This window comes from Sus scrofa, chromosome 1 (assembly GCF_000003025.6).
Source record: "Sus scrofa isolate TJ Tabasco breed Duroc chromosome 1, Sscrofa11.1, whole genome shotgun sequence".
Classification (NCBI taxonomy): Eukaryota; Metazoa; Chordata; class Mammalia; order Artiodactyla; family Suidae; genus Sus; species Sus scrofa.
The window spans coordinates 227,804,928-228,054,636 of NC_010443.5; the positions used below are offsets into that span (position 1 = coordinate 227,804,928).

Sequence of the window (249,709 nt, forward strand, 5' to 3'; positions counted from 1 at the left end):
GGGATTCATGCTCTAGTAATTCTAAGTGTGCTGGTTAGTATTGCCTTGCCTTCTACAGCATTGGCTTGATATAGATTTAAATTCTGGCTCCCCCTTGGGTAGCTGACCTGATCAAGCTGCTTAAGTTGCACGTTAGGCAGCCTTTTCAAATCTGTGTAACAGGCATGTAGCATAATGCCTAGAACATAATGAGTGTTCAACACACATTTCCTATAATAATAATATTTAAAAGTTATTATAATCATCATTATTGCTGGGCAACAATGAATCAGTATAATGTAAACTCCTTATTTGTCTTGGTGACCCTCGAAGATAGATACGAATCTCATCTAATAAGTCTAACCTTAGGGTCAGGACCTAACACATGGTAAGGCTCAATAAATATTTCTTAAACAGGATATATACTGAACAGTTGTACAAAACTAAGGACTTCACTGTACATCATCACCACACCTCTCTTCCTATTCCCTAAGAAATCCCCCAAAGCCCTTTAGTAGTAGGCAAATTTCCCATGTCACGAAGCCCAGCCTGTATTTGTTTTCATCTGTTAACACTCAGGCGATCTCCAGAACACAATGCTCTACTCTCTCAATAAAATAATTCCCTAGTCCTGCCAGTCCCTGATTCTCTCTCCTCCTCCTCCACAGCTAATGCATGCACCCAATGATCATTCTCCTCCTCCTCAACATTGCTGTTGCCAGCATCTCTGCTCCCCAAGTCCCCGTCTAAAAAAATTTCTGGGGCAAGGAGGGAATTGCACTGTAACAGTTTTCTAGGGCTGCTGTAACAAAGCAGCAGAGACTGGGAGACTTTAAGAGAAATCTATTTCCTGCAGTTCTGGAAACTGGGAATCTAAGGTGTCAGCATGTCTGGTTTCTTCCAGGGCCTCTCTCCTTCGCTTGCAGGTGGCTGCATTCTCAGTCTTCACATGATCTTCACCTTGAGTGTGTCTGTGTCCTAATCTCTTCTTATAAGGACATCAGTAATATTGAATCAAGGCCCACCTCAGCGACTTCATTTTAAATTTAGTTACCTCTGGAAAGACTTTATTTCCAAACACAATCACATCCCAAGTACTGGGGGTTAGGATTTTAGCACATGAACTTTGGGGGGATAAAACTTGGCCCAGAATACACATTATGGATTTCTTTTGGTTACCAGAAAGGGCATCCTGAGGTTCTATGACCTCTTACTGGTAACCAATGTGATACAGAGAAAAAGATTCATTAAAAGCCAAAGCACAAGAATTTTTGCTGTGGCTCAGTGGTAAAATGAACCCGACTACTATCCATGAGGATGTGGGTTTGATCCTTGACTTTGCTCAGTGCGTTAAGAGTCCAGCATTGCCATGAGCTGTGGTGTAAGTCACAGATGTAGCTCAGATCCTGCATTGCTGTGGCTGTGGCATAAGCCAACAGTTGCAGCTCTGATCTGACCCCTAGCCTGGGAACTTCCATCTGGGGTATATGAGGCCCTTTAAAAAAAAAAGAAAGAAGAAAGAAAGGAAAAAAGGAAGAAAAAAAAGCTGGAATGCAATCACATGTCACCAATGACAATTTCCAATTTCCCCAAAATCCTTCCAACAAAATTATTACGTCCACATATGGTCATTGCCAAAGGGTTTCTACCATAACAACTGTAAGGACTTTCTGACTAATATAGCAGATGGAATTTCTAAAGGTTCAAAATGAAAACAAAACAGCCAAAAAAAAAAAAAAAAAAAAAAAGCCCACTTGGGTAAGATGAGCATTCTAAAGAAGTTAGTTACTAAAAGACGCTGACAAGCTATAGACCAAAATTTTCTTATCAATAAACAGCCCTATACTAACAAAACCTAAGAATTCATTAAATATTTTGTAAAACATTGAGCTTTACAAATACCAAGACTCAAAACATGTTCTTTTTTCATTCCTAAAAATGTCACCACTGATGGTGCCAGATTAGGGCTTTACTTATCCCGGAAGGCTTTCTTTGAGCCAAAGGTGGAAAAGACATTAGCTAAACCCATCAAAAAACAAAATAAATAAGAGACATTGTGAAATGGTGAATATCATGATTTTTGAACTACTTAATTAAGCTTCAAAACAAAAAGGGAGCAATGAGCTTTTTCCCCTTGGAAAGAGATAAACAGCAGAAAGCACTTTTGTGTTTATACTGAAACAAGTCCACTGAGCATCCTCTGTAAACATGAAATAATGATCACATAATATCAAAAATGAAAACCCCTTATTATTTATTGAACTGGATCCCACGCTCACAAGAAGCCTTTAAGATGAGATCCTCAAAGGACTTTATAAATGCTCTCATTATTTTTCACCATTGTTTCAAAAGGTAAGTATCTCATCTTCGTTTCAGAGTTAAGGATTAAGACAAAGGTTAAAAGAATTACATAAAGTTATACCAAACCTGCCAATGAGAGAGACTGAGGTTGTTTCCCCCTAAGACTGAAATTCTTCTTTTTGAAAAATTAAGCAACTAATTACTTTTAGGAGGGCATTTCAGTAAAATATATTTTATCTGTACATCAAGGTCTAGGAAGAAAAATCACAAAATAATAACTGCGCTAAATAAAAAAATCAGTGTGGTTTCCAGAACCCTTTCTATTCTGTGTACCCACCCATGTGGCCGGAGATTTGAAATGCTATTTAAGTCTCATTTTCCTTCAGAAGCTAACCTCTGTGGAATAAAATGCTGTAAAGGGGGGGAAAAAAATCTTTTCTGTCATTTGACTTTAACTTATGATAAATTAGCTTCAACTAGTTTCTTAGAAAATTGCCCAAGAAATGACTACAGAAAATTAAATACCAAGACTTCAAAGAGGCAAACACACAGCCTTCAAATTCCGACCTCAGAGAATAATCCTCCCTTTCTCATGCTTTGGAGAGATGTGAGTAAAGAAATCGTACTAGGGCATGGTAATGAACCATCTTTCAAATGACTTTTCTATCAATCTGCTTTTCAAAGGGTAATAAAGTGATGATTATTTCTAGGCAGTTTCTGGGAAGTTATCATCTCATTTCAATAGTCACCAGGAAGAAGGATGGTACTTGGGTATTATCACCGCGACGATAAGGGCAAGAACTAGTTGAGAATTAAATAGACAAGGTGTAGGTTGTTAAAAGCTATTTCCTGGCAAATTAAAACAGAGAGAGATCAAAAGAATTGTGTTGAGTCTTAAGGAATTGGTAATCATTCCCTTCTAAGATTAAAAATGCAAATCTGATTTATTAACTGGTGAATGAAATCCATTGTCGTGTGAAGGTTTTATTATTTCTTTCAACAAATAATGTTGAAAGCTTATTATGTGCCATGTTTTGTGCTGGATCCTGGTAACTGATGGAGAAAGACAAGGCAGGACAGGAGCTCCTGTGTTACGACTTCTACAACCTGAGGGGTCTGTCTCACCTAAAACAGTAACAAACAGCAACAATTCTTTTTCAGTTTTTTTGTTTATTTTGCTTTTTTTTAGGGCCACACCTGCGGCATATGTAAGTTCCCAGGCTAAGGGTCAAATCGGAGCTGCAGGTGCTGGCCTACACCGCAGCCACTGCAACACCAGAGACTTAACCCACTGAGAGAAGCCAAGGATCGAAACCACTTCCTCATGGATACTAGTTAGGTTCACTACCACTGAGCCACGACTGGAACTCTTTTTCAGTTTTTGGTTAAATGGTTGTTAGGAAAGTTTTAGTCACCCAGTACTTGTTTTGCAAAGCCACAGAAAATAATAGGATGAGAAACACCCAACACTGAATCTGGGAGTTCCCTGGTGGCCTAGTGGTTAAGGATCCAGCACTGTCACTCCTGTGGCTTGAGTCATTGCTGTGACTTGGGCTCAGTCCCTGGCCTGGGAACTTCTGAATGCCATGGGCACAGACAAAAAAAAACAAAAACACAAAAACCTATATCTGACCTCATTCCCCAGAGGTGTTAAAAGCTTTAAGATGTCATGGGGCAGAAGTCTTCCAGGATATACAGCCTCATGCAAAGGAATGCCTGTGCACAGGATGCCTCCAGGGAGGACTCCAGGAACCTGGTTGCTTCTCTAGTCCCTGGATTCAGATCCCATCTGTGAGATGGACTTAGTACTCACACAAGACCTATGCAGCCCATTCCTCCTCAGTGGTTCCTAAAACCAGCCCCAGCTGTGTCTTTTTATTTGCCCTAATTCTGTTATCCCAGTCTGAACCTACTGCCTGCTAGCATAGAGTATGGAACACATCTCTGGATGCAATATTTGCCCAGAAGTCATTTTTTTTAAAGCACTAACCAGAGATCTAAACTTGGAACAATAACAAAAAAGAAAACATGAGACAACACTTTCTGAGGGCAAAGAAATGTTACATTCACTGCACCTTCATCACTTACACACTACAGAGAAGGCACTTAATAAGTATCTGCTGAACAGAATTAACCAAGTGAATTAATGCACTCATTTGTGGTCATGAATCAAAGTCAAGATGATGACACTGGTATCTTCATAGAAGCTATCCCACAGTAACGTTTGCCCGGCAGTTTATCTTTTAAAATGTTATTCTGGTAATTTTTCTTAAAAGAAAGAAAGAGAATCATGACACAGAAAATTAAAATCAAAATGTATTTTTTCAAGTTCCATTCCAGGTATCAAATATTTGACCAATGAATTGATGCCTTTAGTTTGGCCTTGTTCAGGCAAATTCTCTCCTTCCATAGTTGAACATGGCTGTCAAGTAAGTACCAATAGATCTCTTAGCAATTTGTCCAATAGGACAAAGCAGTTAAGCTCTGAAAAAAGCATTAACAGTTTATCCTCATTGCCAACCAAGAAATCACCCAAATGTCCCACCTCCTACCACCCCCAAGACCAAAGTCAAAGGGCTATAAATTAGCCCTTGTACAGCTCACAAGAACCAGACATTATCCTTAGCAAATCAAGACCTTGTTTTTCCATCCCCCTAACCCTGGGCAGTATTTCCTCCAAATACCAGCTAAGAATGCAGGAGTGTTGACGTAAAAATCAAGCCAGCTAATGTAAGGCTATGGATAACCTGAAATTTTCAAACCAAGGAGGTTTGCTGCTGGTAGATTAGGACACTTTACAATGAGGGAAGGGGATGCAGCAGGGAGGGGGGAGATTTCCCAGCCCTCCAGTCCTCCTTGTGTGAAAAGCCTGTGCACCTTCTGAGGGAGAGTGACTCTGATAAGTGCCAAACAAGGATGACTGACCTCCCCTCTACATACGTGCTGTACAGTGTGGCTTCCAGGCACCTTTCTTCAAGCCTTGGAAACTGATCACAGGTTCTCAAGGCTGTACTTAAAACATACACTCCAGTACTCTTTCAGCCACCAGAACTCTGTAATGCAGTGAAGCATGCCTTTGAAGCATGTTCTCATTCAGAAACCCCATCTTTCCAAATAGGCCCTGATATAAAGTAATTTAACTTATAATATTAGATACACAGCTTTGAAAAAGGGAGTAATGTTTTAGAAGTTAACTTCATCAATCTCTAACCAATAGCATCCCTGAGCTTAAAGAAAGGGAAAACGTTTCCAAATAATTTCTCCTTTCGTATATCCGTGTTCCCTTTAAAAAAAAGAAAAGAAAAGAAAAGAAAAAGGATGAAAGGGCATTTGTTTTGTTAAATTTCCCTTTTCCTCTCTTTCAGGCCCAGGTATCATATAATTCACTGACAATACCTCCAACCATCTAAATTTCACCAGGATGCTAACTTTTTACTGGTTAGTTTGTGCTGGAGCGTGCTCCAGTCAGTGCAAATACACCCTCACACCACTGTTCTCCTTTCCGTCTCTATTCAAAGCCCTATGTGGCTGGAAAGAGAGAGGAGGAAGTCAGGAAACTTTGTTTGCGTTTATATATATACACAATCTGTGGGTGAGGTGATGATTAGCAGTGGAGGTTAAAGTCTGCACACGCAGTGAGAAAAATAAATTAAATGTATCTGCCTGGCTCTTTGGTGTCTCTGCTGCAAGGGTTCTCTAAATGACCAGCTAACACAGTGAGGTATGAAGGAAGAGCACTCCTGGCTGATTCTTCCAAGCATCTTCCTGTGCACCTTGAGGCTGATGAACACATGCAAAGCACCCTGCACACAGGTCAATGTCTAGGAGAACATTGACCCTAGGCAAGAGAGACATGAGGCTCAGCAGGCACATCCCAGGAGGCCTCCAGGTGAGGCCATACTGGCAGAGACTCTGACATAATCAACGTTACATCTGTGTTACAACAGAGTTCATGGAAGGGAGGGCAAGGGCAGTCATCATCTTACTTCTCCCTTTTCTTTTTCCTTTTTTTTTTTTTTTTTTTTTACAACCGTGTGAGGTCTTCTGGAGGATTACTACCCTCTTCCCCTCCTGGAGTCTCCTCAGTCTCCTCAGCTGGTTCTATGTTGATTTCCAGTCCAAAGGCAGAATTTATCCTTCCAGGGCAATAGTCATTTCTTTTTAAATCTGCAAGGAAGACAATAAAGATGATTATAGGGAATCTTTCAGAACATAGTGTTCATACATACAGACAGAGTGGACTTTGGGACTTTGGGACAAGTGCTCAGAGAGGACTCTGCTTCCTTCAGCCACTGATATGTGAAACTCAAACCCTCAACCATGTCCAAACTATGCCTGACCCTCACACCCATATGTGACTCCAACTTCCCAGTGTTGTTTTAGGCTGTGTTCACTGGGGCAGGGGAGGTAAGATTTGGTTGCTTGATTTAATACGTGATGCCCTATCAGACATGATCCAGCCAGTGTTAGTGAAGCCAAGCTGGAAACAGGGCATTTTCACTGTTAAGTGATGTCAGAGCCAGGGAGTTCAGCCAAAACGGTGGACCCGAGATGTCAGCGGTCGGTTTCCACAAGAGAGTTGTACCTCAGGTATGGCTGCACCTATGAAAACTTCAATTATGAGATCCTGTGCTTCCCAAAGCTTCATTCTTTAATTTTATAGGGAAGTTATCCAAAGAAATCATTAATAAGGGTAACCTTTGGGGAGAAATGTGTGGAAGAGAGTGGGCTTTAGATGGGTACCATTTTGTGCTATGTTGATTAAATCTGTTAACCTTAAACATACATTCCTTGTATTATTTGTATTGCTAAATGGGGATTATCTGGACAAAAAAATCAATACAGTCCATTGTTTTTTTGTTTGTTTTTGTCATTTTAGGACCTCACCTGCAGCATATGGAAGTTCCCAAACTAGGGGTCAAATAGGAGCCGGCCTATACCACAGCCATGGCAACACAGGACCTGAGTTGCACCTGTGACTTACACCACAGTTCACAGCAGTGCTAGATCCTTAACCCACAGAGCAAGGACAGGGATCGAACCTGCGTCCTTATGGATACTAGTCAAGTTCTTAACCTGCTGAGCCACAAGAGGAACTCAGTATTATAGTTTAATAATAGCCAATAATTATTGAACACATTCATACATTATTTCAATTCTCACACCAACTTCATGAGATAGGTGTTATTATTCCCTATGTACAGATGAGCAAACTGAGGCCCAAGATCACAAAAGCAGTTAAAAAAAAAAAAAACAAATCACCATTCCTGGGATGTGAGTTCAACCTATATTTCCTATGTTCTTGACCTAAACTACCTCTCTTCAAAAAAAAAAAAAAACTAAAACATAATCAAACAAAATTACTCCTAATCTATTTTTCCAAACTAAACTTTTTATATTCAAATTACTAAATGTTCAAGAAAATGAGGACACTTTTTTTTTTTTTGTCTTTTTGTCTTTTAGGGCCGCACCAGTGGCATATGGAGGTTCCCAGGCTAGGGGTTGAATCGGAGCTATAGCCTCCGATCTACACCAGAACCACAGCAACACAGGATCTGAGCCGAGTCTGCAACCTACACCACAGCTCACAGCAACGCCAGATCCGTAACCCACTGAGCAAGGCCAGGAATCGAACTTTTCCTCATGGATGCAATTAGATTTAGAAATGGAGGAATTATTGAATTAAGCACTCAATATCTGTCATGGTAGGTCAAAAAGAAATTTTGAAAAAACCTCAACCTTGGTCATGGAGAAGAGACAACTGGTCTCAAGGATGAAAGTAGGGAACTATACTGCAAGTCTCCCTTTCTCCCGGCTCATCAGATCTAGTTCCCATGTCATTCAGAAGGGAGGCTGTCCTGCCCAGGGAACAATGCATCAGACCTGGGAAGGGTCAGCACCTGAGGACACCCAGTTCATGGGCTGGATTTCAGCTGCAATCATGGGACCCTGCCTCCCATAGGGCCCTTGCTGCTCAGCCCAGCCCCAGCTTTTTTCTGGTCTCCTTGTGACAAGAGGAGAGGACAGGGGGCAGCTAAGTTCTGTGTGTGGTGTGTGAGAAGGAGCCCTGGGCAGCTACAAGATGACAGGGACGGCCCGCCTTTCTGTTCTGCTCCAGTCTGATGTTCCCACCCTGAACACTCACCACCACCACCCCAGCTGACAAGCCATTCCCCCCAGAACTGGAAGCTTCTCCACATCCCAGTCTTTTACTACATTTGTCATCCCACAAGAGCAACTCCAACTCTAACTCCAACAAGATTAGAAATTACCTTTCTTTGTTATCAATTTATACCTACTCCATCCCAGCCTATAATAGATTTTGATCTTTTAGCAATCTCCAGGAGTTCCCACTGTGGCTCAGTGGTAACGAACCCTACTAGTTTCCATGAGGAACATGGGTTCAGTCCCTGGCTTCGCTCAGTGCGTTAAAGAACCCGGTGTTCCTGCGAACTGTGCCATAGGTTGCAGATGAGGCTCGGATCTGGTGTTGCTGTGGCCATGGTGTAGGCCAGCAGTTTTGCAGCTCTGATTCAAGCCCTAGCCTGGGAAATTCCATATGCCAAGGGTACAGCCCTAAAAAGATTCAAAAAATTACAAAAAAAAAAAAAAGTTCCAAATCAGGGTATGATCATTTCTGATTTATGATCAGGCTGGAAGGGCTATTGAGCTTAAAAGATGTGAAATTCCATTCTAAGGGCAAGTGTGGAAGAACCTAAGAAAAACTGTGGCAAGCTGAGACAAAAGCACTCCTTCCAAGATAAAAAGAAAAGAGGCATCAGAACTGGGGCTGCCAATCTGGGGGACAACAGACCTGCAGCCGCTTTCTATTATGTTAGGAATAGTTTTCTGTGTGGACTATACTGGTTTCAAACAAAGTATGCCATATTATCAAATCAGATTTTAAAAATATACCTTGCAGTGTATGTTTAAAGTGGGAGTATTTTGGGTTTGTTTTTTGTTTTGTTTTGTTTTTTTGTTTGATAGTGAAAAGCACTACCTTAATTGATAGTTGTTGTTTCCCTTCACAGCCCACCCTCCCGTGTGGCCAATGAGTAAATAAGAATAGAAGAGAAATACTTTGGGCACCACATAGGATCCAAAAGGGAGAGAGGAGGGGAACAGAGACCTGCCTCAGTCCAATTTTACCCCAATTAAGTAGGGGAAACTTTTCCTTTCGAGAGACTGTGACAAGTACTGGGCCCAATGTTGTTTTATCACATTTTGGCAGAACCTGAAGTAAATCCCTGTCCTTTTAATCCCTTTAGAAACTTGAAAAATTTGCAGTCAGAAAGTCAGGCCTCGACTGCGAATGAGATAAAAATGTGATTGAGATTTTCTTCTCTATCCCAGGTTACAATGAATGTTGTTCAATGAGAGATTTACTTAGAGAAAAATAGAATTGTTTGGGGGCATACCCGGGAGTTTGAGCTTCCGGCAGCAGGAGTTGCAACGATGTTTTGCAATGAAGTTTCTAATTGCATCTTCCCCTAAATTGGCTGGTCCAAACACCATTCCTCTTGATCTAGAGGAAATATCAGAATATCAATTAGATTGCAGCTAAGAAAAAGGAGCTCAACTAGGATTCTCTGAGATACCGAACAGTATCCCATAGTAACCCAGTAAACTTGAAGGAGCCAACAAAGAACAGAGCACTTTGGGGAAGCAACAATGTCAGGCTTGCAAATTTAAAATTCAAATGCACTTCAATCTTTGTACCCTACTCCAAGACCTACTGTGAAACTTCTTTCCACGATAATCTGATAGAAGAGTGAATTTTCTATGTACCACATTAAAACAAAATACAGTGAGACCCTTTTTAATGCATATGGGGTGAGAGAATGACATTCATCACCAACTGTTCCACTGGAATACCCGAAAGGTAAGGTTGAAAGTAAAATAAACCAGCCATTGGGCCACCCCTTCTAAAAATATTGATGCGCGCTGTTTCAAACCCAAATACTTTTCTGAGAATAACCGACATCCTCATACACAAATGCCTGACAAAACTCTACGCCAGCACTTTTGGCTCTATCAGTAGCTGCTTCTACCTTGCAAATTGCTATAGCTGGGTTCTTCATGAAAAGACAAGACAACCAGGGAACAATGATTTTGTGGAAGTAAACTACATTCACTAAACACAGATGAAAAAATTACAAAGAATCAGCATACATTAGGCACATTTTGAACAAGTTATAATTGTAACAGATCCTTAGCAGATTCTAGGATCAATGTTGATCCATTATCAGATCACACATGACCATCATTCTTCAGCTGACACACCACACACCACGGAACAGAGCACGCCAGAAACACTTCCAAAGGAACTTTATAAAAGCTAATATTTTACTTTAATGACATGCAGAGTGGAAAAGAGCACATTTTAAAATCTGAACTCAATTACCGTTCTTAAATACCACGTCTTAAGAAAAAAGAAAAGCAAACTATCACAAAAGGAAACAATAAACTTTGCTTCTAAGGAATGTGGTTTTTCAAAAGGGACGTGGTGTAAAAATGGACTTTTTTCCATCCGAGTATTGAAACATTTATCTCAATTTCCACTTCCTTTTGGCAGAATAACAGTAGCTGCTCTGAAGATGTGCCAAGCTCAGAATGAGGGCTGATGTCAGTTTGATCTCAGATTGCTTCTCTGCTCTCAGGCGAGTAGGTTGGAGGAAATCTCTTGGGAAGACAACGTGAACAGACACCCAGGATTAACTTTCCTGGTCACTCAATCGCCCTTACAAAATACGATTCTGGTGGTATTTATCAGGCTGCATAAGCTGCCTCTTGTTAACTATTCCTCTCTTCCACCCCATCTGGTAAGGAACCACTTATATAAAGTGAAACCAAACGTGGCAAAAAGTAGAATCTCTCAATATTTAGTACCATAACTCCATGATGCTGATAAAGTGAAAAAATAAAGTGTCATTTTAATTAAAATTGAAAAATTCATTTTATAGTCTCTCCAGCGTGACCTCGTTGGAATATTTTACTCTTTTGCATTCCACACTGCCATTTCTTTCCTCCCAGAAAAACATGAAAGTTCCCAACTTAGAAATGTAACACTGATTCTCAGATAAAAGCTGGAAGCTAAATCATGCCCTTCTAGGAGTTTTGTTAAAGTTAAGACAAAAGAATCAAGATTACTGCAGTATGTATATATCAGAGGGTTGACCACTCCCCGTAAAGGGGAGAGTGAAAGAGGGTTGTAGAGACATTCACACAGCATGCTGACAGCCTTGCAGTCTCAATAACCATGTTTAGAAAAAAAAAAAAATACAACTGTTTTCCAGACTTTTCACAGCACAGGAAAGCAGGTGGTAGCTTGGTTCCACATTCAAGGAAATGCTAATTAGCACCATGTATACAGAGATTTACTAAAGAACATCTCATCACTATTATCACTTCATACTTGTCAAATGCTCAAAACCATCAAGGAACTAAGTTAAAAAAAATATATGCAATCCCAAACTACCAATAACACTAAGACAGCATCCACTGAAGGTCAGTGACCTGAGGAAACAAGTGGTCAGAGAGGATTTGGGGGAAAAGAGCAAATGACTTTGTCTTCATGGGCAAAAGGTTGGGGAAAGTTGGGATACAACAGGTCTTAGAGAATTATCAGAATTTGCACCACAAAAAATCTTCCTTTTTGTGGAGGATCATTCTCTTACACTGACCCCTTCTCCTCATAGGCAGTGACCACCTTCACTGACCTTCAATTTTCTCACTTATGAACTGAGATTGAAAGATGCTTCCTTCCAAAGTTGTTGTTGAGGGAAAAATAAACATACGAACACACCTGCTTCTCAAACTTTAATTTATACCCAGTCATTTGAGGATCTTGTGAAAATTCAGATTCTGATTCAGGAGATCTAGGGAGTCTTGAGAGTTTGCATGTCTAACAACCTCCCAGGTGATGGTGAGGTTGTTGGTCCATGACCCATGACCTGTGTAGCAAAGGTTTTAACACACAAGGGCATTTGAAAATGTGAGCCTCACTGAACTAATTCAATTAGTTCAAATTAAGAAGTTCAAATCACAGACATACAGAGCAATGGAACAGAATAGAGAACCCAGAAATGAGCCCAGACACCTATGGTCAATTAATCTTGGACAAAGGAGGCAAGAACATAAAATGGGAAAAAGACAGTCTTTTCAAAAAGTATTGCTGGGAAACCTAGACAGCAGCATGCAAATCAATGAAACTAGAATACACCCTCATACCATGTACAAAATTAAACTCAAAATGGCTTAGAAACTTAAATATAAGAGAAGACACCATCAAACTCCTGGAAGAGAACATAGGCAACACGTTCTCAGGCAACACATTCTCTGGCATCAACCTTACAAATGCTTTCTCAGGTCAGTCTCCCAAGGCAACAGAGAAAAAAGCAAAAATAAACCAATGGGACCTAATCAAACTGAAAAGCTTTTGCACAGCAAAGGAAACCAAAAAGAAAACAAAAAGACAACTTACAGAATGGGAGAAAATAGTTTCAAATGATGCAACTGACAAGAGCTTAATCTCTAAAATACACAAGCAACTTATACAACTCAACAGCAAAAGAGCCAACAACCCAATTGAAAAATGGGAAAAAGACCTGAATAGACATTTCTCCAAGGAAGATATACAGGTGGCCAACAAGCACATGAAAAAATGCTCAACATCCCTGATTATTAGAGAAATGCAAATCAAAACTACCATGAGATACCACCTCACACCAGTCAGAATGGCCATCATTAATAAGTCCACAAATAACAAATGCTGTAAGGACTGTGGAGAAAAGGGAACCCTCCTGCACTGTTGGTGGGAATGTAAATTGGTACAACCACTATGGAGAACAATATGGAGGTACCTTAGAAATCTATACATAGAACTACCATATGACCCAGCAATCCTACTCTTGGGCCTATATCCGGATATAACTCTCCTTAAAAAAGACACATGCACCCACATGTTCGTTGCAGCACTATTCACAATAGCCAAGACATGGAATCAACCCAAATGTCCACTGACAGATGATTGGATTAGGAAGATGTAGTATATATACACAATGGAATACTACTCAGCCATAAAAAAGAACAAAATAATGCCATTCGCAGCAACATGGATGGAACTAGAGACTCTCATACTGAGGGAAATAGTCAGAAAAAGAAAGACAAATACGATATGATATCACTTATATCTGGAATCTAATATACGGCACAAAGGAACTTTCCACAGAAAAGAAAATCATGGACTTGGAGAAAAGACTTCTGGTTGCCAATGGAGAAGCAGGGGGAACTCTGTCTAGTCACTTTGATGGAACATGTAATATGAGAAAAAAGAATGTATACATGTAACTGGGTCACCATGCTGTACAGTAGAAAAAAATACATATATAAATAAAAGCTTAAAAAAAAGAAGTTCAAATTGTAAGAAAACAGTACTTCTTATTATCTTCCCCATGAAGAACAACTGTACCCAAAATTAGGTGACCCCTCAAAACCAGGCAGGATATAGTGATGTCAACATATCAATTTCTAGAGTTCCTATTCTCAAATCATAAAAAAATAAAGTTTGCCATAAGACAGACTCCCAACCTTAATTACCCATTAGAGTCACCTGAGGAACTTAAATAATACAAACCTCAGGGCCCTATCTTTTGAGATTCTGATTTGATGCTAATCCTGAGCAGCGTTTTTTTTTTTTTTAAGTTCCCTAGGTGACCCTAATAGGAATTGAGACCCACTGGCCTATAGAATGCAATTAAATATTCAGCTGTCAAGTAGAATAATATAATCTTCTTAGAATTCTAAAAGTTGGAAATATTCAGGTCATATTAAATATATATACTGAGGTCAAAATTTAATAAATTACAGAGTATACATAAACATGATTCATTACCTATGCAAAATTTTTCACTGCAAAAATTATAAAGGAAATACTTGTAGTAGAAGATTCCTACCAAATAATATGTATTTTTAGCTAAAGACACTTTGGCTTGGCTAGAGTGAAAAATAACATAACCCTTATCTGTACCCTTATTTGACCAAGGGTTACAACATGAACTCCATCATTAAATCTCATGGGAATTGGATGCAGAGAAGCAATATGGATCACCTTTATCTCCTCTAGCTAGTTCAAAAAAATAGCTAGTGCACTTTTAGGCCTCTTTGCAAATAAACCTAGAGATGGTACTGAGATTACATTGTTCAGCAAAAGAATAAAGCATTAAAGAATGGAGTGTTTACATTATTAATCTTATGGGAGGCAAGCAAAATTTTCAGATTTTATTACATAGGAATTGCCTATTCATACCATTATGTCTTTGCAACCCAGGGACAAAGTAGAGTTATTTGGGACAACTAAGAAATTAGAACGTACACTAGAAGTTCTCAAAGGGTGAGCTTCAGGCCAGCAGATTACAATCATCTTGGAATTTGTTACATTATTTTGCCCGACCCCAAACCCACTGAATCAGAAACTGGGGGTAAGGTCTGGGGTGGGGGAGGGTGGTAGATGAATTACATATAATCAGTTCAATAAGGCTCACATTTTTGGATGCTCTCAGTGTGTTAAACCTTAGCTACACAAAGCATGAGCCACGGATCAATAATATCAGCATCACCTGGGAGGTTGTTAGAACTACAGACTCTTAAGACCCTCCCTAGCCCTCCTGAGTCAGAACCTGAATTTTCACAAGATCTTCAGGTGATCTGGTATAAATCCAAGTTTGAGAACCAGTCATCTGCCATATTGACCTGTCCTTCATCACCACCATCACATCTTTCTAGTCCACCTTTAACAAAAGAATACCACCTCAAATCCTCTACTGCCAAGTCCTTCCAAAAGCCTGCTCATGGGATAAAGTGCCCATGGGAATTCACAGGACAAGCAGATGACTCATCCCTCTATATAACTTAAACTTCAGTCCTGAATTAACATTCCGATGTTCTGTATTTAAGCCCCATTGTTTTGGCCTCTCATAGACTTGCTCCTACTGAATAGCACATTTTATGACCTAAGCTTTCATTTTATAGGCATGTGATGGAAGCTGCTGCCCATGATAAGACTCCATTGTGAGGGAAACAAAGGAAACGGTGTGTCTCCTGTGACATTAATTGTTTTCAGGTCAAAGCCTATGGAGACTGAACTTAACCATATTTCTCTTGTGATTGGACCACTAGAAAACTCAGTTAAATTTACAACAAAGTTATGGCTACTGCATTGTCTTTATACATAATTTCTATTTTTGTGTACTAACAACTCCAGACTTAATCTTATTTCCTTAGTTTCTTTTTGTTCCCATTTACTTTTTTTTTTTTTTTTTTTTTTGTCTTTTTAGGGCTGTACCCACAGCATATGGAGGTCCCAGGCTATGGGTCAAATCAGAGCTGTAGCCACCAGCCTACACCACAGCCACAGCAATGACAGATTTGACCATGTCTATGACCTACACTATAGCTCATGGCAACACCAGATCTTTAACCCACTGAGAAAGCCCAGGGTTCAAACCTGTGTCCTCATGGATACTAGTCGAGTTCATTAACCACTGAGCCATGATGGGAGCTCCTTGGTCCCATTTCCTAATCTATGTGTTCTTTAATATCTAATTGTATTTTATCATATTGTTTTTGGATGTGGATGTAGGCATAGATAGAGATAGAGATAAAAGCTGCCTCAAAACCATTCTGGGACCTAGGCAAATATATAAATGTTTAAAATTATTTTTAAAAACCCCTCTACAATGTGTTAAAATGCAATTTTCTAAATGATAACATCATAAATTAACTTACTGTTTGTCTTCAGGTTTTATAACAGATGGATCTGTCAAATTTTCTCCAACACCTCCAAAGGAAAAGAAAATTCATTTAGCAAATGAGGAATTTCATTTTCTCAGAATTTCAAGAAAATAATAACCAAATTTTAATTTTCCTTTAAACCTATGCCCAACCTATTTATTAAATTAAACATCACATGAATTAACTGTACTATAAAAATTGTCATTGTTCCCATTGTGGTTCAGTGGTTAACAAACCCAACTAGTATCCATGAGGATGCGGATTTGATCCTTGGCCTCACTCAGTGGGTTAAGGATCCGGCATTGCCGTGAGCTGTGGTGTAGATCTCAGATACGGCTTGGATCTGGCATTGCTATGGCTGTGGCATAGGCTGGCAGCTGCATCTCCAATTCAACCTCTAGTCTGGGAACTTTGGTATGCCGGTGGTGAGGCCTTAAAAAAGAAAAAAAATTAAAAACAAAATTGTCCAGGCAAGTTTGAAAACTTCAATTAAGGCACTATCTCTCTAAACCCCCTCTATTATGCTATAAACTTCTAGGCTAAACATGAATGTTTTTGTAATGTGTTCGCAGTTACTGATAATGGCATCCATCATTCACCATTCATATATGCTAGATGACCTAATTTTATTTTCTCTAATTCTCAGCAATCATGAAAGAAAAGCATTAGCATCCTCACAGCCTCATTTTACCAATGAGTACTTGATGTTTGAAGAGATTAAACAATTTTTCAGAAGTTGCACAGACCACAAAGGTCAAAGCTTGTATCCCTCCCCCTGGTCCATGGTCTGCTTAGACAGAGTCCACCAGCGCTCAGCAAGGTGCAAGGTGTTATGTGGTTTGGCAGATACAGTCTTGCTCCATCAAAGACACACATCAAATGTTATATATATAGTATTGATAAATGGAAGAATACAAACACCAGGCATTCCTGATCTTGGTGCTGGTTACACACACATGTTCTTCTGTGGAAATTCTTTGAGATATATGCTTATGCTGTGTGCACTTTCCTAAGCATATGTGATTCTTCAATAAATTTTACTTCTTAAGAAAGCAGCTCCAAAGCATAAAAGGATAACTAAGTGTAATTTAAAGCTAACATTTACCAAAACAGGGATCAATACCCAAGTGACTCTCTGCTATAAAAGGCAAGTGGTGGAGCGATTGATTTTCAACGGCAGCATTTCAGAGACAAGCCAATCAGACAGGTGAATGCACCATATGCTCATAAGCCAAAGATTTCTGAGATCATCCTCTAATCAGCCCTAGTTTTCTTGTTTAGGAAGAGACCAGCCTTGTGGGATATTTGAAAATCATAGAAAATGTAAAATGTTATTACATGTTTCTATTTAAAAAAAAAGTTTTCTAACCACTATTTTTAAAAAAGAATGTTTTTTTACTACTGTCTGTATGTTTTACCACATGTCAAACTTTTCACCAGAAAATATAACCCTTACAGTTTATAGACCATTTCCTTAAGACACGGACTTCCTTAGGAAAATAACCTGTTTAAATAGGGGTTTTCAACTTTTTTGTGTCATGACCCTCTCTGTCATGAAGCTAAGGGATCTTCTTAGAATGATTTAAAATGCATAATTTGAATATATACAATTGCAAGGGAAAACAATACTGAAAAACAGTGATCAAAATATTTTTAAAACTGTTGTATTGCAATACATGAGCTTCTTTATTAGAACATTAAGTGACAGGATCTAGCATGAGTCTACTAACACTCTAACACCCCACAAGTAATAAATATAACCAGTATTTTGAGATATCTTCCAACACTGTAAGATGCCATGTTAATATCTATAATTGCCAACAGTCACAGGTACTGCTAAAAATACTGTGGTTTGTTGCCTCCATTATAATGGAAGGAGAAGATGAATTTCAGCTATGAATTAGTAAAATAAAGGTAATTTTAATTGTTTTTCATCAAAGTTCACAGACTCTCTGAATTCTATCCAGGGACTTTTTAAGAACCCTTGGCTTAGAATCTCTTTGTACACTGGTTTTGAATAGGGAAAGGGAAAATAAGGCTGAAACACAGGCTCAAAGGGAAGTGTGCCAAATGTGCTTTGCTTTTTAAAGAAAAAGTCATAGGAAGAGGCTGGGCTCTTTATGCTTTTCTCATTACAGATATAAGAAAGAACAGCCTAACGGGACCTTAACTATACAGTAAACATGTAGTAAATACACAGAATAACTATGCTTAACTATGTAGTAAATAAATAGCACCAAGTAGTAAATAAACTGAGCAACAAGCAAACAGCCCATGTATCACCAAGAGAGAGATTAACAGCTTCAAATCCTTTACACATTTAAGCTCAGACCTGACTTTCTGCCTGCAATTCCTAGCAATGATGAAAGCTTTGGGCTTATATCTGAGTACACTGTACACTAAACTGGGAATACACACAGTACCTAATGAATTGGGGGAAAGGAAGTTCTATAAGGGGAAAAAAGTCTATCCAAATCACATCAGCTCCTGCATACTTTAGTCTTGTAGCTTGTTAGAATGGGCACGAGTCAAAGAATCTGGGTCTGACTCAGGGCCCATTAATCTCCAATTGTGGGACCTGTTTTTTTCTCTCTGAATCTCAGTTTTATACCCAAAAGTATGAATAATTCTGGGCTTTATCCTACAGGGTGTCTGAGCAAATTACATGAACGAGTATACACAAATTTCTTAGCAAAATGTCTGACCATGTCAAAATGGTATTTTTATTGTCTGTTCTATCAAGAGCTCTTGTGAAGGAATTCCCATTGTGGCTCAGTGGGCTAAGAACCTGACTAGTATCCATGAGGATGCGGGTTCCATCCCTGGCCTTGTTCAGTGGGTTAAGGATCCAGCATTGCCACAAGCTGCAGCAAGGGTCACAGATACATCTCAGATCCGGTGTTGCTGTGGTGTAGCCTGGCAGCTGCAGTTCCAATTGAACCCCTAGCCTAGGGACTTCCATATGCTGCAGGTGTGTCCCTAAAAAGAAAAAGAAAAAAAAAAAAAAAAAGCTCTTGTGAAGTAAAATTCTATTCTTTTAACCACTGGCAAAGTCATGTTCTGATCTCACTTCCCTAAAGTACTGTTCCCTAATGAAGAGGACCACCTGTTAGAGTATCCACAAACTTTACATCCCTAAACCCAATATGACAGCTCAAAGCTTAACTACTTAAAACATAATCTGGGGCCCTCAAATGGCAAAAGAGGCATCCCAATGAGTGAGAAACAGAAAGCAGGTGGTCCCTGGTGGCCTAACAGTTAAAGAGCCAGCATTGTCACTGCTGCAGGTTCAGTTCAGGCCCTGGTCCTGGAACTTGCACATGCTATGAGCATAGCCCAAAAAAACCCCAAAAAACCATGAAGCAGCTCAGAGAAAAAATCATGCTGCACCACTACACCCACTACCCCTACACCCCTGCCTCTCTCAGCTACACAGACTCACCCAATTGGCAAACTTTAGCATTGGTGCCCATCCTATCTACATACTCAGATATTTAGAAAGCAAGATATTTTAAGATCTAAAAATTCCAGTTTCATTTCTCTACTGGTGTGAAACAGAGTAAACGCCCATGTTTCAGGCAATACATGCCCTTATGAGACACTCAGAGACTTACATTCTGATCCCAATCACCTTGGGATGCATCAGTGAACTTCTACCTCTGTAGAAAGAAGATTCCCTCTAGCAGCACCATGCATCATGATGATGCTGAGGCTAATTTGGACTTATTTTTTAATTCAACAAAGCAGTTTCCCAAATATCTCCAAAAGTTCTTTGGAAAATATAGTAAGTTTTAAAAAAAAAATTTTTTTAAAGCAAAAAAAAAAACCAAAAAAAACCCAGGAATTCCCAAGTTCCCATTGTGGCTCAGTGGTAATGATTGAGGACACAGGCTCAATCCCCAGCCTCGCTCAGTAGGTTAAAGATCTGGCATTGCCTTGAGCTGTGATGTAGGTCACAAACACAGCTCAGATCCAGCATTGCTGTGGCTGTAGTGTAGGCCAGCAGCTTTGATTTGACCCCTAGCCTGGGAACTTCCCATATGCTGAGGGTATGGCCCTCAAAGGCAAAAAAAATAAAAAATAAAAAACACATGCCAGAGATCACTAGAACTTGAAGTACAATTGTTTTTCATTCCCATTGCTGGAAATTAAACATTGCATTTTACATTTAATGGTGATGATGATTCAGGCTCTCAGGTGTGGCATTTTTAAGTGGAGAGAGACTAGGAGCCTGCAGTATAATTACAAATGATCAGAAATCAGTCAAGCCTCTCCTTAGAGTTTAGCTTCCTGGCCTGATGTGGCAGCTCCCTGTTTAATGACTGGCACTCTCCTGGACGAAAGGAGAGAGAAGAAACTAAAAGCATAAATGGCTAGAGTGTTTCTCATTCCTTCTTTCCCTCAAGGGGATAAGGAGCCCCACAAGCTGGTCAGGGCTTTACTCTACAGAAGCCTAAGCTTGGGTCTCCCTGAAGTTCCACCAGGGCCCCACAGCTAAGAGTGACCTACCCACAACTGAAAATGAATTTCCATTTTAACAAGCCACACAGAGATTAACACTAAGAACAACAATAACATGCACTGTGTGGGGAACTTGCCTCATTCCAGTCCCTTAACAACTCTGAGTTAAGCACATAATAGTATTTACCCTAATTACCAGTGAGGGAAGTGGGACTCAAGGTGGCTGCCCCCTGGTCATGCAGCTAATTCGTGGTGGAGCCAGGAGTCAGACCCTGGCACTGCGACTTCAGAGCTTCTCCTAACCGCAGCCTTTCATCTCCACTCCCTGCCGCCCAGATGATGCACATCATCTCTCCAAAGACTAGAAACACTAATCAATTAAACAAAACACAACTGAACTGAAAACTATTACAACATTTTAAGAATACATTATATTCTCCCATTTTTCCTTTCCAACCTGGTTTGGATTATTAAACATGATAATTTACATAAGTCTTCAGCCAAGTGCCTGGCACAAAATAACTACTTAGTAAATGTTAGCTAGTAACAGTAGTAATAGGACAGCTTGTAATTACTATTCTAGGATTCACTTGTTCCACAAATTCAGGGCTAACCGATGGGCAAAACTCTCTGATAAGTATCTCAGTCTCTTTGTGCTCATTCTCTGAAGTCCACTCTTCCCTCCTTTGAAGGTCAATGTTTTGACATAGTTTATGTGGAGTGGCCTATTTCTGCAATTCACATAATTGCCCAGTAAAAAAAAATAAATAAAGTTAATTCCTTTTCCCCCCAAGACTATCAACACAGTGTTTGTTCTGTTTAATGTCACTTTGGATTACTAAGAGACATAAAAATCCCCAAACATAAACATCATTAAACAAAAACCTATTCAAGTGGAATACAAAACACACTGAAGAGTCATCATTAATTCCTTAAAGTTTTTCTTTGGTTGTTTTTTTGTTTGCTTTTTTGCTTTTTTAAACATCTCCACCCAAAACTCAAAGCACAGACACTCAAGCACAGATGAAAACAATCAGCCTTTCCCCCAACATGAGCTACAAAAACAGATGCCTTGGGCATCAGTGTGCTGAGCTTACATGGATCATGTACTTGCTGGTTTAAAAGCTGAATCATCTTGACTATTTTAACTTTGTTTATATGGATTCCTAAAATATTGTGTTTGAAGGTTAGAAATACAATTCAACCTTGTGAATGGCACAGATCTGAAAGGACAGAAGGACTTATGTGTAGTTTGAGAAGTGTATACATACACACACACATACACACACACACACACACACACACACCCTTGAGTACATGGTACAAATTTCACTCGAATAGCTCTGCAGTCTTAGTGGGCATTGCTCACGATGCCCCAGGATTGCTTGCTCATCTTGACCATCTCTGGCCTCCAAGCGTGGCTTTCAGCACAGAATCCCAAGTCTAGAGAGACGGCAAAGTCAGAGAGAACAAGAAAAAGGACCGCTCTTTTAAAATGAACCAGAACACAGTAATGCCCTATGGGTATGAAAATTGTAAAGAAATAAAAGACAGCACAGTGAATAAGGAAAGAACATGGATGGTCAAACCAGCTTAAGTCTGCATCTTGGCTCCCTCTTAAGTTGCTGTGCAACCTTGGGCAAATTATTTAAACTTTCTGGGCCTAAATTCCCCATAAGGTCTACCTCAAGGTGCTGCTTCTGGGACTAAATGAGATAACTTCTATGAAAGTTCCTGGGCTAAATCCCTTATTTAAAACCAAAGCCCCAGTCAGTGAGCCCAGGGACTAAACTTTGACCTTAATACATATATCGTTCCGTCCCTGCAAGGAAAGCCTGCTAGAGATACTCCGTTCGTGCTGCAGGATTATAAGTCACATGTGAGGTGTTGATAGTGGAAAGATGCTCTGATCAAAGACTGCCACTAAATAAGAATGCACTGTGTCGCCTCTCTCAGACTGAGTTTGAGCTGTTGTATCAAGGTACACAGCAAAAAGAGCAAGTTCAACTATAAACTGTTCAAGTACTGAGCTCAGAAACATGAAAAGTGACCAGAATTTAAACTTTCCTCTGAGTATAAACGTATGTCTAAGTGTTATTGTGAACGTAAGTCCAAAGAAAAGCCATCAAACTGGGAAATTTGGTACCAAAATTATTCCTCCTTTAGATTAAAATTTCAGATGCCTTTAAATCTTAGGCAGCTAATCATCTGCCTGTATTTTTCTCTTGATCTAAGTGAGAAACAGCACAGTAGATGCTCGTGATCATAACTGTCTAATGTCTCTGAAATAAATGGACCCGTCTCCCTTCAAAGCTAGGAAGAGCAACTCCATACATTTCCCATCCAGGTTTTTGCATGATCTCTCAGGACACTTGTCTGGTTTCTCCCACTTAGGACAGTTTCACAAATAATAAATTCAAAAAACAAATACCCTCTTCAGTTTTCAAATTAAAAAAAGCACACAGTGCCAAGGAATGTCTCCAACTGAAAGACCTGAACTATGGCTTTGAGTAAGTAAAGAGCTGGGATCAGATGTAGGTGACTATGACATGAAGAAACCAATTCCTGTTTCCTGAACTTGATGCTTATGGTATCAAATCCTCGGCTGTCAATCACCTTGTAAATCTAAAACCAGCAGCTCTCCCCGAGTGTACTCATAGGTCCAGTGAGAGAAAGCCAACATCAGCTCCTCCAAGGTGTTGCTGGGGGCAATTTCATCACCGTTGTTGTTGTTGTACTTCCGGAACTCCCCAGTCATATACTTCTCAATAGTCAACCACTGGTTGGCTGAATGACAGTAGATTAAGAAAACTTCCAGGAACCTGTGAGGGGGAGAAAGAGGCCACTGACTCCCTATGAGACAGCAAAGGTGGGATTTATATCACTGTACAGTCAGCAGCAGAGGAGATTGCTTAATTCTAGTCTGATGAAGCCTCAATGTGCATGCCCTTGCCTTTCTGCTAAAAGACCAGAATGTGAAGAATGGGAGTTTTTCCCCATGCTTGCCCACCTTCCTTCTCTGTGAGGAACACCTTATGAGTACTGGACTCAACTTTTCTTGCCAAGCTCTATGAAGTTCCTTATAAATGAAACAATAAAACTTTACTGTAAGTCCTCAGCATGGATTTAGGATCTGTCTTGCTAATGCAAGAATGCAAGTGTATGGAGACACTCAAGTGAAAGTAACAAGAATTCATTCCTTTAAAGTTCCTAATTTCTGTAAGATATTAGAAGAAGAATAGTAGTGTTTTTCTGTCATAATGTTTCTGGACACTTGTAATCACACCCAGGATCTGCCTGTTCTCACAGCTGAGAGGTGAGTCATGGTCTTTGCTTGATCTTTTCTTTTCTAGTCACATAAATTCATGATTTAACCAAAGCACCCCTGAGAAGTCTAATTCTCTTTTTACTGTCTCCAAGAACTATGGAAGGAAGACACCAAAGTTAAGGTCATGGAGAACTTACTTCCCCCATGGGCCTGGTATTTCTCATGACTAATAGGGCTGCAGAAAAACTGATAGAAATTCCTACTTTAAATGAAGGGCCAGGGTGCCCATATTTCCTCACCTTGGAGTGTAGGGAATGGTTTGTGGTTTCACTTGGTTGAAGGTATAGATCAGTTTTTGAGCAGCTCTTTGTTGTTGAATTTCCTGCAAAATAGGGAGTATTGATTTTTTCTTAAAATGTGTACTATCATACGCTTACAAATTAATGATCACAGAGGCCTCCCGAGTGTGATTTTTAGCCTTATCCACTCCATAAGCAAAAACCAAAATAATGAAATACCACCACCTTCAAAAAAAGAGTAGGCTACAGGCCATCCTTTGGGTTGAAGTGGCCTTCAGCCAGGAGGGAGCCAGATCCCCTTTCTTTGACCTATACACCTGGGCTCTGGGCCTCTGACTTACCCTGAGGCAAAGATGAAGCACAGTGCTCTCCTGGAAGATTTTGTGCCATGTCTGCACAACCTCAGGCAGAAAGGACTTCACAATGAAAACGTGCCCCGGCTTGAGGACATCACCCTCAGACCAGGTGCTAATGACTCTCATGGCTTTGCGAAGGCCACCATCCATCTCCTCTTGGGACAACACTTGGATCATTGCAGATCTCCCTCTCTGGGACCAAGAAGACATGCTTTTATCCAAGTTCAAAGGGGAACTCTCCTCCAGCCTGTAGACAGTTACTTCTTCTCCTGCTGCAAGGAGTATAGGGGAGGGGTTCAATGAAATCCATGTCTGTGCCATGAACAGCATCCTAAACATCAACTCAGAATAAGTTCACTTTCTCAAAGGAACAGAGGGGAATGGGAATTTTATCTACAGGGTCAAGTACAGACATCTGGTCATGCTATAGTCCAGTACAGAGGGAGGGAGGAGAACGGAAAAGGCGTTAGATGCCATACAAGAATTAAGTTGTTCTTATTATAGACTATAACTAGACAAAAACAAAATCAGAGTAGCAAGGCTGTTAAAGACAAATACTTTTCTATACTATTTATTTGTTAAAAGACACTTTTTTATTAAATTATAGTTGATTTACAAGGTCAGGCCAATTTCTACTGTACAGCAAAATGACTCAGAAAGACAAATACTTTCAAAGAGATAGTTTAGTCCCATTTATTATCATTCATTCCCCTTAGGAGCTGTTTTAGACTTTTTTTTCCCTAATTGCTCCCTAACATTTTAATACCAAAGATATACGTATACCTGTTTATGTACTCTGTATGTGTGTGCTTTACATATAAAAATAAAAATATAATTTTGCTCCCTTGGGAGTGATATTACCCCCCACTGAGAATGCAGAGTTAAACCCAGGACTTAGAGCCAAAGTCATACCCCAGAGCCTCTCCTTCCTTTGTGCTTTTGGACAAGTTACTGAAAGGCTCACTTTCCTCACCAGTAAAAAAGAAGTGAACGTAACACTCACTTCACTGGGTTGCTGAAAGATTAAATATGTTAACCTGGCTAATATGAAGTAGATCCTCAGACACAAACTCAGGTCCCACTTCAAAGTTTTTACACACAAATGTTCTTTTTACTGCTCGACACTTTTACTTTTAGGCTGTTGAACAGGGAGCAATTCTTATTCAGCCTGGACTTCACCTAATACAGCGTAAAATATTTCCTAACAGAAGTAACGTATTCTATACAACTTCTGTCCAGTCTGTGTTTAATTTTCTCCCTACACTTCTGCATTTTCTTTACCAAGAGAAGAATCTATGTGCTTATTCTTGCATTTAATTGCTTACCAAAGAACATGTCTAGGTAATGCTTAGTAATATGTTTTCTAATATTTATTCTTGGTGCCCAGACAAATGCCACTGAAGATCTCTTTGGAGTTCTAAATACCTAGAGGATTTAGAACCGAGCTACTGAGGTATAAAACCACCCACGGAGCCAAGTGGAAGGAGAAGGCATTTGCATCAATAATCAGAAGCCACCTGATCTGTCCCCACGTGAAGAGTGTGGAGAGAATTAATCTAGGACAACGTGGGGACCCTTGTTATTTTGTCAATTGTCAGAATAGAAAAACTCCAGTAGCCTTGGCTTACGCAAGCTTGTTTTTCCTTATTACTCCAGCCTTTAAAAATTAATTTCCTCTCTGAGTAAAGATCAATTAGTTTACACAAAACAAAACAAAACAAATAAAAAACAATATACAAAGCATTTCTCTTTAGATGTCTGTTAGCTTTTACCATATTGACATTTAATGCTTTCTTGTTTATTACACATGCTTGGTTGGTTCTTTTCTACTCACTTCCAGCCTTAAATCAGTGAATGCCAGGTGCAACATTATTGCTTTTCCTCTCAACTGCTGCTCATTATAGGTCCCATCCCCATAGTATATTAAGTTTTGACCCTAGATGCCAGCCAGGCAGTTAACAAGACTTTCCATTTGAGCAAATTTATCTCAACAAATTGCAACTGTGGGCAAAAGAATATTTTCAACCAAAATGATGCAAAGTGGTTTCTCCTATGATTTACCCAGATGTTATGCTTTTGCCCTGGCACAACCTCAAGAAGGTAGAAATGGCACTCACCAAACAGTTGGATTGGTGTAAATGGTATGGTCTGAGAAAGCCTCATTAAATTATTCCTTTCAATGGCTGCAAACAAAAGCAGATTTACTACTTTAAGTATGCATCAGTGGGCCAAATTTAAAGAAAGCCTCCCCCAACACACATCAATATACTCATATAATACTAAAATAATTTATTTCAAGGATCTTATATTTTTTTTCTTTATCAGAAATATTATCTACAATACAGTACTTAAACTATGTCTTAAACCAGCAGGATACCTCAGTCTTTGGAATAGATTATATGAGATTATATAACATGTTCTGATGTAGGGCTATCACCTTCACTCTCCTGAATATCAAATATCATAATAATCCATCCATATGTGAAGCGTTCTTTTAAAGAGCATTTTAATCTGTGGTCTTCACTTCTCTGGTTTTTCTTTTCCAGATCAAATCTAATGCACCATGGACTGTGGGGACCTCTACTGTTGATTTTGCAGAGTTCATCTTCTTTTCCCAGAGAGAGCTAAAGACCAATTTTAATTAGAAACAAGTGATCTGCATTTTCCTGTTAAGAGTTATATCCTAACGGATCAGAGTCAATATGATTTACAGCGTTCTTCACCAGAGACTTTAAGTTGACAGCTGCAGTCAAAATAACAGATTACTGCAGAGCCAAAAGACCCAGTTAGTTACAAGAGCCTGGAATGTGAAGTCTGGAACCCACTGACACACTATTCACTACAAAGAATTCAGGATAAGGTAGCCTATTACTGGACCCTGAACACACGACCTTGATATAATAATACTGGTAATTATCACACCAGTACACTTTTACTCACATACCGAGCTTTTAAATCATATAAAAAGTTTTCCCATGTGTTATCTAATCCAATGCCGACAGCAGTGATGCCCAAAAGACCACCCAATGGCATGAATCCAGTTGCTTGTTATATTGCTTTGCATTTCAAAGTGTTTCCCTCTTTATTCTCAGCTAGCCCTTTGGCAGATTGTTCCTTAGGAAGGGCAAGCACAATTACTCCCACTTTGAAAGAAAGACAACTGAAGCACTGGGAAGTGATGTTGCTTAAGAGAGTTAAGACCCTTGACATCTTGTTTAATAACATCCTTGAAGGTGTCTTTGTTGAACTTACCCTGTAGGGTTGGCATTCATTCAGTGGTTATGTTCACTGAGGACCCAGTAAGAGTACAAAACCCTTCCAGAGAACTAGTCTCAGGCCCGTCCCTTCCCCAGTGCAAAACACGAAGATCTCTGGCTCTGGGCTGGCTTTGAGCTTGTAAGGAATTTGCAGATCTCAAAGTCGCCTTTCCCGTTTACAACTTGGAACTTCCCGGTAATACAAATTCTCTTAAATCCTCACTATATGTTTAAGAAATCTGAATGTTCTCTTATCAGAGTAAACAACAACTTTTCAAGTTGGAGCCACATCCACACCACCAATTCATCAATGTTTCTATTTCCAAATGCAGAGTCACAGACGTCTAACTCAGCCGACACATCTGTGTGCACATGCATCCTACCTGAATAATGATGGTGAGGCTCTTGAGGGCTTTTTAAGGAGGCAGAGATTTCTGAAATTACAGAGAAGATTGGCATTTTAATTACTTGGCTGGAGATAAATACATGCTTATGAATATATTGCCTTCAAAGTTATTATTGAACAGGTTAATCAGAATGGCTTCTTGGTTTTCGAAAAAGATTGCCTGATATCCTTTAACCACATTATTGTGCATGGTATTCTGACAGCTTCCAATCATCAATGCAATATCTCCAAACATATTTATATAGGGAATTGAAAAAAGACAGCTAATATTAGCCTCAAAGATGTATTTCCTCTGAACCAATTACACCTCTGGGTTGCAGAAGGCACTCGGCTGCCCATCACACTTCATGACATCCCAAAAGCACAATTCTCTGAGCTCCCTACCAAGATGCAGTATCCGTATAAAGACATTATTAATACCAAGTTATTAGCAGTCTACTTCACTGACTTAAAATGACAACAAAATGATGAAAACACATTAAGAGGTATATACCAGAAACAAAGGAGGAGATGGAGAATGTGACAGCAAGGGATTTGTTTCGTTATAGAAGGACTGTGGGTTGGGAGCACGTCGTGCAAGTTTAACCAGTTCTCTTCTACCTGCTCAAGTTCTAATCACAAGGCTCCAGAGAAATCCTTTGCAACAGTTTTGCCACTTCATAAAATCAAAATTAAAGTGGAGAACTTTAGTCTCATGGTGGTAACTGCTTTATACCTCAAAGAGTAAGCAGCATAATGAGCCCAATTTCACCGATCTCTCTGGCTTCTTGTTGCTGGATAAGGAAAGGAACAAAAATCCCTTCCTTTTGGGGTGCTAGGTAAAAAGTAAGCTCATTAGAAAAAACTGTCCCTTCCTAAGTTCAATTCGGTTTCTTTTAAAGTATTTAGCCCCCACTAAGGGTCATGTTGGATGTGACAGATGTGAAAAACATGTGACTCCCACCCTAGAGAAAAGCAAATGGGAAATACATGTAAACCAGAGTCATAATACAGTTTGCTTAGTAATAATAGTGAGGTAAACAGAGGCTTTGGAAACTTTCAGAGACAAACAATGTGAAGTACTCAAAGAATATGGGCATCTGAATCTGACGAAACTGAGTTTCAGTCTTGGCTTCACCACTCAAGGAGCTGTGAGATCTTTTGCACATTCATTCCACATATATTTATTGAACACCTACTGTGTGCCATGTACCAGTCCACCTTTGAAATAAAGAGCACTAATGAAAATAAAGTCTCCATCTACATTCTAGGAAAGGGAAATAGAAAATAAGTGAACAAGTAATAAATACAGTATTATAGTATATCGAGAGAAGGGGACAGAGAGGTTACTCTATTATGTACAGTGGTTAGGAAAGACCTGTCTGATAGGGTGAAATGTGATAAAGATCTAAAGGAAGAGATGGAGTGAGTCATATGGAAAAACGAAGAGTATTCCAGGCAGAAGTAACAGCAAGTGCAAAATCATGGGGCGGGGTCACACTTGCTATATGAAGGAGAGGGTGACCAGGGTGGATCATGGATCATGCTGAGAGGAAATGAGGTGGGAGAGCTGGAGGAGAGGAAGCAGATCAGTAGGGCCTTGTAGACCGTGTGCGGGCTTTGCTTTTATGGAGTGAGGTGGAACACCATTTGAAAAGAAGAGTGACTCAATCTGATTTTGAGTTTGAAAGTGTTACTCTGGCTGCTCTCTGGAAAGAGACTCCCTGTGAGAGATAGTATGGAGGCCATCCTGCAATCCAGCAAGGAGGTGAAAAGTGCTATGTGAGGGTAACAAAGTGATCAGATTCTTGATCTATTTGAAGAGGCTTGCTGATGGTTTGGATGTGTGGATGTGAAAAAGTACAACGGCAAGACTTTGGTCTCAGCTGCTAGAGGGATAAAGTTGCCATTTCCTGAGATGGCAGAGAAGGGAGCTGGAAGGTTTTGTTGGTGATGCCTTCTGGACACTGTGTGGAGATGTTAATAGGTGGGTAGTCACATTCTGCATTGAGAAATGTTGAATGAAAGGGCTCACAAACATGAGCCTGGAAATTCAGAGTGTGGCCAGGGACTCGAGAGCATTGAGAAAGTATAAGGGATTTGCAGCCCATCCTGTAGGTAATGGGTTGCCATTTATGGTTTCACATGAGTGATGATTTATTGTTCAGAAAGAAAATTTCAGGGAAAAGTTTAAAGGGAGCAAAAACAAACACAGTGTTAACACAAATTCAAGGGCAAAGAGAGAATATACTTTTTATTTAGGAAAACAAATGGTGGCGGATTTAGGGAAGAGCAATAGGGTAGAGCAAAGCAGATAGCTTTTAAAGATGGGGGTAGAAAGAGGACTATAAGTGAGTGTGGTCCCCAGTTTGGGTAAAGGAAGAGGAGGCTCTCAAAGGGATCAAAAGCCAGTCAACAAAGAAAGAGAAAATTAGGCACAAAAGAAGAGCCTCACAAAACTTAGAAAAGGCAGAGTACCAAGAAGGATAAAAAGGTCAACATCAAATGCCATGAGTTCAATGAGGTGTTATGACTTGGCTGGAAGAGTGTAGTTATGAGTAGAGTGGTGCAGACTGACACCAGGGCTGATGATCAAATGTTAACACTTTCAGTTAACCTGGAGGTGAGGAACAGGAAAGGCAGTTTGAAAGCTAGGTAAAATCAACAAAAAGATATTTTCTTCTTTTGTATAGAAAATGACTTAAATTTGTTTATAGGTGTTGGGGAATTAATCAACTGCACAGAAGGTACTGAAAATCCAAGAAAGCGGGATGGAACAAGGCCATAGATGAGAAAGATGCCTAATCCGGATGGAGGGTCAAGAAGATGGAAAGAAGCTCGCAGATTGTGGTGAAGTTTGTTGAGAGAGGCTTCACCAGGGAGGTGTCTCATGTGGCTTGGTTTTCCTTAGCAACTTGGGACAGTTGAAAACAGGTAATTCAAAAAATTTTAAACCAGACATCAGTCCTGATTTATCTGGAGAAAGACATACAACTTTCTACTTTTCTATTGAACTTGCCACTTTGTAGAGCAGATACAAATCATAAAAAAAAAGATTTCAAGAATTATAAAAATCTCAGCAAGAAAGCAAACCTCATCATTAGTAAAATGAAAAGATAAAATATAAAAACTTACTGTCAACTTCATTTGAACTTCTCAACCTGTTTGAAAAATTTAAGTTGTTTAGATAATGCTTTAAATTTTTCAATGATCAAAGAAAGGAAAAGTTTGTAAAAGAGTAATAATATGGAGTCTATAAATATATATGCATATACATATGAATGTATTACTTTGAAGGAAGAATATAATATCTGACCCCCATCTTTATCAATAAAGAAACAATTTACAACCCTAAATTATTTTCATAGAAAAATGAGCACCAGATATTCATATAGTTTATTTCCTGTGTATGCCTTAAACTAACAGTGAAGCAGTTGTTGGTTTTTGTTTTTAATTAGCTGTGTGATCACACAACATATATAAGATTTAACTGTGTTTGTGCTGTTCTGGATCAATTAAACTAAAGGGTTCCTGAACTATGCAAAGGAGATGCCTACAAATGAGTCTCTGAATGTCTCTGGACAAGCCTACAAATCAGTTTCATTAGCCCACGTGGCCCCTAAATGTTCACAGGCTGAAATTATCTCTCTTTAAATTGTTACGTGCCCTGCTCAAGTGCACAAGTGGCCACGGGCAAGTCAGAATAAATGCATTCAAGAATATTTCCAGTATTTAAAGTCCTTAGGGAAGAAAGTACAATTACAATTATTGTTTAATTTCATGCTGCAATAACCCACTACTCTGCATGAGCACAAACTACTGAACCTTTGGGAGAAGAAAATCATGTACACATTAAGACTAGAGGCGGCCTTAAACAGAGAGACCTCAATGGGAGCTCAAGAGAAAAGGTCATCCCAAACAGTGCTGACTGCAGGCTGACCGTCACATTCCACCTGCCTGGCATCACTGGCCCTCTGTAGAGAAGAGATGCTTTTCAATTCTGTTCCTATAGCAGTATGGATGGTCAATTTGATGATGTTAACTAGAAAAATCCATAAAATACTATAAACAAAATAGAATAATCTTTGCTTGGTTAGTTTTCAAGTTACACTCAAGTCTATGACAATGTGAGTTCTCTATCTCCTCTCTCTCTAGCCCTGACTTCCTTGCTCTCGTTTGTCTTAAACCTTCTCAAATTGTTACTGCTTTGACAAACAATTAGGATCCTAAGGAGAAACCAAAAAGATCAGCCTCATAAATCAAAAGGAAAAAATTTGAAACTATCTTCATTCCTGTCTCTTTTTCAGTTGAGACAGATTTACTTATACTTTTTAATGCAAATTTCACTATTTACCAGAAAAAATAAGATACTCATTATTTCATGTGTGTTTTTGACACTAAAAAGACAAATGCTTAATTCACTACAGTAGTCTATGTCTCATATTGTTAAAAGGCAATAAGGTGAGATCTCATTGCCACAAACAGGGAAACTAAGAGAATAAATGATTTTCATTCTTGCTAGCAAAAGAAAGAAACTGTCGTTGGACATACGCTTTTTTTTTCTCCTTTTCTGATCCAATTAAACCTTTATTCCCAATCAGGTAAAAAAAAATAGAAGCCAAAGATGCTTAAAGATAGACATTTAGAAATACTCACTGAGAGTTCCTCCTGATTTGGTGCTCCTGGAATTCCACAAAGAGTTTTTGCTTAGATCCTGAGCAGAAGGGAAAGGTCATTACATGTTCACTCAACACTCTCCCACCCCAAGCTTCTAGTAATACACTTGCAATTGTACCTCCTTGGAGGTACAATTCTTTTTTCCCTTCCTCTAGCTCAGTATTTCTTTTACTAAACATACTAAATTCTGCTAGAAGGATGCAGAATGTTAGCACAATATATGAGTAATTCAGTGTGGTGACTGATTTTTAACAGAATGAAATTACTTTTACAGGGAAATCAAAGAGAAAATGTAACATATAATAGTTTTTACAAAAATGAGAGTGAACGTATACAATCAATTAATTACATGAAAGAAAGAAGGTCAAAGTTGACAAGAAACATTGATTACTCCATAATTATGTCCTATCATCAGTAATTATTGTTTCAGTTGATATTTCAAATATTACCTTGAATTTATCTCATTCTATTTCCTACTTAGAATCTACTAATTTTTTTTTTACCTTTTACAGCCTCACCTGTGGCATGTGGAATCTCCCAGGCCAGGGGTGGAATCGGACCTGCAGCTGCAGCCTACATCACAGTCATGGCAACACCAGACCCAAGCCTTATCTGCAACCTACGCTGCAGCTTACAGCAATGCCAGATTCTTAACCCACTGAGTGAGGTCAGGGATGAAACCCACATCTTCACAGAGAAAATGTCAGGTCCTTAATCAGCTAGGCCACAGTGGGAACTCCCACTGGTGTTATTTATGTTATCCATGATTAATCTTGTAAGCACAGCATTAACCCCATTTTAGAAATACAGCTAATGAAGCTCATAGGTTAACCGATGTATATGTGTGTATATACTGATGCATATGTGTGTGTATATACTGATGTATATGTGTGTGTATATACTGATGTATATGTATGTATATATACTGATGTATATGTGTGTGTATATATACTGATGTGTATATATATATATATGTATGTATATATATACATAGCTTTGAAACTGAGGAAGTGGCAGAGCTGGGACTGGCCAGGACAGACAAGTCCCTGCCTCCAGTTACCTTCAAGCTGTCTTATATTTTACTTTCACAGATAATATTTCCACAAGAACATCTGAGGTTGTTAGTATACATTCACATGGGCAATATGTATACACTTCCCAAGGTCACAGGGATAATGTTCAAACCAGAACCAAAATTAGATTTCTTGGGCTAGTCTAACTAGATTGTGCTTCCCACATGGTGGATGGCAATAAAACAGGCACATGTTTGCAAATGGTAAGAAAAACAGACTGCAAAATCAGTGTTGGAGAAACACTGAGGGTCCTTTACCCTATAATGTCCAAATCCCCTCCAACACATCTGCAAAGAAGTTTGCTTCGCCTGTTTAATTAACTACACTAAGTGAGGCACTTATACTTCCAGAAATAAACCATTCCATCCTTGGAAGGCTCCAAATGCTAAAAATTCTTTCTCAAATTGGGCTGAAATCTGTCTCCCAGTAGTCTCTATATGTTGATTCTAGCTCTACCTCTTAAGAGTGTTTGAAAATATCTTATTTTTCTTCCACATGGCACCTTTTATATATTTGAGGACAGTTTCAAAAATTACTGAGGTCTTTCTCTTTCATATTAAAAATACTCAGGATAAATTATTGGGTGGATAAATCATACAAATTAGAACAACAAGCAAAGAATAAAGTGGGAGGAGAGGGAGTGAAAAACCGTGCTTTTAAAGTATCAAATAAAATGTTTTTACCTCTCGAGACTGCCTTAAATAATCACTGACTTGCACAGAATGCCGTTCAGTGTCTTGAGTTTTCAATTTCTGATATATGTAAGGTTCTAGACCTTGTTAAAAAGAAAAAAAAATTAAATACATGAAAATGTGTTAAATTCAAATCACAGTTCCCAAATAAAAGATCTGAACAGTGCAAACATCTAAATTTGAATACTGTATTTTTTTCTCTTTTTAGCAAATTTTACCAAGAGTCCTTTGTCCTTTTTAGTCAAGTGGCTGAAAGCTATATATTGTATTTCTAGTCTTCGACAGCTACCTTTACATTTAGAACAATTTATACTTCTCTATCAAGTTCCCGTTGTGGCTCAGGGGTAACAAGTCCAACTAGTATCCATGGGGATGTGTGTTCAAGCCCTGGCCTCACACAGTGGGTTAAGAGTCTGGCATTTCTGTGGCTGTGGTGTAGGCTGGTAGCTGTAGCTCCAAGTTGACCCCTAGCCTGGGAACTTCCATATGCCACAGATACATACTTCTCTATCAAAGTCAAAAGTTAAATTATTCATAAACCCTATCCTCCTATAAAAACCTTTAATAGTTTTCACATTCACCTCCTCCTGCCCCCTATCATCCATGATTTAAAATGCATGACATTTGAGGTCCAAATTGTTAAGAATTCCTTAATAACCACATCAAACATTAGAGTAGGCTACTTTAAAAAGAAAATAAAACAGGATTTCCCATTATGGCTCAGTGGTAATGAACACAACTAGTATCCAGAAGGATGTAGGTTCGATCCCTGGCCTCACTCCGTGAGTTAAGGATCCGGCATTGCTGTGAGTTGTGGTGCAGGTGGCAGATGTGGCTGGGATCCAGCACTGTTGTGGCTGTGGCATTGGGTGGCAGCTGAAGTTTTGATTCAACTTCCATATGCTGCAGACATAGCCCTAAAAAGCAAAAACAAAACAAAAGAAAGCAGAGAATGCCAGCAAATAGTCTTAGTTTTTCGTTTTTTTTTTTTTTTTTTTTTCCTTAAAAAGCCCAACAGGGATCCTTACTGTTATTATTTTTTAATACTTGGTACTTAAAGAGTCACTGGTGCATAGCAGGTACCTAACAATAATTTAAGAAGTACTTGGTTGGATTAATTATGAGAATAATACTTATTAAGAGTCCCTGGCTAAATGTAGGAGGCAACAGTCGTAATTATTTTCCTAATATTTTATGCTGAAAAAAAAAGTATACAAAAAATGCAAAAAGGCTACTGGAAAAAAATCACAAAATTTCATATATGATTTTTATATCAAATTATGATAAATATTATTTCAATGATAGCACAGTTATATTTAAAATAAAATACTCATAGGAAAAGCTAACACTCTGCATTTACTTGTCACAGTTAATTTCCTCAGAACTTTACTTTTTGTGTTTAGAAAGAGCTACCTGACAGGGTATCCTCCCACCCTCAAACTTTTTTAAAATTCTTTTTCAATTAGTTCTTAACTTAGACAAGTTCTTAAAAAATAAAATTCTCAACTCAGAATGTACTTCAAGTCCTTTCTTAAATGAGACTTAAATGAGATTCTTTCCCAGAATCCTCCTGCCATCCCCAAATTTCTCTGTTTAAAATTTATTGGAAAGAACTTAAATAATTTGGGTAATGGGAGAGTGAGCTAAACAAGTGAAGATTGTCAAAAGGTACAAACTCCAGCTATAAGATAAATAAATACCTAGAAGTGTACTGTACAGCATAATGACTATAGTTAACAAAACTGTATTGTATATTTGAAAGTTGTTAAGAGAATATATCTTAAAAGTTCTCATTGAAAGAAAAATGTGTTAACTCTGTGTGGTGATGGATGTTAACTACACTGTTAATTGTTGTGCTACATATACATATATCAAATAATTATGTTGTAAAACTAGTACAGTAATAACCCATACAGGAAAAGAATGGGTTATATATTTATGCATAAATTTAAAAAAAAATTTTAAATTTGAACAACTTGACTCAATTTGCTGTACACCTGAAACTAACACAAAATTGTAAATTAGCTATACTCCAATAAATTCTCTTAAAAAGCACATGGAAAGGAGCTCAACATCACTTATCATCAAAGAAATACAAATGAAAATCAAAACATTTTTAAAATAAAAAAACTAGTACAGTATTATATGTTAATTGAATCTCAATTTAAAAAAAACAAATAATTTAAGAATGATATATAATAACAAATATTGGTTTGACTATTTATTAAAATATATAATGTAAATATACATTTATAAATAAAATGAAAAAATTTATCATTGGTTTTAGAATTATATATTTAGGTATAAGATTTGAAAACCATGGGCTCTAGCAAACGGTGTGGCTTAAGACAACTAAACTCTTGACTCATATCTGTAAATTGAAGGGGTTCTGAAAAATCGAATTTCTAATGTCTCTTTCAGTAGAGTCCACTTGGTTCTCAATAAACAATTAAGTATGTTTTGAATGGATTAAGATGTAGTATATATACACAATGGAATACTACTCAGCCAGAAAAAGAACAAAATAATGCCATTTGCAGCAACATGGATGGAACTAGAGACTCTCATACTGAGTGAAGTCAGAAAGAGAAAGACAAATACCATATGACATCACTTATATCTGGAATCTAATAAACAGCACAAATGAACCTTTGCACAGAAAAGAAAATCATAGACATGGAGAACAGACTTGTGGCTGCCAAGGGGGAGGGGAGGGAGTGGGATGGACTGGGAGCTTGGGGTCAATAGATGCAAATTATTGCCTTTGGAATGGATCAGCAATGAGATTCTTCTCTGTAGCCCTGGGAACTGTATCTAGTCACTTATGGTGGAGCATGATAATGTGAGAAAAAGGAATGTATGTGTGTAAGTGTGATTAGGTCAACTTGCTGTACAGTAGAAAATTGACAGAACACTGTAAACCAGCTATAATGGAAAAAAATAAAAAGAAAAAGTTGTTCAAATTTTTAAAAATTGAGTATTTTTTAAAATATAAACCAAGGTTCCTCATCTTTAGCAATGACATTTTAGATGGGATAATTCCTTTTGGCGGGGATTAGGATGGGGAGGTTTGCTGTCTCACCTACTGTAGGATGTTGAGAGGCATCCTTGGCTTCTACCCACTCAATGCCAAGAACAACTGCTCCTCCCCTTTAATTGTGGCAACCAAAAATGTCTTACAATATTTTCAGACACTTGGGGAGTGGGTGCATTTAGGGACAAAATCATTCCTTGGATGAAAACCAGTGACCATAGAGCAAGCAAAGTTTTAAACAAGCATAGTAACTTAGATTTCAATACACTATCTATTTGCATCTTAAGTTTAGTATTCCAAAAATGTTAAATATTTATGACCTTTAATCACATAGTCCCTTCTGTTTAAAAATTAGTAAAGTTCTCCTGCTATCAAATGCAAGAAGTTCAATGTTCATATTATTGTTCTCAATTCTGTTCATAATCTGCCCTTATCTCATCTGTCCAGGCTTATTTCACATTCTATGCCTAGCTCATAGTCTTTATTCCTAGTTTATCGATCTGTCTTCTATTCTCTAAAAATATTATTAAGCTTAAGGGATATGCACCAGTGGAATAAACATTATATGTGAGCAGCAGTAAATAACCAAATACAACTCAATCCACTGAGTTCTGTGTAGAGGCACATAGCAATGTCACTTGAACTTCAACAAATTTGTAAAATTAGAAAACTCCACCCCAAAAATCAGACTAAATGAACATTCTCTGACTAAGTTTCAACAGCTCAGAATATGAGACTATCTAGATTTTCATTACTTTTATTTTTGCTTTTTCTTCTTTTTTTTTTTTTTTTTTTTTTTTTTTTTTTTGTCTTTTTAGGGCCACAACTGCGGCACATGGAGGTTCCCAGGCTAGAGGTCTAATTGGAGCTGTAGCCACCAGCCTACACCACAGCTCATGGCAATGCCAGATCCTTAACCCACTGAGCGAGGCCAGGGATCGAACCCACAACCTTATGGTTCCGAGTCGGATTCATTTCCGCTATGCCATGATAGGAACTCCTAATTTTGCTTTTTCTGAATTATGACAACTATTCCATTAAACAAATGGATAGTATTTTGTCGCTTTCATAAAAACTAAAAACAAAAATTATTTTCCTAAGAGAGTATGACCATCTTCTCATCCTCTCATCTCCACCTGAAAGAAGAGCATGGACTCTCATTGGTCTAAAGAGTATACCCTGAGGAAACTCTACCAGGGTTTTGGGGATAGAAGAGTATAGACTGTCACATACTTATCTGACTCAATCTGGACACCGGGATCCAGTCCTTCCAACACTTCTGTTCTCCTGAGATCTTATTTTCTTCTGGCTCTGAGTTTAACTGATCACTTTGAGGGCAGGTGTTGACTGTTATGACCTGGAGAAAAAGACACATTGGAATACAGTGACATTAATCTGAACATATTTCGAATCACATTAATAAAAGAACCAGGTTGAAGAGCAGTGATTGTTAACACTGGCTGCACATGAAAATCATCTGGGAAGACTTGGGCTCCCATCACTCAAGCTGGCAGGACACAAGCATCCATGTCACTTTTCTATTTGCAGGCATGACTGAGAATCAGGGTGGAGAACAAGGCTTCTCAAACTTGAGTGTCCATCAGAATCACCTTGGACTGTGTTAAACCATGGGTTTCTGGGTCCCACCCTCAGGAGGTGTGATTCAGTAGGTCTTAGAGGAGGAAGAACTTGAACCTCTAGTAAGTTTTTTGGTGGTGCTAATGCTGACGGGAGACCACAGTTTGAAAACCACTTGGTATAGAGCAAAACAATAGCAACAATAAAAACATAAGGCTTAGATCCAAAGGAACGTGACAGAATTTTAGCTCTGTCACTTAGAAGCTATATAAACTGGGCAAGTCACTTAATGTCTATGAGCTTCGTATCCTTCATCACTAAAACAGTAGATAGCTAATAATAATGGCTGCCTTATATATTTCCAGGGGCAGAGAAGAAGTGGGATAAATTGATAAACTACAAGAAAACAAACAAATGCAAGTTATTAGTACTTGAGCTCAGTTGTAATTCCTAGTTGAAATCTTGCCATTTTAACTATTTCAAAAAGAAATTCTTATTTCATGGGGTTCTAGCAACTTGTGGCATATCCCCTGAAAAAAAGACTCTTCTTCATCAAGATAAATATCTCTTCCAAAAGGTGATTTTACCTAATTGTCTCAATATTTATCTCTTTGCTTCTGTTTCTCATTCTGAAGAGTCTGAGGGGCTTTGAAAAATGCATACATATTGTAATATGGAAAAATAGATGTAGAATAGAAATATAAAGCAGGGTATTAAGAATATGAAAAATGAATCTGCAGAATCATCAACTCAGATCTAAGGTTTCCTAACAATAAATAATAAGATATACAAATGAAGGAGTTCCTTCATAGCTGAGTGGATTAAGGATCCAGCATTGTCACTGCTGTGGCTGTTGTTACAGATGTGGCACAGATTTGACCTCTGGCCTGGGAACTTCCATATACCATGGATATGCTCCCACCTCTCCAAAAAAGATATACTAAATGAAAATAAAAACATATCAGAATCTGTATGATATAGCCAAAACAACGATTAGAAGGAATTTATAGCACTAAATGCCTATACCAGAAAAGAAGTCTCAAAACAGTGACCAACACTTCTACCTTCACAAATCATCAAGAAAAAAAAAAAGAACAAATTAAACCAAAGTAAACAGAACAGGGAAATAAAAAAGTGAAGAAATCGATGAAATAGAATTCAAAGTAAACCAATAAAACTAAGAACTGGTTCTTCAAAAAGATCAATAAAACAGATAAACCTACAGACAAACTAATCAAAAAACAAAAGAGAAAACACAAATATAAAATACAGAAATGAGAGGAGTTCTATCACTCAGATCTCAAAGATAGCAAAAGGATAAGATAACATAATAAACATTTTATGCTAATAAATTTAACAACCTAGATGAAATGGACAAATGTCTTGAAAGACACAAAGTTCATTCAAAAAGAACCAGATAACCTAAATAGCCCTATATCTATTACAGAAACTGAATTTGTAGTTAAAACTTCCCCACAAAGGCGGTTTTATTGGTTGATTCTACCAAAAAATTAAGATTGAAATAACATCTATACAAACTCACCCAGAAAAATGAAGAGGATACACTTCCCAACTCAGTCAATAAGCCCAGCATCACCCTGATACCAAAACCAGACACAGAAATTACAAGACAAGACAGCTAAACATATTTATCAAGAATATAGATGTAAAACAAGTTGTAACAAAATTTTAGCAAAATTCATACCATATATAAAAAAGATAAAAAAGATAATACAGGGAGTTCCTATTGTGGTTCATTGGTAACGAACCCAGCTAGTACCCATAAGAATGCAGGTTTGATCCCTGGCCTCAATCATTGGGTTAAAGATCTGGAGTTGCCATGAGCTGCAGTGTAGGTCACAGATGTGGCTTGGATCTGGAGTGGCTATGGCATGAAATGGCAGCTGTAGCTCTGATTGGACCCCTAGCCTGGGAATATCCATATGACATGGGTGCAGCCTTAAGAAGACAAAAAATTAAAAAATAAAAAGATAACACATCATGACCAAGTGGGGTTCATCCCAGCAAGGTCGATCTACTATTCTAAACCTTGCTTTTGACATGATAAGATTAATTAATATATTAACATAATAAAAAATAAAAATCATCTGTTCATGTGAGTTGATGCACGAAAAGCATTTGATAAATGCCAATATACGTTAATGATAAAAATTCTCAGAAAAGTAGGAATAGAAGGCAAATTCTTCAACCTGATAAAGGGCATCCACATAAAAACCTACAGGTAACATCTTATCTACTGGTAAAAGACTAAAGGCTTTCCCCCTCAGAACAGAAACGAGGAAAGGATATCTGCTTTTAACACTTAGAGGGTCTAGCCAGTGTAATGGGTAAGAAAAAGAATATACATTCAGATTTGGAAGAAAAAAGTAAAACCACATTCATTTATAGATAACATGACGATTTATATAGAAAATTCTAAAGAAGTATCACAAAAAAACCCTACTCAAACAAGTTTAGCTAGGTTGTAGAATACAAAATCAGTATTTTTTAAAATTATAAAAAATCAAATTATTTTAAATAATCAAATTTATAATAAAATTAAATGTTTAAGTACATAAAGATACTTTTTAAAAATCAAGTACAAGACCTGTATACTAAAATCTACAGAACATTACTGAGAGAAATTAAAGATATAAATAGATATATCATGCTAATGAATCAGAAAATTCATTACTGTTAAGATGCCAATTCTCCCCAAACTGATCCACAGCAATTCCACTCAGCTCAGCAGGCTTGTCTGTAAAATGTGACAATCTGATTCTAAATTTATGTGGAAATGCAAAGAAACTAGAGTAGCCAAAACAACTCTGAAAAGGAAGAAAAAATTTGGAAGACATACGACACATGATTTCAAGACTTATTATAAAGTTACAGTATTCAAGACAGTGTGATATATTAGCATAAAGACAGTCATATAGATAAATTGAACAGAATAGAGCCTAGAAATAGATACACACATATTGTGGATTTATATGGTCAATTAATTTTTTTTTTTGCTTTTTTTTTTAGGGCCACACCTACAGCATATGGAGGTTTCCAGGCTAGGGGTTTAATCAGAGCTACAGCTGCTGGCCTACACCACAGTGACAGCAACACCAGATCCAAGCTGCGTCTGTGAACTACATCACAGCTCACCACCAGGCTAGATCCTTAACCCACTGAATGAGGCCAGAGATTGAACCTGTAACCTCATGGTTCCTAGTCGGATTCGTATCCGCTTTGCTACGATGGGAACTCCTGGTCAATTAATTTTTGACAAAGGTGTCAACATATCTCTACAAGAAAAAGATAAACTTTTTACCACAAAAAAAGATAGAAAAATGCGATACTTGTATTTAAGAAAGGAAGGAAAGAAACCCAATCCTTCCTTTTATCATCATATACAAATGTTAACTCAAAATGGGTGCTAGACCCAAAAGTAAGAGCAAAAACTATAAAACTCCTAGAGGAAAACATAAGAGAAACTCAGTGATCTTGGGATTGGCAAAGATTCTTAAATATGATATAAAAAGCATAGATATAAAAGAAAAAATCAAACACTGAATTTCCTCAAAATAAAAAATGTATATGTTTCAAAGGACATTTGTGAAAAATAAAAGGCAAGCCACCAACTGAGAGAAAATATTTACAAGACATATATCCAATAATGGGCTTATATCTAGAATAAAAAAATGAAAGTAAAAAAACCCTCTCACAACCTAACAATAAGACAAATAACCCAATTTTTAACATGCACAGAAGATTTGAACAGACATGCCACCAAAAAAAGATATACGGATGGAAAATAAGCACATGAAGAGATACTGAGCAGCACTAGTCTCTATGGAGATGCAAATGAAAACCACTGTGAGATACCACTACACACTCACTCATATCCTAAATTGAAAGACTGTGCTTACTAAGAATGGGTGAGGATGTGCCCCACTGGAACTCAAAAGCACTACTCATAAACTGGTGGGAATGGAAGTTTTTCCTAAAATTAAACAAATGCTTACTGTATGACTCTAACATTCCACTCCTAAATATTTACCAAGGAGAAATTAAAACATATGTCTACACAGAGACTGGTAAACAAATGTTCGTAACAGCTTTGCCGGGAACAGCCAAAAACTGAAAAAACAGAAATGTCCTTCAACATGTGAGTTGACAGATAAATTGCGGCAAATCCACTCTGAAGACTCTTAAATTTATGTATCGTAATTCCTTCCATTACAATGGTATTTTTTGGTAATAGCACTTTAGAATAAAGAGAAACCAAGCTAAAACAGGTTATTAGCTCAATTGTCAAAAACATAACAGACACTTACTGGCACCTGTAGTCCTTGTGTTTTCTTCTTTTTCAGTGACAATTTCTTGTCCTTGGTTAGCATCTTAGCTTTGATCCATTTTGACCGACCTATCTCTGAGAACTGTGAAAGATCTGTAAGGGAAATGGTTTACATGATTAAGTTTCAGATGGTATGGGGAACCATTGTGTTCCACAGAAAGGACTGAGAGGATAGGGAGAATGAGAATGGTTACAATGGAAGAATTTAATACTGGCTTTAAAAATGTGCCCTTCTTACTTTTAATCTTACAGATCTTCGATTTCTCCTCCCTGTGCAATCTCAAACTCTGACTCCTAATGAAGGGTTTCTTCCTACGAGGAGGACTGATCTGTAAGGATGTGTTCAGCTGAGGCCATGGTCCAGTCTCTGAGCAATCCCTCTGGGCCAGTCTTGTTGAGTTATCAGATAGCGATCTGCCCCGCATCTGTCTCTGGCATTGCTCATTCCGATTGGAGTCACTGTTACAAGTGGAGGCCAAGCTGGTTTGCCATTGTTTCTTGACGCTAAACACGCCAGTCTCATCGCCCTCTGAAAATGCCCAGTTCACATATCCACCTCCAGTTTGCACGTTCTTGACTTGTGAAGGGAGGGAAGTCACTCTCTTGGGTGCAGGTGTGCAAGTCAAAGTGGAGACCATTTGCTCTCCCTTGTCATGTCTGGCCGGTACCTGAGTAGGTGACTCATACCGCTCCTTGGTTTCCAACACTGAGCCCTGGGCCGAGACACTCGGGGTCTGCCATGTCAGGTGAACAGGGACCTCACTCTCGGTGACATGTTCAGTCACCAGCACATCTGGATGTGCTTCCACAGATGGTCTGGACGCAGGCAAGTTGGTGTCTGCAGAATAAGGAATTTGCTCTAGAAAAGAAGGGACCAGGAGAAATTGGCCATACTTTGGGGGTGCTTGCCTATTCAGGGACACCCCAGAAGCAGCTATGCTAGTTTCTGCTTCTTGCTTTTCCTGGTAATCTCTTACATTTGAAGTCTCTCTTTCTGTAATCTCAAGAAAGGGTCCTTTCTGCATGTGTGTGGGATGCCAGCCTCTGGCCAGGCTGCGCAGCAAAGAAGGGGGCATGCTATAACACTGATATTTCTTCTTCCCAGAGACCTCTATGCTGCCCAGAACTTCAGCACAGATGACATTGCTCCAGCTGTGGGGAAGTTTCCTGCAGGGCGAGTGTTGTCTCTTGGCCAGGAGAGCCTTATCCTCTTGTAAGGTGTCAACAGCAGAAAGGACTTTTAAGGTATCCACTGTCAGGGCAGAAAGGTCCTGCAGGTGTCCAACCTGGCTATCCAAAGACAGTAAGGAGTCCTTTATGAAAGATACCTTTTCATTCATTTCTTTCAGTTGGAAGTACATCTCTGTAACCCTAATGGCAAAGGGAGGGAGAAGAAAATAAACACAGTGAGCCAATGGGAACACGCCTTACTTTCTTCCTGTCTTGCTTCCATCTTTAGGTGGCTCCTCAGTTTAAGCTGCTTCCCAAAGTTAGCGGCTTTGTCTTCTGCCTTATCTCTCCAACATGTATGTACTCTCCTCCTAGGTGATCTCATCCACTTTTATAATTACCATTAGCACCTTAATAAAGAAAGTCACAAATCACATTTCTAGCCCTTATTTCTCTCCAATATTTCAGAACCACATTTCCAGCTTCCAGCTGGTTATCCATTCAATCATATCATTAATCAGTCCATTTGTATTCATTAATATATTCATTAATTACATGGCAAACATTTTACTACCTCCTATTGTCAAGCACTATGCTATTCTGGTAGAGTAAGGAAATCCTGATGAAGAAACTAGAGTGATAGGAACAGAATCAATAGTCATATATGTAATTAGGAAAAACAAATTATAAATCTTTTAAAATAAAATTCCAAGTCCACAGTACAAATAGGCTTCCCAAGTTTCAACTAAAACCCATTTTAAGAAACCTACATTCAGAGAAAGCCTGAGGCCAATCTTTAAATTATTTTGAATACTTTAACCCAAAATTATGATGTCCAGCCACTGATTCATATAAAAGCAACACAGATACTTTCAGCTATGTAAGTACAAAGGTAAATTAATGTAACAATTTATTTCATTTGGCGAATTAGAAAGAATAAAGAAAATATTGGTTAATACTTCTCTGTGTATCTCTGTAAATACATTTGTATGGGGATAGGCTTTGTTTTGTGTCCTCCCAAAAAGAATGCTGAAGTCCTAACCTGCAGTACTCCTGGAATGTGACTTTATTTGACAGTAGCATATTTGCAGATGTAATTAAGTTAAAATAAGGTTATAAAGGAGCTCTCTAAGCCTATATGAGTGATACCCTTATAAAAGGGGGAAATATGGACACAGAGGGAAGGAGGCAATGTGAAGACACTCAGGGAGAAAACCACCCTATGACTGGACCGTCACATCCACAAGCCAAGGAACACTGAAGCTGCAAGAGGGAGGAAAGACTCTCTCCTAGAGCCACCAAAGAAAGCATGGATCTGCCAGTATCTTCATTTTGGACTTCTCACCTCCAGAACTGTGAGGCAGTAAGTTCTATTGTTGTAATACACCTAGTTTTTGGTACTTTATGATGGCACCCCCAGGAAAACTAACACAGTTATCTAAGCTTAGCAATCAATGAAATGGAGTTCTCTGGTGGCTCAGCAGGTTAAGGATCTGATGTCACCGCTGTGGCTCTGGTTACAACTGTGGTACAGGGTTGATCCCTGGCCATGGCACCAAAAAACAAAAACAAAAACAAAAACAAAAAACAACCAATAAAGTAAATTACAAAATAACATCATATTTGGTTACATAAAAAGAAACTCGTCCACATCAAAATAAAAGACAAAATTTTAAAACAGAAAAAAATAGAAAATTATTCTAACAAATACAATGAAGTATTTGTATCCTTTTATAAGTCAAAAGTTTTTACAAATTGCTAAGGGAAAAAATACAAAGATCTAATCAACTATAATTCAATAAAACTTAAAAAACAAAACAAAAAACAAAGACCTCAAAGGACACAAATAGATAATTCAAAAAAGACAAAAGATAATGCAACATGGTAAAATATCCAATCTCATTAGGTAAGCAGAGAAATTAAAATTAAGACAACAAAGGGAGTTCCTGTTGTGGCACAGGAGAAACAAATCCGACTAGTTTCCATGAGGATGTGAGTTCGATCCCTGGCCTCACCTTAGTGGGTTAAGGATCCAGCATTGTGGTGAGCTGTGGTGTAAATTGCATATGCGGCTTGTATCTGGTGTTGCTGTGGCTATGGTGTAGGCCAGCAGCTGTAGCTGTGACTGGACCCCTAGCCTAGGAACCTCCACATGCCGCCGGTGTAGTCCTAAGAGAAAAAAGAAAAAAAAAAGAAAAAAGAGACAACGGGAGTTTCCTTTGTGGCTCAGTGGTTAACGAATACGACTCGGAACCATGAGGTTGCAGGTGTGATCCCTGGCCTTGCTAAGTGGGTTAAGGATTCCGTGTTGCCGTGAGCTGTGGTGTAGGTCACAGACGCAGCTTGGATCCCGTGTTGCTGTGGCTGTGGTGTAGGCCAGCAGCTACAGCTCTGATTCGACCCCTAGCCTGGGAACCTCCACGTGCCATAGGAGTGGCCCAAGAAATGGCAAAAATACAAAAAAAAAAAAAAAAAAAAAAAAAAAAAATAAATATATATATATATATATATAGAGAGAGAGAGAGAGAGAGAGAGGCTTTCTGACCTTATAGAACTTGCAAGACTAGAATTGGCAAGGATGATGAAGAAAAGAGCACAAAATATACGTATATTCCCTTCCAAATATGCTTAATTAGAGCCTCTCCATCCAGTGAACTGTTTCATCTAATTCAAAAACAGAACGGTCTGAACAGCAGTAATGGAGACTCATTAAGTTCCATTAGCAGCAGGCACATCGAAGGGATGTCTATTGTGACAGCAGCAACTATTCACAGGGACAGGTAACAAACCACAATAGAGACTGTCACACAAATAACCTGGTCACCCTCAAATCAGGGCCTCTTGCTTGTATACACACTTATTTTTCTAAAGCTCAATGTTCTATGAAACAGATTTTAATTCTATTCCTCAACTACCAACTGCATTAATTTAATCTATCTTTTAGTCCTTCTGACATATAAAATGAATTCTCTTAATTTTAGTTTCCTCCATGCAGAGTTTGAGAATTGGGGATGGGGGAGGAACCAGTACAGTTATTATTTCACTGTGGGCCTCTGGATCAGTTATTGTAAAAATGAAATTATAACAAGTATAATTACAATCATGATAATCATAATATTCACAGAATGCATATTATGTGCCAGGCATTTTACATTATCTTATTTAATCCACACTACCATCCCTTTTACAACAAGAGGTCACATGGCCAGTCTCATGGTCAGTGACAGAGTGAGGCTTCCAATCCTGAGGGGGTGACTCCGTCTTCAGCGATTAAACACTGCACTGCAGCACCTCTCAGCAAAGTTCTATGGGGTCCTAGAGCCCCCTGAGGACTAAATGAATCACACCAACAGATTCCACACTGGGAGTTGCTCACAAATGCTTCTCAGTATGGTTTCAAGGCAAAATGACCCTAGGACCTGCTCAAACTGCAACTCTCATGTGTCACGATGCCCATTAGGATAAAGTGTTTAAACTTTTTTTAGATGTCCCATTCCCCACATACAATGTACTCAAACATGTTTAATAGGGGAGAAGACCTAGTTAACATCTTACTCCATAGAACGGAGAGAGGGGCAGGCTGGCTTATAGCATAAGGACAAAAAGCAGCCAACATTCCAAAGAGAGAAAGTAAGATATGCAACAGCCTTACTATGGTCTCATTTTTCTGTTTTTACAACAGTTAACTATGTAAGGATATTGGTTATCTCTTCTTCAGAAGTAGGCACACATACAAATACTCTCCTAATAAACAAAGCATGCAAATATCCTCCATGCCCTCCCTCTTCAAACCTCTGCTCAGTTACCACAGGAAAATGCTCTCACCTTCCCACCCCCATATTTCATTAATGAGCTCCCCAGAATGACGTCTACACGGACAACCATGTAAAAAGAGGGCTGATGAGATAGCGCCATCAAGAAGGAACTCCAGGAGTTCCCTTCGAGGCTCAGAGATTAACAAACCCAACTAGGCTGTACGAGGGTTTGGGTTTGATCCCTGGCCTCACTCAGTGAGTTAAGAAGCTGACATTGCAGTGAGCTGTGGTACAGGTCACAGATGCGGATAGGATCCTGAGTTACTATGGCTGTGGTGTAGTCCAGCAGCTGTAGCTCTGATTCGACCCCTAGCCTGAGAACTTCCATATGCCAAGGGTGAGGCCCTAAAAAAAAAAGGAACACGGATGGAGTGTGTTTTGCATTTACATGGGGGCTTCATCATATTCTAGAGTCCTTGAAAGCATCTAGAATCTTTTTCAGAAGGTACATACTCCATCTACCATCTAATCCTTTTCTACTCAAATCCTAAGACAAAAATCTAAGATGAATAAGATAGCGTATGAGTATTATTGACGTTAGGTTGACTATTATTATTACTGAATTACTTTTTTCTAAATGTCTGGTTCTCAAGTTTTTCCTCTGTATTCATTTAACTCATGCTACTACTTCTCCTAGCTTTTCCTATACTCTTCAAATCAATTCTTTTCCTTCTCCAGAGTTCCTCTTCCTCTGTCCATTTTACAGGTATGGACATCTCTCAGGGTGAGGCCCCCTGCCCCAGCCCACCCAGGCTTCCCACTCCACTTACTTCCTGGGCATAATCCCTTCCTCTGTCTTGGTTTTATTTTCCTACAACAGGCAGATGACTCCCACATCTCCTTGTCCTGCTCAAAATTGACCCAAGAGCTTCAGATTCATATACAGAAAGGCTTCCAGATATCTCTGGCTAAATATGCCACTAGAATCTCAGGCTCAACCAATCCAAACCTTATTGCTTCCCAGACCCTCCCTGCTGTGCATTTTGTACCTTCATTATCTCCAAAGGATCACCTTTCACCTAATTACCCTGCTACAGACATGAGTCATCCTGGGCTCTCGGCTCTCTCCCTTAGCTCCACAACCAATCCCCAACTTACCTCATGAATTGTCCTCTCAAAATATGCCTCTCTTCTTCACCTCTGCTATGTCCCCAACACCAACCCAAATTCATATGTTAAAATCCTAACCTGAAAAGGTGATAGTATTAGCAGGTGGGGGGCATTTAGGAAGTGATTAGGTTATGGGAATGGAGCCCTGAGGAGTGGGACTAGTGCTCTATTTTTAAAAAAGAGACCCCACAGAGCTGCTTAACGCCTTCCACCACGTGAGGATACAATGACAAGTTTGCAACCCAAAGAGGGCCCTCACCCTGATCTCAGACTTTCAGCATCCAGAACTATGAGCAACTACTGCCTGCTGCTTATAAGCTACCCAGTCTGGGGCATTTTGTTACACCAGCCCACATGGGCTGACATGCTCCTTTTTTTTTTTTTTTAATTTTTTTGCTTTATAAGGCCTCACCCACAGCATATGGAACTTCCCAGGCTAGGGGTTGAATCAAAGCTGTAGCTGCCGACCTACACCACAGCAACGCCAGATCTGAGCCGTGTCTGTGACCTACACCACAGCTCACGGCAACACCAGATCCTTAACCCACTGAGCAAGGCCAGGGATTGAACCCACATCCTCATGGATCCTAGTCAGGCTTGTTAACCGCTGAGCCACAAAGGGAACTCCTGAGATGCTCTTTTAAATGCTGCTAGTCCTTGAGGGTCATCCGTCTGCCCTATCGATCTCTCAAGCTGTCTCCCTAGTTCCAATTCTGACTCCTCAAATCCATATGGTTACTTCCTAGAAGGTAAATCTTTCTGACCATCTACAATTTTTCCTTAGCGTATAATGTAAAGGAAAGGGCTCTCCATGACCTTGTCCCGGTTCATAATCCTTAGGGGCAAGGATGCCCATCTCAATCAGTTTTATCTCTTTACCTTCTTTTTCTTAATGTTTGGAAGGGAAATTTGCATTTTAGAAGAAACTATACTCACAGGTTTTGGAGCCTAATTTTACATAATAATAGGTGACCTTCACTGCACTCTTACTATCTATCAGCAGGCTCTGCCACACAGTTCATCTGGATTACCCCATGGGGTCCACACAACTGCTATGTTCATTTTACTGGCAAGAAAACAAGGCCCAGAGTAAACTTGCCTAAGCACATAAAGCTAGTAACTGCACAAGCAGAACTTCATCCTGGCTCTGGATGTTTAGCAGTTTGCCTATCTGGGTATATGTTTCATACAAAACAGAAACAGCTGGCCCACAGCACTCAATGAGCACAGCCACAAAGAAGACAAAATGTGTGGAAGGGAAAAAGAGAAGCTCACAGAGTTTCGGCCTAAAGACATTCAGGTAAAACAGAATTTTGTGGGTTCACAAGTCATTATTTAATATTCAGCATTGTCTCAGTATAAAACATCTGAAATTCAGTCCCAAACACATATTTACATAAATGTGGGTGAGGCCTTACAAAGCAAAAAAAATTAAAAAAAAGGAGCATGTCAGCCCATGTGGGCTGGTGTAACAAAATGCCCCAGACTGGGTAGCTTATAAGCAGCAGGTAGTAGTTGCTCATAGTTATGGATGCTGAAAGTCTGAGATCAGGGTAAGATGGTCATGTGAGGGCCCTCTTTGGGTTGCAAACTTGTCATTGTATCCTCACGTGGTAGAAGGGGTTAAGCAGCTCTGTGGGGTCTCCTTCAGCCAGGTGCACCATCCCACCTCCCTCAGGCCCCTTCTTCTCAAATGCCTTAGAGTGCCCTTCCTGCATCAGGCTCCCAAAACGGTCCAACCCAACACCCAACTCCAGCAGACCATTTGCTACCTTCATGTTCCATCCCTCATGCTACTTTTTTCTTCACTGTTCATTTACTGACATTAAATTACGTATTTCTTTTTTGTTTTCTACCCCTCTCACCCCTCCACAGGCATGAACCAGAATATAAATCCTAGGAAGGATGGCCCCTGGTCTCTCTTAATCACCTTTTATTTCCAATAACTTAGAAGACTCCTGGAACATAGTAGATGCCCTATAAATGTGCCCTGATTACATGGCTATTATATTCTTTTAGAGAAAATTTTAGAGAATCAAAAACTCTTGAGTTATAAAAGCAGGTCTTTCTGCTTTTTGGAGATATACTAGCATAATCAGGGTTAGGTAGCAGTTTAGGGGTGAAAATACACATGTAGGAGTTCCCATTGGGACTCAGTGGGTTAAGAACCCAAAGTAGTCTCTGTAAGGATGTGGGTTCGCTCCTGGCTTCACTCAGTGGGTTAAGGATCCGGCATTGCTGAAAGCTGTGGTATAGGTTATAGAAGAGGCTCAGACCACATGTTGCTGTAGCTGTGGGGTAAGCCAGCAGCTGCAGCTCCTATGCAAGTCCTAGCCAGGGAACTTCCACATGCAGTGGGTGCAGCCATAAAAAGGAAGGAAAGAAGGAAAGAAATGCTTATATAACTTTTACCTTTCTGATGTCACTCGGATACGTTCCTCACAGCTACAATTCAGACCTTCCATCTTCTCATGGAAGTATTTTTCCACACACTGTTCTTCAAAATCATGAAGTTTTTTCAGATCCTCCTTACTCAGGTAGAGTTCTATGGAAATAAGTATAGTACATAAAAGTATCATTATTCATCCTCCATAGGAAGCTGATACAATGTCTGAGTGAGGTTTCTTCCGCCTGCGTTGAAAATGGATAAAACTATATATAACTTGTATGATAAGAGTTTGCTGCCTTGTCACACTGTGTTCCTAATATTAGTGGAAAACCACTATCTAGAAACAACCAGAAACACCAGCATGGGTCCTTCTACAAACTGATGTGGGAATCTAAACGTGATCATGTGAAAAAGTTATTTTACCTTCAATATCTTCATAAGTTAGAGCATTTTACACATAAAATTCACCCTATTTATTGGCATATAGCAGCTCCCCCATCAACTGCTGACCAACAGTTGGTCAAAATTACCATAAGTAACCTCTAGGTTAAAATCAAGGTTAGAAGAAATAAAAGTCTGTTGAAAGTAATCCAGTAACTATAAGAGAGTTTTACCTTGTTGCACTGAATTTATATATGCACTGAGTTTGTATATACGAGGCTCTTCTATTGGAAAAAGAGACATTATCACCAGTCAAGGGCTAATCAAGGCTATACATCTTCCTTGATAATTATAATTAATTAATTAAAAGACACATAATTTCGGAGTTCCCATCATGGCTCAGCGGTTAGTGAACCCAACTAGCATCCATGAGGATGCGAGTTCAATCCCTGGCACACAGTAGGTTAAGGGTCCGGCATAACCGTGAGCTGTGGGGTAGATTGCAGATGAGGCTCAGTCCCGAGTTGCTGTGGCTGTGGTATAGGCTGGCAGCTACAGTTCCGACTGGACTCCTAGCCTAGGAACCTCCATATGCCTCAGATGCGGCCCTAAAAAGACAATAATAATCATAATAATAGACATACCATTTCATGATGTTATGAAACTAATGCAGTTGTACACCAAACTTCAGGAATCACATTTGATCTACCACCTTGGCTCTCACTCTAACCTAATAGAAAAATACATTATCTTCTAAGTTTCTAAAACTTGTGAAATATAAAAATGCTGTAGCAAAAAAGATAAAATCGCAATGTTCTCATCCTTTAATTATTTCACCTAAATTGGCAGGGGGAGTGGTGGGGGGAGAACCATTAGAGTTCAGATATGCAAACAGTCTGTTGTTTTTCAATAAACTTGAAGGTAAAATATTAATTTTCAATTTTAAAAGGTGACTAAAAGAAAATATTCAGTCAGAAAAGGGTGTTCACAACTCACATGTACCATGTTTTTGGATTTTTGTGGTGTGGAAGAATCTTTCAGGTACAAAAAAGAATCCAGTATTCCCCCCATGCCCACTCAACCCCAAATGTCTATCTGCATTAAAGAATCTTATAGCAGTTCCTGCTGTGGCACAGTGGATTAAGAATTCGACTGCAGTGGCTTAGGTCACTGCAGAGGCAAGGGTTCAATCCCCAGCAAGTACAATTGGTTAAAGGATCCACAGCTGTGGCTGGGATTCAATCCCTGGCCTGGGAACTTCCATATGCCATGGGTGTGACCATTAAAAAAAATCCCTTATAAACAAGGAGGCTTAGAATTGTGGTTTGAGCCTTCTGTGGATTCCTGAAAGCAATGCACAGAACAATTCCAGTGACAGGTGCTCCTTGCAGTATGTGGTGTGTTCTTATGATTCTCCACCAGGTGGCACTGCTGCCCCACGTGCCAACACCTTGATCTTCAATAAACAGGATGGAAAGCGTCTCATTAGAACTCGAGAATTTCCCAGAAAATCTTCGACTTGGAGGATAGACTTGTGGCTGCCTGGGGGAAGAGGGAGGGAGTGGGAGGGATCAGGAGCTTGGGGTTAACGGATGCAAACTATTGCTCTTGGAATGGATTTACAATGAGATCCTGCCGTGTAGCGTTCAGAACTATGTCTAGATACTTACATCACAACACGACAATGGGAGGAAAAATTATGTATACATATATGTGTAACCTGGTCCCCATGCTGTACAGTGGAAAAAATAAATATAAATAAATAAATAAAACTAGTGAGAAAGTGGTGGGAAAAAAATTTCCTAGAGTTCATGGTGAATGCACCATTATCCGTCAGAATACATCCTCAAGTTTTATATCAGAATCATCCTATAAGCAAGATCAAGGTGAGCCCAGGAAAAGTTCTTTGGAATGGTGCTAGGAAATTTGGAAATCTTAGTTAATTCCAGGATCTATCAAGTGGTTCACACTCTCCTCTTAGATACATCGAGTGGGATGGCACTTGATTAGAAGCCTGAAAATTACAATATATAAGGCTTTAAATTAATTCTAGTGGTGCTTTGACTTCCTTAGAAAGGCTGAGTCTCTTCAGAAAAAGGACCAGAAAAGAAAAATAAGTCATCAAAGTGACTCAAGAAAAATACTTTACAGAGTCAACCTGAGCAGGAGCAAAAGCTTGTCACCCTGCCAACCTTGTGATAACTCTTGTCCTCCTAAGGGCTCATATAAATGTATAAATATCCACAGTCCCTTATCTGAAACTCCTAGAAGAGTGCTGTTTCAGAGTTCAGAAGTTTTCTAGTTTTGTAATTGTAACATACTGCATACGCCATGAATGAAGTAAAATCCCTAGTTGGAGCTAGGACAATACCCTGAAATTAAACATTATTTCTGCAGCAAAATCAATGAATATTCATGCTACAAAGGATAAATGGCTTCACATTAGTCCCATTCTGTCCAAATGAGTCTTTCTCTAACTGATGAAGAAAAATACTTCCATTTTCAGAAGTATTTCAGATTTGGGGATTAAGTAAAGGATTGTAGATTTATGCCACATATTTTCTCTATATCTATGAATTATCTAGATATTGGCCTAGTACCAACTGTAGAACTGCTTGAGAGGAGCTACAACAGATCTATAAACCACAAGAAGGAATGTTCTCTTCTGACAATTAGTATGACAATCATACTGTGCAGTCAAGATATGAATAAGCAAAATGAACTATGAAAAATCTTGAAATATGTCAAGTTAGTCATTGCCAAAAAAAAAAGGAGAGAGAATCCACACTTCTGCAACTTATGTTGAAGTTGTTAAAAATACGAAACACCTGGGGGTTTCCTTTGTGGCTCAGCGGTTAACAAAACCGACTAGGATCCATGAGGATGCAAGTTCGATGCCTGGCCTCGCTCAGTGGGTTAAGGATCCAGCATTGCCTTGAGCTGTAGTGTAGTTTGCAGATGCAGCTCACATCCAGCATTGCTGTGGCTGTGGTGTAGGCCAGCACCTGTAGCTCTGATTGGACCCCTAGCCTGAGAACTTCCATATGCCTCAGGTGAGGCCCTAAAAAGCAAAAAATAAATAAATACATAAAATATCTATAAAGAATCCCTTCCATACTCAGTAGAATAGAGAGCCAGAGATCTGTGACTCTGGTGAATAAGTTAAAGTAAAATCTGGCTTATTTATTTCTCTTCATCCACAAGAGCTTCTGCAGGCTTTCTATTTGGATCCCATCTTCAACAACAATGGGTCACTGTGACTACTCTCTAGGAGTTATTCTAATGACTTTCCAGCTAAGCAGATACAGGTTTTCCAGGTAACACACAACCTTTTCATATTCAAGCAGAGATTCTGTTCCTACGTGGTCCTTTCAAAGTATCAGTTACTCTTAGCAAAAGGAACTACAAGCACATAATGAGCTCAATGTATTTACTCAGACCCAGGTCCTCAGCTGATATCTCTTGTCAGTTAACTCCCAGAGCCTTTCATCCTGTGCCCTGAATTTAATCGACAATGTTCCAGGTGTCTTCACCTTGAATCTCCATGATTTGCTCTTTTCCTCCTGCCCCACCAATGAAAACTTACTTAATCCAACATCACCCTCTTCTTGGTCATTTGGAGCTTGGTGATGGCAAAGACGCCGAAGCAGGAGACCAATGTGACTCAGCAGGATAAAAGGTGGGGGCAGCCACGGCTTCTCGTGGTAGGTCATGATGTAGCGATAGCGATTATATTTCCACAGATTATTCGAAATGGACTTCATTTCTATGTAAACATTACTGGAAGTTTCAGTAAGAGAGGAACAGTGCTTTAATATGGAATCCTGAAATATCAGACTCTTTTTTTCCAACCTCTATGAGTGGTTCACTTGATATGACCAGCAGTCAGATGATAAAAATATTCGGGGTAAACAGATTTAATGTTCCTCTCTATCATTAACCTTATGCAGAGAGTCTCCTAACATCATATGTGAGAAATACCAGTTAAAACACTCAAATGAAAAAAAATATTAATGAAGGAGAAGAGACAGGAAAGAAGAATCAATTCATCCTAAAATAACTCCACAAGCAGAGCTTCATAAATTATTTATATAACTTTACAATAAAAGCAACTCCCTAGTGGAGTAAATATGCTGATATTACAGAACTTGTGATGAAAGTTGTGGTCAGTGGCACAAATTTTAAAACAACGTATCATCTTTAACTTTTTAAGTCTATAGCATGATATTAGTGGGGAGGGCACAATGGAAGATCCATCTTTTTTTTTTTATTATTTTCCCACTGCACAGCAAGGGGATCAAGTTATCCTCACATGTATACATTACATTTTTTCCCCACCCTTTGTTCTGTTGCAACATGAGTATCTAGACAAAGTTCTCAATGCTACTCAGCAGGATCTCCTTGTAAATCTATTCTAAGTTGTGTCTGATAAGCCCAAGCTCCCGATCCCTCCCACTCCCTCCCCCTCCCATCAGGCAGCCACAAGTCTTTCTCCAAGTCCATGATTTTCTTTTCTGAGGAGATGTTCATTTGTGCTGGATATTAGATTCCAGTTATAAGTGATATCATATGGTATTTGTCTTTGTCTTTCTGGCTCATTTCACTCAGTATGAGATTCTCTAGTTCCATCCATGTTGCTGCAAATGGCATTATGTCATATAAACCCATGGGACCTAATCAAACTGAAAAGCTTTTGCACAGCAAAGGAAACCAAAAAGAAAACAAAAAGACAACTTACAGAATGGGAGAAAATAGTTTCAAAGAGGGCTTAATCTCTAGAATATATAAACAACTTCTACAACCCAACAGCAAAGAAGCCAATCAATCAATGGAAAAATGGGCAAAAGACCTGAATAGACATTTCTCCAAAGAAGATATACAGATGGCCAGCAAACACATGAAAAAATGCTCAACATCCCTGATTATTAGAGAAATGCAAATCAAAACTACCATGAGATACCATCTCACACCAGTCAGAATGGCCATCATTAATAAGTCCACAAATAACAAATGCTGGAGGGGGTGTGGAGAAAAGGGAACCCTCCTGCACTGTTGGTGGGAATGTAAACTGGTACAGCCACTATGGAGAACAGTTTGGAGATACCTTAGAAATCTATCCATAGAACTTCCATATGACCCCGCAATCCCACTCTTGGGCATCTATCCGGACAAAACTCTACTTAAAAGAGACACATTCACCCGCCTGTTCATTGCAGCACTATTCACAATAGCCAGGACATGGAAACAACCCAAATGTCCACCAACAGATGATTGGATTCGGAAGAGGTGGTATATATACACAATGGAATACTACTCAGCCATAAAAAAGAATGACATAATGCCATTTGCAGCAACATGGATGGAACTAGAGAATCTCATACTGAGTGAAATGAGCCAGAAAGACAAAGATCCATCTTAATGTTGTGCTTGGGCTCACATGCAATTTCGTTTTTTTAGAGAAAGACATCAGAAAAGTACTAGAGAAGGACAGCCAAATTTGGCAAGTAAAAATACAGGCAACCCTAAACTGTAGTAATGATGAAGAGAAGGAATTCAAACTATCCTGGAGAAAGCCAGGTTAGTATAAGAGGAAGACAGAAGTTTACAGAGCCTGTAAAACAGATGAGGGAAATGCAGATAACTGGGTTTAACAGGAGTTCTCAAAGTGTGGTCACTGAGCCAGCAGCACCTAGTATCATCACCTGAGGACAGGTCAGAAACACAAATTCTTGGGCTCTGGCCCAGTACTGAATCAGCAATCTGCGTCTGAGGGAGTCCTCCAGGTAACTCTGCACAATCGAGTTGGAGAAGCACCAAGATTACTTGTTGCAGCCACTCTAAGTGTGATTAAAGGTTGTCCACCAGCGGGTGGCGACCGTCACAGTGTAGTTCAGGTTCTCTGCAATGATTAAAAGGAGCCCTTTATCGGGAGCTTGGGGTTATCAGACACAACTTAGAAAAGATTTACAAGGAGATCCTGCTGAATAGCATTGAGAACTTTGTCTAGATACTCATGTTGCAACAGAACAAAGGGTGGGGAAAAAATGTAATTGTAATGTATACATGTAAGGATAACTTGATCCCCTTGCTGTTCAGTGAGGAAAAAAAAAAAAAATTCTACCAAAAAAAAAAAAAAAAAAAAAAAGGAGCCCTTGGACAACTCAGATCTGGGGTTCCTCAGCCTATTCAGTCCTCAGTGTGCTCATCTCAATGAGAAGACTGGTGTATGTGAGGATTTCTAAACCCCTTTGGACACCAGACATTTTTGAGAAACAAAAATCTCATATTCTTATTTGAAATGTCAAAAAAAAAAAAAAAAAAACTAGTGGAGTTCCTGTCGTGGCTCAGCAGTTAATGAATCCCACTAGTATCCATGAGGATGCAGGTTTGATCCCTGGCCTTGTTCAGTGGGTTAAGGATATGGCATTCCTGTGAGCTGTGGTGTAGGTCAGAGACTGTGTTGCTATGGCTGTGGTGTAGGCTGGTGGCTACAGCTCCAATTGGACCCCTAGCCAGGGAACCTCCATATGCCATGGGTGCAGCCCTAAAAAGACAAAAAAAAACAAAAAACAAAACTAGCAAATGCTATAAGTTCATAAAATGGTGAGGCTAAAGGGAGATGATAGCTATCATATAATCACGTAACAAGCAAAAAGTTATGTCTTGCTATTTATATGCAACGTCTTTTTTTTTTTTTAAGTTTTCGGATTTATTTTGCCTTCCTCCAGCCTTCTCTATTTGCTTTAGATTCTATGCACTGATTTCCCTTTTATCTTTCTGTCTTCAGTGAGATAACCAATGAGTCAAATACCTAGAAAACTGCCTGGCATAAAAGAGGCATTCAGAAAATACTAGCTTTTTTCCTACAACTTGGTTTCTTTCATCCATTAAACAAGTTATGTGCCAGGCACTCTCTCCAGTGTATGAGATAAATTCATGGGCCAAAAAAAAACAAAGCAAACAAACATATACTTGTGGAGTTTCTATTCTGGGAGAAGAGACAGATAAAGAATATGAATATATATATATATATACACACACACACACACAAACACATAAATTATAAAATATATTTGTATATATTATATAAATGGCTAGTATAAAGAAAGAAGAGTAAGGGAGACCAGGCACCCAAGGAGATGGTCGAAAGAAAGAGGGCTGCACTTTTAAATAACATCCTTAGGTTTGGGCTAATTAAAGAGGGTATGTTTGAGAGAGACATGAAGTGGGTAAGGGAATCTCCCCCACCCCGATATCCGGGGAAGGAAATTCCAGGCAGAAGGAATAGCAAACACCCCTGTGTTATCTGAAAAACTGAGGGACCAGTGTGGCTGGAGAGGAATGAATTAGGGTAAAAGCAAAATGATGGCTGATAGGAGAAGCAGCAGGGAAGGCAAATGTGAGGCCCCTTGATCACTGCAGAAACTCTGTTACCCTGAAAGAAATGGGGAATCATTGAAGGATTTGGAGCAGACGAATGACATCATCTGACATATGCTTTTAAAGGGTTACTAGGGAATAGACTGATTAAGTAACTTAAAAAAATCTCAAGTGTCAATAGAGCGCAGTAGGGTTGAGAACAGACTATAGGAGCCAAAGATATAAGCAGAGGACTAAATTAGGAGGCTTTGTAGTAGCAGTGAGGTGGTGAGAGGTGATTGGATTGATGAGCTATTTGCAGGCAGAGTCAACAGGTATTCCTAACAGTTTAGAGGTAGAAGTATCATGGCTCAGTGGTTCAAACCCAACTAGTATCCATAAGGATACAGGTTCGATCCCTGGCCTCACTCAGTGGGTTAAGGATCTGGTGTTGCCATGACCTGTGGTATAGGTCACAGACACGGCTCAGATCTGGCATTGCTGTGGCTGTGACATAGGCCTGAAGCTCCAGCTCCAATTCAACCCCTAAGTCTGGGAACCTCCATATGCCACAGGTGCAGTCCTAAAAAAATAAATAAATAAATAATGATTCCAAGGCTTTTGGTCTGAACAATAAGAAAGATGAAGATTTGACATAAACAGATTTGAGAAAGACTACAAGTAGAATAAATATATATTGAGAAAGAGGAGAGCTAAGCATTTAAAAGTTCAGAAATCTATCACACATCTGATGTGATAGACCATGCAGTTGGAGCTACAGGACAGAAGTTCAAGAAAGAGATCCAGGCTGAAGACATAAGTTAGGATTTGTCAGTATACCTATATATATCATATGATATATATGTATGGGTATATATGATACATATATGTGATATATATTCCAAGGAAATTGAACAAGATCACCAACGTGTAAACAAAAGGTCTGGGCCCAGATACATGCCCATGTTAAAAGGTTGAAGAGAAGAAGATGATCCAGAAAGGAGACTGAGAGGTGAAAAGTGAGAAGAAAACAGAAAATGAGATAAACTGAGAGTTAAGGGAAGAAAAGTTATCATCGACTCTTTAGCCAACTTTCAACCTCATCAGCTGTTATTCTCCATGATTCTAAATTGTTGCTTAATCACAATGTGCAATCTCCTTTCATTCTGCTTTTATTACATGCTATTTATTTTCTCTTCTACTACTCTGCTACCTTCCTACCAGGAGTTCCATGCCCATATTGTAAATCCATAGTAATAAAACATGAGACACACACAAAAAAAAGGTGACATACTCACAATTCATGTGACTTTTTCAAAACACCTGTCCCATTTTGATTTAAATAAAAGAACTGCATTGGATTAAAATGACCTACTTGAAGAAAGCAATCAGCAGGTTCACCATGATGATATATTGCACGAAGAGGTAGACGGCTTGCAGGAATGGAGTAAGAAAAGAACCAGGAGGGCAGGAGGGCTTGCTTGAGCAAACTACAAATAAAGAATTTGAAAGAATGAGAGAGAAGGTGAATCACAGTCCTGTGACTTTAGACAAATAGCACATTAACTTAGCAGACTAGGAGTTCCCATTGTGGAGCAGCGGAAACAAATCTGACTAGTCTCCATAAGGACGAAATTTCAATCCCTGGCCTCACTCAGTGGGTTAAGGATCTGCGTGAGCTGCGGTGTAGCTTGCAGATGGCAGAAGCGGCTTGTGTTGCTGTGGCTGTGGTGTAGGCTGGCAGCTCCAGCTTGGATTCGACCCCTCGCCTGGGAACTTCCATATGCTGTGGGTGTGGCCCTAAAAAGCAGGAAAAGGGGAGAAAAAAAAAAAAAACTTAGCAGACTAGCACCAACTCTTGACATACTTAAGATTCAGAGGATGGCTTTCCAGGGTTTTTTTTTTTACACTGAGTTATCCTCAAGGGTGTGATTTCTGCGTTGAGGTGGAATCCTCTACATACCATCGATATCTGAAGCATAGACCTCTCCATAAATCATCCAGTAGGGCTCAAATACAATATCTCGAGCAAGGCTCCAAGAAGGAGGCTCCCTGGGCGAAAGGATGGCCTTGCGTGCAACTCCAAAGCTCAGCAGGACTATGGCCATGATGATCACAATGTAGAACATGTTTGCTGCCTGCAGGAAAGCCCGGCACAGCCAGAAGTTTAACACAGTTTAGAAATTTAAAACACATCAGACATCTGCAGCCATCATAATTACACTGAGACAGGGGGCGGAGGACAGCCCCAGAAGTACACATCAAACTCTGCATGAGGGACAAATAAACTTTTGCGAAGTCACTGAGATGCTCTGGCTACCTCGCCATAGCCTTCAGAATGACTACCAATGTCACCAGGACTGGAGAAAATATTGCTGGTCTAAGAGAAGAATATAAAGTAAGAAAAATCTATCTTTGCAATCATAGAGTCGCTCCCTTTTCTGTCCTCTTCCTTAGTTTCAATGCTACTGTTCCTTGTCAGGAACTTGCCCATTCACTCCCTATGAATATTCTGGAAGGAACAGAACAGATGATCTTGAGGTCCTGTGCAAAGCCAGTTGGACAGGGCTAACCTAACTGCACAGTGAGCTCAGAAAGCAGACAGAGTCAGGTTATCAGATTCAAATCCCAGCTCCTAGATTTATGCCTTTGGGAAATTTACCTAAATTCCATCTCCTTGAATGTAAAATGTGGGTAATAATAGTACCCATTTCATAAAGTTGTTTTGAAGATTAAATGAGTTAATACATACAAAGTTCTTAGGACAGACTTTGGCCCACAGTAATCACTTTTTAAGAGTTGGCTGGGGGTGGGTTTGATTCAGTCCCATGTTATTGGACCTAACCAAAGGGTGAGCTGAGTATACTAATTACCCAATATGCTATCCAAGGTGATCTGTTAAATATGAGTTTATGGTTGTAAGGAAAGTAGTAATAAAGTGTGTGCTTCTATAGATAATTTCAAAAGCTAATCTGCTAGGTGTGAACCACGAAATTTGGTAGAACTCTTAAAAAGAACACCATGGGAGTTCCCACTGTAGCTCTGCAGTAACGAACGCAACCTGTAACCATGAGGATGCAAGTTCAATCCCTGGCCTAGCTCAGCGGGTTAAGGATCCAGTGTTGCCGTGAGCTGTGGTGCAGGTCACAGACACAGCTCAGATCCTGCATGGCTGTTGCTGTCGTATAGGCTGGAAGCTCCAATTTAATCCCAAGCTAGGGAACTTCCATATGCTGTACATGTGGCCCTAAAAAAAAAAAAAAAAAAAAAAAAAAAAAAAAGGGAATGATACCAGCAGTCTGCACTCACCATTTTTGCAATCATGGTCACATAGGGACCTGCATGTTGATTCACAGCAAAGAAATCCAGGAGCCGTGAGAACCAGAATATGATGTCGAGGGAGTATATTAGTCTTCCGGCTGTGTAGAAAGGAGGGTCGCCCCACCTAAGGCCAAAACCCACTGAAAACAGGCCAATAGCCACAGTTTCCATTAGGTTCCAGTACTCACTAATCCATACCTTCACCTTTTGAGTAAACTTCTCAGGTTCTGAAATACAGACCTAAAAGATGAAAGAGAAAAACCTAAAGAACAGAGTATAACCCAAGTCTCATCAATATGGTCTTTAATACATCAACCATTCATTTAAAGAGTAATTTGAATCCTGCCAAACCTTAGATCACAAGGGGACTTTATTTTATTGTCCTTTTTTTTTTTTTTTGGGTCGCATCCGCGGCACATGGAGGTTCCCAGGCTAGGGGTCCAATTGGAGCTGTAGCCGCTGGCCTATGCCACAGCCACAGCAATGCCAGATCTGAGTCCTGTCTGCAATACACTGCAACTCACAGCAACGCTGGATCCTTAACCCACTGAGCAAGGCCAGGGATCAAACCCGCAACCTCATGGTTCCTAGTCAGATTCGCTAACCACTGAGTCACGACAGGAACTCCCAGAAATTTTTTTAACAAAAAGAAAATTTTTTTCTAGCTTTCATTAGTCCTAAACTAATTACCCAATATGCTATCCAAGGTGATCTGTTAAATATGAGTTTATGGTTGTAAGGAAAGCAGTGATAAAGTGTGTGCCTCTACAGATAATTTCAAAAGCTAATCTGCTAGGTGTGAACCACGAAATTTGGTAGAACTCTTAAAAAGAACACCATGGGAGTTCCCACTGTGGCTCTGCAGTAACGAATGCACCAAGACATTTAAAAACATAATACTGCAAGGGAATATAGCTGCAATTCCATTTCATGAGGTATAGCCTAGAACCAAGAAACTGTAATCTGGATTAAAGAATCCTGTAATCTGGTCTTTGTGCTGCTATTTAGTGAGTTGATAACCAATTACTCAGAATATGATATTAGAACTAAGAAATTACTCCTGCAACAGAATACCAGAAAAAATGAAACGTAAGACAGTAAACCTATTTTCTTGAAGCATAAAAAAACGGCAGAATTCAGGTTTTTCTGCTCAACTGTTTTCTACAATCTATAAAAACCTACAAGAGTAACTAGCAGGCAATATAGGTATAATTACTAAGAATATGTTTACATGGTAAAAAACTTTAGTCATATTAGTTCTCAGGCAAAATCAATATATGTAAATGCATAAAGTTAGAGATACTTATACAGTGATATCTTAACTTGTCTAAGTCATACTGTAAATGATTACAGTTATAACTGCATAGCAATATTTACTCCTTTTTAAGCGATTCGTTGCAAACTAAAAATGAGAAGTTTGCTTTGTTTTGTTTCTTGGGCTACTGGCCCCAGAGGGATCTTTAGCTTCAATGTTCATAAGTGTTTAGCAAGAACTTTCAAAAGCTATCAATGAATTCTTTACACATGGAAAAACCCGAGCCACTTATGTGACACTCTGTGAAATGAAACCAATAATGTGCAAGTAATATTAGGCTTTAAAAAAAAAATCAATCTTATTTTTTAAAAAATCACTTTTGGGAAATCAAACCATTGGAGGGTCTGATAACAACTAGATAACCATCACTCTAGGACTGACAAACACATCAAGTTATCCTCAACAGTAAGTGCTTTCAAAGAGCAGCAAGTATCTGACAACAATGAAGGGCTGCGATCAGGAACTCTCCTCCACATCCCCTTCCTAGAGCATGCAAATCAGGATCATTGCCTATCTCAAGCCCACCATCGACCTCTCCGTTTTCATCACCATTGCCCAGAACACGTTTATGGAGAAGACAAAGGCAGACAGGTAACTCACCTCCCTGACTTTCTCTATGGCGTTTGTGAAGATGTAAATGATAACAAGCCACTCTTGCACGCTGGGCTGGGGCTGCATCTCAACCAGCACAGTGTAAGTAAACAGCATGAGGAAGGCCAAATACACCATCTGTGAGGGGACACGCATTCCACGGACGTGAGTGAGAGCTGTAATGGAAGACATCAAGCAGACCCAGACCCACCTGAACTGAAATGCATGCACGAACATCAACATGAGAATACGAAAATATATCTGGAATCACCCTCTGATGACCAAATATTAAAGAAAGCACAAGAATCCAGTTTTCTATTCTAGGACTTGGGAAAAGGAATGAAGAGCTCTGTCCTCAAATGCATAGAAGGGGCCACTTCTCATCTTGTTGGCTCTTGACCAAAATTTTCAGAACCCTGCATACTCCGGCATGGGCACAGTCAGACTAACAGCAAGCCATGAGGGGATCACATACCTTCCCCTACATGTAAACAGAAAATGTATGCCCCAAGAGTGCCCAAGGAGCAGTGCCAGTAGGTGCTGCCTGTTTTCAAATTTAATAAGTTGTGGTGTTTACTACTGCTGGGAGTTTTACGCAGATTAAACTGTTCTGGTTAGAGGAAAAGTATGGTCTGACTCTGAGTCTTTATAATTAAAGACTATTTGTTGATTTTTTATCTACAGCTCTCAGCACTCGGCCTGACACATGAAAGGCATTCAAGAAATGTATGTTTAATCACTGTGTATGTTAAATCTAGATTTCCCATTTCTTCAAAGAATTGAAACATGGTAAACACATACACATAGGTACATAGTGACTGAGAGCTCTGTGTCTTATCTAACATTCTTAACTATTCTTACAATTCCCGGAAGTACAAGAGCTGGACACACACATTTTAAACGTGTGACACATGTTACTAAATTTCACGCCAGAAGAGCTTTATCAGTTCCATGATCACAAACTCATAAGATGGTGCAATCCTTTAAGTGGCTTCAGAGACAATGCACAGTGCTAAATGATCAACATTTGTTAAAAATTCACATCATTAGACTGGATGAGCTATGAGATCCTGCTGTATAGCACAGGGAAATATATCTAGGCATTTATGATGGAACATGATGGACAAAACTGAGAAAAAGAATATATTTATGTGTGTGACTGGGGTACTTTGCTGTACAGCAGAAACTGACAGAACTCTGTAAACCAACCATAATGCAAAAAATAAAAATCATTTTAACAAGTATTTTAAAAAATCAAGATCAATGGAAAAGTGCCTTGTGTGTTGCATTAATTTGCCCAAGAATTATATTATTTTCACCTGGATCCCTATTTGTCCTATCTTTTTGAGCTCTACCTAAGTTTTATAAGTCTTCTTCTAGGCTTAGTTCTGACTATACCATATTTATATTATATATATAATAGGTAGTATTTCAGGCAGGCTTAATGGGTGTTAGTATTGCCTGTGAGTAAAGAAGCTTAGTAAAATACAAAAAAGCTAAGGTAAAGTCTCTTAATTCTATACTTTTCTAGGTCTGTGTTTCAAAGTGTGAATATGTTTGATGGTTCCTTAGGAACATTATTTATTTATTTATTTAGTCTTTTTAGGGCCGCACCTGTGGCAAATGGAGGTTCCCAGTTTAGGGGTCAAACCAGAAATACAGCTGAAGGCCTACGTCACAGCCACAGCAACACCAAATCCAAGCCGAGACTGTGACCTACATCACAGGTCACAACACCCACTGAGCCAGGCCAGGGATTGAACCTGCGTCCTCACGGATGATAGTCGGAATTTGTTTCCACTGAGCCACGATGGGAACTCCAGGAACATAATTTAAATAAATTTGTGCTATCAGCAATCATACCGTATAAAACCAAAACTTTTTTCATTTTTGTCACTGGTTTCATGGATGTCAGACAAAACATTGTAGATATGTATGATATTGCTTCTGACTCTTTTTTTCCTTCCAACTTTTAAAAAGATAACCAAAAATGTTTATGCCTTTGCCTTTCCATCATGGCATTTATAACGAGACATTCCTTCAATGAAGTACATGTACTACAACCTAGCAATGTCACGGCTGTGACCAAAATGTCTGCGCTCACTTCTAACACCATCCCTGGTGGCCGGCAGATTAGGCTGACGAGTTCTATTTTTTAGCTATTTTTGTTGTTGTTCTCTTTGCTTAGCTTTGCTCCTCTCTCTAAAAATTCATAAGCTGGAGATTTTTAAGGCAAGAAATGCTTGAATACTCTTTACCTAATGATGGTTAAATTCTCTTATAGCTACTATCAGAGTCTCTAGTATTTTCTGTTGCATATTCACAAAAATGGTGAAACTTCATCATGTGAAGGAAGATTTTATTTTTGAAAACAGATGCAAGTTATTGAGAGCTAGGTACTTATCTATCAAGTATATGAAATAAGTGTGTGGTTGGGCAAGTAAATATTTTGAAATATAACACATTTAGACAAATGTCCTTTTTATAATCACATTTCAAATGTTTTAGAAATACAGTCTTGGCCATGAGTGGTTTAACAATAGATAAGCATTAGAAAAATAAATACATTTTTTTTTGCTTTTTTTTTTAGGGCCACACCCATGGTATATGGAAGTTCCCAGGCTAGGGGTCAAATCAGAGCTGCAGCCACCAGCCTACACCACAGCCACAGCAATGTGAGATCCAAGCCACGTCTGCAACGCCGGATCCTTAACCCACTGAGCGAGGCCAGAGATCGAACCCACAACCTTATGGTTCCTAGTCGGATTCGTTTCCGCTGTGCCACAGCAGGAGCTCCGAAAAATAAATACTATTAAATAAATGTGGGGAAAAAATGTGAAAAGCAGTCAATGTACTTAAAGTACAGTTATTGCTTTCATTGCTACCATCTTTAATAAATTTAGTATTTCCTCATACAATTCAAATCTAAATTTTTTATTGTCCTCTCCATATTTATAAGCACATGCTACTGAAGGCAAAAAAACAAACACTTGCCATATTTGTCTATTATTATACATTACTCCTACAATGAAAAAAATTGATTCAACTATTGATTTTTTTGCCTAAATGGGAAAAGAAGCCACCCCATCACTTAAGTCTACAACCACTAATGTTGATTTTATTGTTTCACAAAGTTACAAATGCTCAGTCCCAGTTGTGCTAACTGGAAGCACTCAAAAAGAAGAAAATGCTTGTGCTTTCACTTCCAAAGTAGGAGACATCTGTTCTTACCTTGTTCACCTCCCTCCAATCTTCTTTCCTACCTCCTTTGTCATCCCCCCCCCCCGCCTTTTTTTAAGTGCACTTTTCCATTTCTCATAAGTTAGTAAATCAGGCATATCATGATCAATACATTGTCATGAGGAATTAACCATCCTGAATATTATATACAATTTTTGAAATGAGACCTACCGTATAAAACCAAAACTTGACAATTGGAGCATTGTAGAACTCGTAGACTCTCCTGGTCCAGGGCAGGCTTTGGGGCCCACTCTTTGAGTCAAAGTGCCGATTTTCATCTGGTTTCTCATCAGGACCCCTTTCTAAATCACAGTCTTTCTGTAAAATAAACACATAATCAGTTATTGTCAGAGACTCGATCAAAATACTGACATTTGCAAGTATCTAAAGTATTATATATTTTATAAATATATAAACATAACAAATATGTTAGAAATTAATTGGGCACCCACCTGCCAAATTATAACCTTCATCTTAAAAGGAAAGTAAGTTACATGTATTATATAAATCTTTCAGTAAGGAGTACAAGGTATTTCTGAAAAGCAAGCTAAGTCTCCAATAATCAAACCCAGTCAAACTAACAGGAGTTCCAAGAATTTTAAAACTATCCTTCTTCCTGATCTGCTTAAATCTCCTTTTATCAGTAATTTTGGAACATAAAGATATTCATTAAATCCTCATGAAACAAATAATGGAAAATATAATTATTTTCATAACACAGGAGGACAAAATGGGCACATATGATAATAGATCTTTTCCAAGTCATAATTAAGTCAGTCACAGTGTTAGTTTAAGGATTCTGGCTTTGATAGTGTCTGCACTCACTCATAACAGAGGTTCTTTAACTGAAGTTCATATACTCCAAGCTTCTGATGTCCTTGAACCCCCTGCGATTATATGCAAGTATTTATATAATACATGCATTTTTCTAGAGAAAGCATCTTCCATCAGTTTTCAAAAGTCAACCTTAAGGGGTTAACCCTTGCAGGTGGTGACCAATGAGTGTCTGTGTGACAGGGAGGTGGTGGCATGAATCTAACTACACAGCATCCACACAGATGAGCTTTTTAAAAAGGGGAGAAAAGCACCTGCAGCCTGGTTGCTTTTGAGAACAGGGAACTCAAGGATGATGAAAGAGAAGTAAAAGATATGTTACCCTGCTTCAAAGATTTCTGTGAGGCTTTAATGATTTATCAGGAAATGCTTTGCTTTTGCAATGTTTTACAAGTCATATTAAAGGAAAACAAAAGAATGTTCTCTGGTGCCTCTCAGACCAGTACATTTCTTCCAGCTATCTACAAAAGATCTCTCTTTAGCACCATGCCCACATGACTACCAAGAATTTCCACACCAAAGAATAAATCAAATTTTGCCTGAATTGTCCATGTAACTGCAGGAAAATAATTTTTTGAAGTCTCAGGCATCTAGATGGGTTATCTCAGTGCCTGATTGATAGTTCTGTCATCCATGACAATCAGGAACATCCAGCTTATCTTGCAAGTGATGAGGTAACTCCTGTCCAGAAGAACCATGAATCTCAAGGAGTAAAAGTAGATCCAAGCTTAGTTAAGGATAGCTGGCATCAAGTTTATAGAAGGCGTTTCTTAAAGACAGCTCTAAATGATTGTAACCTTTGTTGAAGAGGTCTTACTACTAAAGATATCATTTGTAAATCCTGAGTAGGAATGCAATTACATTGTCTTATCTTGGTGAATACAATGCATTCTTGCTGTCACTGCATATACTTTAAGGCAGCAGCTTACAAACACTAAAATTGAACAATTACAGAAAACAGGCATTGCTGAGGACATCAAGAGAAAGTTTAATTGCTTACTGCTAAACAAGTTCAAATGGCTGAAGGCTTCAATAAAGTTAGATAAATTCAAGAAAAATTTGATGCATTTATTGAAGCTCTTGATCAGGAGAAATAAATTGTGATAAAATCCTACTCATAACCCCTTCTGCATACTTCTGAAGAAAGAAATCTCCAAAGGTTTTTTATCCTCCCTTTTTTTCTTCTGCTATTCTGCATTTCTAAACATAAAATAGTCATAGAATAAAAATTTTTAAATAAAAATAGGAATTCCCTTTATGGCTCAGCAAAAATTAACCCAACTAGGTATCCATGAGGATGCAGGTTCAATTCCTGGCCTCTATCAGTGAGTTAAGGATCTGGTGTTTCCATGGGCTGTGGTGTAGCTCCTGGATGAGGCTCTGATCCAGCATTGCTGTGGCTGTGGTGCAGGCAGGCAGCTGTAGCTCCAATTCAGTCCCTAGCCTGGAAACTTCCATATGCCCTGGGTATGGTCCTAAGAAGCAATTAATTAATTAATTATAAATTAAAAATAATTTTTAAAAAGAATAATGGCCTATTACCAGCAGTGCCGTTGCCATACTTATTATCACACTATTACCACAATGACGAAGTCCAAAGACACTCTAAAAGAGCATCTATGTTTCACCTGCCTTCAGTTTTCCCCCCAAATACACAATGCCAAGTGTGTTCCTCACTAACCAAATACATTATACCTAATTAGCATTATGAAATCTTATATGTCTCACCAAATGGTGCCTCTACCCCTTATTCTCCGATTAACAAATTCTAAACACAAAGCACATAATCCAAGACTGCTGCTTTAGGTTAAATTTAAAGACATAAGAACACTGTTACTATGATTATAATCCATTCATAACAGAATGGATTTGAAACACTTTTTCCATAAAGGCTTTAAATTGAATAATGGTGAGGCATGGTGGCAATTATGTCTGATCACAGGCTCAGTGGTGGCAGGGGCCACATCTGCTTAGTCAGTGAACTGCTCCCAGAACTTGTCTGGCACACAGAAGGTGGCTATTAAACACTCATTGAACTATGAATTGATATGACCATGTCAAAACCACCTGGCTGAGTAATTCCCATAAAAAGAACCACTATATTACAGCCAAAATTTAATTTTTCTAGGAACTGTGAGAACTCACTACTTTTTTAATATTACAAGGACACTTAACTGCCATTCAAGGAAGGAGCCTTTTCCCTAAGAGTCTCCCCTTTAAGAATAATGGCTTGATGGAATGCTTGATCACTGAACCTCTAAGAGCCACAAGTGAAGTTACATCCATTTCCAAAGTACTATTTGCTACCAAGTGCTGACATACTGACATATTTGTTTGTAGGCAGAGAGATGATACATGACTTTCTTCATTGTTCACTTCAAAGAGCTAATTACAGGGAGTTTTTTTTGTGGCTCAGAAGAAACGAATCCAACTAGCATCCATGAGGACATGGATTCAATGCCTGGCTTCACTCAGTGGGTCAGGGATTCAGCGTTGCTGTGAGCTGCAGTATACATAGATCATAGTCAAGGCTCAGATCCCGCGTTGCTGTGGCTGTGGTATAGGCTGGCAGCTGCAGTTCCAATTCTACCCCAGGCCTGGGAACTTCCATATGCCGCAGGTACAGCCCTAAAAAGACAAAAAAATAAGCTATTTAATGTAAACATCTAAATAAGCAGAAAGTCAAAGAGAATGTCTCTCATATAAAGATTGCCTTCTATCTCTAATGTGGTTAGGCCAGTAGTACATTACTTCTCTTTCCTCAAAAAAAATTGAAATGGTCTAAACTTAATAAGCATATCATCTAGCCAGTATAATCACAATTATGACAACTTACTAGCCCAGCTTTGCAAAGGATAACTTCTCACACAGTCTATAGAGCTTACAATGTACCTGCCATCTTGGACTCTGGGAAATCCAAACAGAACTATCAGGCTTAGAAAAGTAAGGAGGAGAGGGAGGGAGGAAGGGAAAAGGAGAAAAACACATGTATCTACCCAAAAGGCATGACAATCAAAATGTTCAGCAACTGATCTGGCATTAACCAATCCAACTAGATACTCCACCAATCATAGACACCAGCCATACAAGCTAATTATAATTAATTCTTTTTCATTTACCATTTAGCAAATATTTTTAAATATTATAACAAATACTTCAGAAGGGCAAAAGCACATCAGACAAGATGCTAAAGATGTCTCAGTGAAGAATTAAGTACCAGAAAAGATATGTATATCCCTCAGAGTAAATGACAACATTATAAGCAATGGTCTAAATTGAAACATAAAATTCAAAACTATATGCACAGACAAGCATATTGGAGCCTCTCCAGTGAAGACAGGTTGCAAGAGAAGTAGCTCAAGTTACCCATGAAAGAGTATATACAACCGGGGGCACAAGTAGAACCATTCATACTCACTGGATATAACAAATGAATGAAGTTCTGGTGTGGAGTAGTGAATATCGACACAAACTGCATAGCAGCATCTTTTCAAATGAAGATTTTTTTAAGGCTACATGGCATCGCTTATTGTAGCTTTAGAGAAGTAGTAAGTCTCTCTATTCCACTAGTTGCAAAGGAAAATGAAAACTTACACAGCCATTAAGATATAATAAATCTTTGACTTTGGCCCTAAGGTAGAAATAGGATATTTTGCTCAAGTATATATGAGGGTTAATTGTAAGTATCACACATGCTATACATGACCATACTATCACATGATTGTTAAATAATATTTTAAATAAATTTAGTGTCTGTGTATGTTTTGTGCAGTCAATGCCATGAAAAGTTCATGCATTATGACATTGCACTAACCGGACAAGCGCTTTCTTTGGTAGTGCTGGTGTTCTGGTCACCGTTATGCCACGTAAATTGGAAGTCCTGGGCCTGGGGAACATGCGACATCTCTGCTTTGCTTTTGAATTCCAATGTCAAAATGGTGGGTGGTAAGAGAATACTGATGATGATCTTTAAAGGAAAACAAAACAAAGGAGGGGGTTATGCAAGGCACAAGAATGATCCAAATAAAGATTTGGGTATACCTAAAAAAATCATATTCATCCTCAATTCAGTGGATATCCTGATTCCATACATCCTTTCTGACTAGAATTCAATTCCAGAAGTATCTCCACCAGAAATACTCATGAGTCCAAGCACATGTAGATACAGATGATCATTGCAAGGTTGTTTGCAATAGTAAAAAACTGATATTAACCTAAATGTCCATGTGTAGAGGGACAGCTGATGTGAGACAACCTATGGTGGAATTCAGTCAGCCCTTCAGATCCATGGATTTTGCATCCACAGATTCAACCAACTGCAGATTAAAAATATTTTTTAAAAAACAGCAAATTCCAGACAGTTCCAAAAAGCAAAGCTTGAATGTGTGAATCACTGGCAACTATTTACATAGAATTTACATGGCATTAGGTATTATATATAATCTAGATGTACACATTATATGCAAACTACATCATTTTATATAAGGGACTTGAGCATCCATGGGTTTTGGCATCCTCCAGGGCTCTGGGTCCTGGAACCAAACCCCTGTGGATAGCGACAGACAACTGTACTATGCAACCATTAAAAAGACAAAAACAATTATGAATATAATGAAAGTTATATTGTTAAGTCTAAAAAAGCAAGCTACAGAAAAATATGCATAGTGTAATCCCATTTTATGAAGAAGAATTAAATACATATATATGTATATGCATACATATATACCATTTGAAGGTTTAAAAGAATATGTACCACACTGTAATTATTTATGCCCAGAGGCAGGGCAGTGAGAAGTATTCTTTTTCAATGAGCACATTGCTTGAATAATTCTTTAAAGCCACTAAGTAGTTATTATCATATAAAACACATTAAAATTTATCCATATTATAAAATCAAGAATATAAAAAAAGTCACTTTCTGTTAGATCCATCTCCTATCACACATATATTTTCTCTGCCACTAAAACCCAAGGAAGATATAAATCTAGACATGCATAATTTTTTCACTCTATTGCTCTCATTCATGAATTTATGGTCTATTCGAAAGAATTTTTATGTTCAACTTATATGACCTTTCAGGGTAAAGTTTAAAAGATTTCTTAAACGGGGTTGTGAAAATCAACTCACTGAATATTATCTCTTTCATGCTAAAATTAGGCCTAGTATTCTGGAATTCACTGAGCAAAAATAAGATTAACCCTGACTATATACCATTCATGATTAAATAAAGTGAAATCTCATCCTTGTCAACCTTCATTTTTTTCATGCCGAAATGACCTTTTGTTGTTTTGTTTTAAAGCTCGAGCTCATGTGAAGGTTATCTGGAGTTCTAATAGGGAGTGGTTTGTTTGTGTGTTTTTCTTTTCAGACAGAGAATCCAAAATACATGCAGTCTTGTAGGTATGGAAATATCACAGTTACCAGGCACAATGATAATATACTAATTAATTCCTAACCCACTTTCTGAAAAGGCTCCACATCCTGTTGCCCTTGACCGATGCAGAACAATTGGCTTGTGAAACAGTTTTCAATGACATCATTATCCCATTTTCCACATAAAACTCTACAGGGTCTTTCTCAAGTATTCATCTACTTGCAATTAGTCTGACAAGGACATTTTTCAATTATTTCCAAATATGTTTCCCAAACTCATAAGCTGATGAATTAAGATCTAGGCATGGAGAGCAATATGATTTACTGTAGCTCAGAGATTTTAAGTAGTTAATTCAGTCTTCTTTGTCAACTCACCATGTTTTGGGGCAAAACATTTAGTCTTGATTCACTTAAGTCTCTTTGTTAATATAAGACATTTGAAGAGCAAAAAGTTATTAAGTTCTCAGTAAAAAGTATTCCTATTCAACTGAAGTATGTACAGGACATAGCCATGGAGAAAATTATTTCTCAAAATTCCAACCATCTATAACCCCTTTTCACTCTCTGAACATTTAAAGAAGTTACTGCCAGAACTTGCGTAGCTGAGGCGCACTCGTTCACATCTCTGCTTCATCATTTCCAAGGCTGAAACCAAAACAGATCAAAGGAGAACTTCTAGAAACATTGTTTCCCGATATTTTGTTAAAGATGAATCTATGTGAAATAACTTATGAGTGACATTTCTCTTATTTCTGCAATCTCAATAGTGGAATTTAAATGTACAAGCTCTTTAGGGAATTCCTATCATGGCTCAGCGGTAATGAACCCCACTAGTATCCATGGGGACTCGGTTCAATCCCTGGCCTTGCTCAGTGGGTTAAGGATCGGGTATTGCCATGAGCTGTGGTGTAGTGCAGTTGCAGACTTGGCTTGGATCCCAAGTTGCTGTCAACGTGGTGTAGGCCAGCGGATACAGCTCCAATTAGACCCTAGCCTGGGAACCTCCATATGCCATGGTTGTGGCCCTAAAAAGACAAAAAAAAAAAAAAAAAAAAAAAAAAAAAAGTACAAGCTCTTTTATACCATTTTATGCCTTGTATCTTTTGTGTTTTCTATAGTTTGCCCACCAAAATTATATTTTTAAAAGTCATTCTATTTGTAACACATCATACTTTTAAGAGGTCTAAGAAAAATAAAATTAAAAAATATAGGGAGTTCCCATTGTGGCAGAGTGGAAACCAATCTGATCAGTATCCATGAGGATGCAGGTTCAATCCCTGCCCTAGACCAGTGGGTTAAGGATCCAGCATTGCCATGAGCTGTGGTGGAGGTCGCAGATGTGGTTCGGATCTGATGTTGCTACTGCTGTTACTGTCGCTGTTGTTGTGGCTGTGGCTCTGATTTGACCCCCAGCCTGGGAACTTCCATATGGGTGCGGCCCTCAAAATAAATAAAAACAAACAAATCAATTAATTAATTAATTAAAATAACGTATAGTCTGGGATTTCCCTGGTGGTCTAGTGGTTAGGACTAGGTGCTTTCACTGCTGTAGCCTGAGTTCAATCCCTGGTCTGAGAATTGAGATCCCACATCAAGCTGCTGCATGCCATGGCAAAAAAGTAAAATATAGCTTATGTAGCTCTTAATGCTCATGGCTTTATTCTCTTTTATTCAGTTTCATAAGCATTCTAGGGCCGCACCCAAGACACATGGAGGTTCCCAGGCTAGGGGTCAAAATCAGATCTGTAGCTGCTGGGCTTTGCCACAGCCACAGCTACATGGGATCTGAGCCACATCTGCGACCTACACCAAGGCTCACAGCAACGCTGGATCCTTAACCCACTGAGCAAGGCCAGGTATCAAACTCATGTCCTCACTGACATTAGTTGGGTTCATTAACCATTGAGCCACAACGGAAACTTCTGCATATGTAATTCTTAAGCTTAACCATAACCTAAAGATTTTTAGGTCTAGGTTTGTTGTCAAAATTTAAATGTCTTAAGTCATTCTGCTGCATTTCTTTCTTTTTGTGTGTGTGTCTTTTTGCCTTTTCTAGGGCTGCTCCTGCGGCATATGGAGATTCCCAGGCTAGGGGTCTAATTGGAGCTGTAGCCACCGGCCGACGCCACGCCAGAGTCACATCAACGTGGGATCCGAGCCGCATCTGCAACCTACACCACAGCTCATGGCAACACTGGATCCTTAACCCACTCAGCAAGGCCAGGGATCGAACCCGCAACCTCATGGTTCCTAGTTGGATTCATTAACCACTGCACCACAATGGGAACTTAAATTCTGCTGCATTTCTTATCTCAATAAACTCATCTATCTTTAAAAAAATGTCTTCAATAATTTACTAAATTATTCTTGATAATGCAAGATGAAAGATGAGGCTCACCTGTAATGGAATAGAAAAATTTGGAGACAGTGATGTGAACAAATGTGTTTGCAGGCAGCTTTTAAAACAGCCATTTGTTCCTGAAACACTACACTGGATGAGCAGAAAATGGAAATTGCTAATTTTATTTAGTTTATTATCAGTTAATATTCCTAAAATTTCAGTAAAAATCTCATTTACTTCTGTTATAATTATCAGAGGCAATGATATTTACTATTAATGAAATCTTGCACATGTTTGTATATGCTTTTAATATCTAACCACCTTCTCATGAGTATGCCTTTGGGATTGACAGAGGTGGTACAATTATTCCTATTTTTTTAAAAGAAACTGGTAGTGGGAAATAAAGTAGTTGTCAGTGGTTCCACTTGTGAAGATCAGCTCTTCTGTGAGAATCAAAGATATTAACTGGTTTTCCTGAAAGTACTTCTAGAACAAGGAAAAAAGATGAACTCAAGAATCCTGACCTTCGGCACTATATACAATAGCCAAGACATGGAAGCAACCTAAATATACATCAACAGAAGGGTGGATATATAAGATGTGGTTCATATACACAATGGAATATTACTCAGTTATACAAAGGAAAGAAATAATGGCATTTGCAGCAACCTGGGTGGACCTAGAAATTATCATGCTAAGTGAGGTTAGTCAGACAGTGAGCACCAATGTCACATGGTATCACTTACATGTGGGATCTAAAAAAAGGATTACAATGAACTTTTTTTGCAGAACAGATACTGACTCACAGACTTTGAAAAACTTTTGGTTTCCAAAGAAGACAGGTTTGGAGGTGGGAGGTATGGGCTGGGGGTTGGGATGGAAATGATATAAAACTGGGTTGTGATGATCACTGTACAACTATGAATGTAGTAAAATTCACTGAGTTAAAAAGAAATAAAAAACTATGTGTGACAAATTATGATGTCAAGTCCTCTTACTTGAGAACTCGTTATTGCTTATCTTAAAAACATGTATGTCAATGGGTTATCTGCTGGCTATATAAAAGGATGAACTCTGTTGAAATATGAACTTTATGGTTTAAAACTTACTTAATAATAAAACTGTTTTCATTATCTTCTAAAAATAAAAAAGAATACTGACCTTCAGACTAAACTAACATTCAACTCTAGAAAGCAAATAAATATACCTTTAACCAAGAATTTTTCCTCATTTTCAGTCGCCCCATCCACATATCTGTCAGTAGCATTTGGGTACAAGTATGTGAAACAAAGGGCCTCAATCCTCCAGAAACAGCCAGTTTCAAACAGGTAGCATTGCTCCAGTTCTTGAGTTCATAGGTCAACAGCTTCATGGCCATTCTTTCATTCTGTTTGAATGCCTTCTCCAACACGTCCAGGGCAAGCTGGCCAAACTGTCTGCAATGACACAGTAGTGAGTGGCGAAAATAAATGCAGGCGAGAGCCCTATAAAACCTTCAAAAAGATTAAATATGAGACTCAGAAAAGACCAACACAAAAGAAGGAACAGTAACTTAATCTCAGTTTGCAGAAATTATTTTAGAGAGATTGCTGCTTAGGAAATGGATTGTTCTCCCTTTCCTGGAGCAAGAGTTGGAGAGGGTTTCCACAGAAGCATAGAGAATTTGGCTTACACCAGGAGTGCATGAGATATTTATGGGGAGAAGTGACCCCACACAAGACAAGCTATACATGATTTGGTTTGGGGCTTCCTAATAAGACCAAATAAAGAATTTTTTTGACAGAAAAGACTATTTAAAAACATATAACCATTCAAGGAAAAGCTGTGGAAACTCCTCCTACCCCCTCAACCCTCGCCTGTTTAAAAAGATTTTACAAAATATACAGATGACTTAAGTAAGAAGCTAGCTGTGGAAACACTCCCAGGTGATTTTCTGGAAGGTTGTTTCTCTAAAAAGTAGATACTGTCATTCTCTGGAATTTTTTGATCAAAATTATAAATAAGTTTCTATTAATTCTAGCTTCCCTTCCTTCCCTACTTCTATAATGCTTTAATCAGAAAGTCAAACATGTCTAACTTTTCTATATTCCACTATCACTCTCTGGTAATTTAATACATAATATATTTATTTGTTTTCCTGCCTGAGAGGTACTTAAAGTAAACAATATTTTTTTTTTTTTTTAGGGCTGCATTCACGGCATATGGAGTTTCCCAGGCTAGGGATCGAATCGGAGCTGCAGCCATTGGCCTACACCACAGCCACAGCAATGCAGGATCCGAGATGTGTCTGCAACCTACACCACAGTTCACAGCCAACACTGGATCTTAACCCACTGAGCAAGGCCAGGTATCCAACCTGCATCCTCCTGGATGTTAGTCAGGTTTGTTAACCGCTGAGCCATGACGGGAACTCCAACAACAAAGTATTGATATAATGGTATCAAAGAGTTTGAGAGCTAGCAGGGACTTTCAAAATCACTCCAGTTAAGAAAGTTCTGAAATCTGGTCAAGTGACTTGACAATTAGCGAGAAGCTGAACTAGGACTAGAACCCAAGACTCCTGACTTGAAGCCCACTTCTCTTCCCCTTATTCATCAAGACTTTTATTTATGAAAGAGTCTATGAAACACATGGTTCCAAGTCTACTTGTCTGACAAGTTCTAAGGTGAGGGAGATAAATGTGTCTAACCATTTTAAGAACTGTTGATGTTTAATATCAAGTGAAAAGAAAACTCCTACTTTGAGTAATTTTTCAGCTCTTCTGAGGCATCATCCACCATGTTGCTCTCCTTGGCTTCGCGGGCCATTGCTCGGTAGAGTATACAAGCAATCACTGCCTTGACCGTGGCCTCCTCTCCATGCTGCCAGAAGAACATGGCCATCTTCTGCCTTTTCATGAGCACAGCCCACACCAGCAGGTCATTGTAAGGATAAATAAAGCCAGTAGACTCAGAGTCATCCGATACATTTTGTTCTTCTTTTGACTTCTTCTTTGACTTATGAAGGGCTACAGACTTTTCCTGTCAGAATATAAAAAAGGAATAGGTTTCCCAATAATCAGATGCAGGATGATCTATCTGATGAAACACATCAGGTATATTAGAAATATTTTTAAATCACTGAAAAGAGATGGACATAATATAGAACTTTATAAACCAGAAACCAAAATTTTGCCCTTTTATTAATCTTCTTCTTTTTGTATCCAATAGTTCCAGGATCTCTAGGCTGAGATGCCTTAAGTTCACTTAGCCCAAGTTAAAACACCATACCTTTGGAATACAGCCACTAACTATATGACAATTTTCAATTTTTCATGGAAATGGGCTTAAAAAAACATACTGGATAAATGGGAACAATTCAAAACCTCTAGCCTCATCTTACATATAGATTCATTATTTTTCTCTTAGAAAAAAAGAGTCACTAGTATTGCCAACATTCATCCAAATAGACTGGTTTTAATTTTGCTCTCCTTTATTCTGACTCTATTCCTCTAGTGATAACAGATAATGATGAAATCCTATTCTCTACCTGGTAAACCCACCCTTCAACACTCATCTCAAAACTCATTTTCTAACTCCCCAGAGTCTCCTATATCATTCTATAGGTGTCTCTATTTCCATGCTCATCATACTGCACTGTGGTTATTACTTTGGGAGGGTGGAGCCATTTCTCAATCATCATTAATATCTTCTCCAACACACCTGCAGCTCAAATTCAACCAAATGTCCAAAATAATGTCTGGCAAATAATAAGATTTAAAAATTATTCTTTTTAATTAAAGGGTAACATAGCAAAAATTATAATAAGCTTCCTTTACTTCTATAAATAAAGGGAATTCATGTCATTGATGAGGACCAAGGGTAGTTTTATGAAGTATCTTTTCATTCTAAGAGCTATGAAAAGCAAACCTATTTCAGCCAACATAGGAACAATTTGTATGGAAACTCTTGAACAAAAGCATTCATTCCCCAAAGGAAAGTGGGATTGAGGTAGTACAGGGAAGGGGACATAACACTGCTCATTCACACAAACACACACACATAAGTACACACACACACACACACACACACACACACACACACGCTATAATTATCATACTGTAATTGGGCTGCAATTGGTTTCAAAAAAGCCTCAAAGAAGAAAAAAGAAGATTCCAAGGAATGGATAAAGAAGATGTGGTACATATATACAATGGATTATTGCTCAGCCATAAAAAAGAATGAAATCATGCCATACGCAGCAACATGGATAGACTTATAAATTATCATACTAATGATAAGTGAATTTAGACAATGAAAGACAAACATCATATGATATCAATTACATGTGGAAGCTAAAAAAAAGTATACAAATGAACTTATTTCAGAACAGAAACAGATTCACAGACTTTGAAAAACTTATGGCTACCAAAGGGGACATGTGGGTAGAAGGGAGGCATGGACTGGGGGTTTGGGATTGGCATATGCACACTGAGTTATGTGGAATGACTGGCCAAGGGGGACCCGCTGTATAACACAAGGAACTCTACCCAATATTCAGTGCTAATACATGTGGGAAAAGAATCTGAAAGAGAATGAATGTGTGTACATGTATAACTGAATCACTTTGTTGTGTAGCAGAAATTATCACAACACTGAAAATTAACTACAATAAAGCTTTTAAAACAAATTAAAAAAAAAAAGAAGATGGAAAAAACAAAGAAACAGTCACCTCCAATTAGCATTGGGGAAAGAGGGATGAGGGTGCAATGTTGGGCTAATGGTTCCATTTAGTACCACCCCATGGAGCCTTCCTGAATGATCATCTGAACATAGCAGAAGTGGGAACAAGGAAGAAAGCCTGAAGTGCCAGCCCCAGCAATCATTTAGTTGCCTGTCCTGGGCGTTTGTACATCACCACTGCTAGAGAACAAACATACACCTTCTCATTTATGGTACTTGTAAATGGTCCCTCTCTTTGTGTCCCCCACTCTCAAACTTTAAATGAAGCAAAGATCTCAATCTACAAGAACAATTTTATTTTCAAATCTAAAAATAAAGTGGTGGAGTTCCCATCGTGGCTCAGGGGTTAATGAATCCGACTAGGAACCATGAGGTTGCAGGTTTGATCCCTGGCCTTGCTCAGTGGGCTAAGGATGTGGCATTGCCGTGGGCTATGGTGTAGGTCGCAGACACGACTCAGATCCCACATTGCTGTGGCTGTGGCTTAGGCCGGCAACAACAGCTCTGATTAGACCAATAGCCTGGGAACCTCCACAGGCTGAGGGTGTGGCCCTAGAAAAGACAAAAATAAGTAAATAAATAAATAAATAAATAAATAAATAAAAAGTGGTACCTTGACTTTGTAAGGCTGGGCAGTTCTAATGAACTGGGAATGCAGTGTGCTTTCTGTAGATTCATTTCTATTTCCTGAGCGGTGTCTCCGGTGAAGAGGCGGCTGGGAAAGGCTTTGAGCAAAAGTGGTCACTTGCTGACATTTATTTCATTTTTGAAATAAAAAGGGAAAAAGATGATTATAGTGGTAACAATCAGCACTGTATTTCTAGACAACAATACAAGTAAATACGGTATTGTAGCCTACCAAATATCCAATGGTTCTGTATCTCATCAGTGATTCGTAATTACTTATCCAACAGGGGCCTCTCATGATTCTCCTTCTTACTAAACACATTTATTTTCTAGCATCTTAAAGAACATGTTCTTTTGTTCCCTATTATATATCTGCATTCCTTTTCTATGTGGAAATTCCATTAGAATCGATAGATGTTCTATATCTGGAACAAGTTCAGAACAGGCAATAAAGATTCACAGTTCTGATAAGAAAAGTTTCCCATTCACGGTTCCAAGGTTAAGCTTAAGTTAGAAAGTTACGGAATTTCTCCGGGTGTTATATATCACTACTGGAATTCCAGGGGCTTGGCCCGATAACAATGTAATTAATTGCTTGTCAGCATGAACCTTTCATCAATGAGAAACAAAAACAAAAGAAAGCATTCTTAAAGGGACTGACATAAAAATACATGATATAAACCGTAGGCTTTGAATTACTTTATTTATTTACAGTTTGTTTTACAGGTATAAATTAGACATAGAAGTGATATGATCCAGATTTTTAAAGATAATACTCAAATTATCATTATTATGTGAAACACAACTCATAGCATCACTTGTAATAATCATAATGACTATTACTATTAAGTAACTCTATACCCTTTAATACCAGTAATATGGTATTATTTTCCAGGTATTATTTTATTTAACCCTTGTGATAAATTTATAAAAGGGGTATTATAATATTATTCCCATTTTATAGATGATGAAACTGATACAGAGAGGTTACGTTTTTCACACAGCCACTGATGAGCAGAAGTAAGAGTCAGTCCAAATCTTTCTGACTCCAAACCATGTATTCCTAACTGTTGCTATCTAATTTATTACCAAACACAATAAACTCTGTATTTCTTCACTAGAAAAGAATCAAGAGAAATAGGGAATTTCGTACCCATTTCTAGAGAGGGTAATAGGGGGACCGGCCTAGGGTGCTCCCCACTGGACTGCATCGAGGCCAAGTCCTAAACCTGCCACTGGTAACCTCGCAGTAAGGCCAATTTTGTTTACATGAAGGAGCTGATACCTCAAGGCAACCCTATAATGAAGAACATTTTCTCTCTGAGAGTGGGGTTTCATTCTGTTTGGTTTTCTCATCTCCTAAAGCTATGCTGGGTTTTCACTTCACCTCATTTTTTACAAATGAGAGTCAAAAGTAGCCTGTTATTCCAGACTTTTCATGTGATCTTATCCCAAAGTATTGTTCCAGTGTCATCCCTCACAACCTTCGGGAACTCCTTGTCCCTTGTCGCTGTAACACCGCACCCTGATGTCCCCGGTACTGTGCCTGTGTTCCTGCTCTCCTCTCAACCAAAAATGCCAACTACCTTTTCTAACATTTCCCTTATCTCCTGATAAGAAACAGGCTCTTCAGTTTGCTGATTGCCAATGGTAATTTTAGAAACAAGAAATGTTTTCTCTGCTAATTGACGAAACAGCAACTCTAATTTTACATCACTAGATTTTCAAAACTACTATGGAAAATAATACATGCGAAATATGTATTTTTACATGGTACTTCTGCATGCATCTTCCAATATAACCCCTACACAATTGTTCCAAGTGTGTCATCTCCAGGCTACAAGCTATTATGAGTTTATAGAGCTAACCCCATTAAGCTTTTCACTTCTGTATTTTCAAAAGAAAAAGAACTGATCATTTCTCTCTATAACATTTCTCACCACATACTTCTATGTCAGTATGGCACATTTTATATCCTGTTTTGTATTGTGACTAGTTATTCATAAATCTGTTTCCTCTAAGAGTTTCTAAACTTCCAACCTTTATGTCATCTCAGGCCACCATGCCAGCATCTAGCACAGTAATTTCCATGTATCAGATATTCAGTAAATGCCAATAAATAAAATGTCCATGTTGGACACTCTTCCCATCTAATCTTCCAAGCCAAATTTCTTAAAGTATAACTCTTAGTAATCCTTAATTTTACTAGGGTACTTTTCAATTACATTACCTTATGTTTTCTGTAGAGGTTGTTGTACAGGGCTCTGAATTTTTTTCTAGTGTAGCTACTGCGATATGCTCCACCAATGAGGTATTCTATTACCAGTCCAATGTCAATCAATGTTATTCTGTAGACTGGGAGAAGGGTATGCTGAAACAAAAACATGTAATAAATTATAACTGTTAGTTCTCTTGTTCTTTTTTGCCATGTCACTAGAACATAACCAAATCAACTGCAATGAGAGACACGCCCTTCAATCATCTTTACAAAGTAATCGACAAATATGGCCAGCTGTTGATACAACTTGCTTGTTCAGACAGGAAAAAAAATACTTAGCCTTGATATGTTTTTAGTGTCATAGACACGGAATGTCTGCTTAAAAGAGCTCATTCGCTCTCTTTTAATTTCTCTCTCTCTCTCTCATGAAAACATACGCTTTAGAATAATATTTAAAGAGAATATAAAAGATTGTTTTTAGGAGTTCCCTTGTGGTGCAGTGGGTTAAGGATCCAGCGTTGTCACTGCTTGGGCTGCTGCTGTGGTGTGGGTTTGATCCCTGGCCTGGGAACTTCCACAAACCTAGAGTGTGGCCAAAAAAAAAAGATTGTTTTTAACTGGAAATGATAGAACTGCTACAACAAAAGTATAATCACTGGAGGTATAGTGGAGGATCCAAAATTAACATTAAGTTAAATCTTCAGCCCCTCTCTCTGTTGAAATGGCTGTAACACTTTGTACTACATCATACACAAAATAAGAATATGAAGGAAGTAAAACAAATAGAAATAAGGAAAGTGAAACGGCAGAACAAAATGAGCTCTCAAACCATGACCAAATTTTATGGTTGGTAGGAAGCATGAGCAGCAGATTATGTACACAGTACACAGGTCTGAGTCTAAATGAAAATTATCTCCAGAGTTCCTGTCATGGTTCAGCTATAACAAAACTGACTAGGATTCATGAGGATGCAAGTTTTATCCCTGGCCTCAATCAGTGTGTTAAGGGTCTGGCATTGCCGTGGGCTTCAGTGTAGGTCGTAGACACACCCTGGATCCCCTATTGCTGTGGCTGATGTATTGTAGGCCTGCAGCTGTAGCTCTGATTCAACCCCTAGATTGGAGCTTCCATATGCTGCAGATGTGACTCTAAAAAAGTAAAATAAAATAAAATAAAACAAAGCAAAATAACATGAACAGATTGTGAATAATGTTCACAAAGCTTTGAACAAGAACGACATTTACATATATAAATACAGCACAGAGAACTCTATGCAATATTCTGTGATAATATATTTGAGAAAAGAATCTAAAAGAGAATGAATGTATGTATAACTGAATCACTTTGCTATACAGCAGAAATTATCAAACATTATAAATCAACTATGCTTCAATAAAACCTGAAAATATGAAAAAAGAAAGATGGTTACACATATAAATAAAGTAAAGAATTTCTCTTTTTCACATTCACAATTTACTTTTTTCAAGAAACACAAATAATGTTCTTATTTGCTGCTAGCTAAAAGCATATTTAACTGTTTCATTCCTTTTTCTTCAGCTTACTGTGATAGAATGAGAGTTGAAGGAAATAATCTAAGGAAAATCATTTTCACTTAGCTTCAGTCAATGCAAACTCAATTTACATCAGCATGTGCAGTTTTGTTTATGACTAATTTGCCAACTAAATGTCTTCCTCCACAATCCTTTCACCTTGGCTCTTCCACTTAGTAATCAGAAAGGCCACAATTTCTCCATCAAGATACCAGACTTAAAATATAAATAAATAAATTTTTAAAATTCAAAAAAGTATAAAAATTAAATAAAACATCAAAAAAGATACTAGACTTCAAAAAAAATGACAGAAGAATTTTTTAAAATGTGCTGCAGATGGATCTTAATCACAATGACAAAAAAACAATACTCCCAGTTTTCAGCAGGTGTAATTAAGAGAAGTTTCTTGGTAATTAAAAGAGAAGGAAAAAAATTAAAAAAGAGAAGGAATTAAGGCATAAACGTCTGTCAGAGTTGCAAAGTTTTGGTAAGTAATGGGGATCAGATGATTTTAGTTCTGATTTAACTAGAAGTTCAATGAGAACACCATGAACAAAATACAAGCAAAGGTACAGAGCAGAGGGATCCACCCTGGCTCCCTAGAACAGTGCTTAGATTCATAGAAATGAGAGTGCCCAAGTGACCACTCAGAGCTAGACCAATAACAAAAACAAAGGAAATCACATAAAATCCTTCAATAAAGACAAGAGAACCAGGAAGTTTCTCTATTTTCAGCAGGTATTATTATCATCATTGGCAATACTATTGTATCATGTTGAGCTAAAATTCTCCTTGGAAGTTTCTATGTCTCCAGTAGATCTTTTATAACAGAAAATAATTATTGGCTAATGCCCCTTACTTGGTAGGTCAAATCTTTAAAAATACAAAGCAAATAAGGACATGGAAACAACCCAAATGTCCATCGACAGATGATTGGATTCGGAAGATGTGGTATATATACACAATGGAATACTACTCAGCCATAAAAAAGAATGACATAATGCCATTTGCAGCAACATGGATGGAACTAGAGAATCTCATCCTGAGTGAAATGAGCCAGAAAGTCAAAGACAAATACCATATGATATCACTTATAACTGGAATCTAATATCCAGCACAAATAAATTATCTCCACAGAAAAGAAAATCATGGACTTGGAAAATAGACTTGTGGCTGCCTGATGGGAGAAGGAGGGAGTGGGAGGGATCAGGAGCCTGGGCTTATCAGACACAACTTGGAATAGATTTACAAGGAGATCCTGCTGAGTAGCATTGAGAACTACGTCTAGATACTAATATTGCAACAGAACAAAGGGTGGGGGAAAAAAAAGATGGTATACATGTAAGGATAACTTGATCCCCTTGCTGTACAGTGGGAAAAAAAATAAATTATAAAAAAATAATAAAAAATAATAATAATAAAAAGAAGGAAAAATATGAGCGTGGTTTAGTGATGAAATTATTCAGAGTCATGGGTGAGGAGTGCAGGTAATTTGCTAGCTAATTCAATTCTCATACTACAAAGAAAAAATTGCTAACACTTCACCACAAAGCTAAGACAATACAAGAATTTTAACACCTTCATAATTAGGTTACCTGTTTTACATCTCGGACAAGATGATGCAAGAGCATATTAGTTGGTCCTTGTTTCTATAATGAAGAACAAAAATAAGAATTTTAATTACCTTTTAATTACCATGTGTTAGGGAGGAAAAACACACTTTGTTTCAGAATGCATCATAATCCAGAACACTGAAAATTTTCTTCAACTTCAGTAATGAAGCTTAAGCCAAATTAATTCTAAGCAAGTTCCTTCCCAAGAGACGATATAATTAGATGAAGATATTTTTCAATGCAAGACATATCTATCTAGGTAGTAAGGCTTTAATTAACTTTACATAGCAAGAGGCAGGAATAAATTTTAACAAATCTATAACCATCCTTTATTATATATAAATCACACAATTACATTCCATTAACAAATATTTATTGAACACTCAACCTGTTCATACAAGCTACTGAGGGATTCAATGAAGAATATAAATACTTTCTTCATAGAGGTTTTACAATCTCGTAAAAGAGAGTGAGGACCCTTTTACACCAAAAATAACCAACAATATAAATAGGTATACACTAAAAAGAGTGGTGAATAATGTGTATTATAGGAGCAGATGACTGTTCTGGAGTAATCGAGAAGACAGGACTTGAATAGGGCTTTGAAGAAAGGGTAAGATTCAACGGCAAGGACACATATCTTCAGAGAGGTGCATGGCTTCAGCAACTGGTGTTTTTACAATGAGTAAGCCAGTCTAGTTTCAATAAAGGGTTGTCATGGGAAAGCTGCACGAACGGAATTTTAACCATGGCCTTAGGTTGAGATGCTTCTAATTGCTCAATAAAGCAATTGTTCTTATTTACATCCCTGGCTTAAACTATGGTACTACTACCCTTTTTATTAAATTACTTCATGCTTCTATTCTGTATACTTAATTAAAGTGGAAAACACAAAAATGACCATAGGATAAAATAGATTTAGTAGGAATGTTTCTACTATGGTTGAAAAGGCTGTCTCTCTATAGGCTATCTTTATACCTGAATATTTAAGGAGACTTGAATATTCAAGATATAGCTTAAGCTAAATCATAAGCTAATTAATAAAGAAAGCTTAAGGTGGTAACTGATGGAATGTTTCAGTACTCACTGTATTATAGAGCTCTTCCAGTCGAGAGATGGTAAGAAAGCGATGGAGGTTCACTCCATATTCTATTAAGAGCTTCACAAAATCCACCCGATCCATCACTAAAGCATCTAACATTGCTTGTTCCAGTGAGCCAGGCTTCAGAGGGCAGAAATAAATGAAACACAGAGACAATTAAGAAAGTATAAATAACTAAAGAATTACATGTATTTGAACTCAAAACTATACAGATAAAATAACCATAAAATACAATCTCGCTGAGAAATGTCCAGGACCAACCTAAAGATGTAACAAAAAGAAGGGCATTCCCATTGTGGCGCAGCAGAAACAAATATAATTAGCAACAATGAGGATATGGGTTCAATCCCTGGCCTAGCTCAGTGAGTTAAGGATCCAGCATTGCCTTCAGCTGTGGTGTAGTTTGCAGATGTGGCTTTGATCCCTTGTTGCTGTGGTTGTGGCGCAGACTGGCAGCTGTAGCTCTGATTCACCCCCTCGCCTGGGAACTTCCATATGCCTCGGGTGTGGCCCTAAAAAGGAAAAGATGTAACAAAAAGTAAACTGAAGGCATAAAAGACATCTTGAATAAATCTGTTATCAGATGGGAAGATTGACTATGGTAAAGATCTCGATGCTTCCCATATTAATGTTTGAGTTTAATAAAATTCTAAAAAAAAATTCTTGGTTTCTCCTTTTTTTTTTTTTTTTTTTTTTTTGGTAACTTGGCATGTTCCCATTCAAACTATACTTGACTTCCAGGTAAAATGGCAAATTAAATACACCCATATACTTTTTATGCCTACCTAAAACTCCACTAAAATTATAGTAAATAGATTTAAAAAAAAAAAAGAAAAGAAATGAATCCACAAGAACAAGGAGGTCAAAAGTGAAACATTTTAGAAGCTGGAAAGCCGGTGGTCAAGTGGTAATTGGCTTAGCAGTCCCTAAAAAGCTGAAAATGGAAAAAAGTCCAGAGCTGAACAAATTTATGCCACAGAATTCTGGCAGCATAAATGGCTAATGTTGGGACCTTCCTGGCATCTTCTCGTATTAACTTCCCTAACAGTAGCAGCAACTTTTGAGACAGAGGATTAGAGGATTCCTTTCTGGTACTGCAACTAGTACAGGAGAAAGTAAGAAATATACTAACCTCCCAGGCCCCCCAACAAATGGGAGCCAGATCACCCTACTGCAAAGCCCAAGCCTACAATGTCAGAATTTCTAAGTAGCTTGTTTTGAGGGAGGCAAAATAGATAAGCATCTTCGCTATCCCTGGGCACCCAGCCTCAGAGACGCTACCCTCACCCCTCCCCAAACCAGTCTATCTTTCCTCCAATTTAATCTTTTGCCCCTCCTAACAAACTAAACACACAACATGTCTTACAAATAACTTCATTTTCATTATACCTTCCAATGTTGTCCATGAATTAGGATATGTTTCTTGGCAATGTCCATCCTGTCCCAAGCCATTGCCAGATTTAATTGTTCTGATGCTGATAAATTTGTGCCTAGGGTAGAAAAAAGCAATCACATATTCTGTTTAAAATATCAACATAAAAAGCACAAAGTGCCATGGAATGTAGAGAAAAAGAGGAAAAACTGTAAACTTATTTAGACACTCACGCTTTAGCAGAGCTGTTAGGATTGCTAAATCAAGGTCCTGTGACTCCTCAGAATCAGCATCAAATATGATAATCTAAAACAGATGAAAAACAAATTCATACATTTTGGAAACTGGCGAAGAAATGCTTTCAAAAGTAAATACTCTTGAGCTAATAAATCAAGGAAAAAATTCTTCGTCAATGTCAAAATTATAAAGCTAGAAATGTTTTTACTAATAAAAGAGAAAAAACTTTTAAGTAGAGTAATGAAGAATTATATACATGCAGGAACAAAAAAAAAAAGAAAAATTTTAGGTATCCTAGAGAAAATATATGTGAAAGAATATTACTATATTGACTTACTATTCACATGCTATAATGAAAAGAAACTCAGTGTTAATTTCTCATGTAAAGAAAACTATTCCTGGAGTTCCTGTTATGGCGCAGCAGAAAAGAATCTGACTAGGAACCATGAGGTTTCGGGTTCGATCCCTGGCCTTGCTCAGTGGGTTAAGGATCCGGTGTTGTTGTGAGCTGTGGTGTAGGTCGCAGACGCAGCTCAGATGTAGTGTTGCTGTGGCTGTGGCATAGGCCAGTGGCTATAGCTCTGATTTGACCCCGAGCCTGGGAACTTCCATATGCCGAGGGTGTGGCCCTAAAAAGCAAAATAAAAAAACAAACAAAAACTACTTCTTATTTTGAATGGATATGATATGAGATCCTTCTGTTCACAAAGCTTTAGAACTAAGACTTTTGCTTTGTAATGAGAAATGAATCCTTAAGGATTTGTCGTAAAATAAGTGAGGCAATTACAATGTACCCAGTGAACAAGTACAATGGATGGAACAGACACCCTCACAGTGTCAAAGTGCCCAGTGCCTCCTGGAGTGCAAATGATTTTTTTAAAAAAACAAATAAGGACATTATTTATGATTACAAAAGCTCTCCTGCTATTAATGAATGTTTCTCAGTCTTTTCGGATGAAAATACATTACATGGTAGAGGGAGCTGTTCAACAAAAAAGAGCCAAGATTGCAAAGTTCTAGCCCCAGAGAGGCCACTAACTAGTCAGTTCTGGTTATATCTTAAAGCCACTGCATCTCAGGTTCCTAAACCACAAGACGAGAGGAACTAAATAATCTCTAAAGTCTCATAAGGATAGAAAAATTATGCTTCTATAATTCACACCCTTGACCTAACAGCCCCTTCATATGCATGAATATAATCAACCCTCAACTGTGTAGGAGCTGAGAACCTAATTTCTATAACCTGAAAACCCTTAGTTGCCTCTTCTTGCTCCCTCTTGATTATTACACCGCTTCTTGGTCACTCTCTTCGATGAAAGGAAGAGGTAAATATAAGGGTGATCTATTTAACATGTCCTTTTCTCAACCTACTGACTTAGTGTGGGAAACATAAACCGTGCACACGATTTCAATTGTTGAGTACAGTTTCAGTTCTCCTATTTCATAAATGTATAACTCTGGCCAAATCGCTTAAATTCTCTAGGCTTTAGCTTCATAATCTCTGAAAGTAAAATAAAAAATCACTGCCACTCATGGAGCTATTTCAGTTGAAAAGATACACACTGAAAGCACATTGCTAATTGTAGACATGGTTGTTATTTGTCTTGTTATTAGGTCAACTAAAATCCCCAAGGGTTTTTCACATCCCTTTAGCCATGCTCAGTCTAGACTGAACTTCTTCAATCCGTTTTTTTTTTTGAGTCCAGGTGCATTAGAATTACCAAAATCTTGTATGATCTGGGAAAATCACTATGAATCATAACATGCTTGCTATATTTACTATAACTGTCAGCTAAGTTATATATATATCATCCAAGTCAGTGACAAAAAATTTTGACCAAAGTACCCTAAAACACTAAAATCTTTTCTTGAATCTGTATCATATTCCTAGCCCATAGTCTGTAGCTTCCTTCTTCTGAGAGTATATTCTCACATTTCCACGATCCACTACATCTCCAGTGACCCCTGTAGGATATACTGAAGTTACTCTGATATGTTCATCTAAGCCCACAGACTATGTGAGACATGGAACTGTTCCTTTTCCCTCCTAAAATATTTATGTGTCATTTTCACTCAATTTGATCACTTTTCTGTAATATTGTTATATTATCTAAGTGCTTTCGCCCAGGTACCAGGAATTTGAAGAATGGTGGGAGGCGGGGGGGTGGGGTGGGGGTGAGGAGGAAGGAACAAGAAGCCAAGTTTCATCAACGTCAGGGTCAAGTTCTGTGGAGTTATATATAATATCAAGGTAAAAACGAAAAAAAAAAGTGAAAATAAATATCAGAGTTGTTAGACAGCCGCGTTTTTTACATCGGTTGTGTCATCAACTCATCATACTCACAGAATCCCTGTGCACCATACACTCCATTAGAATTTGGAAAAGGTGCTTAGACTGTTTAAGACTAAAGTTGAAAGTGTTCTGAATCATGCAGATGATCTCCTCCTTCACCTGAGGGCGCAGGGTCCTAGGGGAGAGAGGAATGGTAGTGACTGGACACAACGCAGAGAGGGAGATGAGCCAGAAATATCAACATAAGTACAACATCCCTGCAGCTGTTCCTTCCAACCTAGGTTTCTATGGACAGTTCTGCCAAAAGACAAATGCATGGGAAGCAAAGTAAAGCAGCACCACCAGGAAAAGGCTGAATAGAAAGGGAGAATAGGAGTTCCCGTCGTGGTGCGTCGGAAACGAATCCAACTAGGAATGAAGCCATTGCAGGTTCGATCCCTGGCTTCGCTCGGTGGATTATGGATCTGGTGTTGCTGTGAGCTATGGTGTAGGTCGCAGACAGGGCTCAGATCCTGCGTTGCTGTGGCCGTGGTGTAGGCCAGAGGCTACAGCTGTGGTTAGACTCCTAGCCTGGGATCCTCCATATGCAGCAGGTACAGCCTTAAAAAGACAGAAAAAAAAAAGAAAAAGAAAAAAGAAAGAAAGGGAGAATGGGCTGATCTGCCATGCTCCTGAGAAGGACGCCCTTGGGGCAGGGTTCTCAATCTCATATATTTCCAGGGGTCTGTGAAATTGCCAGAAGTTATGAGCATCATTCTTTTTTTTCTCTTTTTGCCTTTCCTAGCTAGGGCTGCTCCTGCAGCAAAAGGAGGTTCCCAGGCTAGGGGTCTAATCGGAGCTGCCGAGCCTGCGCCAGAGTCACAGCAACTTGGGATTTGAGCCTCCTCTGCAACCTACACCACAGCTCACAGCAACACCAGATCCTTAACCCACTGAGCAAGGCCAGAGACCAAATCCGCAACCTCATGGTTCCTAGTCAGATTCGTTAACCACTGAGCCACGACAGGAACTCCAAGCATCATAATTCTTAAAGAAGCTAAAACTCCAAAAGGTTCAAGAATCACTCATTTAGGATACCCTAAGGAAAGAGAGAGATTTAAAAGAACAGGAAGGGGTTAGAGGGTGGAGCAGAGGCTGAGGACTGAAAGGGGAGAGAAACTGTAAGGGAAAAGCCATCAGAGAACAATTATAACATAAGCTACAAATGAATGTTTATTAAATAAATTAGTGAGGTCATTTCAGTTTGTAATTGTACTTGCACAATAGAAATATCATGCTTCTGAAATTGGAAGAGTAACACTGAGTATAGGGATGGCTAGAAAAAAACTACCATATTGTTTTGAAAAAGAGAAAGAATTAAAACCTCGAAGAATTCAGTTGTGGCTCAGTGGTAATGAGCCCAACCAGTATCCATGAAGAGCAGGTTTGATTCCTGGCCTCGCTCAGTGGGTTAAGGATCCAGCATTGCCATGAACTGTGGTGTAGGTCACAGACATGGCTCAGATCTGGCATTGCTGTGACTGTGGCATAGGCCAGTGGCTACAGCTCCAATTCGACCCCTGGCCTGGGAACTTCCATATGCCATGAGTGTAGCCCTAAAAAAACAAAAACAACAACAACGAAAACTCAAGTAAGTACATCTTATGCTACAAAAAATGTCAGAATGTCTATTTCCCAAATTTCTGCTATTTTACAAACAGCAACTGAATTTGAAGGTGATCTGGGGCCACAGCAGTCTCTGCCCTCACTGCCCCTGGATGTTTTTTCTCTAAGCTGAAACAAGGCTCGAGGTCCTTGCAAGAGACAGGCCACTCTTCATATAAGGAGAGTAACTTGCATCTTTGGAGGGCATTTTGGCGTTGCTTTATAAATACAAAAACCACTGTAAAATGAACTCCAGTCTCTCCTCCAAGGATATCCAGCGCACATGAAAGCAGAGCTGGAAGAACTAAAATGGAAAAATAAGGAGTCAGCGGAGTTTCAGAAATGAACAGTCAACAACTCACCCCTCGTCTGCTAAGTGCTTGTGGGTAAAGGCCAGGAGGTCAGCGGCCCGGCCTGTGCCCTCACACACCACCACTGGGTCTTTGTCTTTCACAGTCTCCCACACCGAAAGGATGACGTTGGGACCACCTTCCACCACCAGTCCCACCACGGGCACGCCTTGTCTTGAGCCTATTTCAGATGAAAACATCAAACTGTTATAAAGGAACCTCAGCCAATGGGCAATTCTGATTTCCAGACACAAGTCTTTCAATGATCATATATATTCACTGCTTGCACTAGCCCCTCTCTCTTTGACTCAGGGCTTGCTTAGTTCAAGACCAAGCCAGAAGCTTGGACTTTAAATAAAAGTAGCACAAATGTGGTGAGAGCATCTTCTCCCAGTTAAAAAGGTAGCTAAAGGCTTTCAGTAATTAAAAAAAATAACAAGTAGTAGTTTTCAAGAAATTTTAACTTATTGTGGAAATTTTCAAATGCACCTAAAAGAAAATAGAATGATATAGTGGATCCCAATGTATCCACCACTTCCCTCCAAAAATAATCAAACCTTTGCTAATTCAATCAACTTTTAATAGTGGTGATTTTTTTTTTTTTTTTTTGATTTTAGGTCTGAACCTGAGGCAGGAAATTCCCAGGCTAAGGGTCAAATCAGAGCTACAGCTGCCAGCCTCACCACAGCCAAGCCACGTCTGCGACCTACACCACAGTTCACGGCTATGCCGGATCCTTAACCCACTGAGGGAGGCCAGGAATCGAACCCGAATCCTCATGGATCCTAGTCGGGTTCCTTAACTGCTGAGCCACAAAGGAAACTCCTAATTGTGGTTATTTCTAAGAAGAGAATGGGATGGGTAACCTTCAAAGACTTAAAACATGGAGTTCCTGTCATGGCTCAGTGGTTAACGAACCCTACTAGCATCCATGAGGACACAGGTCAGTCCCTAGCCTTGCTCAGTGGGTTAAGGATCTGGTGTTGCCGTGAGCTGCTGTGTAGGTCGCAGATGCAGCTCCGATCCGGCATTGCTATGGCTCTGGCATAGGGCCACCACTATAGCTCCAATTTGACCCTAAACTGGGATCCTCTATATGCCACCGGACATTTTTTTTGTCTTTTGTTGCCGTGAGTTATGGTGTAGGTCGCAGACACAGATTAGATCTGGTGTTGCTGGGGCTGTGGCGTAGGCTGGTAGCTGCAGCTCTGATTTGCCCCTAGCCTGGAACTTGCACATATCACGGGTGTGGCCCTAAAAAGACAAAAATAAATAGATAGATATTAAGTGAACAAAAGTTACAGCATGATATGCCCAGTATGATTTAAAACTTTAAAACCATATATGTGGATATATATTTTATATAAACATATGCACATATCTATATGTATATCATGTTATATGAATGACCAGAAAACTCCATAAGGATATACATAAATTATTAACAGTGAAGAAGGAAGGGAAGGATTCAGGAATATGTAAACAGTTTATTCTACAGATTTCTCATTTAACTTTTACATCATATGTGTATTGATGTATTTAAATCAAATTTTTTTTTCAAAAGAAGGAAAAATCAGCAGGCAACACCCACACTCACATGTGAGCAACAGAAGACTTCATTCTGGGCCCCAGGTTCTGCAGCAACCTCCTCTGGCAATACCCCTCCCCTCACAGTGAGGAATCTACAGGGTCAAGGGTCAAGGGAAGGCTGTGCACACCCTCTTACAGGACAGCCTTGAAACCTAAAATCCTTGCTTCCAGGGGTTGCCTGAACCTCAAACCTGGCCTTTCAGCTAAATATGAAAAGGTAAAAGTATTGAACATTATTCTCATTTTTGATTTTTTCGTTTGTCTTTTTAGGGCCATGCCCACAGCATATGGAAGTTGCCAGGCTAGGGGTCGAATTGGAGCTACAACTGCCAGCCTACACACAGGCATAGCAATGCCAAATCTAAGCCACTTCTTCAACATACACTGGCTCATGGCAACACCAGAACCTCAACCCACTAAGGGAGGCCAGGGATTGAACTCACATCTTCACAGATACTAGTCGGGTTCATTACTGCTGAGCCACAACGTGACCTCCCTGTTGCTTTTTGTTCATGTCTGAGGCATGTGGAAGTTCCTGGGCCAGAATCAAACTGAAGCCACAGCAGTGCAATGCTGAGTCCTTAATGGCTAGGCCACCAGAGAAACTCCTATCCTCTTGTTACTTTTGATTATTAGCTTAATTGAAAGTTTTTAAATATTTAAACTAGAGTACATGGGCTTCCATCGGTACTTACATCTGTCCTAACTCCACAAATGCTAAGAATGGGGGCCTGACAGCAGGCATCTAAATGCCTCGTTCACCATATTGAATTGCTTTGACATTTTCCTTCCTTTCCTTTTCCACACACCTCCACCTCCTTATTATTTTTTCTCTATCACTAAAAATGAAACCTAAGATACACCATCTGATAGGCATAGGGTTCTTTTAAGAACATTGTCTCATAAAAACTAAATGGTGAAAATGGTTTCTTAAGGCATAATATCAATAGAAGAAAATTTAGATAAATATTTCCTTAATTATAAAAACATTGAAATCAATGGAAAAAACTTTTTAAAGAGAATGTCTTATATCCTTTATGATGAAATACTATGCAGCCATTAAAAATGTGCTGAATTATCCTTATTTTTAAGGAAATACATCCACCTTTAGTGGAAATGGATGAGAAGACAACAAAAGATATTATATGATCCCAGTGTACATTTTAAATGTTCTTTCCATATATATATATAAATATATATATATATAAATATATATATTTATATATATATAAAACTTCTGAAAACATATGGATGAGAAAATTAAAGGATGTTTATTTTTGATAGTGAGGTTATGGAAAGCTTCCTTCTGTGTTTTCTTTCTGTAACTGAATATACATTATATAACACTTTTATCATCAGAAAAAGAAATCAATAAGGTTATTTGGCAGGAGAGGAAAAGAATTCAATTTCTGCTAAGTACATCTTTTTTAAGCAATAACTAATCCTCACCAAAAACAAATTTTTATGATTTTCACCAAAAGGATCTCAGTGACACTACTAATTAAATTTTATTTAAAAGAAAAAAAATCTATAAAGTTCTTGCTGACAAATCTCAGGAGAGAGCTGCCTCTAGTCCAGGCTCTCAGGTTAGACAGGAAGACAACATTACAGCTCCAAATGAGAAGCTATCCGGGAAAGGGTGCTCTTCTCCATCAATACTTGGATTATTCCCCTTGTGTATCAGTAGTGACAAACCCTACTAGTATCCATGAAGACTCAGGTTCAAACCCTGGCCTCTCTCAGTGGGTTAAGGATCCGGCATTGCTGTGAGCTATGGTGTAAATTACAGATGTGGCTTGACTCTGGAGTTTCTGTGGCTGTAGCATAGGCTGGCACCTGCAGGTCCAATTTGACCCCTAGCCTGGGGACTTCCATATGCTGAGAGTGCCCTAAAAAGACCAAAAAAAAAAAAATACTTTGATTATGAACACATGTAAAGCCACTAATCCTATGCTTTCCATCCTGACAGGCATACATCACAGGAACTGACACTGGCCATGTTTCAAATGGATGAACCCTGGGATCTCTATAGCAACTTTATCAAGTTGGTTTTTTTTTGTTGTTGTTGTTGTTTTTTTTGTAATTGCTCTCTCCCAATATCAAGGCTTTACAAGGGACTCCAAGAAGTGCAGCTGAAAAGAAATGAGAGCATTCAAGAAGAGTTTTTTTGTTTGCTTTTTTTTTTTTTTTTTTTTTTAAGAGCCGCACCCACAGCATATGGAGGTTCCTAGGCTTGGGGTCGATTCAGAGCTGTTGCTGCCAGCCTACGCCAGAGCCACAGCAACACCAGATCCAAGCCTCATCTGCGACGTACACCATAGCTCACAGCAATGCCAGATCCTTAACCCACTGAGCAAGGCCAGGGATCGAACCCGCAACCTCATGGTTCCTAGTCAGATTTGTTTATTTTCATTTCATCCAGGTAAATTCCTTTTTAACAACTTACAGAATGGAAGAAAATAGTTTCAAAGGATGCAACTGACAAAGGCTTAATCTATAATAATACACGAACAACTTATACGACTCAACAGCCAAAAAACAATAACCCAATTGAAAAATGGGTAAAAGATCTTTTCCCCAAAGAAGATATACAGATGGTCCACGGGCACGTGAAACAATGCTCAACATCACTAATTATTAGAGAAATGCAAATTAAAACTACTATGAGGTACCACCTCACACTGGTCAGAATGGCCATCATTAAAAAGTCAACAGGAGTTCCCGTCGTGGTGCAGTGGTTAAGGAATCCGACTAAGAACCATGAGGTTGAGGGTTCGATCCCTGGCCTGCTCAGTGGGTTAAGGATCTGGCATTTCTGTGAGCTGTGGTGCAGGTCGCAGACGCAGCTTGGATCCTGTGTTGCTGTGGCTCTGGCATAGGCCAGTGGCTACAGCTCCGATTAGACCCCTATCCTGGGAACCTCCATATGCCGCGGGAGTGGCCCAAGAAAAGGCAAAAAGACAAAGTAAAAATAAAAATAACAAGTCAACAAATAACAAATGCAGGAGAGGGTGTGGAGAAAATCCTTCTTTGTTGCTGAGAAAGTACACTGGTACAACCAGTATGGAAAACAGTAGGGAGGTACCTCAGAAAACCACGTAGAACTACCATGTGACCCAGAAATATGACCTGGACAAAAGTGTCATTGAAAAAGATACATACAGCTGTATTTTCATTGCAGCACTATTCACAATAGCCAAGACATGGAAACAACCTAAACATCCATGAACAAATGAATGGATTAAGAAGATATGGTGTACATACACACACACACACACACACACACACACACACACACACACACAATGGAATACTACTCAGCCATAAAAAATAACGAAATAATGCCATTTGCAGCAACATGGATAGAACTAGAGACTCTCATACTAAGTGAAGTAAGTCAGAAAGAGAAAGACAAATACCATATCACTTATATCTAGAATCTAATATATGGCACAAATGAACCTATCTACAGAAAACAAACAAACTCATGGACTTGGATAACAGCTTTGTGGTTATCAAGGAGGAGGGAGAGGGAATGGGAAGGACTGGGAGTTTGGGGTTAGTAGATGTAAACTATTGCATTTGGAGTGGATAAGTAATGAGATCCTGCTGTATAGCACAGGGAACTATACTAATCACTTGTGATACAACATGACTGAGGATAATGTGAGAAAAAATATATATAATAAGTGGATTACTTTGCTGTACAGCAGAAATTGATAGAACATTATAAATCAACTATAATAAAAAAAAAACTTCAGAAAGCCCCCTAGTGAGTTCATCGGTATGAAGATCAGCTTTGATACTTAAAGAATTTTGTGTTTGTTGGGGCCTTTTTTAATTGTCTTTTTCTTTCTTCCTTCCTTCATTTCTCATTCCTTTCTTCTTTTCTGTGTGTGTGCATGCATGTGTGTGTTTAAGTTTTTGCTATTTTCCTGTCAGTTCTCTGTGAATAATAAATGTTACCAATCCATTGGAATTGACTCCACATTATCTCTTCACAGATAGCAAAACCCTCCAAATAAATCCTAAATTTCACAGTCTGAAAATAGAAATGTCAGTCACATATGCTGACATGCAAACTCAGGGCTATCTTCTTTCATCTACAAAGGGATAATCAGCAGAAAATAAGAAAAAAGAGACTTTGCTCTCATGGGGCATACATTATAATGCTGCACAGAACCCTGGGCACAAATGGAGAGCTCAGGTCCACAGAAGCTGTAACCAAGCAGGGCCCCATGGGGCCTCTGGGCAGAAAAGCCTTTCTGTGTCCCCCATTTCTTATTTTTAGAAAACGGGCCTGATTTAGCCTTCATGACCTTCCCTGAGTTCCAAGTAATCGAGTAAGGAAGGGGATGCAAAGACAAAAGAGGAACAGTCACGAAACAATAATACGGCCTTGTGACAGAATCCTCATTCCCTCTCAAGAGATACGCAAAATGACGTAGGCATCTTATTCACCTAAGAGAAAAGTTACATTCCTCATGCTTTTTTCAGAAATGAATACTTTAAAACTGAACAGCTTAGAGTAATTCCTTGTCCTTCTCCCTAGATAAATTGTACCCTAAACATAATCACCCATAAGCTAAATAATAGGGACCATGAGCACAATTAAGCCTGTGGGTTAAAGATTATTCGCACATAATGTTCTTTAGGAACTTTCCTGGTTTGTTCTGATTTCTGATCAATATGCCCTTTTCGCAAGTACTGTTATTCTAGGCAATAAACCAGAATACCACCATCACGATCACGCCGAGATGGCAGGGCATCAGCTTTGATGACTTATGTTCCCCCAAAGGAAGAAGAATGCATGTCTGTCCCAATCCTGATTCCTATCTGAAAATCTATTTTTCTCCTTTTTACTATAAAACTCCCTACAAGTCTTCCCAATGGAGTAGACAGTCTTTAAGGTATTAGCCAGCTGTGGCCTCCTTTGCCTGGCAAAGCAATAAAAGCTATCTTTTTCTCCTTCACCCAAAACTCTTGTCTCCGTGTTTCTATTCAGCACTGGTGGACAGAAGCTGAGGCCAAGTTTCTACAACAAGGCAACAGGACCTTTCAAATAACTGATAGTTCAGATCCCTGCAGGGCTTTCCCTGCAGGGCAATCTCTACCTGCACCCCCCCCCGCCCCTCCTCCATGGGTCTCTCTCCCAGCTGGCCACCCCTCCTCCAGGACCACATACCAGATGTTTTCTCCCTGTTCCATTCCTGACCTAAAAGAGCCTTCAAACTTCACTCACACTAAGCTCTTAATGACTAGCAACAACTTAGAGTCTCTCTCCCTGCCCCCACCCCAAACAGGAGAAGACCCCTGTGCCAAAGAAGTCTAAAAGGAAAGAAACACATTTACTGAGGACATATTATGTACCCAATACTTTTCCAGGCACATCTGACAGACCTAATCTCTTCTAACTCTCACAACAAAAAGCAGAGGTAGATTTTCTTCCATTTGGTAAGAAAACAATTTGACAGATAATTTCATTGCCCAAGGCCAGAGGCAGTAAATGTCAGAGCTTTGATCCATCTGACCTCACTACATTCTGCTGCCTCAAAGGACCCAGGTCAAAAATTCAGCAAATTCAAAGGATGTTCAGCAATTTCCAGCTCAAAGTCAAAGACTGATGAAGATAAGCCCTCCCCACCCCCACCCCCACAGCCTTCCCAATTCTTTCCATCTCTGCCCAGAGAGTGGGAGTATTTTGTGGAAGGTTATATCACCAAAAGAGGAAGGAGCCAAAAGGAATCTGACTGGTATCCATGAGAACTTGGGTTTGATCCCAGATCTCACTGAGTAGGTTAAGGATCCGGCATTGCCATGAACAGTGCTGTAGGTCACTAACATGGCTTGGATCCTGCATTGCTGGGGCTAGGGTGTAGGCTGGCTGCTATAGCTCTGATTCAACCCCTAGCCTGGGAACTTCCATAGCCACAGGTACAGCCCTAAACAAACAAACAAACAAAAACAAATCAATAAAAAAAAAAAAAAGAGGAAGGAGCCACCTCTGCTCCAGGCAGCACCCAACCCTTCTTCCTCCCTTTAAGGATTCTCTCCTCTGCACCCAAGGACACTCACTGATTCTGCCCCCCATCTCTCTTCTCCTCCTTCAAACACTACCAAAACAGCCATCTCAAAGCACATCATCAATACCTTCAAAAGTCCCTAGCTCTAAAAGTCCTGATCTCAGGGTTCCTCCTGTGGCACAGTAGGTTAAGAATCTGATTGCAGAGCTCAGATTGCTGCTGAGGCAAGGGTTCAGTCCCCAGCCTGAGAACATCCATGGGCCGAGAGTATGGCCATAACTTTTTTTTATTTCAACCCTTCCCTGAGTAGGACCACCCCACCCATGTATGAAAATCATCGTCCCTGTCAAGGCTCATACCCCTACTCTTCTCAGTCTAGTCCTCTTACTGCTCCTCAGCAAACCCCATCTCCAGATCACTGCCTCTCCTCTCTCGCCCTACACACCCAACCCCAAAGAATCCTGGAGGCTCTGCTAAAGTCTCCAATCTGACACCAAACCTCTCCTGACTATGCTGTCCCCAAAGATTTCTTTCTCTCCTCTGTCACCCACAGTTCAGTTCTGTACTACGTTACAGTTTACTTTCTTTCCACTGAGGGCTTGCAGGCCAGGCATTAACCTGAGGCAGCATCTTGCTCCTCAGCAGGGCCCTAAGCCCCCCAGAGTACTCACGGCTGTGTATTTTCTGCAGAGAGAGGTACTTTTCCAGGTTGCGCCTGAGCTTCATCTCATTTCCATACTTGCCCACGGTGCCATCATCAGAAAGGATGAAGTGGGAGTGCATGCAGTTGAGTGTGGTTAGTTTGCTGAGGGGGTTGCCCAGAGTCTGGTACAGGCACACCACCTGCAAGATGGTGAGGATAAAGAGGTATCAGAACCTGAGATTCTTCCTGGATCAGCTGCTCCAAAGGCCTGGCTATGCATGACAGAGTAAGAAGTGATACCAAGAGCAGTGCTTCTCAAGCTATCTGCAGAATCGATGTGGCTTTACTGATTTTTTTTTTTATGGATGGCAATGTAGCCCTTTAATGCATGACTGGTATACTGCTTGCACTACATGAGACTCACAAGTTCAACAACATTGGCACACACCATGCTCAGCAACGTAAGCCCACTGACCACATACTTGGATGTCATAGTACTGTTACCTTGCTAATAAATGGCTCCAAGTATTTGTTTTCAATTTCTAAACTTGCCTTTTCTCAGATCATTAAAAATAGTTCAATGATCTGCATTGGTACACAGACTACAGAGCTATCCAGAAACTATGCCTTTTAATAGATCTATTTCAAAATAATATTTGGACACTGATTTTTTTTTTCCAAATGAAGTGAATAGCAAATGCAAATGCATTCATCCCATATAAAATATTCAGATCTTCATTAACATTTTCTGATTCTTTTATAAGCTACTTTGATTCTTAATTATTTTTAGAGAGGAGAACACAGTAACATTTTCTGATTCTTTTATAAGCTACTTCGATTCTTAATTATTTTTAGAGAGGAGAACACCGTACAGCTATTTGGTATCTGTGGGGGATTAGTTCCAGGACCACTCACAGAATCTAAAATCTGCAGATGCTCAAGTCCCTTACATTAAATGTCATAGTATAGTCGGCCCTCAGTATCCACCGGATCTGTAGTTGGGATTGAATCCTAGGATCCACTGTTGGTTGATTCCTCAGATGCAGAATCCACAAAACAGGGAGGGCTGATTGTGTTTGGAGTCCAAGAGCCCAAGTTTAAGACTAGACTCTCCTAGTTAACTCTGGGTAACTCCTACCTCCTTTCTCAGCCTTAGTTTCCTCATGTATAGGTGATGATAATAATTCCTATAGCAGAGAGCTGCTGTGAGGCTTAAAAGAAATAATGGATGTTAAAAGTACCATGAAAGTTACAAATATTAGTCTCTATTTTTTTTTTTTTTTTTGTCTTTTCAGGGCCACACCCACGACATGTGGAGGTTCCCAGGTTAGGGGTCTAATCAGAGCTACAGATGCCAGCCTACACCAGAGCCACAGCAACACCAGATCTGAGCCACATCTGGGACCTATACCACAGCTCACTGCAATGCTGGATCCTTAACCCACTGAGCAAGGCCAAGGATCAAACCTGCAACCTCATGGTTCCTAGTTGGATTTGCTTCTGCTGTGCTATGACAGGAACTCCAATATTAGTCTTTAAAAGTTACCTTTATAATTCCTAAACATGACACTCATGCCAGAAACCAAAAGGAAAATGATAAATAGATTTAACACCTATTTTTTATGTGGGGAAATGTTCATAAATCATACAAATTTAACACTGGTAAATGCCGCATATATGGCAAACAAAAATGTTAATAGAATTTATATTTTGAAACACCTTTTATAAATTAAACTATGCTCAAAAACACACAATAACTCCATGAAAAGATGTTGAACCTCACTAGTAATCAGAAAAATGTATATAAGAACAACTAGGTGTTTTTATACCTATAAGAATGGCAAAATTTTTAAAAAACCAGAATACCCAAAGTTGGAAATGATTCAGGGAAATGGGCATCCTTAGACCCTAATGCTTGGAACATAACTTGTTACCATCTTTTTAGAAGGCAATGAGCCACCTTTTTTGGTTTGTTTGTTGGTTTTGCTTTTTAGGGCTGCACCCCAGGCATATGGAAATTCCCAGGCTAAGGATAAAATAGAAGCTACAGCTGCTGGCCTACACCATAGCCACAGCAATGCAGGATCTGAGCCGTGTCTGAGACCTAGACCACAGCAACGCCAGATCCTTAACCTAATGAATGAGGCCACGGATCGAACCCACATCGTCATGGACACGAGTCGGATTTGTTTCCACTACACCATAAAGCAAATTCCATGAGTCACATTTTAAAAGGTACATACCAACTGTTCCAAACATTGTACATTGAGAATGACTTTTCAGATAGTTTCAAGATATATGTTATCTTATCACAATGTTAATATCACTTTGGTAAAAGTGAAAAAAGAGGGAACCCAAATGGGCAATATAGAGGAATAGTTAAATAAATAATAGTACGTTAATACAGTAAAACTTGATCAAGCATGAAAAATCAAAATGCACCCTAGGCCCCCAGTATGTGGTCTCTTATTATTTCCCACTGAAAGCAACCAGCCATTTCTCTAGGAGCAAAAAATACACACAATGAGCCTGGAACATTTGTTTCATACTAAAACATAAGGAAGCAATGAAAAATGACTAGGAGAGACATGGGGTTAACATGGTAGAACAGAAGGACTGGAGCTCAACTTCTCTCCTAAAAACAACAAAATTCACAACTAAAGACTGAGCAATCTTCAACCAAAAGATATACTACTCCAGAAGACAAAGAGGAGGCCACATACAAGAGGTAGGAGGTGCAATTTTGTGATATAACCAACCCCATACCTCCTGGGTGGGAAGCTCCACAGACTGAAAACTAACTGGTTCACAGACACTCACCTACAGGAGTGAGAGTTCTGAGCCCCACATCAAACTCCCATGTGTGGGGATCTGGCACTGGGGAGAAAGAGCCCCTGGAGCATCTGGCATTAAAGGCTAGTGGGGCTTGTGCACAAGAGCTCCACGGGACTGGGGGAAATGGAGACCCCATTCTTAAAAGGCACACACAGACTTTCACATGCACTGGGTCCCAGGGCAAAGTAAAGTCTCCATAGGAATCTGGGTCAAACCTGACTGTAGTTCTTGGAGGACCTCCTGGGAAAACGGGTGAATGTGGCTTGGTGTGAGGGAAGGACATTGGAAGCAAAGCTCTCAGGAGTATTCAACAGCATGCCTCTCTTCGGAGGTGGCCATTCTGGGAAAATCTGGCCTTACACATCAGCACTGAGAAGCCCCAGGGAAAACAACAATCCAGGTGGGATCACAGCACCACCCTCAGCAAACAGGCTGCCTAAAGATTCCCCAGGCACACAGCCACATCTAATCCCATCCAGAGACAAAGCCCCAGCTCCCATAGGGATAGGAATCAGCTCCACCTACCAGTGGGCAGGCATCAGTCCCTCCCATCAGGAAGCCTAGAGTAAGCCCTCATACCCGACTTCAGCCATAACGGGGGCAGACGCCAGAAGTAAGAGAGGCTACAACTCTATTGTCTGTAAAAAGGTCACCACACCAAAAACCTATAAAAATGAAAAGACAGAGGACTATAACTCGGATGAGGGAGAAAGGAAAAATGCCAGAAAATCAGTTAAGTGATCAGGAGATTCTCAGCCTCCAGGAAAAACACTTTAGACTGTTGATGTTAAAGATGATGTAAGACATTGGAAATAAACTGGAGGCAAAGATGGGTAACTTACAGGAAACATTGAGCAAAGAGATACAAGATATAAAACTTAAGCAAGAAGAGATGCAAAATACAATAACTGAAATAAAAAATTCTCTAGAAGCAGCCAATATCAGAATACAGGAGGCAGAAGAACGAATAAGTGAGATGGAGGACAGATTAGTGGAAATCACAGATGCAAAACAGAAAAGAGAAAAAAGATTGAAAACAAATGAAGAGTCTGGAGAACTCTGGGACAACGTTAAACACACCAACATCCATATTCTTGGGGTGTCAGAAGAAGAGAAAGAAGGGGACAGAAAAAATATTCCAAGAGATAATAGCCGAAAACTTCCCTATCAAGGGGAAGGAACCACTCACTCAAGTCCAGGAAACACAAGTACCATATAAAATAAACCCAAGGAGGAACACCGCAAGACACATATTAATCAAACCGACCAAAATTAAAGACAAAGAGAAAATACTGAAAGCAGCTAGGGAAAAGAAACAAATAACACACTAGGGAAACCGATAAGGTTATTGGCAGATTTTTCAACACAAACTCTGCAGGCCAGAAGGGAGTGACATGATATACTTAACGTGATGAAAGGAAAAAACTTCCAACTAAGATTACTTACCCAGCAAGGCTCTCAGTCAGATTTGAAGGAGAAATCAAAACCTTCACAGATAATCAAAAGCTAAGAGAATTCAACAACACTAAACCAGCCTAACAACAAATACTAAAAGAACTTCTCTAGGCAGAAAAGAAAAGGCAGCAACAGGAAACAAAAATACCACAAATAACAATCTCACCAGTAAAGGTATATATACAGTAAAGATATGAAATCATCCATGCACAATTATGCTACCAAAATCAGAAATCACGAGAAGAGGAGGGTACAAATGCAGGACACTGGAGATGCACTTGCAATTAAGAAACCAACAACTTAAAACAATCTCATATACATACAGACTCTTATATCAAAACTTCAGAATAACTGCAAACCAAAAATCTACAATTGATACACAAATAAGAAAAATCAACTCAAATACAACACTAAAGATAATCATCAAACCACAAGAGGAGAGAACAAGAGAAGAAGGGAAGAAAAAAGAGCAACAAAAACAAATCCAAAGCAATTAATAAAATGAAATAAGACCACACATGTAACTAATTACCTTAAATGTTAATGGACTAAATGCCCCAACCAAATGACATAGACTTGCTGAATGGATACAAAAACAAGATCCATATATATGCTGTCTTCAAGAGACCCACTTCACTTCTAGGGACACATACAAATGGAAAGTGAGAGGATGGAAGAAAATATTTCATGCAAATGAGGATCAAAAGTACAATACTCATATCAGACAAAATAGACGTTAAAATGAAGAATATTTTAAGGGACAAAGAAGGACATTACATAATGATCAAAGGATCAATCCAAGAAGATGATATAACAATTTTAAATATCTACACACCCAACACAGGTTCACCACAATCTATAAGGCAACTGCTAACAACCTTAAAAGGACAAATCAACAATAACACAATCATAGTGGGGGACTTTAACACCCCACTTACAGCAATGGGACAGATCAGCCAGACAGAAAATCAATAATGAAACACAGGCCCTGAATGATGCTTTAAACCAGATGGACTTAATAAATATTTAGAGGACACTCCATCCAAAAGCAACAGAATACACATGCTTCTCAAGTGCACATGGAACATTCTCTAAGATGGATCACATCCTGGACTACAAATCCAACCTCGGTAACTTAAGAAAATTGAAATCATAGCAAGCATCTTTTCCCACCACAACGCTATACAACTAGAAATCAACAACAAGAAAAAAACAGCAAAAAAACACAAACACGTGGAGACTCAACAACATGCTACTAAACAACCAATGGATCACTGCAGAAATCAAAGAGGAAATTTAAAAATACCTAGAAGCAAATGACAATGAAGATATGACACTCCAAAACCTAAGGGATGCAACAAAAGCTGTTCTAAGAGGCAAGTTTATAGCAATACAAGCCCACCTCAGGAAACAAGAAAAAGCTCAAATAAACAAGCTAACTTTACATCTAAAGCAGCTTGAGAGAGAAGAACAGACAAGACCTAAAGTTAGTAGAAGGAAAGAAATCATAAAGATCAGAGCAGAAATCAATGAACTAGAAACAAAGAAAACCATAGAAAAGATCAATGAAACGAAAAGCTGGTTCTTTGGAAAGATCACCAAAATTGATAAACCCTTAGCCAAACTTATGAAGCAAAAAAGAGAGAGGACTCAAATCAATAAAATTAGAAATGAAGAAGGAGAAGTAACAAGGGACATCACAGAAATACAAAGGATCATAAGAGAATACTACATGCAACTATACGCCAATAAAATGGAAAACCTAGACAAATACTTAGAAAGGTGCAATCTTCCAAGACTGAACCAAGATGAAATAGAAAAGATGAATGGACCCATCACAAGAACTGAAATTGAAACTGTGATTAAAAAACTTACAACAAACAAAAGTCCAGGACCAGGTGGCTTCACAAGTGAATTCTATCAAACATTTAGAGAAGAGCTAACACCTCTCCTTCTGAAACTATTCCAAAAAAATTGCAGAGGAAGGGATACTCCCAACCTCATTCTATGAGGCCACCAAAACTAGACAAAGATTCCACAAAAAAAGAAAACTACAGGCCAATTTCACTGATGAACATCAGTGCAAAAATCCTCAACAAAATACTAGCAAACCACATCCAACAATACATTAAAAGGATTGTACATGATGATCAAGCAGGATTTATCCCAGGGATGCAAGGGTTCTTCAATATCCACAAATCCATCAAGTGTGATACACCACATTAACAAACTGAAGAATAAAAACCATATGATCCTCTCAATAGACACAGAAAAAGCCTTTGACAAAATCCAACCCCATTTCTGATAAAAACCCTTCAGAAAGTGGGCATAGAGGGAACCTACCTCAACATAATAAAGGCCATATATGACAAACCACAGCTAACATCATTCTCAATGATGTTAGGCAGAAGAGCTAAATACACAGTTCTCCAAAGAAGACATACAGATGGCCAAGAAACACATGAAAAGATGTTCAACATCACTCATTATTAGAGAAATGCAAATCAAAACCATTATGTGGTACCACTTTACACTGGCCAGAATGGCCATCTTCCAAAAGTCTATAAACAATAACTGCTAGAGAGGGTGTGGAGAAAAAGGAACCCTATTACACTGGTGGTGGGATTGTAAATTGGTGCCACCACTCTGGAAAGCAGTATGGAGATTCCTCAGAAAACTAAAAATAGAACTACCCTTTGATCCAGCAATCCCACTCCTGGGCATCTATCCAGAGAAAACCACGACTCGCAAAGACATGTACTCCAATGTTCATTGCAGCACTATTTGCAATAGCCAAGACATGGAAACAACCTGAATGTCCATCAACAGAGGCATGGATCAAGAAGTGGAATCAAGAAGTAGATCAAGAAGTGAATCAAGAAGATGTGGTACACAATGGAATATTATTTAGCCATTAAAAGGAACGGAATACCAGCATTTTTAGCAACATGGATGGACCTAGAAACTATCATGCTAAGTGAAGTCAGTCATACAATGAGACACCAACATCAAATGATTTCACTGACATGTGGAATCTGAAAAAAGGACAGAATGAACTTCTTTGCAGAACAGATACTGACTCACAGACTTGGAAAAACTTATGGTTTCCAAAGGAGACAGTTCAGGGGGTGGGGGGATGCACTGGGGTTGTGGGATGGAAACCCTATGAAATTGGATTGTGATGACCATTGTACAACTATAAATGTAATAAATTCATTGAGTAATAAAAAAATAAAAATAAATTGAAAAAAATAAAAATGACTAGAATTGTGTTAAAAGGACACAGGAGACAACTTGAAATGCTCCACTGGCATAATGGTACAATATGAGTATGATAAAGAATAACAACTATATTGGAATAATGGATAAAAACATACAATATATGTTTATCTTCATGAATCAAAAAAAAAAAAAAGTCTTGTTCACCTGGGAGGATGGTAGATAATCAACGTGTTGTTTTGAAAACTGGCAAATCAAGAGGAAGAATCAAACATTTCTCTATCCTTTCCCATACAACTGTACCACAAGGTAAACCAAGCAGTTGATGAGAAAATAGTTCTCTTTTTAGACTACTTAAACTAATAAATGATGAAAAACACTATAATTAAATATTAGCAGTTTTGCAACCCTACTGAAATAATAAATCTAAGCAATGACATTATAAAAAGAAAATAATCATATATTATGAGTAAGGACACATCTCACCTAGGGAATAAACTTGTACAAAAAGAATCTAAACCTCATCATAACTTTCAAAGCAAACTACCAATTTATAGGAAAGACCAAAGAGAAATAGGTTGAACACTACTATATGAGGTTAAATCTGCAAAATCCAAACTATGGGCAACTCTTCAGGAATGGCCAAGTTTCTTCAACAAATAAATTGAAAAAAAGAAAGAAAGAAAGGTCAGGGGGCGGGGAAGATAAAGAGGAAATTCCTAGATTTAAAGTGACCCAAGAAGAGTTCCTGTCATGGCTCAGTAATTAACGAAGCCAACTAGTATCCATGAGGACTAGGGTTCAATCCCTGGCCCCGTTCAGTGGGTTAAGGATCCAGCATTGCTGTGAGCTATTGTGTAGGTCACAGATGCGGCTAAGATCCTGCGTTGCCTTGACTGTGGTGTACGCCAGTAGCTACAGCTCCAATTCAGCCCCTAGCCTGGGAATCTCCATGTGCTGCAGGTGCAGCCCTAAAAAGACTAAATAAATAAATAAATAAATAAACAAACAAACAAAGTGACCCAAAATACATAGTAACCCACCACAATGTAGGGAAATTTGGAGGATAATAAAATCAAACAACTAAAAAATTATGAGACTATCAGAAACTTGAACATAAACTGGATATTTGATGATATTCAGAAATTACTATTAATTTTTTATATAGGACAATGTCAATATGGTGATATTTTATAATTGTCTACATATTTTAGAAATAACTACTAAAATATTTACCAATGAAATTATTTGATGTCTGGAATTTGCTTCAAAATAATGGAGGCAGGAGGTTGAGAGTGGATGAACGATGGCATGAAACAAAATTGGCTATGAGTTCATAACAGTTGATTATTCTAATCTCTCAACTCTTTAAAATGTTTGAAGTTTTCCAAAATAAAAGTTAAACCATAAGCACATCTTAATACATTGACATAGAAAAATAATTAAATAGTTAAGCAAAAAAAACAGATCATAAGAGTTGGTTTCTATTTTTTATACTTTTTTTCTTAATATATGCAAAATTAAATTTTAAAAATTCTGGAATCATACACACCAAAATATTAACAGTTGTTATCTTTCTTCATGTAATTTTTGGTAATTCTTGAGATTGCTACCAAAAGCATACATTAGTCTTAGACAAGACCATTACCCTTAGGAAAACAGCATCAAAGAATCAATGTACAGGAATGAATGAAGCAGAGAGCAGTATGGAATGAGGGATAAGGGCAAATCATGAATGTCCCTGGTTTTACTGCATGCAGTTATTGTGAAAAGCCTGGCTAGTACAGTCCTTCCTCAGCACATGTGGGGGACTACATCCAGGACCCCCATGGATACCAAATCCACCAATGTTCAAGTCCTTTACATAAAATGCCATAGTATCTGCATACGACCTATGGACATCCTCCCATATACTTAAAATCAAGATCAGGGAGTTCCCGTCGTGGCGCAGTGATTAACGAATCCGACTAGGAACTATGAGGTTGCGGGTTCGGTCCCTGCCCTTGCTCAGTGGGTTAACGATCCGGCGTTGCCGTGAGCTGTGGTGTAGGTTGCAGACGTGGCTCGGATCCCGTGTTGCTGTGGCTCTGGCATAGGCCGGTGGCTACAGCTCCGACTGGACCCCTAGCCTGGGAGCCTCCATATGCCGCAGAAGCGGCCCAAAGAAATAGCAAAAAGACAAAAAAAAAAAAAATCATCTCAAGGTCACTTACAATATCTAATACATGTAATTGTTATTTTTTTTCTTGTATTTTTAGGGCCGCACTTTCGGCACATGGAGGTTCCCAGGCTAGGGGGTCCAATCAGAGCTCTAGCCACCGGCCTACACCACAGCCACAGCAACCAGAATCTGAGACACGTCTACAACCTACACCACAGCTCACCACAACACCGATCTTTAACAGCAGTTAATGAACCCAACTAGTATCCATAAGGATGCAGGTTCCATCCCTGGCCTTGCTCAGTGGGTTAAAGATCCAGGAACTTCTATTATTATAAATAGTTGCCCATGAGGGGCAAATTCAAGTTTTACTTTTTGGAACTTTCTCGAATTTTTTTCATCTGTGGTTGGTTGAATCTGAGGATGCAGAACCCACAAATATGTGAGGGCATGCTGTACTCTGAGCGAGACAGGAGGCATTGAAGAATTTTTTCACAGAGGAGAAGCTTGAGGTGGTTTATATTTTAGAAGACTTATTCTGGCTACTCTGCTGAGATTAGACTGTTTAATAACAGCATGGATGAGCTTAGGGGAGGCCACTATAATCATCCAGGTGATAGAAGGTGATGGCTGGTACCTGTTCAGTAAGAGTGGAAGTAATGAGAAGAGGTAAGATTCTGGATATAGTTTTAAAGTGAAACTAAGCTAATTTACTGATGAATCAAGTTTGAGCCTGAGGTGAAACTCATTCCAGGATCGGTTCGGGTTTTTGGTTTGAGCAACCGCAGTATGAGTTTGTCACTTTCTAAGACAGGGTAGGAAAAGCAGTAGGAAGGCCGGAGTTGGTTTAGGATATGTTACTTTCAAGATGTCTACTAGATATCCAGGTATGGTGCTAAGCTGGCAATCAGATACATGCGTATTTCTGTTCATTGTGAAAGGATTGTCTACTTACATCTCTTCCCGTAAGATCTTTCCGGTTCTCAATGACACCCCAAGGAGGGATTCCAACTGTCCAGATCTTTCTCAAGGACTGGGAGGAATGGGCTTTCAGGGCATCTCCAACATGTTTGGACACACCTATAAACAACCAGTTTAGAAGTCAATTTTTAACTCGCAAATCATGCAAAACATTGTGATGGCCAGAAAGAGGCAAAGAGACAAGCACATGCCAAAGGTCATTACCAAGGAAAGTTGCCGGCACAGTGGAATTAATATTGGATATCTTAGCTTCCTCTTGTCCCTCTTGACATCTCTTTCCCCCATCACTGACCTTTATACCTGAATAATTTTCCTCTCCCTTTGGCAATGCCTGCTTATAACCTCAGTGCTGCTCCTACTCCTGTCTGACCAGAACATCTGGCAAGCCTACAGGTGACCTCATGAATGTTGCATGTATTTTTTCCTCTAACCTTCTCTGCTGTCCCAGCAAAACATCCTGAAGATGTGTCCCTTGCTTCACTGAGGCAAATTAATTTAACAGCTTTATATACATAAATATTCCACAACAAATACATTAATGTTTGCCTTTCTGGGATTAATAATATCAGTAATAGCCAACATCTATTCAACTTTTACTACCCACCAACATACCAAGTACTTTAAGTGTTTTACATGCATTTACACTAAAGTGTAAGTAGGGATTTTTATAAGTCTATTTTATAGGCAAAATCTGAGGCACAAAGAAGTGAACTTGCCCAAGGTTAGAGTCAGTAATCCGCAGAGTCTGGATTCCAATCCAGGAAATCTGACTTTGATTTTTTAAAGACTTTACTTTTAGAGCAGTTTGAGATTCCCAGCAAAATTGAGCCAAAAGGACAGAGATTTCCCTTATGCCCTCTTTCCCACACACTTACACCCTCCTTCACTATCAACATCCCCCACCAAAGTATGGATAAATTGTTACAACTGATGAATCTACACTGACACATCATAATCATCCAAAGTGCACAGTTTAGGGTTCACTTGTGGTGCTGTACATTCTATGGGCTTGGACAAATGTATGACATATATCCAGTATGACAGCCTCATACTGAATAGTTTCACTGCCCTAACAATCCTCTGTGCTCTGCCTATTCACCCTCATTTCCCAAACCCCTGACAACCACTGATCAGTTTATTGTCTCTAAGGTTTTGCCTTTTCCAGAATATCATATAGTTGTAATTATGCAACATGTAGCCTTTTGAGATTAGCCTAATCGTCCTTTTTATCACACACATACTCTAAGCATAGTCTGACTCTGTGTGCGTCATCAGCACATGAAAAAAAAAAAAACTCCATATTGCATGCATCTGATGGATAGCAGCTAAATTGTTTCCCCTCACTCTGGCATCTTCTCCTCCTGCCCATCTTTTGCACTTTTCTCAGTCATTTCCCAGAATCCCCAGCCTACATCAATACCAACAGAGATTCAGAGACCTAAGTTTGGCATGGGTTACCACCATGTGATGGTGGTGGTTTTTCAGCAGCCCACATATCATCATAATACATACTGTCTGTTGAGACTCTCTATAAAATAAAATCTGATCATGTCATTACCTATTCAGTCTTCTGTTCAAGGTACTTTAAAGCTCCTTACTACATAGAGAGTAAAACCTCAACTCAATGGGCATGGCATCCAATCTGGATCCAAACTCCTTTGCTGTCCCTGTGCTCTGCCACATGCCACATCCAGATAGAAGCCTTATCACCTCTTCCTAAACATGCATTAATCTCCAGATGTATGCCTGGCCCTGAACTTCCACCTCTGCCTAGAATGCTTCTTCTTTCCCTTCCCTCAAGGCCAGCTTTAAGTGCTATATCCGTCATCAAGCCTTTTCAGGTGCCCTCAGTTGGAACCAGAATTTGTCATCCTCTTCATTTTACTTCCAAACACTTTCTTTGTACCTCAACTGTAATTGATTCGGCATCGATTTTTAGTTAGTTGGTTACTATCTGTCACAGTCACCCACCCCATCACTAAACTCAGGGCCTGTATCTTACTCATTTTTCATCCAAAGCATCTATCCCAATGTTTTATACACAGTAGATTCTGTCATTCCATTTAAACAAAAAATGGAACATTCCATTTCTGGCATTCCATTTAAATAAATGGAACATTCCATTTATTCCATTAAATAAATTTCAAACATTCACACCAGATATTCAATTATAGTTGGGAAGCATCAGCATAGACTGAAGCTGGTAAGTAAAGCTTCTCCAACTCAAATCTGTAAAAGAAGCATTTGGGGATGTTATTAAAATGCAGATTCTGATCCCACAAGTCTGGAGAAGGGCCTGATATCTGTATTCCCAGGAAGCTCCTAGGTGATGCTAATGCTGCTGGCCTAGGGACCACTTCTTAAGTAGTCAGGCCCTAAGGAGTTGTAGTTCAATCAGGTCAGACCCTGATTATTGTTTAAGGAAGCTACAAGTGTATCTCATCTCTCATTTCTTTTGTTCATATGAACTATTTCAATAGTCTTCACACTATTACATTTGTGGTTTTTTTAATAATTATTTATTTATTTAGTCCTTGTGAGTGCGTGTGTGTGTGTGTGTGTGTGTGTGTGGTTTGTTTGTTTAGGGCTGCACCCTCCGCATGTTGAGGTTCCCAGGCCAAGGGACAAATAGGAGCTGTAGCCACTGGCCTACACCACAGCCACAACAACTCAGGATCCAAGCCACACCTGTGACCTATACCACAGCTCATGGCAATGTTCGTTCCTTAACCCACTGATGGAACTGAGTCCTCATGGTTGCTAGTCGGATTTCTTACCACTGAACCACGATGGGAACTCCATATTTGTGTTTCTTAATTGGTGCAAACCTGAAATGCTTGTTAAAAAAGCAATAAGTAGGAATTCCAATCGTGGCTCAGTGGTAACAAACCAATTAGTATCCATGAGGATGCAGGTTGTATCCCTAGCCTCACTCAGTGGGTAAAGGATCCAGCATTACCTTCAGTATAGGTTGTAGACACAGCTTGGAAATGGTGTTGCTCTGGCTGTGGTGTAGGTCAGCAGCTGCAGCTCTGATTTGACCCCTAGCCTGGGAACTTCCATATGGTGCAACCCTAAAAAAACAACAAAAACAAACAAACAACAACAAAAAAAAACCGGCAGTGAGTAAAATAAAGCATATAACAAGGTGTTCAAAGAAAATGCCTTGCCCAAGCTCACCTTTTACTGAACTACAAAACATCCCCCACCCCTTTCTTTTTACTGGGAAAAAAAGTAAGTACTGCACATTGGACTTAGAACTCTGCAACCTTCGCATTCTTCCAAGAATGTGAAACAAATAATTATCTCAATGAAATGTACAAGAGGAACTCCCTGGTTACCCATTAGTGACAGGCCAAATCTTTTGGTTTTATTTATGCTCTCTTTTTTCAGTCATTTGCTTTCTTCACTCCTTTTCAGTCAAAAGAAATGATTTGTTACATTAGCACATTGCTCAGGTCTTAGACACATGTGAAGACCGTAGCCTCTACCTCACATCATGTAGAAGAGCTGATACATAGACTCATCCTAACTTAACTTGTAAGGTAAAACATAAACATGCTAAAAGTGCTCTTTACTGATCTCTTCTGAGAGATAAATACACGCTATAAAGTGAGAAATCTAAGTGAGTTGACATAGAGAATACTTCCTGAGTATGTTGACAACTAATGTAGATCCTAAAGGACTGGCAGAACTTAATAGGAAACATTGGCTAGGGCTTCCCAAATTAAAAGGAGAAGTAAAGGGAAGATGGAGAGGTAAAGGTATGATATTGTGATTTATGAAAAAATGTATATTTCATCCTGTTTCTGTTAGTGACATAGAGCTCCCAAAACCCTGGAATTCCCTAAATGGTAAGAGTAGCAAAAGTATCTTTGGTTAATGAAGTGACTTAGGGACCTTCTGATTTGGGGGAGCAGAGCATGCTGGTTGCCAGAGAAACCAAATCCCTTCCAGTCCCAACTCCAACCTCAGGTAAGAGATGGGCTAGAGATTGAGTTCAGTCATCAATGGCCAATGATTTAATCAACTGGGCCCCGTGTAACCAGTCCTCCAAAAAACAAAACAAAACACAAAAAAACAAACAAAAAAATCACAATTCTGACAGCTTCCAAGTGGGAGAACACATGGAAATGGGAGGCAGCATGGAAGCGCCATATCCTTCCCACATGTCTTGCCCTCTGTACCTCTTCTATCCACTATTCCTGATTTACATCCTTTTATAATAAACTGGTAATCTAGCAAGAAAACTGTTTTCCTGCATTCTGTGAGCTGCTCTAGCAAATTCATCAAACTCAAGGAAGGGGTCATGGGAACCTCTGATTTATAACCAGCCAGTCAGAAGCACAGGTAACTTCCTGGACTTGAGACTGACATCTGAAGTGGAACAGCCTTGTGGGACTGAGCCCTTAACCTTCGGAATCTGAAATTAATTCTAGGTTAATAGTGTCAGAACTGGATTGAACTGTAGGACACTCAGCTGGTGCTGGAGAACTGCTTGGTGTGGGGAAAGAACCTACACATGGGAATTGGTGCCAGAACTATAACAGGTTAGTAACAGATTGGTCAGAGAGGAGGGTTTTTGAAGTCACTAGTTCTCAATCCTAGCTGCATTAGACACTGTTCAGAAGCTCCACCCAGAGAAACTCTTGATGAATCCGAGGCAGAGCCTGTGCACTTTTTGCAAAGCTCCCAAATGCTTCTCTAACAGGCATATAGTTCATAAACACGGATGCAAAGGAGTAGGGTTAGAGGTTCAGGGGCTACTAAATGATGTTCTCGAATGTCATATTTCAAGGAGTACGAGTCAGTGAAAGAGACTGAGTGAACTGGTAACTATATAGTTAAACATCTCCTTAGACCCAATAGTCTCAATGCAATTGCTGCACATGTCATTGGTTTTAAATGCCTGAGAACTTGACTATGTTGAGTTTAGCTCATGTCCACGCCCACACACTACAATGTTGCATGGATTCCATGTCCTTTCTAACCTCATCACAATCCAAAGCTCATGAAAGACTATTTTCTTTGCCAGAAGTTTAGCGAAACTTCTTTTAAAACAGCATATTTTATGGGTTGTGATGATTGTTGTATAACTATAAACATAATAAAACTCATTGAGTTAAAAAAATAAAATTCCTTTTCAGAAAATTCCAAAAAAACATAGCAGATTTTAATAACAATAGTTAAAACACATTCCAGGGAAGACCTATGATTCTCTGGGTTTCTTTTCCAGTCACTATACTTTGTCTTTCTCCCTCACGCCACTACATCCCTGGGGAGTGCTGCAGAGTGGAGGTTAGGTGTTATACTGCCTGACTCACAGTTTCAAAGAAGAAATTTTTTTTTTTAAGAGTGAAACAGGGAAATGTGTCTTACCAGTATTAATGCCTTCGGTTATTATCCATGCTCCTGTTGTCTCTGCAGCTTTGACCAAACCTTGGCTGAAGATCTCTTTAAGTTTGGAGGGCATCTTAAAGTTTTGGATGCCCCCATGGACAGAGATCACCAGCTTTGGCAGTTCCATCTTCCACTCTTTCAACATTAAATGTAACAGATGATCCAACTTCGTGTCATAAGATGTTCTAATATACTGGAAAATATGAATATACAGGGGTACATAAAATAGTGAAAAATATACGTCAGCTCACAATAAGCACATAGCAGGGTAAATGAAATGGCCAAAACCTGAAAGAAAGTATCTAGGGTCTCTTTAAAAGTTCATCTTTGTATAATGGAAATATTTACTTTAAAAGGATCTCACACCCTCTTTAAGTTCCTTCTGGGAATTACAAGTCTCAGTAGGAAGGCTTCCTCTCGTTCTGAGGGTTGGTCCACTAATGTTCTCCAGAAGGTCTGAGGTGGTGCAGAAATACTTGAAACTGGCAAAAATCACTACTCCCATTTTTTTAAAAAAAAGGTTTTAGATACTGGATAGCACAGGGAACTTTATCCAATCTCCTGGCATAGACCATGATGGAAAATAATATTTTAAAAAGGATGTGTCTGTGTATATATATATGTGTGTGTGTGCGCGCATATATATACACATATGACTGAGTTGCTTGGTTATAAAGCAGAAATTAGCACAAGTATAGCTGATTATATATCAACTATATGTTAATAAAAATATTTAAATAAAAAATTTGAAAGTTTTTAGAAATAGGTGAAGTGAGCTTTTTCATAAATGCTATGGCTTTTAATTTACTGGGCCATTTCACGTAAGTGCATAATTTAAGATAATAGGAGGAGCTCTCTTGTGGCACAGAGGGTTAAGGACCAGTGTTATCCCTGCAACAGCTTGGGTTACTGCTGTGTTGTAGGTTTGACTCCTGGTCCCAGAACTTTCACATGCTATGGGCAAGGCCAAGTAATTAATTAAGATCTAGGAGCATGTACGTATATTTTAAATTTTACATTCTAAACACTTCCTCTACATATCATTATCTCTCTAAAAACATTTTTTCTCATAATAAATACTTTTCACAAAAGAGTTGACATAACCAGGAGTTCCCTTTTTGGCTCAGCATAACAAACCTGACTAGTACCCATGAGGACCCAGGTTCCATCCCTGGCCTCATTCAGTGGGTTAAGGATCCAGCTTTGCCATGGCTGCGGCATAGGCTGGCAGTTGCAGCTCCAATTCAACCCCTAGCCTGAAAACTTCCATATGCTGCAAGTGCGGCCCTTAAAAAAAAAAAAAAATTTGAGTCCATGTAACCTAAAGAAAAGATGAGAGAAAAATGGGTAGCCCCAGAATCATTTTGCATTTTGCCCAAGATCATAGTATATGATTGGTTTTCTTTTCCCAGCCAATGCAGTCACATATAGACTCTTAAAACAATAGATGAGGAGATCCTGTCATGGCTCAGTGGAACTGAATCTGACTAGCATCCGTGAGGATACAGGTTCGACCCCTGGCCTCACTCAGTGGATTAAGGATCTGGAGTTGCCATGAGCTGTGATGTAGGTTGCAGACACAGCTCAGATCTGGTGTTGCTGTGGCTGTGGTGTAGACCAGCAACTACAACACTGATTCGACCCCTAACCTGGGAACCTCCATATGTCACAGGTATGGCCCTTAAAAAAAAAAAAAAGATTACTTTGGCCCAGCCAATAGCAAAACTAAGTCAGATTTACAGAAAGAAATAAAGGCCATAAGAAGCCATGATTTATAAATCTATAGCAAAAATAAACACAGGTGGAGATTGCCACAGATCTGTAAAGAATTATCACGATATCCTCCAGAATGTGACAGCGATTTTAAACCAATTGACCAGTCATCTTTGAATTCTTAAGATATAATCCCTTTATTTCAGGATTATAATTAGCATTTCTGATCATCAGGATGGTGCAGCCATGACAGAAAGTAATAGAAAGAATGTAAGGGTAACTAGGATTCAAATTTACTAGTGAAACAACGGAGTTGCCATGACTTTATCACACATTCATATAGTAGGGAAATACAAGGTGAGCTTTGTGAAATGGTTTATGTCATGCCAAATAATGAACTAGGGCAGAGGAGGCAGCTCTGGTTTAGTTCTCCTTCTCTCTGCCTCAACTCTTTCTCCCAGGTAGCCCTCTCTTTCAACCATAAGTCCTTTCAGTCCTAGAAGATACCTGAGATTTCAGGATAAACACCCTTGATTAACTAAGTTATCAGCACTAGAATCTTTTATTCCAAAGCCTAGAGAAGAAGACAGTGCTAAGGGGTAATGACTTTCTCTCTCCTTTCTTTCTTTATAACTAACTCAATTCCAATCCTTTGTGAAGGAAGTGGGAGGAATAACAATGGAAGGGGGAATGCTGTAGAGGAGATGATAACCAGCTCTCACAAGTTCTGCTGCTGTTCAACCTAAGCCTGAAGTTCAATTCCAGCTTCCTCTCTTCTGAGAGATCAAATAAAATTCATTCAGGCATAAAGGATGTAACAGGAGCCTAATGCTAAGCATAAAACGTATTACTGATCAGGAGATCTGTCAAACCATGTTTTCAGTTTCCCTAAATATACCATATTCCCCTTGGCCTTTGCACAAGCTATTCTTTATGCCTAGAGTGGTCTCACCCTTCTGCCTCTCCAGACGCCAAATGCCTCACTCATCTTTCCCATCTCAGTATAGTTCTCCCTACTCTCAGGTGGCTTCCTTGACATATGCACACCACCCAGTAAAACAGGAAGAATTCCCTTTTCATTCTCTCAAAGAACGCTGTACTCTACTTTCCTGGCATTCCTCACCCTCTGTGATAATTGCATATTTATTCCCTGTTTCCCTCACTAGACCTCGCAATGTAAGTGCACGGATGGACAATATGCTCTTTGAGGCATAGCAAATATGGGCATCCAATAAATATTTGGTGAATGGATGAAAAAGTGAGTAAATGAAGATGATTATGAATAAACATAAAAGCAAAAAGACTATATATATATTTTTTTTATAAGACTATATAAATATATATATATTTTAGGGCTGCACCTGCAGGCATATGGAGGTTCCCAGACTAGGGGTTGAATCGAGCTATAGCCGCTGGCCTACACCACAACCACAGCAACACGGATCTGAGCTGTATCTGCAACCTCCACCACAGCTCACAGCAATGCCAGATCCTTAACCCACTGAGTGAGGACAGGGATCAAACCCAAGTCCTCATGGATGCTAGTCAGGTTCATTAACCGCTGAGCCACTATGGGAACTCCAAAGATGGCAAATTCTTAAGGGAAAAACTACATAAAGAGTTCTGTAAGAGTCAGCTTCCAAAAAGGACTGAGGAGGAGAATAAGGACAGTTTTCTTGCTAACTTAAAAAAAAAAAATCATTGCACAAAGTTAAATGCAAGAGGATTAGTAATCAAAGATGGGGATTATCACACAACTAAATTATGAAACCTTATTATGATTGTACTATTAAGAATTATTGTTTCAGGAGTTCCCACTGTGACGCAATGGGATTGACAGCGTCTTGTGAGCCCTGAGACGCAGGTTCGATCTCAGACCCAGCATAGCTGGTTAAGGATCCAGCATTGCCACAGCTGTGGCTTAGGTCACAGCTGTGACTTGGATGTGATCCCTAGCCCAGGAACTCCAAATGCAGACAGGCAGTCAAAAAAGAAAAAAGAATTACTGTTTCAAATCCATTCAGTTGATGATCATACTCCAGGATATAGCTGATTCTGAGCTCTCCTGAGGTTAGTTCCCTATGCATTTTCCCCAGGGAGAGAGAAAGGAAAGCTATCTCTAGTAAAGCAATGGGTAGTTAACGAGCTCAAGAGAAAACAGCAGGAGTTCATGTTGTGGTCAGCAGGGAGGAGAAAAAGTGTACTAGTACCCATGACATGACATGCGGGTTTGATCCCTGGCCTCGCTCAGGTGAATTAAGGATCTGGTTCTGGTGTTGTGTGAGCTATAGTTTAAGTTCTAGACATGGTGTGGATCCTGTGTTGTTGTGGCTATGGTGTAGGCTGGCAGCTGCAGCTCCAATTCGACCCATAGCCTGGGAACTTCCACATGCCACGAGTTTGGCCCTAAAAAGCAAAAAGCAAAAAAAAAAAAAAAAAAAAAAAATAGAGAAAACAGCAGAGAGATAGCTGACTTGTCAATACTATGCAAATCACCAGGTAAAATTACCATATTAAGGACTGGAGAAGAATTGGCCTGGAAAGCCCAGCACTGTCATTGAGGGGGTGGGTACAGAAAAAGCCTCTTAGAGGCTCTCATGAGGACATATCAGGTATCAACAGCCACAGGTTAAGTTACTGATAATTGCTATAGGCATGCTTCAGGTAAGGCCTGTTCTTTGCAAGTAATCTTTCTACATTCCTTAAGAAAAGGGCAGCCCTTTGGCAACTACCTCAAGAACAATAAGCACGTCTCTTCTGCAGAGGGCATAAACTGGCTGAAAAGGTCAAGCAAATAAACAGCTGACTACACCACACCTAAGAAAGGTCCAGTGCCCCTGGGACATAAAGGAAAGAGAAGGATCAGGTCATTTTTGTCAATAGGTCAATAATATGGATCGCCTTTCCAATAAAACCTAGACATCTGATCATCAACACTTTTAGAAATGCAATTTGTAGATATATTTGGAGGTTATCCTCCGCTAAAAACCATCAAAATAATGTGGGTTATTAGCAAACCTTGGAGTGGTGGGTGTGCTCTCCATCTTGGAAGTTAATTGTGCCAAAGGTATCTGTAGGGCTTTTTGTTGTGTGCTTTTCAACAGACCATTGTTCATTTTCAGTACCGTCAGTGGCTGAGATGGTCCAGGCATAATCTATCCCAGGATGGTCTCTAATTAATCGTCCACAGTAACACCTTAAGTTTGGGATAAAAATCAATTTCAAAATTGAAAGTATCCAATTTCAGAATAGAAAAGAGATGCAACATGTCTACATGTTTCTAGGGTAATGTACATTAATCTTTAAAACTTCACTTTGAGAATAGATTTCTAATATTGAGTTGTTTCCTAAGTTTAAAAACATTCTCAGTTGTTCTCTTCCTTGGCTGAGTATTAGAATCATTTTGGGAATGCTTTAAAAAAATACTAAAATCTCTACACATCCATGTTCATAAAAGCATTATTCATAAGAGCCAAGAGGTAGAAGCAACCCAAGTGTCCATCAACAGGTGAATGAAGGACAAAATGTAGTATACACATTCAATGTTGCAAGATAAAAAAGTTCTGGGAGTTCCTGTCATGGCTCAGTGGTTAACAAATCCGACTAGGAACCACGAGGTTGAGGGTTCGATCCCTAGCCTTGCTCAGTGAGTTAAGGATCCGATGTTGCTGTGGCTGTGGCATAGGCCGACGGCTACAGCTCCGATTAGACCCCTAGCCTGGGAACCTCCATGTGCTTCGGGAGCAGCCCTAGAAAAGGCAAAAAAAAAAGAAAGTTCTGGAGATTCATGATACAAAATATGAATAGACTTAACACTATTAAACTGTATATTTAAAAATAGTTAAGTGGTTAAAAAAATAACATAAAATTGTAAATTTTAAAGTGTTCCCACTGTGGTGCAGGAGGTTAAGGATCTAGTTTTGTCTCTGCAGCAGCTCAGGATCGATCCCCAGCCCAGTGCAGTATATTTTAAGTATTTGTGGTTTATTTTATGTCAGTTATATTCCAACAATCTTGTTTTCTTAAAAAAACAGATCTCTAATATACAATATTTAAGAAGAGTAAGAAAACATCCTCATGTAAAACACAAGATGCACATCAAAAGGAAGGAAAGTTAATCAGTGCAAAAAAAGAGATGCAACTTCAGAGAAATATATAAACATAGAACAGTCTAAGTCTTACCTGATTAAATTCTGACACACCTGGCATCCTGTAGTACACCTAAATTAAAGAAATAAAACCACTGTTAGTTTACTAATACATTTAAAAACATATTTTATGCTTATACAGTAAATATCTGCTATCTTCCAGAGCCTGGAAATCAGGGTTTATTGGGTACTCATAGATCATCTCCCAAATTTCCCATATGTCATTTACCAAATATAATTACACAGCAGCTACTATGATCTAATTAACAGAATACTGAGTTTGGAACAGAAATACTTGGATTTAAATCTCATTGATTTAATAATTCCTCTAAGCCTCAGTTTTCACATGTGAAAAAAAAATCTGACCCACACAGTTATTAAAAGGATTAAGGGGAGTTCCCGTCGTGGCACAATGGTTAACGAATCCAACTAAGAACCATGAGGTTGCGGGTTCGATCCCTGGCCTTGCTCAGTGGGTTAACGATCGGGCATTGCGTGAGCTGTGGTGTAGGCTGCAGACGCAGCTCGGATCCCAAGTTACTGTGGCTTTGGTGTAGGCCGGTGGCTGCAGCTCTGATTCAACCCCTAGGCTGGGAGCCTCCATATGCCGTGAGAGTGGCCCAAGAAATGGCAAAAAGACAAAAAAAAAAAAAAAGATGGGATGATAATATATGCAAAGTGTGTTACAATTCCTGGTACATTGCAGTATGTATATTAATGGTGGCTATTATTATCACACTATGAGGATAACACAGTATTCTTGAGAATTAATACAATATACACATACAATTTTAAAACACTATCAAATTAAGGAACAGTTGGTAAGACTTTAATTATTATCTTTATTAATCCCTTTTCCTTTTTTTGGCCATTCCTACAACATGTGAAAGTTCCCAGGCCAGGGACTGAACCTGTGCCACAGCAGTGACAATATCAGATCCTTAACCCAGTCACAAGGGAACTCCATCTTTTCTATAACTCAAAAAAGCCCTCTGGACTTGGAAATTAGCATTATGGTCATTGATGATCATATTTGAATGTGAAAAATTTTAACTAGAAGAGACGTGTAGTTAAAATATCATAAGAAAAGGTAGTGTTCATAGAATTAGTCATTCTATATTATTCAGAAATGAATATTCAGGCCTTTCCCTTCTTCCTGTCTCAGTCTTTTATCAATCTTTTCTCAGAAGCTTCACTTCAACAGGTACAAAATGAGAAGGAAAGATACTGTAATCAAGTCTCTCAGATTTGTTTCTTATTGGGAGCTACAGAAAGAATCAAGAGAATAAATCTTTAGCTAAATTTAAAACAGTTAACCACCACTCTTTGTCGTGTACCATACGAAGAAAAACTGCATCAAAGCTACATTTTTGAGAATCTTTCTATGATTAAGAAAAAGTCTGACATAGAAGGAATAGCAATAGTCATTCATTAACATTTTTTTTTTTTGGCAATCACACAAAAAGAGAGACTGCTTTTTTTCCCTAAAAAGTGGTATATCTTGGACCATTCAGGGAATTATGATCATTGATGTTCTTCCTGAGTCCATGGACTAGTGACCTATGGTTTATCACTTTTCATTGATGTTGAAGGTGACATGATGATTTTCCATCAAGAGAGCAGTAGGAGCCACCTGAGTTCAATCTGCCCTCCATTGCAGCCACCATCATACTATAAAATGCCATAAAAGATGAAGGGGAAAAAAAAAGATTACCCTGCCTTTTTATTCTATAAACATTTTGTAAGTAGGCAAAATGAAGATTTCCAATCATAGGGCTTACAAGCCACAGGTAATTCAAAGAAGGTGGGGCTAGTAAATGTTTAACAAAGGCAAAGAACACTATTTTAGTCATCCCCAAAGAACTAGAATTTCAGTGACCTCACTGCACTACTTTTTCATGAGCATACAGCTGTAGTTTCTAAACTTCAAATGAATATAAGGCCAAATGTTCAACAGAATCTAAAAATAGAGTGGTCCCCCTAATTAAAACACTGCTCTCCTATTTTTCTTTCCTTTTAATTCTTTTTCCCAAGGGCAATGCTACCCAATCTTAATTTCATGGACCTGATTACCCTGGGGAATTTTCCATAGCCCTCTCTTCTCCTATCTTTCACTAGCTGCTGTTTTGAACTTTGCTCCCCAAGGAGAATTTCCAAAGGGTTGTCAAAACCTCTAAGTAGTCAGACCCAAATCATTCCATTCTGCTGCCCATTTATCTGCTCAAGCAAAAAGCCTGAGGGAGGAAAAAATTAACTGTGTGCATAACCTGAGCCTGGAATCCCAAAATATCCTAGCTACTATATTCCACAGAGTTGGGGATAAGGAAAGTCACACTATCTTGAATATTCAATATTCATAAGTTACATATATAGAGTTTTTTTTTTTTTTTTTTTTTTGTCTTTTTAGTGCCATACCCACGGGCATATGGAGGTTCCCAGGCTAAGGGTTGAATCAGAGCTATATCCGCAGGCATAAACCACAGCCGCAGCAACGCAGGATCTGAGCCGAGTCTGTGACCTACACCACAGCTCACAGCAATGCCGGATCCTTAACCACTAAGCAAGGCCAGGGATCAAAACTGCATCATAGTTCCTAGTCAGATTCATTTACACTGACTTCCAGAAGTGGTAAATTTTTTATCCAAACCCAGTGGAGATGTAGTACTAGGTATTTCCCTGGTATCCATCCTCCCACTAAGAGGAACAAGAGCAACAAAGATAAAACAGAGTGAAATTCTATTGCAACATTAACAGTGGCTCCATCAGGGTAAATAAGTCAAATTTCAAAATTTCAATAAACAGTCCTCCAAGCACTGTTGCTTTCAAAAACATGATTTAAAATTGTACCTGTGAGGGTCTTTCGAGCTGGGTATGATTTTGTTACATTCCCTCTTGCTGAAAACTCCTTCAATCCAGGATTTCTGGGACTAAAGAGAAAATGCCATTATTTTACAGTCTAATAAAATGAGAATGCAGTGTAACCACAGTAGTTCAGGTAGGCAAGATGCATTTAAATATAGTGGTCAGTAATTAAAATGCCAAGAACAAGAGTTCCCTTGGGTCCTAGCAGGTTAAGGATCTGGCATTGTCACTGCTACAGCTCGGGTCAGTGCTGTGGCACAGGTTCAAACTCTGGCCTGGGAACTTCTGCATGCCACAGGTGCAGCCGAAAAGAAAAAAAAAAAAAAAAAAATGCCAAGAACAACTCCAAACAAAGCATTTACTGACTTCCATTTCAGACAACACAGACACAAATAAGCCAATATGAAGGCAAAAACAGTCATAAAGTTAAAAAAAAAAAAAAGAATTTATAAGGAGTTCCCGTCGTGGCGCAGTGGTTAACAAATCTGACTAGGAACCATGAGGTTGCGGGTTCGGTCCCTGCCTTGCTCAGTGGGTTAACGATCTGGCGTTGCCGTGAGCTGTGATGTAGGTTGCAGACGCGGCTCGGATCCCGAGTTGCTGAGGCTCTGGTGTAGGCCAGTGGCTACGGCTCTGATTTGACCCCTAGGCTGGGAACCTCCATATGCCGCGGGAGCGGCCCAAGAAACAGCAAGAAAAAAAAAGACAAAAAATAAATAAATAAAAAAAAAGAATTTATGGACGCTTTTTTTTTTTTTTTTTTTTTTTTTTTGTCTTTTTGCCTTTTCTAGGGCCACTCCCTTGGCATATGGAGGTTCTGAGGCTAGGGGTTAAATTGGAGCTGTAGTCACCGGCCTACACCACAGCCACAGCAACACAGGATCCTAGCCACGTCTGCAACTTACACCACAGCTCACAGCAACGACGGATCCTTAACCCACTGAGCAAGGCCAGGGATCGAACCCTCAACCTCGTAGTTCCTAGTCAGATTTGTTAACCACGGAGCCATGACAGGAACTCCCCTGTATTTGTTATTTTTGATTAGCATTTCTCTAATAACTGGTGATGTTAAGCATATTTTGTGTGCCTGTTGGCCATTTGCATGTCTTCTTTGGAAAAATGTCTATTTAGGTACTAAGATATTTTGAATATTTATTTACTTATTGAGTTGTATCTAGTCTTTTAAAAGATGGTAATGATTGGAGTTCCCCTTGTGTCTCAATAGTAATGAACCTGAATTGTATCCACGAGGACATGGATTAGATCCCTGGCCTCGCTCATTGGGTTAAGGATCTGGTGTCACCATGAGCTATGGTGTAGGTTGCTGATGTGGCTTGGATCCTGTGTTGCTATGGCATAGGCTGGCAGCTGCTGCTGCAATTTGACCCTTGGCCTGGGAACTTCCATATGCTGCAGATGTGCCCCAAAAAGACAAAAATAAAAATTAAAATAAAAAAATAAGGGAATGATTGAGCATAGCTTGTTTAATTTTTGTATATATAGGCTCCTAAATTAGGTACTCTTGTTGGAGCTGTTTTGAATAGTTAGTTGTTATGCATGAAGTTTAATGATATCAATTTGTTACCTATTTCCTGCTTTTTATTCTAAGTTCTTTCAGATTAAGAACTTTGATTTGCCATAGAATCCCCAGCATGCAACATGGAGGCCTATTCTAAAGTATTTGTTGAATGAATTCAGGCATTTTGAAATGTAGACAGCAGGAAGCCATGGTTATGCACTGTGTATCAAATTGTTAACCTAAGTAAAGAGGAAAACTGAGGCAAGCCTGAATTACCAGAAATTGATTTTATTTGGGTGTAGGAGTTTCCATTTGGGAAATGCATGCTGTATCAAGCTGCAGGCTAGTCTGCTAAGGGTTTGGGTCAGGGAGTACAAAGAGGGAGATGTCTAGCCAGAGTCCAAGCAGGAAATTCATTGTCTTGAGGATGGCGATAGATTCTTGGCAGATGGCCATTAGTTAGGAAATAAGCCTTGTCTTCTGGGAATCAGGCATTTATGGGAAATCAATCTCAGGTAAGGTCCCTTATTCTGAGGATGCATGTGCATGCTTCTCCATTTTGTATCCTCTAGATTAGTTTTGGATTGAACTTTCAAGATTCTTCATGAGGTTATATCTCTCCTTTGACACTTCTGTTTTCTGCCAAATTTTTGCCAAAGTGTGACTTTGTGAGAATTTTAAAGTTTGAGAGCTTGGTGTTCACTCTGTAGGATTACAGTACAAGATATATCAGTGACTTTCATTAGAATTAAAAGGATGCTTCAGCTATGTTTACTTTCGTGCTAGAGTTTTGTGCATCCAGGGATCTTTCATGTAAAAATAAATGTATGGCATTCCTGTTGTGGCACAGTGGTTAACGAATCTGACTAGGAACCATGAGGATCTGTCCTTGCTGTGAGCTGTGGTGTAAGTTGCAAATATAGAATTACCATAGGGCCCCGCTTGCTCCCAGCCTGCTGAGCTCTCAGGCTCTGCCTTGGGGCTCTTAACCACAGCATATTTGATACATCTCTAGCGAGCCGCTCCTGAGGAAATCGACACTGACAGATCTCATCAGAACCCAAAGAACTCTCAGGGATGTTGGAGGCTCCATATCCCCTGTTGCACCCCTTCCTCCTGCCAGCTGTGGGGTTTCACAAGTGGCCAAGGATGGGACAACTGAAAGGAGACAGGATTAAGATGGCGGAATAGAAGGACTGGAGCTAAACTTCTCTCCTAAAAACAACAAAATTCACAACTAAAGGCTGAGCAATCTTCAACCAAATGGACTGGAAACTTTCAAAAAGATATCCCACTCCAGAAGACAAAGGGGAGGCCACATACAAGAGGTAGGAGGAGCGATTACATGATATCAACAACCCCATACCTCCCAGGTGGGAAGCCCCACAGACTGAAAACTAACTGGTTCACAGACACTCACCTACAGGAGTGAGAGTTCTGAGCCCCACATCAAACTCCCATGTGTGGGGATCTGGCACTGGGAGAAAGAGCCCCTGGAGCATCTGGCATTAAAGGCCAGTGGGGCTTGTGCACAGGAGCTCCACGGGACTGGGGGAAACAGAGAACGCATTCTTAAAAGGCACACACAGACTTTCACATGCACTGGGTCCCAGGGCAAAGCAAAGTCTCCAAGGGAATCTGGGTCAAACCCGACTGCAGTTCTTGGAGGACATCCTGGGAAAACAGAGGTGAATGTGGCTTGGTGTGAGGGAAGGACATTGGAAGCAAAGCTCTCGGGAATATTTAGCAACAGTGCCTTTCTCTGGAGGTGGCCATTTTGGCAATATCTGGCCTCACCCATCAGTCAGCCGGAGAAGCCCCAGGGAAAAAAACAATCCAGGTGCGATCACAGCACCACCCCTCAGAAAACAGGCTACCTAAAGAGCCTCAGGCCAGCCTCTAATCCCATCCAGAGACTAAGCCCCACCCACAGAGGGATTAGAATGAGCTCCACCTACCAGGGGGGAGGCATCAGCCCCTCCCATCAGGAAGCCTACACCAAGCCACCATACTGACTTCAGCACAGGTGGGCAGACACCAGAAGTAAGAGAGGGTACAACTCTATTATCTGTAAGAAGGTCACCACACCAAAAACCTATAAAAATGAAAAGACAGAGGACTATAACTCAGATGAGGGAGAAAGGAAAAACCACAAAAAAAAAAAGCTAAGCCATGAGGAGATTCTCAGCCTCCAGGAAAAACACTTTAGACTGTTGATGTTAAAGATGATGTAAGACATTGGAAATAAACTGGAGGCAAAGATGGGCAACTTACAGGAAACATTGAGCAAAGAGATACAAGATATAAAACTTAAGCAAGAAGAGATGCAAAATACAATAACTGAAATAAAAAATTCTCTAGAAGCAGCCAACAGCAGACTACAGGAGGCAGAAGAATGAGTAAGTGAGGTGGAGGACAGATTAGTGGAAATCATAGATGCAAAACAGAAAAAAAGACTGAAAACAAACGAAGAGTCTCAGAGAACTATGGGACAATGTTAAACACACCAACATCCATATTCTTGGGGTGTCAGAAGGAGAAGAGAGAGAAGGGGACAGAAAAAATATTCCAAGAGATAATAGCTGAAAACTTCCCTAACATGGGGAAGAATCACTCACTCAAATCCAGGAAGCACAACAAGTACCATATAAAATAAATGCAAGCGGGAACACCCCGAGACACATATTAATCAAACTGACCAAAACTAAAGACAGAGAAAATCTTGAAAGCAGCTAGGGAAAAGAAACAAATAACATACAAAGGAACCCTGATAAGGTTATGGGCAGATTTTTCAGCACAAACTCTGCAGGCCAGAAGGGAGTGGCATGATATACTTCACATGAAGAAAGGAAAAAACCTGCAGCCAAGATTACTCTACCCAGAAAGACTCTCATTCAGATTTGAAGGAGAAATCAAAACCTTCACAGATAAGCAAAAGCTGAGAGAATTCAGCAACACTAAACCCGTCTTAAAACAAATACTAAAGAAACTTCTCTAAGCAGAAAAGAACAAGAGAAGAAGGAAAGAAAAAAGGAGCAGCAAAAATAAATCCAAAGCAATTAATAAAATGGCAATAAGAACATACATATCAATAATTACCTTAAATGTTAATGGGCTAAAAGCCCTAACCAAAAGACATAGGCTGGCTGAATGGATACAAAAACAAGACCCATATATATGCTGTCTTCAAGAGACCCACTTCACTTCTAGGACACATACAAAATGAAAGTGAGAGGATGGAAGAAAATGTTTCATGCAAACGGGGAGCAAAAGAAAGCTGGAGTAGCAATACTCATAGCAGACAAAGTTGACTTTAAAATGAATATTTTAAGGGACAAAGAAGGACATTACATAATGATCAAAGGATCAATCCAAGAAGATGATATAACAATTTTAAATATCTACGCTCCCAACACAGGTTCACCACAATCTATAAGGCAACTGCTAACAACCTTAAAAGGACAAATCAACAATAACACAATCATAGTGGGGGACTTTAACACCCCACTTACAGCAATGGGACAGATCACCACACAGAAAATCAATAATGAAACACAGGCCCTGAATGAAGCATTAAACCAGATGGACTTAATAGATATTTATAGGACATTTCATCCAAAAGCAACAGAATACACATGCTTCTCAAGTGCACATGGAACATTCTCTAAGATGGATCACATCCTGGACTACAAATCCAACCTCGGTAACTTTAAGAAAATTGAAATCATAGCAAGCATCTTTCCCCACCACAACGCTATACAACTAGAAATCAACAACAAGAAAAAAACAGCAAAAAAACACAAACACGTGGAGACTCAACAACATGCTACTAAACAACCAATGGATCACTGCAGAAATCAAAGAGGAAATTTAAAAATACCTAGAAGCAAATGACAATGAAGATATGACACTCCAAAACTTATGGGATGCAACAAAAGCCGTTCTAAGAGGCATGTTTATAGCAATACAAGCCCACCTCAGGAAACAAGAAAAAGCTCAAATAAACAAGCTAACTTTACATCTAAAGCAGCTTTAGAGAGAAGAACAGACAAGACCTAAATTAGTAGAAGGAAAGAAATCATAAAGATCAGAGCAGAAATCAATGAACTAGAAACAAAGAAAACCATAGAAAAGATCAATGAAACAAAAAGCCGGTTCTTTGGAAAGATCACCAAAATTGATAAAACCTTAGCCAGACTTACCATGAAAAAAAAGAGAGAGGACTCAAATCAATAAAATTAGAAATGAAGAAGGAGAAGTAACAAGGGACATCACAGAAATACAAAGGATCATAAGAGACTACTATATGCAACTATATGCCAATAAAATGGAAAACCCAGAGGAAATGGACAAATTCTTAGAAAACTGAAATCTTCCAAGACTAAACCAAGATGAAATAGAAAAGATGAATGGACCCATCACAAGAACTGAAATTGAAACTGTGATTAAAAAACTTACAACAAACAAAAGTCCAGGACCAGGTGGCTTCACAGGCAAATTCTATCAAACATTTAGAGAAGAGCTAACACCTCTCCTTCTGAAACTATTCCTAAAAATTGCAGAGGAAGGGATACTCCCAAACACATTCTATGAGGCCACCATCACCCTGGTACCAAAACCAGACAAAGATGCCACAAAAAAAAGAAAACTACAGGCCAATTTCACTGATGAACATCAATGCAAAAATCCTCAACAAAATACTAGCAAACCACATCCAACAATACATTAAAAGGATTGTACATCATGATCAAGCAGGATTTATCCCAGGGATGCAAGGGTTCTTCAATATCTGCAAATCCATCAGTGTGATACACCACATTAACAAACTGAAGAATAAAAACCATATGATCCTCTCAATAGACACAGAAAAAGCCTTTGACAAAATCTAACACCCATTTCTGATAAAAACCCTTCAGAAAGTGGGCATAGAGGGAACCTACCTCAACATAATAAAGGCCATATATGACAAACCCATAGCGAACATCATTCTCAATGGTGAAAAGCTGAATCACGCCTGAGATCGGGAATAAGACAAGGTTGTCTGCTCTCGCCACTACTCTTCAACATAGTTTTGGAAGTCCTAACCACAGCAATCAGAGAAGTAAAAGAAATAAAAGGAATCCAAACTGGAAAAGAAGAAGTAAGACAATCACTATTTGCAGATGACATGATACTATACCTAGAGAATCCTAAAGACTCTACCAGAACACTGTCAGAGCTCATCCATGAATTTGGCAAAGTTGCAGGATACAAAATCAATACACAAAAATCAACGGCATTTCTATATACTAACAATGAAATATCACAAAGAGAAATTAGGGAAGCAATCCCGTTTATCATTGCTTCCAAAAGAATAAAATACCTAGGAGTAAACCTACCTAAAGAAACAAAAGACCTGTACTCTGAAAACTACAAGCCACTGATGAAAGAAATCAAAGATGACACAAATAGATGGAAAGATATACCATGCTCGTGGATTGGAAGAGTTCATATTATCAAAATGACTATACTACCCAAGGCAATCTACAGATTCAATGCAATCCCTATCAAATTACCAAGAACATTTTTCGCAGAACTCGAACAAAATATTTTAAAGTTTGTTTAGAAGCACAAAAGACCCAGAATAGCCAAAGACATCCTGAAAATGAAAAATGGATCTGGAGGAATCAGGCTCCTGGACTTCAGACTATACTACAAAGCAACAGTCATCAAAACCACATGGTACTGGCACAAAGACAGAAATATATATCAGTCAAACTGGAGAGAAAGCCTAGAATTCAACCCATGCACCTACAGCCAACTAATCTTTGACAAACGAGGTAAGAATATACAATGGAGAAAGGACAGCTTGTTCAATAAGTGGTGCTGGGGAAACTAGACAGCCACATGGAAAAGAATGAAATGGAGTTCCCGTCGTGGCGCAGTGGTTAACGAACCCGACTAGGAACCATGAGGTGCGGGTCGGTCCTGCCTGCTCAGTGGGTTAACGATCCGGCGTTGCCGTGAGCTGTGGTGTAGGTGCAGACGCGGCTCGGATCCTGCGTTGCTGTGGCTCTGACGTAGCGGTGGCTACAGCTCGATCAATAGAACCCATATGCCGTAGCAAAAAACAAAAAAAAAAAAAAAAAAAAAAAAAAAAAAAAAAAAAAAAAAAGAATGAAATGAGAACACTCCCTAACACCATACACAAAAATAAATTCCAAATGGATTAAAGACCTAGATATAAGACCAGACACCATAAAACTCTTAGAGGAAAACATAGGCCAAACACTCTCTGACATAAACGACAGCAACATCTTCTCAGATCCACCTATCAGAGTATCAACAATAAAAAGAAAAATAAACAAATGGGACCTACTCAAACTTCAAAGTTTCTGCACAGCAAAGGAAACCCTAAACAACACAAAAAGACAACCCACAGAATGGGAGGAAATCTTTGCAAGTGAATCAACTGACAAGGGATTAATCTTCAAAATTTATAAACACCTTCTGCAACTCCACACCAAAAAAAACAAACAAGCCTATCAAGAAATGGACAGAAGATCTAAACAGACAGTTCTCCAAAGAAGACATATAGATGGCCAAGGAACACATGAAAAGATGTTCAACATCACTCATTATTAGAGAGATGCAAATCAAAACCACGATGAGGTACCACCTTACACCAGCCAGGATGGCCATCATCCAAAAGTCTACAAACAATAAGTTCTAGAGAGGGTGTGGAGAAAAGGGAACCCTAGTACACTGTTGGTGGGATTGTAAATTGGTGCAACCACTGTGGAAAGCAGTATGGAGATTTCTCAGAAAACTAACATAGAACTACCATTTGATCCAGCAATCCACTCCTGGGCATCTATCCAGAGAAAACCACAACTCACAAAGACACATGTACTCCAATGTTCATTGCAGCACTATTTACAATAGCGAAGACACGGAAACAACCTAAATGTCCATCGACAGAAGCATGGATGAAGAAGTGGTACATATACACAATGGAATATTACTCAGCCATTAAAAAGAACGAAATACCAGCATTTTTTGCAACATGGATGGACCTAGAAACTATCATGCTAAGTGAAGTCAGCCATACAATGAGACACCAACATCCAATGCTTTCACTGACATGTGGAATCTGAAAAAAGGACAGACTGAAATTCTTTGCAGAACAGATGCTGACTCACAGACATTGAAAACCTTATGGTCTCCGGAGGAGACAGTTTGGGGGGTGGGGGGATGTGCCTGGGCTGTGGGATGGAAATCCTGTGAAATCAGATTGTTATGATCATTATACAACTACAGATGTTTTAAATTCATTTGAGTAATAAAAAATTAAAAAAAAAAAAAAAGAACTACCATATGATCTAGCAATCCCACTCCTGGGCATATATCCAGACAAAACTATAATTCAAAAAGATACATCCACTCACATGTTCACAACAGCATGATTCATAATACCCAAGACATGGAAACAACAGAAATGTCCATCAACAGAGGAAGGGATTAAGAAGATGTGGTACACATATACAATGGAATACTACTCAGCCATAAAAAATGAAATAATGCATTTGTAGCAATGTAGATGCAACCAGAGATCCTCATACTAAGTGAAATAAGTCAGAAAGAGAAAGACAAACACCATATGATATCACATATATGTGGAATCTAAATTATGGCACAAATGAACCTATCTACAGAATAGAAACTGACTCACAGACATGGAAAACAGACCTGTGGTAGCCAAGAGGGAGAGGGAAGGGAGTGGGATGGACTGGAATTCTTAGGCTAGTAGATGTAAATTATTACATTTAAAATGCATGAGCAATGAGATCCTACTGTACAGCACAGAGAACTATACCCAGTTTCTTGGGATAGAACATGGTGGAAAATAATCTGAGAAAGGGAAAGTATATGTATGCATGACTGTGTCACTGTGCTGTACAGCAGAAATTGGCACACATTGTAAACCAACTACAGATTAATAAAAAAAAAAAAAATTTAAGGCTAGATAGCTGACTCTAGTAGAACTAGCCAGAACAATCACTTTCTTCATGCCTGTTTGGTCATCTATTAAAAATGGAGATAACAATGAGAGTACTACCTCCTTGGGCTATTGAAAGAAATCAATGGCTTAGATTTTTCCCTGGGACTTATTAAGTGTCAGTAAAGCTTAGTTATTATTATTGGTAATATCAAAGGTAAAAACTAGCTTTTGGTTGATAGCCTGGGAACTTAACTTTGATGTATTTTTTTTCCTAGAAAAATATTTCCTGACCTACAAATCTTCCTCTTAGGACCTCTCGTACTACAAACAAATAATTTTTATGGGTCCATTTCTTCCCCTGCTAGACTCCAGCTCCTACAAGCCCCGTGCCACTCACTTCTGTTGCCATAGGGCCCAACCCAATGATTGTTGAATAAGCAAAAAACACTTAAAACAGAGCTTCAAGAATCCACGTATACAACTTTCCCCCCAAGGGTGTAAACAGGAAACCTATGTCATTACAAGAACGTGGAAACTTTGCCCTCCAACTCCCCTATCTTATCTCCAAACTACAGGAAAAGAAAAGTAGGCTTAATTTTCAAGTGTTTCAAATAATTCTCAACTTAGAAGTTTACTTTTTCCCCCTAGTTCATAATGGTAGCCTTTTCAATATACTCTTCAACACTTATGGAGAGGCCCCCCATGTTCAGTTCAGCAAAGAACTACTAGGAATTAAATGTTCATCGGTTCTGATTCAATAGCCCAAATCTATTGAGGGCAAACCCAACATGCTGGATCCTGCCTCTTGGAGCAGCCAATTATTACTGATGGCAGAGAATATGCCATTTCTACAGCTATTGTGGCAATCTTAATAGCCTGGGTATTTTGTATATCCTGGGGAAGGTGGGTTGTATTTTAATTACGGTTGTTCTTTGGGAAAGGGAAAGAGGACAAAGAAGGGAAATAGTGTTGGTGTGAGGCTGTGTTGGCACAGTTTGCCTCATGCAAAACATAATAAGAGTTTACATCTAATCCCAGGACCGGGCTGAGGGTGGGAAATAGCAAAGAAATATCTAAAGACCAATCACCTAACAGTAGCTATATGTGAATTAATTCCTAATGTCACTGAAAGCATTTCTACACTGGGGCTTTTCAGGATTTGCAGATAATAGATTCTCTCTCAGGGCAATCTCTGAGAAGGCAAAATCTTGGATTAAAAAAAAATCATTCTAAATGTGCATGGATTTTTTAAACATCCAGGGAGTTGTTTGTGTGTGACTGGGGGTTGAAGTGCATCCAGCTAATAAGTCATCTTTTTTTTTTTTTTAACTTTTTTGTACTTAAAAAAAAAATCTAATACCTAAAAAATACTTTTTCCAGGTGAAACTGATTATTTCCTTTTTGTATCCCCCTTTATCTTATACACATTACAACACTCACAGTGCTTAATTACGCTTATTCAGTTGTTTTTTCTTAACATTATTCAACTTCAAGACAGGCGCTAGTTTATCACGGAATCTACAAAATGCAAGGAAGCACCAGAATAAGCCAAACAGAGAGTAATATTTTCAGACGCCAGATCAACATTTGATGTTTTCTCTACACAGTTCCATCCCTGAAGTGAGGACCTCTTCAAGCTGAGTGCCAGGAATACGGATTTTCACAATGCACAACGTGACAGCTGGGGAACCTCAACAGTGCCAAGCTAGCCTATCCACTCGAATGACTCAGCTCAAGTGTCCCACAGTGGTGGGTGTGTGTCCACATTCTGAGGGGACACCTCATGCAACTCACTTGAACTAAGATTAACAGACTCAGGAAAAGAGCTTCTAAACCTAAAATAACCCAAACCCAAGGATCTGGTTTACCAGCACTGCCACAAGCTGACCTCACTGGTTTTCCAGGAAACAATCTTTCCAGGAGGCAGCATTTAGGAGTACTTTATAAAGAACAGAAAATAACCTTACATGTTTTCTTCTCTTTAGATAGAAGTAAGCACTGTTTTGCTGGTAATGATTTTTTTTTCCAGAAACATCTTTAAAAAATAAAATGTCAACTAAAAACTCATAATTCCCTAAAAGACCACTTCTTTGTTTAGATGAGAAATTTTACTAATATTTTCATATACTGCCTTATTGAGCAAAAGCATTCAGAACTTCACAATGACGACCTAGATCATAAATACTCATGAACACATGAGTAGAACATTTATAAACTCTCCACAGAGCCTAATGGGGAATTAGAACTCAAAAAATCTAATTCGCCTAGTGGGGAATTAGGTGACCTACATATAGAGCATATCATAAATGTTCAAACTAAAATGATGTCATACTCCATCCTTCCCCTCCCCAAATTATTCAGAACCCTCATGTTATTCCCAAAACATGATTTCAAATGCAATGAGAAGACATTCTTTCCTAAGCTTCAAGGGACACATGCTTCAGCCTTATCCAGTATCCCAGGGAATCAAACTTGCAAACACGGAGTTCCCGCTGGGGCACAATGGGTTAAAGGATCCAGCATTGATGTGTCTTGGATTCAATCCCTGGCTACAAATTAGATGTTTATAATTTCAGATCATGTAAAATCATTTTGATAAGAAGGGAAAAGTAAATTCAAGGTTCCTTTGTGAGTGTTCTTTACAATGGCCCCTGGAGAGTGAAATACAGAATCTGACTAAATGCTAGGCCTATTTGTTGAATAGCCACTATAATCTATTAAGGTTTTCAAGTTAGATACACTCAATCTCCAATACCCATGCGACAAAATATCTACAAATTCATTACCCAAGTACACAGATGGTCTTTATTTATGCCACAAATATCTTGTTAAATTGTCTGAACTTCACTAGGACTATATCCAAGTGAACTACATAGTCTAAAATACTTTTCCTTGGAGTGAAACTATACTCTTTTATCACAAACTTCACTATTAGTGGAGCTATGCTCAAATAATTGCCTTTATTTTACCTTAGGGCTGCACAAGTGGCATATGGAGATTCCCGGGCTAAGGGTTGAATTGGAGCTGCAGCTGCCGGCCTATGCCAGAGCCACAGCAATGTGGAATCTGAGCTGTGTCTGCAACCTACACCACAGCTCACAGTAACACCAGATCCTTAACCCACTTAGCAAGGCCAGGGATCGAACCTGCATCCTCATGGATACCAGTCAGATTCGTTTCCACTAAGCCGGGACAGGAACACCATCAAATAATTGCCTTTATAAACTCACCATCCTCTGAGACAATAAAGCCTTTATTAGGAATTATAGGTTAAAGTCAATTTCATTTGTTATCTATAGTAAGGTGTATACATACAATGAAGATTACTTGTTTCATTTTCTCAGTGAAACACAGCAGAAAGAATACTGAAACAGGATTACGCTTCTTGAAAGTCCATGCAGACACATGCCACATACTTAACTTGGACAAATCTAAAATCTTTGCCAAAAGAATAAAAGAGCGCTTGTCATTTCAAATGAAGTAAGCCAGACAGAAAAAGACAAATATCATATATCCCTTATATGTAGAATCTGAAAAATTGGTACAAATAAACTTATTTCTAAGACAGAAATATACTCACAGATGTAGAAAACAAACTTATAGTTACCAAAGGGAGGGGCAAGAGATAAATTAGGAGTTTGGGATTAACATATATGCACTACCAAGGACCTCCAGAAAGCTTTCACTTACAGAGTATAGCTACCATTATTTACATATTAGAAATCGGAATGGAGACTTTTTAAAATATTTATCCATCATTTCATTTTAAAATAACAATAGTAAATCTATTGCATGTTAAAATAAATATATTTTTATGGAAAAAATTTTTAAAGGTTAATGAGAAGAGTATTGTCTTGCATTTTTTGTCTGGCTTAAGACAGCTGGATTTTCCTATCCACACCTGAATTTAGTCTGTCGCAAGTGGGTTTGGTTGAAGTATTTAAGAATATTTGGCCTCAAACAGACATGAAGTTGGAAAAAGGAAATAGTATTTTAACAGCCTTTTCAGATATTGTGGATTTGTCAGCCAACCTCAGGAAAACTCAGCTGTGTGCTCATGACAGAATGAGTAAAAAAGGTAAATAATGTACCACTATAAAAATAATTTTGATTTTGAGGGTCTCAAAGATCCCTAGGAGTCTCCGGGGGGCACCACATATGAAAAACAACTGCCCAAAAGTGATGGCGTATGGGCTACCAGGGTTAAGTGTGAGTGAGAGACAGGACCAGCTATCTCCTGGTTGGTCTTGGTTCCACGCGCACTTCTTAGTCTGAGTATCTCATCTCAGTAAGTGAACTCTGGTACTTGAACATCCCCTATTTAATCTGGTACTAAAAAGAAGACATACCAAGATAGAGAAAAAGCAATTAGAGAACAAATCCTAATATACTCCTTTTTCTGAGCAACGTAACGGCCTTTTGAAGGACAGTTTTGACTGCGTTCATATTTAACTTTGAGAGTTGACTTTAGTACTTACTACATCCTTACTCCCAAAGATGTCAGTGAAGCATGATGAGTGGGGAATCAAGCTTTCAAAACCCATAGATAGCATATCTCCTATCAGCTTACTCATTCTTTGGTTAAAATATTGATATCTCTAAGAACAATAAATTATTCCTTCATTAAAAAATACTTTGGGAGTTCCCGTTGTGGCGCAGAGGTTAACGAATCCGACTAGGAACCATGAGGTTGCGGGTTCGGTCCCTGCCCTTGCTCAGTGTGTTAACAATCCGGTGTTGCTGTGAGCTGTGGTGTAAGTTACAGACGCAGCTCAGATTCTGAGTTGCTGTGGCTCTGGCGTAGGTTGGCAGCTACAGCTCCAATTAGACCCTAGCCTGGGAACCTCCATATGCGCGGGGAGCGGCCCAAGAAATAGCTAAAAGACCAAAAAAAAAAAAAAAACTTTGATGGGCATATCATATTATTCTAAAAAAATAAATAAATAAAATGGTGTCCCAAAGACCAACGCCAAAGGAGAAGAACCTATGTTTACAAATAGATACCCCATAAGGTACAAGCGCAGGCTGTGGGATTCCTTGGAAGAAGAAATCCCTTCTGTCTGCTGACATTTGGGAAGTTTTCATGGAGGACACAAAACTTAGGCAAATCCTTGGAAGATGACAAAAGTTTTGAAAGGTGGCTGATGAACTTCCATGGCAGTTAGAAATGCAAAGATTTGTCATATTAAAGTATGGCAAAAGTCATGAGGTCACTGGGGAGCAAGAGAGAGAGAGGATAAAAGAACCAAGAACCTTTGAAAGTGTCTAAACATATGGTGCAAAAGAACTCAGGAAAAAAAGAACTGAGAGTTACTAATCAGGATGATGTCATGATGCCTAATGTTGGGAAAGGAGAAAGTTTCTCTCTTTAATGAAATGTTTATTACCAAAGTATGTAGTTTCAAAGGAAAAGTTAGAAGTGTTTAATACCAAAAACAAAGTAAGAAGGACAATTTTTGTCCATGATGATCAGATTGAGAGTCAGGAAATAGGTTGTAAAACAGAGGAAGCAGCTAGCGCAAGATATCCTCAGGAAAAATAAATAATAAAAATAGCTATTAGGTCAGCAACATAAAGCAAAAGCCAGCATTAATGTAGACTCTCCTATATGTCAAAGGCTATGCTAAATGCTTTATGCACTAGCTAAAGTAATATTCACAACTGTGTGATAGATACAATTATTATTACCTCTACAGAGGAGGAGCAGGTTTCATCAAATACCAGCACCAGAGCTCTTTTACACTATGTTTAATAGGCAAAGTTGAGACAAGATTCATTTTATGTTAAGAAAGCTTGAACCTTGTATGTAGATAAAAAGAGAAAGAGTGAAGATTCAAGAGAGAATAAAAGTGACTTTAGAAAATTTGGGGGTGGAAGGCAGGGAAAGAAATGGTATGAACAGCCAAAAAGGAAGGCTCAGCGTTGAAGGAAATGCTTCCTCTTCTGACAGAGGCAGGAGTGGATGACAAACTTTCCCCTTCTTGGTAATTTTGCCCCCAACTCTACTACTGGTGCTTTACAGAAAGCCGTGGCCCATTTAGCTCTGAGGGCTGCAAATCTCAGCATTCTCCTTTGTCCATCTTACCCAGAGAGAAAGGAAGGTAGGAGGAGTTCTCTGGTGGTACAGTGGGTTAAGGACCCAGCATTGTCACTGCCCTGGCTTGGGTCGCTACTGTGGCGTGGGTTTGATCCCTGGCCTGGAGACTTACACATTCCATGAGGGTGGCCAGAAAAAGAAAAATTTAAGAAAACAATGTAGGAGTTCCTCTTGTGGCTCAGCAGTAACAAATTCAACAACTATGCATGAGGACTTGGGTTAGATCCCTGGCCTCACTCAGAGGGTTAAGGATCCGGTGTTGACATGAGCTGTGGTGTAGATCACAGATGCAGCTCGGATCCCACGTGGCTGTGGCTGTGGCTGTGGCCAGCAGCTGCAGCTCTGATTCAACCCCAAGCCTCAGAACTTCCCATATGCAGCAGGTGTAGCCCTAAAAAGACCGGGAAAAAAATTAAAAAAAAAAAGGGGTATAAAGGCAGCCGGATATCTGGAATGGAAGAAAAAAGCAAAGCTGCCTGTATTTCAGAGAACATGATTACTTATGTAGAAAATCCTGGGGAATTTCCCCCAACTCAAATAAAAATAAAGCAAGGAAGGTAGGAGAAGTTGTACAGTCACAGTGCCCCTTTTCATTAACCACCATTTACAGTACAACATCAACATGGCATTGTATGGATTCTATGAATCACAAAGCAGATGAAACATTCTCTCAATAGAGGATCCATCAAACTTAAACTAGATGAGGAATACCAATAGTGTCCCACTGGTCACCCTATGGAGAAACTGCCACGCCATATTCCAGGGATGTCCTTAATATGCCAGCCAAAAAATGAGTACTCCAGAGGGTACTGCAGACGATTAGGCTAAGTAAATGGGAATTTGGGGTAAAGGATAAGAGTAAATTGGAGTTCCCATTATGGCTCAGTGGTAACAAACCTGACTAGTGTCCATGAAGACATGGGTTCAATCCCTGGCCTCGCTCAGTGGGTTAAAGGATCCAGTGTTGCCGTGAGCTGTGGTGTAGGTCACAGATACATCTCAGATCTGGAGTTGCTGTGGCTGTAGTGTAGGCCAGCAGTTGCAGCTCTGATTCGACCCCTAGCCAAGGAAATTCCATATATGTCACGGGTGCAGCCATAAACAGACCAAAAAAAGAGTAAATGTAATCAGGGATTACTGGGCAATTGGACAAGTCAGGGCGAGGTATAATGAAAGGAAATGGGGAGCAAGAACAAGGTAAATGTTTTCTGCTCTAGTCTGTAAGAAATCTCTATCAGCAAACGAGAAATCCTGTTCTTCCTAGGTAACTGACCCCAAGCATTGTTAGAATAACTTCAGCCGTCCCACTGTCTGGCCGTAAATTTTCATGAGCATTCCTTTAGCTGCACTGTACTTAGAGGAATTTCATTTCCATCTTTTTTTTTTCTATTTTTTTTTTTATTTTTTGGTATTTTTGCCTTTTCTAGGGCTGCTCCCACAGCATATGGAAGTTCCCAGCCTAGGGTCTAATCAGAGCTGTAGCACCAGCCTATGCCAGGGCCACAGCAACATAGGATCTGAGCCGCGTCTGCAGCCTACACCACAGATCACGGCAAAGCCGGATACTTAACCCACTAAGCAAGGCCACGGATCGAACCCATAAACCTCATGGTTCCTAGTCAGATTCTTTAACCACTGAGCCATGACAGGAACTCCATTTTCATCTTTTAAGAAATTAATTACTTCAGGTAAATCTTTTACAACTGTGTGCCTAATTGCCATATAGCAAAAAACAAATAAAACAGATTTTCTATATTCTTATAATTGTTAAAAATGCCACTCTTAGTTCTTATACCCTAATCCTTTGCTCTATCATTCATGGGACATGTAAGCCAGGCTCCAACAACTTTTTTTATACGTAATTTTACAAAGAGTGTAAAAGCCACAAGTACAACAGATAATACAGCCAAAAATTGCCTTCCTCCCAGCCTTGTACTCCAGCCATACAGTTTCCTTCCCTGAAATCTTTTCAGTGGTTCTCCTGTTGTCTTGAGGATTAAATTTAAGTCCTTCATGAAGTTTACAGCTCATTGCCCACCACACCTGAGGGACTCCCCACCTGACCTCATCTCTCAACCCTTCCAACTTCAATCTCTACATTCTAAATATACTGAACAACCTTGAATTCTCTGTATTCACCTTGTGGTGTTTCCTACACACTGCTCCCAGCCTAGGATACTTTCCACTCCCCTCTTTCTCCACCAGTTTAGACATCATGTCTTCTAGAAAAACTTTCTAGAAACCCTCTTTCTGGATCTCTGATTCAGGACCTTTCTTCCACATGCCTTTGCACCCTCTGTGCTTACCCCCCTGCACTGTACTGTCATGACCTATCGAGACCCAGAGGATAAAAAAACTGTCTAGTCCATTGCAGTAGGCCCATGACCCATGTTCCAGGCACATATATAAGCATGGTATCAGAATTTCTAAAGTATATTCTGCAGAATCAAGGTAGTACATAGAGAAACAGAAAATGTTTTCTGGTTATGTAAGCACATGCAAGTATTATGATTCCTCCAAAAAGATTAAACTATCCATTGTTCCCCTAAATATATTTAACCAAAGACCATCTCTGAGGATATCACACACTTGTTTCCACAGGGTTCCACTTTGGGATGTTCTTTACCAAAAGATTTCCACTAGTTACCAACTAAGAATGTTCTCTCCCCTAAATTTTACATCTTTTTTTGTTTGTTTTTCCTTTGGGGGGCTGTGCCTATCACATATGGAAGTTCCCAGGTTAGGGGATGAATTGGAGCTGCAGCTGCTAGCCACAGAAACTTGGGATCTGAGCCATATCTGCAACCTACACAGCAGCTTGTGGCAATGACAGATCCTCAACTCACTGATGAAAGCCAGGGATGAAACTCGCATCCTCATGGATACTAGTCAGGTTCTTAATCCACTGAGCTACAGTGGGAACTCCTAAATTAATTTTTTTAATATCTTTAAGATGTTTAACTTAGTCTAAAAGACAGAAATCTTTCAGTTTTGTTTTTTTTTGTTTGTTTTTTTGTTTTTTTTTTGTCTTTTTCCAGGGCCGCACCCACAGCATATGGAGGTTCCCAGGCTAGGGGTCTAATTGGAACTGTAGCCACCAACCTACGCCAGAGCCACAGCAACGCTGGATCCGAGCCATGTCTGTGACCTATACCACAGCTCATGGCAGCGCTGGATCCTTAACCCACCGAGCAAGGCCAGGGATCAAACACACAACCTCATGGTTCCTAGTCGGATTCGTTAACCATGGAGCCACAACGGGAACTCCAATCTTTTGGATTTTTATCTAAATTTAAGCTGAAAGATTTAGGGTAAGGTTCAAATAGTGTGTTCTTTTTTTTCTCAGAAAAAAAAAAAATTGCACCAAGAGTAAACAATTCCCCTAAAATTCTAGGTGGAAAAAGATGTTGTAATGGAATGAGGGTGGTCCAGGAAATTCAGAATCAGAATTCTGTCAGTGGGATACCAAGAATTCTGTAACAGGGGTTGGCAGATATAAAATATCATTTGCTAGGAAAAAATTTCCCAGCTTGTGTTTCTGGCTGTTATACTAGATTTTCAAAGTTCCACTGTTGTTGTTAGAGACTGACTGTACTTGGAATAATTCAGGAAAGAACAACTATATTGTTCTCAGGGGAACATAGCTACTACACAATGCCTTTCCCTAAGTCATTGAGAAGAAAAACTACAGAACAGGTTGCCATTTTCACTGGGTTTTGATTATTTAGACATTTCTTCTCTATTTAACTTCTTCTGCTATCATAAGATAAGAAATATACTCTAATCATAAGAAAAAGACCTTGAAATGATCCAAAAACACATTTCTAAAAGACGGTCTAAACAAAAGCAGCTTTTCTTCTTTAAAGAATATGCTACTCAAATGCTCATGTATTTTGTGATTGATTGTACTATAAAGAATGTTCTACCTTAACCACCTCCAGATGCAAACTGAGGAAGATTCTTCCCTGACCAAAACTGAGTCAGGCTCCTTCTTAGACTCTGTCCTTGGCCCACTCAGTACATTTTTAGCAAGAATCCTGCTGAATTAGTTTAGCAAAAATCTCTCACGCTTGGTATCTGATCACTCTGGTCCACCTTCAGCAAGAATCCTGTTGAGTTGGTCTAGCAAGAACCCCCTATCCTTAATCTATTTATTGGCCTTTTTTCTGTCCACTGACCCCATCCTGCTCCTTGGCAATAAAACTCCATTTAGCTTACATTTGGAGTTGAGCCCAATCGCTCTTTTCTACCGCAAAACCCCCACTGCAGTTGTACCTTTAATAGTCTTCCTTGTCATCTTTAACAAACACCATGAAAAAAATTCTTTAACAAAACCCATGTGCTACACACACACACATCATTGTGGATCAGAAAACAACTGACAAAACATTGGGATTCCAGTAAAACTCAAAAATTCTCCTGGCCTAAACCTTAAAGAGCTCTTCCATTCAGTTAAACTTAAATGAAAGACTCTAACATCAGGAAGACCCAACAGATGACTCCCTCTGGGTAAATGGCTCCTAGTCCTTTATCTATCACCCCGCTTTTCACACTTAGTATTTGCTGAATCCAAACACCAATCAGCAAGATGCACTTTCTTTCTTTTTGTTTTTTAGGGCTGCATCTGTGGTACATGGAGGTTCCCAGAGTAGGGGTAGAATTGGAGCTACAGCAGGCGGTCAACACTGGATCTGAGCTGCGTCTATGACCCACATCACAGCTCACGGCAACGAAGGATCCCCACCCCACTGAGCAAGGCCAGGGATCGAACCTGCATCCTCATGATACCAGTCAGGCTCATCACCACCAAGCCACAACGGCAACTCCAACAAGACGCACTTTCTGTCTAAAATGTCTCCACTCCAAGGGTTGTTTCTCAAAATGCGGTTTATCTTTCAAAGTAGTGGCTGTGAGCAGCTCAAGAACCACAACATCACCCTGAGGGGCTTGCCTCTTTATTCCATCTAAGAACAAAGATATAATCTGTTAAGTCTTATTCCAATTCTCTGACTCCCTCCTAGTCTGCCTTTCTTAAGGCTATCCTCAAGACTCTAGCTAATACTAGAAAGAGCTCAAGTCTTAAGACTTTGGACCCTCTTTGTTTTAATCCAACAGTATCTAATCACTTGACCTGATCACAGAGCAAAACTGCCTGCTTGGAACTTGAGTTTCTCTAGGCCAGATAAGGACAAGTATTGGGGGTTTTGTTTTTTCTTGTTGTTTTAAATCACTTTAAAGTAGGCACTAATTGTGGTGACAAAGGTTAGAGAGGATTAGCTGATCCAGGCCAAGAATCTGACAAGTACCCTCTGGACTTAAATCCTTCTGGGAGGAAAATTCTCTTTCCTAAATTTACAAGATTATTTTAGAAAACAAAAAACAAAAAACTCTTGGCTCTTTAAAAGATCAATGGAGGATATCTATTTTTTTTGCACAATCACTAATAACCTGTTCTGTCCTATAAGATGATATTAATAGCAGGTATCTTAGTCAGTTTGGGCTACTTTAACAGAATATCATAGGCTGGATGCCTTGCACCATGAACATTTATTTCTCAATGTTCTGGAGGCCATAAATCCAAGACTAGAGTCCCCTCCTGGTTGAGCTCTAGTGAGAACCTCTTCCTTGTTTACAGCATCTTCACATGGCAGAGAAAGCACTCATCTCTCTCTTGTCTCTTCTTGTAAGGGAACTGATCCCATTCACAAGGGCTCCACCCTCAAAACCTATTTACCTCTCAAAGGTTCCACCTGCAAATACCATCACATTGTAGATTGGGGCTTCAACATGAGAACTTTGGGGACACACAAACATTCAGCCCACAGAGCCAGGTTAACAATTATTCAGCACTTTCAAGGCACCCACCTGCACCATGCCAAGCACTTTGTTGCTATTAACTCTGCCCAAGAGCATGTGGGATGTAGAGACAGTTATTATCTCCATTTTACAAATGAAGACACTGAGTCAGAGGTTGAGTAATTTGCCCAAGAACACAAATGCTCATAAAAACGACACTAGGATTCAAACATAGGCAGTTCATGCCCTCAACAACTTCATTTCACCATCACTTGCCTGCATAACTTGCACCTGTAACAATCCCTGAAGCTGAATTGTGTCTTAGGCTTTACAAATCATTTTCCTGAATGTCTAATCCTCACACAAATCCCATGAGGTCCTTATTAGATAATAATAAGTGAGCTCAAGCATATAAAGTACCCAGAAAAATCTCCACTATATAGCACATCCTCTGTGGGTATCCTCAGACTCATAGAGAGTTATCAAGAGGGTCATGAACATCTAGAAATTATGTAACAACTTTTCTATAGATATGAATGTGTGCATTTCCCAGGAGAAAATCTCAAGAGCTGGATCAAACCTGAGTGCTGCACAAATGATCCGAATACTCTGTTCTCCAAAGAAGGTATATAAATAGCTAGTGAACATAGGAAAAGATTTAGATGCAAATCTAAATCATTAATCATTTAGATGCAAATCTAAACCACAGTGAGATACCTCTTCATACCTACTAGAATGGCTATGATCAAAAAGTCACATAATACAAGGTACTACTGAGGAGTTTCCACTATGGCTCAGCAGAAAAAAATCTGACTAGGAACAATGAGGTTGCGGGTCTGATCCCTGGCCTCACTCAGTGCGTTAAAGATCTGGCATTGCCGTGAGCTGTGGTGTAGGTCACAGATGCAGCTTGGGTCTGATGTTGCTATGGCTGTGGCGTAGACCAGCAGCTGTAGCTCCAATTTGACCCCTAGCCTGGGAGCCTCCATATGTCATAGGTACGACTCTAAAAAGCAAAACAAAACAAAACAAAAACAAATAAAACCAAAGTACTGCCAAGAATGGGGAGAAATTGGAATTCTCAGAGCTTGCTGGTGGGAATGTTAAGTGGTGCAACCACTGTGGAAAACAGTCTGGAGGTCCCTCAAAAGGCTAAACATAGAATTATGATATGACCTGAAAAGCCCACTTCTTGGTATCTACCCAAGAGAAATGAAAACACATGTCCATGCAAGCACTTGTACAGAAATGTTCATAGCAGTATTATTCACAATAGACAAAAAAGCAAAAACAACAAAAATATCCATCAACTGATGAATAGACAAATGTGATGTGCTGTAGCCACACAATGGAATATTATTCAGCAATACAAAAAAATGAAGCATGGATACATGGCACAACATGGATGAACCTCAAAAACGTTATGCTAACTGAAAGAAATCAGTCACAAAGGAATAAATAGTGTATGAATCTATGTATGAATCTATTTATATAAAATGCCCAGAAGAGGCAAATCTATAGAAGCAGAAAATACATCAGTGGTTGCCTAGGGATGGTAGGGATGGAGGGGTTTGGGATTGACAGCTAAGGAGTGTGAGGGATAATGAATATGTTCTAAAATTGACTGTCATGATGTATGGATAATCCTGTAAATATAATAAATTAAGCCATTAAGTTGTACACTTTAAACAGCTAAGCTCTATGATCTATAAATATATCTCAATAAAATTGTTAAAAAAATTTAAGGTGGAAGTGGCACAGGCAGAAAGGGAGAAAAACCCATAAATAAATCCATAAATAATATGGGTTTACCCATAGTAGAAAAAAAAAATACAAATATACGTCTGCCTATAAGCAGAAAGCTGGCCATAAATGTGTTTTGTTCAGCCCTAACATGTTTTCAATAATCTTTGGAGTTCCCTCATGGCCTAGCAAGTAAAACATCTGGTGTCATCACTGCCGAGGCTTGGCTCACAGCTGTGGTACATGTTTGATACCTGGTCGGGGAACTTCTGAACTTCTTTGGCCATAGGCATGGCCAAAAAAAATGTTTTTTTTTTTTTTTATTTAAAAACAAAAATCTTTGAAGCAACTAGTAAAATATAAAAACCCAGAAGCTTCATAATTCAAGAAAGAATATGTACATCTGCATTTTCTTTAACAAGGAAAGTTGATTTAAAAAAACAAAAAACAATAGAATTTGGCAATACTAAACTTGCATTTCAACTTGACCACAGTCTGCTGAGGCCAAGGGTGGGTAGCCATTTTTAGACAGAGCATACACTAACCAGTAGGCCTGAGTGCCCAGCAGGTCAGGTTTACACTCTAGTTTGAGTCTTTTAGTTGCTTATCTTTCATTTTCATCAGATTCTCAAAGGAATCTCTTAACTCAAAGTTCTACAAAAGAAGGGGCCACAAATGGTGGCCATTTACTCTATAGATAAGGAAACTGAGCTAACTTGCCTGTGGGTATGCAGTCAGCAGTAAAACTACTTTTTTCTAACTCTTTGCTCCCTTCATTACTCTTTTGGCCTCCTGGTGATATTTCTAGAGAGTCTACAACTACTATGTTCTGTTCCTTTGTTGGCAGCAACTGAGAGAAATCAGTGAGAAAGGAAGGAACTTGCCAGAAGTTGTAAAATGGCATATGACTTTCAGGCTCCGTGATCTTATAATCACAAGCAAATTAAATTCTGCCTAGACCTAAATCTCTGGTTTTGTGTGAGCAACTTGAGTGGATCCTCCTGGCCCATAGCCCTCAATACACCCCTACACCAAGGAAGATAAAGAGAATGTTAAACTCGCATACAGGACAGGGATAGAACCTCAAGAGTGTTTTCTCCAAGTGACTAGCACACTTGCTACAGAAAGCACAGCTCCTGGCAGACAGGGGTGTTTCCACCCTGCACCAAGTGGTTTGCTTATGTCAAAAATGACCATTTACAGGAGTTCGAATCATGGCTCAATGGTTAACAAACCCAAGTAGTATCCATGAGGATGAGGGTTCGAGCCCTGGCCTCCATCAGTGCGTTAAGGTTCCAGTGTTGCTGTGAGCTGTGGTGTAGGGTTAAGATGTGGCTCAGATTCCACATTGCTGTGGGGCTGTGATAAAGGCCGGAGGCTATTGCTCTGATTCAACCCCTAGTCTGGGAACTTCCATATGCTCCAGCGCAGCCCTAAAAGCAAAACAAAACAAAAAAAGACCTTTTACCAGAACCTTCAAAATAGGTAAAGTGAAGAAAGAACTTCGGTTGCTCATAGTCATTCACCCTGCTGGGATTTGAGTCTGTGTGGAAGAAAATTCTGTATATGGCCACACATAGATTAGGGAAAGGTGGAAGAATAAAGAACAATCCAGAAGTTTCCATTGTGGCTCGGTGGAAATGGATTTGACCAGCATCCATGAGGAGGCAGGTTTGATCCCTGGCCTTGCTCAGCGGGTTAAGGATCTGGCATTGCCATGAGCAGTGGTGTACATCACAGATGTGACTCGGATCTGGCATTTGCTGTGGCTGTGGTGTAGACCAGGGGCTACAGCTCTGATTCCACCTCTAGTTCTGATCTTGGAGCACTTTAAGATCTAAACACCAGGGGGTCCTTCCACATCAGGTGAGGGCTGGAAAGCAAATGCCAGTAGGGAAAATGCAGAAAAATGAGGGCCAGGGAAAGCACCTGTCTGTGCTATTGAGTAAAGGTCTGCTCCAATCAAAATGGACCAGGAGGTTCCTGCACATGATTGCAAAACCAGAGAAAGAATGCAACCTCCAAGGCAAACAAAATGACTTCTCACTGTCCCCAGTTGTGTAATTCTGAAATAATCTCAAAGTTTATCTGTGCTATAAAGGACTGGGGAACCTTTTCCCCAGAGATGTGAAAATACCAACACTTGTAGGAAGAAAGGGAAAGCAACACTGGGCTACCCCAACAAGGGAACACGCTAAAAGCTCTGCTGCCAAGTCCATGAGAAGCAAGTTTCCAGGCAAGTTGCCTGATGGCTCAGTGGATTAAGGATCGGCATTGTTATTGATGCGGTGCAGGACTGATTCCTGGCCTGGGAACTTCCATACACCGTGGGTGTGGCCATAAAATAAAATTTTTAAAAAAAGGAGAAAGTTTCTAGGAAAGTCCACTGCTACCTGCTCTCCATACCCTAGAAAAGCTACAATTATAGACAAAAGGTGAACCCAGGTGAAAGCAGGTTTGATCACTGAATTCACATTATAGAACAAATCACACTATGGAATTGGTGTGAAATTCTATTTTTTAAAATTGTGATAAAATATACATAATGTGGAATTTACCATCATAGTCATTTTATAGTGTACAGTTTATTATTATTATTATATGTATACTTTTTTGCAACCAATCTCCAGAATTTTTCATCTTGCAAAACTGAAACTTTATACCTATTAACAATTCCTAATTTCCCTGTCTACCCAGGCTCTCGTAACCATCATTCTATTTTTTCTTTCTGTGCACTGAACTACTTTAGACACCTCATATAAATGGAATCATACAATATTTGTCTTTTGTGACTGGCTATTTCATTTAGCACAATGTCTTTAAGGTCCATCTGTGATGTAGCATGTGACAAGAGTTTCCTTCCTTTTTAAGGCTGAATGATATTCCATGATATATATAGATCACATGGGGCATGGTCCATTGCTCTGGTGGCACAAAATTATAGAGTTCAATTTGTAATGATCATGATTTTACACAGAGAAAGAGAGACAGAAAAACTTGATTGAATGATGTTTGTACTCCAGGGAAGGGAAGATAAGCTAATTAAAGCTGCAGCTGAGCTCAGTTCCATTCCCTCGAATCATCTCACCATGCCTCTCTAAATCAAAAATAAAAGTTTGTTTAACTATATATTCCTTGGTTCTGGAACAGGGTTTGGCATATAGGTTGACATTCACTAAGTTTTGTTGGCAGCGTGAATCTAGAAGAGCGATTGCTCAGAAAATGCTTTGTGCTTATTCTTGACTGATCCAGCTCATGTGAACACATTAGTCAAGAGAGCATCAATAAGTACTGACATGGAAAGATGTCCAGTAACTACTCTTAAAACAATCAGGTTACATATAAAACAGTATAATTATCTTTATGTAAAAACAAATGCACAAATCAAAACAATATACACATATGTATATGGGAGTTCCCTGGTGGTTTGGCAGGTTGAGGATGTGGTGTTATTGTTGCGGCATGGGTTGCAGCTAAAGTGCAGGTCGGAGCCCTCACTCAGGGATTTCTGCATACCATAGGCAGAAATATATATGTATAAAAATATACCTAAATAAAATGCTCCAAATCCAGCAGTTTGATAACTCTGGATTGGAGGGGGATGAGGATGAAGGATGAAAGGGGAACTTTGTTTGAATTTCTATTTGTAGTGTTTGAATTATTACAAGTAATTATTTTGGCATTGTTAGTAGAACTTTTTTAAGGAAAAAAAATCTGAAAGGATAATATGTCATAAGAATACATTGAATGTACCTTACATATACCCTTTCTCAAAGAGGTACTGGAGAATGTGCTCCACCAAAATAACGGGAAAAAAATGAAGAAAGAAAAAGACATGGGGGAGTTCCCATCGTGGCGCAGTGGTTAACGAATCCGACTAGGGACCATGAGGTTGCAGGTTCCCTGCCCTTGCTCAGTGGGTTAATGATCCGGCGTTGCCGTGAGCTGTGCTGTAGGTTGCAGACACGGCTCGGATACTGCGTTGCTGTGCCTCTGGCATAGGCTGGTGGCTACAGCTCCGATTAGACCCCTAGCCTGGGAACCTCCATATGCCGCGGGAGCGGCCCAAGAAATGCCAAAAAAAAAGAAAAAGACATGGGAATCAAGAGACAAGATTCGGCATAAGAAAGGGGCAAAGGGAGTCCCTAAAACAATGGTGAAGAGAGAGCCCCAAGTAACAGCTGTACATCCAACATGAAGGGCAACCAGTCTGGACAAGTAAAGGAAGTCGAAAAGCTGTATTCAACAAGACAAAATTGACCAAGATTGCTGCTGCTGCACTAGATCCTTTTTTTTTTTTTTTTTTTTTTTTTAATTTGCTTTTTAAGGCCACACCCTCGGCATATGGACATTCCCAGGCTAGGGGTTGAATTGGAGCTACAGCTGCCAGCCTATGCACAGCCACACCCACTCCAGGTCCAAGCCATGTCTGTGACCCACACCACAGCTCACAGCAACTCTGGATCCTTAACCCACTGAGCAAGGCCAGGGACTGAACCTGCAACCTCACGGTTCCTAGTCAGATTCGTTTTCACTGTGCCACAAGAGGAACTCCTAGAAGATCTTGATAGAATTTGTATTAGAACACCAGTCTGACCAAGTTTTACCAAGGCCTGGCTGACAATGGGCCAGAGTGCAAGTTTCTGTCACCCAAACCCAGTCTATTATGGGAAAAACCTCATCCTTGTCTTGACCCACGACTTGAATGGACAGAGTCCCTTCTCCTCCAAGAGGGAACCTTCAACAAAATCAACACAAAGACTACACACCAGGGCTTCCACAAGTTCACGAGAGACCCATCTTACATTTCTTAAAAATGTGAACACCACTGACAATGAAGCACTGGCCCTGGTCACCACATTACCAGCCCTAGGGGAGAACAATACTAAGCAAGGGAAAGTAACCATGTACTACCTAATTCAGCACTTTGTGTAAAAACGCATAGTAATGTTGACAGAACTAAATATTGACATAGGAGTTCCATTGTGGCACAGTGGGTTAAGGATCCAGCATCACCACTGCAGCAACTCAGGTCACTGCTGTGGCTCTAGTTCAATCCCTGACCTGAGAACAACCACATACTGTAGATGAGGCCAAAAAATAAATAAATATTGACCTAACTAAAAATTATGAGTTAAGATCGATGGAAGCAATGGATGCCTGTGAGTGGTAGGTGCAGGAAAAAGGAAGCTAAATATCCATATTTCATGTTGGAAAGACAGTACATGATGATTAAATCTGAAAAAAAGTAGGCGCAATAGAAGCATTATTTAGACATGAATAAGTAGCAACTAGCTAAAAAAGATGAACATGATTGCTTTTTCTGAAAAGAAGAAAATGATGGAGGTTCTGCTATTTTTAATAATAAACTTTATGCTTATTTGCCTCTGAACTATAGGTATATATGACTTCAATAAAATTAAGTAAAAAAGAGAAAAATCACAACTGAGACCCATATCAGAATATCTTGCCTACCAATGACTTATTTTTTTTTTTTAAACAGGAAAATAGTTGCCATGCAGATTTCTGATGTGACAAAGAAATAATGAGTTATAGGTAGGGTGGCCACTTTCAGTTCCAATACTGGATGATTCTACTGGAAATGTGAGGAGAGTCAAACTCTAAGTGGTTGGGCTTTCCAGCCTATAATAAAACCCATGATTAAAAACTCAGGGAGAAAGAAAGAGACAAGACATATTTCAGGTCCTATATTTACCAAACACTTGGTAGTTTTGGCATAAATGTCCTGCCAAAAAAAAAAAAAAAAAATTCAGCTATCAGAGAATTGTAAACGGAAAAGATACGACCAACATTTGTGGCAAATCACCAATATGCTGCCTGGGTCTTTCCCCTCTCTTCTGGGGTACAATTAACTTGAAATGTTATTCACAACTTTGTCTATCAAAGCAAAGTTTAATATTATCTGAGGGCTGGTCCCCACTTTTGGCCAAAAAAGGAGGCTCATGCCCCCTGGCAGTAGGGAAATATACCTAAGAAACAGCCAGTTTCTTACAGCCAAACCCAGGTGTCAATCAAGCCGGAGCATCTAATGTTTTGTCAGTCATGGAAAAATCCAAAGTAGATGAAAATGAAACATCAAAATTTGTATACTGGGAAAAAGAAATTGAAGAACTCAGTCCCCACTTTGGCAGTTAAAAATGAACTACTTTCTCCCTAGAAATGAATGATCAAAATCCTGTGTATGGTATCCACAGTCTCAGTGTTTTAAAGCTCTCACCTGGGTTCCAAACCTAACTCTGTTTTTCTCCCTCAGTTTGATTTTCCTCACCTGTAAACATGGTGGTGGCAGTGGGTGGTGGTGATACTTAGGTCTCAGGATTTTTGCCTGGATGAAATAGTAACAACCAAACTTTTGTAGTCTACTAAAAATGTTAGGCACTATTCTCAGTGCAATGCATATGTAACATCTCATTTAACCCTCTAATTATAATTACTATTCCATTTTCCAGATAAGGAAAGCCAAAGCTCAAAGGTTCAGTTACCTACCCAACTAATTAGTAGTGGAGCTGGGATGCTACCTCAGGAGACCTGTGTCCAAAGAAAGTACTAACAACCAGACTACGCCGAAATGTATGAAATACAATGTGCACAATAAATAGTACTTATTCACGCACCATGTGTGTCAATCCAGACAAAATAGGTAAGTGAAAGCCAGTTTGAGGTCTGGCCACCTTACAAGAGACCAAGACACGACCAGGGTCTCCACTCCTTCCCCAGACTCCCCAAGCTCCCTTCTTTCCCAAGCATCCCCGGTCTTCTCTAAGCCCCCAGAACCTCCTTTTGAGCTTCTGGCGAGTAGTAGAGAGCAGCCCACACGCGGGACTCGAGGTTGCGACGCTGCAAGACCCCAAGTCTCAACTGCGCAAGGGAGAGGACGGCGCAGAAGGTAGAGGACTGACGTTTACCTTGACCTGCACTCTCATGGCTCCGGGACTCCGGAGCGGGGCGCGCAGGGACGCGCAGGGGTGCGCGCTACGGTCTGGACACTTCTCCCGCCGCCTCCGGTAATACAACGCCCGGCTCCTCAGGGTCTTCGGCGGCCTGACCTGCCCCTCTGCTCCTAATTAAGCCTTCTCTCCTCCCCGCTCCTGGCTCACGCCACGTCCGGTCTCCTCTGCCACCCGCCGGGAGCGGAACAACAGAGCTGCCTCCTCTCCGGGGACGTGTCCCCACCGCCTTAAACTGAACCTCCGGCTCCGTTAGGTTACCGCTCTGATGCTTCCTCCTCGCTGGCCCCATTCCAGCTCCTGGACGGGGGCTGCGGGGCATGCCCTTAAGTAATTGTTCTCGGGTAGCCAAACACTCAGATATGATAATCAGCTCCAGGTGGAGACCAAAGGACTTGAGAGCAGGCATTTCGTAAGTCCTAGCTATTCCAGATTCTAGTAAGATATCTTGTGGCTGGCCCCACCCACAGCCGCCCAGGGCCCTAGGCTCAGATCTGGTAAATCGCCTAAGGCTCTTTGCCCCGCCGGCTGGCAGCCCAGCATACCTGTAAGCACTCCCCGGCAGATCCAGATCGAGCTTTCATCCTGGACTCACAGGTTACCAAAGCCTTATCTGAGCTTCTGACTTGTGCAGTCAGATCTGGGCTCCACCTCCACACACTGCCTTTTACAGCCCTATAGACTTGTCACAATACCTTTTGGCCCCAGTTACCTCCAGTGTAGAAAGGAGGTGATTCCAACCTTACCTGGATCAGAGAGTACAGGGAGGGTCAAATAGGATGTTCATCATAACCACAGACATATTTTATTGTTCTTGTTGAGTCAGTGTGGTGGGGGGAGGACACAGAAGATTTAATCTAGTAACATGCCTTTTACTACCTGGGAGTTACTGGGTGCTAGGTGATCCCTCTGAGCCTCGGTTTATTTACCTATAGGTGAGAATGACAGCGAATAAATCCCCCTTCCTCAGACGCTATGCTGAACAAAGGAAATCCACAAAATACAATCAAAAGCTTTGTGATTTTGGTTATTTTCAGTGGGTTCCTCTGCCTTGGAAGTCGATTAAGGCTATGGTTAGTGACTAGAGTGAATCCCAAGATGCTGGCAGAGATGATGCCCTCTTACTACGTGTGTTGTAAATAACGAGGCTGGCCATTCATCCCTGATAACTGACTTCAATTTTGGGGCACCATCCTTTTAGTCCAGTCTGAATTTCTGCCCAGTGAGCTTAGATTTGCAGGCACTGTTCACAGACTTTCCCCCCTCATTTCTCAATGTGATTTTTTCTTTGTTAGAAAACCTGGAACACCTCATATATGTATTAACATTTTGTTATTTTTCTATTAACACAATCTCCTTGACACAGCTCCTTCAGAATGTTAATCTGTGATTTTTTTTCTTTGTTAGAAAACTTGGAATATTTCATGTATGTATTAACATTTTGTTGTTTTTCTGTTAACACACTTAATCTCCTTGACGCAGCTCCTTCAAAACGTTAATCTGTTATCTGTGAGCAGTTAACAGGTTCAGAAACCCTCCTAAGGCAATTAGCACCTCTTTATTGATTTTTCTCCATACATCTCCTCTGTTAGGTCTGTCACAGCCCTAGAGACTGAAAGCTCTCAGGAATGTGCAGACTCACCAGAAGACCAGATATTTGGAACTCAAGAGTGTTGTCGGGCTGTGGTTACCATCTTTTAGTTTAATCTCTTTGATAAATTTATATGTTAAAATGGTCATGTATTCTTTACAGATCAAGCTTCAAAGCAGAGTCTAAAATAGCAGGGCAATTCCAGGGTTTAATACATCTTGTGTGCTCGTTTACAAGCTGCCTTTCGTTCCCAAACTGTATCAGAAACATCTGAGGCATTTGTTGAAAGTGCAGATTCCCAGGCCCCACCCACTCAGCTCCACTGAGAGACCGTTTGTATCAGAATTTCTGGAGTGAAACCCAGGAATCTGTATCTTTCACAAGCACCTCATTCAATTTAAAAGCTTGTCTGTAAAAGTCCTCTGGCCATAAATATATTTATGCCAAGAGGCTAGCTATGAAATTTTAAATTTAGGGTGTTCATTAGTAGTTTAGTGTGGTTTAATTCAGGTCAACAAATATTTCCTGAACACAGATTGTTTGTCAGGCATCCTGCTGGTGCTGGGAAAACAAAGATCAATAAGACATTGTCCAGTCTGCAAGGAGTTTATAGGGAGGAGGAACAATAAAAAGTGAAACAGTACCTGGGACGCCATTGGTAACACTCATCAACATAAACAGCTTTATTTTCTCATTCATTGGCCTCCCTAATACCTTTTTTCCTCTTCCCATTCTTTTTTTTTTTTTTTTTTTTTTTTTTTGGCATATGGGATTTCTCCAAGCCAGGGATCAAATCCAAGCCACAGCTGAGACCTATGCCACAGCTCCAGAAACACCAGATTCTTAACCCACTGAGCAAGGCCAGGGATAGAACCCTGTGTTTGGTTCTTAACCAGATGAACCACAACAGGAATTCAGAGGTACTCCAATTTTTTTTTTTTTTTTTTTTTTCTTGTTTGGCTGCTCAACGGCACAGGGAGTTCCCGGCCAGCAATCAGATCCATCCTCAGTTGTGACCTATGCTGCAGCTATGACAACGCCAGATCCTTAACCCATTGTGCTGGGCTGAGGATCTAACTTGCATCCCAGCACTGAAGAGACTCCACTCTAGAGACTCCGCTGATCCACTGCACCAACAGCAGGATCTCCACTACCCCAACTTTTAAAGTCAACCTAATGATTTCAAAAGGGAGGGGCACAGCTGATTTTTCAGCAGAGAAAAATAGATACTTTTTATTTTAAATATATGATGGTCTTAATAAGTCCCAGTTATTGGAGGCCATAAGGAATAGTTTCTAATATATGCATTCTTCTAAAGAAAATTGTTTCCATTTTGGATTTGGTTTTGGTTCAGTTTCCATTCTTCTTCAGATTCTTTTCCGAAATAGATTATCATGAAATACTGGGTAGAATTCCCTGTGCTATACAGCTTGTCCCCATTGGCTGGTCATTCCATATACCACACTGTGCATATGCCAGTCCAAACCCTCAGTCCATCCCTCCCAACAACCTGTACCCAACTTTGGACAATTCTTGAAAATGTGAAAGAAGGAGTATGAAGATTGACTGAGCACCTGTAACAAAGTTGGGTACAGGCAAGGCACCTTAATAGCATCATCTTCAGCTGCTTCAAAACAAACACAGCTGATACCATAGCTGATTTACTGATGAAAGACCCCTCTCATCCCAGCAGCATATCTCTTTGCAAGGTATTTTGCAATAACCCTTCCATGCAAAGGCCCAGGCTCTTCTCCACACCATGAATCTGAGCTGGCCTTGTGGCCAAAGTGATATGGTTTAAGTTCCTGAGCCTAGGCCTCCAGTGGCCCTGCAGCTTCAGCCTTCACCTTATTCTAACACTGCCCTGAGCCCACCATCCTGTAAGAGAGACCTCTTGGAGAGCCAACCCTCAGAATCATGAGAAATAATGAACTGATGGTATTTTAAGCCACTAAATTTGGTGGTTACGAGTTGTGCCAAAAGAGACAACTCAGTTTCTTTCTTCCTTTTTTTCTGATCTCCGAGAGGCTTCACTGAGGGTCAAAAATCTTCACTCTATCACCAGGCCCACAGCAGGTCAGAATTGAAGCCAACAAAAATCTGAACACAGATGTGTGTGGCCGTAAAGGTCCATTGTTTTCTCTACACACACCTTGAACATAACGAGCATTCATTAAAAACTTAGTTGGATGACTGAATCAGAACCTGATTTTATGATTTTTATTACTTGTATATATCAGAATTAAGAATGTATTTATTATGCAACTAGAGATTATCATACTAAGTGAAGTAAGTCACAGATGGAGTCTAAAACATGAAACAAATGAACCTAAGAAACAAAAACAGACTCACAGAGGGAGCAAACTTGTGGTTGCCAAGGAGGACGGGGCGGGGGGGGGGGGCGATGGAGTGTGAGATTGGGGTTAGCAGATGTAAGCTATGATACATGGAGGGGACAATCAACATGTTCATACTGTAAAGCATACGGAACTATATTTAATGTCCTATGGTAAAACATAATGAAAAAATATTTTTAAAAGAGCATATATATCTGAATCACTTTGCTGTACAGCAGAAATTAACACATTATAAATAAACAATATTTCAATAAATAAATGAGACAAAAAAGAGAATATATTTATTCAACAAGAAATGTCTATTAGTAAGAAATTTTTAACCCTTCATCCTTTTCTCTTGATTAAATTACTTGAAAGGAAACACTTTTCAACCTGTTCTGCTCTTCCTGAAAGGTCAACTGCAATTGTTCATCCTTGGAAAAAGTACTCTGATAGCTTAAGGAATTGTATTTTTCCATTTCAGGTGAGAAACTAAGAAACAGAAAAAAATTAATGACTTAATCAGAAGGAACCAACTAATTGAATTCTTCATACCTGATTCATTTATCTAGTACTGTCTTTGTAAAATTTTATTTTTAAATTAGTATAGCATAGCCTCACAGAAAGATGCAAAACCCTTTATTTATAGTCTGTTGAACTAAAGAGTATTTTTAAAGTATTTGAAATTATATATTTTCTTTTATTTTTTTGTCTTTTCTAGGGTCGCACGAGCGGCATACGGAGGTTCCCAAGCTAGGGGTCGAATCGAAGTTGCAGCCACCGGCCTACGCCAGAGCCACAGCAATGCAGAATCCGAGCCGATTCTGTGACCTACACCACAGCTCATGGCAACGCCAGATCTTTAACCCACTGAGCGATTCCAGGGATCGAACCCACAACCTCATGGTTCCCAGTCAGATCGTTAACCACTGAGCCACGACAGGAACTGCTAAATTATATATTTTAAATATTCTTCCTGAGATATTCATTACATTTTCAATGTGTGCTATGAATAAAGCAGGGAAGAAATTACTACTAATTAGTAACAAATGGGCACTCACTGTGGTTTAGGCACTTTGCTATATACCTTATTTTTACTTAATACATTATTAACCACTAGTTATACAATGACTGAGCTTCTGAAAAGTCAAAACCTGTCCAAAGGCATAAACTGAGTAAGTCAGGGAGTTGCAAAGACAGTTTTGTCTGACTCCTAGGCCCATGGTGTTTCCATCCTATCAGAGTTCTCAGCCAAAATAATCTCAACTTCTATTTACTACTGAGGTTTTATTTTGAGATTATTTAATTTTTTAAAATGTTACTTTAATGAAAGTATTTATAAAACACTAGCAAAGGCTTATTTTTTTTTCAAACAACTCTCAGTGCAGTAGCCTATCTGTAAAACAAAAGAATCTCACACTTACCATGCTAATAGATCTTTCAATTACATCTTTCACTAAACAAACTGCAGTGATTTACTTGATAATAAAGATGCCAAAGGATTTCTGTAGTATCTTTGAAAATATATAATTCAAGAGCTTTTTTTGCCACAGCCATTGCAGGTGGAAGTTCCTGGGCCAGTGATTGAACCCAAACCACAGCAGTGATATGAGACAGTGTAGTGACAATGCCAGGTCCTTAACCTGCTGTGCCGCAAGAGAACTCCAATTCAAACTTTTTTAAGATGAGGACATTATGTTTAGATATTAAATTCAGAACTGCTGCAATCCAACCACAAAATTTATTTAGTTATCTTGGGCTTTATAAAAATGGAGATTATCAAACTTATGGTTTCCAAGTGAGACAGGTGGGGGGGTGGGGAGATGTGCCGGAGGTTTGGGATGGAAATGCTATAAAATTGGGTTGTGATGATTGTTGTACAACAATAAATGTAATAAAATTCATTGAGTAATTTAAAAAAAATGGAGACTATCTTACTGATCTAACAACAAAATGCTGTCATAAAAGGCCTCATAATCCTATGACCAAGAAAGATCACATCTAGAACTCTTGCCCAAAATCCCCTAACATGATACAAATTTACATAATAAGACATATCAAAATTATTTAACCATACATTAGGAATTAGCTTACAGTCTATTATTTGAGAAGTAATTAAGTAAATTATTCGATGGGAAATTATGTAGCTGTTAAAAAATGCTAGCAGTGAAGATTATGCAAAGCCAAAATGTAGCTTGAACATTATATGTACTGTGTGAGTTACAACTGTGTCATGCAGAGGAAGTTTGCAGAGGAAGAGGTGCAAAGGATTAAGGAACTGGCATTAGAACTGGCAGACCACAACTGTGGTGTATGTTCAATCCCTGGCCCAGGAACTTCCACATGCCGCAGTTGGTCCAAAAAAAAAAAAAAAAAAAAAGACCACATAGAAAAAAAATTAGAAAGAAATGACTCCTCTTCATTTTTCCAAGTATTCTATAATGAGACCTTATTTTTATTTTTTATTTTTTGTCTTTTTAGGACCACACCCATGACATATGGAAGTTCCCAGGCTAGGGGTAGAATCAGAACTGCAGCTGCCAGCCACAGCTCAAGATAACACCAAATCCTTAACCCACTAAACAAGGTCAAGGATCAAACCCTCGTCCTCATGCATACTAGTCGGGTTCGTTACCACTGAGCCACAACAAGAACTCCAAGACCTTATTTTCAAAATAATTTTTAATATTAATTTAAAATGAAAATCCCGGAGTTCCTGCGGTGGCGCAGCGGAAATGAATCCACCTAGGAACCATGAGTTTGCAAGTTCAATCCCTGGCCTCGCTCAGTGGGTTGAGGATCCGGCGTTGCCGTGAGCTGTGGTGTAGGTCCCAGACACGGCTCAGATCTGGTGTGGCTGTGGCTGTGGTGTAGGCTGGTGGCTACAGCTCCAATTGGACCCCTAGCCTGGGAACCTCAATATACCACGGGTCTGGCCCTAAAAAGACAAAAGACAAAAATAAATAAATAAATACATACATACATACATAAAATGAAAATCCCATTATTTTGGAATGACTTATAGGATTAGTGTGCCTGAAATTCCCATATTACATTTTTCTGATCATTTATTCTTCCCCGCTTAATAAAACATGCATTTCACTAATTTTCCAGATCCTTTGAGCCCACAAGTACCAACTCTATTATTTTTTGTTTGTTTTATGGTTCATGTATCACATTAATAGCCTAGTGCTTTTTTGGGGGGGCATGGTATTATGTAGTAGCAGCTTGATGTAGGATCTCAGTTCCCAGACCAGTGATTGAACCTGGGTCACAGCAGTGACAGCACAGAGTCCTAACCACTAGAACCCCAGGAAACTCCTAAGCTGGGTGCTAATTAACCACATAGTCTAGGATAATTTCATTCTTGCTACCTATTTAACTGAACATGCAACATTAATATGCCAATTTCTTCTTTGCCAAGGAAATGTGTGTACCACAATTTTATCTATACTTATGAAGATCAAGCTAATAGGAAAGAACATAAAAACATAAGAATAAAAATAATGCTATGTGAATTTCAGCATGGAATCTACATTTTATCATAATATATAAATTCTCTTATTGACCTTTCACGGTAATGACCTAAAAGCACAGACTTCACTTTGCAAGCATGTAAAGGCCTAATTTTCCTTTATCAAAAGCCACAACATGTAAGCCAAATAAAATGTATAGTCCTCTCCCTAACTTTTTGTCTGCATACCATTTTGAAAGTAGAAATGATCCGTTTTGTATGCAATTTCATGAACACGTCCAAAGCCCCAAAACTTTTGTCACTATAAACATTTTGAACTAACTCAAGACATTCCTCCACAGAGCTCCAAATTCATCTTATTTATGATTCTATGAATCATAAAATCCCTGTGGAGATGGAAAAAGGAAACAAGGGCTTTACTTTCATAAGAAAGTCAGATCTCACAGCACAGAATTATCAACTAATGTGATAAAAACTGACCAGTCTATTTGCAGCACCTCCCACACTTCCCAGAGCTTCATACGCTCTAGTCAACTGCCACCTGAACATCCCTCTACCGCCAGCGTCCAGTCTTTATTGCCCACCTGGAAAGAAGAGCTGCACTAAAAATCTCCTCAAACAAAAGTTTTGCTTCTCTAATCATCCTTCATTCTGTTTATTTTCCCCCAGCTATCTTAACTTATTGAACCCAATAATGGAACTGTCTCCTAATTATGATGTGTACTAGGAAGATAGTGCCCACTAAACATCCAGATGCAACATCTCTTCAATTCTGGTGGTCTTGTCAAGTTCCTACCATCCTTCCTATTATTAGCTGAATCATGCCTCACACTCTCCACAAAGATATGTTAATGTACTAATCCCTAGTACTTCAGAATGTTACTGTATCTGGAGATAGGGTCTTTATAGAGTGAATCAAGATAAATGAGATCAATATGACTACAATATGACTGGTGTCCTTTTAAAAAGGGGAAATTTGGACATAGAGATATGCATAGAAGGGAGTTGATGTGAAGATACAGGAAAAAGACAACCTTCTATAAGCCAAGGAAAGAGACCTGGAATAGATCTTTCCTTCCCACCCTTCAGAGGGAACCAACCCTGCTGACACTTGGATACTGGAATTCTAACTTCCATACCTACAAGACAATTAAATTTCCATTGTTTAAGCCACCCATTTATGGCAGCCCTAGCAGGCTAAACACTTCCTTACCTTTTGGATTCATGAAAATTCTCCTAAATCCCATATTTGAGGAGTTCCCATTGTGGCTCAGTGGTAACGAACCTGACTAGCATCCACAAGGAAGTGTGTTCTATTCCTGGCCTTGCTCAGTGGGTTAAGGATCCAGCATTGCTGTGAGCTGTAGTGTAGGTCACAGATGCAACTGCAATCTAGCATTGCGATGCCTGTGGCTATGGTAAGGGCCAGTTGCTGCAGCTATGATTTGACCCTAGCCTGGGAACTTCCATATGCTGTGGGTGCGGCCCTAAAAAGAAAAAAGAAAAAAAAAAATATATATATATATATCTTTTAATGAGGGGCATCATAATTCCCTATTGACTTAAAATAGCCTAATATTTTACCTCTTGCATAAACATAAATATTAGTAACACCCTCTTTTAACTTCAGAAGTGTCCTTGTTTGTATGGTTATCCCACCCCTCCTGCCACCCACGACCCTTCCTATAACGTATTTCCATTCAGCCAGGAGGTTCCTCATAATCACCTTGGTATCTCTAATTATTATAGACCTTCCCTGGTACAATGACAGAAGGGATATTCATTTTAAAACCCTTCATTAATTTTTGTTTTGCATTGACTAGATTGTATAATCTGTAAAGATAGAACTGCTTCTTTCTCACTTTTGCATTACCTAGCCTTGTTTAGGGCCAGCATGCAAGAAATGTTTATGTAACCCAGTTAAACTGAAGTAGGAACTCTATTATCTTTACCCTTTAGTAAAGTATCATATTTGCTCCAAATTACCCTCTCCTAAAGTAATCAAGAAATAGATGCAAATTGCTAAGTGTCTCTGTTTTATGGGACTCAGGAATTCTCTTTTTAAAAAGTGTGAAGAATAAGCAAGTTGAAGCATTTTAGCTTTTCATGGTATTAGTATGCTTAGACCAACCAGCATGATTGTATCTACAAGGAAATCCAGACATATCAAACATGTATCATATTCTCGTACAATATTCTACAAAGTGGAATAGCATAATGGAAATAAAAAACCATTAATGCAGATGATGACTGCAAATAATTCAACTCATTACTGAGATAAGGAGAGATTAGAAGACAATTATTCTCATGTGGGCTTGTAGACCATATTTAAAGGGCATGGCCTAAGCATGTATAGACTTAAAAGTCTCATCTAGGAAAATATGGAAAGACCCAAGTCCAAATACTGCTGTTTGAGGCTCTGTGTAGAAATGGAAAAGGATCTCTGAATATGACTGTGATGACTGTGGGACCCAAATCAGTATCAGGACTACCCAGGAAATCAAAAGTACTTCAGGAAGATATTATCTTGCCCTTCTTCCTCGCCTGTTGAGGATGAGCACTTACTGCTAGCAGATTTAGTTTAAGAATTAGGAAAGCCAGGAGTTTCCATTGTAGCTCAGCAGGTTACAAACCCAATTAGTAGTCATGAGGACTCAGATTCGATCCCTCCCTCCATCAGCTGGTTAAGGACCTGTTGCCATGAGCTGCGGTGTAGGATGCAGACACAGCTCAAATCCGGCATTGTTGTGCCTGTGATGTAGGCCAGCAGCTGTGGCTCCCATTCAACCCCTAGCCTGGGAACTTCCATATGCTGCAAGTATGGCCCTAAAAAAAAAAAAAAGAAAAAAAGAAAAAAAAAAAAGGAACTAGGAAAGCCAGATGTTTATCGACATGCCTTAAGGGATGTGCAGTTTTCAGTATAACTTCTTCCAGAATTGAGGTGTAAACCCAGGGCTTAAAGGATTTACAGCCCAGGAGGAATCAGGCTCCTCTCTTGACCCTAGCAGGGCCCTGCCCAAAGATATCAATGGTGGCTTCGTATCTCTTTGGGGAACCAAAGAAAGAGAAGCATCTTTTCCTTCTCAGCATAAGCCTCTCCTTTGTAAAGTTCTGAATTGTGTACATGCCTGTGCCCACTCAGAAGCTTTCTAGTGATGTTACTGTACCTAGAAATTACCTCACCTCTACCTTGTGAAGCACACTGCTCCATATTCCACCTCCTCTCCTGCCAACCATATTAGGAACTGCTTCAAAAGTCTGCACACACCTCTTTCATTCCAGAGCATTCTAATTTTTCTGATGATAAAAGTAATGTATCCCAGTTGAAGAGAATTTGGAGAATTCGGAAAAGTACACAAGAAAGAGAGTGGGGCAGTGGAGAGTGAGAAAGAGAGAGAATGTGAAGAATGAATCACTGATAGATCTACCTCTCAGAGACAACCACTGTCTCTCTATTTCCTTCAAGAAGCTCTCTGTGCAGTATTTCTCTGAACCCTTGTCTGTACTTCTTTGTCTGCACTTCTTATGTCATCTCTTATAGAACTATTAGTGAAGTGGATAAATACTTGAGTTAGGAAAGATTTCTCTTTTTTTTGTCTTTTTGTCTTTTTAGGGCCACACCCGCAGTATATGGAAGTTCCCAGGCTAGGGGTCCAACTGGAGCTACAGCTGCCAGCCTACAACATGGCAACGCAAGATTCGAGCCAGGTCTGCGAACCACACCACATCTCACGGCAACACTGGAGTCTTAACCCCCTGAGCAAGGCCAGGGATTGAACCCGCAACCTCATGGTTCCTTGTTGGATTCATTTCCACTGCGCCACAATGGGAACTCCATGGAAAGATTTTATTTTGTGTAATTAAAAATACCAAAGGAGTTCTCTTGTGGCGAAGTAGGTTAAGGATCCAGTGCTGTCACGTAGAGGCTCAGGTCGCTGCTGTGGCATGGGTTCGATCCCCCGCCCAGGGAACTTCCACATGCTATAGGTGCAGCCAAAATATATATATGGAGATTTTCCTTTAATATTACCCATTGCAAGTAGTGATAGTTTGTAGCAATAGAACCACGATTAAGATAGGAGTCCATTTAACAGCAGAGAATCCCTGTCCCTAACTCTCAGAAATCACATCACAACCACCACCTACAGCAATGATCAATACTGCTCTTTATAGAAATTAGTTACATTTTGAGCTACACAGACCCAGAGATACATCAGGGAATCCATAATTTATGTACCTGTTTCTATGAAAAAGTCTGTTCTGGGTTTCAATCTGCTTTACAAACTAGCTTGCAGAAAACATGATTTCTAGAAGAGAGACTGCCTATGTTCGGATCACTGGAATAAGAGAATAGAAATACCTGGAAGAGGAGGTAACAAGCCAACTCCTGGTGAGGAAACCACGGTGGTTAATTTACAAAGGGTTATGTGGGATGCCTAAGAGTTAGAAGAATAAGGAAAGAGGACTGTTCTTCAGAGTAACTGCCTATAAGGCTTTGCTTTTCTCTAGGTTTTTTTTTTCCTCATTCCTCCTCTTTGTCTATTGAACTCATTTATCAAAACTAAGCTCCATGGAAGTGTGTGCATTAAAACTGGTGAAAACTGGAAAAGAGTTATAGGTTGTCCCAATGTGGATATGCCTTGAGTACAACTGGGCATTGCACTCAAGTTATGTAGATGCTACCACTGGGGGAAGCTGAGAGAATGGTACATGGGACCTCTATGTACTATTATTGCTAATTCCTGTGAGTCTATAATTATTTCAAAAGAAAAACTCAGCTCCAGAGCTTTCTGCAGCACCGTCTTGCCTGACCATCAGATCCACAGCACCTTCCAACTGCTTTGGCTTATTTTCGCTTCACATAAGCTTCCATACTGTGTCTTGCCTACTTTCTAACGATCTGGGCCACACTGCTTAGCATACATGTCTATTTACATGTGCACTGCTATATTTATATATGTTTACATACATTGAGACAAACACTCATATGTATATAATACATCTGAGGGGGTGGTTCATGTGTGTGTATATATATATATTATGAATCCCCATAAGATCATAAGCTCTTTGTACTTCCTTCCTCGGTACCCCCATGGCACCCCATCACTAACTGCATGGTAGGTACTCAATAAATACTAATTAAGTGACTAAAAAAGCAAAATATTAAAGGAAAAAAAGAAATAGTAAAAACATCTGACCAAGTTTTATGTTTTTTTAACAATATAATTTGGTGCCTAGGAAATATTTACTACTCCAAGACTAGCGTTTAAAGGCTGTAGAAGCCCATACGCATGTTTCCTTTAATCTTAGTTTTCTCCATAAACCGATAGTTATCAGCTGAGAAGCACAAAGGTTAGTCACAGGCGTGTTGTTTTAACACTTGCCATAAAAATCTCTGCAAGTTCACCAAGAGAAATGCTGAAGAAGCACTTTGCTAACTCCAGAATCCACCCTTCTCCAGGTAATCTTGTCTGAATCAAAGGGTGAACTGGTTTGTTTAAGCTGAAAAATTGGGTGAAAAAAAATGGACAGGTAAAATTTTAAACTCTATGAAAAATGGGTACCTTCAAAATCAGTAGGAATAGTATCTCCACATTGAGAAATCATAAACATATCTACTGACTTAATACAGTACCTACTTAGAAAAGTTACTTTGATTTAAACTGCCATTTACAGGTTTAAATATATGTACTGTATCCTAGAAATAAGAATTAACTTTTTACAGTTGACCATTGAACAACATAGGTTTGAATTGCATGGGTTCACTTGTAGTGGATTTTTTTTTCAGTAAATATAATGGAATTTTTAAGATATTTTTGACAATTTGAAAAAATGTACAGGTGAACTATGTGACCTAAAAATATTGAAAAATTTAAGAAAAAGGTGTGTCATGAATACATAAAACATATTCAGATACTAATCTATTCCTACACAGGCATAAAATGATATTTAATATAAAATTAATAATGTGTTAGCTTTCCTATTGTTTCATAATGTTGCTTTCAAAATATTGCATTATCATACAGTATGCCTCTCTCTCTTTAATTGGAGAAACTGGCATATCAGCCTCTTAGTACAGGTAAGTGATTTTTTTTAATGTAACAATGTTTCCAAAAATATATTATGAATACAATAGCAATATCACAGGCCAAAAACAATTTATTCATTACTGTATAGGGTGGTGTACCATGAAGCAATCTTATTTATTACAAGAAGCTACCATAAAGAATCACATTGCTGCCTCTTTGCTATCGATGCATGAATCACTTTACCTGTAAATAAATATGAATTTATTTTTCACATTTTCTTTTCATGTTTGATGTCTAATGTTAGTACTATGTATAATATCTACAGTGTTTTTTATCATATACAATATTTACGTAGGTTCTGACATACAATTTATCTTGTAAATAGACAACATAAACTTATGGTATTGATAGATACAGTACTGTAAATCGTATTTTCTCTTCCTTATGATTATCTCTTTTTTTTTATTAGGGCTGCACCTATGGCAAATGGAAGTTTCCAGGATAGGGGTTTAATCAGAGCTACAGCTGCCGGCCTATGCCATTGCCACAGCAATGCCAGATCTGAGCCATGACTGTAACCTACACCACAACTCACGGCAACGCCAACCCATTGACACACAGAGTGGGCCAGGAATTGAACCTGCATCCTCACAGATACTAGTCAGGTTCATTATCACTGAGCCACAACAGGAACTCCTTATGATTATCTTAATAACATTTTTTATCTACGTTACTTTATTGTAAGAAAACACAAAATATGTCTTTCTCGACTGTTAATGTTATTGGTAATGCTTCCAGTTAGGTTTTGGGGGGAAGTCAAAAGTTATATGTGATTTTTTGGAGTTCCCGTCATGGCTCAGGGGTTAGCATACCTGACTAGCATCCATGAGGACGTAGGTTTGATCCCTGGCCTTGCTCAGTGGGTTAAGGATCTGGCGTTGCTGTGGCTCTGGTGTAGGCCAGCAGCTGCAGCTCCAATTAGACCCCTAGCCTGGGAACCTCCATATGCATGGGTACAGCCCTAAAAAGATAAAAGACTGAAAAAAAAAAGTTATGAGTGATTTTTGACTGCAGGGAGATCAGCACACCTAACCCCCATGTTGTTTAAGAGTCAATTTTAGTATTTATCCAGTTTGGAACTATGAGCTATTTAACTACAAAATAAAACATTTAGTGAAATAAACAAAGATCAGAATATGTGCATGGTATTCTTTCTACTACTTATGCCTTTAAAATAAGAAGACATTTTATACACGTTTGTATTTATATGTATATATACATATATACATATACACATACATATGTGATTTTATATGCATGAGATCTCTCTGAACAGATATACAAAAAGCAGGTGACAAAAGATACTTCTATGTAAGAAAATTCAAGGACTAGTAGGTGAATTGGGAAGACTGATTTTTTACTGTATAAATTTTTCCACTGTTTGAATATTTTATCACATGAATATATTATCTTCAGAGATGTTGTTTGTATCTTATTACTGTAAAATAAAATACAGATAAAGAAAAACCACATGAAACAAATTAACATCTCAGTAAATTATTAAAAGGTAAACATTTTTGTTTACCTTAACATCAGATCAAGAAATAAAACTTTGCTAGCCACCAGAAGCCTCTTCATGTACCCCATCTCAATTAGAGCCTGTTGCCACCTCTTTAAAAAGTAACCACTATGTTGGCTTTTAGAATAGTCATTTACTTCCACTATCCTGACTTTCATAACTTCCCTGCATTTCTTTATAATTTTATCAATCAAGTATGCATCCTAGCTGTTACAGTTAGTCCTGCCCATTTTTTAAAAAGTTAGTTTTTTAATATCTCTTGTACAGGATTTCCCTCCATTCCTTTCTTTCCTTACAATTTTTCTATTAAATAACCCAGGTCATCTGACCTATAGAGTTTTCCCCCTCTGGATTTTTCTGATTACGCAGTACGGTTCCACACGTTCCTCCTGTCTCTTCCGGAAACTGACAGCTGAATCCACAGGCTTGATCAGACTCAGGTTCAAATGAAACTTTAGCAAGCTGTATTCTATCATCAAATGAGACATAGTGTCTGATTTTTGTTCTTCGTTGTCAACAACATTTCATGTTTAATATCTTGGTTCCTTAAATTATAGGTGGTTGCAATATGGTAGCATTTCCAATTTTATCATACCATTTTCATTAGCTGAAAAAATTTTATAAGAAGAATCCTCCATTCATCCACACTTTGGTTACCCAGTGCTACAGTTCATATAGGAAAAGCTTGTTTCTTTCACTTCCCCAGTTTTCAAGATAATGTATAGTTCTCTGTCATCCTCAAAAGAAGACCATCTGATGGGTTTCAGCCTGTGGGAGCCAGAGTCCAAGATGGCCCCGAATGATCCCTACCTTCTAATATTCACACCCTTATATAGTCTCCTCCTACACTGGACAAGGGTTGGTCTCTGTAACCAATAAATTACAGCATACCTCAGAAATACTGCGGGTCAGGTGCCAGACCATCGCAATAAAGAGAATACTGCAGTAAAACAAGTCACACAAGTTTTTTGGTTTCCAGTACATATAAAAGTTATATTTACAGTATATTGCAGTCTGTTAAGTGTGAGATCACATTGTCTTAAAAAACAATGTACATACCTTATTTTTAAAATATTTGCAGTTCCCATTTGTGGCACAGTGAAAGTGAATCTAACTACTATCCATGAGGATGCAGGTTCGAGCTCTGGCCTTGTGCTCAGTGGGTTGGCGATCTAGCATTGCTGTGAGCTATGGCGTAGGTCACAGACATGGCTCAGAACCCGTGCTACTGTGGCTGTGGTGTAGGGCAGCAGCTGTAGCTCTGATTCGACCCTTAGCCTGGGAACTTCCACGTACTACAGATGCTGCCCTTAAAAAAAAAAAAAAAAAAAAAAAAAAGCAATAAATAAAAAAAAAATACTTTATTGCTAAAAATTGCTAATCATCATCTGAGCCTTTATCGAGTCCTAATCTTTTGCTGGTGGAAGGTCTTGCTTCAGTGTTGATAACTGCTGACTAATCAGGATGGTGGCTGCTGAAGGCTGGAGTGGCTTGGTGATTTCTGAAAATATGACAGCAATAAAGTTTGCTGCACTGATTGACTGTTCCTTTCATGAACTATTTCTCTGTCATATGCAATGCTCTTTGATAGCATTTTACTATAGTAGAAGTTCTTTCAAAATTGAAATCAATCCTCTCAAACACTGCTTTATCAACTAAGTTTATGTACTATTTTAAATCTTTTGTTTCAAAAATCTTTACAGCATCTTTACCAGGAGTAGAGCCCATCTCAAGAAATGGGCTCATCCATAAGATGTAACTTTGCTCATCCATAAGATGTAACTCCTTATCCTTTAAAGTTCTATCATGAGATCTGAAAAAAGGACAGAGTGAACTTTGCAGAACAGATGCTCACTCACAGACATTGAAAAACTTAGGGTCTCCGGAGGAGACAGTTTGGGGGGTGGGGGGAATGTGCCTGGGCTGTGGGATGGAAATCCTGTGAAATCAGATTGTTATGATCATTATACAACTACAGATGTGATAAATTCATTTGAGCAATAAAAAATTTAAAAAAATAAATAAAGTTCTATCATGAGATTGCAGGAATTCAGTCACATCTTCAGGCTCCATTTCTAATTTTCTTGCTATTGCCATCACATCTGCAGTTTACTTCTTCCACTGAAGTCTTAAACTCTTCAAAATCACCCATAGGGTTGGAATCAACTTCTTCCAAACTTCTGTGGATATTAACAATGGACTTCTTCCCATGAATCACAAATTTCTTAATGGCATCTAGAATGGTGACTCCTCCCAGAGGTTTTCAATTGACTTTGCTCAGATCCATTACAGAAATCACTCTTTATGGCAGCTATAACCTCATGAAGTATATTTCTTCATTAATGACTTGAAAGTTGAACAAAATGACTCTTTGAACCATGGGCTGAGTATGAATCCTGTGTTACAGGCATGTAAACATTAATTTTTTTGTCGGGGGGGGGGCTTTTTAGGTCTAAACCCATGGCATATGGAGGTTCACAGGCTAGGGGTGGAAGCAGAGCTACAGCTGCTGGACACATCTACAGCCATAGCCATGCCAGATCTGAGCCACATCTGTGATCTACTCCACAGCTTATGGCAATGCTGGATCCTTTACCCACTGAGCAAGGCCAGGGATCAAAACCTCATCCTCATGAATACCAGTCAGGTTCTTTCTATTGATTCTAAACAATATTAATCTTGTACAACTCCACCAGAGCTTTCTGGTGACTAGGTACATTGTCAATGGGCAGTGGCATTTTGAAAGAAATCTGAGCAATAGCATCCACAGTGGGCTTAAAGTATTCAACTTAAAGTTACCAGCTACCTAATCCCCTAACAAGAGACTCAGCCTGTCCATTGAAGATTTCAAACCAGGCATTGACTTCTCCTCTCCCTTGCGGGCATCTTCTAATATTTTCTGGATAACGTTATACAGCTTCTCTATCAATACTTGCTGGTCACCTTGCACTTGTATGTTATGAAGATGGCTTCTTTCCTTAACTTCATGAACCAACCTCAGCTAGATTCAAACTTTTCTTCTGCAGCTTTCTCACCTCTCTCAGCCTTCATAGAATTGAAGAGAGTTAGGGTATTGCCCTGTATTAGGCTTTTGCTTAAGGGAATTTTGAGGCTGGTTTGCTCTTCTACCCACACCACTCAAACTTTCTCCACATCAGCAATAAGGCTGTTTCACTTTCTTATAACTTGTATTTTCACTAGAATAACACTTTTAATTTCCTTTAAGAACTTTTCCTTTGTATTCACAACCTGGCTAACTGTTTAGCACAAGAAGCATAGGTTTCTTCCTATGTCTTTTTTTTTTTTTTTTTTTTTTTTTTTCAGAGCAGCACTGGCAGCATATGGAAGTTCCCAGGCTAGGGGGTGAATTGGAGCTACAGCTGCCAACCTACACCACAGGCACAACAAACAGGATCCAAGCCATGTCTGCCACCTACACCACAGCTCATGGCAACACAGAATCCTTAACCCACTGAGTGAGGCCAGGGATCAAACCCAGGTATCAAACCCCCATCCTCATGGATACTAGCTGGATTCATTTCCACTGCACCGCAATGGGAACGCACTCCTATATCTTTTAAATATGTCTCCCTCACTAAGCTTAATCGTTTCTGGCTTTTGATTTAAAGTGAGAGAAACATGCAACCCTTCTTATCACTTGAACACTTAGAGGCCACTGTAGGGATATTAATTGGCCTAATTTTGGTACTGCTGTATCTCTAAGGAGATGAAGGCCCTAGGAGAGGGAGAGAAAAGGGAGAGCAGCCATTTGGTTGAACAGTAAGAAGACACACATTTATTAAGTTTGCAGTCTTATATGGGTTCTGTTCACGTATCCTAAGAAAATTACAATAGTAACATCAAAGATTACTGGTCATCAATCACCATGACAAATATGATAATGAAAAATTTGAAATATAGCAAGAATTACCAAAATTTGTCACAGAGATACAAAGAGAGCAAATACCATTGGAAAAATTCACCTATAAATTTGCTCAACACAGGGGTGACACAAACTTTCTTTTCCTTTTCTTTTTTTTTTTTTGTCTTTTTTTTGGTCTTTTTAGGGCTGCACGTGCAGCATATGGAGGTTCCCAGGCTAGGGATCGAATCGGACCTGTAGCCTCCAGCCTACACCAGAACCAGAGCAACAAGGGATCTGAGCCACCTCTGCAACCTATACCACAGCTCACAGCAACACTGGATCCTTAACCCATTGAGCAAGGCCAGGGATCAAACCCACTTCCTCATGGATGCTAGTCGGGTTCATTAACCAATGAGCCACTACAGGAACTCCTAACACAAACTTTCTATTTGTAAAATAAATGTATTATCTGTGAAATACAGTAAAACAAGTTTTGCCTGAACAGCAAAACTGATGATGTGTCACTTCTGAGATCAGTTTATAAAAGTCTGCAGCTTTCATCTTTGGTGATCACTCACTAGACTGCACTTACTATCTCTCTATACTCACTCTAAGCAGCCCTGTAAGTCTCCTGTCAAGAGCTAGGTGAGGGAGTTTCAAAATGGACCTTCCACGCCCAGATTCAAATAAACATATGCTCATTGAAAAGCCTGACTGTAATCTTTCTAAGAACCCTGAAACAGAATCACCAGTTAAGATGATTCCCTCAAACTGTGTGATATAATAAACATGTCTGGCTTTCAGCAAAGCTTTGGGGAAATTTGTTATACAGCAATATGTAAATAATTTACAATTCATTGCAATTTTTACTGTTATTGAAACGCAGTTTGTCCCATCTTGGCTCAGCGCAGGCCCCTTCAAATTGTCTCCTGAGCTGTTTGAAATAATTCGAGTAGTCTTTAATAGCTCTCTTGGTCTCTAATATATGAAGATATTCCAGGGTTTTCTCATACATTGCCCACCCTAAAAGTAGAATTAGCCATTTTTCCAAGAAGTCCTGGTTTATGTTATTCAGAATGGTCTTAAGAAAGACCACGCTCTGGGTGCCATGGGTGCTTGGTTGGTTGTTATTTTTAGACCATTTCAGGAGAGAGATAAAATATCTTGTGAGTTCATACTTAAAATTTCCAATACAAATTCAGGATTAAAAATTTCTATTTAACTTCTTTTTATTAAATCTGATCCTTTTCAACTATATGAAGAATCCTGGTTCTCAAGGACAGAGGCAACAAAATTAAATATCCCTTAATTACTCATTTGTTTTATACCATATAAACATGCAATAGTCTCAGGAAACAATTCCAATACTAACACCAATTATTATGATTTCTGAAAACTATTTGAAAAACTTTGGCATAGGCTAACCATAATTCCCCCCCCCCTTTTTTTTTGTCCTTTTTTTTTTTTTTTTGCTATTTCGTGGGCCGCTCCCGTGGCATATGGAGGTTCCCAGGCTAGGGGTCGAATTGGAGCTGTAGCCACCGGCCTACGCCAGAGCCACAGCAACGTGGGATCCCAGCCGCGTCTGCAACCTACACCACAGCTCACGGCAACGCCGGATCCTCAACCCACTGAGCAAGGCCAGGGACCGAACCCGCAACCTCATGGTTCCTAGTCGGATTCGTTAACCACTGCGCCACGATGGGAACTGCAGTTCTCCCCTTTTTAAATCGTTGTTCTGTCTTTTTCATTCTTTCTGTCTTTGCATTTCAGTTTTAGAAGTTTCTATTGACATTTCTTCTAAGAGTTGTTGACTTTCACTTTGTTCAAATTTTTCTTGTTGTGGCATTGGGAATGAAAAATTCTAATTTCCTTATATGCCAGATAAGAAACTGAAGTCCATTTTTAGTTCTATTATAAATATTGTTTGTGGGATTTTAGTTTTGTCATATATTTTATATGTGGGGATTTGGGAGGGTCAAAAAACTAGATAGCCACTGCTATTCTTCTCAAAATCAGAAATACTGTTTAATAACAATAAAGTAAGAGGTATTCAGTAAAAAGTAATTCAGTGTTAAAACTTGAGCTAATTTTCTTGGTTTAAAAGTTACTTAATAAGCATTCAATTATAAATTAACATGCAACAAACAAGAATCTCCTCAGGAAAAAAAAATTGACGGTATATTTACAATCAGACAATTAACAGAAGAAACTGAAAGAAACATGAAGATTTTGAAACAAAGAAACATCTATTAAAACAACAATGAAATAGCAAGTTTAACCCTGCTAGTCTAGCAAAAATTAGGAAGTCAGGTAATACTAAGTATTGATTGGGCTATGGTTTATATAAATCCTGACAGAGGGCCTGGAAATGTTCTTACAGGCAGACTATAGGGGTGAGGGTGGTGCAGAGGGAAGGAATGTGTGCATAAACTAATGCCACCATTCTGCAGTAAAATCTGGGACTTCTTAGTCAAATCAAATAGATGTGTATCCTGTGATCCAACATAGCCATTCCTGGAAATATATCCCAAATAAACTCTCAGACTAAGTCTAAAAGAGACAATATGAGATTGTGATACGGACTTTTATCACTAGAAGTGTAAGTCAGTGGAATGTGGTGAATCCATACCATGAAGTGTCATGCAACAATTAGAAACATTATACCTCTACCATAGTAATAGGTATAGATCTTTAAAACCTTAACACTTAGTGAAAAAAAGTAAAAACACAAATTGAGATTCATAACACATTTAAGCACATGCTAAAGAACAACAACAAAAAAAAATATGTATTTTACAAACACTGATACAAAGAGAGGACACACATTAACCACATTAGGATGGCTGCTATGAGAATAAAGGGGAATGACAACGGGATGGAGATAAAAAGGAACACATAAATAAACATTAAAAAAAAAGAGCAAGATCTTACACAGATCAGTGATGATAAAGTGCCTTAAACTGTGAAATATATAACCTTATTTCTTCACATCTGAATTTCTACCATACTTTTTACAAACATATTTAAACATGTTTCCTCAAAATCTGTACATTTTGGTAACACCTCAAACCACAAAGTACTGTTTAATTTTCTTGCCCTATTAGCATATCCTCTAAATATTTTCCATTCTTTGACTTCTTCTTTTAGTATTTCCTAACCTCATAATTTTATTCATCTGACTCATTCATTTATTTATTCAATAAGTATTTAAGTGTCTACTCAAATATTAAGGGTACATAAAGTATTGTTGAGTACTAAGAGGATAGTTGGGAAATAGCTTACGATCCCTTTTTCCAGGAAACTTCATTCTAAAGGTGAATGTAAAGTATTAACCCATGAAACAGCTCAAAATGGTCCAAAGCAGTATTGATTTAGTGTCTAAAAGTGAGAGGCGGATGTTAACAAGTGATGGAATCCAGAGAAGAGGCATCAGTGAGGATTAGGGTGGGAGTGAAAAAATCTGTCAGAAGTCTAAGTGCAGTGGATCATATATAATGAATAGAGGGAGAGAGAGAAAAAAAAGAGAAGGGGATTCAGAAGAGTCTTTTTACAGGCACAAAGTTAAGATTAAAAAAGGCACAATCATGGAGTTCCTGTCGTGGTACAGCGGAAAAAAGTCCAACTAGCAACCATGAGGTTGCGGGTTTGATCCCTGGGCTTGCTCAATGGGTTAAGGATCTGGCATTGCAGTGAGCTGTGGTGTAGGTCACAGACGTAGCTCGGAACCTGTGCTGCTGTGGCTGTGGCATAGGCCGGCAGCTGGAGCTCCAATTAGACCCCTAGCCTGGGAACCTCCATATGCCACCAGGGCAGCCCTAAAAAGACCAAGAAGACAAAAACAAAACAAAACAAAACAAAACAAAAAACACAAACAGAAAGTGTAAAACTAGATGATAAGAACTGAGGTAAGGAATTACCAGCAATAAGATTAAACCAGCAGTGAGGAGGGATCAAGATGGCACAGGAGTAAGAGGTGGCACTCATCTTCTCCCACAGACACATCAAAAAAAAAAAAAATCTATCTATATGTAGAATACTTCACACAGAACACCTACTGAATGCTGGCAGAAGACCTTAAACCACCAAAAAGAGCAAGAAACCCTCCACATAACTGGGTAGAACAAAAGAAAAAAAAATAAGAGAGAGAGAAAAGGAATCAGGACAAGACCAGCACTCCTGAGAGGGAGCTGAAAAAGAGGAAAGGAACTCACACCCTGGGAAGCCCCCTAACTCACAAGGAGATTGGTCAAGACAAAGGGACTTCAGAGCTGCAGAGAAAAGTGCAGCAGCTGGACTGAGAAGAGCAAAGCACAGAGAGAGGTGCAAAGACCACTGGTACCACCACCGCCAGCACCACAGTCTGATATGCCTGGGCAGGGACTGTTGAGACTCAGGCTCCAGAGGTCAGTTCTAGGGAGAGGATTAGGGTTGGTGGTGTAGAGATAGCCAGAGAAAGCTAGGGAGTGGTACACCAAGGGCTGGGGAGCAGATGCTACAGCCAAGGGAACCTGGGAAGAGGTCTGGGCCCACAGAAGAAGCATGGCAACATTGTTAGAGAGGGTGAGAGGAGGAGGGGGAAGACCGCCATGGGAATCTCTTTCTCTGCACTTGCATGGATTCTCAGAGGGCAGGGCTATAGGCAGCAAGGACCATCTTGGGCCAGCAACTGAACTTCTTGTGCCAACTATGGCGGCAGCACCTCCTACCTGGGCTAAGCGGGACAGGGTTCTTCTTGCATGGTGTACAGGTGGTGGGGGCAAACCACTGCAGTTATCTCTTGCTCCAGAGGTGGGTATGGCCTGCCACCACTAGGGGTCTGTGAACAGGCACCACTTGCAGCCCCAATCATCTCAGAGGGCACCACAGAGGAAGGCACTGCAACTGAATATGATCTTTCTGCAGGTCCTTGCTACAATCAGAAGCCCAGCAACCAGGCACTACTACTGGCCCTGCCCATTGCCTCCTTCTCCCTGGAAACACACGCAGCAGCCTATCATGGGGATAAGAGCCTGTTCACACTGAGGTAAGAGACAGCAAATACCCAAAATTCCCATGCCAAAAATAAATAGTAAGCCCCCACAAAATACAAAGGGACATTCTTGCATATAAATAGCACTCTAGGACTACAGTAGTTGGTTTCCCTAAATTCACAGAATAAGAAAAATATAAGCAAAGTAAAAAAGCTCAGGAACCATTCCCAGTTAAAAGAATAGGAGAATTCACCTGAAGCAGCAAACAATGAAACAGATCTCTGCAATCTAATAGACACTCAGTTAAAAAAGGAAATAGTGAAAATACTGAAGGAATTAAGGGTGAATATGAAGGAATTAGGAGCGGATATAAACAGTAATGCAATTTACTTTAGAAAGGAGCTAAAAAATATAAGGAGGGGGTGTGGAGAAAAGGGAACCCTCCTGCACTGTTGGGAGGAATGTAAACTGGTACAGCCACTATGGAGAACAGTTTGGAGATACCTTAGAAATCTATCCATAGAACTTCCATATGACCCTGCAATCCCACTCTTGGGCATATATCCGGACAAAACTCTACTTAAAAGAGATACATGCACCCGCCTGTTCATTGCAGCACTATTCACAATTTGCCAGGACATGGAAACAACCCAAATGTCCATCCACAGATGATTGGATTCAGAAGAGGTGGTATATATACACAATGGAATACTACTCAGCCATAAAAAAGAATGACATCATGCCATTTGCAGCAACATGGATGGGACTAGAGAATCTCATACTGAGTGAAATGAGCCAGAAAGACAAAGACAAATACCATATGATATCACTTATAACTGGAATCTAATATCCAGCACAAATGAACATCTCCTCAGAAAAGAAAATCATGGACTTGGAGAAAAGACTTGTGGCTGCCTGATGGGAGGGGGAGGGAGTGGGAGGGATTGGAAGCTTGGGCTTATCAGACACAACTTAGAATAGATTTACAAGGAGATCCTGCTGAGTAGCATTGAGAACTTTGTCTAGATACTCATGTTGCAACAGAACAAAGGGTGGGGAAAAAATGTAATTGTAATGTATACATGTAAGGATAACTTGATCCCCTTGCTGTACAGTGGGAAAATAAAAAAAATTAAAAAAAAGATGAACCCAAACAGGCCCACACCAAGATGTATTATAATAAAAATGGCAAAAGTTAAAAATAAAGAGAGGCTTCTAAAGGCAGCAAGAGAAAAACAAAGTGGTAATTGTAAGGGAACCCACATAAGGCTATCAGCTAATGTCTCTACATAAAAAATACAGACCAGAAGAGAGTGGCAATATATTCACAGTTCTAAAAGGGAAAAATTTCCAAGCTAGAATACTCTACCCGGCAAGGATATCATTTAAAATAGAAGGAGAAATAAAGCATTTCTCCAACAAACAAAAGCTAAAAGAGTACAGCAATACCAAACCCATTCTAAAAGAAATATTGAAACACTGAAAGGGCTCCTCTAAATAAAAACGAAGTAAGAAGAAATAGGATGGAGAAAATCACAATTGGAAAGCAATCACTTAAGTAATCTAGTATACAGATCTAAAAGGGAAAAAAAAGTATTGTGAAAGTGAAGATAAATGCAAAGAACAGCAAAAGGACAAATGTGAAGATGTTAAAAAAGGACTTTAAAATCATAGAATGTAGGGAAAGAAACTAAGAAAATCTAGACTCTTTTTTTTTATGTGTTTGAGCTTATATGATTATCAGGCTAAAGCAAATAAATATGGAAAGGGGTTACCATACTTAAAAAACAGGGCAACCACAAATCAAAACCAAACATTATGTTCACAAAAACTAAAAAGAAAAGTACACAAGCATAAAATAAATGGAAATCATCCAACAAAAAAAAAGAAAGGAACAAAGAGAAACATAGAATCAACTGGAAAACTAGATTTAAAATGGCAATAAATACATATTTATCAATAATTACCTTAAATGTACATGGACTAAATGCTCCAATCAAAAGACACAGAGTGGCGGATTGGATAAAAAAGCAAAAACCTATAATCTGCTGTCTGCAAGAGACTCACCTAAGGGCAAAGGACACATATAGACTGAAAGTGAGGGGATAGGAAGATATTTCATGCCAATGACCAAGAAAGGAAAGCAGGAGCTGAAATATTTATATGAGACAAAACAGACGTTAAAATGAAGGCCATGGAGTTCCCGTCGTGGCTAAGTGGTTAACGAATCTGACTAGGAACCATGAGGTTGCGGGTTCGATCCCTGGCCTTGTTCAGTGGATTAAGGATCTGGTGTTGCTGCTGCCGTGAGCTGTTGTGAGCTGCTGCATTGCTGGGGCTCTGGCATAGGCCGGCAGCCACAACTCCGATTGGACCCCTAGCCTGGGAACCTCCATATGCTGTGGGAGTGGCACAAGAAATGGCAAAAAGACAAAAAATAAAAATAAAAATAAAAATAAAATGAAGGCCATAAAGAAAGACAAAAAAGGATCCATTCAAGAAGAGGATATTACAATGGTCAATACATATGCCCCTAATATAGGAGCACCCAGATACCTCCAACAAACACTAACAGACATAAAAGAAGAAATTGATGGGAACACAATCATAGTAGGAGACTTTAACACCCCACTTACATCAGTGGACTGATCCTCTAGACAAAAAAAATCAGTAAGTTAACAGAGATCCTATATGACACAACAGAAAAGTTAGACTTAACTGACATTTTCGGGACATTACATCCAAAAAAATCAGAATATACATTCTTTTCAAGTGCACATGGAAATTTTCAAGGATTGACTACACACTGGGGCACAAAACAAACCTCAACAGATTTAAGAATATAGAAATTATTTCAGGTATCTTCTCTGACCACAATGGCATGAAACTACAAATCAACCACGGGAAAAGAAATGAGAGAAAACTAAAAAAAAAAATCAATGGGTCAATGAGAAAATCAAAACAAAAACTTAAAAATCCCTCGAGACAAATGATAATGAAAATACAATCATTTAAAAATCTATGGGATGCCGCAAAAGCAGTGCTTAGAGGAAGTTCATAGCAATGTAGGCCTTCCTCGAAAAAGAAGAAAAATCTCAAATCGACAACTTAACCCACCACTTGAATTAGTAAAAGAAGAACAAACAAAACCTAAAGTCAGAAGAAAGAAGGAAATCATAAATATCAGATAGGCAGTCAATAAAACAGAGATCTAAAAAACAATAGAAAAAAAATCAATAAAACCAAGAGCTTGTTCTTTGAAAAGGCAAACCAAATTGACAAACCTCTGGCTAGACTCACCAAGAAGAGGAGAGAAATAACTCAAGTAAATAAAATAAGAAATGAAAAAGGAGAAATCTCAATGGATATTGCAGAAATACAAAAAAAAAATCATAGGAGAACACTATGAACAATTCTATGCCAACAAAGTTGACAACCTAGAAGCAATGGACAACTTTCTAGAGATATTCAGTTCACCAAAACTGAATCAAGAAGAAATAGATCAACTGAACAGACTGATCACTAGAAATGAAATTGAATATGTAATAAAAACACTCTCTACAAACAAAAGTCCAGGACCAGATGGCTTCACAGGAGAATTCTACCAAATATACAAAGAACTTACTCCTATCCTTCTTAAACTTTTTCAAAAGTTTTAAGAAGAAGGAATACTCCAAAGACTTCATTCTATGAAGCCAACATCACCCTAATACCAAAACCAGACAAAGATAATACCAAAAAAGAAATTTATAGGCCAATATCTTTGATATATACAGATGCAAATATTCTCAACAAAATTTTAGCCAACCGAATCCAGCAACACATAAAAAAAAGATCATACACCATGACCAGGTTGGATTCATCCCAAGAACACAAGGATGGTTCAACTTATGCAATTCAATCAACATCATATACCACATTAACAAAAGAAAAGTCAAAAACCACATGATTCTCTCAATAGGTGCAGAAAAGGCATTTGACAAAATCCAACATCCATTCATGATAAAAACTCTTACCAAAGTGGATATGGAGGGAACATATCTTAACATAATAAAAGCCATTTATGACAAACCACAGCAAATATAATACTCAATGGAAAAAAGCTGAAAGCCTTCCCACTAAAACCTGGAACAAGACAAGGATGCCCACTCTCACCACTTTTATTCATCATAGTATTGGTAGTCCTAGCCACAGCAATGAGACAAACGAAATAAAAGGTATCCACATTGGAAGAAAAGAGGTAAAATTGTCACTGTATGCAGATGATATGATACTATATACAGAAAACCATAAGGGCGCCACATAAAAAGTACTTGTACCAATCAATGAATTCAGCAAAGTAGCAGAATACAAGATTAACATTCAGAAATCAGTTGCATTTCTGTATGCCAACAATGAAATATTAGAAAAGGAATATAAAAATATAATACCTTTTAAAATCAAAACCCCCAAAATTAAATACCTAGGAATAAACCTGAGCAAGTAGGTGAAAGACTTATATGCTGAAAACTATAAAACATTAATCAAGGAAATTAAAGAGGATTCAAAGAAATGGAAAGATATTCCTTGCTTCTGGATTGGAAGAATTAATATTGTTAAAATGACCATACTACCCAAAGCATATACAGATTAAATGCAATCCCTATCAAATTACCTATGACATTTTTCATAGAACTTGAATAAATCCATAAATTTATATGGAACAAATAAGACCCAAAAGCAATCCTGAGGAACAAAAACCAAGCAGAAGGCATAACTCCCCCAGCCTTCAGACAATATTACAAAGCTTCAGTAATCAAGACAGTGTGGAACTGGTACCAAAATAGACATATCGGCCAATGGAACAGAATAGAGAACACAGAAATAAATCCAGACACCTATGGTCAATGAATCTTTGACAAAGGAGGCAAGAATATAAAATGGGAAAGACATTCTCTTCAGCAAGTGGTGCTGGGAAAACGGGGCAACTGAATGTAAATCAATGAAACTAGAGCACACCCTCACAACATGCACAAAAATAAACTCAAAATGGCTGAAAGACTTAAATGTAAGACAAGACACCATAAAACTCCTACAAGAGAACATGGGCAAAAACTCTCTGACATCAACCATGCAAATATTTCCTTAGGTCAGTCTCCCAAAGCAATAGAAATACAAACAAAAATAAACCAGTGGGACCTAATCAAAACAATATTTTGCACAGCAAAGGAAACCATTAAAAAAAAAAAGACAACCTAGGGAATTGGAGAAAATAGTTCAAACAATACAATCAACAAGGGGTTGATTTCCAAAATATGCAAACAACTAATACAACTCAACAGCAAAAAAACAAACAACCCAGTTGAAAAATGGGCAGAAGACCTGAATAGACATTTCTCCAAAGAGGACATAGAGATGGCCAACAGGGACATTAAAAAATGCTAAAAATCACTAATTATTAGAGGAATGCAAATCAAAACTACATTGAGGTACCATCTTACACTGGTCAGAATGGCCATCATAAGCAAAACTGCAAATAACAAATGCTAGAGAGGGTGTGGAGAAAAGGGTACTCTACTACACTGTTGGTGGGAATGTAAATTGGTACAACCACAATGAAAAACAGTATGGAGGTACATCAGAAAACTAAATATAGAATGACCATATGATCCAGTAATCCCATTTTTGGGCATGTATACAGACAAAGCGTTCATTTAAAAAGATACATTCACCCGTATGTTCACTGCAGCACTATTCATAAGAGCCAAGACATGGAAACAACCTAAATGTCCACCAACAGATGAATGGATTAAGAAAGATGTGGTAGAATACACAATGGAATACTACGCAGCCATAAAAAAGAACAAAATAATGTCATTTGCAGCACATGGATGGAACTAGAGATTCTCATACTGAGTGAAGTAAGTCAGAAAGAGAAAGACAAATATTACATGATATCTCTTATACCTGGAATCTAATATATGGCACAAATGAATCTACCTATAGAAGAGAAACAAACTCATGGACATGGAGGACAAACTTGTAGTTGCCAAGAGGAAAGGGGAGGGACTGGGAGCTTGGGGCTAATAGATGCAAACTATTGTATTTGGAATGGTCAAGCAATGAGATCCTGCTGTATAGCCCAAGGAACTATATCTGATCACTTGTGATGGAACGTGATGGAGGATAATGTGAAAAAAATGTATATATAACCAAGTTACTTTGCTAGTCAGCAGAAACTGATCATCTGCTATAGAGACAATCAACTACAATTTTTAAAAATTAAAAAAAGATTAAACCATCAGAGAACAAATTACAAGAGAACTTCGAGGTCTCACCAAGTAATCTTGATTTTATCCTGTAGGCAGCAGGAAGCTTCTGGAGGTTTTTGAGGTATACATTGAATAAATTTTTCTGCATTATGTTGTCATATCAAATCACCAATTACAGCTCAGGATCATAATTCTCTTCCTGTCCATTCCCACATTGATAGACCTTGTCCAAGATGGGTCCAGTGAACTCCTACTACAACTCCTCCTTCTTTGCTGCTCCCCTGCCTTCCCAGCTTGCAGTTTTTCCTTTCACTTCTTCAGCTTCATAACTTGGCCCTATCCCATCAGAGTTTGGGTTATATGTGTTTCCCTGGCATACTGTGCTTACTTCTACTACATTATGTGATGATTAATTTATTCTTCAAAAGTTTAGTCACCCCTGACCACCTACTAGGCTGAATTCATGATAATTAGAAAAAACAGAACCAAACCCTACACTCATGTAGCCTAAAATCAGAGAGAGAAGCTGTCACATTTTAGAATCCAGTTTTTTTTTTGGGGGGGTGGCCATGCCCATGGCATGTGGAAGTTCCAGGCCAGGGATAGAACCCATGCCAAAGCAATAACCGTTCAGTGACAATGCTGGATCCTCAACCCACTGCACCCACAAGGGAACTCTGGAAATCCTACTTTTCATTATAGAATTTATGACACTGCACTTCAACTGAGTTTAGAGAGTCAGGCACTTTGCAGATGCTCAATAAATATTTATTGATTGAATGAATGTGTAGATACTTGAAGAATCCAACTTAAATAGGCACAGAATTATCATCAGTCCTAGACTGATAATGGCAATCTAATTTCTTCTCAGAACTGCTTATCACATAAAAAGCACAAACTCTAGGTCAAAGGTAAGCAAACTGTATCTGTGAGGTGCTAACTGCCAAGGCCAGCTCTGCAGGATGGGGCTGAAGAACGGGTGCTATGGAACTTAAGGAAAAAATAACAAAACAACAAGACAAAAATATCAAGACACAGAGAGAGAGAGAGTAAAGGTGGGAACCCAGAGGACTCAAGGTCTCAGGGACCAAGAGCCCCGCCTCCAGTAACCACACCACTTTTACTGTGTTTCTTAAATGAGATCACGTGAGGAGGTGCTGTTGGAGGATAATCAAGGAAAATTAGAGAAACATGTCTCTCAACAATCAAGGAAGAAGATTAGGAAAACATGGCTCGCAACAGCTAACCAGTGAATATCTTAGGCTTTATAAGCTAGACATTGTCTATTATAAGTGTTCAGCTCTGCTATGGTAGTGTAAAGGCAGCTGTAGATAATATGTGAATAAATGAATGTGGTTGTGTTGCAATAAAGTATTATTAATAGAAACAAGTGTTGGGCTAGATTTGGCCCACAGGCCCTAGTTTGCCAACCTGTGCTGTAGACGATGCCATTTCTGTCAATTTTTCACAGCTACCTTCATGCCTGGTCCATATTCTATTCTTTAGTTAGATTAATTTACTTGCTACACCCAACTGCTGTGCTCCCCTATAAAATCATGCCCAACATCTGCAACTGTGGTGTTGTGAGAGAGCAAATGCAATTATAAGCAATCATGCATATAATTTGGAGCCCAAAAGACCTGTTTTACTTATTGGTTGACCTTTTGCCAAGTTACTTTAGCATTTCTTAACCTTTATTTCCTCTTTGTAAATGAAGTTTGGGTTTTTTTAAAAAAAATCCTGACTACAAAGATCAAGTGAGAAATGTATATTAAGAACTGAACGTGATGCCTATACACAGTATACAATGAACAAATATTCCCTCCACATCTTTGCCCAGTCATGTACTTTTCCACCTTTAAATCCAGTCATCACATATTTATGGAGGATCTATTATATCCAAGGTACAGTTTCAAGTTCCTTTCTTCTAACTCTTCCCTGATATCTCTCTTGACCACTGAGCCTCAAACTTGCATATAACACAATAAACCTGGGAGCCTAAAAGTAATGCTGCTTGGAGTCCCCAAAACTAAATATTCTGATATGTGTTATAAAAAGTGGCCTGGGCATCAGAATTACCCCCAGATAATTTCAATATCAAGCAAATTTAACAGTCATTGCTCTAGACAGGATTCTGGGTTCAACCAACTCAGAAGCCCCTTTCTTTCATCTTTCCAACTTCCTTCTCTTTAACAGTCAGTCCTAAATAAATGCACATCCTTATAGAGCTAAAGTTGCCTGAATTCTCACAGTGGTTACTTACTCCCACTTAGATATATTTATGTCAAATATTTAATAAGAGAGTGGTGGGCATAGAGGGAACCTACCTCAACATAATAAAGGCCATATATGACAAACCCATAGCAAACATCATTCTCAATGGTGAAAAGCTGAATCACGGCTGAGATCAGGAATAAGACAAGGTTGTCTGCTCTCGCCACTACTCTTCAACATAGTTTTGGAAGTCCTAACCACAGCAATCAGAGAAGTAAAAGAAATAAAAGGAATCCAAACTGGAAAAGAAGAAGTAAGACAATCACTATTTGCAGATGACATGATGCTATACCTAGAGAATCCTAAAGACTCTACCAGAATACTGTCAGAGCTCATCCATGAATTTGGCAAAGTTGCAGGATACAAAATCAATACACAAAAATCAACATTTCTATATACTAACAATGGAATATCACAAAGAGAAATTAGGGAAGCAATCCAGTTTATCATTGCATCCAAAAGAATAAAATACCTAGGAGTAAACCTACCTAAAGAGACAAAAGACCTGTACTCTAAAAACTATAAGATGCTGATGAAAGAAATCAAAGATGACACAAATAGATGGAAAGACATACCATGCTCGTGGACTGGAAGAGTTAATATTATCAAAATGACTATACTACCCAAGGCAATCTACAGATTCAATGCAACCCCTAGCAAATAACCAAGGACATTTTTCCCAGAACTCAAACAAAATATTTTAATGTTTGTTTGGAAGCACAAAAGACCCAGAATAGCCAAAAACATCCTGACAAAGAAAAACGGAGCTGGAGGAATCAGCCCCTGACTTCAGACTATACTACAAAGCAACAGTCATCAAAATGATATGGTACTGGCACAAAGACAGAAATGTAGATCAGTGGAACAGGATAGAAAGCCCAGAATTAAACCCACGTATCTAATCTATGTCAACTAATCTATGACAAAGGAGTCAGGAATATACAATGGAGAAAGGACAGCTTGTTCATTAAGCGGTAAATATTTAAAGCCCCTACCAGTTACATTCTAGGGTCTACAAAAGAGAAAATAAGCTTTCTCATCCAGCCCCCCAAATGGCCACTCTAAATGGTTTGGTAAATATACCTACAGACATTGTAAATGTAGAACTGGTATTTATTTGTTTCTACCAAAAAAGATGAGACTATACTACTAACTTTTTTTTTTTTTTTTTTGTCTTTTTGCCTTTTCTAGGGCCACTCCCATGGCATATGGAGGTTCCCAGGCTAGGGGTCTAATTGGAACTGTAGCCACCGGCCTATGCCAGAGCCCCAGCAACGCGGGATCCCAGCCGCATCTGCAACCTACACCACAGCTCACGGCAATGCCAGATCTTCAACCCACTGAGCAAGGCCAGGGATCGAACCCACAACTCATGGTTCCTAGTCAGATTCACTAACCACTGCACCACAACAGGAACTCCTAACTTATCATTTTTTGAAAATTGCTTTAGAAAAATAACTTGGACTAGCTTCAGGTTAATAAATATAGATTTACCTCATCCTTTTTTATAAGTTATGTAGTACTCTATTGTATTTAACTGCTATTGTGTTCATTAACGTTTGGTTCTTTCCAGGTTTTCACGATGATGAGCAATGTTGCTATAAAAAAATGTGGTGTTTTCTATAATATGTAGTGTTTATATAATTTTTGAATACTCAGAAGAAATATGTTAAAGTTCTCCAAAATGGAAAGGTTTGACTCATAGTGCAAAAGAGGTGAATTAAATTCCTTTCAGGTAAAGACCTTATATTCTATTTCCTTTTTAATTCATCATTGACTTGTTGAGTACTTAACTAGGTTTTATACAAGTGACTAGAAAATATCTTCTAAAATCCATTAATGTAAGTGCAGACTTAAAAATAGATAAATAATCAAAAGCTATTTTCAAAAGTCTTCTATGTATCCAGGACTATTCTAGGCCTCCAAAAGAGAAATTCTGTATTTTTCTTGAAATAAAGGGTCAGCGCAATTGAAATGGGTAAGAACAGAATCAATATTCTTCTAATCAAAGTACTTCTATTATTCACAGATATCATTTTTCTTTTTTGGAAAGACAATAATTGAAATATTGACATAGGTTTCATTTATAAAGCTGTTATAATTCAGCTAATTTCACATAGATTTCAAGAAACAAGAAAAAAATCATCTTGCTAAATAAAAACATAGCCATAAAATATATTTCTATTAGAATTATTCAACACCTGAAGTCTGCCTCCAGACATTCCATCTAGTTCCTACCTTGGCTATTTCCAATAATTAAAATAATTTATGTCTTTTTGGTCACATAAAACTGTCTCCAGTCTATTTATTGAACAGTACAATATTCCATCAATGCAGAAATGCATTTCAATACAGTTTAGTTAATTAAACAAGCTGTATAATTAATAAAACTATTTTTAGGAGAAAAGTGAAACAATTTTGTTTGGCACGCATGCTTAATTGTGCAGTTTTTGTTTTTGTTTTTGGTCACCCCTGGATGCAAAAGTTCCAAGACCAGGGATCAAACCTGCACCACAGCAGCAATGATGCCAGATCCTTAACCTACTGAGCCACCAGGGAACTCCAACTGTGTGTTTTAAAATCTTGGTTTTGGCTTACGATCACTTAAAAACAAACACCGAACAAATCTATATATATATATATATATATATATATATATTTTGAGTGAACATGACTTTATTTCATCCAGAACCATTATTATATCCAGAATGACTCCATTTTTACCTGTTTACATAATCGAGGACACTCACAAGATTGAGAGTTTTGAAATCACAGCTTACAGAGAATGAAGGCAGATGCCTGAATCAGTTAAGGAGGGGAATAAAATTTAAGCAATTTTCTATTTATAGAGACATTTAGAATCTATTTCATTAAAGAAGATTATATCCATTTCCACCCAAATATTTAATCTTTCAGCCTAAACCCATTTCCTTTCAGGCTATCATTGGCAGTGATCTGGAACACCAGAGCAGCGCTTTATGTGTATTAAAAACTTTTCTGCTCCTCTCTCCACTTTGTAAAAACTTCTTTAGGGACCTTTAAGTGTGTGTGTGTGTGTGTGTGTGTGTGTGTGTGTGTGTTTACATAAAATTTTAAATATAAATAGGTGTATATATTATTTTACACATATAATATATATTATTTTATTATTTTACACATATAAAATGTGTATATATAATAATATAAACACACACATATATATATATTTTGGCTGTGCCTGAGCATGCATAAGTTCCTGGATCAAGGATCAAGCCAGAGCCACAGCAGCAACTCGATCCACCACAGTGACAATGCCAGATCCTTAACCCACTGTGCCACCAGGCAAACAAATCTATATGTTAACTATGAAGGCAAGATTATGCCTTTTTCATTTTATGGTGTATAAAAGCTAGCACAAGACAAAATAAACAAATGAGAAACGGAGGTTCAGTCACTTACCCGCTTCATAACCACAGCTAACGTAAACTTCACTCAGCCTTCAGCCACTGAATTTTATCCTGAGGTTTCCATCTACCACACAATCAGATAAACCTCAGTTTGTGGGAGCAACTAATGGAAATAGTGATGTAAAAAAATTACCAAACAAATGTCCATGTGCTTATTAACTTAAAAGAGAGAAATTGCAACATGAACTGAGTAAAAAGTTTTTAGCTGTTTTGAAAACAGAGGGGCTGATTTCACTTTTAGCAGGAACGTGTGACTAGGATTGCATGGTCAGGAAATGATTAACACTCCTGCTGTCGTCATCTGCTTGAGTTCTCCAGCAGCAGGAAATCAGCTAGGGAATTTTTATCAATCCCGGCTATGTTCGCTGTGAATCTTGGTTCTTCTGAGCCGGCTTGTAGTGGGCTGAATTCAACTTCAGTGTTAGGTTATTTATTTATTTATTTATTTATGCTTTTTAGGGCCGCACCCGCAGCATATGCAGGTTCCCAGGCTAGGGGTCAAATCAGAGCTATAGCTGCCAGCCTATGCCACAGCCACAGCCACAGCAACGCAGGATCTGAGCCTCATCTGCGACCTACACCACAGCTTACAGCAACGCCGGATCCTAAACCCACTGAGTAAGGCCAGGGATCAAACCCGACACCTCATGATTCCTAACTGGATTCGTTTCCACTGAACCATGACAGGAACTCCAGTGCTGGGTTATTTTAAATAAAAATGTATTTAGAACCTTTGCCAACTTCATTAGTGTTTTTTGTTTGTTTGTTTGTTTTTAATGTAGGGTCGTACCCATGGCAGATGGAAGTTCCCAGCCTAGGGGTCCAATCTGAACTGAAGCTGTATCTGCTTGAGCTATACTGCTAGTTGTGTTTGTTATCACTGAGCCACAGCGGAAACTCCCATTAGTGGTTATTTGGACTGTTATAAAAGGTTTAACTTTAACTTTCCTTTCTTTAAAGCCCCGCACCCGACCCCGCTTTAAAGGAATGATCACCACTTAAGATTCTTTTTCTTAAAATTCCAAAGTTTCATAAGTAACACTGGCAATACCTCTGTGCTCTCTCAGCCTTGCTTCTTTTCCCAACCATGCTTGTGACTATAGCTTCAGCAATATCCTTTTGAACTGCCAGTTCTCAACTCTTCTGGAAACCAAGGGCATGGAAAAATGGGGAAGAACTAATTAATAGATGTACATAATTTGAAGGCATTAGATAGTCACCAAAAGATTTTTTTTTCTTTAAAATGAGTGCCATGAATAGCAACTACTATCTGATCAGTGCTTCATAAATACTTGTAGTAGAAAAAAAAAAAATCTCACCTGGATATGCCAAAAAAAAATGGCAGAGATTTATTTAGGTAAACTTCTACACAGTATGTTGTGAACAGAAGCCTGAGATGATAGAGCAAATGCATGGCTTCCCTTAGGTGGAATTTCACTCCACCAACAGGGCAAAATAGATGGTGCATTTCCTATCAAATGGCCAAGAAAAGTCAAAACTGGGCCTCAAATGCAGTGCTGAATAAAGATTTTAAGAGCTCATTGTCAGCTGTGTTTATTACACTATAAACTTTATTTTCCTCATAGCCTTAGATTGCTGATTTAGAAGTAGACTAATGACTCAGAGTTCACATCACCCTTCCTGAGATATTTTCCAAGAATTTCCAAGTTTCTTTTAGGAACTAAACTGCATCACCACCAGAAAAAGCACATTTGAACTGTTTCAAAGCTATAAAACAATTTCAAATAAATTCAACTAGTTTTTACCTCTGTACCTTTATATTGCTTTTATCTCTGAAATTTATCATGTACTCTGAATTTCAAATATTCTTCGTATGCCTAAAATGTTGAATACTTTACAGTCCTAACTACCACATCCTCACTTCACCTTGTTGGGCTACAAGAAACAGCTAGGAAGTTGGAGAAAAATGTCCATTTCTGGCCCCACATAAAAGCTTTAAATCATCTTTGTTGTTCACCATTAAAACAGTGCCTGGACCCTAATAAGCACTGAATAATCATTTGTTGTACAAAAGGAGGGTGTCCACAAGAATATGAAAAAAGTAAAAAAGCAAAAACAATCCAAATCTTCCAGAAGTGAAGTTTTTTTTTTTTTTTGGTCTTTTTGTTCTTGTTGTTGTTGCTATTTCTTGGGCCGCTCCTGCGGCATATGGAGGTTCCCAGGCTAGGGGTCGAATCGGAGCTGTAGCCACCGGCCTACGCCAGAGCCACAGCAACACGGGATCCGAGCCGAGTCTGCAACCTACACCACAGCTCATGGCAACGCCGGATCGTTAACCCACTGAGCAAGGGCAGGGACCGAACCCGCAACCTCATGGTTCCTAGTCGGATTCGTTAACCACTGCGCCACGACGGGAACTCCCTTTTTTTTTTTTTTTTTTTTTGGCTTTTTTTGTTGTTATTGTTGTCAGAAGTGAAGTTCTTAACATAGATTTTAAGGGAACCAGGGTTCTATGAACACCCTGAACTGTATGTAAAATTTACATCTGTGTGCATTTTTCTGGGGAAAACACAGTAAGAAGTCATCAGATCCTTAACTGAATAGGTCAATGACACACACAGAAAAGAGCAAGAAGCAATACCACAGAGAAGTACTAAAAATATATAGTCTCGGAGTTCCCATCATGGCGCAGTGATTAACGAATCCGACTAGGAACCATGAGGTTGCGGGTTCGGTCCCTGCCCTTGCTCAGTGGGTTAACGATCCGGCGTTGCCGTGAGCTGTGGTGTAGGTTGCAGACATGGCTCGGATCCCGCGTTGCTGTGGCTCTGGCATAGGCCGGTGGCTGCGGCTCTGATTCGACCCCTAGCCTGGGAACCTCCATATGCTGCGGGAGCGGCCCAAAGAAATAGCAAAAAGACAAAAAAAAATTAAAAAATAAAAATATATAGTCTCAGGAGTTCCCATTGTGGCTTAGCAAGTTAAGAACTCGACATAGTCTCCATGAAGATGTAGGTTTGATCCCTGGCCTCTCTCATAAGGTTAAGGATCTGGCATTGCTGCAAACTGCAGCATAGGACACAGATGCAGCTTTGATCTGGCAATGCTGTAGCTGTGGCATAGGCTGGCAGAAGCTCTAATTCTAACCCTAGTGTGGGAACTTCCACATATTGTAAGTGCAGCCTTAAAACAAAAGGGAAAAAAAATGTAGTCTCAAAAGAGAGAGCACCAAAATAAACACAATAAGAAAAAAAATAGAAAATATAACCAACATCACAGTGATTTAAAAAATCATAAGAGGGAGTTCCTGCTGTGGCAGAGTGGGTTAAGAATCCAAATGCAGTAGCTTGGGTCCCTGCAGAGCCCAAGTTCGAGCTATAGCCCAATTCACCGGATTAAAGGATCTGGCATTGTTGCAGCTATGGCATATACTGCAGCTGGCTATGGCTCAGATTCAGTTCCCTCATGAACTTCTACATGCCATGGGTACAGCCATTAAAAAAAAAATTCCAAAAAATTTCAAAAATGAAAAATCATAAGAGAACACTACCATCACCTTGTATGTCGATAAATTATTCAACCTAAAAGAAATGGATAAATTTCTAGAAACATACAATTCCAAGAATGAATCAGGAAGAAATAGACAATCTGAACAGACTAATAACTAGTAGTAAAATTGAATTAGTAATGAAAGAACTCCCAGCAAACAAAAGTCCAGGACTGGACAGCTTCACAGAGAAATTCTACCAAACACATAAAGATGATCTAATATTTCTCTTTCTCAAACTATACCAAAAAATTGAAGAGGATGGAACACACCCAGATTCATTCTATGAGGACACCATTTCTCTGATACTAAAATCATACAAAGATACTACAAAAAAAAGAAAATCAGAGGCAAATATCTCTGGTAAATACAGGCACAAAAATATTTAACAAAATATTAGCAAACTGTATCCAACAATACATAAAAAGGAAAATATGCTATTATCAAACAGGATACATTCTAGGGATGAGAGGATTTTTTAAATGTGATACATGCAAATCAATGTGATACACCACATTAACAAAACAAAGGATAAAAATCACATGAGCATCTACAAAATTCAACATCCATTCATGATAAAAACTCATCAAAGTATATAGAGAGGGAACCTATCATAATAAACACCATTTATGACAAACCCACATTTAACATCAGGCTCCATGGTGAAAATACTAAAGTTTTTCCATTAAAATCAGGAAAAAGACAAGGATGCCCACTCTTGCCACTTTTATATAACATGGTATTAGAAGTCCAACCATAGCAAACACACAAGAAAAAGAAATAAAAGGTATCCAAATTGGAAGGGAATAAATAAAACTGTCACTACTTACAGATAACATATTTTATACAGAAAACCCTAAATTCAGAGTTCCCATTGTGGCTCGGCAGAAACGAATCTGACTAGCACACATAAAGAGGCAGGTTCAATCCCTGGCCTTGCTCAGTGGGTTAAGGATCCAGTGTTGCTATGAGTTGTGGTGTTGGTCACAGACGTGGCTCAGATCCCAAGTTGCTATGGCTGTGGTGTAGGCTGGAGGCTATAGCTGCAATTCGACCCCTAATCTGGGAACCACCATATGCCACAAGTGCAGTCCTAAAAAAAAAAAAAAAAAAAAAGACAAAAACAAAGAAAAGAAAACTTAAATTCTTCACCAAAAAACTATTAGAATTAATAACCGAGTTCAGCAAATTTGCAAGCTATAAGATTCTTTTGCTTTTCTATAAACTAAAAATGAACTATCAGAAAGAGAAGTTTTAAAAATCCCATTTAAAACCACATTAAAGGGAGTTCCTGTCATGGCTCAGCAGTTAATAATCCCGACTAGTATCCATGAGGACACAAGTTTGATCCCTAGCATCACTCAGTGGGTTAAGTACTCAGCATTGCCTCAAACTGTGGTGTAGGTCACAGACATGGCTTGGATCCCACGTTGCTGTGGCTGTGGTGTAGGCTGGCAGCTGTGGCTCCAATTCAACCCCCAGCCTGGGAACTTCCATGTGCCATGGGTGTAGCCCTAAAAAGACCAAAAAAAGATAAAAATAAAAAATAAAGTAATATTAAAAAGGAGTTCCTGGTGGCCTAATGGTTAGGGTCTGGTGTTGTCACTGCTGTTGCTCAAGTTTGATCCCAGGCCCAAGAAGTTCCACATGCCATAGGCACAGACAAAATTTTTTTTTAAATCACATTAAAAAGAATAAAAGCTAGGAATAAACTTAACCAAGGAGATGAAAGACCTATACCACGATAAAGAGAACAATAAGATATTGATGAAGGAAATCGAAGATGATACAAAAAAGGAAAGATAAGTGTATTCAAGGATTATAAGAATTAACATTGTTAAAATGTCCATTCTACCCAAGGATATTTACAGATTTAATGCAATCCCTATCAAAATGCCCATGACATTTTTTGCAGAACTAGGATAATAATAATCCTAAAATTTATATGAAACCACAAAAGACCCCAAACAGTCAAAATAATCTTGAGAGAGAAAAAACAAGCAAATCTGGGAGATATTATGCTCCCAAACTTTAGACTATACTACAAGCTACTGTAATCAAAACAGTATGGTACTGGAATTCCTATTGTGGTTCAGCAGTAATGAACACAACTAGTATCCATGAGGATGAGGGTTCAATCTCTGGCCCCATTCAGTGGGTTAAGGATCTGACATTGCCTTGAGCTGCAGTGTAGGTTACAGACATTGCTCAGATCTGGAGTTACTGTGGTTGTGGTGTAGGCCAGCAGCTGCAGCTCCAAATTTACCTATAAATAGCCTGGGAACTTCCATATACTGTGGGTGCAGCCCTAAAAAGAAAAATACAATACAATGCAATACAGTATGGTACTGACACAAAAATGGATACATAGATCACTGGAACAGAACAGAGAGTCCAGAAATAAACCCATATGCTTATGGTCAGTTCATCTATGAGAGAGGGGGCAAGAATATACAATGAAGAAATAAGAGTCTCTTCAATGAGTGGTGCTGGGAAAACTGGACAGCTACAAGTAAAAGAATGGGATTCGAACACTTCCTCACACCATATACAAAAATAAACTCAAAATGGACTAAAGAGCTAAATGTAAGACCTGAAAATATAAAATTTCTAGAATAAAATATAGGCAGAACATTCTTTGACATAAATTGTAGCAATATTTTTATATCAATTTCCTAAGGCAATGGAAACAAAAGTAAAAATAAGCAAATGGGACCAATTAAACTTAGCTTTTTCACAGAAAAGGAAACCACTGACAAAATGAAAAGAGAACATACTGAATAGGAGAAAATATTCACACATTATATGACTAGCAAGAAGCTAACATCCAAAATATATAAACAGTTCATACAACTCAATACCAAAAAAACCAAAAACATATGATTTAAAAAAATGGGCAGGAGTTCCCACTGTGGTACAGTGGGTTAAGGATCTGGTGTTGCTACAGCCGCAAATAGGATTTGATCCCTCCCATAGACATTTTCCCAAAGAAGACATGCAGACGGCTAACAGGCACATGAAAAGATGTTCAACATCCTAATCATCAGGAAAATGCAAATCAAAACCACAATGAGTGATCATCTCACATCTGTCAGAATGGCTATTATTAAAAAAAAAAAAAAAAACAACAAATATTGGTGAAGATATAGAAAAACACTATACACTATTGGTGGGAATGTTAATTTGTGTAGCCACCATGGAAAACAGTATAGAGGTTCCTCAAAAAAAACTAAAAATGGGAGTTCCTGTCATGACTCAGCGGTTAACAAACCCGTCTAGTATCCATGAGGATGCGGGTTTGATCCCTGGCCTCACTCAATGGGTTAAAGATACTGCATGGCTTTGAGCTGTGATGTAGGTCGCAGACATGGCTCAGACCCTGCATTGCTATAGCTGTGGTGTAGGACAGCAGCTACAGCTCCAATTTGACCCCTAGTCTGGGAACCTCCATATGCCATGGGTAGGGCCCTAAAAAGACAAAAAATATACAACAACAAAAAACTACAAACAGAACTACCATATGATTGACTAATCCCACTCCTGAATATATATCTGAAGAAAATGAAAACACTAATTCAAAAAGATATATGCACCCCAATGTTCCTAACAGCATTATTTACATACAACATCCAAGACATGGAAGCAACATAAATGTCCATCAATAAATGAATAAAGAAGATGTTCACACATACCCACACAATGGAGTATATTATTCAGCCATAAAAAAGAATGAAATTTTGCCATTTGCAACAACATAGAAGGACCTGGAGGGCATTACGCTTAGTGAAATAAGTCAGAGAAAGGCAAACACTGCAGTTTTTTTCACTTATATAAAGAATCTAAGAAATAAACCAATGAATATAACAAAAAATAGAAATAGACTCGCAGATACAGAGAACAAAGTAGTGGTTACCAGCAGGGAGAAGGAAGTGAGGAGAGGCAAGATAGGGCTAGAGGATTAAAAGCTATAAACTACTATGTATAAAAAAAAAAAACAGCTGCAAGGATACATTGTATAGCAAAGGGAATATAGCCAGTATTTGATAAGCACTGTAAGTAGAGTTAATTTATGCAAACATTGAATCACCATATTGTACACCTGAAATTAATGTAATATTGTAAATCAACTATACTTCAATTTTTTTATAAAAAGAAAATGCAGTTTCAAAAAAATGTATTCTCAGGACAAATTCCTGTCACAGCTCAGTGGTTAATGAATCCAACTAGGAACCATGAGGTTGAGGGTTCAATCCCTGGCCCTGCTCAGTGGGTTAAGGATCCAGCATTGCCTTAAGCTGTGGTGCAGGTTGCAGATGCGCCTCGGATCCACCGTTGCTGTGGCCCTGGCATAGGCCGGTGGCTACAGCTCCAATTAGACTCCTAGCCTAGGAACCTCCATATACCACGGGTGCAACCCTAGAAAAGACAAAAAGACAAAAAAAAAAAAAAAGAAAAAAAAGGTATTCTCAGAGTTACCATTGTTACTCAGTGGTAATGAACCTAGCTAGTATTCATGGGGATAGAGGTTCAATTCCTGGCCTTGCTCGGTGGGTTAAGGATCCAGCATTGCCATGAGCTGTGGTGTAGGTCATGATGATGAGGCTTGGATCCTGAGTTGCAGCTCCAATTTGCCTAGCCTGGGAATTTCTATATGCTATAGGTGTGTCCCTAAAAAGCAAAAAAAAAAAAAAAAAAAAAAAAAATTAGTCTCCAGGATGGGCTTGAGAAGCAGACTTTGAGTTAGACTGAAATATTCCAGGAAGGATTATATTATTCCCATAATATGGCAAAGCCCAACATTAAGTATTTTGAGTGACATACAGTAACACTACCTACTTTTTATTATGAATATTATGAGGTTACTAAAACTAAAGTATAATAAACACATAAGAATAGATGATCATAGTTCATGCTCAGTTGACTCAGAATCAGTTAATGATAGCCCTACTCATAATGTTACAAGGTAATTAGACCTAAATGATAAGAAAATGCAAGTGCCCAAAACCAGCATTACTTTTATGTGGTCAAATCAAAGCTCTCTCTTCATGTTTTAATTTGTTAATAGCTGCAATAACCCTACTGCTAGCATTAGGAATCATCCTGAGATGCTGCTTGAGTCCTACCTGAGATGCTTTAATCCTCACCCAGTCTGGGGAATTGGTCCTGCGTTGTAGAGAAGTCCCTAAGTAATTTTTTGTTTGTTTATTTGTTTTTGTCTTTTTAGGGCTGCACCCACAGCATATGGAGGTTCCCAGGCTAGGGGTTGAATGAGAGTTACAGCTGCCAATGCCAGATCCTTAACCCACCAAGCAAGGCCAGGGATCGAACCTTCAACCTCATGGTTACTAGTTGGGTTTATTAACCACTGAGTCATGATGGGAACTCCATGAATTCTTTATATCTTACATTTGTGCACAGAGAAGGAATCCCATCTGGGTTCGAAAGAAACTAGGAAGGAGTTCCCTGGTGGCCTAGTTGTTAAGGATCCTGCATTGCCACTGCTGTGGCATAGGTTGGATCCCTGCCCCAGGAAATTTTGCATGCTGTGAGCACAACAAAAAGAAAGAAAAAAAGGAAGGGAGGGAGGGAAGGAGGGAGGAGGAAAGGAGGGAACAAGCAAGGGGGAAGGGAGGGCAATGGAATAGGGAATGAAGCCTAGAAATGGCAACTGAACTCAAACAGGCAATGTCTCAGACTGGAAAAAAATGCACTATTCCATCTACCACCACAGCCACTGGGCAACTTACTGTGGTAACTGGGTGTCCAGAGGAGGGACGGCAAAGACATCTTTTCCCGTATTCTCTCTCACTTTATAGAAAGATGCCATCAGGTTCATCAGTTTCCACCCTACCCAAAATTCCTCCCAGAGGAAAAAAGTACACTCCTCCCCAACAAATGCTTTGGAGGAGAGAGTGTGCATGAGGACCCCAACCACCATCATTTACTAGGCTCCTATTAAACATTGGGGGCTTGCTTGCTTTACATTCATTTTCTTATTTATTCCTCACAACAAAATTATACAGTAGACATTATAATTAACCCTATTTCACAGACTACTTCTTCTCGGGCTCAAAGTAGTGTGACTTGGGAGGAAGTATGCCAGAAATCTAATTTTCATGATAATGTTTTATCAGTAAACTTCTCATTTTTATTATCATTTGGTGAAAACCATTATTTCTTCATTTCTAGACTTGCTGCCTATCTGGTTTCTTATCCTCCAGAGGCTACATCTGATTCATCCTGCACAATGTCATATTAGTACATTTGTGCGCACACACACACACACACACACACACACACACATACTCACACAAAAACACAGCTCCTCAAACATAAGTGAGCCAGTAGTGGCCATCCTCACTACTGCAAGGGGATGGAGTAGACAATAATAAACACTTTTCTAGCTTCATAGAAAAAAGTAGAATTATGAACACTTTATATTCATGCTTCTTTCATATTTTCAGTGACATTTTCATGATTTTTTTACTTTTTTAATTTTATTTTTATTTTTGTCTTTTTCGGGACGCACCCACAGCATAAGAAAGTTCCCAGGCTAGGGGTCTAATCGGAGCTGTAGCTGCCGGCCTACACCACAACCACAGCAACTTGGCATCCAAGCTGCATCTGCGACCTACACCACAGCTCACAGCAATGCCACATCCTTAACCCACTGAGTGAGGCCAAGGATTGAACCCGCAACCTCATGGTTCCTAGGCAGATTCTTTTCTGCTGCACCATGATGAGAACTCCTCAGGGCTTTTTTTAAAAGGAAGATTTTTTTTCCTTTTTTTTGCTCTTTTAAGGCCTCACTCGTGGCATGTGGGGGTTCCCAGGCTAGGGGTTGAATTGGAGCTACAGCTTCTGGCCTACAACACAGCCACAGCAACACGGGATCTGAGCCACGTCTGCGACCCACACCACAGTTCATGGCAATGCCAGATCCTTGACCCACTGAGCAAGGCCAGGGATTGAACCCGCATCCTCATGGATACTAGTCAGGTTCATTAAATGCTGCACCACAGCGGGAATTCCCAAGAAAGATGTATTTTGATAGTTTTTAATCTTTAGAAGCCACTGACTAGAACATTATCGATATGACAGTAAATAAAACCTACTGACTATGATTCTGATAGAATGTAACACATGAGTAACATTTCTAACTGTAAAGGCAGCTTGAAGCATTCCTCTGATTTGGCATCACTGAGTGACATTTGGGCCAATGAGGCCATAGTTCTTGGCCACTTGATGGTCATTTGCACAAGGCTAATTGTTCCATTGAGCTATTATTACAACGGAGTCGTAGTTGGAGTAACACTTGACAAGCAGCAAAGATGAGCTATTTTTCTTAAAGGTCTCTTACACTAAGTGACCTGAAATTAAAAACAATAAGATCCATAGCAAAACTGTGTACAGATCAGAAAAAAATGTGATAAAGAAAATTCTAACAAGGCTCTGCAACAAGACCAAACAAATCTATCTTGTCTCAAGTTGGACTCTCAGTTAGAGTTTTGCAAATCCTAAAACCAAACATATATCTATATAATATATTGAGAGGTTGCCCCTCCCACACTAATACGAATCATATGTATATAACTGTGCAGTTATCAACAAGTGCATGCTCTCAGATAATTTCCTAATAGGGTTATCTTGCCTACCTTTCTAGGGACTTGGACCTCTCTAAGGGTAAGGATCATGTTTCCTGACCTCTCACTCTCCATAAGCTTTCATTCCTGAAAAACAAAATTCTTTGAAAAAGGTCAATAGTTTGATTTGATTTCTGCTACAATCCAGTTTCTTTCTTTTTCTCTTACTTTTTTTTTTCTTTTTCTTTTTTTTTTTTTTTTTTTGTCTTTTTAGGGCTACATGCAAGGCAAATGGAGGTTCCCAGGCTAGGGGTCAAATCGGAGCTGTAGCCACCAGCCTATGTCACAGCCACAGCAACTCGGGATCCAAGCTGCGTCTTCAACCTACACCACAGCTCACTGCATTGCTGGATCCCTAACCCACTGAAAAAGGCCAGGGATGGAATCAGCATCCTCATGGATGCTAGTCAGGTTCGCTAACTGTTGAGCCACAACAGGAACTCAAGATCCAGTTTCTTGATTTCTCCTAACCACCATGACATGTGGCCAAACAGAAACCCTCTTCTCATCCTTGTTTTCAGAAATGCTACACTCTCTTCCCCCTCTTCTGACTACACTGCTGCCTCTACCTTTTCCATAGCTTTAACGAGGTCATGGTCCTAAGTATATGGCCATAGTCTTCTATCTTCTCCCTCAATATCTCAATTACTTCTGTTGGTTCAATGGGGACCTCCAGGCAAATAAGTATAAAATCTAGTACTTCAGCCCCAAGTCTTCTCCAGCCTGAGATTCCTGACTTCCTGCTGAACATGGGTAGCCACTACCAAGTTCAGTTCGACAATTCTAAACTGGCCTTGCTCTCATTCTCCCAATTGCCATTCTTACTTCTCTATCTCTAGCAATGGTTCAACTACTGTTTCTCTTACCAAGGTCTGAAACTACACTGTTTTATTTAACTCTCTTTCTGTCTCATAGGTACCTTCCCACTCACTAGTACATCTAATCATTGCCTAAGTTTTATAGTTTCTGCCCTCCATTAAAAACCTCTTAAAGTTCCTGCTGTGGCACAGAAGGTTAATGATCCAGCTTGTCTTGGTGGCGTTGCCAGTTCGATCCCCAGCCAGGTGCAGTTGGTTAAGGATCTGGCATTGCTGTAGCTGTGGCGTAGGTCGCAGATGCTCAGATTCAATCCCTTGCCTGGGAAACTCCATATGCCGTGGGTATGGCCAAAAGCAGAAAACAAAATAAAAACTCCTTTGTAAATCAACTATGATAGAAAAAATAAAAATTAAAAAAAAACAGCTCTTGCCTCCATTCCTTCTTTTTTTAAATTATTTTTCATTCCTACTGTCATTATCCTACATCCCCTTCCCTACTCTTTCTCAGTTATTCAGTCTCAAACTTCTGGGTTACTGTAATTTCCTCCTGATTGGTATTGGTATCTTCTTTTGTCTCTATTTACTTGCTACCAAATAAAATTTCCTCAGAACATCACTTCAGTAGTATCCTTCCCCTGATCAATAAGATTCAGGAAGAACACTTCACAGTTTAGGTGAGGGTTTATCAAACTTTAATGCATACATGAATCAGGAGGGGGGTCCTTCCTAAAATGCTAATTGAGACACAACTAGTCTGGAGTGAGACCTGAGAGTCTGCATTTCTAGGTCCCAGGGCATGTTGATGCTGCTGGTCCATGGGGCACACATTGAGGGTTTGTGATCTTGGTGTCCAAGTCACATTCTCCTCAACTATCAAATGAGGAGACTAATAAGAGGCCACCCTGCCCTCACTCTTGCCCCATTCAGTCTATTCTCAATAAAGCAGACAGAACAATTTTGTCAGTATGTAAGTCTCCTCACATCCCTCCTGTGATCAAAGATTCCAATGCCTTCCTTTTCACTCACTCAGGCAAAAAGAAAGTCATCACAAGGCCAACATGATCTGAGCAACCCTTTGCCTTCCTAACTGCACCTCCCTGCACTCTCCTTCTTGCTCATTCAACTCCAGCCACCCTGTCTTCTTTGTTTTTAGAACACCAACAAGCTCCTTCCTCTAGGCTTTTGCTGCCATGATTTCTTCTGCCTAGAATGCTCTCCCTCCAGACAGCTGCACAGCAAGGTCCCTTATGCCCTTTGAGCTTGGACTCAAAGGTCATTCTCTCAATGATTATCTTCCTGAGTACCAATAACTAAAACTGCAAACATCTCTCCCTCATGACCAGATCCTCACATCCCCTTCCCTACTCTTCTCAGTAATATTCATCCATAATTAATATACCAAGTATTTTGCTTATAGGAGGTAAGTTCCAGAAAGGCATACTCTTGTCAGCTTCATTTATTCATAGATTTCTGTTTCTTTTAGCTGATTTCCCAACACATGGAAAACTGCCTGGAACATAATAGGTATATAAAGAAATACATTTTAATTGAATGAAGAATGAATGAATGATAGTATCCACCTCTAGGATTATTATGAGGATAAATAAGATACCACACATTAAGCATTTAACACAATGCCTAACCAATTTCATAGAAACAGAGAATAGAATGGTTGCCACATACTCGGGAGGAGAGGAAAATGGGGTGATATAGGTCAAAGGACACACATTTTCATTTCTAAGGAGAATAAGTACAAGGATCTAATGTATATCATGATGACTATAGTTATTAATATGACATTAATATACTTAAAAGTTGCTAAGCGTTGATCTTAACTATTTCCACCACACACACAAACAAGAGTTAACCTATGTTAACCATGTGAAGTGATGGATATGTTAATTATCTTGATCTTGGTAATCATTCTATAATATATATACATATGTATACCAAACCATTGTTTTGTTTAAATATATATAATTATACTTGAAAATTACTCCTCAATAAAGTTTAAAAATATAGAGCTTGAAATATAGAAACATAATTATTTGATTCTAACTCAATTTTCCATCAACAGTAAAATGGAAACATAAACAGCAGTAAATTCATACAGTGGTATTCTAGGAAGCCATGAAAATAAACATCTATATGTAATAATGTGTATAAATAAATCTAGTAACATAATGTTGAGTAAAAGAAGACAACAGAAAAGGAAAGTACAGATATTTGTGTGTGTGTGTGTGTTTAACAACAGGCAAAAACTAACTTAGGATGGTAGAATTTAGAATGTTAATTACCTTTGACAGTGAGAGAAGAATGACTGGGAAGATGCAAAAAGTAAGCTGATTATGTTTTACACCTCGATCTTCATGGTGCTTACACAGATGTGTTTACTATGTAAGAATTCAATGAATTCTACATTTACATGTTTGCTTCGTATGTTATATTTCAATAAAAATGTTTCCTTTCAAAAAGAGAAAACAGTCTTTAGACTCAGAAATAATAAGCAAAATTAAGGTAGAGAAATTAATCTAAATTTCATGTAATAAATATCTAGACCACTAGTCTTCCCTTTACTTGACAATCAGTGCACACTCAGTCAGCAGGTCCCTTCCAGACAGCTTATTAGAAATTCTTCTCTGTGAATGCAGACTAACTGGAAGAAAAGTTCTAAAAGTATAAATAATAGGAGTTTCCAAAATAAGGCTTAGCTAGACTACTTTATATTGAAGGTCCCAGCTGACAGATGAAAAATTAGTCATAGTACACTGCATAACTTACCTATGAACAGCATTTACATATTCATAATACAATAAACCCTGAATACTGAATTAACCAGGGTAATAATATATTCATAAGGGAAATCAGTGTGTATGTGTGGTGGGAGTAGTAAAAGAGAGTTAAGTCAAAGTTCCCACTGTGGCTCACTGGGTTAAAAATCTGACATAGTGTCCATAAGGATGGGGGCTCAATCCCTGGCCTTGCTCAGTGGGTTAAGGATCCAGCATTGATGTAAGTGGAGTAGGGTACAGATATGGCTCAGATCCAGCATTGGTATGGCTGTGACATAGGCCAGCAGCTGCAGCTCTGATTCTACCCTTAGCCCAGGAATTTCCATATGCCACAGGTGTGGCCATAAAAAAGAAAAGAAAAAAAAAAAAGAAAGTAACAATCAAAGCATGTTTTTAGGGGTATGGAGCTATAAAACAAAATAATCAGCTGAAAGAACTGAAATTGGTTGTCTCTGAGGAGAGCAAAGCAGGAGGGGAATGTTGTGAAGAACCTTGTAAAAGTATTTTATGTTTAAAAAATGCATATTTTGATAAAAATTCAATATGACAAATAATTCAATAGATGACTTTTTTGAAGTCTGGTAGTTATTGAGGATCAAATTTACAGAAATATTAACTGGAAGAAATATCATGCAACACAGAGAAAAAGAGATGGAAATCATGAAGAAAAGATAAGTGATTTAGAAGACAGATAGGAGCCTTTGCCTGAAAACAAGTTATTCCATGAATTGAAAGGAGATGAAGATATAAAAATTAAATAAACTGTTAAAAGATACACATATTTCCTAGAGTTGATAAAAAAAATATTGAGTCTGAAACATTGAAAATGTAAATTAAACTCAGGCAAGATGAATAAAAAAAATTTATGACCATAGTTATCACTGTTAATATTCTTTTTTTTTTTTTCCTTTTAAGGGCTGCACCCACAGCATATGCAAATTCCCAGGCTAGGGGCTGTGTTGGAGTTACAGCTCCCAGCCTATGCCACAGCAACATCAGGTCCGAGCCACGTCTGCAAACTACACCACAGCTCATGACAATGCCAGATCCTTAACCCACTGAACAAGGCCAGGGATCGAACCCACAGCTTCATGGTTCCTAGTTGGATTCGTTTTCGCTGTACCACGACAGGAACTCCCATAACATCAATATTTTTTTTTTTTGTCTTTTGTCTTTTGTTGTTGTTGTTGTTGTTGTTGTTATTGTTGCTATTTCTTGGGCCACTCCCGCAGCATATGGAGGTTCCCAGGCTAGGGGTTGAATCGGAGCTGTAGCTACCGGCCTACACCAGAGCCACAGCAACGCGGGATCCGAGCCGAGTCTGCAACCTACACCACAGCTCACGGCAACACCAGATCGTTAACCCACTGAGCAAGGGCAGGGATCGAACCCGCAACCTCATGGTTCCTAGTCGGATTCGTTAACCACTGCGCCACGACGGGAACTCCAACATCAATATTTTTATAAGCTCTGGAAATACAGGTAAACACAGAAGAAAAGGGGTGTATCTGATGGGATTTCATTGGGCCGTAAATAATGGAAAATTCAATACTGGCCTAAGGAAAGAAAGAATTTATTTGATGCATATAAGAGGAAGTTGGGAAGTCTGACTCCAAGATTAGAGCAACTGTACAAGGATCTTGGGGAACTATGCCCCTTCAGTCTTTCTGTTTGCCACCTTTAATATGTGATTTCTAACTTTATACTTACAAGATGGCTACTGCCCAACCACACAAGAGACATATATTAATTAATAAAAAATAAAATTTAAGGGCAATCCCTAACAGTTCCCACCATGGCTCAGCAGTAACAAACCAAACCAGTATTCATGAGGATGTGGATTTGATCCCTGGCCTCCCTCAGTGGGTTAAGGATCTGGCATTGCATGAGCTGTGGTGCAGGTTGCAGTCACAGCTTGGATCTGGAAGGTCACTGTGGCTGTGGTGTAGGCCAGCAGTAGCAACTCCAATTGAACCCCTAGTGTGGGAACTTCCATATGCCACACCTGTGGCCCTAAAATGAAAAAAAGAAAAAAGCAACCCCTAATAAAATATCTATTTGAGCTTTCTAGGTATAATATTTTTTAAATCTACATAGAGATCATTTTCTCCTTTCTTCTTCATGTTTAGCTGATTATTTTAGTTTCTTAAGCATCAGCTAGATGCTTTTTTTTTCTTTTTTTGTATTTTTAGGGCAGCACTCTCATCATGTGAAAGTTCCCAGACTAAGCTGTGAAAGAGAAAAGGAATCTATACCCTGGCAAGCCACCTAAACAACAGGGAGATCAGCCAAGACAGAGTGACCTCAAAGTTGCTGAGAAAAGCCTAACAGCTGAACTGAGGAGAGCAAAGCAAAATGAGAGCTCCAGGGATTAGCTGCACCACCACCTGGGACAGCATGGCCTGAGATACCCAGGCAGGGGCTAGGCACTGAGACTCACAGGGCGATGGTGAAGATACTGAAGGAATCTAGGAGTAGCCTGTGCCACCTTCCTGCAAATCCTTGCTGCTGTCAAGAGACCAGCAACCAGGCACTGACTACTAGCCCTGCCCAGTGCCTCCTTCTCCCTTGAAACACACTCAGGAGGACAACAGCCTGCTCACACAAAAGAAAGAGACAACAACTATCCAAACACCCACACCAAAAATAAAAAGAAACCCCCCCAAAAATGCAAAGGGGTGCTCTTGCATAGAAATAGCCCTCCAAGACTACAGCAGGTGATTGCCTTAAACTCACAGAATAAGAAAAATATAAGCAAAATGAAGAAGTTCAGGAACAATTCCCTGTTAAAAGAACAATGAAACAGACCTCTGTGGCCTAAGACACTGAATTCAAAAGGGAGATGGTGAAGATACTGAAGGAATTAAGAGTGAGTATGAAGGAATTAAGAGTGAATATAAACAGTAATACAGATTACTTTAGAAAGGAACTAGAAAATATAAGGATGAGCCAAGAAAAATTATAAAATTCATTTGCAGAGATGCAAACTGAGCTAAATGCATTAAAGAGCAGAATGAATAAAGCAGAGGAGGGAATTAGTGACTTGGAAGACAGAGTAATGGAAATCACTCAATCAAGACAACAGACAGAAAACCAAAAGAAAAAACATGAAAGCAATGCAAGAGATTCATGGAATAATATAAAGCAGGTCAATCTACACATAACAGGAATTCCAGAAAAAGAAAAAGAAAAGGGGATTGAAAATAACTTGAATAAATTACAGCTGAAAAATTTCCATATCTAAAGGAAACAGATATCAAGATATAGGAAGCAAAAAGAGCCCAAAAAAAGATGAACCCAAACAGGCCCACACCAAGAAATATTATAATAACAATAGCAAAAGTTAAAAATAAAAAGAGGGTTCTAAAGGCAGCAAGAGAAAAACAAAGTGGTAAATATAAGGGAACCCCCATAAGGCTATCAACTGATGGCTCAACAAAAACACTATAGGCAAGAAGACAGTGGCAAGATGTATTTAAAGCTCTAAAAGGGAAAAAATCTGTAGCCTAGAATACTCTACCCAGCAAGAACATCATTTAAAATATAAGGAGAAATAAAGAATTCCTCCAACAAACAAAAACTAAAAGAGAACAAAAATAATAAACCAACTCTAAAAGAAACACTGAAAGGGCTCCTCTAAATGAAAAAGAAGTAAGGGAGAATGGATTAAGATGGCAGAATAAAAGGACTGGAGCTCAACTTCTCTCCTAAAAACAACAAAATTCACAACTAAAGACTGAGCATTCTTCAACCAAATGGACCAGAAACCTTAAAAAAGATATCCTACTCCGGAAGAAAAAGAGGAGGACACATCAAGAGGGAGGAGAGGCAAATCCGCAATATAAACAACCCCATACCTCTTGGGTGGGAAGCTCCACAGATTGGAAACTAACTGGTTCACAGAGGCTCACCTACAGGAGTGAGAGTTCTGAGCCCCACATCAAACTCCCATGTGTGGGGAACTGGCACTGGGAGAAAGAGCCCCTGGAGCATCTGGCATTGAAGGCCAGTGGGGCTTGTGTGCAGGAGCTCCACGGGACTGGGGGAAATGGAGACTCCATTCTTAAAAGGTACACACAGACTTTCACATGCACTGGGTCCCAGGGTAAAGCAAAGTCTCCAAGGGAATCTGGGTCAAACCCGACTGCAGTTCTTGGAGGACATCCTGGGAAAACAGAGGTGAACGTGGCTTGGTGTGAGGGAAGGACATTGGAAGCAAAGCTCTCGGGAATATTTAGCAACAGTGCCTTTCTCTGGAGGTGGCCATTTTGGCAATATCTGGCCTCACCCATCAGTCAGCTGGAGAAGCCCCAGGGAAAACAACAATCCAGGTGGGATCACAGCCCCATCCCTCAGCAAACAGGCTACCTAAAGAGCCTCAGGCACACAGTTGCCCCTAATCCCATCCAAAGACTAAGCCCCACCCACAGAGGGATTATAATCGGCTCCACCCACCAGTGGGCAGGTATCAGCCCCTTCCATCAGGAAGCCTACACCAAGCCCCCCATACCGACTTCAGCCACAGGGGGGCAGACATCAGAAGTAAGAGAGTGTCACAACAGAAGAAAGGGTGGGGGAAAAAACTGTAACTGCAATGTATACATCTAAGGATAACCTGACCCCCTTGCTGTACAGTGGGAAAATTAAAAAAAAAAAAAAATCCCCTAAAAAAAAAAAAGAAGGAAATTCTGTAATATGTGACAATATAGATGAACACTGAGGACATTATACTAAATGAAATGAACCAGTCACGGAAAGACTGAAAAAAAAAAAAAGAAGTAAGAGAGGCTACAACTCTATTATCTGTAAAAAGGTCACCACACCAAAAACCAATCAAAATGAAAAGACAGGAGTTCCCGTCGTGGTGCAGTGGTTAACGAATCCGACTAGGAACCATGAGGTTGCGGGTTCAGTCCCTGCCCTTGCTCAGTGGGTTAACGATCCGGAGCTGCCGTGAGCTGTGGTGTAGGTTGCAGATATGGCTCGGATCCCGCGTTGCTGTGGCTCTGGCGTAGGCCAGTGGCTACAGCTCCAATTCAACCCCTGGCCTGGGAACCTCCATATGCCGCGGGAGCGGCCCAAGAAATGGCAACAACAACAACAACAACAACAAAAAGACAAAAGACAAAAAAAAAAAAAATGAAAAGACAGAGAACTATAACTCAGATGAGAGAGAAAGGAAAAACCTCAGAAAATCAGCTAAGCCATGAAGAGATTCTGAGCCTCCAGGAAAAAGGCTTTAGACCGTTGATGTTGAAGATGGTGCAAGACATTGGAAATAAACTAGAGGCAAAGATGGATGATTTACAGGAAACACTGAGCAAAGAAATACAAGATATAACACTTAAGCAAGAAATGATGCAAAATACAATAACTGAAGTAAAAAATTAACAGGAAGCAGCTAACAGCAGAATACAGGAGGCAGAAGAACGAATAAGTGAGGTGGAGGACAGATTAGTGGAAATTACGGATATGGAACAGAAAAGAGAAAAAAGATTGAAAAGAAATGAAGACAGTCTCAGAGAACTCTGGGACAACGTTAAACACACCAACATCCATATTCTTGGGGTGTCAGAAGGAGAAGAGAGAGAGAAGGAGACAGAAAAAATATTCCAAGAGATAATAGCTGAAAACTTCCCTAACATGGGGAAGGAATCACTCCCTCAAATCCAGGAAGCACAACGAGTACCATATAAAATAAATGCAAGGAGGAACACCCCGAGACACATATTAATCAAACTGACCAAAACTAAAGACAAAGAGAAAATCCTGAAAGCAGCTAGGGAAAAGAAACAAATAACATACAAGGGAATCCCGATAAGGTTATGGGCAGATTTTTCAGCACAAACTCTGCAGGCCAGAAGGGAGTGGCATGATATACTTCACGTGAAGAAAGGAAAAAAACCTGCAACCAAGATTACTCTACCCAGAAAGACTCTCATTCAGATTTGAAGGAGAAATCAAAACCTTCACAGATAAGCAAAAGCTGAGAGAATTCAGCAACACTAAACCAGCCTTAAAATACTAAAGAAACTTCTCTAGGCAGAAAAGAACAAGAGAAGAAGGAAAGAAAAAAGAGTAACAAAAAAATCCAAAGCAATTAATAAAGTGGAAATAAGAAAATACATATCAATAATTACCTTAAATGTTAATGGGCTAAAAGCCCTAACCAAAAGACATAGACTGGCTGAATGGATACAAAAACAAGACCCATATATATGCTGTCCTCAAGACACCCACTTCACCTCTAGGGACACATACAAATTGAAAGTGAGAGGATGGAAGAAAATGTTTCATGCAAACGGGGAGCAAAAGAAAGCTGGAGTAGCAATACTCATAGCAGACAAAGTAGACTTTAAAATGAATATTTTAAGGGACAATGAAGGACATTACATAATGATCAAAGGATCAATCCAAGAAGATGATATAACAATTTTAAATATTTACACACCCAACACAGGTTCACCACAATCTATAAGGCAACTGCTAACAACCTTAAAAGGACAAATCAACAATAACACAATCATAGTGGGGGACTTTAACACCCCACTTACAGCAATGGGACAGATCAACCACACAGAAAATCAATAACAAAACACAGGCCCTCAATAACCAGATGGACTTAATAGATATTTAAAGGACATTTCATCCAAAAGCAACAGAATACACATGCTCCTCAAGTGTACATGGAACATTCTCTAAGATGGATCACATCCTGGACTACAAATCCAACCTCGGTAACTTTAAGAAAATTGAAATCATAGCAAGCATCTTTTCCCACCACAACGCTATACAGCTAGAAATCAACAACAAGGAAAAAACAGCAAAAAACACAAACAGATGGAGACTCAACAACATGCTACTAAACAACCAATGGATCACTGAAGAAATCAAAGAGGAAATTTAAAAATACCTAGAAGCAAATGACAATGAAGATATGACACTCCAAAACCTATGGGATGCAGCAAAAAGCGTTCTAAGAGGCATGTTTATAGCAATACAAGCCCACCTCAGGAAACAAGAAAAAGCCCAAATAAACAAGCTAACTTTACATCTAAAGCAGCTTGAGAGAGAAGAACAGACAAGACCTAAAGTTAGTAGAAGGAAAGAAATCATAAAGATCAGAGCAGAAATCAATGAACTAGAAACAAAGAAAACCATAGAAAAGATCAAGGAAACAAAAAGCTGAAAAGATCACCAAAATTGATAAAACCTTAGCCAGACTTACCAAGAAAAAAAAGAGAGAGGACTCGAATCAATAAAATTAGAAATGAAGAAGGAGAAGTAACAACAGAGGACATCACAGAAATACAAAGGATCATAAGAGACTACTATATGTAACTATATGCCAATAAAATGGAAAACCCAGAAGAAATGGACAAATTCTTCGAAAACTACAATCTTCCAAGACTAAACCAAGATGAAATAGAAAAGATGAATGGACCCATCACAAGAACCAAAATTGAAACTGTGATGAAAAGACTTCCAAAAAACTAAAGTCCAGGACCAGGTGGCTTCACAGGCAAATTCTATCAAACATTTAGAGAAGAGCTAACACCTCTCCTTCTGAAACTAGTCCAAAAAATTGCAGAAGAAGGGATACTCCCAAACTCATTCTATGAGGCCACCATCACCCTGGTGCAAAAACCAGACAAAGATGTCACAAAAAAAGAAAACTACAGGCCACTTTCACTGATGAACATCGATGCAAAAATCCTCAACAAAATACTAGCAAACCACATCCAACAATACATTAAAAGGATTGTACATCATGATCAAGCAGGATTTATCCCAGGGATGCAAGGGTTCTTCAATATCTGCAAATCCATCAGTGTGATACACCACATTAACCAACTGAAGAATAAAAACCATATGATCCTCTCAATAGACACAGAAAAAGCCTTTGACAAAATCCAACACCCATTTCTGCTAAAAACCCTTCAGAAAGTGGGCATAACAGGAAACTACCTCAACATGATAAAGGCCATATATGACAAACCACAGCAAACATCATTCTCAATGGTGAAAAGCAGAAAGAATCCCTGCTGAGATCAGGAACATGACAACGATGTCCACTCTCACCACTACTCTTCAACATAGGTCTGGAAGTCCTAGCCACAGCAATCAGAGAAGTAAAAGAAATAAAAGGAATCCAAACTGGAAAGGAAGAATTAAAACTATCACTATTTGCAGATGACATGATACTATACCTAGAGAATCCTAAAGACTCTACCAGAAAACTGTTAGAGCTCATCCACGAATTTGGCAAAGTCCCAGTCTATAAAATCAATACACAGAAATCGACGGCATTTCTACATACTAACAATGAAAGAGCAGAAAAAGAAATTAGGGAAGCAATCCCATTTACTATCACATACGAAAGAATAAAATACCTAGGAATAAACCTACCTAAAGGGACAAAAGACCTGTACTCTGAAAACTATAAGCCACTGATGAAAGAAATCAAAGATGACATAAACAGATGGAAAGATATACCATGCTCGTGGATTGGAAGAGTCAATATTATCAAAATGACTATACTACCTAAGGCAATATATTGATTCAATGCAATCCCTATCAAATTACCAAGGACATATTTCACGGAACTCGAACAAAATATTTTAAAGTTTGTTTGGAAGTACAAAAGACCCAGAATAGCCAAAGACATCCTGAAAACGAAAAATGGAGCTGGAGGAATCAGGCTCCCTGACCTCAGACTATACTACAAAGCAACAGTCATCAAAACCGCATGGTACTGGCACAAAGACAGAAATATATATCAGTCACACTGGAGAGAAAGCCTAGAATTCAACCCATGCACCTACAGCCAACTAATCTATGACAAAGGAGGCAAGGATATATAATGGAGAAAGGACAGCTTGTTCAATAAGTGGTGCTGGGAAAACTGGACAGCCACATGGAAAAGAATGAAATGAGAACACTCCCTAACACCATACACAAAAATAAATTCCAAATGGATTAAAGATGTAGATATAAGACCATACACTATCAAACTCCTAGAGGAAAACATAGGCCAAACACTCTCTGACATAAACGACAGCAACATCTTCTCAGATCCACCTATCATAGTATCAACATTAAAAAGAAAAATAAACAAATGGGACCTCCTCAAACTTCAAAGTTTCTGCACAGAAAAGGAAACCCTAAACAACACAAAAAGACAACCTACAGAATGGGAGAAAATCTTTGCAAGTGAATCAACTGACAAGGGATTAATCTCCAAAATTTATAAACAACTTCTGCAGCTACATACCAAAAAAACAAACAACCCCATCCAAAAATTGGCAGAAGATCTAAACAGACAATTCTCCAAAGAATTGGCCGAGAAACACATGAAAAGATGTTCAGCGTCACTCATTATTAGAGAAATGCAAATCAAAACCACGATGAGGTACCACCTTACATCAGCTAGAATGGCCATCATCACAAAGTCTACAAACAGTAAGTGCTAGAGAGGGTGTGGAGAAAAAGGAACCCTAGTACACTGTTGGTGGGATTGTAAATTGGTGCAACCACTCTGGAAAACAGTATGGAGATTCCTCAGAAAACTAAAATAGAATTACCATTTGATCCATCAATCCCACTCCTGGGCATCTATCCAGAGAAAACAACGACTCGCAAAGATACATGTACTCCAATGTTCATTGCAGCACTATTTACAATAACCAAGACATGGAAACAACCTAAATGTCCATCGACAGAGGAGTGGATCCAGAAGATGTGGTACATATACACAATGGAACATTACTCAGCCATTAAAAAGAACGAAATACCAGCATTTTTAGCAACATGGGTGGACCTAGAAACTATCATGCTAAGTGAAGTCAGCCATACAATGAGACACCAACATCAAATGCTTTCACTGACATATGGAATCTGAAAAAAGGACAGACTGAACTTCTTTGCAGAACAGATGCTGACTCACAGACATTGAAAACCTTATGGTCTCCGGAGGAGACAGTTTGGGGGGTGGGGGGATGTGCCTGGGCTGTGGGATGGAAATCCTGTGAAACTGGATTGTTATGATCATTATACAACTACAGATGTGATAAATTCATTTGAGAATAAAAAATTTTAAAAATAAAAAAATATATAATGAGAAAAAAAAAGTAAGAAAAAACAGGATGGAGAAAATCACAATTGGAAAGCAATCACTTAAATAATCCAACGTACAGATCTAAAAAGTTGGGGGGGAAAACCTACAGCAAAAGAAATGATAAACACATGGAACAGCAAAAGGACAAACATGAAGATGTTAAAAAAAGGACTTCGAAATCATGGAATGTGGGGAAGAAAAGTAAGAATATCTAGACTCTGGAGTTCCCATCGTGCCACAATGGTTAATGAATCCGACTAGGAGCCATGAGGTTGAGGGTTCGATCCCTGGCCTTGCTCAGTGGGTTAAGGATCTGGTGTTTCCATGAGCTGTGGTGTGGGTCACACACACAGCTCAGATCCTGCAGTGCTGTGCCTCTGGTGTAGGCCAGTGGCTACAGCTCCAATTAGACCCCTAGTCTGGGAACCTCCATATGCTGTGGGAAGCAGCCCTAGAAAAGGCAAAAAGACAAAAAAAAAAAAAATCTAGACTCTTCTTTTTTATATAATATATTTGAGCCTATATGACTATCAGGCTAAAGCAAACAGATATAGGAAGGGGTTATCATACTTAATAAACAGGGCAACCACAAAACAAAACCATACATGACATTCACAAAAACTAAAAACAAAAGTACACAAGCATAAAATAAATGGAAATCATCCAACCAAAAAAAAAAAAAAAAAAAAAAAAGAAACAAAGGAGAAACATAGAATCTTCTGCAAAACAAGGTTTAATATGGCAATAAATACATCTTTATCAATAATTACCTTAAATATCAATGGACTAAATACTCCAATCAAAAGACTGGATAAAAAAGAAAGAACCTACAGGGAGTTCCTGTTGTGGCTCAGTGGTTAACGAATCCAAGTAGGAACCATGAGGTTGCGAGTTTGATCCCTGGCTTCGCTCAGTAGGTTAAGGATCTGGCATTGCCGTGAGCTGTGGTGGAGGTTGCAGACATGGCTTGGATCCCCCATTGCTGTGGCTGTGGTGTAGGCCGGAAGCTACAGCTCCAATTCGACCCCTAGCCTGGGAACCTCCATATGCCTGGGTGCAGCCCTAAAAGGACAAAAAGAAAAAAAAAAAAAAAAAAAAAAAAGACTAAGAAAAATTTCAAATCGACAACTTAACGCATCACCTAAATGAATTGGAAAAAGAAGAACAAAACCTAAATTTAACGGGATCGCAGGCATCCCGTTTTTGATAATTGATAAATAGTCTGTTTTGAATCACCCAGGTCCAAGACACTATCTTATCCTACCTAACAGAATCATAGGCTGCTTAGAATTAGATGTCTTGGAAGTTCCTGCTGTGATGCAATGGGTTAAGAATTTGACTGCAGTGGCGCAGGTTACTGTGGAGGTGCATGTTCAAACCCTGGCCCTGTACAGTGGGTTAAAGGATCCTAGCATTGCTGCAGTTGCAACTTTATGAAGGAAATCATAAAGATCATAGAAGAAATCAATAAAATAGAAATCCAAAAAACAACAGAAAAACATCAATAAAACCAAAAGCTGGTTCTTTGAAAAGGTAAACAAAATTGACAAACCTCTGGCCAGACTCACCAAGAAGAGAGAAAAAAACCCAAATAAACAAAATAAGAAATGAAAAGGAAGAAATCTCAACAGATACTGCAGAAATACAAAACACAATAATAGAATACTATGAACAACTGTATGCCAACAAATTTGACAACCTAGAAGAAATGGACAACTTTCTGGAGACTTACAGCCCATCAAAACTGAATCAAGAAGAAATAGATCAACTGAAGAGATGCATCACTAGAAATGAAATTGAGTATATAATAAGAACACTCCCTACAAGCAAAAGTCCAGGACCAATGGCTTCACAGGCAAATTCTACCAAACATACAAAGAAGAACTTATTCCCATCCTTCTTAAACTTTACCAAAAGGTTGAAGAATAAGGAACACTTCCAAAGACATTCTATGAAGCCACCATCACCCTAATACCAAAATCAGACAAAGGTACTACCAAAAAAAGAAAATTATAGGTCAATATCTTTGATGAATATAGATGTAAATATTCTCAACAAAATTTTAGCCAACTGAAGCCAACAACATATAAAAAAGATCATGCATAGATGCAAACTGTTGCCTTTGGAATGGATAAGCAATGAGATCCTGCTGTGTAGTGCTGGGAACTATATTTAGTCAGTTATGATAGAGCATGATAATGTGAGAAAAAAGAATGTATACATGTATGTGTGACTGGTTCCCCTTGCTGTACAGTAGAAAATTAACAGAACACTATAAACCAGGTATAATGGAAAAAATAAAAATCATTATTAAAAAATTTTTTAAAAGATCATACACCACAACGAAGTGGGAGTCATCCCAAGTTCACAAGGATGGTTCAACATATGCAAATCAATCAATGTCATACACCACATTAAAAAAGAAAAGTCAAAAATCACATGAGTATCTCAATAGATACAAATAAAGCATTTGACAAAGTCCAACATCCATTCATGATAACAAAAAAAAAACCTCTTAGTGAAGTGGGTATAGAGGGAACATAACATAATAAAAGCCATTTATGACAAACCCTTAGCAAATATAATACTCAGTGGAGAAAAGGTGAAAGCATTCCCACTAAAATCTGGAACATGACAAGGATGCCCACTCTCACCACTTTTTTCCAACATAGTAGTGGAAGTCCTAGCCATAGAAATCAGACAAACAAAAGAAATAAAAGGTATCCACATTGGAAGACTAGAGATAAAACTGTCACTATATGCAGATGACATGATACTATATATAGAAAATCCAAAGGACTCCACACAAAAACTACTCAAACTAATCAATGAATTTGGCAAAGTAGCAGGATACAAGATTAACGTTCAGAAATTGTTTGCATTTCTGTATACTAACAATGAAATATTAGAAAATGGGTATAAAAATACAATACCTTTTAAATTCATACCCCGAGAAATTAAATACCTAGGAATAAATCTGTGACCAAGGAGGTGGAAGACTTACATGCTGAGAACTAGAAAACATCAATCAGGGAAATTAAAGAGGATTCAAAGAAATGGAAAGATATTCCATGCTTCTAGATTGGAGGAATTAATACCGTAAAAATGGCCATACTACGCAAAACAATCTACAGATTCAATGCAATCCCTGTCAAATAACCCATGACATTTTTCACAAAAGGACAACAAACAATCCAAAAACCTATATGGAATCAAAAAAGACCCAGAATTTCCAAAGCAATTCTGAGGAACAAAAACCAAGCTGGAGGCATAATTCTCCCAGACTTCAGGCAATATTACAAAGCCACAGTCATCAAGACAGTGTGGTACGGGTACCAAAACAGACATATAGACCAATGGAACAGAATAAACCCAGACACCTATGGTTAATTAATCTTCAACACTGGAAGCAAGAATATAAAATGGGAATAAGACAGTCTTCTCAGCAAGTGGTGCTGGGAAAACCGGATAGCCGCATGTAAATCAATGAAACTGGAACACGCCCTCACATCATGCACAAAAATAAACTCAATATGGTTTAAAGGCTTAAACATAAGACAAGACCTTATCAAACTCCTAGAAGAGAACATAGGCAAAACATTCTCTGACATCGACCGTAGAAATGTTTTCTTAGATCAGTCTCCAAAGGCAACAGAAATAAAAGCAAAAATAAACCAATGGGACCTAATCAAATTGACAAGACTTTGCACAGCAAAGGAAACCAAAAAAAAAAAAAAAGGCAACCTATGGAATGGGAGAAAATAGTTGCAAAGGATGCAACTGACAAGAGCTTAATCTCTAAAATATACAAATAACTTATACAACTCAACAGTAAAAAACCCAACAACCCAATGGAAAAGTGGGAAAAGATCTGAATAGACATTTCTGCAAAGAAAATATACAGGCACATGAAAAGATGTTCAGCATCACTAATTATTAGAAAAATGCAAATCAAAACTACTATCAGGTATCACCTCACACCTGTCATAATGGCCATCATAAGCAAGTCTACAAATAACAAATGCTGGAGAGGGTGTAGAGAAAAGAGAACCCTCCTACATTGTTGGTGGGGATGTCAATTGGTACAACCACTATGGACAACAATATGGCAGTTCCTCAGAAAGCTAAATATAGAACTACCACAGGACCAGCATATATCCAGACAAAACTTTCATTGAAAAAGACATATACATCCATAAGTTCACTCTTCACAATAGCCAAGATATGGAAACAACCTAAATGTCCATTGACAGATGAATGGATTAAGAAGATGTAATATATATACACAATGGAATACTACAGAGCCATAAAAAAGAAATAATGCCATTTGCAGCAGCATGGATGGAACTAAAGAGTCTCATACTAAGTGAAGTAAGTCAGAAAGAGAAAGACAAAAACCATAGGATATCACATATCTGGAATCTAATATACAGCCAAAATGAAACTTTCCACAGTGACAAAACTCATGGACTTGGAGAACAGACTTTTGGTTGCTAAGGGGAGAGGGAGGGAACAGGATGGACTAGGAATCTGGGGTTAATGGCCGCAAACAATTGTATTTAGAGTGGATAAGCAAAGAGATCCTGATGAATAGCACAGGGAACTATATCTAGTCACTTATGATGGAGCATGATAATGTGAGAAAAAAGAATGTATATAATATATATATATATATATGTCACTGGGTCACTTTTCTGTACAGTAGAAATTGGCAGAACACTGTAAACAGATAATGGAAAAAGTAAAAATCATTAAAATATTAAAGCTGAATAAACAGGACAGGGGAAAAATTAAATTGAAAAAAAAAAAGAAAGTTCCCAGGCTAGGGGTCAAATCGGAGCTGTAGGTGTCAGCCTGCACACTAAATCCGAGCCTTGTCTGTGACCTACACCGCAGTTCACAGTAACACTGGATCCTTAACCCACTGAGCTGGACCAGGTATCAAACCCATGTCCTCATGGACACCAGTCAGGTTCATTACTGCCGAGCTGCTTTGGGAATTCCTCTATGCTGTTCTTAATTTTTCCAGAAATTGATTCAATAATTCACTGTTTTTATTTTTTATTATATTTGTAAGACTGCCAAAACAATGCAGATTCCCTTGTGGTATACAGCAGGTCCTTATTAATTATCTATTTTGTATTAACATTTGATCATTTTTATTTGCTGAAATATTTAATGGTGAAGAAGCATTTATCGATGTTTAGCAATTTCGTCTGTTTTACTTTGATTTCTTCTATTAACTTCAAGTAGAATTGTATGTAATGCCTTTCATGATGGCATTTAATAAAACTACTTCTATCTATCTTTTCTCTAACCATCAATGTATTTCCATCTATCTTTCCCTCTATCCATCAAGGGGTGCTATATATGATACTCAGTGCTGGCAAATATTACAAGGACAGTGGCCTTTTGTAATTATTCTTTGCTTTTATCTGTATTGCTTAAATTCTTGTGAGTATACTTCTTTTAATAAAGTCAAAGCCATTAAGTTTTTTAAAATTTGGGAGTTCCCACTGTGGTGCAACAGGATCAGTGGTGTCTCTACAGCACAAGGATGCAGGTTCCATCCCTGGCCCAGCACAGTGGATTAAAGGATCCCATGTTGCCGCAGCTGTGGCATAAGTCACACCTATGGCTCATATCTGATCACTGGCCCTGGAACTCCATATCCCACAGGGCAGTCAAAAAAAAAAAAAGAAGTTAAAAAGTATTTGGGAATTTCAAGCACATGGAAAGATCACAAAAGAGCATGTAAAAACAACACAAGAGTGAACTAAAAAACGGTGTCAATTTGAAAAAAAATAAAATATATATTCAGCTATGTCCCTGTATTTCTTTGATTAAATAAAAAATGATAAATTCAAATAAATCCACATAACCATAGAAAAGAAAAAACAAGCTAAAACTATGATTGTCTCTGGAAAAAGGATTTTATTTTATTTTTTATTACTCAATGTGGAAAAAGGATTTTAATTTATTCTATATCTCCATGCCTTCATGAACTTCAAAATGGGCATATAGTACTTACATACTCAGAAAAAGAATATATATATCTTAAATTAATGGATAGATTTAGCTATGCACAGATAGAGTCATATACTGGGTTAACATCTTTGCCTGTAAGACTTTACAGCTGCTTGTTTAACAATAAAACATAGTGAACAAACGATGCTTGTAAAGCTTAGAGCTGGAATTCTATTAGACATTATTGAATATACCCACACTTTTGCACCTGCAGTTTTACGAGCTGAAGTTAGAAAACCTATCATATTAAAAAAATAAAAATATTGTCTTCAAATTTTAATAAGCATTACAGAATTATGTAATAATGCCCTTTGTAATTCTGATAACTACCACTTTTCATCTAAAGGTCAAGCCAATATATTTTAAAGAGTTGATTAAAAATAATGAGCTATTTATATAGACAGCAACATTATTTTAAAAATTCCAGGTGTTCAAAAGACTCAGTAATCTTTATAAATACTCAAATAAAATAATCAGGAGCAATAATGACTACAACATCACTCTACCATAGACTGAAAAACAAAACCCAAAACAAAATAGAAAGAGAAAAAACAGAATTAGCAATAATAAGGACAAAAGAACATTTATAGCTATTCAATTTATTCTAATAAGAGGGATACTCATTTTTGTCTTTTTGTATATTATCTTTTTCATATAGTGTTAGATTTATTTGTGAATATTTCCTAGAGGATTTTTATGTTTAAGTTCATGAGGGGTATTAATCTGCAGACTTTTTTTTGTAATTATTTGTCTGGATTTGGTATCAGGGTAATGCTGGCCTCATAAAATGAACTGCAAAGTGTCCTCTCCTCTTTTATAGTTCTGAAAGAGATTATATTACTTCTTCCTTAATTGTCTGGCAGATTCTCCAGTGAAACCATGGAAGTCTGGAGTTTTAAAAAAATAACTGGAAATTTAATTTCTTTAATTGATATCTACTTCCTCTGGATTGAGCCTTGGTAGATTATGCCTTTGAGGAAACTGGTCTGCTTCATCAAACTTGTCAAACTTCTGGAATAAAGTTCTTCATAACATCTGGGGCTGCCATGACAAAAATATATTATGTGTTTTTAATACACACAGGTCACAGAGGCTCCTTATTTTTTTTTTTAATCTTCTTCTCCTTGTTTTTCAGACTGGAAAATATTTATCTATCTTCAAGTGCATTCTTGAAGATTCTTTTCTCTGTCATCTCCATTCTGCTACATAACACACTGAAACTTTTGTTTCAGCTATTTTATTTTTCTCTTCTAAAATTTCTGTTTGTTCCTTTTCTTATATTTCTATATTTAAATTCTATATTTTAATCAAGTTCATTGTCTTTTTGAAGCATAGTTTTAATTTTTTTTTTTTGGCCTTTTTTTAGGGCCAAACCCACAGCATATGGAAGTTCCCAGGCTAGGGGTCCAATTGGAGCTGTAGCCATAAGCCTACACCAGAGCCACAGCAATGCCAGATCTAAACTACACTACAGCTCACAGCAATGCCAGATCCTTAACCCACTGAGCGAGGCCAGGGATCAAACCCATGTCCTCATGGATGCTATTCTGGTTCATTAATCTCTGAAACACAACAGGAACTCTGAAGCATAGTTTCAAGAGCTGCTTTAAAATCACTGAAAATTTGGAAGAAGGGATCAAGATAGTAGAGTAAGAGGATGTGGAAGTCACCCCCCATGAACACATCAAATATTTATCTATATGTAAAACAATTCTCACTGAAAACTAGCAGAGAAGCTCCTGTAGGTCTAAAACTATAAGAAAGACATATATAATCAAGTAGCAAGGGAAGAAAAGTGATTGGGTTGGTACCTGTGCCCCTGGGAGGGGACTCAGAGGAAAAGGAAAGTTAAATGGGTGCATACCCTCCCTGAAGAATAAGTAGTTCAAGCCACAAATTGGGGGTTCCAATTCTGGGGTTCTATGTGGAAGAGACAAGCCCCTTAGCTAGTTCAAGGGCCACTGAGACAAATAGAAAGGCTGTGGAAGTCTGGACTCTGCTCATGAGCATGCTATAGAAAATGTTGAAGTCTCTACCCCAAAACTATTATAACTAATAAATGAATTAAGCAAAATTTCAGGATATAAATTTAATATAGAGAAAGGTATTGATTTTCTATAATTAATAACTATGAACTATCAAATGAACTATCCAAAAGAAAGCAAAAAAAAAATCCATTTAAAATTATATCAAAAAGAATAAAATACCTAAAAATAAACTTAAACAAGGAGGTGAAAGACTTATACTCTGAAAACTGTAAGACATTTAGGGGGAAAACAGAAGATGATACAGAGAAATAAAGGGGCATACTGTGTTCATAGATTAGAAGAATTAATATTGTTAAAATGCCCATTATACCCAAAGCTATCTACAGATTTAAGGCAATCCTATCAAAATGCCTGTGACATTTTTCACAGAACTAGAATAATCCAAAAATTTAAATGGAACCACAAAAGACCCCAAATAGCCAAAATAATCCTGAGGGAAAAAAAAATAAATATGGAGGTATCATGCTCCCAAACTTCAGACTAAACTACAAGGTACAGTAATCAAAACAGTATGGTACCAACAAAAAACGTAAAGCTGCAGAACAGGCTAGAGAGTCCAGAAATAAACCCACACACTTATGGTCAATTAATCTAAAAGACAGTCTCTTCAGTAAGTGGTGCTTGGGAAAATGGAAAGCTACAAGTCAAAGAATACGATTGGAACATTTCCTCATATCACATACAAAAATAAACTCAAAATGGATTAAAGAGCTAAATGTAAGGCCTGAAACCATAAACCTTCTAGAAGAGAACACAGGCAGGACATTCTTTGACATAAACTGAAAAGACCATAAATTCTATCTCTTCTTCTAAGAGCATGGTTCTAAGATCAGTTCAGTTTTCAAAGCCTTGGCTCTGCTACTTTGGGCCTGTTCCATGCATGCATCACTCAGACATCAGTGAAGAAATTAGGCAGGGTATTGTACTGTGATTTATCTATCAAAGGCTATGCTATAAAGCTTTAGATCTGCGCCATGCATGTGTACCTTAGTGATGAGCCCAGGACTAGTGCTAGTTGATATACAGAATTATGGGATCACTTACCCAGCTCCCTTATCTCCAGAATGCTCTTTCTTCTGGTCAAAGTAACTCCGTTCCTCTTACTGTAGGCAAAAAGAGACACTTCTCTCAGAATCTGGGCTGTCCATGCTGCCACTGCAGCTCTTCTGGGTGTTCACTCTTGGTCCAAAGCTGGAAGAAAGAGTAAAAAATAAAACCAGAAAACTTAACTCTATATGAGTTGCTTTACCAAAGTCGACTTCCATTTCCAATTCAGTAATGCTTTCACTTACTTTTCAGAGATTACAGGTATATCTTAGCCAGAGTGTTTAGTTGTAATTAGTGGTAAAGAGAATGCAGTAAGTTTGCTCCATCTTGATCAGCTCTGAAAGTCCTAACTTTTTCTCACTTATTTTTAGGCATTTTTCTATATCATTAATATAGATTAATGATTTAACTATCTTCTATAATGCATATTTCAATTATCCATCCATTCTCTTCAAAGCTATTTTATTTCCAATATTTTACCATTACAAATAACACTGTGATGTGTAAGTGTGTATCTAGTTTTTAAATTATTTCTTCAGGATAAATTTTTAGATACAGAATTACTAGTTCAAATTATAATAAAGCTCCAAAATATATAGCCAAAGGGTTTTAGAAAGGTGTCACTAAAACTAAAGCACTATCTGAAATTTTTGCCAATTTATAAAGAAAAATAATGTCATTAAAATCTAGGATCGCAATTGATTATAAATGTTTATTTTTTATGCTCATGTCTATTTTTCCCTTAGTAAAATAGTTTTTGAATCTTAATGCATATAAATTACCCATTTACTAGAATCATAATTTTGTAATAAATTTTGTATGAATTAAAAATATATAAAGAAGAAATTACCGTCTATCTGTCCATTAATGCAAAAATAAAAACACTGGGACAAAGCAGAAACTAATGAGATTGTTTACTTATAGGGGTAAGCAGGAACAAAGCAGAAAAAAACAGGAGAATGAGAGTAGGGTGAAAGCTTTGGAGGAATGACTTCACTGATTGTATATTTTTGAATAGTTGACCTGTAAAACTGTGTGAATGTTTTATAAATTTATAAAATCAAAAGAACATAAATGGAAAGTCAAAACAGAATAGAAACAAATGAATACAACTGTATTACAAATAAATAACATGACCACTTTGAAGGGAGGGATGGGGGGAAAAACCCTAAGAAACCTTGGAAAATAACATTTCAATTGAATATCCAAAAGCTAAAAGCAAACATAAGTGTATACCGATATTTTACTCTAATTAGCCAGCCTACTTTTTACAGAAGTATAGGTTAGCAGTTTACAAACTTTATTATATGTATTTGAGGATTAAGCAAATAAATACACTATGGGGGAAAAAGCCCAGTTTTCTCACTTTTGGAGAAAGGAGTTACAGATAAGGAAAGAGGGAAAATTAGAATGAACCCTGCAATGCTGTATCAGTATGAATTCATGTATTTTAAAATATTTTAAAAATCCACTTAAAATCTGTATATACAGATATAGACACAAAATACAGATATAGAAATACATATAGTTGCATATATAAGCATATATTTTAGTGTTTAATAAAAGGACCTAGAAACAAGGATACCCATGATACCAATGAACAGATCTTGCACCAAGATCTTCATTTCTTTTTTTTTTTTTTTCTTTTTAAGGCTATACCTGCAGCACATGGAAGTTCCCAGGCTAAGGGGTCGTGTTGGAGCTGCAGTAGCAGGCTTAGTCCATAGTCACAGCAATACCAGATCTGAGCTGCATCCGCAGTCTATACCAGAAATGCCAAATCCCTGATCCACTGAGTGAGGCCAAGGATTGAAACCGCATTGTCATGGACACTATGTCGGGTTCTTAACCCAATGAGTCGCAATGGGAACATCAAATCTTCATTTCTATTTTTCTTCCTTTTTAAGGCCTCACATGCAGTGTATGGAAGTTTAGAAGTTCCCAGGCTAGGGGTCAAATTGAGCTGCAGCTGCCAGCCTATACCACAGTCGCGGCAACGCTGGATCTGAGCCATATCCACCTATGCCGCAGCTTGTGGCAACACCAGATCCTTATCGCACTGAGCAAGGCCAGAGATCAAACCAGCATCCTCACAGACACTATGTTAGGTTCCTAACCTGCTGAGCCACAACAGGAACTCCTTGATCTTCATTTTGAAATGCCATTCTCTAATAAAGGAATTAGGGCTTTTCGAAGAAATAATTTCAGGACAAAAGTAATTACAAGAGAAATACCTGTGCCAAACATCTGTGTGAGAAGGTGAGGAGCTGTTAAAAAGTGATGGGGTCTGTATTAGTTTTCTATTGCTGCATATAAATTACTACAAACTAAGCAGCTTAGAAAAATATGTATCAATTTATTAGCTCACAATTCTATATTTCAGTAGTCCAGCTTGACATGCAAGGTTCTCTCTGATCAGAATATCATTAGGCTGAAACCAAGCTGCCAGCCAGCCTATGTTCTTTCTGAAGGCTCTAAGGAAGAATCCATTTCCAAGTTCATTCAGGTTGTTGGCTGAGTTTAGATCCTTGAGGTTGTAGGACTGAGGTTCCATTTTCTTTCTGGCTGGCCACCAGGAGTGACTCAACCTCCAGTTGTTGCTGATTCTTATCACAGGGTACCCTCCATCTACAAAACCAAAAGGAAAATTACTCTCATATTGAATGCCTCCCACACTTCGTACCTCTCTGCCCATATTTAAAGGACTCATGTGATTAGATCAGGCCCACCTAGATCCTCTACCTATCTTAAGGTCAACTGGTTGGAGACCTTAATTATACCCATAGAAGTATTCACAGTAGTACTGAATTAGTGTTTGATCAAGTAACTGGATGTTACAAGGGCTGGGGATCTTGGGGCCTATCTCTGCTTGTAGAATCAATATTATAAGGATCCAAAATACAGCAATCAATAAATGAGAAGTGCTGTATTATTATTGTTTAGGCCTGTGTACTCCAGATAATCCAAGAGCTGAAATTCTTTAAAAGTGATCTTCCTAGGGTGTTTTTTTCAGTCAACTTTAGGTATTGAGAGGTCACTAATAGTTAACTATCAAAATGATGGTGAATGCATGTGTTTCAAGTACTATAAGGAAAGAGAGATATGTATTTAGTGTTCATTATGTGTTCCCCATAGCCACCATGTCATTTCACCCCAACTCTGCTTATCCGAGTTATTGGTGTCCCGATTTTTTGAGGATACCAAGGCTTGAATTGTTCACTGAGTAACAGTGTTGCCACTGACTTCCATCCATGGACCTTGTAAATGCAGAATTGCACTACCAATATTAACCCGTATTCACAAAGTAATAAAACACATTTTACAAGGGGAGGGCCCAAAAGCCAACTTGTAGAGACTCCCAATGGCCAAATCAGGAATAATTTGAGCAACAAAATAACGACAGTAATAGATTATAGTTAATAGAATAAAATATATACTCAACAGTTTGTATTAAGATAAATAACTCAGAGTTCCCGTCATGGCACAGCGGAAACTAATCCAACTCAGAACCATGAGGTTGCAGGTTCAATCCCTGGCCTCACTCAGTGGGTTAAGGATCCGGCATTGCCAGGAGCTATGGTATAGATCGCAGACGTGGCTTGGATCCCAAGTTGTTGTGGCTGTGGTGTAGGCCAGTGGCTACAGCTCCAATTGGACCCCTAGCCTAGGAACCTCCATTTGCCACAGGTATGGCCCTCAAAAGACAAAAAAGAAAAAAAAAAAAAAAAGATAAATAATTCAATAAAAAATGAGGGTGAAAGGAAAACTTCCTTTATAGTAGAATTCCAATTAATAAATATACTAGTGATGATGGAAATAGAAAATTACCATTTGACATATATCAGAGAAGTATTTCAGGCAGGAATCAATAAAGTCTAACACTTGTGAGCAGATGAGAAATTCATACAGTTTCAAAGTATCTTCCCAGGAGTTCCTGTTGCAGCTCAGTAGTAACGAATCCAACTAGTATCCATGAAGACTTCAGTTCAATTCTTGGCCTCTCTTAGTGAGTTAAGGATCCGGCATTGCCATGAGCAGTGGTTGCAGACATGTCTCAGATCTGGCGTTGGCTGTGGCAGTGGTGTAGGCCAGCAGCTGCAGCTCCAATTCAACCCCTACCTAGCCTGGGAACTTCCATAAGCTGCAGGTGCGGCCTTGAAGAAAAAAAAAAAGACAGTGACTTCCCAGATTCCCAGATTGTAACATTACAAGAGAGAAACCAGACAACCACTAAATAATTATTACTATCACTAATAATGAGACAAACTGACATCCAGTGCCTCCTGGTATGATGCACTAAGGTTATATCACTTCTACAGAGTTCTTATCAAAAATGCCTAATTATGGGGGAAAAAAAATTGAGTGCCATGCCATGAAATACCCAGTACTCTTCAAAAAGCACCAAAGTCATGAAAGGCAAAGAAATTCTGAGCAATTGTTTAAATGAGAATAAAGAAATACAACCAAATATATAATGTGAACCAGGATTGAATCTTGAGCCCTAAAAAGCATGTTACTGAGACAAAAGTGAAATCTGAAACTTTTAAGTTTTTTGACATATATTCTTAAGAGTTATCTGGTCACTCTTTTCACATCCTCATAAAAGTGTAACAGTATTGATGTTAATTTCCTCATTTTCATAATCATACTGTAATAATGTAAGATATTACATTAGGGAAACTGGGTGAAGGATATACAACTCAAAAAAAAAAAAAAGAGAGAGAACTTTTTTTTTTTTTTTTTGCTTTCTTAAGGGCCTCACCCTGAAGCATATGGAGGTTCCCAGGCTAGGGGTCTAACTGGAGCTACAGCTGCCAGCCTACACCACAGCCACAGCAACACCAGATCCGAGCCTTGTCTGTGACCTATACCGCAGCTCACAGCAACGTTGGATCCTTAACCCACTGAGCGAGGCCAGGGATTGAACCCGCAACCTCATCGTTCCTAGTCGTTAACCACTGAGCCATGATGGGAACTCCTTAAATGTTTTTGACATATGCCTGAAAAAGTTGTTCAAGCTACTCTTTGAATCTCCTTCACTCAAGACACTGCAGTGTGCTGTCCTATGAAATTTTGTGTCAAAGAAAATAACCACCTCCTATTGTTCATCTGGAGGACATATCTTAGTGCTTATGTCATTATACAATAAATATGATAAATTTAGCACATTTCCAATGTTCTACTGCTCGATCTCTACACAAATTTTTTGTATACACTTCTTCAGGAAATGGCCTAAAATTGCTGGCATGACCTTATCAACAGTGTCCATTCATTCATTCATGCATACTCTTACTATGACAGGCACTAGGAATTGTCAACAAAAATGGCAAACTTCCTACACTCAGGTCAAATAGAAGGGAATATTTACCATTTCCACGGTACTTCAACAGCTTCCCTCCACTTGCCTGCTTTGCTTGCTACTTCTTCAATCCCAACTCTTATCCTTAAACTTCTAGAAACAATTTAAAGTGGAACGAGAAGTTCCTGGGCAGAGGAAAAGAATCTGATTAGTATCCATGAAGATGCGGGTTCAATCCCTAGCCTTGCTCAGTGGGTCAGGGATCCGGCGCTGCTGTGAGTTGTGGTGTAGGTCACAGACGCGGCTCGGATCCCACATTGCTGTGGCTATAGGCCAGCAGCTGTAGCTTCAAGTCCTAACCTGGGAACTTCCATGTGCTGTGGGTGATACCTTAAAAAAGCAAATAAATAAATAAAGTGGAATGAAGTGCAACCATAGGAAGCACACTTATTCTAATATTTTTATACCTATAAGATTATTATGAGAATTAAACAAAATGATACAGATAAAGTACTTAGTACACTGCTTGACAATAAACATAGTCTGAGGTAGATACTATTTATTGTTTCTCATTTTACAAGTGAGGCATCTGGGACTTAGAGATAAGAAATAACTTGCTTAATGTTACATAGGTAGAAAGTGGCAGGATAGACTTTGAACCACATCTGACGCCAAAGCCTTAACTCTAATATTATACAGTTTGTCTTCTGTTCTAGAATATTTGTAATAATGTCAACCCATACTTAAATCCTTCAGTACACACAAAACATTGGTGTGTTTTTTTCTTTCCCCTCTCTTTCACTGGCATTTATCATTGTTCCTAAATTTCAGATCTAATATCATCAACAACAAAAGTGTACAAGCAAGGACAAGTTAGTCAATTACAAAGCCAACATTCTGGATTCAGTACAAAAGTTAAAGTAATTATTGATAGTCACATAACTCAAACACAAATTGCTTACTTTATTTAACAATGAAATTGTAATAACAACACAATAATTTATCTGTAAGAAAACCATCACAGAGCAAAATAAAAACCAAGCTGATTAAGGAGGCATTGCTTCAGTTCAATTTAGTTATCTCCTTTAAACAGGAAAAACTACCATTGTCTAGTGGTTTTCAAACTTGTATGCACATTTGAGGAATGGGAAGAAAAAGGATTGATGCTTTTAAAAAAAAAAGCTACACCCAAAGTCCACCTAAGAACAGTTTTATGAGTATCTCTCAAGAGGGGGACCAGGCAAAGACTTTTGAAGTATTGTCTGTGTTGATGAGTCTAAAGTAATAAACTACAAATTTATTTGTAGAGTCTCCATTGTGGCTCAGCAGTAATGAACCTGACTAGTATCCACAAGAATGTGTGTTCTATCCCTGGCCTCACTCAGTGGGATAAGGATCTGGGGTTGCCATGAGCTGCAGTGTAGGCTACATACATGGCTTACATCTGGCATTGCTGTGGCACAGGCCGACAGCTGCTGCTCTGATTCATCCCCTACACTAGGAACTTCCACATGCTCATATGCAGCCCTTAAAAACAAAAACTATAAATACCATGCCCTCAAAGCAGTTCAAAACCAAGAAATTAAAATTAAAAATATATATATATATATGAAAAATATCTTCCTTCTTATCCTGGGAAGGGGGGGAAGGAAGCACCTACTCATTTCTCATTGTTCTTTATCCATTTTTGATTGCCCAAAGTCAAATTTAACAAACATTAAATACTGGAAGTTATGCAAACATGCTACCCAAATTGAAATTCTCACTACTATACATTTAGAAAGCTCTTTTAAAACAAAACCAGCTTTCAGAAAGAATCCCCACATTTTAAGTTTGCATAGATGTTTAAGCTATCTGTTCAACTAAGAAGAGTCAATAAAATGTATTAGAAAGTATTTTATTAATAAGTTATTATAAAACAATATTCATTTCATGTACCACAAACTAACTTTTTGGTGCAACAATAGGGATATTTGAATGGTTCCCATCTATTTCTAAAACTATCAGAATTCCTTTTTATAAGATTGAGATCTTCAAATCTAGAACCTAACATAAATTTTTCTTTAAGAACGGATACATAAAATACTTTCCCTATAACTGCACTATATCCTTGACAAATCCCCATTAAGAGGTTCAGTAGTGACTGCAGGCATTTATCCTTAAAACAACTTTTCTTCATTTTACAGGTTTGGGAATGATATCATTATCAAGATGGAAAATGACTTTTTCCCTTAGAATACATAAATTCACTTAGACATGTCTCCTCAAATTCAGAAAAACCCATTTTTTCAGCTCCTCTGTCAGGACTCCATGTCAATCTCAACCACTTCATTCTTGCCCTGAAGTGTTGTTTCTGTCAGGCTGTCTTCATTTATATCTTCAATGTCTGCCAGATCAATAGGTGGTAAAGGATTCCTCCAGTACTGGAAGGTGTTATACTGCCAAAATTCTTCATTGAACTTTAGTGAAAAGAAGAGAGAGATGAAAGTATATCAATGATTTAGAGAAAGTTAAGTTTTTTTATAAAGCAAATTTTCTTCTGTTTTAAAAAGCAAACTCACGTAATATTTTGCAGTCTTTAAATCTGCATCTTCAACAAATATACATTTTTAATTCTGCCTAATCAAAAAGAAGTTCATGGACTTAGTCAAATCTATGCGTTTTCATACTCATGAATTTGTGAAAGTATTTGTTAGTGGTTTAAATTTAAAAGAATTTCCTCCAAGAGCTTCTCTTCCCAGAATTTTCTTCCATTTTTCAACCAAAAAATAATGCCTAAAGATGGTCTTAAATTTTTTTACCTTTCAGTGAGGAAAACAGCTTATTTAAAACATACATCAACATGTCTTAAAAATTACTTTTGGTCTTCTCCCTGATATTTGGTATTTTAAGATACTGACTTTACATATAGGCTAAAATATTTTGACAACCTTCTAAAAAGTATTAGAATAAACCACAGTAAATAGAATCTTAACTGATCCTCTTATTAAAGAATCCACCTTGTGAAAGACACAACTGTTAAATCAATATACCAAAACTTGTAAGTCCAAGTGAGTATCAGCCCCTTAAAAATTGAACAGCTTACTCTGAAAGGCTATAAAATTGTTTCAAGTAACTATGAAGTTGATGTTCCAATGAAGTTCAAAACCACAAAATTTCAAAAGCATCCCAAAAACACTTTGTGCAAAAGAGATGGCATTGCAATTATATATAGGCTTCCAAGGTAACCATTTTGAAGGTTAACACCTTTCCCAGATGGATATATATCTATATTTAGTCTACTAAGTTGTGTTTTTACTTTAGCACCATTATCCAACAGATATATAATGGAACCCACATATGTTAAATCTTCGAGTAAGCTCAGTTTAAAAAAAAAAAAGGCAAAAAGAAACATGTGAAATTCACCTTGGAATTTTACTTGACCTAGTATAGTCAAAATATTATCATTTCAATATGCAGTCAATATTTTTAAAAATTTATGAGGTATTTTACATTCTTTTTGTTATACTGAAAGTTTTCAAAATCAGAGTTCCTATTGTGGCTCAGTGGTGACAAATTTCACTACTATCCATGAGGTTGCAGGTTCAATCCCTGGCCCCACTTAGTGGGTTAAGGATCTAGAGTTGCTGTGAGCTGTGGTGTAGGTCACAGAAACGGCTCAGATCCTGTGTTGCTGTGGCTTTGGCATGGGCTAGCAGCTACAGCTCCAACTCAACCCCTAGCCTGGGAACTTTGATATGCCTCAGACATGGCCCTAAAAAGAAAAAGAAGTTTTCAAAATCTGGCAGGTATTTTACATTTCTAGCACTATTCAGAGTAGTCATATTTCAATATTCACTAGCCACATGTGGCTAGCTATTTTTTTTTCCCCTTTCTTCTTTTTAGGAGCGCACCTGAGCCATATGAAGGTTCCCATGGTCAAATAGGAGCTGCAGCTGTCGGCCTATGCTACAGCCACAGCAATGCCAGATCCGAGCAGCATCTGTAACCTACAACACAGCTCACAGCAACGCCAGATCCTTAACCTACTGAGCAAGTCCAGGGATGGAACCTGCATTCTCATGGTTGCTGGTCAGATTCATTTTCACTGAGCCACAACGGGTATTCCATGGCTAGCTACTTTGATGGAGAGCACAGGTATATAAGGAAATCTCATCAAGAAGTTCACTCAGTGCCTTAGACACAAGAGTCTCTCTCGAATTTCTTAACACTGGGATAAAAAAAGTAATAACTCAAAGGATGCCAAGAAAAATTTCATTTTAATAAGTACCTAGAAGTAAAAATAGGGAACTATTTCTCTGCCTTTTGGAAAAAAATCTATTATCCCAATTATCCACCTATAAAGACAGGACAAAAAACATCCTTTCATCAAGTCAGTATAACCTAGTAGTTAAAATCACAAACTTTGCTACCATACCTTCATTTGCATGATAACTTCACCACCCACTAACTCTGATATTGACCTATGTCCGTTTCATCATCAGTAAAAAATGGAAAGAACTCGTGTGAAACATGATTTGGCATTGTAACTGCCCAACACTGCTAAGATATTATATCTCAAGAAGCCTATGAACCAATATTTCTTTCTTCTTACAAGATAACATGTCTGCTTCCTTTTTATTTAAAATAGTAACAGTAAGGGTCAGCACTGAGAGAGTACTGAATCCGCATAAAGTGACACTAACGTGAAAAGACAACTGAATACTTACTGAAGTAATACCTAGTGTTATTTTAGTTCTCCAGTTAAAACACACACACACCTGAAACAACTCAGTAAATATTCTGAGGTTCTTGGGCAGAAAGACTTTACCACTATTCTGCCTAGATTGCATCCTAAATACAGAAAAAACATATGTGAGGAAACTCTTCCTAAATGAAGTCCCAAGGTAAGGGCAGGGACTTAAGTTCTATTCTTAACGCAATACCAACCAGGGAGATATATGCTGCATGAACTGAAAAAGCTTCTTAACCATTCCGTATTTTTGCTATATCCTATTTTCCCTGGGCTATACACTAAACAAAAACTTGCATCTTTGGTGGTAGGAAAGAGAGAAATCTGAAGAAAACTTAAGTTTGCACAAGAGAAGCAGCTCAAGGAACAGATCAAAAGAAAGGAATATGAGGTTTCCTGGGCTTTTGCCAAAAGAAAAACGAACAGGCAACTACTCTTGGAGAAGGAATCCCAAGAACCAAGGTTATTCTCTGCCATGGGCTTGTACTGACTATAGGAAGCAATGAGCTGCCTGATGTGGTCACTGTTATGGAAAATACAGGCTTGTTCTAGGAGATTCTAAGCAGATGGCTGTCGGTTTACTAAAAGCTTCTCTTGGCCTGACATTTCTATTTCCTTCTTATCAATTTGTGGCATACTGCAGTCAGTATACTCTGGTAGGAAAGACAAGCCTAGGTATGGGTGGGATACCAAAAACAGTCACGTTTTCATTTTACACAGTAATTATGTGCATACCAAATAAGTCCAGATGACTATCATTCTGGCTTTTTTATTCTTCAGGTTTTGCACATTGGTACATGATTTAATTGGAAATTGTTTATTCTGTTTTCAAACTATAAGTGCTATCATTCTGTCTTAAGCTGATTTGAATTCTAAAAGCAGTCTGAAGAAAGAAGTCTAATGCTCATGTTTTCTAAATTCAAAGAAAACTGGGGGTAGAAATATTTACAATTTATAATTTCATCCATAAATGCTCATCATAATAGCTGTATCTTTTACAACACAGAAGAAAAGATCTTTCCCAGCTATAAAGATTCCCATTATTTTATTGGCAAAGTACCTGATAAATTCTCTGTAAGATACCTAAGACAATGGAAAAATGTAGGGTGAATGCTAAGATGTAGTGGTTGAGAGAATTTGCTGAATTCCGAGCCCTGAATTTGGTTCTTCCATCCTGAAAGCTGATCAAACCCAGAACTGCCAAAACTCACCTTGAACTCCTAAGACTAGACCAAATTGCCCCCAAAATACATAATGCCAGCCACAAACATAATTTAAAATTTTCTAAAAGTCATATTAAGTAAAAGAAACAGGTGAAATGAAATCTATTTTATTCAATCCAAGACCTCGAAATTATTTCAATATCATCAATGTAAACATTTTTGAGACCTTCAAAATCTAGTATCTAGTATTTTACACTTTGAGCACGTCTCAGTTTGGACTAGTCACATTTCAGGCGTTCAGTTGCGTCGCACAGCCAGCTAGCGGCTGCCACAGTGAATAGCACAGATCTAGACAGAGCTTATGTGCAGAGATGGGGCAGGCTCATTCCCAGGGAACTGAAACTCTCCAAAGATCCTCATACACAGGATTTACCTTAAGAACTAAATTAATTTTCAACAACGATCCTCTTTCACAGGATCATATTTAACACTGAGTTAAAACACCTTTTCCCAACATTCGGAAGCCCTTTTTCTCTACCAAGAGTTGTACCATGCCTAAAGGATGTCCAAGTGATGGCTACCACAACGGTCACCCTCTTTAGAAAGAAAATTACCACGAATTCCGGGGGAAAAAAATCATCGTTAAACGAAAGAAGGTGCGATACACCTTTCTCCGACATTTGTTGTTGAGCTGAACTTATTTAGGTTCACAGTCAACGTCTTCACCAGGCGCTAAACAGTCTGTCAAGACCAGATTCCCTCTCACACAGCACAGGTGCAAGGCCACTTTTCCCCCTAAAGTATCTTAAAACTCTCTGGGGCACTTGGTGTATTTGGCGGGGGGCGGGGGGGGGGTGTTCGTTCCTACGGCGGGGACCCTGTTTTCCAGCTTTCGGAGTGTCGTGACGGAGGCAAATCTAGACCCGATCGATTCCTTCCCGGGACGCGAAGTGCCCGGAAAAGCGTGACCCCTTCAGCCCTCACACGCCCCCGCCCCCCGAGCGCCCAGCCCACCGCCAGCCCCTACCTGGCGCGGTGCTGCCCCCCATTCTCCCCGCTGGGGCTCTGCGCGCCCCGCCCCGTCGTCGCCACTGCCGCTCGGGGGCCGGACGCTCTGGGGCTCCTCCCCCGGCCCGCGGGGCCGTACAAGCGGCTGCAGGAGCGGCGGCTCGCCGGTCTCCAGGCCGCGGCCCTCACGCCCCGGGGCGCCGGTGTCCCCGCCGTCGCGGCGCTTACTGGGCGAAACCGAAGGTTCCGTCATAGCCCCCGCGTCTATTTTACGCTTTCGTGGAAGCTCTGGGACGCGGAAGGGCTGCCTGGGATGCGAGGCCCCCGGCGGCGGGATCCAGAGCGGCGGCGGTGGAGGCGGCGGCGGCTCCTCAGGGAAATCGCACAGCAGGAGCCGCTTCCAAGGCACGTGGAACGTCAGCGGCTCGGCCGCACGCCGCTTGGCCATGGGTCCCGAAGGCTCGGGCGGAGCCCGCCCGGCGCGGGAGGCCGAGCACCGATAGCTGCGGGGGCGAGGGCGGGGCGCGAGAGGAAGGGCGAGGACAAAGTCTCCGCGAGACGGCTGCTGGAAGATGCAGTGGGCGGAGGGGGTGGGCGCGGCCGGTCCAGCCCGGCCCTCGTGCACCGCCCTTACTGCAGCCGAGGTGCTGCCGGACGTTGGTGAGCAACTGCGAAGCGGCGAAGATTCGAACCTGCGCACAAATGTGCGCGCGCGCAGTCGCGCCGGCGGGCGGAGCCGCTGGTTGGTGGAAGCTAGCGGGGCGAGCTCCCGAGCGCCCCCGCGGCCGGAAGTGCGCGCCCCGGGGCGAGACGGGAAGGCTGCGGCGGGTTTATTAAAGGCCCAATCTAATCGCCCTGGGAGGGTGTGACGTTTTCTCAGGGGCTGGGAGGTGCGTGTGCAAATCCCAAGCTTGAAGTGTTTATATTACTGTTACTTTCCTCTAGTTACTGGCCACCGGGAAGTCACCAGGAAGTTAAAGCAGAATTAATAAACACACTTAAAACACACAATAAATTAGTGTTAAGAAGCTCTGGCGCTACGTTAAGTGATTATTAGAGACATACTGTTTGTACACTCAAGGCTGAGGGAAGTGGCTAAAGCCAATGAGCAAAATCAAAACAAAAAACCAACGAGAGTGTGTTTTTCGGTGGGTGCTGTGGAATGTGAATAAGCACTACATTCCTCGATCTTTTGATTAAAAATTCATTGGTGATGTTACAAAGATGTGCAGCTCATCTAAGAGCTAAGCCTGGGGCACAGCTCTTTTCCAACTAAAACCCGAAATTGACTCTTAAATTATGTAGGAATCTCACAGAGTCCCTGCTTACTCTGCATGGTGGTCATAAGTGAGATTCCAAGAACTCTCTTAAAATTGTGTGTTATCAAGAAGAAAAGTGAGGAGAGGATAACAACAATGTATTTACTACGCCTTATATTTTAATAGTTGATAAAGACAGTAAACAAGTAAAGAAATGTAAGGAGGAAAATTATAAGTGCTTTGAAGAGAGAAACTGCTATGTTCTTCTAGAGAAAAAGTTTGCAAGAAAGATAACTGTGTTCCATCCGGTTGGAATTACCTGTATATTAATTACCCCACGCCCCTGCACCTCAAGGCTGTTCTGAGAGGATAAGCTAACCACTTGTTTATAAGTAAGTACCACTATATAGTAAGTAGGGTAGTAAACATTAGCTTTTCCGTTTGATCTTTCCTTTTCCTCTCATTCCTTTTTTTTTTTTTTTTTTTGTCTTTTTAGGGCCTCACCCGTGGCATATGGAAGTTCCCAAGCTAGGGGTCTAATCAGAGCTGTTGCTCCCTGTATACGCCAGAGCCACAGCAACACCAGATCTGAGCCACATCTGCGGCCTACACCACAGCTCATGGCAATGCCAGATCCTTAACCCAGGGATCTAACCTGCAACCTCAAGGTTCCTGCTCAGATTCATTTGTGATGCTCCATGATGGGAATTCCTGTTTTCCTTTCATTCCCCTGTCTCTCCTCTGGTAACCACCTGTTTGTTGTGGTTTCTATGACTGGTTCTCTTGTTATATATGCGCATTTGTTTTTTTAGGTTCCAAGGGTAAAAAATCATACAGTATCTTTCTCTGACTCATTTCACTTAGCATAATATCCTATAGGTCCATCTATATTGTTGCAAATGGCAAGATTTCATTATTTTTCATAGCTGAGTAATATTTCATATATGGATCATTTTCAAGCCTGGAAGCTTAGGGCTAGATGTGCATTTATCTTTTCAAAGTGTTTTCATTTTTTTTAGGTATACGTACCCAGGAGTGTAATTGCTGGATCATATGGTAGTTCTGTTTTTAACTTTTTGAGGAACCTCCTTACTGTTTTCCATGTCGGCCTCACTAAGTTACATTCCTTCTGACAATGTATGAGGGTTCCCTTTTCTCCACATCTTTCCCAACGCTTTGTTATTGTTTTTTTTGTTTGTTTGTTTGACAGTGGCCATTCTGACAGATGTGAAGGGATATCTTATTTTGGTTGTGATTTGTATTTCCCTGGTGTTTAGTGATGTTGAGCATCTTTTCATGTTCCTGTTGGCTGTCTGTATGTCTTCTTTGGGAAAATACATATTCAGATCCTTAGCTCATTATTTCAAGCACTCTGTGGCATGTGGAGTCCCCAGGCTAGGGATCAGATCCAAGGTGAAGTTGTGACCTGTGCTGCAGCTGCAGCAACTCAGGATTCTTTAACTCACTGTGCCAAGCAGTGATCAAACCTGTATCCTGACACTGCAGAGATGCCACTGAACCCATTGTGACACAGTGGGAAATCCTCAGCTCATTTTTAAATTGGGTTGTTTATTATTTCGACATTGAGTTTGTATGTTTTTTTGTTTGTTTGTTTGTTTTTTGTCTTTTCTCCTTTTTAGGGCCACACCCAAGGCATATGGAGGTTCCCAGGCTAGGGGATCTAATCGGAGCTGTTGCTGCCAGCCTACACCAGAGCCACAGCTACACCAGATCCCAGCTTCATCTGCGACCTACCCCACAGCTCATGGCAACACCAGATCCTTAACTCACTGATGGAGACCAGGGATCGAACCTGAAACCTCATGGTTCCTAGTCGGATTTGTTTCCACTGCACCACGATGGGAACTCTGAGTTTGTATGAATTCTTTGTATAGTTTGGATATTAACCACTTATTGGATATCTTCTTCTATTCAGTGTGCTCCCTCTTTTATTTTGTTGATGGTTTCCTTCACTGTACAAAAGCTTTTTAGTTTGATTAGGTCCCACTTGTTTATTTTTGCTTTTGTTGTCCTTGCCTGAGGAAACATATCCAAAAAAAATAATGCTAAGAGCAGTGTAGACGTGTGTACTGCCTGTGTTTTCTTCTAGAAATTTTATGGTTCCAGGTATTACATTTAAATCTTTAACCACTTGGAGTTTATTTTGGTATGTGGTATGAGAAAGTAGTCCAGTTTGATTCTTTTGCATCTAGCTGTCCATTTCCCAGCATTATTTATTGAAGAGACCGTCTTTTCATTATAGACCATAGTGAGTCCACTGAGAATAACTAGTTTCTTAATAACATGTATCAAATTGTTGTCCTTTTCTCACCGCTATGCAGTACCTGCTTTGTCATAAGTCAATTTTTCATCAATACACTCAACTTTTGGGGAGCTCTTTATACACTTCAATTGGTCTGTTTGCTATTTTGGGCCAATTCAACAGTGTCTTAAATACTATAGCTTTGTAATAAGTCTTTGTTATCTGTGGAGCAATCACTCACATCTTGTTCTGCAGAAATATTTTGGCTCTACTTGTCCCTTTTCTCTTACATATAGAATCAATTTGTAGCATTATGTTATCCTTTTGGAATAATTGCATTGAAACTATAGATCAATTTGAAAATGACTGTCATCTTTACACTGTGGAACCTACTTCCTATTCAATACCATAGATCTCTTAAATTATTTAGGTCTTTTTAAAAGTCCCGTGGAAATTCCCTTTTATCTCATTAGGTTAAGGATCTGTTGTTGCCACAGCTGTGGCACAGGACACAATTGCTAGGCCAGTTCGATTCCTGGGCCAGGAACTTTCACATGCACATGAAGCTATACCCAAAAAAGTAGCCCAATAAAGTTTTATAATTTTCGTAAGGTGCTTATATGTTTTTGTTAGGTTTATTCCTGGGCACTTTATAGTATTTGTAAATAGTTCCCCCACCCCCACCACAGTGTCTCTTTTATTTCTCTTCAGTATTTTCTTTCTGAGTTACTGTTGTTCTTCCTGGACCATCTTACAAAGCTCTGGATAAAACTTGAAATTAGTTTACCCCAAGATATAAATAGTGCCAGGCGATTTGCTTTGAGGAGTTTGTCCATTTCATTCAAGCTGTCAAATCTGTTGGCACAATATTTTCTCAGTTTCTCTATTTTCAGTTTCATTGATTTCTACTTAATTGGTGTTTACTTTGCTCTTTCTATAGGCTCCTTTTTTTTCTTTCTTTTTTGGCCACCCCATGGCATATGGACTTCCTGGGCCAGGAACTCCAGGAACCAGATCCGAGCCAGTTTCGACAACACCAGATCCTTAACCCGTTGTGTTGTGCAGGGCTGGGGATCAAACCTACATTCCATTGCTCACAAGACAGCACCGATCCCATTGTGTCACAGTGGGAACTCTTCTCTAGGCTCTTTTTAGGGCCGTACGCATGGCATATGGAAGTTCCCAGGTTAGGGGTTGAATAGGAGTTACAGCTGCCAGCCTACACCACAGTCACAGCAACGCCAGATCCTTAACCCACTGAGCAAAGCCAGGGATCAAAACTGCATCCTCATGGATACTAGTCAGATTCAATTCCCAAGCCTCTTTTGATTTAATCTCTAGCAGCATTGATTTCAGCCTTTCTTCTTTTCAGATATAAACATTTAAAGCTATAAATTTCCATGTTGCACTTTATCTGTAGCCCACAAACTTTCATATATTATATTTTCATTATCTTTGTTTGAAATACTTTCCCCTGATTTCTTTCTTGACTTACAAATTATTTAAATGTGTTACTTTTTCACATATCTGAGATTTTCCTAGATATTTTTCTCATTGATTTCTAGTTTAATTCTATTCTCCTTTAGTTCATACTCTGTGTAAATTTAATCCTTTTAAATTTATTATGATTTATTTTTTGACCAACACATGGATGATCCTGGTGCATGTATCATGTGTTCTTGGAAAGAATATACATTATTTGTATACTATCAAATAAATGTCACTTAGGTAAATGTGGCCGATAGTGTTTTTTAGATCTTATATGTCTGTTTTTTTTCCTTTGGCCACGCCCTCTGCATGCAGAAGTTCCCAGGCCAGGGACTGAATCTGCACCACAGATATAACCAGCGCCACAGCGGTGACAATGCCATATCCTTACCCTGCTGAGCCACCAGGGAACACCTAGTTCTTAAATGTCTTAACTGATTTTGGGGGTGGGGGTCTAATTGTTCTATTAATTGCCGAAAAAGTCGTGTTATAAATCTCCATGATGGTGATTTTTTGTTTGTTTCTCCCTTTAGGTCCATCAGTTTTTGTCTATGTATTTTTTTTTTCTTGTCTTTTTGCTATTTCTTGGGCCGATCCCGCGGCATATGGAGGTTCCCAAGCTAGGGGTCCAATCGGAACTGTAGCCACCGGCCTATGCCAGAGCCACAGCAACACTGGATCCGAGCCGCATCTGCAACCTACACCACAGCTCACGACAACGCCGGATCCTTAACCCACTGAGCAAGGGCAGGGACCGAACCCGCAACCTCATGGTTCCTAGTCGGATTCGTTAACCACTGCGCCACGACGGGAACTCCCGTCTAAGTATTTTTAAGTTCTCTTATTAGGTATGCACATGTTATGTTTGTCACGTCTCTGATGTATATCCATCTTCATCTCTGGTAATGCTCTTTGTTTTGAAGTTGTCTTAATTTACGATTTGTTGTTCCAGCCTTCCTATGCTTACTACTTGCATAGTATTATCTTTTTTTCCGTCCTTGTACTTTCAGCTTATCTGTATCTTTATATTTAATGTGTCTCCTGCAAACAACATATATAGTTGGGTCTTGCTTTTCTGGCATCCTGACAATTTCTTTAATTTAATTGGAATGTTTAGTGACTTAACATTTGATTTTTTTTTTTTTTTTTTTTTTTTTGGTCTTTTTAGGGCCATACCCAAGGCATATGGAAGTTCCCAGGCTAGGGTCAAATCAGAGCTATAGCTGCTGGCCTAGGCCACAGGCACAGCAACTCCAGGTCCAAGACACGTCTGTGACCTACACTGAAGCTCATGGCAACACTGGATTCTTAACCCACTGGGCGAGGCCAGCATCAGACCCTTGTTAGCTTAATGAGTCCAGCCCTGACCATTCTATTTAAAACCACACTTCCCTTGGCACTACCCATGACTTTTGAAATTCTCTGTGCCTTTTTTCTCCCCACAGCATTTTACACCTTCCAATCTATTCTATAATTCACTTATTATTCTTATTTCCTCCCTCTTTAGAAAGTAAGCTCCCCGAGGGTAGGGTTTTTGTTTTTGTTTTCACTGATATACTGAAGCACCTAGAACTTGCCTGGCATGTATTAGGTGTTCTGTACATATTTGTTGAATGAATGACTGTTCATTTTCACCTGGGTGTTTCATAGGCATCTCATACTCCATCCTCTAGTATTCCCTATGAGGCATCATTCATCCAACAAGCTGCTCATATCAGAAGTGTACTTGTGCCTCTTCACAATCAAATGATTATAGACAGAGACAACGGCAAATGCAAAAGTCCTAGAACAAAAGCATACCTGGCATGAGCTTGAGATAGCAAAAAGGCTAGTATGGCCTTTTTTCTCTCAGGGTTTTATCTTGCATTGTTTCTATTCCTATGACTTTAGGCTCACCAATCTTTTCTCCTCTCACACTATATCTGCTATTAATCCCAGGCAATGTACTTTTCATCTCTGGAAGCTCAGTATAGGTCTTATATACATACGTCTTACATAACTTTGTGAACATACGGATGCAGTTATGCTACTTTTTTTTGGTCTGTTTAGGGCTGCACCCTTGGCATGTGGAAGTTCCCAGGCTAGGGGTAAAATCTGAGCTACAGCTGCTGGCATACATCACAGCCACAGCAATGCCAGATCCGAGCTGTGACTGCAACCTACACCGCAGCTCACAGCAATGCTGGATCGAGGCCCAGGATCAAACCCACATCCTCATGGATACTAGCTGGGTTCTTAACCTGCTGAGCCACAATGGGAACTCTGTTATGCTATTTTAAAATAAATGTTTTAACAACCTAGAATAGATTTACAAGGAGATCCTGCTGAATAGCATTGAGAACTATGTCTAGATACTCATGTTGCAACAGAAGAAAGGGTGGGGGAAAAAACTGTAATTGCAATGTATACATCTAAGGATAACCTGACCCCCTTGCTGTACAGTGGGAAAATAAAATAAAAAATAAATAAATAAATAAAACAAATGTTTTAAATGACTTATTTAAGTGATTTAGTTTACAATTGTGATTTCTTTTTCCTATAGATTCTTGCTTCTCTTCTATTTAGAGAAGACCTTTTAGTATTCCTTTTAGGATAGGTTTAGCATGGCTGTGTTCTTTTAGTTTTAGCCTTAGAAATTCTTTCTCTTGGAGTTTCCCATCATGGCTCAGCAGAAGTGAATCTGATTAGCATCCATGAGGATGCAGATTCTATCCCTGGCCTCACTCAGTGGGTTAAGGATCCAGCGTTGCCATGAGCTGTGGTGTGGGTCACAGACATGGCTTGGATCAGATGTTGCTGTGGCTGTGGCTAGGCCAGCAGCTATACCTCTAGCCTGGGAACCTCCATGTGTTGAGGGTGCAGCCCCAAAACAACGGGGGAAAAAAAAGAAATTCTTTCTCCTTCTATTGTAAATGATAATCTTGCTGGGACAGTTATGCTATTTTAATGTCCTCTGCTAATTCTAACATCCGCATTGGGTTCTGGCTTGGTGTCGACTGGTTTTTCTCCTCTGTATGGGTGTTATTTTCTTCTTTCTCTGTACATGTGGTAATTTTTTATTGGATACTAGATATTATGAGTTTTACTTTGTGGGGTTCTTTTTTCTCTGGCCTAAAAGTTAGTTATTTCACATATGCACTCATCAGTACTGTGCAGATTACTCTAGGGGCACCATCCTCAGATCTCCAGTGTTCTCTGTGTACAGCTCTCTCCTCTCAGGTACTCTGTCCTGCACAAGGTAACAACAACACACTGTTGGTGGAATCTGAAGCCTGTGATGCTATGTAAATAACAATAAAAAAATGTAAACCCAACTCAAGTTCTCACAAGATGGACTCAACCTCCCATCCTGGCCTAAGAGGTATTTATACACAAGCATAAATACTGTTCACCTCAGGTTCTGTTGTTTTTTCTTTTCCCCCCACATAGTAAATAGAATTCAATACCATGAGACTCAGAAAAATAAGGTTCTTGTCAAGAGATAAACTAAGTAATTGAACTAGACTGAGAGTTAACCCAGATATTGGGATTAACAGATAGGGACTAAAATATCTATACTATATTAAAGGATATAGTGGAAAATGTGGACAACATACATTGACACACAGAAAACTGCTGCAGAGAGAGAAATGAAAACTGTAAAGAGATAAATGGAAATGCTAGAAATACAAAAGCACAATACCAGAGATAATAATTCTTTCAATAGGGAGTTCCCATGATGGCTCAGCAGAAAAAAATCCAACTAGTATCCGTGAGGATGTGGGTTCAAACCCTGGCCTCACTCAGTGGATTAAAGGATCCAGCTGTGGTGTAGGTCACAGACATGGCTTGGATCTGGCATTACTGTGGCTGTGGAGGCTGGCAGCTGTAGCTCTGATTCGATCCCTGGCATGAGAACTTCCATATGCCAGGGGTGCAGCCCTAAAAGAAAAAAAAAATTCTTTCTATAGTTTCTTTAGTAGAATGGACACAGATGGGGAATGATTTGAGGAACCTGAAGACCGGTAAAAAGAAACTATTATCTGAAATGCAAATAATTTAAAAAGTAAAAAAAACCCAAAAAACCACCAAAAACAGAGCTTGTAGGCATTGTGGGATAATGACAATCATACATGTAAAAAAATCTCCAAAAGGAGAAATAAAGGATAGCAGAGGCAGAAGAAATATTTGAAGCAATAATGGCAAAGAACATTTCAGAAATAACAAAATATCAAACTGTAGATCCAACCAACAGGATAAATTCCAAAAACAAACCACACAAAACTAGACACATCATAAACTATTGAAAATTAAAAGAGGGAATAATGAAGGCGGCTAGATTCAGAGGGACACAAGATAAGAATTACAGCAGAGTACTCATCAAAACAGTGAAGTGCCCTATAAAGAAAAACAAAACAAAACCTTATTGCTAAAAAATGCTAACCATCATCTGAGTCTTGAGCCTGGCATAATCTCTACAACGGAAACATCAAAGATCACTGTTCACAGATCACAACAAATACAATTATACTGAAAAAGTTTGAAATACTGAAAGAATTAGCAAAATTTGACATAAAAGACACAAAGTGAGCAAATGCTATTGGAAAATGGGGCTCACAGACTTGCTTGATACAGGGTTGTCACAAACCTGCAATTTGTAAAAAAAAAAATCTCCGAACCACAATAAAATGAGGTATGCCTGATAATATTTCACATAAGCAACTAGGACCTATAAAAACACACTGAAATAGTATCAATCTTCTCTTACAGATGACGTAACAAACTCAGAGTATCTTGCCCAAAATCACAGATGATAATTTAGGAAAAACAAACCAGAGTATCTTAACTGCTAGTCTAGTGCTCACCCTACTAATGATTGGTGCTGGAACTTCCTTCCACTAGTTCCTTCAGTATAATTTTTTTTTTTTTTTTTTTTTTTCCTTTTTCAGGCCACATCCACAGCATATGGAGGTTCCCAGGGTAGGGGTCAAATTGGAGCTCTAGCCACTGGCCTATGCCATAGCCATAGCATTGTGGGATCCAAGCCGCACCTGCAATCTACACCACAGCTCACAGCAATGCCAGATCTTTAACCCACTG

At 39.0% G+C, this 249,709-nt stretch overlaps 2 protein-coding genes across 9 annotated transcripts; both read right to left on the reverse strand.

Annotated features, from left to right (window-relative positions):
- TRPM6 (transient receptor potential cation channel subfamily M member 6) lies at positions 4,584–232,996 on the reverse strand. 8 transcript variants are annotated; one of them, XR_002336397.1, is made up of 44 exons: positions 232,787–232,996; positions 229,787–230,046; positions 229,653–229,685; positions 227,416–227,562; positions 194,470–194,561; positions 193,411–193,482; positions 127,481–127,560; positions 124,668–124,706; positions 123,504–123,681; positions 118,752–118,965; positions 113,347–113,471; positions 102,750–102,921; positions 94,478–94,646; positions 92,523–92,646; positions 90,175–90,247; positions 89,959–90,059; positions 88,555–88,689; positions 87,450–87,503; positions 84,317–84,457; positions 82,073–82,207; positions 79,478–79,758; positions 77,946–78,174; positions 72,839–72,991; positions 68,362–68,508; positions 64,960–65,088; positions 63,033–63,284; positions 61,687–61,861; positions 61,099–61,213; positions 55,951–56,144; positions 52,007–52,139; positions 43,738–44,870; positions 43,480–43,592; positions 38,807–38,930; positions 34,531–34,622; positions 32,754–32,811; positions 31,233–31,258; positions 28,096–28,146; positions 26,573–26,638; positions 24,441–24,727; positions 24,100–24,182; positions 23,149–23,354; positions 16,066–16,117; positions 9,699–9,805; positions 4,584–6,447 (listed from the first exon to the last, which is right to left on the reverse strand). XR_002336397.1 is itself a non-coding variant. In XM_021064975.1 (39 exons), exons 1-39 carry the CDS (start codon positions 158,181–158,183, stop codon positions 6,305–6,307), a joined length of 6,129 nt encoding a protein of 2,042 aa, XP_020920634.1. In that variant the 5' UTR covers positions 158,184–159,932; the 3' UTR covers positions 4,584–6,304. The 8 variants fall into 8 exon arrangements, 1 of the variants encoding a protein (XP_020920634.1); XR_002336394.1 differs by lacking the exon at positions 229,653–229,685 and having other exon boundaries at positions 194,470–194,558; XR_002336392.1 differs by lacking the exon at positions 229,653–229,685.
- On the reverse strand, positions 233,257–240,298 carry C1H9orf40 (chromosome 1 C9orf40 homolog). Its single transcript, XM_003121960.4, has 2 exons — positions 239,640–240,298; positions 233,257–235,176 (listed from the first exon to the last, which is right to left on the reverse strand). The coding sequence occupies exons 1-2, from the start codon at positions 240,066–240,068 to the stop codon at positions 235,018–235,020; spliced, it is 588 nt and encodes a 195-aa protein (XP_003122008.1). The 5' UTR covers positions 240,069–240,298; the 3' UTR covers positions 233,257–235,017.

Excerpts from the sequence above, each read along its gene's own strand:
- TRPM6 (XM_021064975.1), bottom strand. The coding sequence starts at position 158,183 with ATGAAAGCTCGATCTGGATCTGCCGGGGAGTGCTTACAG. Across the intron at positions 88,690-89,958 it reads TTCATGGACAACATTGGAAG|CCTGGCTCACTGGAACAAGC; the intron begins GTATAATGAAAA and ends TGCCCTCTGAAG. Across the intron at positions 63,285-64,959 it reads CCATAGAGAAAGTCAGGGAG|GTCTGTATTTCAGAACCTGA; the intron begins GTGAGTTACCTG and ends TTCATCTTTTAG.
- C1H9orf40 (XM_003121960.4), bottom strand. The coding sequence starts at position 240,068 with ATGGCCAAGCGGCGTGCGGCCGAGCCGCTGACGTTCCACGTGCCTTGG. Across the intron at positions 235,177-239,639 it reads GGGGGGCAGCACCGCGCCAG|TTCAATGAAGAATTTTGGCA; the intron begins GTAGGGGCTGGC and ends TTTTCACTAAAG.